At 42.6% G+C, this 285,447-nt stretch overlaps 16 protein-coding genes across 28 annotated transcripts; 6 read left to right on the plus strand and 10 right to left on the minus strand.

The window, feature by feature from the left end:
• Positions 1-2,476: 2,476 nt before the first annotated feature.
• Positions 2,477-8,003, minus strand: krt8 (keratin 8). The gene is made up of 8 exons (XM_076740973.1): positions 7,488-8,003; positions 5,575-5,783; positions 4,796-4,856; positions 4,584-4,679; positions 4,166-4,330; positions 3,882-4,007; positions 3,490-3,754; positions 2,477-3,330 (listed from the first exon to the last, which is right to left on the minus strand). The coding sequence occupies exons 1-8, from the start codon at positions 7,884-7,886 to the stop codon at positions 3,092-3,094; spliced, it is 1,560 nt and encodes a 519-aa protein (XP_076597088.1). The 5' UTR covers positions 7,887-8,003; the 3' UTR covers positions 2,477-3,091.
• Positions 8,004-43,863: 35,860 nt separating this feature from the next.
• krt18a.1 (keratin 18a, tandem duplicate 1) lies at positions 43,864-50,094 on the plus strand. Its single transcript, XM_076740974.1, has 7 exons — positions 43,864-44,400; positions 46,593-46,675; positions 47,127-47,283; positions 48,525-48,689; positions 48,811-48,936; positions 49,160-49,380; positions 49,508-50,094. The coding sequence occupies exons 1-7, from the start codon at positions 43,960-43,962 to the stop codon at positions 49,620-49,622; spliced, it is 1,308 nt and encodes a 435-aa protein (XP_076597089.1). The 5' UTR covers positions 43,864-43,959; the 3' UTR covers positions 49,623-50,094.
• A 1,241-nt stretch (positions 50,095-51,335) lies between these two features.
• On the plus strand, positions 51,336-54,089 carry LOC143326918 (keratin, type I cytoskeletal 18-like). Its single transcript, XM_076740966.1, has 7 exons — positions 51,336-51,728; positions 52,476-52,558; positions 52,641-52,797; positions 52,921-53,085; positions 53,180-53,305; positions 53,456-53,679; positions 53,975-54,089. Exons 1-7 carry the CDS (start codon positions 51,336-51,338, stop codon positions 54,087-54,089), a joined length of 1,263 nt encoding a protein of 420 aa, XP_076597081.1.
• Positions 54,090-56,940: 2,851 nt separating this feature from the next.
• Positions 56,941-59,775, plus strand: LOC143327070 (keratin, type I cytoskeletal 18-like). The gene is made up of 7 exons (XM_076741219.1): positions 56,941-57,343; positions 58,093-58,175; positions 58,258-58,414; positions 58,538-58,702; positions 58,797-58,922; positions 59,055-59,278; positions 59,646-59,775. Exons 1-7 carry the CDS (start codon positions 56,951-56,953, stop codon positions 59,773-59,775), a joined length of 1,278 nt encoding a protein of 425 aa, XP_076597334.1. The 5' UTR covers positions 56,941-56,950.
• Positions 59,776-86,180: 26,405 nt separating this feature from the next.
• tns2a (tensin 2a) lies at positions 86,181-136,424 on the plus strand. Of its 5 annotated transcripts, none has more exons than XM_076740467.1 (28): positions 86,181-86,437; positions 101,792-101,897; positions 102,544-102,581; positions 116,398-116,436; positions 116,892-116,933; positions 118,192-118,241; positions 118,545-118,728; positions 119,016-119,066; positions 119,227-119,349; positions 120,741-120,805; positions 121,274-121,357; positions 122,517-122,629; positions 123,071-123,131; positions 123,485-123,560; positions 123,924-124,053; positions 125,374-125,439; positions 126,047-126,163; positions 127,370-128,938; positions 129,239-129,404; positions 129,971-131,217; positions 131,326-131,457; positions 131,644-131,739; positions 131,890-131,967; positions 132,156-132,233; positions 132,542-132,710; positions 133,047-133,115; positions 133,454-133,483; positions 133,840-136,424. In XM_076740467.1, the coding sequence occupies exons 1-28, from the start codon at positions 86,309-86,311 to the stop codon at positions 133,976-133,978; spliced, it is 5,247 nt and encodes a 1,748-aa protein (XP_076596582.1). In that variant the 5' UTR covers positions 86,181-86,308; the 3' UTR covers positions 133,979-136,424. The 5 variants fall into 5 exon arrangements, with proteins under 5 accessions (XP_076596582.1, XP_076596578.1, XP_076596579.1 ...); XM_076740463.1 differs by having other exon boundaries at positions 86,198-86,437; positions 116,895-116,933; XM_076740466.1 differs by lacking the exon at positions 86,181-86,437 and adding an exon at positions 93,072-93,196.
• Positions 136,425-136,535: 111 nt separating this feature from the next.
• LOC143326460 (transmembrane protein 106C-like) lies at positions 136,536-141,676 on the minus strand. The gene is made up of 8 exons (XM_076740002.1): positions 141,545-141,676; positions 140,994-141,259; positions 140,772-140,835; positions 140,442-140,601; positions 139,901-140,041; positions 139,268-139,317; positions 139,074-139,127; positions 136,536-137,907 (listed from the first exon to the last, which is right to left on the minus strand). The coding sequence occupies exons 2-8, from the start codon at positions 141,205-141,207 to the stop codon at positions 137,739-137,741; spliced, it is 852 nt and encodes a 283-aa protein (XP_076596117.1). The 5' UTR covers positions 141,208-141,259; positions 141,545-141,676; the 3' UTR covers positions 136,536-137,738.
• Positions 141,677-142,687: 1,011 nt separating this feature from the next.
• LOC143326461 (PTB domain-containing engulfment adapter protein 1) lies at positions 142,688-144,237 on the minus strand. Its single transcript, XM_076740003.1, has 6 exons — positions 144,190-144,237; positions 143,815-143,886; positions 143,374-143,472; positions 143,127-143,264; positions 142,854-142,958; positions 142,688-142,750 (listed from the first exon to the last, which is right to left on the minus strand). Exons 1-6 carry the CDS (start codon positions 144,235-144,237, stop codon positions 142,688-142,690), a joined length of 525 nt encoding a protein of 174 aa, XP_076596118.1.
• Positions 144,238-144,666: 429 nt separating this feature from the next.
• Positions 144,667-152,875, minus strand: sars1 (seryl-tRNA synthetase 1). Its single transcript, XM_076741657.1, has 11 exons — positions 152,713-152,875; positions 151,575-151,645; positions 150,365-150,445; positions 150,059-150,217; positions 149,704-149,847; positions 149,339-149,494; positions 147,268-147,489; positions 146,969-147,098; positions 146,146-146,303; positions 145,894-146,023; positions 144,667-145,683 (listed from the first exon to the last, which is right to left on the minus strand). Exons 1-11 carry the CDS (start codon positions 152,846-152,848, stop codon positions 145,520-145,522), a joined length of 1,551 nt encoding a protein of 516 aa, XP_076597772.1. The 5' UTR covers positions 152,849-152,875; the 3' UTR covers positions 144,667-145,519.
• Positions 152,876-153,269: 394 nt separating this feature from the next.
• LOC143327259 (interleukin-17 receptor D) lies at positions 153,270-164,156 on the minus strand. The gene is made up of 12 exons (XM_076741522.1): positions 163,919-164,156; positions 159,936-160,020; positions 159,134-159,292; positions 158,634-158,752; positions 157,357-157,480; positions 157,067-157,105; positions 156,784-156,929; positions 156,585-156,659; positions 155,664-155,730; positions 154,894-155,040; positions 154,577-154,797; positions 153,270-154,467 (listed from the first exon to the last, which is right to left on the minus strand). Exons 1-12 carry the CDS (start codon positions 164,033-164,035, stop codon positions 153,916-153,918), a joined length of 1,851 nt encoding a protein of 616 aa, XP_076597637.1. The 5' UTR covers positions 164,036-164,156; the 3' UTR covers positions 153,270-153,915.
• Positions 164,157-164,477: 321 nt separating this feature from the next.
• fam50a (family with sequence similarity 50 member A) lies at positions 164,478-175,313 on the minus strand. Its single transcript, XM_076742059.1, has 13 exons — positions 175,023-175,313; positions 174,587-174,671; positions 173,024-173,123; positions 170,505-170,629; positions 169,774-169,850; positions 169,197-169,263; positions 168,193-168,254; positions 168,003-168,079; positions 167,528-167,582; positions 167,143-167,191; positions 166,933-167,003; positions 166,418-166,528; positions 164,478-164,729 (listed from the first exon to the last, which is right to left on the minus strand). The coding sequence occupies exons 1-13, from the start codon at positions 175,131-175,133 to the stop codon at positions 164,721-164,723; spliced, it is 999 nt and encodes a 332-aa protein (XP_076598174.1). The 5' UTR covers positions 175,134-175,313; the 3' UTR covers positions 164,478-164,720.
• A 2,633-nt stretch (positions 175,314-177,946) lies between these two features.
• Positions 177,947-179,988, minus strand: cav4b (caveolin 4b). Its single transcript, XM_076740177.1, has 3 exons — positions 179,761-179,988; positions 179,055-179,242; positions 177,947-178,130 (listed from the first exon to the last, which is right to left on the minus strand). Exons 1-3 carry the CDS (start codon positions 179,986-179,988, stop codon positions 177,947-177,949), a joined length of 600 nt encoding a protein of 199 aa, XP_076596292.1.
• A 2,274-nt stretch (positions 179,989-182,262) lies between these two features.
• Positions 182,263-215,639, minus strand: arhgap4b (Rho GTPase activating protein 4b). 3 transcript variants are annotated; one of them, XM_076740347.1, is made up of 24 exons: positions 215,500-215,639; positions 207,912-208,272; positions 206,286-206,457; positions 206,015-206,177; positions 203,662-203,724; positions 203,373-203,546; positions 202,931-203,059; positions 202,283-202,504; positions 201,668-201,769; positions 201,277-201,462; positions 198,113-198,197; positions 197,481-197,508; positions 196,559-196,583; positions 195,819-195,879; positions 195,582-195,659; positions 194,398-194,526; positions 193,581-193,686; positions 193,224-193,451; positions 192,006-192,061; positions 191,590-191,761; positions 190,181-190,267; positions 189,868-189,975; positions 188,752-188,854; positions 182,263-185,976 (listed from the first exon to the last, which is right to left on the minus strand). In XM_076740347.1, the coding sequence occupies exons 2-24, from the start codon at positions 207,979-207,981 to the stop codon at positions 185,767-185,769; spliced, it is 2,757 nt and encodes a 918-aa protein (XP_076596462.1). In that variant the 5' UTR covers positions 207,982-208,272; positions 215,500-215,639; the 3' UTR covers positions 182,263-185,766. The 3 variants fall into 3 exon arrangements, with proteins under 3 accessions (XP_076596462.1, XP_076596461.1, XP_076596460.1); XM_076740346.1 differs by having other exon boundaries at positions 196,559-196,586; XM_076740345.1 differs by lacking the exon at positions 196,559-196,583 and adding an exon at positions 197,102-197,198.
• A 1,766-nt stretch (positions 215,640-217,405) lies between these two features.
• Positions 217,406-221,422, minus strand: LOC143326768 (U8 snoRNA-decapping enzyme). 5 transcript variants are annotated; one of them, XM_076740626.1, is made up of 6 exons: positions 221,275-221,422; positions 220,812-221,023; positions 220,155-220,286; positions 219,824-219,864; positions 218,048-218,285; positions 217,406-217,877 (listed from the first exon to the last, which is right to left on the minus strand). In XM_076740626.1, exons 3-6 carry the CDS (start codon positions 220,284-220,286, stop codon positions 217,632-217,634), a joined length of 657 nt encoding a protein of 218 aa, XP_076596741.1. In that variant the 5' UTR covers positions 220,812-221,023; positions 221,275-221,422; the 3' UTR covers positions 217,406-217,631. The 5 variants fall into 5 exon arrangements, with proteins under 5 accessions (XP_076596741.1, XP_076596744.1, XP_076596743.1 ...); XM_076740629.1 differs by having other exon boundaries at positions 220,971-221,023; positions 221,275-221,387; XM_076740628.1 differs by having other exon boundaries at positions 220,816-221,023; positions 221,275-221,362.
• On the plus strand, positions 221,363-232,367 carry gss (glutathione synthetase). Of its 2 annotated transcripts, none has more exons than XM_076740622.1 (13): positions 221,363-221,802; positions 222,345-222,486; positions 223,511-223,656; positions 223,812-223,887; positions 225,359-225,498; positions 225,874-225,990; positions 226,901-226,981; positions 227,214-227,291; positions 227,444-227,513; positions 228,869-229,063; positions 229,303-229,384; positions 229,512-229,701; positions 232,044-232,367. In XM_076740622.1, the coding sequence occupies exons 2-13, from the start codon at positions 222,355-222,357 to the stop codon at positions 232,165-232,167; spliced, it is 1,431 nt and encodes a 476-aa protein (XP_076596737.1). In that variant the 5' UTR covers positions 221,363-221,802; positions 222,345-222,354; the 3' UTR covers positions 232,168-232,367. The 2 variants fall into 2 exon arrangements, with proteins under 2 accessions (XP_076596737.1, XP_076596738.1); XM_076740623.1 differs by having other exon boundaries at positions 221,363-221,599.
• Positions 232,368-232,376: 9 nt separating this feature from the next.
• LOC143326767 (glutathione synthetase-like) lies at positions 232,377-245,605 on the plus strand. Of its 2 annotated transcripts, XM_076740624.1 has the most exons (12): positions 232,377-234,326; positions 239,404-239,549; positions 239,858-239,933; positions 240,441-240,580; positions 240,815-240,931; positions 241,185-241,265; positions 241,363-241,440; positions 241,652-241,718; positions 242,015-242,209; positions 242,401-242,482; positions 242,625-242,814; positions 242,923-245,605. In XM_076740624.1, the coding sequence occupies exons 1-12, from the start codon at positions 234,210-234,212 to the stop codon at positions 243,044-243,046; spliced, it is 1,413 nt and encodes a 470-aa protein (XP_076596739.1). In that variant the 5' UTR covers positions 232,377-234,209; the 3' UTR covers positions 243,047-245,605. The 2 variants fall into 2 exon arrangements, with proteins under 2 accessions (XP_076596739.1, XP_076596740.1); XM_076740625.1 differs by lacking the exon at positions 240,815-240,931.
• Positions 245,606-264,373: 18,768 nt separating this feature from the next.
• Positions 264,374-268,490, minus strand: LOC143327352 (serine/threonine-protein kinase pim-1-like). Its single transcript, XM_076741645.1, has 6 exons — positions 268,064-268,490; positions 267,725-267,831; positions 267,566-267,616; positions 267,031-267,397; positions 266,259-266,435; positions 264,374-266,149 (listed from the first exon to the last, which is right to left on the minus strand). The coding sequence occupies exons 1-6, from the start codon at positions 268,143-268,145 to the stop codon at positions 265,929-265,931; spliced, it is 1,005 nt and encodes a 334-aa protein (XP_076597760.1). The 5' UTR covers positions 268,146-268,490; the 3' UTR covers positions 264,374-265,928.
• Positions 268,491-285,447: the final 16,957 nt, after the last annotated feature.

Below are 285,447 nucleotides of genomic sequence, written 5' to 3' on the forward strand. Positions count from 1 at the left end.
CAAGGCGACACTGAGAGACAATCCGTCTGCCTGTGTCATGAGCCAGTTTTCCAAGTAAGCAAACACACACTGGCATGCAAATGCACAAACGCTTTGCACTCATAACATCTCACTGTTCTGACATGCATAGCGTCAGATCAACAAGAGGAAAATATCATTTAAGTCTGATGTAATGGCATCAACACATAGTCTCTAAGTCTCACTGCATCCAAGAATCTGTCAGCACTTTCTGCCCTAATGTACAGGTGTGAACTGTTCAATGTTCAACTCCTCTTGGCTGCATGCAAAATAGATGCTAAATACATTCCCATACATTACACAACAGATCCTACTTCCACAATGCTAGAGCTGTTGTTTTTGCTTGTTTGCAGTTTGTTTTGCATGTTTTTACATGCTCCCCAGAATAAAACCCCAATGAGAATGTTACTTGTCAGTCTAGTAAAACAAGCAGACATTGTGTTGTTTTACATTTTATTACAACAGGTCTGTTTTTATTATTCTTGCCCTGTTGAGCACACCAGCAATATGCCCTGTTCCACTCATGCACACACACACATGCAGTGTACAAACAGAGGGTGTGTGTGCCTTGCATTAACCTTCAGTGCTCCTGTAAGAGGGCTCACCCTAGCCTGCAGGGAAGTAAACTCAGGGTGAAATATTGCCTCCTGGTGGTGAACTACTGAAACAAGACATTGTTGCCTGTTTGCACTTTTATTCAAGGAGTGTTTCTTATGCCTGAATGCTAGTTGTACAGATACTTTAGAGCTACCCACCACAGCCATATAGCAGTATCACAATTTAGCAGTTGGAGGATCATTACTTGGCCAATGCTTCTTCCTTTCAAAATGTCATTTTCTGCACATACAAGTAACACATTTCAACAAGAAATAACCCCATTAAAGCAGACTGCACCTTGTTGACAACTTTAGCATTCCAGGAATTGGAATTATGGATGAACATGAATGAAAATATTGAAGGTACAGGGAAATTTAGAGTCATGTTTTCTTTCCAAATTCATGTATAGTGATGTGTTAACACCCCCACCCCCCCACATCCCACCCCTCCTGCCCTTCAGACAGCTCGTCCACCACTGGTTGTAAGTGATAAATAACGTATCACTGTCAGCTCACAATTTGTTTTGGAATAGACAGCTGACAGCTGTTGCTGAGCTTCCCAGAATACCACACAGCATCCTGCCCAAAGTCTTGTTTACCCACCCAGTTTGTTTTGTAACCAGTTTAGTCGGAAATTCCAGCTGCGTATTATTATTTTTTTCTTAACTTAGAATATTCCTTGGATTTATAGTTTAGCAGTTAGTTTAACAGCCAAGTCTGTCCTGTAATAAATCTTTTTCAAGCAGAAAGTTTGACAATGTTGACAATGCCATTGTTACACTGAGACTGCGCCAAACGGCACACGACAAAAACAAAACAAAACAAAACAAAGCAAAAAAAAAAAAAACTACAAAAGCTGCAAGCCAGTGTAGATATTGAGAATTTAGCAGCTAAAGAGACAAATAGTTCTCTCAGGAGTTACAGGAGGACAAAATGGCTGGAGGGAAAGAGGGAATACTGGCGTTAACTTTATGACCAAAGTCTGCTCCATGTCTGCTAACCTAAAGTTTACTTTGGCTAGTATGACAACACATTCCCCTTAAAAAATTGATAAGGTGATAATAGATTAATGCTGTGTTTTACTCTTACTCTGCTGCCCCCACGTGGCCAGAGAAAAAATTCTTAATTAATTAAGTTTCAATGTCACATATCATTCTAACATTATATTGTCTTCAGCTCGAAAAGTAAAATATGCATACGTAACAAAAAAAGGGTAGTGCTGCCAGTTTACTATAAATGTGGAATTGCTAACAATGGCCATGAAATGGCACGGCTAAAAAAAAAAAAAAAATGACATTGTATTGTACTGACTGACTGGCATGGCCTGTGGCACATCCAAATGGGTCAGAGCCGGTGTTGATGTTATCAATTGCACGTGCTTTTCTTGCTCTTACAGGTAAGATGTCAGGTGAAAAATGTCCACAGTCATTGCATTGTTCAGCCTCAGACAGAGTTCAACAACTCTCTCACCTCTTAGCTAGCTTATCAGGCCAATGACCTGTCATTAAAACGTCAGAGGCCATAACGCCAAGGGTATAAAACAGGCCTACAGACTTGTCGTACTTTTAACTCTCTTTTCAGTACTTGCTGATTTAAAAGTCACTGTGACCATAAACTACTCACTCAATACTACATGCACAGCACCGGAGGTGTGCTGTTTGTTCAGAAAGCAATGGATTCTTACCATCAAAGTGTCACCAGTGAAGTGACCAAGTGACCAAGAACTGCCCCCAGTTATAGTCTATTCTACTTAAACACTTAAAATTATTCCAGTCAGAATTAAAAGAATTCAAGTTAATATGCTACTCCTTCATTTCTTTCTTTCCCATTCAGTCATTATGAACAATTCAAACAAACACACCTTTTTTTTTTTTTTTTTCAGTAAACACATTTTTATTTGGTTTGGTAGCAAAAACAGCACCTCAGGACAACAGTATGATGTGGGCAGTCTCCTAAGGGGTCGAACAGTTTCAGTTACAGGACACGCACAGGGAAGACATGCACTACCTACTGTAGCAGGCAATTTTAAGACATTAGCTGACCAACAACGCTGAAGCACTGTTTCAGTACATTCACATTCCTTTGACAACACCACAGTCCATTTGTTGCAACACTGTTTGAAGGAAACAGTCTTTTGTGTGTGGAATAGCTCTAGATTTCAAGGGAGTGTTATTTTGTTTTTTAAAGTTGCAATTTGCCCAGTTTTCATCTCACTTTGTGAGACAAAACTACTCTTTTAGTATAGACAGACAACAGACATACAAAGTAAATTCTTTGGTCCCTTTCAGATCTTTGGTAGTGTTAGGATCATTTCTTGCTTCAGGAAAAACACAATTACGCTCTATTGGAGAGTGGTTGGCAAGATTTTACTTCATACTTGTTTATTAAGATATTTGGGGGGGTGAACTGTGAGCATAAAACTACCAGAGAGGCAGAGGAGATACCAGACAGGTAGCTACACCTCTAAGCTAGACAGCTCAATCCTCAATGACCTCAGAGGACTCAGACACCACTCTGCCGTCCTTGGTCTCAATCATCTTGATAACAACGTTCTTCTTGCTCTGGGTGTTGCTGAAACCGCTGCTGCTGCTGAAGCCACCCCCACTGCTGCCATATCCAGCGCCGCTGCCATATCCGGTGTTGTAACCACTGGAGTAGGTGCTTGAGTAGCTGCCCTTCATGCCCATGCCGTCCATGGGGAAGCCACCATAGCTTGCTGTTGAAAGAAGGGAGGGAGGAGAAAACATTTGAATTTGGAAAAGTGCGGAATCTGTTAAAGCTGAAGAATGTGATGAAATCGGATCACTGAAGACCCTTTGTTATGACTTTGGTCAATACAAAGACGATGAAGGCGAGGTAGGCAAGGATAACTTACTGCTCTGTTGGGAAATGTTAATAGCCTTGATGCCATTTGCCAGCCTGTCCTCCTCTCCCTCCAGCAGTTTCCTGTAGGTGGCGATCTCAATGTCCAGAGCCAGCTTGACGTTCATCAGGTCCTGGTATTCTCTGATCTGGCGGGCCATGTCCTGTTTGGCTCTCTGCAGGGCTTCTTCCAGGTCCCTGATACGGGCCTTGGCGTCCTTGACTGCCAACTCACCACGCTCCTCAGCCTCAGCGATCTGGGCCTCCAGGTTAGCGCGCTGGGAGAAGATTTTTTTCAAAATAAGGCTTTGTCCATTCTCCTGATTATTAGATGGTACTCTAAAACTATATATGGTGATTCAAGATGGCAAAGCATGGTGACAAAAGACTTTTTTTTTTCCATACCTGTCCCTTGACTGCATCAATCTCTGATGTCAGTCTCTGAATCATGCGGTTCAGGTCTGCGATCTCTGTCTTGGTAGCCCTCAGGTCGTCTCCGTATCTGCTGGCGGATGTCTGCATCTCCTCATACTAAACAAACATCACCAAAACAGCATGAGAAACTGGAAACTGTATTGATATTTCTATATCCATTTAAACCATACTCTGACACCATATTTATTAAGAAAATGACGTAAGCATATTAACAAAATGAAAATAAGAAAAATTCAAAATGAGCTCTCCATCACCTTGGTCTTGTACCATGTCTCTGCCTCAGCCCGACTGCGGTTGGCAATGTCCTCATACTGAGCTCTGACTTCAGCCACAATGGCGTCCATGTCCAGATTGCGGCTGTTGTCCATCTCCACAATGACTGATGTGTCCTTGATCTGGCTCTGGAGCTCACGCAGTTCCTAAAGAAGCACAAAAGATAACAAATTAGAGAGAGTCAACCCCAACTCACTGAAGAAACCCATCCAGCCAATGTACTTCCAGGGGGGCTGTACAAGACAAGAAATTTCTTCCACACACATCATAAGCATGATATGACTGGATCAATGACAAATAATTCTGCTGAAGCACCAAGCAGTTTGAAGGTTGGCAGTTTTAAAGCCAGGATGGGAAGTAAGAAACGAAAAATGCCACTGTGCTGATTTTGTGCCGTACCTCCTCATAGATCGACCTCAGGAAGTTGATCTCATCTGTCAGACTCTCCAGCTTGGCCTCCAGCTCAACCTTGTTCATGTAGGCCTCATCGACATCCTGTAACCAATAAAACCACTTGTTATAAAGAGACACCAGAATGAAGTGACATTGTCTTTTGAAATTTTAGACAGGGTATCCAATTTGGAACAAGTTGAACAAATGATGATGCTGACCTTCTTGATGAGGACAAAGTCATTCTCACATTCTGTGCGCTTGTTGATCTCATCTTCATACCTGAGAAGAGAAAAGAAATTTAGTTCACGGTTAGATGTTGAATATTCCTTAAGTATCTCGGCTCAAGCGCCCGTTTAGGTTTGAGAGTTTGTACAAGAATGTAACACTAGGAGGCGCCAGTAGTCCATCTCTAACTCTTTAACTCCTTTGGGACATTTGCCACGCACAGTATCTGTTGACTCAGGTCCAAGCGTGAGAGGTGATACTGATATTTCTCCCTTGGGACTCGGGTCTGATACGCTCCATTTGTCTGTGGACAACTGATAAATATGTGCAGCACTGTCTTACCTGTGTATGTTAGAGACATGTGCATGTCAGCATGTGCGCATCCATGCTTTTGTCCTCTTGTGTAAAGCTATAGGCAGCTTTACTGACTGCCAACTCTCCAGTCATATGTAATGTAATGGGAACATGCTTTCTCAATGTTGTAAATCCCTGGAGTTTGTCTGACGCAAGACAATAGACAGATGTAGGGAGTAGTCCACAAAAAGTTCAACTCAGTGCACTGCTAAGCTATTGAAGCACAAATCCTTAACTGTTGTACAGTGATCAGGGTGTATAAAACATACAGCTGTATTTAATTATGAACAAAGTTTCTATGCATTTTGAAAAACATCCAGTGCATCCAAAATGAAGAAGAAGAATCCTAGACGAATCATATGGCTCTTTATAGGGTAGGACGGGCCTGACCCTGCACGAATGTCCCCACCACACTCACTTGTTCTTGAAATCCTCCACCAGGCCCTGCATGTTGTGCAGGTCTGCTTCCAGCTTCATCTTGTCATTGCCCAGGCTGTCCAGCTGTCTGCGCAGGTTGGCGATGTAGGCCTCAAACATGGCGTCGATGTTAGAGCGGGTCGTGGTCTGTCCTTGCAGCAGGTTCCACTTGGTCTCCAGCATTTTGTTCTGCTGCTCCAGGAAGCGAACCTGATGTGTACAGAAAGACACAGAAAGGTGGGAAAATGAGGGTTATTATTAGGGTTATTAATAAGCAACCAAACAAAAAGCCTTTACTTACATGCTTGTTTACTATGACAAATGTGTGAAGACGTATTCCTTGTCATCAAATCTGAAGTATTATGAAACTCCCTGTGAAAGTATGATGTAACTGTGGTATGGTCTGCCCTGACATTGCCTCTGGGTTAACAACCTAATAATCAATCATGAGGATAATCCTTGCTATGGCTCCTATTCTCCATCTACAGTCTTTGTTGTTCTTATCTATCTTTGGAGCTTTATAAGCTGCAGTTGGCCGTGTTTCCAGGCTGGCTGCACTTTTCCAAAGGAAGGCCTGACGTACGTGCATCCTGACAGGAGGTAGAGTGGAGGGAGAACAAGAAGAGGTTGGAAAAACCCTGCTATGGAAGAATTGAGCTAGTTAACCCTTCTCCTGCATGTTTTCCTGTTTTTGTCCAGCAAGTTATGCAGCCAGAGAAGACAAACACATAAAGAAAAAGGAGTGAAGCAAAGTTGCATCCCCAGGAAGATGTGGAAAGGTAAATATTTAACTGTGTCATGAAGGATGAATAGGTGGGGAGTTTGCATATTTGTGAGCAGTAAAAGCAAGGCAGGGGAAGCAGATATGTGACTCAGTGGACCTTGCTCCCTGACACATTGCACTCTACAGGTGAGATCTGCGAACCTCTTGATGTCTTCATTTGAACTGGAGTGCATACAGATAATAAAGTGCCTCCACAAGATAACAGATACCATGGAAATTTATCTGGTTTGTGTTGATGAATGCAAAGCACACTTTATCTTCCTTTAATTAATCTGCCAGGAGGAGAGTTGACGTGCAGCCAGTCAGCTGGTATTGAGCAGAACATGAAACCAACTGGCCTTTTTAAATATTAACCCACTGCAGAGGCCTCAGAGGACAGATACACCCCTGAGTATTACACAAATGCTGGACTTAAATGCTGATTTGAATGATAAAAAGTCCGTCTATTCATAAGCCCAGTGGACACTCTTTTAAAATGTGTCACTGTGAAAGAAGGTATTGTCATTAAGGTAACAATAGCACTGGGCACTGACTGCGTGTATGTGTGCTGGTGAGGGGTGGGGGCCACCAGGGCAGCAGAAAGAGCCACACCCCAGCTGAGGGAGGGACCATTCCCAAGGTAACTCATATCACAAGCCCTGAGCTCTGCCCTGACACACCCTTTGAGTTCTCTCTCTTTCTCTCTCTTTGTCTTGCTCACTCTCCTTTCTGCAAGTCTGTTTTTCATCACTATAAAAGGGCAGCTTGAGCCAAAAGATAGAGCCTAACCCTATGTTTGAGCACTGACATTATTTTTTTCTTCCCTGACTGCATGTGTGGGAGGTGACGAAAGCGGAGAGGGGAATAAATCAACTTTCTCCTCGCAGCAATAGAGCAGATATCAGCGTTACAGGACATGTGGCAAGCATATGGACCTCTCTGTGAAGTATTACTTAACAATGTCACACACTGCAGAGGAACATTCAGCTTTTGGTCTCCACTGACACTGAGCTTTCCACTCACCAAAAGCAGTCTGAGAAAAATAAAGAGCACAACCTGGGCAGCCTGAACACACACACACACACACACACACACACACACACACACACACACACACACACACGCATCTGCCCTGTATTACAAGCTCTTACCTTGTCAATGAAGGAAGCAAAGCGGTTGTTGAGGGTCTTGATCTGCTCTTTCTCCTGGGTGCGGACCACTTGGATGGTGGGGTCAATCTCGAGGTTCAAGGGGGCCAGCAGGCTCCTGTTCACAGTCACAGCGGTGATAGGAGTCTGGGGAACCACGCCACCACCATAGCCTCCAACCATGCTGATGCCCATGCCTGCACCACCCATGCTTGAGCTCAGGCCAAAGGCATTTGAGCTGCTGATGCCAGCTCCTCCATACCCCCTGCTGCCTCCTGCATAGGAACTCTTGACACTGAAGCTCCTGCGGGTATTGACACCTGGTGCACTATATGAACTGCTACTGAAGCTCCGTGGGCCAGAAGTGCTCTTCACAGCGTAACTGGTCCTATAACTCGTCATTCTGAAATCTGGAGTAGTTTTTTCTTTTGAATGAAATAAGTCTTGGAAGGTCAGACCAACTGGCTCGGTTGGCAAGGCAGGCAGGCAGGCAGGCCAGCAGAGGGGAGAAATCGGAATGGATAGAAACGGGAAGACACAACTGGGGAGTTTTAAAGCCTGTTGCTGTGGGAGGGGACTGTGGTGTGCTGCCATTGGCTGCAGGTCTTGGTGAGACAGGGAGGCAGGGCTGTAACATTACACTTCTATGACACATAGTCCAGTCACTCAAAACCATTACCTACCTGGTCCTTCTACAAGCTTCTCTGTGTTGTTAGAGAAAACCTAGTCTTTAGAGAGGATTGTAGAGTGGTTATGTTTCTTTGCTTTAATCTCATCTGTGTGTGTGTCTCCCCAGGTAGAAGCGTTCAAACACACCACAGCTGATTCAACATGTAAGATCGAGAGTTCTGGTCAAATTTGAATAATAATCATTTAGAGCAGTGTGTGTGTGTGTGTGTGTGTGTGTGTGTGTGTGTGTGTGTGTGTGTTTGAAGGAGGCAGGTTGTTTGGTGGACAGCACTACAGTCTTTCTCAGCTGGTTTTTAGACTGAAATACACTGGAAGTTTCCACAGAGCTCCTAACACAGCATAAAACCAATTTTTATGTGCAAAATTAGTAAAGATAGCTCAATGATCATCATGCATATCTGATGTGTTAATTAGTGAACTTACGTTGTGCTGGTAGGCAGATTTATCTACCTATTTCCAGGCTTTTTTTTTTTTTTTTTTTTGCAAAGTTTAGTTAATCTTCTAATCTAATTCTCAGCAACAAAGCAAGTGTATTTCCCAAAATGTAGGACTATTGCTTTTACCCACATCATCTGAATGCAGTATTCATTCCATAAATACTGCAAGGACAAGCAGCTGTAATTCACCAATAAATACAAGATCAAGAGATGCACCAGTGAATGCATATATTTCAATATTTAAGTATTTTTAAAACAGGGCCCTTGTTACAGGACAATTGCATGTCCTGTCTTATGTTTTAAAGATATTAATGCAGAAGCAATTCCTAAACTGATGGCTGTTTTTCCTATCCTATCTAAGTTAAGTATCTTAACTTAATAAAATCAAAATGGAAGTATGAACTCAATTCTTCTGCATTCCTGTCCTGTCCTGTCATGCCTTTATCTATGTTTAGCATGAGACTGCCTGTATCCTTGATTAGCCATGTATCACTGCTGGCTAGCTTGCTATAATGGCCATTTGATTTCAGTTTGCTTTTTTAGTTTTGCTCTAATTTTAGTTTTGGTTCCTGATGGTTTGCACATTAATGCCACAAAAGCCTTTATGACTGACAATATCTGGTTCTTCAGGTCCATCTGGCTCATCAACAAAAAAAACTCCTCCTTCATTTGACGACCCCCCTCTCCCTGTGGAAACTTATACATTGTGTCACCAGAATACAGAGAGCTTTGCTGTGAGGCTGCATGAGACATAAGACTTTCATGTCATAGACAGATCTACAACCTTAATCTTGAATCACCCTGAGTAAAAAAAAGAAAAAAAAAAGCAAAATGCATTTGTTCCATGTTGTTCATGGTGTTCATGCATCTTCACATGGCCATACAGACCCAACAACAGAGCTGCTCTCTTTCTGGACAGTTACTTTGAACTTAGGACAGGGCCTATGCCATTCTAGCTTATGAGTCCTAATGTTGGAAATTCTTCAGTTAGGACGGTTTCTGTTCCATGATAAGATTTTGGTTTTTAGGTTTTTTTTTCCTAAATGCAGTTAGAACACATGTTTCTGTGACACCAAAAATCCCAAATGTTATCCTAAACTGAGATAAGATAGGAATTCAGACTTTGGTGGTTTCTGTAATGAGCCCCTCGGGTGTAACTGATACCACAGCAGTACTCTACACTGAGACATTTTGGAGGAATGGTAGCAGTTTTGGATGCTTTAGGGCTCAAAATTCCTTTGCTGCTCCAGATCACCTGCATGCAACTCCTAGTCCTGTTCTGAATTTAACACACACCACATGTACTGCTCTGCATGCTTGTATCTGCAAACCAGGTGAACTGCACTAACCAGCTGGCTTTCATTATCGCTGAGCAAGTTACGTTAGGTTGACACCACTGAGCCTGAAGCTTTTTAAAAAAAAAACAATGCAGTGTCAAAGTGTATTTATGCTTATATACAACTGAGTGCTCATGTGTATGCCTGTCTACATGCCGTGAGTTTTGACACCTTTGCACAATTCATAGCTGAGGTTCATCCCAAGAGATCTTGTCATGGTATAAATGGCAAAGGATTCTTAAGTCGCACTGATAACAGAGTCAGTGTCAGTCATTCCTGCCTATGCTTTAACTTAGCTGTTTCTCACCATGCTGTAGGGTGACACTACACATGGCAGCTAACCCTTCATCTGTTCATCCACCAATACCGGCCCTGCATTCCTCTCCTCCCTCATTCATTTCCTCCTTCAGTCCCTCACCACGATGAGTCATGAGCGCTGGCGCTACCGATCCAACCTCTTCCACCATACCCTCTCTCCTCCATCTTCTCTAACCTTCTTCTTTCCCGCCAGTGGCTCTTGGCCTCATTATCATCATGGAAATGTACGGAAACAAAATAGACTCCCATCATCTTTCAGCCAAAATGGAAGCCAGCTCTAGAAGCGGGGCCATGTGCAACTGCAGTGCACAGAGTCGCAAAGCACAGAGGGACTGACTCAATCGTCCTAAAAAAGAACATGTGGCAATATCGATATGATGTCGTGAGTTTGCGCTTTCGCCACACAAGAACGCTCCGTTATAAGCAGTGCCAAAGGGGGATTCCCGCGTGGCTTCGTAAAATTCACGTGACTGCAGTGAAATCTCAGCGATCACGTATTATCAGCAGGTTTTGAATCATGTGGGATGTTGATTCAAAACACACACAAACAAGAACAGACTGTATCTCTGTCAGAGCGCTTGGAAGCTAACTGAACCTCAGTAAATCCACCACGATTATGAAACATGCTTTGGTTGATCGTATGACTCGCATTACTCTGGCTAAATGAATCTTAACAATCTAATAATGTTCTGTCCTTCTTGTAGTATGAAACACTTTCTATCTGGCCCCATATCAAAGCACTAAAAGTAAAAGATTTCAGTCTAGATTCTTCACTTTGTTAATCCAAGCCACAAACTTCTACTGCATCTACTTAAACTGCATTTGATTTAATATCACCAGTTTCATGTTCCCTAGTTACATATTTGCATATCATAAATGTAAACATGCTATTTGATATTAGGGGTTTAAGTCATTTTATAAATGTGTAATTTTTCACTCAGAAAAATTGCTATTTTTTACACCTAAATGTGCTCTTTAGAACATTATTCTTAAAATTCTGAGAAGTTTGTTAAATAAATGATTTAAGCACTGTTCGTAAGTCAAGAAACCATGACATGACACCCCTCAAACAAAGAAATCAGAAGATTATCAAATCTGATTTGCTTTGTTGGCATTGTGTAGTCTTACTGCATGCCTGGGAGATAAATGTGCTGTACACATGGGATCAATCCAGCTACAATAGTTTGGGTCGTATTGAGTCATACCTGTAATTTCTTGCAGGGTTGCGTTCATCCAGCTTCTTGTTACAGTTGTGAAACAGACTTTCAATCACATTTGGACTCTTCACCTGAGTAACACTATAATTACATGCTATAATAACAACTTAGTGTCTTATTTTGAGTTTCAGTAGATTGCGGTGGAGAGGGTGGTATCACAGTATGCCTGCTGTTCATTCCATTCACCTTAGTCAATAGTAATGATGCTTTCATCAGGACCAGTCAAGTGATTGAAGTGATTGCCACCTTCTGTTGTTGCAACATCAGTAGAGAGGTATTTTGATAGTATATCTCCTGGCTAATGACAAGCTAAGCTGGAGGGAGGCTGATATTTCTTGTTTGACTGGGCTGAGTGGCTGGAAGGCAGGATTTTACAGCTGGATGAATGGCAACAACACAGAGAGACCTTTACACTGTGTGTGCTGTAACACTCTACAAACATTTCAGAGGACCTATTACCGTCATCTCTGCAAAGAGCTGTCACAAGGCGTGTCTGAGTGTGTTATAGCTACTGTGGTGTGTGTGTGTGTGTGGGGGGGGGGGGGGGGGGGGGCAGGCACCCAGTTTGTGCACTGATGGGTGGAACATACCTCTGTGCTCCGCTCGACCATAAAAAAGTGGAGAAATGTTTACCATGTTAATCAATTAGTCATCATCTTTAATTGTGATGAAATTCTGACCAAAAGTGATTTCACTGTAGTTTAAGCACACAGTGTCTTTAGTTAACAATAAGTTCAAGCTGTCCCGCAGCCCTTCCTGGCAGGATGCAGTACAATCAACCTACACACTGAACAACCCTTTTTGTTTTACGGCCCCATTGTGTTGCGTTTGAACCGTCTATCATTAAGTGGTGAAAGACGACCCTTCCTCTCACACTGCACAGACCTGTTTTACTTCACTTTGCTTCAGAACAGCAGGTTCTTGGGGACTTTCTCAATACATATTACAGTATGCAAAACAGCCCCTGGGAGTAATGTAAATAGTAAATAATAATAACAATAATTCAAGCCTCATGTTAGCATGAGGCTGGTGAACAGTGTTATGCAATAATAGCACCTTGTTGACTGAGCCATTGCACTGTTGCTTCATGATTTAATCAGGCCTTAAAGGATCAGTGTGTAGGATTTAGTGCCATATAGAGATGAGGTTGCAGGTTGCAACTCAATAAATGCGTCTCGCCTCACTCCTCCCTTTACAAGAACGTAGGTGAATCTACGGTGGCCGTGAAACTTGTGAAAACGCAAAAGACACTCTCTAGAGTCAGTGTTTGGTTTGTTCACTCTGGGCTACTGTAGAAACACTTTGGTGCAACATGCTGGACTCAGTGGATGAGAACCCGCCCCCTCTGGACATACAAAGAGCTCATCCATTACTGATTTAATCATTATCATTGGAATCACTGGAAAAATAATCTGAGCTCAAAAGTGCTTTAAGACTGAAAGAATCATCAGTTGCTTTGAATGTTCCCCTGGTCCAAGCAGTCTTCTATGCTGAATTATTTCCAAATTTTTTGATCTGATAAACTTAGTTCTTAGTTAAATCAATCACAATCCATAACATACATGTTTGGGCTTTGCTTTGAAAAAATGAATAAAACCATTAAAATCTACAGTGGTTTAGTGTTCCCCGAAGACTTTTATGAGCATGAATACATTTAAAAAAAAAAAAATGTTGGCTTAGTACTGTTAGTCTTAGCAAACACATGCTTTCTGAAGTTAACTATGTTATCAATTATATTTGAAATAGTCGTCTGATATTCAAATACTAATTGTGATGATCAATGACTCATCTAAAATAAAGGTGTTGTCACTTATTCGAGCTGATTCGGCCTCTGCACAGGTCGAAGTTGAGTGAAGCTACGATGTGCATGTGTGGCCATCAAACTGCATTCCCCACTACAAGCCATGTGGAATATGATTTTGTCAGTCCTTGTCCTTTACGATGCTCTTTATACAATAGCTAATTTGTTGTTTGCCACACAGATCCGGCTATTCAAGTTGGCATAAGCGGCATGTGTCATTTTGTGTGCAAAGTAGAGATGTGTGGAAACCACGGCAGCACTGCCCAACCTGGCAGCGTGCCAGTCAACTTCTGGACAGCACCCAATATAAATAAAGAGGTAAAAGTTGTCTTGTCTGACTGCGGCCCAGAGAAGAAGCCTAATCAGACACAAGTGAAAACGCCTTTGTAGGTGGACCATAGGTATGTAGGCCTGTGCATAAATCCGGTTTTGAGGCCAGCTCAGTGCTTTGGTCCATGATGATGGAAGGACTCCAGTGTAATGTTAAAATGGTGAGGGAAAAAAAAGAGCTTTCTTGAAAAATACAACAGTTACAAAAAGACACCTGGTAGAAAAAAGTAATAAATAACTTGATAATAAGAGGCAGAGGAGGCTGTTAGTAACATTAGCAGCAAGTTGGTTGTGTCTAAGTACTATAGTGCCCTACATCTGTCCCAGCTAGATATAGAAACATGTCACCTTTAACCTAGACCCTCAGTCCAGGTGCTGGTGCTCTGCTCCCAGCAGTAAATCCTTCTACAAGCCCAGAATGGTCCTCCACATCAGGCTCTGCTCTATTATTTCAGGCATGCTTATCATTCCTGTCCAAGCACTAGATCTGTACACTGTCTTCTGCTTCTAACTTCCATATGATAGCTTTGCTGTGACTTACTCTAACTTTCAGGCAGGTAATCACCAGCAGCTGTGATTAAACTGGATAAGTGGTGTGATGCTCAGTATGCAGAGTTTGCTCTCCAAGGGGTAACCGACTTAACGTACTCTGTTACTGTAATAACCAAGTGTTACTTCCAAGGCCAAGAGTCACATCTTTAACTAACTAAAGGCAATTTATTAGTCGGATTATGGTATGTTAAAAAGACTTTAGAAAAATGTTGCCCTTTATCGCATTTAGCAAAGTTTACACTTCAGCTACCCCAACCAGTGTTAGCCAAGACAGCGTGCCTGATTGGATCTCTTTTTCTATGTATGAAGGCTAAGCAGCCAAGCAGTGTCATGTTAGACCAAAAATACAGAGCGATCTTGGTTGGGACTAACTGCTTCCCATGTCTGCGTGGATCATCAGCTGAAGGGGATGCTCACTTTTTTTTAATTTTTTTTTTTTTTTTAGCTTTAGCATTGGTCTTTTAGCACGATTTCATGTATGTACTCATTACATGCATATTTAAGACCCCTTTTACAGGGTCCTTGTTTGGATATGAATTAGCTGGAAACATTAGAAAGCCAGAGACAGTGTTCTAAAACAACGTATGGAGTTAATAGAAGCTGAACCAGTTTGTTTGCAGCAGCTGACAGTCGTCATTTTGACCAGTAAAATCAGCGGTTGCCAGCGAGAAATGAGAAGCCTGTAATTGTCCACCTCTGTCTGAAATCAAGGACCCACTGTAAATTTTGAGTCATAGGTCTGCCAACTGCTATCGTAAACTACACTGTACACACAGTAAGATTGACAGGTGGAGCAGAAGTAACTAAGCGAGGTGGAGCTTGGCAAATGTTGAATTTTGCATTTTGAAAAAGTCAACACTTGGAAAGAGGAAACTGCTTCCCACATTACATCTTGAAAACCCAACACCTTTGTATGGGCCTTTGACTTTTTGGATTTTTTTGCACTTCAGAATAAGCACAGGCTTATTTGAGAGGTCAGTTTTGCACATCAGTGCGACCGAAAGGACAATCGGACAATCCTTTGTCTAATGTAGTGCCAACTCCCCCTTGATATTTATAACTCTCTCAAAGCAGTTCGAACTACTATAATAAAGCACAAAAGAGGGAAAAGAGGGGGAGAGAAAACGAACATGTTCCATGGAAAAACCTGGTCCTACTCAGCTCAGTGGCCCTGCGCCCAGCTCGCCAGTGCCCACAAAAAGTTGTGTTCCTGATTTGATTTTCTGTCTCCTTCCTCTCTTTTCAAACTGCAGCATTTCCTGATTCATAAAGCAAAGACGCGTGTGGGGGAACATTTTCCCCTTATTTAGATTTTCACGTATGCATTTTCTCCATCGTCTCTGTTTGTATGAACACACACACACATGCACACACACGCACACACCAACCACATGTTCCTCTTATGTTCCTGTGTGTGAGTGTGTATGTGTGTGTGTTTGTGTGTGTCCTTGTGTGATCCTTCTGTAAGTTTTTTTCCTCCGCCCACCGCCCATGTCACTCTACCCCTTGCCACACCCACAGTCGCTATGGCAACGGGGTTTACCACAGAACATTGATGACTTTGCCAGATGCATATGTGACTGCCATGGAAATAGTTTGAGCATGGCTGCCATGGAAACGGCGCTAAATGGAACCATCCAGTGTGTAATTACGCACTGTATGGAGTGTGGTTCTGTGTGGAAACAGTGCGTGCGTGTGTCACTGGAGATTTGAAGCCTCTCTTCCTGGCAAACGAGCAGGAGACTCCTTCACAGACGTAGTCCTCGTGTAAAACTGACTCACATTAATGCACTGAGGCTCGTGCTCCATGCCGGGCTGTTCCCTTGGCGCAATGATTGTCTGATAACCCAAACAGTCCCTCCAGGCTTTGGAACAATGCAAAGACAAATAAACGTTGGCAGAGGCTTTAAACAGAAAAAGGAAGTCCATGAATTTCTGTTTTTTCTTTTGTTTTTTTACCTGAGTGCAAATACAGAGTGTGTGTCTAATCTGTTTCCAATCAAAGTGCAGCTTACAAGTCTCCCTTGTTTCAGCTTGTGTGTGGATTCAATTGCTTAAATGTAATCCACTTATAGGTCATACATAAAGACTGATTGATTTAAAGACAGCATCAGAGACCGATCTGTCTTTTGTTCCACGTCAGACAACAGTCAAAAGTTATTCTGTAGCTTCCCTCGGGCTACAACCACGACAGAATGCGACTGTGTGTATTGTGATCCCCTGCTGGTTGCTGTCTGGGCTTGTGGTTTGTGCATAAGAGGGTTTCTTTTCATGTTTGAGTGAAACCAGAAATGCTTAAAATATACATAGGAAGGGATAGTTGAGTGTTATGCAACTCAGCAAAAAAGGCTGACTAATACTCTGTATAGTATGAACTCATTTTCCACAAGGGCTTATGGTGGAGGCAGTTTTTAGACTTGTGTTTCTCATTTAACTTATCCTCTGAATAACAATCAAGTAGCGTAAATATGTGTTAAGTCATGTCTTAAGCTCCTCAGAATCAGATTTGTATAAATTGTGCATGCTGTGACAGGTAAATAAACGTCACTAGAAGCTATTCTAGTTTTGTTTTCTTACTTTCTTGTTGAACTGACTTCATTTCAATAGAGTTTTATTGCCATGAAGATTTGAAAAAAAAGCATGCTGTCAAATCGTAAACATGGGCTGTGGGCGCAGAAGTAAACAAATCATCATTACTATGGACTACTTTTGCCAATGAATATGTTCAGGACATCCTGTAGAATCTTCTGCAAATTCAGCTGTTTTCTGTCCAGTTTGATGTATTTGTGTACTCTGAGGTTGTACAGAAGGTGGAAACAATTTTCCTTGCAGAAGGACCAATAATTCTAAATCTAATCTAATCTAATCTCATCTACTTTAGTCTTGCTCATTATATCCATACTTCATTATATCATTCAAAGAGTCACCAGTGTGGGTAGGTTCTTTTCCAGTTCCCCTGTACTCTATTCCTTTGATTGTAGCCTACTGGACAGTAACACATCTACTTTAAGTTGGTTCAAGTAAGACCTTGAAAACACAGACTATCACTTTACTCCACTGGCATTTAACACAGTTTGGTTTACGGCGTCTCAGGCACAGACGCCTGGAGGGGAGAACCAGCTGGTTCACTCCACACACACAGCAGCAAAGAGACAAGGGATTGTTCTACTGAAGACTTCAGACCCCACGGGCTTTCATGGAAAATTAGGATAAACCTACTATTACTGTGTACATAGTGTGTGAGTGTGTGTGTTTGGCTTTTGCTTTCTCTTTCTCTTAAGCTTTCTCTTTGCCTATCCCTAACCTTAACCTTCTCCCTCCACCAAGTATTTAACTTATCCCTTGCCCACACCCCACCCCCACCTGTCTTTTTAATTTGAACCACTCCCTTTCCTGTCCCTTATCTTAACCTTCTCACTCCCCATGATATTTATCTTAACTCTCCCACCTCCCTTACCTGCCTTTTCTATGATGCACCTCGTGCTCCCCTGTCTTTTGTCCTGGGTACTTCCTTTAACCCTTCTCAGGGTTCAGGTAGTTCACAAGAGCACCGAACCTACTCCAATCAATGTCCCCAAAGGAAATTATTTGATCTGGTAAAGTATTGTCAATAACTAGGAAATTGGTTAGGTAACACGTATTACTTCTGTTTTGCTACTGCTGGATACCAAAATTCTGTAGGTCCAGGTCATCTGGAGCCATACTTTTTAAAACTTGCAGCTGATTTCATTGCTATACCCTTAACAAGCATCTTTAACCTCACTCTTACTCAAAATATCATCCCAAAAATGTGGAAATCTGACCATGTTCTCCCTCTATTAAAAGTTCCTACATCCCTTAACAACTATAGGCTTATTTCCAACTTAACTGTCTTTGTCAAAGGTCCTTGAAGGATTGGTAAATGATCATCTGAGAGAGTTCCAGAGAAGTCATGATATACATCCTTTGGATACTTCCTTTAACCCTTCTCCACCCTTCCTTATCTGCCTTCTCTAATCTTAACTTCCACCAACAATATTCCATATCTTAACTTTCTCCCTCTGCATGATTCTTACCTCAACCATTTTCCTCCCCTTTACTTTCCTGCCTTTTCTAATCTTGACCTACTCATCTCATTTCCTTTATTTTAACGTTTTAACTTATCTCCTTTGACTCTTACCTTAATTCAAATGTGGGGCTTACACAACAAAAATATATATTTTTAAGATCTCTTGAATTAAGAGGAACAAAACGTGAGCACTTTGCATTTCAAGCTGTGCAGGCTTTTAGTCTTTGCTTAATCTTCCCCCATTCATAATTTTTAACCCTTTTGTTGCCTTCTTCCAACACATCCTTATACCTAAATGATTGAATTACGTCATTGACATTGTAATTGTGACTTGGTTAGATTTAGAAAAAGATCGTGGGTTGAAAGGTTTAGGTTTATTTTACATTTTAGTTTACTTTATTTGATTTAAAATAGGTCTACGTTGACTTTTGGTGTCACGTACAACACAAAAAGCTGTCTGCTACTATGACCACGTAACAATAAATGGAAATAAGGATTGTAATAACCTATTTGCAATATCTAACTATAGGGTCATTTTTCTTGTGAGGATGGGCTCTTTCCTTCACCTAACTGCACCAATGTGGCATTACGAGGTGGTTTGCAATTCTGAAAGCAAATTTTTATTTGAGTAGTTTGCTTAATTTTTCCTATTGATTTCATTCATTGAATATCCCACAGATCATATTTTGTTGTGTTGGTACTTGAGATAAACCAACAAGGGCACAGGCTCTCTCTACTTTGTTAGAAACCCTGTATACAGTATGTCATACTTAAGTAGGCCTAGTAAAAGTACAAGTCTCTTAAGACTCATAAACTGAGATGTGACCACCCCCATGGAGCCCCGGAACAATACCAACAGTGTGCTTCAAATGCCAGGGCTTTACATCCAAAAGGCTCAGTGGTGCTGAGAAAGAGTGTGGAAAAGTAAAGTAACAGGAAAAACACCAGAGTCAAGCCTGGAAAAGAGTGTTTTGGGTTGCAGTGGGAATGCAGAGAGCAGGATTTTAGAACCTGGTAGGGATAAGTGACACTTACCTCAACAAGTGGCTTTCATCAGACTGATAAAACTCCAACTATAGCTCTTCCTCATGTCACAGCTGAATGACAAAAAGTTTTAGAGGTTTGGTGAAACCTATGGATGGAGGACGAGGGCCTGCATACAGGCATATATTAAGTATCTTTATGAGAATAGTTTGTGTACTTGCTTGTCTTTCTCTTTCTCCACAAGGGTGTGTGTGTGTGTGTGTGTGTGTGTGTGTGTGAATAAGTATGTGTTAAACTATCTATAATTACATATATCAGGTTAAATCTGTAAAAGGCACAATCATATCTGCTCGTAAATAGTGCAGCTGTTCACTCTGCATGCTGTATGATTCATACTCCAACAACGCTGTTGACTGATATGTGTACGAGACCCATTCATAAAAACAACCCTTATCTCACCTTTATGGTGCCAATGTCTACCTACATTAACACGATTGTAAATGCAAAAGTGTTGATGCTTTTGTGTGCCTTTTGTGAGTCATAACCTAGCTGGCATTGAGGCTCAGCCAGGAGAGAGATGCAGGGGTGCTCAAATCACATCTAGTAGAGTTTAAACTATTGTTGCTGATGGTTTCAAAACATATGTCTTAGTGGTTGATAAAGGTTTGCCACAAGGATTAGTATTAGGCTCCTTGCTTTTCATACTATACATAAATAATTTTTACCTTCCAACTGAGTACTCTTTGAGGACTTTATGCAGACAACACAATCGTGTGTGCCATCAGCACTGCTGCAAACCAGGCCTTCTTAAGATCTGCTTTTAATGACCTCCAGACATCTGTTATTAACTAAAAGTTTGCTCTTAACTCATAAAAGACTAAATGTAGGCAGTTCACCAGAACACCGAACCTACTCCAATCAATGTCCCCAAAGGAAATTATTTAATCCGGTAAAGTATTGTAAATAACTCGGAAATTGGTTAGATAACACGTAGTACTTCTGTTCTGCTACCGCTGGACACCAAAATTCTGTAGGTCCAGGTCATCTGGAGCCATACTTTTTAAAACTTGCAGCTGATTTCATTGCTATACCCTTAACAAGCATCTTTAACCTCACTCTTACTCAAAATATCATCCCAAAAATGTGAAAATCTGACCATGTTCTCCCTCTATTAAAAGTCCCTACATCCCTTAACAACTATAGGCCTATTTCCAACTTAACTATCTTTGTCAAAGGTCCTTGAAGGATTGGTAAATGATCATCTGAGAGAGTTCCAGAGAAGTCATGATATTCAACTGTATCAGTTTGGCTTCAGGACACAACATGGTACCATCACATCGTCCCTAATGGTTGTGAACCAAATAACCAAGTCAGATAAGAAAAAACTGTGCCACTCTTCTTATTGATCTTGAAACAATGGCTGTTCTGTATTAGGTTTTTTGTTGGAGGTCCTTGAAGGACTGGTAAATGATCAACTGATAGAGTTCCAGAGAACTCAAAATATTCAACTGTAGCAGTTTGGCTTCAGGCCACAACATAGTACCATTACATCATTCCTAATGCTTGTGAACCCAAGTCAGATCATAAAAAAAAAACGTGCCACTCTTTTTATTGATCTCAAAGCAATGCCTGCTCAGTATTGAGTTGTTTGGTGCTGGTTGGTTTGAAAATTACCTCTCTGAAAGGACACAATGAGTCAAATTTAATGGTATTTCCTCGAGTGTACTACATGTTGCTTCAGGGATCCCCCAAGGTTCAGTTTTGGGTCCACTTTTGTTTACTGCCTATATTAACAGCCTGGGTCAAAACGTTCACTGTAATGTTGCTATCTTGAGCCCAGGTTTCTTGAAAAAGAGATTTTGTGATTTTAATAGGACTTACTGGTTAAATGAAGGCTTAATTAAAAAAATAAACTTCAAATCTCACATTGAACACCTTGCTCAAAAAGTGACATGACAAGAGTGTACAGACGTGCTTGTGGCTACGTGACAATGACAATGGTAAAGAATGTTTGTGCAAAATTTGTGGCGAAGCGATCAATCAGATTGCAGCGACATTGCCATCCCTTGAGCCACACTGCTAGTATGGCTAAAAATTCTGACTGGACTCTTGTACCAGAACAGATATTGCTTCTTGTTTTACGCTCTTACAGACAGCAACACATGCTGTGTACACCTGTATTGCCTATATTTCGCTTTGAAATAAGAGTCACAGAGGAAATAGGACACTCTGACTTAGAGATTTGTGTACTGTTCTATTGCTTTTTACTGTATTAATATTATATTATAACGTCATCAGACTGAGTGTATATAATCAGGTCATGTGATCAGTTAGCTCTGCCACCTTTCCTCCTAAGAAATGAAAACATTCCAAAATCTAGGTTTTACAAAAAAAAAAAATTCTACTAAACTAAAGTTCCATTATACATAGAATCTCTAGAAACTATTACATAACGTAGTTACGAATCAAATAAATCTATCCATCTTGTGAACTGGTATTCAAGCTATAGCCTTGTGTTGAGCCTCAGTAATACAATATACCATTCAGCAAGAACAAGTTGGGTGAGACAAGGATATGCCAGGTATTTTTGCATAACATTATATTGCAGACAGCCAGCAGACAGTAGATTAGTACTGTGCATAATAGGGAGGCCTTGTGCAATCTCAGTTCCACAACATGTTTTCACCTAGTTTCTATCACTGTGTCATCTTGGAAGAGTTGGGTGGGTCACAGATGAGCTATTTGAATTGGTGGACTGAAATGTAAATAGGAAAACATGTCAAACCATTTTTCTATAGTGATGCAAAATGTAAGTACACGTCCCAGCATGGGTCTTGCTTGCTCTGGCCTTTGTGCACAGCTGGGTGTGTCTGTGTTCAGACTCACTCAAAAGCATATGATATACAAAGCCTGATTGCAGTGTTTGAGTTGGGCCTACTAATGTTTAACTACTAAGTGAAGCCCTCTTCATCCTAGTGTAACATGGGAAAATTTAGGTTAGAAGACAAAATGTGGGCTGCTTACTGTGGGTGGCATGGACAAGAACAGAATTTCATAACAATTTGAACCATATCTTATCTTTTGTACTTTGTCTTATGCCACTGTGTGTGTATTATGGTAGTGAGTGAGATGATTATGTAATGTTGAAAGTGCAGTAGCCCATCAGTGGATCTGTTTAAATATCCCATTTTTTGATTATGCTGGTTGAAAATAAAGAAAACATATGCATACATGAAGCTTATTTTGAAGCTCTTAAAATGACAGTTAAACATGTTGAGAAATGCACTTATTTGCTGTCTTGCAGTGACTTACAGATGAGAGGGACGATAGCGCTCTCACGTCTGCACATGAAATATGAAGTTAGAACAAGCAGTTGGTAAGCTTAGCTTAGCATAATGACTGGAAGCAGTGGGAATCAGCTGGCTTTGTTCTGTCCAGTTTAAAAAAACCCAGCACCTCTAAAGCTCATGAATGAATGGGTTATATTGGAATTGTTTAACTTGCACAAACCCAAAGTGTAAAAATAAGCTGTGATTTTACGGGAGGTTTACATGCTGGCATTTCTTGGCTGGGTGCAGTGACTTCCTGGAGACTCTGCTGGTTGTGTAGGAATGTCACAATGGTGACAAGACTCCAAACAAGATACAACATGTTAATTAGTGCTGGTATGCAGATTCTTTTTTTCACTTTGAACAGAGCCAGGCTAGCTGGATGTAGCTTCATATTTTGCCTACAGACATGAGAAAAAATTTTTGCTTAAACCACAGTTACCCTCACAGAAGTCTTTTAAGTTTTCTAAGGATTTATGAATATGATCTGACAGGACTGTCCTTCTGTGCAGTCTGTTGAGCCATGAAGTAAAGAGACTACGGAGAAGACAAGCTGGTGAGATGTTTTATTGACAGTATGAAAGTTCTGTGTCACCCCCTGAAACCACAAAGCTTGTGTGTTAGGTTGCATGCTTTCTTACAAATCCTCCTCACTGAGAGAGAGGATAATAACGGAGTTATGAGAAAAATGTCAAAAAGGTCAAGGAAGGCTTCCAGTCTGTTCACCATAAAAGCACAAAGCTTGGAAATGAAGTGAGACGTCATTTTTGCTTGAACGTCAGCAGCTGTATACACCAAATGATTTAAAACCAGGCAGAGCTGTTGCATGACTTTGAGAATGGTTGCGTTCGTTTATTGCAGTGTGAGGAATTTATCACAGTTGAATGGCAAACTAATGGACTATTTATGGTGAAAGTTGGGAAAACTATTTGAACTGAATTCCCTGTGGTTCTCTTTGAAACGGATGATTGAATTTCACTCTGATACATAATATATGCCACCTGGTGTAACAAAGGAGATCAGAGAATTAACATAAACAGAGCAGTACAGGATAATCTGACTGCTATTGTACTCAGGTCAAGGTGTGTCATTCTGGCAGCCGTACGGTAAAATAACCCCGGTAATCTGCACTTTTTGTGGTTGATGGAACTCTAGCTGTATCAACCAGCCAGTATTTGGCCTTTAAGGTGTTCACTGTGAAGTGTTAAATCACTTTTAGCACTTCTGAGTCCTGTTTGGTCCATGGCTTGGCTGTTCAAACATCCCGATTCAGCCTGTATTTGCAAAACATTACCACTTTCCCAAGCATAAAGAACTTGGATGTTGGCACCTCAAATGCTGCATTCATCCTGAAAAACATAACTTGAAATGTGGTTATGCAATTAGGCTTTTAACACCTTCCAAAGTAAGCAAAATTGTACATTGGCATGATGGGAGGAGAACAATAAAAGAGAAACACAATGGGGTAGCCAAACAGCAGGCACTCACGAAAGGGAAATAAAGCTGACATGACTCACTCCCTCATGGCTACTCCTCAGTGAGGAAGAGAAAAAGAAGTGGCACAAAAAAAATCATCAGAACATCTCCAAATCTGAGCCTCAAATCTGGATCTGTGCTTTCCTGTCCTGACCACAGATGAGTCATAAAGGGCAATTTTACATGAAATGGATAGGGGTGTGTGTCTGCTCTCTGCACCAGCATTTGCAGACTTTAGCTTCGGACTCTGATGCTTTAGAAGACCAATGAAAATGAGCCCACAAACTAAACAATGTTGAGCAAGAGAGTATACATGATGGAACAATTCAGCAAGCTCAACATCCTTGAAAAAAATCTGCTAAATGGACAAATAAACCAAGTTTACTGGCAATCCCATCCATTTTTTATGCTCTTTCACTCTGTGCAGTAACTTGGAACAGTAGGCAGTTCAGAGCAACACCAGAAAGTCTTTGTCCAGAAGTCGGTTTACTGCAGAGAGGAAAACTTGTGGACTGCAGGGCCTGTGTGAAAAGCAGGTATGATGGCAGAGGATTGGAATGCGTCAAAATGGGCAAATGGAGCAAAGGAAGACGAGGAATGGGAACAAACGTCATTAGGGATGGAAGGGAGTGACTGTGGGAGGGTTGAGGCGTGCAGATAGGGAGAGAAAAGAGGTTCTGGACGATGGGAGCGAGTGGCATGGCAACGGGACAGGGCTTTGATAGGAGAGCTCTGGGAGGGTTGGGAAAGTGCGATTCAGTTGCGATGCATGTGCATAGATGCACTCCAATAAGTGTTTCTGTGCTTCAGATCTATTACCTTCCTTTCTAAACATGTAGCTATGGTAATTATGTATTGGGCAAAACATGGATGACGTAAACTTGTAATGTAACTTGGGCCTGAACGCATCCTATAGACGTTGCTGGAGGAATGAAGCCACTACTACTGATGTGCTGCTCACGCTGTGTCGTCTTTTGCAGATATGGTGTTAGAAGAGACAATGCACTTGTGTACTGTATCTGTTAAATATGAAGCTGAATCCTGGAAGCAGTTAGCTAGCTTCGCGTAAAGGTTGGAAGCAATTTGACAATAGGTGGTGCTACAGAGCACCACGAGACAGGAGACAGGGAGTCCTCACAACTTCACAAAGTGTCTCGTGCAAACTATGGGGTAGGGAATACAAGCAGGGATTATGGGCTGAGCAGTGGGAGTGGAATGAAGTGAAAGTGCAATAAAAAAAAAGAGAGAGAGAGAGAGTCAGAGCCAAACAAGAGCTTCAGTGTTGAGGGAGAGCCAGATTTATGGGTTTCAGGGAAGAATGTGAGGTGTCCAATTCCTCACTTGTCCTCTATCCACAACCCATAATTCTGTTCTCAGAAGCTGGCTGAAAAGCAGACATTTCAAACTGAGCAGGATTGGTGGCTGCCACATGACCTTTCATCCCCAGGGTCAAAGCTTTGGTGACATTAAGTAAAGAAGAGGAAAAAGTGAACTCTACCAGAAAACTTCCTCTGTGGAGGATGTTGAATTGGATGGAATATAAGTGGATTTGGATGCAAGTGTTTGCTGGTAAAGGTCTGTACTGCTGGGCAGCACTCACATCCATGGTGGCCCAGGATGAAATGTACTGTTGGGTGAATTCATAGTCAAAAAAAGAAGAAAAAAAAAAACCAGTTACAGTAGACAGATTTATAATAAAGATGTGTGAGTCACAGCCACTTTTCTCTCTGTTTCTTTTGTAAAATGAAATCTACTTTGTGCTGGAAAATAATCCTAAATACAGGACCAGTTTATTACCTTCACATTTCTCTTACATTTTACTCTTACTCTTACTTCATTTATATTCTTACCATTTATTACATAACCACTCACTCCCAGTGAACTACCTTACCCAGTTCAACAATTCAGAGACATTTGGGTTGAATTATGAGTGGCCTAACCCACAGGGGGAGGGCTCGTCAGGGAGTGGTCTCTGTGTGTGTCTGTGTGTTTCTGTGTGTGTCTCTGTGTGTGTGTGTGTGTGTAAGAACACATACTGTTGGGGGGGGCATGCAGAGGGGAAACCTGCTGCGCTTGTCTATGGTTACCTAATCTATTTGTTATAACAGGCGAACCGTCTTTGATGTCTGTCCCATTCTTTTAATATTTGTAGCACCCCAAACCACATGTGCATACACATGCAAACGCTCCCTCAAACATGCATGCATGCATATACATGCAGACACAGTCCTACATAACAATAGCATATGGCTAAATTAGTCCAACACTGATAACCGGTTTGACCTTTCAACCCCTCTGCCCTGTGCATGTGTTTCTGTGTGCATGTGTGTGAGTGTGTGTAAGTGTGCATGCATATGCATGTTTGTGTTTGTAAGCTGTGTAACCTGTCACACCTTGTCACACAGGTTAAATTGCCACAAAATCTTTTATCCTGTGGCAATGGATGTGATCAGTGTTACTGGATTTAGGTTTGTCACCGAGCAGGTTAAACTACAAACCTGACTGGATCAACACTATTGATTGTAGAGTGTGTGTTTGCTTGTGTGTGTCTATGTGTGAAAGGTAAGGTAAAAGGTTATTATCCAGGGTGATTTTCCTCTTGAGATTCAGGAAGATGACTAGAAGGCCTGTTGCCACTAAACAGTACTTAAAGAAATTAGATAGAAGACAAAACATAAACACACTTTCTTCCTCCACAGGCTTCAGATTTGTTGACACTGGGTTAATTTGGTCACTGACGTGGTGGAAGAGGACTGGAATTTTGTTTGGGGTTTTTTTAGGGTCGGCATCACCACATGCAGTTTGAGGGGTAACACAAGGCCCAAATGATGAGCGGCTGGATTTCATTGTGTAACAAAATTACGTAACTCCCATAACTTGTCATTCTGCCTTATATCCTGAAATGTTGCTCATCAAGGAAGGGACTTTGCATTCAACCTGCATCAAAAGACTCTCTGTGAACAGATGACTTGCCTTAAGTCCAATTTGCATTAATTTAGTTTCAGATTTTTTACGTAATGAATCATCCCTTCTACAACAATAACAAGGCCTCTGCAGTATTGATTAATGAAATATGAATGGGTGAATAGTATTTGGCCATGTGTTTGGTGTTTAAGTGGCTCTGTGCATGCTTGTGTGCATACATGCTTTTGTGTGAGAGTGTACTTTTTGCGAGGCTCTGCGTAAATTATCACATGGCTGCTGCTGATACTTCAACACCTTTTGTGGTCCCCCTTCTGACAGTGTCAGTTATTGATACGGGTCTCCACCTGGTCGGTGTGTTAACACCCTCACGCCGAGCCATGAACACATAAAAGTGCCTTTCACGGCTTGACTTTCAACCATATCTGTGTTGAGGCAAAGTACGCACCCTGGTTAAAGTGGTGCAAGCAAGGTGTAGCTGCACTATTTTTATCTTAAGCTAAAGTGCGAAGTGGAATTTTCACAGCCCCTTTCGTAGGAATCACTTCCACATCAGATGATTTCGCACCTCACAATTAGCGTCCAGTGCTGTCATTCAGTGGCAATGCAGGAAGTGGTGCTCCCCTTATGTAGCAAAGTGAATAATAAGGGTGTGGAGGCCAGAGTGGTCCATCAGAGTGCTGCCCATCAGGCTGTCACGCAGGAAACACAAGTTTGTGTCTTCTTGCAGACCTGCTATTAATGTTTGTGTTACGTCATGCACAGAAGTTGTAGAAAGTGAGAATTTTACAAAATGTTGGCAGCTTTATCCATAAAAAAAGGTGTGATTAAACATATTCCAGTATTTTGCAGAATCATCCTGTGTTAACGTTCTGGTAAGACGATAGGGTGGATTTGAGTGCTCTAAGCCTTTTGAGGGTCTGTGTACAGACCTCATAATCCCCTTTATAATGTAAAATTGTAGTTGCAATATAAAGTATTGCAACTACAATTTGTAATGTGATAAAGTCAAAGTTTGTAATAGGATACATTATGGGACACCTCACTCAGGACAGGATCTACAACTGTACTGTATGAAGCTGAAAAGTTTTTTCAGTTCCTATAAGGAGACGACAAATGTAGTGTCTCATGGCTTTAATTAAAAAGCAATATGCCATGGACACTATTTTTCGCTCCATTGTAGTAGTTTTTTGGGGGCACCATAGCCAGTAAGAGTATTATATAGTCAAAAGAGCATGATTTCGGACACAGCTGATATTAACTAATGTTAGCACTCGGCTCAAAAAAACTTCATGCTAACTTTGCGTTCGCTGGGTTACGTTCGCAGCAGAGCAGACATAGTTTAGACGGCAGCTACAGTAACTATTCACTGTTATTCACTTATATTGCACAGGGCTTTGGTCCAAGGTTACCGTTCAGGTGGGGATTAACCTGATGTTGATGTTTGCTAAACTGATGCAGGACTGTAGAGTAATTTGTGTGTGTGTGTGTGTGTGTGTGTGTGTGTGTGTGTGTGTGTGTGTGTGTTTTCTTTCTTTATCTTTCAGATACTGGGAGACAGAGATCATGAAGCAAGCCTGAGGATGAAGGAATTCATTTTGCAGGCATTTATGCTTTTTATTTATCTATTTTTAAAAATATTTCAATAATCAATATCTCATATTGTCTGCTTGCGATTCACCTCTCTGTTCATCCAGTTTTCCCTTTGGAGAAGTCGGTCTGCAGTCAGTCCCTTAAACATTCTACTCCTTCAAAGGTGATTAGAAGAGCTGATGTGATTCGCCGATATTAACCCCACCTCCTCCAACTCCACCTACTGATACAGTCTCTAACACTAGTTTTATTGTCTTTTCCTCATTATTCTGTGTAGCCACAGGATTGCGGTTGCATCTCTTGTTGCCAAAGCTGCAAAAATTAGCTGGTCACAGCACAGAGCCGCTTCCCATTCTTGGCATCCAGTGTTCAGAGTTTTATCCCCTGCACATGTTTGGGAGTAAATGTAAACCAGGTAGACAGGTTTAACAAAAGGAGTTGTGGGCTTGTTGTAAATACCTGGAGGTTTGTAGTTTGAGAGTCAAAGAAAGAAGACAGAATTCAAAGTCAAGTCGAAGGGAAAGAGAGTAGGACAAAGAGGCATGAGGGGGTCAACTCAAACATGGCAGAGGGAGGGGAAGCTAGCTGAGGCTGCTCCAGTGGTGCAGGAAGGGGTGCAGTGTGCAGACCTGTTATTTCCTACCCAGTCAGTATGCTATGTTGCGATAACAGCACTTTTTATCAGCATGTGGGAATGCACGGTTTATTTTGTCAGTCAGGCATTGTTTTGGAAACCAGTAACAACACCTTTAATGTTGCTGGCTCCCCTGCTGCTGATAAGAACACTGATTCTGAGAACACACACACATCCACGCCGACCCACGCCCACGCTTTGAATTCCCACAGAGGTACTTTCTGCCCTCCACTGGATGTCTCTCTGTCTCTCCCTCCCTGCCACACAGACTCATAGATTCATCGGCCACAACATAACGCACAGCAGATAAGCCCTCAAAGGCTCTCGCAGGGGAGCCGAAGATTATGCAATGAAGGACAGAAACTGGGAAAGCCTGCGCTAAGGGGAGGAGTGCAAAGGTCTGCAAAGATTAAAGCGGGGCGTGTAATAATGTTCCTCACCTGACACTTGCACTTCCAACCTGCTGCCTCTACCTGTGCAGTAAACACCTGCACTATACTGCCCCCTTCTGCAGCAGCCACAAAATAAGGAGCCACTGAAATGTGGGAAGTTATTTTCATGCATTTTTTTTTTTTAATCAAACCAGCACAGTGGAAATTTGAATAACAATCCAGTTTGGCATGGTTTCAGTCAATGTTGGAAATTCAGGAAAAAAAAATGCCATTCCGCCAACATTTCCTCGTATGGAAATGCCCAGCTGTCTGTTCAGCACAGCGGCAGAAGAAAAAGCAGCCATTGTGTGGCCCGGCTGCATGTGTTTGCATGTAATCCGACACCGTTATGTAATGTCTTACTTTGTGCATCAGAGGGACGAGATCCTGGGGATGTTAAGTCTATCAGAAAGAGAATAGGCTGGATGTTTGCAGCAATGAGCAACATTTCCTATTTTGAAGGGAAGTTGAAGGTTTCCCTAGTTTGGTCAATTACGTCCTGTTTCCATGGAGACTGGTGCGTCCCCACCCGTCATTTCATGGGAGACTGATGAAGGCATCCATGACTAAGTTGTAACGGTACATCCAGCTGCTGCCCACTCTAACTCAAGGTCTGTATTGAGTAAACCGCTGGTCAATGATTGAGCAGTAACGGCTGAGTGTCGTCTCTGCAGAGTGCTGATGAAGCAAACGATCATTTCGGGGAAACCTGCTTTTAGTTTGTACATCATTGTTACAATAATCGTAATAACTTCACACAGTTAGATATAAATAAAGGTCAGTAGCCCAACAGTTGTACATTATCACTGGGTCAACACAACCCAGACAGATACTTTCATTAAGTAATTCCTCTTAAAATAGTAACCACATGATGCTAGTTTTAAGGACCTATGTTTGGGGCCTGCACTCTGAGTGCGTCATTGTCCTAACAATCAGGAATTCCCCCCCTACTGAACTCAAAACTAGAATTTAATGACTAATCTTGTCTTCCTTCCTCCACAGTTCCCCTGATAGTATTATGTTACTGGTCAGAAGGCTGGCCTTGTGCAGACATGTTCTTATCAGGTTTCTTGTTATGTTTATGTACAAACAGCACATTCCTGTGGGGGAGACGGGTGTGCAGAACAGAATCGGAGCAAAGCCGTGCAGCTGGAAGGTCAGGAGGAGATGGGAGGAGGGAGGAGAGAGAAAAAGAAAACACAAAGAGTCAGAAAATGATTAGAGGACACACAATACTCACACAAGGATGGCGTGAAAGGGGAGAAAGAGACATGGTGGTTAAGAGATATGTTGATTGCCATTGGAAGAAAAAGAGAGCAGAGGCAGAATACATCAGGAAATGGTAGCTGTAGGTATAGTTTGATGGAAGAGAGGGAGGAAAACCTTTGTGGATAGGAGATAGCAGGTCAGAAGCAAATCAGACCAAGGACAGATAAGGAACCAGAATTATAACTAGCAGGGCAGGACACAGCTGCAGGAAACAGTGCAGCTATAAAAACACTGTAATCCTTAAGAAAAAGAGAGAGTTTTAAGCATGGAGGAAGTGAGAGCATTTTGGGAGGGAAAGTAAGGAGGGAGGCCTGAGTCTGACAACTTCTGCATTCTTCCATGCAGTCTCTGGCCATCATCTGCCACTCCCAGGTCAGGGGTCAAGAGAGAAGACCACTTGAGATTAAGTTCACACCCAGAAGTTACACACGCAATCAGCAAGGAGACACACAAGCACACACACACACATGGACACACAGTTGGATGTATGCATGCAAAATGAATGCAGGGGGCACACACACATGAACACACACAGGCAAAAAATGGGAGAATTTTGGAAGTGAAATTAAAATTGCTTTTCAATAACAAATCAGGCGTTGTTTTTTTTGTACTTTTGATTTTAGTTTCATTTTAAGTTTTATTTGCTTTTCTCCAGTGATGTGTGACATCGTTGTGTGAGTTTTTACATCTGACTGAGTGTCAGAAATTTTCATTTAATGGATGTGTGTAGGCAGGCATTCGAATAGTTCTTAAAGTCACCTTAACTCCAGTGCCAGCGGTTGAATCCTCCTCGTAGTTATTCTCTATTGTGATTTGAACCAAAGAGTCACATGAGCGCTGAGGTTACGGGCCTCTCTCTTGTTATGAGTTTTGACAGTGTGGTCATTTGACGTCACCATATCAGGACCCACGAGAGAGAGAGACAGCTAACGCTACCCGAACTCCTGATTCTCGACCTCAAAAGTAAGTGGTTACATAACTTGATAGCTCCATAAATCAGCCTCAAAGTTGCCTTTAAACAACTCCAAATCCTTCACACTCGTCATATATTCTGTGTTTAGTACATGTAGAAGCAGAAAATGAGGCACTGTGGTTTAAGCAGCCGCCAGCCCACGTTCAGGAGGCATTCAGTGACCATGAACAACTGGCTGAACGTTAGCAGTGAGCGTATGCAGCACTCCAGAGTCTCCCAGTGAAGCTACGGGGCTCACACACCACACACACCACACACTCCAATTCTGAACAAAACCAGATGATTCCTGAGTGTAGCAATGAAGTGGTTAATCTTAGCAAGCCAGCCACCTTCCACCCCCAACAGTCCAAAATATAAGCTACTAAGCTTCCACTTTCTAACTGTAAACTACTTTCCCAGCTTGCTAGAGTCCACTTTACTAGGGAATGACAAAATTAACAGAACGAGTCTTTCCAAATGTTTCTGCATTGTAGTAACCTTTGTAGGCCACAGGGTTATGACGTTCTCCAGACAGTCCAACGAGGAGATGTCTCCCAGCAGCCAGCTCTTAAATGTCAGTCAGTCACTGCCACGCAAAACTCCCACCCAAATGCTTGAAGCTTGTTTCCACTACGCAAAAAAAAACAGCCTCATCCTCTTTTGAAAAATGAAAAAATGGCTGCTGCTATATTGTGAGGGGACTTCAAATTTCAGTTCAGCCTCAAAGGAAATTATGATGAAAATATTGCTTTTCTGTCTGTCTTTAAATATTCAGTGATGCAGTCACATTTCATGGAGACAAAAAGTTTCCATGGTTCTTGTCTGAGCAGGGAGGGGTGACTCAAAAGGTCAGTCAATGGCCTACTGGCTTCCTGACATGCCAACATATGGTTGCCAGACAAACACATTCCTCTAGAACCAAACATCTGCACTGTCTAAGGGGCTTTGAGGTGGCTGCAGATTGTCATTTAGTATTTTCATACTCATATGTTGCAGCTAGTGAACATATGCCATATTTATCAACTCCTCTCCTTTCTTTCACTCCAGCTTCGTTTCTGTCTGCTGCTCCGTCTTTTCCTCTCACTGTATCTCTATGTGTGTGGTGTGAGTGAGCATGGGAACGCGCACTCCAGTTTGTTTTCCCTGCAGAGCAAATTATAGAAGTAAAAAAAGGCAACAGCATGAGGACTGGTGAAGAGGAAGAGAGCAATACTTTTCCCGCCATTTGGAATGAATTAAAACCATACACGACCACAGTGACGTGGCATGGAAAAAAAGGATGGAAAGAGACAGAAAAGAGTGGAAAGCTGCAGGAAGACAAAAGGGTTTCATATGGTTGTTGTGTGTTTGAGGGTGGAGAGGAAAGGGAGGGGAAGGGGACACAGAGGGTTTCCTTGGTATGGGGATACCCCTCTTTAGAGGGATTTCCCTGAAGTGGCTTCCTTCACTGCACGTTTCATCGACTGTACAATCTAGGAGGCGGCAGCTGGTCAGCCAGGAGGTAATTACACGGGAGGAATGAGTCAGCCAATGTACCTGAAATAGACACAGCTCGCACAAAGCCGTTAACAGATGGGACAGATATAACCACATGCTCTGAGAATCAATAAACAAGGGAAAAATCTCCCTTAATCTTCCCACATTTCTATTTCAAGGTATATAATAGGACGGAGCAGATCTTTTCCACATGAGTGAGCTGTTTTTTACAGAATGGTTTTATTGTTCATAATGTCAGACAGTTGCTGGTATTAACTTTGAGTTGTATTATTTCAATTCATTTCTAGATTTTAATTTCTAGACAAAGAAAGGCTGAATTTTCTTACTTTTTATAACTTTTAAAGAAGATGCGCGTTCCACCTCTGCCAAATGAAAAGATACGTTCAGTTTGACATAATAAAATATGCATTCTTCGTTCAGCGCACTTCTCTGGGTCTGGTGAATGGATTGATATTGCTGTGTAAACTGGTCATTTGGTGGATCTTATGACTCTCCTACTTCAGCCACTGATAAGGTATATTTTGCATTTACTATTATCCCATTATTGCCACCTGTGGTCACCTTGAAAGCTGTCTGTGTAACTTTTGCCACCATGACCACAAGAGCAATAACAAATGGAATGATTACTCTTTTATTTTGGTAGACAAAGTGGGGAATGTAGCGGAAGAGATTGTGGCTCAGGACAGTCTGACTCATAACAAGCCACTGAGGCAACAAGGCAATCAGAAAAGGATGACTATTTTGGTATCTTTGACTGCGTTAAGAGTTTGGAACTCTTTTACCCATTTTACCCATGAAAGAAATCTGAACTGCAAACATCAAGAGCATTGAAGAGCAGGCTGGCCAAGCCCGAAGAGGCCGACCAGCCAGACTGCTACTGTCACCATCATCCTCACATGGGAATGCCACATGATGTGGGTGAGGTAGTCCGGGACAGACTTTAGTCCTGCAGCTACAGGTGGATGCACACAGGTAACATACACAGAACACACTTTTTAGCACGATCTGATTTCCTGTGCTTGACCCAGTCATCCACCATGACCTGCTTCCTGTGTGATATCAGATGTGATGATATCAGACAAACCCACATGTGACACTTCAGGTCTTTGTTTTACCTTTGCATCTACAGCGATTGTGTGTTGGGCTCAGAGCGCTGTCTGAAGCATTGTGACTTACAGTCATAGGTTAGTAGCCTGAACACATCATATGTAAACAGGAGGACTGAAACTGCTGCAGCTGTTAAGCTAACATGCTGCTTTCACCGCCCAGGCTGTGTCAATACTGTAGTGTACTGCCACGTCAGAGGATAACAGTAAATGTTAGAATGTAATGTAACAGTAGCAGAAGTAGAGGGGACTAAAAAAAGTGAGAAAACAGACTCAGTAATGTCAGTTACATAGCAATATCTACTTGCAAATAAGCTATTTGCAAATATTAGCCACCATAAGCTTCTGATCATACCAGACCAAGCAAGGCTGTAGCAGCTAAACCGCTGAGTGGATTGAATTAAGCAAGGGTACATTTTATTTCCTATGAACTTGACTGTTGTTCCTCATTTCAAAAGTTACGTATTCTCTCTTTAAACTATAACTCACATGTGTAGGATGACCCCAAGTTGTCCAGCATGAATAAAACCTTGTACTTGGCTTCACACTAAAAGTTACTGCGCTGTGAACAGGAACACTCGATTCTCACAAACATCTCAATCAATGGCTGATTCTTCTACGAGTCAACCTTGGCCTGTTCTAACATTCTTCGAGGCCAGACAGTGGTCATTCTTTCTCTCCCACTTCTTTTCATTCTTTTTATCCTTGACTGAGACTGAGGCCGCTGAGAACTGAGAACTTTTTTCACACTGTGCCTGTCCACTCGAATGAGCCCATTGTGTCTGAAAACATCCAGCGCAGCAGCTCACACACCGAGGGGAGCGGGGAGCAGCTCTGAAGAATTGGACCCTGGCTACTGCAGTGTGTTCTTGCACACGCTTGTGAAATGTGGTGTGTCAACTCCACCGGGGATTTGCCAAGAAGCGTCTATACAGGCCCATAATGCGCGCGCAGCGGGGTCTGAGCGGAGCAATTTCCCAAATGAGCTCTGCAAATTTGTTTCTCGTCGCCATGGTAACATGGTGAGGGCCCAGTTTGGAACTTTCTTTCCATAGCAGCGCTCTGCGTCAGAGGGAGGGATTCTGGGAGCAATTACTGACCGGGAATTTGGGTTTGCAAAGGGGAAGAGGATGAGACACGGCGGATAAAAATGTCTGAGTGTGTGAAAGAAAGAGACTGAGAGGGAGAAAAAGAAAGTGATTCAGGCGGTGCATGTATTCGATATTGTGTGTGCACGTGAGAAGATCTCATTCTAAATCTTTCTAAATTGTCGGCCTCCTTGAGCCTCCTGACTTTTATTTCAGAAAGTAATTTCCTCTTAAAATGAGGTCCTGCATGTCAGATCCTGGCCTTGCCCTGTTTTGAAACTGCTACTCCCATCCAGAGTTCCCTGAGTACTCATATAATGCTCATCTATACTTAACTAATCTGCACCCTATAGCACTTTCCCAGAAGAGGCACACCCGCCCGAGCCCCTCCTGCTGCTTCCTTACTAATCCTTGTCCCTTGAAATCAGTGATCACGCACACTTCCAAGGAAAACCCTACAGTTACATAAATTAACCTTTCCCCTCTCCACACCTATCCCCTATCCCACACATTAATCTCTGCACAACATCTTCCCAGCACCTCAGCACACTCCCATATGTGACACTTCAATCATTCCACTCCGCCCTTTATCTGCCCTGATCTAATCTAACTCTCAAATACACAATGCAAGCCCCAACTCTCCACCTTGAGTAATGCAGTATAATGTATGTCCACCCTGCGGACTAAAACTTCAAAATATTTCACTCCCTTTTGGAATATTTTATCATGATTACACTGTATTATACTGTACAGTATGGCATTCCCAAGAACCATGAGCTTTAAAGAGGGCTACACACTATGATACTTTCATCATATGATTCTTTCATCTTGGCATGTTACTGCATGTCTGTTGCCAATGAGGTATTTATTCCATGTAAAATCAACATGATGCTTGGAAGAGAATCTATGTTACAACAAGAGCTGGACAAGGTGAGACAGGAAGTGTTTACTCTGTCATATAAAACCAAGCCACGGTGAATCTAAATCCCAGTCACACAGCACGTGAACTCATGTCTGCAGTGGAAGTCATGTGCTTCATGCTTAACATCGAGGTCTACCTCAGCCGTTCCCCTACAAGTTCTGTGTAGTACAAGAACGCAGCACTGAGTTGATCTGGCAAATGTTCTAAAAGATATTTGGCACAAGTTGCTGGTAGTAATTGTTAGGAGACAAACATCTCTACTCCATCCATCACTTGCCAAACCTCTGTGGTTTGACATAGAGTTCACTACAAACATTTTAATGACTGGTGAGAAAGCATGATTGAAAAGCATTAGCACCTAAAAAACTAACCTGACTCAAGTCTGACCAAAGTTCAGCATCAACTGTGACACTGATGTGTGATTGTAAGCTCTCCATATATTACACAGCTCTGGCTTTTGTTTGTCTTCAATCAGTGAAGAGTACATTCTTGAAATGATTTTACTTCCCTCACTTCTTCATGTTAACGAGCACAGCTGAAGTCAGGCCACAGGGTGGTTCTATGACACGGTCTCAATGAAAGGAAACACAGTAAGGTTTGTCTTAGTTTAAGTTCAATGCTTTATTTCCTCTTCAGTTGGTTGAAATTACACAATGGATACATTTTCATAGCACATAGAGTCTAAAGTCTTCATTCAGAGTCTTTGATTCAGTTTCAAATGTTCAACTTTTCAGTCTTCTGATATTAAAGGTTGTAGATCAAATCTAGTTGTTTTTCCTTTAAACTGTATTCAGGCACCTGTCATTTGTTATTTTTTCCAGTGCTCCACCCTGAAGACCACATACCCAATTTCTGACCTCACTCCACCCAGGCCAGTGACCTCTGACCTCATCTTTTATCTGTACATTTGTGCACTCCTCCTGTCCCCTGAACTTAGAGCCTTTCATGGCACTGGCTAGCTCTGAAACCTGACTGGCCACCCCAAGTGCCACCTCATCACTCTACAGCATGATTGCCTATCTGCCAGTGAACTTTGAGCTGACCTCCACTCTAGTGTTGCTGTGCATACAACGCACATTCAAAAATACTTGACCTTTTGAATGTGTTGTATTCTTTTGTATGTAGCCTATGTTTGAAGGTGCAATTTCTTGTTGGGGTGTTTAAGAATAAAATATGGAAGCTTTATATTACACTGGTATGGAGCCACTCTGCTGTGTTGTGATTATTTATCTTTCAAAGAAAAAGTTTTAAACACAAAAATGTGAAAAACAGTTAGATACTGTTAATGTTAGTACATAAAGTAAATATGAGAATTGGTAAATTAATGCTATTCCAATCTGTGTGTGTGTGCATGTGTGTACAGGTTCTTCATGCCACCCCATCATAAATGCATAAGTCAGTGCTCTACCTGGACCACCGCAGTAAAATAAATAAATGAATAAATAAACGGACAAACCAATGCTTTCAATCCCCGGCTTCTCCAGTCTGCTTGACAAGACAAATTGCTACTGATGCTGTGTCATCAATGTGTGTGTGAATGTGGCGTCTTCAAACATACACCCTTGATTAAAACCCTCTTAAAAGTGTTCTTCTGTCTCATCTTGGCCACCTGCCGCCTTATCCGCCCCCTGCAGACCTGAACAATTACATCTCCGGCTTCCTGGAATCGAGCAGCCATTCCTTTAATCATGAGCACGCTCAGTGCACATTGTTTTGCTTTAACGGGTCTGACATTGTGTCTGCTCTTGTCATTTTCACACACACACGGGAACACAAACAGGCAATTCCCGATACCATCCTTTTTCAGATCAGTGATTCAGCAGTGTCTGCAGTGGGCCACTGCACCTGGTAGGAATGTTCCACACACCTGTAAACTGTCTGCACACAAGTGTTTTCCATCTGTGTAGCACCCAGTGAGTCATTCTGAGCTTCTTTATGCTGTTACTATCTCACAATGGCATCGGGAGCTGTCTGACCAGTGATGCTTATTCTCCCATTCAGACAGATGTGTCACATAGATACACTGCTGTCACATGATATCTTTACAGTAGGAGCAAGTGAGGGAGTTTGTGACTGAAAAGCATTTAATGGGAGACCAACTAATCATCTTGTCCTCCCACTGAACGAGGTGTTGAGTGTTGAATAGTCAAAGGCTCGGTCAGTAGCTGACCCGAGGTCAGATACTGGACAATCCCTTGGCCAGATCCACAAATGAGACTTCTCAGTGGTCGTCCTCTGCTTCTGTCTGTGCTTCTGTCAGTGCTGCTGTGATTTAGCACTTTCCGTGGGTGTTCTGACCCCTGAGGTCGGAACAGAACAAGGATGGTCCGCCTGAACAAGAAGTCTACAGTCTCAATGAACAGCTTCAGCCAGCTGTAGTTAAGATTTTACTCCAGTAAAGAAGAGTTTCAACTCACAAATATAATCAGATGATCATGAGTCAAAGTCATGAGTGCAGTAACTCAGCTGTAACAACAAACACTGTCCTTGTAACCAACCAGAGCACCATCCAAACAGAAAAATGAGGTGGTCTCAGGTGGCTTTCACACCGACCGTATAAATACCGTATATACACATACACATTTGACCCCTTTGCCCTGCCACATATCAAGCAACAGTGAGAGTATGGCCTGCAAGACCATTTCTCATACTGCAGGCGTGACTGTCTTGTGACTTCCCAGACGCCATCACAGTCAGTGGCATTATGACAGGAGGTTCATGAGGATTGTGGATTAAAGCAAACAAAGGCTTAGCATTGCCCCTCACATGCCAAGCAGCGCACAGACTGAAGTATATGGAGGTTTTTATCAGTGTTAAAGCAGCACCTTCCCATGGAAAGCCTTGTGTGTACAAAACAAATCAGTGTCATTTAATAATCATTTCAAACATGCAAATGTTTTAAAGGAACGTTTCTCACAGATTTTTATCCCCCCACATACCAGAAAGTTGCAAGCTCTGTTTCTGGCTGTTCATCACCATTTACAGTAAAAGAAGATGAAGACAGCTGAGAACATTTTCACAGTAAACAACAGAGAGGAAGTGAGAGAAAATGAAAATGGTCTGCTGGTTATTCCCCACACTCCCTCAAAGATAAAACATATAGTTAAACTTATGATAAAACTTGTGGTTTTATATAGTCTTTCTCTCTCTGTACACACAATAATAATAACAACTTTATACCACGTTAATTGAAACATCCATTATTTGTTTATATGTATGGGAGAAAACTGAGTTCTCGAAGGAACAGAGATTAGCTTGTAGGTGGGAGGGGAACCATTGGTGGTGGGTGATGACTATCGCAGTAACGACAGACAAACATTCTTGATATCGTGCCAGAAATGTTGAGCTAAGTCCTAGGTGGCGTCGCTGCCTGCCAAAACCTGCGACAAAGGACAGAATCATTTCAGAGGGATGTCCGCAAAAACATTGATCCCTCTCACATTCTAAAATCATTACAGAAATATAGAGTTTAAACTAATAGGAGTCAAGAGTTTTAAAGAAATAAAAAAAATCTGTTAGTTGCTTAGATGATGAGAGTTGCAACCATTCGTATCTAATGGTACCATTTTGTACTGTTGTGCAACAGAAATTGTGTCAAAAGGTTGTGAAACCCATACACGGCTCTTGTTGTAACATAGATGCTTTTCCCAGCATCATGTTGATTTTACGTTGAATAAATGCTTTCTCGGCAGCAGGCATGCAGTGACATGTCAAGATGAAAGATGAAGAAAGAGGAAAAGCATTACTGTATTTCACACACCTTGATGAAAGGTGCTCAGGTTGCTATTTAACTTAGTGAATCAAAGGTCCTTCCATAAATTGTACTTTGGGAAATACTCTTTTTCTCTGTTTTTCCAAGAATGAGATGAGAAAATAAACAGCTAACCTGACTTTTCCCAGAGTTCAGAAATATGCCTATCAATGTGTCTTAAGCCCAGTAATGAACACATCTTGTTTGTTTTGTATTTGGTGAGCACATAGTTTAATAGGACTCTGTACCAGCATGATGACACCACACCTGGTAACCTCTGTTACCAAATGGCTTCACTAAACACGGTTATGCGCTCTGCCCTTGTTCTCCAAGAAATATTTTTCAGCACGAAACCCTGAAACCACAGTCATTTTTGCATTTGTTTTATACATGTCTGCCTGTATAGGGATTAAACAAACAAACATGTGCAAATTAGTGACCTTCAGAGACAATGGTTGCTCTATTTCTTCATATTTGAGGGAGCCAGGCTAACTTTTTCCACCTGTTTCCAATCTTAATGCTAACCTATCGACCATGTCCCAGCCCCAGCTCCCTCATTAACCTAATCTTCTTACCTCACCAAATGTTAAACTTTTCCTACAAAATAATCACTTCCATTAAAGTGTTAGCCTACACAAATGTAGGCTAATGTCTTTATTGTCTCGCGTTGGTTTACTTGGGAAAGCCGAGAGACTGAAGGCTGCAGTAATCTCTATCATTTATCTTCCACATACAGTGAGTTTGAAACTCAGTGCCTTATCTGCTCGACATGGTTATCATCTTTGCACCTCAATCTCTGTTTTCTCTGTCGAGCGTGGCAGCCATCAGGATCAGACAAAACCACTGCCACTGCTAGACGAATGAAAACCCTGAAACTGGCCAACCTTAAAACCCCCCTGAGTGACTGGCTCTGGTTTTGTCTGAAAATGGGATTACTCACTTTTGGAAAAGATTCACATTGTCTGATGTTTAGCTGTTTATCAGAAGGACATATTTTTGATGTTATCTGTCCCTCCACCTTTATTTTTATCTCTGTCTGTGTGTCTCCTCCTTTCTCGGTTGCTTTCTCTTTGTCTAGATAAACAAAGACATAACATAAGAACTTCATAAAAAGCTTATTCTTATGACAAGAATCTACAAATTGGATTGGATGCATTTGGCATTTGCATCATTATCATAATACATGTTTTGAGGCAACCTCCTATGAAGACACTTTATTGCTATGATTAGCTGGAATCCCTTTTGTTTGCCTACTCAGTGACAGTACAAGAGAGGTTTTGATTTCAACAAGAGCTCTTTATACTTTAATATCCTGCTGCTGTTCCTTCCTGAAAAACAAACAAAATCATGGAGCAAGGATGAGACTGAGCATGATGAGAGACCAACAGGGAACTACAAAGCATCTGAGAACAAGTTGATGCTCATACCGAAGACCATATGCGGGAAGGTCAACGGTGATTTCCAAATAAGACTTCATTATTGTTGCCTAATGGTTTGCACCCTGTAAATCAGAATGTTAAGCTTTGATGGCAGACAGACATATCAGATAACACAACCCTCCATGCTTTTTCTTAACTTCAAATGACCGACAAAAGAAAACATGAAACTGCAAAGGCACTCCAAAAGGCAACAGAAAAGGTGGGTTTCCGTCTTTGTTATAAGCCAATAACACGTAGCTTTAGAGGAACCATGTGTGGAATGTACTTAAAAACCTGCAGGGGGGCTTCTGGAGAATGTTTACTGGTTCAGAAACCCTATTGTTCCAACATATCTGCTAAGGAGACTGGAATTGCTCCTTTGTTTGACCATATCCTTTATGGGAGGGGGACGATCAGACACACATCCGGCTATGTAGGATAGATAACATACTGTACTACACATAACATCTGGAGCTACCTAACATCTTAAAACCCTCATTTAACTCTATATCTTTGTTCAAGCTTATTAAACATTGTATTTTAGTTTTATCCCCTTGACCACACATTTTTTACTTCTCATGTTTGCAGATCATTTTTTAATGTATGCTGTGCTATTTTAGATCTTTATATGTATTTTTCCTGCAGTTCCAGGAAGCCATTAGTGGAAACCACTGGATGCCTGGAATGGCATAAATATATCTTTCAATTTAAAACATACTGTGAGGGAAATGGTTAAGTGTGATTTAAAGGACTTGTAGTTACTGGGCTAAAACCCAGCAGAGCCCATTAAAACCATCTGATGTGAGTGCAGATGTTCCTTTTTCACATGATGTGTGTCTGAGGGTTTTGTCCACAATAAACATTACAGATACACATGGAAGTTGAAAATCATATCACAAGACTACCAGACGACAGTGTCCTGCGAATTTGTACTGTTGAATGAGAGGGTTCACCTCTCCAGGTGGAATATGGCATGATCTCACCCACCTATAGTGACTCAAACAATGAGTTGAAAGTGATGAACAGACCCTAAGGCATGTCTCAACTGAACTCCTGGAAGTTGATGATGCCTCGTTGTATGTCACTGTTTTTAGGGCGGGGATTGTGAAGCAAGCGGCAACGTGTTGATGAGTCTAATGTAGGTGACAAAATGCAACTCGTTCTCACTCCCAACTCGTCACATATTGGCGCTTGGTAAGGAGTCCTATGCGTCACTTGTTAAGGCACTGCGTAACCCTTTAGTGTCATTTCAACGTGCAGGGGAGTCCAATAGACTTACAGACAGTTCTCACTGTTTGTGTAGTCTTTTGGCTAAAGAGGGAGAGGTGGGGGGGACAAGCATACGTCTTTCACCCAAAAGATCATTATTACATTAATGTATGTTAACTTAATGTATGTATGCAACTACTCGTCATGCTAAACCATGATCTTTTGCTTTGCATGTTTATTATTGGTCTCAGTGAGCTTTATTTTTAAAGTGTAACTGGGCGATGTTCACCCCATGTTACATATTAATTATTGCTAACTTGACCTGCACGTTGCCACTAAAGGGTTACCCAAAGTGATGACTATGCGTCTATATATGATGAGTTGGGACTGAGAATTTGTTGCAAAGTGAGAAACATTTATTTATGCACCAACATCTTCGTAGACATTATTGAGGCTGTTGGATACCTCGTCCATCTGTAATAAATACCCATACAAATCTACCTTCACAGTATAGATTCTCCTTGTATCGTAACTTCGTACAATCATGGGAGATAATGGCTGAGGTTATTTTCAATTTATTTTATTATAAACAATTCCCCTGACTGACAATGAATTTACAACAATCATAGTCTGATGTCATTTATGCTTCAGTGCCACACAAACTCCACTGTTGTCCAAAAACTACTAAAAACACCTAGGAGAAGAAATGTATTGTTGGTTTTAATATCTTTGGGGGAATTGCTGAAATAAAGGTGAAATGATGTTCTTGGACTTTACTGTTCTATCAGTACAAGCCAAGTGATATTTAGAATTATTCATGTCTAATAAAAAATGTCTAGTTTTTTATTTTTCCAAATTCTGCAAATCTCCAGGTTATTGGATTCCACTGAGTCCTAAGAATTTACCAACTTAGGAAGCTTGTGAAGCACAAAGGCATGGTCTGAGCAAGTCCTGCGGTTTAGGCCTGTGGAAAAGAGGGAGGTGACTCAGGGTGGGGGGGAGTGGCCTGATGGGCGGACCTGAGGGCCCACAAGGTTTATATAGTTTAACAGCTTCCCCTCTCCTCCTGCCTTGTGTCTGTGAGCTCCCATTTCTGCCTGCCCGTCTGTGCCTCTCTCTCTTACTCACAGTCTCTCTCACAGAGTCTCACACTCTACTACAACAATGAAAACCTCCATGCAAACTGCATACTCTGTGCGCACCTCCAGTAGTAGCAGGCCTCCTGCTATGTCATTCACCCGTACCTCTGCTCCTGTCTACAGGGCACCCACTATCCATGGCGGGGCCGGTGGGGGCCGCATCAGTGTCTCCTCCGGCATCCGCAGTGGGTTGGGAACCGGCATGGGAATGGGCTCTGGAGCAGGGGGCTTCTCCAGCAGCGTCCAGGTGAGCACCAGCGGGAAGAGCGGCGACATCATGGGCAATGAGAAGTTCGCCATGCAGAACCTGAATGACCGTCTGGCCAACTACCTGGAGACTGTGAGGAACCTGGAGCAGGCCAACCACAAGCTGGAGATTAAGATCAAGGAGGCCCTGGAGAAGAGTGGACCTGACTTCAGAGACTACAGCAAGTACCAGGCCATCCTGGACGACCTGAGGAAGAAGGTGAGGAGGGGGCTGGTGGGGGAATGAGCATGTGTTGATTTATTAAGTCTTGAGCAAAAGCACATGAGGGGGACTTGGAGGGAAGGAGGGAGGGAGGGAGGAAGGAAATGGTAATGTGAGAAATGAAGGAAGAAACACAGACTGCGTTATGAGATGGCAAATGTTTTGAGAAGATGTGATGTAAGTGCGATTGAACTAGAAATTTGTTAAGTAGACAAAGTCACAATACACCTTGACGCTACTTACACTGCATTCAAAGAAATTTATTCTGTACTCCCTAACCTGAAGATAACCACATCACTACTCAGGATTACTGCTTGACTGTAGGTTCCTAACAAATGGGGGTTGAACGGATTCCTGCTGGTCCTCGGCACTGTGCCCACCTTGACTCCAAGGGCTGGGGGCCGAGGGCTGGACCGGAAACAGTATGGTGGAGGAATGTTGGCGCATCAGGGGTCAGAGAGACAGGAAACAGAGAATAAAACAAAAAAAACAAGAGATTCCAGGGACTTTACAGACTGTAATGGGTCAACGTGCAGGCCCACACATCATGACTTAAACTAAAATTTACTTCTTTGGTAGAATAACATAACCGTGTGGTCTTAGTTGGACAATGGGACTGAACATACAGTACAGTCATTGTTACTGTGTGTACTTAAAATAGAAGCTTAAGTAGGGGCAGACGGAAAATAAGGAGAAACTCAACTCACTTCTGTCTCATCATTCAAGGTGGAGCTACCTTATTTCATTCTATACTGCATTTTTAAGTAATTAATCTTATAACAAAAATCATTTCACTCTTAAATGATACGCCCCATACAAATCAGTCTGGCACAGTTAACTACTGCAAAAAGATTTTAGAACTGAAAGCAAATGAAGGCATTACACAACCAGGAAAATTAGTAAATCATTGATTGTGGGTTTTGCCCCACTGAATGCAAAGAAAGAGAAAAAACACAGTAACATATTGACTAAACGAGAACTGGACTGTGTCCTCTTGCTGTTATTCTTCATTCAAAGCTACTTTTTCCTCTTCAGAAAATGAAGTCAAGTGGATTTTCCAAATGGAAACCAACTGGAGAACACCCAAACACTGTGTGTCTACTTTAGCAGCTCAAGACTGGACACCTGTGTTATTTTTGCATGTTGCCCACAGAGAGCATGCCTTTTTCAAATCTTTTCCTTGTGGGAGCAGCACAGATAGCAGCATCAAGGTCAGCTAACCCTCCTTGAAATTATGACAAATGGGCAAAATGGAAGGCAAAGACAGAAGACTACTCCAGCATCATTCTACAAACATTACATAAAAACTAAAACTCTTTGAAATTAGGTTTTGTTTATTCTACCAACAGCCAAGGGCTTCATTTCATCCAAACAGCCCAATCCAGTACAGCATGCACAGTCAACCACCCATGCAAACACATGTGCACTCACATGACCAAGCACGCACATACACAACCGCCACCACCATCACCACCATCACCACCTTCCTCATGCAAATCATCACCTGCCTCTTTCCTGCTGACAGGATAGATCCTGTTCCTCATCAGCAACAGGCAGTCGCCGCTTGGCAGCTACTGATTGGCTCGTGGACTTTGTCACCTGGATGTCTCCCTTCCCATCCAGTCCAGCCTTTATCTACCGTACTGTGACTGCTAAAGCAAACACTGCAGCCATCTGCCTGCTGCCAGCTGTCACTGAACCTATTACTACTTACTTCACTGGAATTAACACCCATAAAAACAATTAATCATCTACTTCTTCTCCTTCAATAAAAAAACACAAACCTCTAACTATGCAAATGTACGTGATTTCAAAAGTTTAACAACTTCACAAGAGATGTGCTACTTTACTGAAAAGTCCATTCTCAGTGTTTGTGCATGGAAGTTTCAAGTTTCCACACTACATTTATGTGAGTTGAATACTGGATCAGGATTGGCTTCCAAGCTATTTGTGATGTCACAAATCATGCGTGTAGGCTTGCCTCTTTAAAGCTGCATTTTAAATATGCACAGAGAAACTTTCCAATTTTACCATTCAGATGTTTTTTTTTCAAACAAGTATAAACAGTGGCCAATTTGAGTAGAATTTGTTTTATATGTGGAACAGTGTTCTTACAATATTTTAAAAGTTTCCTCCAGTTTTCTTACTTGCAATCTAAATCACCTCTTTCTTTTATAAACCTGTTCCAGGTGTTTGATGCCACCACTGACAATGCCCGCCTGGCTCTCAGCATCGACAACGCTCGCCTGGCAGCCGATGACTTCAGAGTGAAGTAAGTCGTGGCTGCAGCACCACTGAGACTGTAAAACACTCCGCCTGACAGCTGCGGGCACACCCTGCTTAACTGCTGAATGGGTTGAAAGATGAATACACATTGTCATGATCTGAAGAGACAGTTGTTTGTCTTGTAGTCATAAATCATCACCTTTGCATCACAGCTGGTGGAGACGTTTCACTTGTTTCATAAATTAAATGTCACAGCAAACACAGCTGGCAAGTGCCGTGTTGAACATTGTGTGCTGACCAAATAATGGCCATATTTAAACTTAAAGGAAAGATATGTTGGTGATCATTATAGGTCCATTCAGTGACTTAAGTCATTGAGTTATTCATTGAATACCAAGTCTGATAATAGATTAACAAAGTCAGACTAATCTCTGTGAGTCCAAGCAGCTGTGCCAGGCTTTGAAGTTACCCTCACTGCCCTGCCCTGTGCTATTTAGATACGAGTCTGAGATGGCCATCCGCCAGTCTGTGGAGGCCGACATCGTCGGTCTGAGGAAGCTCATCGATGACACCAACATGAGCCGCATGAACCTGGAAAGCGAGATCGAAACCCTGAAGGAGGAGCTCATCCACCTGAAGAAGAACCATGAAAATGTAAGAATGGTGTAGCATGGTAGCTATAGCTATAAACCTGATTCTCATTCTGAAACCTCAACTTTACAGCCCATGAACACTTAGTTTGAAATCTTATACATTTCTCTGTAATATTAAACATTGGTGACTAAATGAGTACGAGGAAAAAAAACATTTTAAGGTATTTATTCAGAGGTTAACATTCAAAAACTTACTGACAGCTTTAGCAAACAACCCAACTCAACTGCCATCACATTTTGTTTCAACTGTTTCTAAACTCTAATTGGTGCTCGGTGAAACTGCATTTTTCCAGCTGAGCCCTGCCCACTTCCAACCAATGAAGAAAGCAAGGACAAAAACAGCAATGTAGAAATGTGAAATAACCAAAACTGTTCTAACATTAGCAGAGAATTCTGTGATGATGCAGGACCTCATCACATCACGGCTGATTTAGAGTACAGCATTTCACCACGGTTTACATAACCTCAGGCTCTGGCTTTGCAGCTTTTGTCTGTTAAAGTCAAAGATTAGTCAGAAGTTGTAGTCAGGCTGCTTCAGCGCGTAATGCTGCTGTCAACAAGTCGGATTAATTATGAACAAAAGTAAATTTCATATATAATATTTGCTTTATAGCTGATCTCAGTAATTCCTTTAAATATCACTACCATGGGCTCTTAAGTTGGATATACTATATATATTACACTGTGCCACGACGGCAGCCCACACATCCTGACATGCTGCAGGGCGTTCTTGAAAACAAGCTTGAGAAAACTTCAGGGGGAAGAGGGAGGTTTGTTAAGAAATCTGAAATATCTGTCAGTGAATTTTGTGGGAAGCCTCATCATAAAAATGCTTCCCATACATATTTGGCAACCGAGAAAACACCAAAGAATTAAAATTACTATAATTTAAGCGCATAAGAAATGCAACCGTTTGTTTACTGAAGGAATTAAGTGTTTCAAGCCCCAGACACAGGTTGAGATGCACCCCCTGTATATTTACCTGACCATAATGTGATTATGGTGGGAAGAGGTTAGGAGTCAGGGCTGGGTCACAGCTCAATAAAAAAAAAGTTTGAAGTGGTAGAATGCAGAAGATCTAAGCAGTACTCTATCCATTTGAAGTGACTGAAAGAATTCACATGGACTTTATTTCATTTGCACCTTTTAAGTGTTACTTTTTGTATTGTTCCCAGTCAGATGACAAGGGTTTGGATTTGTGTTTATGTCCATTAATTCCTCTATTCATTCTCATTTCTATAGGAAGTTATGGAGCTTCGTAACCAGATTGCCCAGTCAGGAGTTCACGTGGATGTCGACGCTCCTAAAGGACAGGACCTGGCTCAGATCATGGCAGAAATAAGGGCCAAGTATGAGAAGATGGCACTGAAGAATCAAGAAGAACTCAAAGCATGGCATGAATCTCAGGTAAATGATTAAGATTCAACTGTCATCTGCAAACAGGGAAGTTCCTCTCAAACAGTCCCTGTTACTTAGTTAGTTAGTAATGATTTTTCATATTTCTTCTTAATTTCAATCCAAATTTCAGATAACAGAAGTGCAGACCCAGGTCACCCACAACACAGAGGCCCTGAAGGGTGCCCAGACAGAGGTGAATGACCTGCGCAGACAGGTGCAAACCCTGGAGATCGAGCTGGAGTCACAGATGAGCCTGGTGAGAAGCACTCAGTCAGCACACACTTCATTTACCTCAACACATGCTTATCTGAACTCCCTACAATGCCCAACTCAGCACTCTCACTTCAAGTCTCTCACATTTACTTTGTTGACACAAGCTTTACACTCTGGTGACCCCTCGCTATGGAGCTGTCATCGGCGAGTTGAGTTCACTGTAAAATTTTAACCCGTTCTTTTCTCTCCCCTTCTCGCGCTCACAGAAAGGCTCTCTGGAGGGCACGCTGAGGGACACAGAGATGCGTTACAACATGGAGATCGAGTCTCTCAATAACATCCTGCTGGGCCTGGAGGGCGAACTCACACAGCTGCGCAACAACATCCAGCTGCAGACGCAGGAGTACGAGGCCCTGCTCAACACAAAGATGAAGCTGGAGGCCGAGATCGCCACATACAGACGGCTGCTGGATGGTGAAGACTTCATGTGAGTATATTAATCATTCTATAATGACAGAATTGTCTGCCCTGGGACCAAACAGCAGATGCAAAGTTCACCATTGAAAACCTGTCCAACTAGCTGGCAATTGATATGCTCTTGATCTGTCATTCAGGCTCCAGGACGCTCTGGAGGACAAGAAAACAGTGAAGACCAAAGTGATGACTGTCACACAGACCCTGGTGGATGGCAAGGTGGTGTCCTCCAGCACAGAAACCAAGAACCTCTGAAAACCAGAAGCAACCACCCGATACTCCCAACAATCACTGTCACTGCATCATAACACTAACATACAACAGGCCAAAAACCACCTTTTCCAATGGGATCTCCTTTCTTCTTAGTCACATGGCATTAACTGACACTGCAATTAGTTTGACTTCCTGGATATACAGCTCACCACAGGTGGATAAATAAACTGGATCAGAGGATAACTAAACCATCTTTTATTTATTTCATCATGATTATTTATGTGTTTGTGTGTTGACCTGCAGATGTTGGCAAAAGTTCAGAATTGCAGAACTGTGAGCTTTTTCAGAGACAAACTCATTGAAGACATTGAAGGTTTCAAAGTAATAAGAGAGTCCAATTAAATGCAAAATATTTTTTATATTTCATCATCTTTGGTTTTCTTTCTGTCCAGTTAAGTCTGCCTGTTGCGCTGTGCTGTTTAGACATTTCAATAAAGTCCATTTGTGAAATTTATCTTGGTGTGAAAATGGTGTTTGTGTGAAACCAGAACCATTTATATCCTTTATCATAACATGACAGAGGAGGAAAAAAATGAATGAATGAATGAATGAATGAATGAAGCAGATAATGGCAGCAGATGGGGCAGAGGAACAATGATTACTTTCACTCCCAAAAGTAATATATGAATTCTTGAGAGGAGTCAATGACACACTGAAATCTTGGCTGAAAACAATATCAATAAAGATAAGTAAATGGGATCACTGATCAGTGGGATCCCTGGAACTAAACTAGGCCTCAGACTATGCATGATGATTATTATATTATTTTTTTAAAACCACTGGTAACTTACGTTCACAGTGAAGGTGCACTGATACCTTTACTCAGGTCCCTCATTAATTTTAATGAGACCACTGCACTGGCCAATGGGTGTGCCAATGTGGGATCACTGTGCAGACCCATCAATACTATCCAAGTGCACATTCCTAGTCTATTATTTTGTAACCTGAACGACTCATTCCACTGCTTACATGGTGATCGTAGTTTGTAAAATGATTGTTGCCCTGTGTTGTAAAATCATTCCTCATACAGAGACCTCTGTGCAGTATTTCTGGGTCTGGTAGGCCTTACTATTAATCCTGCTACTCTTTCTGGATTGTGTTTCATCCACTCATGGATGCCTGAAGCAACATGCCCCATGGTGTATGGATTGACTCAGAAAAGAAAGCCCTAAATGACAAACTGTTTAGTGTAATGACAGAACATGTCACCCAATATAACGGTGTGGCTCACTGTGTTTGTAGACCAAAAGCTCTTTATTACTGAGGCAGGAAGCTTTAGAAACACACACAATGCTTGTTTTGAAGTTTAATCAACAGTTAGTTTTCATGTTTTTATGGAATTTCTTGACTTTACGAAAAATATGGAACATGGCCAGTCTGATCCTTTGTGCTACTGTTTGATATAACTGTTACCATAGCTAGAACTCACTACACACTATCAGTATGGAAATATCAGCACCTAACCTTTTGCCTTTGACAGATTGGTTAGAGTGGGTGTTATGGGGACAAAGTCTATGTAAGAAGGCTAAAGGTAAAATTATAATACAGATAAGAGAGGAGAGGCAGGAAGGAATTTTGCGTCTCAGAGTGATATATAAGACCCGAGAACTCTCCTCTGTCCTCCACTCAGCTGCCAAGCTCCACTTCTCCAGGACGCACCACTTCTTCTGATTGATCACCGCACTTCTTTTAGCGATGGAGCCCATGCTTAAACGACAGCTTTCTTTTGGTATACCTCTCACGGAGAGGAACTATGCCTTCAGCGTCAGTGGAGGAGCAGGCGGCCGTGGGACCAGGATCTCAACCGCCACCTTTGGCACACGGGTTGGCAGCAGCTTCGGGGGTGGGTATGAGTACCAGTCCTCATCCTCTGGGTTAACCTCTGGAAACCTGGCCATCACTAATGAGAAGGTAACCATGCAGCGCCTGAACGACCGCCTGGCTGCCTACCTGGAGACAGTGAGGACTCTGGAGAAGGCCAACAGCAAGCTGGAGATCAAAATCAGAGAGACCATCGAGAAAAGAGGCCCCTTGGAAGGGAGGGACTACAGCAAGTACAACGCCATCATCATGGAGCTGAGGGCCAAGGTGAGTCCATGAATCAGTCGGTCAGTCATTATGATACTTTATGTGTTTTGTTTAGTCTGGTCACTAAATGGAAAATAAAAAAGTGAGAGCAAAAAAAAGTGCATAAAGAAGATCACAGGGTGATGAATTTGGGTCTCCTTCAGCATTTGTCTTTTACAGAGACCACAGTGACGCCAAGTAAAGGAAATGGTCATATAGCATGAACGCCACCAAATGTGTTACAGAGTTTCATGCTGTGTACAGAATATATTTCTAATAAAGCACAGAGTGAGGCAGCTATGCTGTGACAAACCGATCAAAAATACCTGTGAAATTGTGAACAGAACCCTTCACTGACCATGATCTCAATCCTCTGTCCTTTATTCCTCACCATCTTAATGTCACATGTCAAGTGTTGGGGCAAAAGTCATTCCAGGTTTTGTATTATCGTCCCTCCTACACACCCAAATGTTAATGTATCACAATAACAGACTGATTTCACAACATTTATCACCTGCAGACTTTTATCTTTATCTGCATATCGAGCTATGTGAGACACTAGCAAAAAGATAACCGGCTTTGTGTTTTTATGACTTGCAATGTGTTATCAAGGCGGGTCCTGTCACAGCAAAATTTATCAAAGTGAAAATTACGATCTGCAGTCAATCAAAAACGACTGTGGGAGAACAGAAAACAGAAGTGCCACTGAATATATACTGTTTGTATTTTAGACACTGAAAATTACAAAAACTATTTTGTTTCTTCCAGATATTTGACATGATCAAGGGCAATGCACAACTTGCCATCTCTGTTGACAATGCCCGCCTGGCTTCAGACGACTTCAGAATGAAGTGAGTGTTTAGCCTTGCATACAAAATGAAACAGGCTCTCCATCCACTGTGAACATATCTGATATACGATACATTTAATTAGGATGGAGTATGAGCTATCCATGCGTCAGACGGTGGAGGCTGATGTGGCCAGACTGAGGAAGGTTCTGGACGACACCAATGTCATTCGCCTGCACCTGGAGAGTGACATTGAGTCTCTGAAGGAGGAGCTGATCACCCTGAGGAAAAACCATCAGATGGTGAGGGACCTCGGACTGTAGATATGCACCACTATGGCAATCTGTTTGTTCCTCCACATCTTTGCACAGGATAACCCCACTAAACTTCAGGAAATCACTCCCTGACTATTTCCACCTCAACAGGAAGTTGCTGAATTGCGTGCCCAGATCGCGCAGGCTGGTGTCCATGTGGATGTTGATGCTCCTAAAGGACAGGACCTGGCCAAGATCATGGAGGAGATGAGGGCTAGCTATGAGAAGATAGCACTGAAGAATCAGCAGGAGCTCAAAGCATGGCATGAATCGCAGGTAATTTGACAATGCAACGTCATTTTTATTTGGTTGACCAGCTGTGTTTTAAGTACTTTTCCTCTGAACTCGATGTATTTTATCTTGTTTGCAGATCATAGAGGTGCAGGTCCAAGTGACTGAGAGCTCAACAGCTCTGAAGGAAGCCACAAGTCTGGTAACTGAAACAAGGAGGAGGTATCAGTCACTGGACATTGAACTACAGTCTGCACTTAGCCTGGTAACAACATTTGAGCTGGATTGCAAAACTAGTGCATCTTGAACTTTCAATGCATCACCATTGGTTTAAGATTCAAGCCTAAATTATCACTCTTCTTCTCTACTGCATCAACCACCTGCAAAATTAAGCTCTTCCTTCACCTCCTGACAGAAAGCATCACTGGAGGCCACCCTGCGTGACATCGAGGTGCGTTACAACATGGAAGTGGAGAAGTACAATGTGATCATCCTGAGGCTGGAGAATGAGCTCACTCGGATCCGCACCAACATCCAGGAAAAGACACAGGAGTATGAGTTCCTGCTCAACATCAAGGTGAAACTGGAGGGCGAGATCATCGAGTACAGGAGACTGCTGGACGTTGGGGGAGACTTCAAGTGAGTATGAGGGGAGGACACTTGGATGAAACAGTAAAAATGAAGTTGATATCTTCTCAGAAAGTTAACATTCAATGCTCTGTGTCGTGAGGTGACTCATATTAGAGCTTTGTTCATCCCGGGGAAGCCTTCGCAAATTTCAATTCAAATTAGCTTCATGCAAACACGAAGCAACATTGATATGGAAAGTAAGAGTAAATTCATCCCTTACATTTCAACTGCGGAACTGCAGCTTGTTTCACTCATAACAACGAACCACCTTGTATTGATTTTACTCTTTTGTTCACGTTTCCAGACTAGAGGATGCAGTTGATTCGGGGCCGACGGTCCAGACCAAAGTGGTGACTCTCACTCAGACCCTGGTGGATGGCAAACTGGTGTCAGAGAGCAAGGACGTCAAATCCAGTTAAAAGATTGTTTCTTAAAAACTGGGGTGGAAAAGAAAAACTTTGTAACAAAATAAAATGAAGAGAAAGAGTTCCATTGTGCCTATGAGTGTTTTTTAGCTTTGTGTTACAGAGCAAAACAATCATTACATCACATGACATCAGAGTTATCCAGTATGCAGTCATACATCGGCTGATTATCAGACATGGGCTATACAGTATGATTTCATATTCACACATTCAACCTGTTTTTGCTTCATGATTATTGCGTGTTCACTGATGAGAAAATAAGAGTTATACAAGTTATAAGATGATTCGGAAAACGTTCAGTCTGCATTGTAAGGGAATTACAAGAAATAGACGCTCACATAACACTGTGTGACAACACAACAAATTCTTACACTTCAAATTACCTGCTTCCCCTGTGTGAGGATCTGCTGGATTTGTCTGCTCCTAGTGTTCTCTGTTTCCCTTTTCTTTTGCCTCACCTGTGCTTTGTTTGTTCACAGTGCCTGCCAGCCACTTTCAGCCTTTGTCCAGCCTCAGCCTCCCACGTAGGGAATTGTTTGTTCCACTCATTGAGTGCGCCTTTTGTTTCTTCTCCCACTCCTTGAGTGCGCTTTCTGTTATTTGTTACCACTCCTTTTGAGTGCGCTTTTGGTTATTTATTCTACTCCTTATGACTACGTTTTTTGTTGTACATTTGGTTATTAAATTTGTTTTCTTTTTCTACTCTTGTCTCCTGGTCTGTACTTTGAGTCTAGTTGTTTCTAAATTTTGGCCAAGCCTAACACCCTGCCTCGAGTTTTTTATGCTAAGCTACGTTAAACAGCTGCTGGTGGTAGAGTGATATCAATTTCTTTTTGTCCCAGAGTGTTGCAAAATTATTCCCAACATTTTCCGACTATTCCTCTCAGTTCAAGTCAATAGTTTACGTACAGTATCATTATATTGTACAGTATGGCACACCTGTCTGCTGCGGGAAATTCTTTCAGCTTCTGAAACATTAATTAATTGGCAATTGATTTGTTCTTGATCTGTCGTTCAGGCTCCAGGACGCTCTCAAAGACAAGAAAACAGTGAAGACCAAAGTGATGACTGTCGCACAGACCCTGGTGGATGGCAAGGTGGTGTCCTCCAGCACAGAAACCAAGGACCTCTGAAAACCAGAAGCAACCACTCGATACTCCCAACAATCACTGTCACTGCATCATAACACTAACATACAACAGGCCAAAAACCACCTTTTCCAATGGGTTCTCCTTTCTTCTTAGTCACATGGCATTAACTGACGCTGCAATTAGTTTGACTTCCTGGATATACAGCTCACCACAGGTGGATAAATAAACTGGATCAGAGGATAACCAAACCATCTTTTATTTATTTCGTTGTGATTATTTATGTGTTTCATATGATGACTTGCGACTAACAAAAGTTCAGAATTGCAGAACTGTGAGCTTTTTTGGAGACAAACTCATTGAAGACATTGAAGATTTCAAAGTAATGAGAAACCAATTAAATGCAAAATATTTTTTATATTTCATCATCTTTGGTTTTCTTTCTGTCCAGTTAAGTCTGCCTGTTGCGCTGTGCTGTTCAGACATTTCAATAAAGTCCATTTGTGAAATTTATCTTGGTGTGAAAATGGTGTTTGTGTGAAACCAGAACCATTTATATCCTTTATCATAACATGACAGAGGAGGAAAAAAATGAATGAATGAATGAATGAATGAATGAATAAATGAAGCAGATAATGACAGCAGATGGGGCAGAGGAACAATGATTACTTTCACCCCCAAAAGTAATATATGAATTCTTGAGAGGAGTCAATGACACACTGAAATCTTGGCTGATAACAATATCAATAAAGATAAGTAAATGGGATCACTGATCAGTGGGATCCCTGGAACTAAACTAGGCCTCAGACTATGCATGATGATTATTATATATTTTTAAAACCACTGGTAACTTAAGCTTACAGTAAAAGTGCACTGATACCTTTACTTTAAAGAACACAGGTCCCTCATTAATTTTAATGAGACCACTGCACTGGCCAATGGGTGTGCCAATGTGGGATCACTGTGCAGACCCATCAATACTATCCAAGTGCACATTCCTAGTCTATTATTTTGTAACCTGAACGACTCATTCCACTGCTTACATGGTGATCGTAGTTTGTAAAATGATTGTTGCCCTGTGTTGTAAAATCATTCCTCATACAGAGACCTCTGTGCAGTATTTCTGGCATCTGGTAGGCCTTACTATTAATCCTGTTACTCTTTCTGGATTGTGTTTCATCCACTCATGGATGCCTGAAGCAACATGCCCCATGGTGTATGGATTGACTCAGAAAAGAAAGCGCGAAATGACAAACTGTTTAGTGTAATGACAGAACATGTCACCCAATATAACGGTGCGGCTCACTGTGTTTGTAGACCAAAAGCTCTTTATTACTGAGGCAGGAAGCTTTAGAAACACAAACAATGCTTGTTTTGAAGTTTAATCAACAGTTAGTTTTCGTGTTTTTATGGAATTTCTTGACTTTACGAAAAATATGGAACATGGCCAGTCTGATCCTTTGTGCTGCCGTTGATATAATTGATACCATAGCTAGAACTCACTACACACTATCAGTATGGAAATATTAGCATACCCTTTTGACTTTGACAGATTGGTTAGAGTGGGTGTTATGGGGACAAAGCCTGTGTAAGAAGGCTAAAGATAAAATTATAATACAGATAAGAGAGGAGAGGCAGGAAGGAATTTTGCGTTTCAGAGTGATATATAAGACCCGAGAACTCTCCTCTGTCCTCCACTCAGCTGCCAAGCCCCTCTGTACCAGGACGCACTACATCTTCTGATTGATCACCGCACTTCTTTTAGCGATGGAGCCCATGCTTAAACGACAGCTTTCTTTTGGTATACCTCTCACGGAGAGGAACTATCCCTTCAGCGTCAGTGGAGGAGCAGGCGGCCGTGGGACCAGGATCTCAACCGCCACCTTTGGCACACGGGTTGGCAGCAGCTTCGGGGGTGGGTATGAGTACCAGTCCTCATCCTCTGGGTTAACATCTGGAAACCTGGCCATCGCTAATGAGAAGGTAACCATGCAGCACCTGAACGACCGCCTGGCTGCCTACCTGGAGACAGTGAGGACTCTGGAGAAGGCCAACAGCAAGCTGGAGATCAAAATCAGAGAGGCCATCGAGAAAAGAGGCCCCTTGGAAGGGAGGGACTACAGCAAATACAACGCCATCATCATGGAGCTGAGGACCAAGGTGAGTCCATGAATCAGTCGGTCAGTCATTATGGTACTTTATGTGTTTTGTTTAGTCTGGTCACTAAATGGAAAATAAAAAAAGTGAGAGCAAAAAAAAAGTGCATAAAGAAGATCACAGGGTGATGAATTTGGGTCTCCTTCAGCATTTGTCTTTTACAGAGACCACAGTGACGCCAAGTAAAGGAAATGGTCATATAGCATGAACGCCACCAAATATGTTACAGAGTTTCATGCTGTGTACAGAATATATTTCTAATAAAGCACAGAGTGAGGCAGCTATGTTGTGACAAACCGATCAAAAATACCTGTGAAATTGTGAACAGAACCCTTCACTGACCATGATCTCAATCCTCTGTCCTTTATTCCTCACCATTTAAATGTCACATGTCAAGTGTTGGGGCAAAAGTCATTCCAGGTTTTGTATTATCGTCCCTCCTACACACCCAAATGTTAATGTATCAGTATAACAGACTGATTTCACAACATTTATCACTTGCAGACTCCTATCTTTATCTGAATATCGAGCTATGTGAGACACTAGCAAAAAGATAACCGGCTTTGTGTCTTAATGACTTGCAGTGTGTTATCAAGGCGGGTCCTGTCGCAGCAAAATTTATCAAAGTGAAAATTACGATCTGCAGTCAATCAAAAATGACTGTGGGAGAACAGAAAACAGAAGTGCCACTGAGTATATACTGTCTGTATTTTACACACTGAAAATTACAAAAACTATTTTGTTTCTTCCAGATATTTGACATGATCAAGGGCAATGCACATGTTGCCATCGCTCTTGACAATGCACGCCTGGCTTCAGACGACTTTAGAATCAAGTGAGTGTTTAGCCTTGTATGCAAAATGAAACAGGCTCTCCATCCACTGTGAACATATCTGATATACGATACATTTAATTAGGATGGAGTATGAGCTATCCATGCGTCAGGCGGTGGAGGCTGATGTGGCCAGACTGAGGAAGATTCTGGACGACACCAACGTCATTCGCCTGCACCTGGAGACCGACATTGAGTCTCTGAAGGAGGAGCTGATCACCCTGAGGAATAACCATCAGACGGTGAGGGACCTCGGACTGTAGATATGCACCACTATGGCAATCTGTTTGTTCCTCCACATCTTTGCACAGGATAACCCCACTAACCTTCAGGAAATCACTCCCTGACCATTTCCACCTCAACAGGAAGTTGCTGAATTGCGTGCCCAGATCACGCAGGTTGGCATCTATGTGGATGTTGATGCTCCTAAAGGACAGGACCTGGCCAAGATCATGGAGGAGATGAGGGATAGCTATGAGAAGATAGCACTGAAGAACCAGCAGGAGCTCAAAGCATGGCATGAATCACAGGTAATTTGACAATGCAAAGTCATTTTTATTTGGTTGACCAGCTGTGTTTTAAGTACTTTTCCTCTGAACTCTATGTATTTTATCTTGTTTGCAGATCACAGAGGTGCAGGTCCAAGTGACTGAGAGCTCAACAGCTCTGAAGGAAGCCACAAGTCTGGTAACTGAAACAAGGAGGAGTTATCAGTCACTGGACATTGAACTACAGTCTGCACTTAGCCTGGTAATCAAAACTAATGCAATTTGAACTTTCAATGCATCACCAGTGGTTTAAGATTTAAGCCTAAACTATCACTCTTTTTCTCTACTGCATCAACCAACTGCAAAATTAAGCTCTTCCTTCACCTCCTGACAGAAAGCATCACTGGAGGCCACCCTGCGTGACATCGAGGTGCGTTACAACATGGAAGTGGAGAAGTACAATGTGATCATCCTGAGGCTGGAGAATGAGCTTACTCGGATCCGCACCGACATCCAGGAAAAGACACAGGAGTATGAGTTCCTGCTCAACATCAAGGTGAAACTGGAGGGCGAGATCATCGAGTACAGGAGACTGCTGGATGTTGGGGGAGACTTCAAGTGAGTATGAGGGGAGGACACTTGGATGAAACAGTAAAAATGAAGTTGATATCTTCACAGAAAGTTAACATTCAATGCTCTGTGTCGTGAGGTGACTCATATTAGAGCTTTGTTCATCCCAGGGAAGCCTTTGCAAATTTCGATTCACATTAGCTTCATGCAAACACGAAGCAACATTGATATGGAAAGTAAGAGTAAATTCATGCCTTACATTTCAACTGCGGAACTGCAGGTTGTGTATACAGCATAACTTTAATATGAATTATATTTAATGGCAAAACAGTGACGCTAAGAATCTCATTGCAGTGTTTCACTCATAACAACGAACCACCTTGTATTGATTTTACTCTTTTGTTCACTTTTCCAGACTAGAGGATGCAGTTGATTCGGCACAGACGGTCCAGACCAAAGTGGTCACTGTCACTCAGACCCTGGTGGATGGCAGAGTGGTGTCAGCGAGCAAGGACGTCAAATCCAGTGAAATGATTGTTTCTTAAAAACTGGGGTGGAAAAGAAAAACTTAACAAAATAAAATGAAGAGAAAGCGTTCAATTGTGCCTATGAGTGTTTTTTAGCTTTGTGTTACAGAGCAAAACAAACATTACATCACATGACATCAGAGTTATCCAGTATGCAGTCATACATCGGCTGATTATCAGACATGGGCTATACAGTATGATTTCATATTCACACATTCAACCTGTTTTTGCTTTGTTATTGTGTGTAGACTGATGAGAAAATGAGAGATATACAAGTAATAAGATGACTCAGAAAATGTTCAGTCTGCATTATAAGAGAATTACATGAAATAGCCACTCACATAACACTGTGTGACAACACAACAATTCTTACACTTCAGTCAAATTACCTGCTTCCCCTGCCTCGAGTTTTTACGCTAAGCTACATTGACCAACTGCTGGTGGTAGAATGATATCAATTTGTTTTCCCAGTGTTGCAAAATTATTCCCAACATTTTCCCGTCAGTTCAAGTCAATAGTTTATGTACAGTATCATTATATTGTACAGTATGGCTGTCTGGCCTCCACCATCATCCTCCCACACACCCGTCTGCTGCGGGAAATTCTTTCAGCTTCTGAAAAATTCACATTGTGACCTGCAGGTCTTGCGCCTTGTCCCATTATAGGCAGAACGCCCCCATTCCCATGCCTTGTCCAAGCAGGCCTGTGTCTCTGCTTTCTGTTTATTTACATTCCCATTAGTCAGTCTAATTCCTGTGTGCTCTTTGATACAAACTGACCTCTTTTGGTCTCAGTTGAATCACTGCATAACTTTATGTTAATAGGCCCTTCACATGTGGTGAATCGAGATGTGAGGAGCAACAGATTCTGATAATTGGCTGGTACATTTTTGGACATTTGGAGATCATCAGGCGTGAACTTAACCTTTCCAAATCAATCCGGTATTCATCGTCAACAATGTCACATTTTTTTTTGGAAATACTCAATTGGAACATTCCACAGACTGCAAGACTGGTTGCCCAACTACATTTGACAGCAATTGCCATTTTCCAATACAATGTTTTATGCCCTTAGGCTGATATTGTGTAAAGTGTGTGTGTCGTGGGAGTGGCTCCTCGTGCCAGTCTCTGTTGTTTCGGGTGAAGTCGTAAAGCTGTCTTCCCTGACACTCTGGGCCTTTGTTGTAGCCAGACGCTTCGTATTCAGGCCTCACTGACAGACGCTGGAGAGACAGAGACAGGGAATTCCAGAGAAAAAGTAGAAAGGGAGGCATGGAGGGACGGACAAGCATAGGAGAGAGATGGAGGGATAGATTGGGGGAAAGAAGGACACAAGTGCATGTCTCTCCTGCATGCTTGTAATTCCTCAGGCCCCTCGGCGAGCTGCTGAACAATACTTTCCCTCTGCATGGTGAGAGGAGGCCCTCTGAGGATTCACTATGATTAGTCATGAAAAATTCTAGAGCTAAGAAGATGAAAATCTTTTAAAGCCGTTGCTAGAGCTATTTTAGCTTTCCTCATTTTTGCAAGTACAGCGACATTGGCTCTATAGGTGTGATCACAGAGAGTGGACCCTACTCACAGAGCCAGTTGGTAAACTGCTGTAACTGGTGACCTCACTGCTAACAAGTTACCTAGCTGGAAACACACAAGTCAGTCTCTTCAGCTCTGAACAATAGTTTTAGATTGTTGAAAACCTGCTCAAAAATCCTCACAATTCTGTTTGTATTACGTTCATCACCTGTTTTTTTCTTTTCTTTTCTTTTTTTTTTTTACTGGGAAAATCTGTTATAGTCTGACATATTTAAATCTCTCCAGTCATAGTGCAGCCTGAGTTAGATATTAAAATATTCTTGCTATCTAATATTGGACAACAATTTAATATCTGGGACCAACGGTCAATGTTTCAGGGCGTGCGGTGTAGCCAGCAGATATCCAGATAATAGATTTTTAATGGTCATTGTTTACAGTCCAATTAGCAAGTTGACTTTAAAACTTGGCAACAACTTGACCTTTTGATAGATCTCTGTAAAGGATATCAGCATATGAATGTAAATAACGTAAAACAAAATTCATTTGAGACTGAAATTCGGCCAATTCATTCCACCTCTTTTTCTCTCCACTTGGACATCTTACCTGCACGCAACCAAGCTCACTGAAATGTGATTGGTCGATACTACAAGGAGTCCACACCAGAATTCTTCCAATACCAAACTCTTGTCTCTTGCCTAGATTCTGCATTCAAATGCAGATATGTGTTCACAGAAATTACTGAACATGTAACTAGTGACAGACATTAATATTAAAATGCTTCAACAAAAGACATTAAAAAAAAATGCATCAAGCTGATCCCAGTTCTCCAAAAGGACTGTAATCCTATAATCTGTGAGGGCGATGACATGTGACTCTTAATGTGCCACTCCTGTTTGTCCCTGAGAGTCACCAGCCAAGTCTCAGATAAATGTTGCAATCCCCCCAAAATCTGAATACATGTTAAAGATGAACTCAACATACCAAGTGTTGCAAGCACATTGCATCACCCGGAGTGTAGAAATTCACAAACTGCCTCCTTTTTCATTTGACAGGAACAGTGTTATTTCTGCAGCTATCGTGAGATAAGATTAACAGCTTTAGCTGGAGCGTAGGAGTTCATTCAGAACTCTCTGCTGGCATGTGTTAGTCATGACAGGTCACACTGTTTCATCTCTTTCTCCTTTTTCCCGAGTAAAAACAGTTAACAGGCTCAACATAGATAAACCATGAATCATCTCTCACTCTCTCTGTCCCATACACACACACAGATAAACACAGATTCTGGATGTTCCCTCTACCCCACACATCTGTTGGGTGTGTCGGGCGTGACTCAGTCAGTCATCCAGTGCTCCCAAGCCACTGGACCTCCTCCCAGAGGGAGCCAAAGAGGGGGAGAAGTGAGGGACCGGTGGCGGAGGGGGAAGGGTGTGGTGTGTGTGCCTGTGTGTGTTTGTGAGACATGAGGGACAAATAAAGTAATGGGAAAGTAAGGAGAAAGCAACCGAGAGAAAGGAAATACATTGGTGGAAAAACAATCAAATAACCGATTAAGGCTGCAGTCGATCCACTCTGAGTAGAGTAAATGCTCTATGTCAGATGTATGTATACGTAACAGACCAACAGGAAGCGTTCATAATCAAATCCAAACAGTGGTGAGTAAATGCTCTACTTAGTTTCACCAGAATGAGATCTGTGGCCTCTAAATACCTCTAAAAACACGTGACAGACTGGTAAACATACTAGTTTCAACTAAAATTAGTGCTTCTGGGAACGGGAAAATCAATGTTTTTAACAGTTACTGTAAGTCCCGTTACTGCTTCGAGCTGCCAGCGTGCTTAGAGTTGTGGAGGTCGAGGGCAGTGTAGAGGTGGCAGAAAAGAGGTGCAAAGGAGGGTGGGAAAAAAGTAAATGTGAGGGAGAAAGGAAGGGAGGAAAAGCCAGGAGTGTGGGAGAGCAGAGACGTGGAGGAGGCAAAGAAGGAGGAGGTGCAGAGGGCAGATTGAGTAAGAACAGAACTGGGCTCTGTGCCAGCATCCAGCCACCGTTTTCTCCCCATTTTCATTTTCCAGTCCTGTAGCGTGGAGAGAGAGAGAGAGAGCTGGAAATCTGAGGCTCGCCCCCCCGAACTGAAGAGCTGAATTGGCCGAACTTGTTGAGTGACTCATTCGTCTGGTTTCCGTGGAAACTAACCAAAAGAACTTGGTGACCAGAAAGTCGCAAGCCGTACACCCAAAGGAGTAAGATGATTACCGCCTGTGCTCTGCTAAAAATACAGCGCTGCAGCTCTCTGGTGTGGATGAATCCAGACTGAAACGGCTCTTTCAGAGAGATGTCCTGAAGCCGACTTCAACAAGTTAAAAGCACTCCGCTTTGCTCACCAGCGAGCTCCTTTGTTTCACATTCAGTGCACTTCAGCCACGTTATCTGAAGAGGTTTCATTACCTTGGCATTTGTTTTTTTTAATGAGTAACTCACATTCCAGTGCAAAGGGTAACTGATTAAACTGCAAATAGAGCTGCGCTGCTCTGTTCTGAGGTAAATGGGAGGATGGTTAGAAGATCTACTATAACAAAAGCTTTCTTCTCACCTGTCATGCAACCAGGGCACAGCTCATTTGGGCTCACACCACCAGTGTATTCAGAAGCCCATGAGGGTACACAATGTAAGAAAAGACAAAAGGACTTTACTGTGTATGATATGTTCTTAAAATAAAAAGTTTCCAAACTATTTCACTTTCAACAAACTGAAGAATCAGCAAACAAACTGGAGTATTGCAAGTGAAAGGTGCAAATTCAGCCGCAAGGAGTTTTTAGCGACTTTCAGTGGCAAGTAGGAACTATAAGCGTTTCTCCTCAAAGGCCACAGACCGAGCTCCACCCTATCTTTTCTCTCCAACCTCCCTCACACACCCTCCCGTCCACAAGATCCAGGGTGGCCCGTGGCTCAGTGGAGTGTGAGTGACAGAACGTGCCATCCTGCATCTGCACACATTCCAAACTGTTATTAACATCATATTATAGTCTGCTGCAAGCTTAAAATATGGAATCAAAGCGGGCAAAGTTTAGCTGTCAAGCTAAGTTTGTCAAGCTGCCATCACCCCCTGACTTTACCAGTAATAATACCTTAGCTGCTTACTGGCTACATGTTGTTTGCAAGCACACTAAACATAATCCTAGCATTATGAAAGGGTGGTAGTCCGATACAGTGACTGACTTTATACCTAGTTAAGCTCATTATGTCATGGTGCAGAATGTGAACGCTACACTTTTACTTCACAGCCCAAAATATCTCTGTATCATGGAAGATGCTGACCACCAAAGATGTAACAAATTGATTCGTCATGAACGCAAAATGTATTCAATTACAGCAAAATGTACATTGTGTATATGTTACTGCATTACTGCCAAGTATTCACATTTCCAGTGACTGCTGTGATTTGCAGCCAAGATGGAATGTTCAGTTTACCCTGAAGTGCACACGCAATGAACGTCTTTGACTTCATGACTGGTTTTACAGACATGATTTTTTTTTTTTTTTTTTTTTCTTTTAAGAGACACTCCAGCAATTTAGCACTGAATTCCATCAAGAGACTCCAAAAAGCTATATTAAAAACAAAATGGCCAGACTAAAAGCAGCGGAGCCCAAGATATCCTGACTTCATCCTCAGTACAGAGAGCCAAGTTAAAACTGTTCAAACTTGGAACTTTCAAGCTCTGTTCCACAAGAAGGAAATTAAAAGATGCTGAAAAACTGATTCATGCCTTTATTTCGAGCCAACTCGATTACTGTAACGCATTATTTACTGGCCTGTCTAAAAAAATAAAAACGCTGAGAGACTTCATTCAAAACTCTGCAGTTCAGCTTATTAACCAGAACCAAGAGGAGAGAGCACATCAGTCCAGTTTCAGCTGCTCTGCACCACCTTCCTGTAACATTCAGGATTGATTTCAAGGTCCTCCACCTCGTATACAAAGTCCTTAATGGACGAGGACAAAGCTACATCGCTAACTCCCTTGCTCACTATTTGCCTTCAGGAACACTCCGATCATCTGCTGCTGGTCTACTGGAGGCTTCCAGCAGTCTTTGTCCATTTTGCCCCAAACTGACTACCTACAGATATCAGTGTAGCCAGCTTGTTGAATATTTTCAGTGGAAAGCTAAAACTTCTCTTTTCACTTTAGCCTTTAACTAGCTATGACGTCCTGACACAGGCCTGAAACGTTTGGGCTTTGCCTTGGACTTATGCACAGTGACACTTCTTTTAAATTGTTGCATTTTACCTGATTTTATGCATTCTGTTTAATCTATTTTGAACTTTATCTTATTACTACTGTTCAGTTTTCACTTTGTGATTTCTTTGTTGTAAAGCACTTTGAGCTGTAATTCTTGTATGAAAGACACTGTACATAAAGTATTATTATGTCATGTCTTCTGTTGCCTTTAATTAACACAATTTCCCACAAGCCTTAGACCATCAAAGGTCTGGCTTGACAAAAGAGTCAAGTCTATGAGCGTGTTGAGGGGTCGCAGCAAGCTCAGACATAAAAAAAAAAAACAAACAGAAACAAAAACAAAAAAACAGGCAAATCATGGAGATTAAACTTGTAATTTATATTAAATGTATATTAGAATGTGGACAGCAAACCCCAGGAACATTTTTTTTTAGACAGATAGATAAAAGAAAGAAATCAGGGCAGCCAACTCGGATTCATGCAATGACACTCGTGCCATTGACACAGATCTCATACCATCAAGCCACACAGGCCTTTTTTCACACTAACTTTGCGTCTTTGTGTCTTTAAATGTTGGGTTGTGTTTTTTCTAGGCAGACTGAGGCCCAGAGCATTACAAGGTCTTTCATCTGTTTGACCCAAGGTCATGCCCGTTGAGCATCAGTGGAGCAAGACTGGTGTTAGCATTGTTCACGCCGTGCGGTTCACCATGTCTGTGCTGCAGTTACACTAACGTCAGTCAGGGATGGATCTGTGAGTAAGCGCCTTCATCACTGAACAACCTGTTATCTTTACGAGGAGAGAAATGCCACGCAAATGTAACAGTATGCTTTCACATATTGCCTTCTTTCATGTGTGGACTCATAGTTCACTCAGATTTAAGTCACGATAACATGACAGTAATGTCAGCTTTGTCTAGATTTATGAATTTGTCAGGTGTTGTTCGTGGCAGAAAAATGTAGTATGTTCGTTCTGTGATTAATTTAACTTCATTTTATGTGTCTGTTTATTTTGGCTGTTGGCTTTATGTTGGAGGATGAGAGTTTATGGAGTGTGCCAACATTTGGCTCGGGCACAAAATATATAACAGTGACTCTGACACAGTGTGTCACACTGTGACTCTCATAAAAATAAAAATGATTTAAAAAATAAAATCAATTTTAATGTGATAGGAATTCCTACTGTGGTTTTTGAATGATTCTAAGTTGCTCGCAATGCCAAGTTTGGACAATAGAAAAGCTTTGGATGAAGAAATGAAATGAACTGAAACCACCATCAGCTTTTGATGAGTTTTTCATGACAGCAATGACGCTCTGTACAGAGACCTCTTTGTTTCCTTATTAATTCTCTTTATCAAACCCCGTATAATCCACTTACTGCAGGATGCTGGTGGAAAGGCAGCTGTAATTATAGAGATTGTTTGGAAGAATTTTTTTGACGGGAGGAATTCCATCACGGGAAGGGAGAGGCCGTATTTAAATAGCCATAATGGTTGGAATGACCCTCTGTCATAACAGCATGCCCAGGAAGGGACACATGAACGCAAATACGCTCACACATACACAGAGTTCAAAGACACACGCACACCTGCATACCTCATTTTCCTGCACTGTTCTTGCATACAAAGGGCCCATGTAACATAATCTTGACAAAGCTTTGTCTTGTTTCCCTGTGTGAAATCTAAATCTGAGCAAACGAGGCAGAGTGAGAAAAAGGAACGTGGGGTGTGACTGTGGGAACTAAACTACTGAGGCTTCTGTCTAATGGTTAGTAGTAAAACCAGGGGGATTCAGGAGGGGCATGAGGTTTCCAAAAACGCCAGTACTGGTGGAGTCCCAGAATGAATCATCAGTTAATACTGAGTGGTTTCCCACATAATAATGCCAAGTACAATTGTTTTTGTGTATTTATTACATCCCCCAATAGGCTGGGTGGGAATATGTTTGTGTATATGGACGCATTCTGTCTATATGCAAGATGTGTAACATATCCATATCTAACATATCCACAGTGACAGTGCTACCACGCTTACATTGATAAATGTTACCCATCTTAGTTTAGCCTGTTAACATGCTAACATTTGCTGATTAGGTCAGTCCAGAGCTCCATCATGATCTATCCTATACTTAGATATTTCACCCACACCCACATATGTGAACTTCAAAATGGTGCTTCAGGATAGGTCAGGGGGCAAAGTCAGTAGGAATCATCCTGTGGGAAGCATGAATGTTTGCACAAATCTCATGGTAATCCATTCAATAGTTGTTGAGATATGTCAGTGTGGACTGACGTGGTGGACCGACAGACCCACTGACCGTCCAATAGACCTACTTTGCTATCTCTAGAGTCACACCATTAGCATGGGAAAAGCTCAAGAAATATAGCAAACTGAACTGAATGATAAGATACCAATTATACATATACAGGTATAAAAAGTGCAGGAAACGCTGGACAACAAACATACAATGTTACTGCGTGGTAAGGTTGTGGTCTCGCTCTTTGTTGAGCTTTAACTGTCACATGAAGCTGTTGTCCTGCACCTTAACACAGATAGGATGTGCACACTGCTACCAAACAGAAAAATAAGTCAGTTCCCATGTCAGCATGACAGAGCACACAGTAGGCCTGAGCTGCTTTATGAGGCTTTGCTGTTGGTGGTGGTCAAGACAGATTCCTGTGAAGGTTTGGCCTCTTACCACCAACATTTGAACACAGAGCAGTTCATTGTTTGTTGTTCTTTGTCAAAGTACCTGCTCTTAAAAAAGCCCTTCAGCATTCCTCTCATGAGGAAGTATTACCTTTCAAACCTTTTACTTGCTTATATATTCTCAGAAAAGAAAAGAAAAGAAAAGGCCCTCGTATGCTAACCTGACATCATTGTTTACCCAGGATGTTTTGGGGGCTTTGAGTGTTTTAGCAAGCTAAAAGAGACAGAGAGGAAATGAGCAGCTGGCTAATTAATCTCACTGGCTGGTGCTTGTACAGTTGGGGGTCGAAGGTTAGGTTCATTCAGGGATCCTGTTGCAATGTGTTTGGGCGGTTGCCATGGAAACACACTAAAAACAAAAGTGATAAACTGTATGCTTAAGACTTCAGCAAACAGTGACTTTTGGGGTTTGTTTACTCTTTATAGAGAGAAGAAGCATATGCCTAACAGCTGGGCAGCATGTGGAGAGGTGAATAGTGGAGAATGATGGCGTTAGAGTTATGCAGCATGTACCTGAATCGACTCAAGTGCATGTGTCTGTCCTGTCTTGATTTTTGCGACAGCGTTTGCATCCAATTGTGCATGACGGTCCCTCTGCAGTGTTAAAAAGGCCAGCCAGTGTCACACCAACACATCCTCATAACCTCACAAAGTGCAGGGGTGGGACAAAGCCGTCACAGTTCTCTGCAGACCAGTCATGCAGGAGAATGTCTTAACCCTTGAATTACACACACACACACACACACACACACACACACACACACACACCAAAGGACTTGTGTCTTTTAACTCCTGTTGGTAGGTGTCAGTTTCACCAGCATTCTAGGACAAAGCTCGATGTAGCTTTGTGTTTGAGTTTTAAGTGATTTGTGTGGGTCTGCCTCAATTGCGTCAAATTAACATGCACCAACATCATGTGGTAAACATCCACCCTTTCCTCCATTCTTTAACACATCCTCTCCAGTGGAAGTGTTGTCCCTATGGGAGCCACTTTTAGCAATGACTAACAGACAGGAAGTGCCACAGTCTGTTCCTTTCTTCTGTGAGTGCTGTACAGGATGTGCTGCTGGATTTCAACAAGTGCTCCAGGGGCAGCACCCTCCTCTCTGACATGACTTTGATTCCTGGGGCAGATGATGGACAGTTAATGCAGTATGTGAATCATATGACTCTGAAGTCAAAAGCCAGTTTACACGGTTATTATGAAATATTAGCGCTTCGCTCCCCCTTGTGTCTGCGTAGTTCCAGAGAGAGCCACAAATGTCTGCTCATATCTGTTTCACAGTATTTGCCAAAGATATTACACAAGACAGAAGAAAGCAAATAAAATTCTTCAGATGTCATGCCCTGCGGGGGGGCGGGGAATACACTGTTTTCTAAATCCCAATTTAATCATCAGGATCTAAACTATTTCCTTGATCTAAATCTCCAAAACAGCTCCTCTGCGATAGCCAGTGCATGCCAATGAATTTTGCAAGTGGTAGGTCAAGCAGCAATAATGCAGCTCAGTGCTAAGTCTACAGAGCTCTTCCCAGCAGCTGGCTTATTTGGCCTCCGATTACTGTGATATGACCAAAAAAGGCCTTGCACTGTTCCCTGCTACTGGGAATCCGGCCTTTATCTCTCACCAGCATGGAGCTGGACTGTAGCAAACTGCTGCTGAAGGTCAACACAGGAGTTTTGGAAAGCGTGACAGGTACGATGAGACCTTTTTAACACTGTGTCAGGTGATCATTAACAAATCCACCTGACACAGTGCAGGTACGTGGGAACAGAAAACACTGTGAAATTTTGAGTCATTTTACAGCCCTGGAGATTATCTTAACATGACGGCTATGGCAGATAGAGTAGTAACACATAAAGAGTTATGGGTTTGGCTGAAGTAACATCAAAACCAGACGCCGATCCGTTCCTCTGGTGCGTGCCGTCTCTAATCACACTGCGCAAACAACTTCAAAAGAGTGTGAGAGAGTGAAACAGAGTGAGAGGACATGATTTCAAATTACAATAGACTGCCCGATCAGAGCCTCTTAAAGAGCTTCAAACTTTCAGTCTTGGCCCAAATGCCGTGTTTGTAAGTACGCAGGCTAAAGAGCACCCTGTTCTTCCTGTGGTCTTCAAGGCCAACTTCCTGCTTCTGGACATAGAAATGACTGAGGCCAAGTAAGGGAGACTCCTGCAGTGATCTCATTTTAACGGCATCTGTTTCTTTCTCTCTCCCTCTCTCTCTCTCTCTTATTTTTCATGCGACCTCACTATTAATGTTTTGTCCTGACTTCACCTAATCTGGTGCATCTCTGGGGAGTTGGCTCATCTCTGCATACCCACAGATCATCACATCCTCCACCGTGTTCAATTTAGGATGCCTAAGTCATCAACAAGGCTTCCTTATAAGAGCAGAGAAGAGAGTCCAGCCCGTGCTGCTTCCCTGTCGTGGATTGTGAAGGAAATAACCTCATATTTAGCCACATCTGACACAAAATGTGCCTCCCAACTGTGAAGCAGATGTGACAGCATTGACTTTTCAGCTTTCTTGTTCTGTGCCCAGCAGCAGGTGATATGATCCATTTCAAGCCACCAAAACAAACAATGATAAGAAGAGAAAAACACTTGTCCACATATCATGCTGCCTTTGTATTAGCCAGTCTGTTGATGATCCACCGCTGTGATGCAGACTGAAATAACTCCATTTAACTATTAGCTGGATTGACGTGAAATTTGAGGATATTCATGGTGTTCAGAGCATGAATCCTGATTTCTTTGTTGATCCACTGACTTTTCATCTAGTACCACCATGGAGTTGACATGTTTAGCCTTAAAATACATTCTCTCTCTCAGCAGCAACAACATTAATTGTGTTGCAGTGGAGATCAGAAAATGTTAGCCCTAAAGCAAGTTACCTTGTTAGGTTAGATTGGATTGTTTAAAGTGGGGTTGGATGATCCATTGTCACTGTATTACCCACAGCAGAGGGGGTCAGCATGCCCTCAGTTTGGAGAAGCAGACAGGAGTGCTGGCACAGAAGCTAAGCAGTGTACTGCTGTGGACAAGGGCAGTAGCAAAACATATTTCAGCAACCTAAGCAAAGGCCCTGTAAACAAAATCTATGTAAGTGTACGCTATATTTAGAATGTTTTCGCTGCTTTACGTTGCCATTAGACAGCCCTTTCTGAGAGGGAACTGAAGCCATTATATTGCAGTATTCAGAGCCACAAGACTCCTTTGAAAAAAACCTTAATTTTACCTTCTTGAACATGGGAGTTGCTGGTCTACTACTCCTTCCATCAACTAAACAAACTAAACAGTATAACACAAACAAACTGATAAATGCAGTAGACCAGCAACACCCGTGTTAACAGAGATAAAATTTCTTTTTCTTTTTCTTCTCGTCAAAAGAGTCTGGTGGCTTTGAAGCACCGATGGATAGTTTCCCATCAGAAAGAGGGGTGTGACAGCTAGATAAAGCAGTGAAAGCATTCTACTGTAAGTACAGCATATACTTAAAGACTGATGCTGAATATTTTTAGGTGGGCCTTTTAAGGTGAGTAAAATAGTTTTTGCGCAGCCCTCGCCCATAGTAGTACACTGCTTAGCTTCCATGCCAGTGCTTCTATATGCTTCTCCAAACTGCCCACTGCCATCTACTATTCCTTTAACATCAGCATCTTTACACTGTCATTTTGAGTACATATCCAGCAGACACATGGCAGCATAATCATTCAGTGTTTGTGTCCACCTGGTGAATGTAAGTCCTCCTTTTAGCACTGTTTTGCACTTCAACTCCTGACAGAAATGCCCAACTCTTAAACTGCTACGTGCTCCACTATGATCACCAGCTAGTCATTGATAAAGGTTTAAATTCTGAATCACTTTGCTGATTAAAATCATTTTGTTCAGCTGAGCTGGATGATTCATAGTCCTTTTTTTCTAATCTTTGAGCAACACCCTCCACATGACATGAAGTCATTTGATCCTCAAAAATATTGTTTTGAGCAGCTTTTAGTATGGCCTCACTCACAATGAGCCACTACATCATCTTTTTCTCTGTTTTTCGCCTGAACAACAGTGTCAGGGTGAGGCTGCTTGCCTCAGTATGTTGTGTCTTGTTAATTATGTTATAGGTATTACCACGTCTAGATTTTTCTCATTCATCTTCATTACTGGACAGAATTATCCTCAAAACATTTCCTTCAAACCAGCCACTCTGACATGGAAACCCTTTAAATCCCAAAATTGGCACTCACAGCTTCCCTTATCCAGTAAACTGTGGAGACAAAAGGACATTTGTCTAAGACACATGCCCAGATAATGCCAGCCCCTGCCTTATGCTGAGATCACTGTCTTCTGCCTCCAGACTCAACAGTCCTGACCAAGGCCTGGGCATGTCAGACAACAGCGAAGCGACATATCAGATAAATGAAGGATATTAAAGCAGTCCAATCAGCTGGATCATACCACTATCTCTCATGGCAACAACTTAACGATTTAGATGCAAAACTCCCTGTATTATCCCCTGAAATTCCTGATTTGTTTGATTATCTGTACACACAGTTAATAAATTTGGATTGCACAGACAGGTCTATGTTAACACTGAGTGTCGGATTGTTACTTAATGAAATGATAACAAGAATGTTTGGGAAATCTTTCCAAAATGATGATGTCAGTTTGTGTAACCCAGCACCCTCCTCCCAATGACATCACTGCATGATCCTATAATCCCACAGGCTTTTCTTTACCTGAGGGGTTCACATGGTGCGTGTATGTCCACAAGTGATGTAATCTGTAAACATGGTCTCATCAGCTGCAAAAACACAGTGTTTAAATGTGCCACTTTTAACTTGAACCCGCTGGGGATGATACAATGTTTTCTCTGGGGCAGGAATTTAGGATTTGTTATGACGAGGGTTTTTTTTTTTAGGTAGTCTGAAAAGGTTGGTATTAGACTTAAATCAGGAATAAACAAATGTGAGGCTATAAATGGGACACCTAATTCCTCCTTTCTCTGATTCATATCTTTCCTCACTTCGAGCAGAATATGAACCAAGCTGACGTTTCCGTGAGCCGGACCTCTGGAAAACCTCATGGGACCTGTTTGCTTGCCAAGATTATGTAAAACGAAAGAAAGAAAAAAAAAAAAAGGGAGAAAGGGTTAGGAGTAGAAGGCAGCAATGTGAGAGGCGAGGAGGGAAAAGAGTCTGAGAAAGTGTTGAGATAGGGGAAGATATAATTAAGATCGCTGTTAATTAAAATGACTGGGTGCCAACGTAAGCCTTTCACTTGAACCACTTCAGATGACGCGTGAGGAAAAGGCAAACAGGCTGTAACTCTGCAGGGAATCACCCTGCTAATCAGCAATATGGCAATGTCGCCAGAGCATGTGAAGATCACACACTTCTATTTCAACATCCAGATGTGTAGATTTTAAGAGGAACAGTCAACATTTTGGGAAATACTTTTACTTGTAATCCCTGTTATTATTAGTTATTCTTTAAAAAAAAAAACTTTTTCTATGAGTTTCGGCCTTCTGTCCACACACAAACTGTCACTGAAATTGATCTTTCTGGAACGCTCCTTTAAAAGTGAAGATTTTTACAATGTTGACATGTAGACAGGTGAAACAGCTTATGACGACAGGGTGTGCACCGTTATCTCCTTTGTTTAATGTCAGAGTGTGGGCTGTTATCTCTTCTGTTTATGTGAGCCGATTTTGTGCAATGGCAGATGTGGCCAAAACAGTGCTGCTGCTAACTCTGCTTATGGAATTTTACATGTGTCCTCATAAATATACAGTGGGAGCTGTGGAGTGAGCCAGGCTCTCAAGCAAACAAAGTATAACACGTTTATTAGGTTCCAGCCTTCATGCTAAGCCGGAATTGGTATCAAAGAGAGGTATCAATATTCTCCTCAAGAGGAAGCAAAAGCACATTTTCCCACACCTTTAACCGTTCCTTTAACAAGAAATGAGCACAAGAACGTTATGTCAAGCAGCTGTCCTTGGCATCCTTATTTCACTCAGTGCTAGCGTATGTGTTACGGGTCAAATATGAGATCATCTGCTGGTGCTGTGCAGCAGCCGAGTCATTACCTTAATCATTTTGTTTGTGATCCTGTCAGTGCTCGCAGTAACTCAGATTCTTGCATTCGGAGGCTCACTGTTTACGATTGCAAAACTAATGAGTGCTTCTTTTTGTCATTTTTATGTGGCGATAAATCAGCTGCGTTTGTTTGCTCGTTCTGCACGAGAGGACAAATCTTCTCTTGAACATTCCTCATGGCTGCGCGCCTTATGTAATGCTGACAGGGGTGCCTTCTGGGGGGTTTTCACAGGATGATGCTGCAGCAAATAAGCCCATCTGAATGAATGTACAACACCTTAATGTCTTAATGTATACATCACACACACATGAATTCTCCCATCACACAGGAAGTTGTCTCAGCAGGTTACAAGCATGGCATTAAGAGCCTTCTGGGAGCAAAATTAATAGCTTTTGTTGAAGGTTGACTCCATAAATCAAACAATACAAAGATCATACTGTAGTCCTCCAACCAAACTTTAATGCCAAGATATTCAATAAAACCTGGAGAACAATTCAGCCGATTCATTTGTTCCAATATGCTGTGACAGGATGCAGACAATATGGTTCTTTCACTGCTTGGCCACAGCACAGCCTGGCTTGCCTAACGGGGGTAATGTGGTTGGGTCAATCTGAATTTCTGAAAGCCCTTCAGTTCAAGTTCAGCAAGGAGTCTTTCTGAGGGTCTCCACGCTGAGGAATCTATGAGATGATTCTGCCAGGAACCACACAGCGATCTTACTCAAAGCCATGTTTCACCCCAGAGGGATAATCACTCTGGCATCGGCAGTCAGTACTGGAAGAAATGGCTTGTTGAGCGCTCAGTGCGCTGCATTTATTTGGCCTCTGATGCAGAAAAAACATAATTAAGAGAAAAATTGTATAGTAATCATATGGGGAAATGAACAATGCCTTAAAGTATTGATTGATCAATATTTTTTTTGCCACATGGGGAAAGCAGAACAATGGTGGATGTGACAGCAAATAATTGCTCTACACTGCAAGCATGGAGTGACATTCACATTAATGTGGAGCCGTGTATTTGTAGGAGTATGATTCTGCACCTCACAGTCTATTGCTTTCTGTGCCAGTGCAGGCAGCACAGTGTCCTTTATGCAGGATACTGGAGTTCCTGTCCTCTCACAGAGCAACATTTACTTTTTCACTCTTTACCCTTAATCATTTACTAGATGCCATGTGCAGCTACAGATACTGACATGTTTTTAGGGTCAGTTTCTGGTCACCCACTCAATGTAAAGTCCAGTGTTCATTCATTCATTCATTCATCTTCTTTACCCGCGCATCCCATTTCGGGGTTGCGGGGGGCTGGAGCCTATCCCAGCTAGCAATGGGCGAGAGGCGGGGTACACCCTGAACCGGTCGCCAGCCGATTGCAGGGCAACATACACAGCCACACAGACAGACAACTCACACACTCACACTCACACCTACGGACAATTTAAAGACCAATTAACCTAATGAGCATGTTTTTGGTCTGTGGGAGGAAGCCAGAGTGCCCGGAGAGAACCCACGCATGCACGGGAAGAACATGCAAACTTCACACAGAAAGGCCCTGCCTGACCCCGGGTTCGAACCAGCAACCTTCTTGCTGTGAGGCACGCGCACTACCTGCTGCGCCACCGTGCCGCCCAGTCCAGTGTTCACTCTTCTTTAATTTGGTCTTCCCCAACTCCTAAATGCTCCACTATGTTCAACAACTAATAGCGAGCTTTGCCCTTTGGTGCTAGTTAGGCAGCACAAAGCGGCTTTATCAGAAAACAGCTGCCTGCTGCATCTGGAACTGATGACAGTGAAATAAAGCTGTGGGCCGTATTGCCAAAACCATGAACTGAAAGGCACTTAAACACTAAAAAGGGGGACTACTGAGTCAGGGGAAATTTACCTGTGGGTTTATTACCAGGAGCAAACCCTCTCAAATTACTGCTGCTACCTCTCAGGTGAAAAAATGTTACACTTAAATTATACTTTTTGAAGAATGTACTAAATATACTTTGTGCTCAAGTATACTTAAGTGTACTCAAGTAGTCCTTGAGTATCACTTGCAAGTGCAGTGAAGTCCACCAGTAAAAATCAGGATTCATGAGCATTCAAAACCAAACTGCAGTACAATTGTATTATATCACCATACTTAAATATACTTAAAATGAAGTACAAGTACAACAAGTACAATTTATAATACACTCACAATAAAGTACACTTTTCATAAGTACTTTGAAATACTATTGTAAGTACAGCAGAATTAGTTTATTCATTTTTAATACATTTAAGTAGAAGTTAATGACATCTTTTTAGAAGAACACTTTTTAAAAGTATCAAACATACTTTTGATTAAGCACAAAAAGTAAAAGTGTATTTGCAGTGACTTTTCTATACTTAAATTATATTTCTAATACCCTGACGTACACTGCACTTTGACCTCACCAGGTCTCTCTCGTAAAAGGGATCAAAAGTAAAAGGTACTATTGTTAGTATTAAGTGTTTATAGTGTTTAACAAGAGTACTCAGACCACAGCTGACATTGTAGGAGGTCCCTTCTGTAATCATGCATTGACATAAGCGCTGACACACCTTATTCCCATCATAATTACTCCAGGTGTTAATGCACCGTCACTTACTGCGGAGCTCCTATGTGAGGGTCTAACTGGACGAGCTGATGATGATGTAAACTTAACAGATTTGATGGGAGTCTAATTATAAGCTGTCGTTGACAGTGTGAGACTAGTATTCAATTAAGCGGTGATGACTGAAGCTTTGTTGGCAACAAACCATGGCTGCACTGTTAAACGACTGTTGCTCCCTAAAAGAAGCCTTTAGCATTCAGTTTAGTCTGCGTTCATCTAAGCAAGGTTTGTGGATGTGTGCTACGACATGACAGGCGCCTGCTGAAGTTCAATTTTGGAAAAGAGCAGAGGGGGAAAAAATGACAGAGGCAAAACCACTCTGGGAAATGTTCCACAAAAAAGTAGACAGATCGCCTCCACACACACACGCACGCGCACACACACACACACACACACACACACACAGTCTAGTCGTTTACTGTATGTCTGCCCACCCCCTATGTGTTTTTTGGTTTGACTGCTTACTGGCAGATGGGAGCTAAAGACACAAAGCGGATCATCGTTGCGAACTCAGGACTATATATGGTACAACACAACGTCACTTTCACAGTCAGTACAGGAAACAGCACAGTGTACAGAGATTTCAAATGCCTTTGTTTCTCTGTCTGTTGGTATAAACATTCACTTATTAGACACAGTGATCCAGAAGTAGATCACAGAAACTGGACCAAAGTGCAATGTTTAAAGGGCAATTGGGCTTGACAAAGTGGCCTTCAGTGCAGTGTAAATCACAGCACTGTCAAGCTAATTAATGGGTTTATCGTGATCTATTACAACACACTTTCATCTGTTAGTGTCAAATCTCTCTCTCTCTCTCTCTCTCTCTGTATGTCTCATTCACACAAATGTCAAAAAGAAGGAAAAGAAAAAGAATAAAGAGCTCATTTCCTGTCTGGCACTGACGAATAACTCTGACTTGTGCATGCAGGCGTTGTCATGGCGATGAAAAATGAATGGGAAGTACTGTACATGTGACTGTCCTGACTACAGTTGCAAAAACATATCAGTTAACTGGGTGAATAATGGATTTCTTTCTCAGTACAGAAGAAATCTCTGTCCCTGCTCAGTTCACTTCCCCTTTTTATCTCTTCTCTGGCTGCTGGTGACATGCCCAGTGTATGATTAGCCAGGCAGAAACTGTTAAGTCCAGGAGTGCGGCCTAAAGAAAGAAAAAAAAAACTTTCCTGGGTGGTAAAGTAATAAAAAAAACATATCACGCAGACAAGTCTACAGTAGTTCAGGTCCAGCAGCTACTGATGGAATGTGTGGGGGTGTCACTGTTGCCAAAACAATGATTCAACTGTTTGGGAGTTACTAAGTCTTTTTGATGACCAGCAGGAAAAATGTGTGAGGAGAAAGCAAACCGTCCACGGCTTTTCTGCTCCGTCGTGGGCGTCATCTTTCAAGTTTACCCTCGTGTATTTTGTAGACTTCCCTTCAGACAGACAAGCATCATTTGCATGAGCACAAACACACACCTTGCCTTTCAGGAGCTGTTGGGGAAGCTGGTGAGATAATGGTTTGGTTTGGGGCAAAACAGGACAGTCGTAGAACCAGTTGGATGTGGTAGTGGATGTGTGACGGCGGCACATGAAACAGTGGTGTGATGGGTCTATTTATATGTCAGCACATGCACTCATATGCTGACATAACATAACCATCATGTGCAAGTTAATGAAATGAATCTGACAATCTTGTGATACGTTGACTCAGCAGCAGGCTTCAGCCCAGTATTATGTCAGTAACAGGGCACATTAAAGACAAAATTTCAAGATTCATGTATATAATAATAAAAATAATGAATTATATAACATACACAAATAAGATGACTTGTACAATAAAGGTTGAGTGCATGCGTGGTGATTGGTAGTGGTTGGGAGGATAAACACTCATATGGTTGAAAAGCACAAAGTCTACAGAGTAAATTGGGTTGTGCAGATACAAGTATTTCCTTGGACAATAATAATCATCAAGGTATAATGAATTCACGGTGACTCCTTTGAGAGCAGAAATTCAGAGAAGCACGAGGAGAGATTCCTTTGCCTGCACTGCTCCCTAGTGATGTTGGAGTGAAAATGTTTGACATTGGTGTGGACAGTATCATCACCACAGGATGCCGCTGTGACACACTCCCATGTGTGGTGTCAGCAAACACTGCATATCCAAATGTCCCAACCTGTTGCTCGTACATGCCAGTTAAAATCAGATCTGACGGACTAAAATTCATTCTCAACCCTGATAACAGTCCTGTCACAAGGTCCATTTACTCTGTTTTGGAGCTTCAGATTGCACCACACTGTCATCCTCAGCAGCTGGAGTTTGCCCAGTTGTCATGAAATTTAGTGCTGCAACAAGCACTTCATGTCATTATTTATTCATCTGCTGATCTTTTCTGTGTTCATTGTTTAGTTCATTAACTACCAGAAAACAGTGAAAATGTCACATCAGAACATGGTGATGTCATCAAACATATTTGGTCCAAAATACTTTACAATTGCAGTATAAAAGAGAGCAAAGCAGCAAAGCTCCCATTTGAGAAGGTGGAGCCAAAGAACATCTGGAGCTTTTGCTTTAAATATGTACTTTAATGATTAATGGGTTTTCCAAATAGCAGCCAATTCATTTTCTGTCTGTAAACTGATTAATAAAGTGACAAAATGTAGCAGGTTGAGTAGAATTATAGATGGAAATGGACTTTGTGGTGAGACTGATTTGTCAACTCCACTTTTAAGTAAGAAAGGACAAGAAAAAAGTGGAAAATCTGAACATCTACATTCCTCGGTAACTGGGAAAAGTCCAGCTGCTGAGAATGATCATGTGATATTGTTGAAAGCTGCGGAACAGCTGCTAAATGGACTTTGTGCTGAGGTACTCAAGAGCTAAGATCAAATCTAAGCATAGTCTGAAGGAAGAGACTAAAGAAGAGAGAAGAGCCTCAAACTGATGAGACTTTCACAGTTTCTTCTTCTCTTAGATAAAACTTTATTGTGTTGTCAATGCATGAGATTTAAAATATATTACTAAATGTGATTCATCTCAATACAAAGGCATATGAGTGTGCTGCCTGTCCACGCACACTGAAATCAACTGAAAAGCTACAGATCAGCCATGGAGAAATTAAGTGCAATTTGTGCAGTGGACACTTTTAGTTTAGCAAGTAACAGATTTCTCATGACATCTGGTCATATTATCTTTGTATTAATCTATATTAAAGATTTTTTTATTTAAAGTAGGAGTGGTGTGAAATAGATACAAAACTAAGGAATCATCTGGAGAAAGAAAAACAAACAAACATTGGGATTAAATAGTCACCATGACCACTGTGTGACTCTAAAAATCAAGATTTATCCCACAGAACAAGTTGGGCTTTTTATCAGTACTTTACACAAACTACTGTTTTTTCATCTGTTATGAAACCAATGTGTTGGTGCAGAGAAGAGAGAGAGAGTATTTTTCACACATCACAGTTGTCCGTCAAAGCTTAATAAGGTAAGATGAGTTATTCTGAACATTCAGTCCTGAAACTAAACTCTGCCGTAAGACCTGCTCTGTCAGGAACCCGACAGCATTGCTGCTGTGTAAAAAACTACATGTAATACCATGATTTGACCACGCAGTGGTGCTCTTTCCACAGAGAATAGTTGAGCAGCAACGAATATATATGGAATAAAGAGTTTTATGCATTAACTTTTTTTTCAAATTTGTCTTAATACACTGCTTAAATGTCCACATGTATAGTATACTGAAACAGTTTCCTCCTGTTCATACCGACCATGAAGCGATCCCTTCCTATCGTGCTTCAAGTGTTCTGTGACGAAAAATATCTGTCTGCAACTAATATGATGTTTTGCTATTCAGAATTACAAAAACAGGATCTTCCAAGGTTAGTCTTCTCAGTACAGCCATGTGTTTCCTTGCTGAGCTGCAGACAGTAACACAAAGAGGAGATGTTGAACTAAATAGATTTTAACTTAAGAAGAAAAACATGTTTCACTTCACCTGACTATTGTTTTAAGACTGACTTGAAAAAATTGTGAACTTATCCTTTAATCTAAGTGAATCAAGTAAGACAAGCACACCACCTGAGCTGATTAACACCTCATTTAAACAGCAGTCATGAGTCTATTTAAGTCATGACTTCCTCATTCATGGAGCGTCTATTTTAAACAGGTCTTGTTCGGCATCTCCTTCGCCTCACTGTGGCTCATTACTCCTCCCTGAGGCCGCAGGGTGGAAAACACCCACTGGTACTGCCATGGAACTGCACTCGAAAGCCAACTTTGACAGGCGACACAGGGTGTGATTTATGCGTTGCCTTTGTTTTCAAGCAATGCTTTACTAGAGGAAATAGTCCTAGGATGAGGATGAACTGGTTGGTATGACAAATGGCCGTCTGGTTAACCGCCCCACCTCCACACAGTGCTCAGCCTCCTTCCTGAGCAGAAACTTTGGCTGAAGAGCCTGTAGATGATCATTTTACCCAACAATATGTGGCCTAGCTTTCCCTAATTGTTCATAATGCTCATGAGAATGAGTTTCTCGTACCACCAGCGAGCCATAGGAATTTAAGAATTCTTCTTAATCAACTCATGATGCTGTTTTACAGTTTAACCAGGTTCACCAAAATGGATCCCCTGGAGGAAAAGTTTCAACCGCATTTCTGTCATCGCGTGCTAGCCCAGTGAATGCTAGCCTTCAAAATCCATAAAACCACATTAGATTGTGTAGTATGGTGGTCTTTTTAGTTCATACAGGCATGTGGTTCCATCCCCATAGCACCAAGACTTTCAGTGCTTGAATTTGTCTCGCTGCAGTCAAGGCAGTGTGACAGTGGAGTGTGAAATCCTGGCCAAATCATCTGACACCATTTCCCTTTTTATTATTTGGTTTGAGTGATTGAAAGCAGGATTTGTGAAAGCTCTTGCTCTTTCACTGAACAACTGCCTCCACTTAGATCCACTGTAAGCACATGCCATAGACATTTTCCCAGCCTCTCCTCTCTGGTTCCCATGTTGTGGCCAATCCCCGGAGACTCAGCTTCAGCAGGTTCTCGTCTACATCTCTGAGGAATGGGGAATTTTTAAGGAGCCCAATTTATTCCACAGAACCCTCTTGAAAGAAACTGGTTGGTTTCTTTTTCTTTAAGTTAACGTTTGGTGTTTTGCTGACAACCAATCTGTCCTGTTAAACCATACCAGCAGTTCTGTGTTTTATTTCATTAACTACAGATGATATAAGCTTCGTAGCAGCCAGTATATGAGAATGCTGCTAAAACAGACAATGGCTGCCACGTTTTCTCTGTGAAAATCAAGTTACAGAGACCTGCTTCGTACATCACAATGAACGCAGGGTCTGCTGTTATTGTTCAACCTGAATGTCGTTTGTTTCTCTCTGGGTAACCAGTTTTCATGAGCGACTGATGACAGCAGTGTTTGCTCAAATTGACAATGAGTTTCAGAGATTGGGGCATTTTAAAAAGATCTCGGCTGAGCTGAGTCCTACAGAAGTTTTTAACCTCCTGACAGGTACAGGACTTTGGCGTCATGATGCAGAGAACTACCACAGTACTGTAACCTGCTGTAGAGTTATGGTGTATTTCTTGAACTGTTACTGGAAGCCATGTTTTACTTGGCTTCCTATAATCTCTGAGCCAGGTGATTTATGCAGCAGAGACAAGAGAATGCAGTGCTGGCCACCATTTTCGAGCTGCAGGATTATCCCCATGGTTTGACACACTTGTAGCCGATCTTAACTTTTTATTTCAGTTTCCTCACATATTTTCCATGATGACTAAGCTAGAAGCCTTTCAGAGCGAGACACTCTGTTTCCGGCTTTTGTATTCACTTTGTGCTCTCCGTCAAATCTGACGTCAATCTGAAAGATGAAGATAAATAGTCCTGCCCTTTGCTACAAATGAACAGAAAGTTTGCTGTTCTAATAGATGGAATTAAATGTTTTTGGCCTCTGTTTAACAGCAGTGATTTTTACTCCCAGTGTTTGCCTTTTGTAGCATTTTATTTCACAGCTGGTACGGTTTAGTTTTTCCTTCAAGTATTATGGAGCCTGTTTTTGTTCTTTCCTGTTCGTGAGTCTGTGTTGCCATCTAGGCACTGTGCCACAGAGGGCAACACGAGGTGTGACATTTCTATGCTGTCTCACTTCATTCCTGTCTACCTTTTCATTGTTTCCAGTCATGTCCTGTGCTGAGTCTTTTACTTTTAGTCCCGAAACCATTTAAATCTGATGTCGATCTGATTAATTAGGATTTAGCTTCCACCCAAACAGCTTGGTGTGGATTGAATATGAGTCAAAGGATAATGCCGGCAGTATTTTATAGTTTATTGTCAACAAATCCCATGAAAAGACAAAACCAACAATGGAATAGTCTATACTTTGTGACTTCATCCTGTCTGTGGCACTCAGCCCAAAGCCCACAGGTTCCTTCTGAGAAGGCTCCAAAATATTTGATTTGTTTTCGAAATCGGCTCAGTGATTTCCTAAAACAGCTGGGCAAATAGTGCTTTTGCTTGGGACAGTTTTCAACTGTGGATTAATACGCATTTGTTGCATTAGTTAGCATTTCCAGCAGCAGGACAGAGTATGTGTGATTGACTCAAAATAAACTACAGTGCCAATATTCATCATAATGAAGGAACAGTGTGGCTCACTGTGTGCTCAATATTTATTTATATATGTATTTCTTAACAACAGCGGAGCTGTATGGCACAGAGGAGTAAGATATATCAGGCTTGGGATACACAGACAATACTTGTTAATAAAGTCAGTTAATTGCTGATTTTGGTCTCTTTGTGGGATTTCGTGACAGTATGAAAAAGGACAAATAGCACCTGCCTCTTATTTTCAATGTTAAGTCTTCTTAAAGGTTATTTTTGGCCACTTGGGCACAAACAAACAAACCCAGAAAAACAAAAATCTCATGTGTTACTAGTATATCAAGTGTTTGTATGTGACCTTCCTTTCAATCATGTGGGTGTCATGTCATGCTGGATGAGATGTGAGCCTGACCAGCACACACACCCTTGGCATGGATGTCCTCAGTCTGTGGCCTAACAGCTATGTTATTGTTATGCACATTTAAGACAGAAATTGAACTCATGGCGTAGTTCAAGACTGACCCACAAAAACAGATGGTTGGACACAGCGAAGGGGCCAAAGAGAGGGTGAGAAAGAGTTGTTAAGCAATTTTACCGCACATGCTGGAAGTCAAAAACTTGAGATGTGAAAAGGGATGTTTGGTAAAAAGACTGTTGTGGAAGAAGGCTTGGGTAGCATCATCCCTGACATCATCACCACTGTGTCTATTTCTGTGCTCCTTTGTTTCTTCAACATGTGTATCTTCAGATTACAATCGCTTCTCTTTCCCTCCTTTTCTCCATATTTGGACTTGGTTTATCTTGTCTTTCTCAACTCTTCTCTAAGATGTTATCCTTTCTCTCCCTCCTTTCCTTCCCATCGAAAACTCCATCTACCAGAAATCGTCCATTAATCTTCACTGATCCAGACTGAAACTGATTTATGCCAAGACTCCTAGCAAGTGCCAAGTATTCTGCTGCGGAAGGTAGCCACATCTTTGCCAAAAAAAGACTGCTTTCAGTTCCTTTCAGTACCATATTTTCTAATCGGATTAAACGAGGATCTTTCTCTTGGCTTTGAAATTAGGAGCAGATCATGGCTCAGTCTGCAAATCACCTTCCATCTTTGTCCATATTTTGCATGCAAAAGCAGGATTGAGTTGATTAGAAGGAGTTCATTTCATGGCATGTAAAACCAGGAGGGGGGCTTGTTGTAAACGCTGTCTGCAGCCTGAGCTCATGTCTGAGACATACACAGAGGGGAGGGATTGAAGCAAAGGAGGGGTTGGGGTCAAATGGAAGGGGACCTAAGAGAAACAAGAGTGGAGGAGGGAGGGATGGATGTAGGGTATAGGAAGGGTGGAAAGGAAGGACACCTGGAAGGCCTGTCTGGGGCAAAATGCCTACAACAACAAGTCTGCCTCACCACTAGTTTCTGTCTGAGAAGAGGAAAGAAAGACGAGGGAGAAAGAAAGAAAGAAAGAAAACAAATGAGAAGAAAGGGGGAATGTAGAGAGTAAACACAAAGGGGGGGGGGGGGGGGCTTTTGGAGGCGCATCAAGAATTTGCCTTTTAAGGGGTACAGTCTCACTCTTCCAAGCCTTGTGAGCTCTTGCATAGCAGCCAAAACACTCTGGGGAGAAGAAATAAACAACAGCAAAGAGACCGTGAGGAAAAGAAACATGAGCAATGCTAATATTTTTCGCACTTTAGCAATATTAAAAATGCACAGGGACTCTTTGTGCTTGAATTTTCCTTCACTATCTCAGCAGAACTCATCAAAACAGTAACAGGAATGCATGGGACATTTCTTCATACAGCTTCTCACATCCTTTGTCGTTAGGTATGGATTCTGTGGTGAAAGAGACCTTGTTTCTCAATCACAACAAACAGGCTATTGCACTGAAAACAAGAGAAGGCTCAGTCCAGTCTGAATCACTGGTTTGCCCAGCATCCCAACAGCTGCCGTCACTGTTTGGTTTTCTTGGTTGTTTTCTAGACAATACCAACCATGTGTTGGCCGAGCTAAGGAGAGACTGCCTGTATCTGGGAGCAGGAAACTGCAGAGGAGAACAGATGGGTGGGGGTGAGAACAGAGAGGTAATTGTATATGTAAGAGTGAGGCAACCCTAGTCGAGGGGTAGAAGCAGGAGGAAAGGGAGAAAGAAGAAGGAGGAGAGAGAGTGTTGTTGGGATGGTAGGACTGGGTGGGAAAAAGAAAAGCAACAAAAGGAGAGAAAGTGCTGAAGAACAGAAAGAAGAAATGAAGGAGAGCTTCAGAGGATGGGAAGATGAATCCTTGAGCGATGACATTCGAGTGAAGGGTCACATGTGTGAGTCCTGTGCAGTGTGATCGACTGACGCGAAGAAAAACAAAGTGAAGCAGGGAACCTAAGTTTGGGTGTTTGTTACTGTGTGTGTGAAACAAAGACGAGCAGTGAGGGGGGGTGGAGGCAGAAAAATGGGGTGTCCACATGTGACTACGGCTGAGCTGGAGAGAGAGGTGTTTTTAAAGTGTGTCTAGAAAGAAGGGGGGGCGGTGAGAGCATGCAGAGTGTATCCTTCCCTCTGTCCCCGTAGCAGGGCTGAACAAGAGCCAGGAAAAGGGGAAGGGCCTCCCTCTCCTCTTCTCCAGCTGACAAAAACAGCTGCCCAGGAGCCCGGGCTGGAGCCTGTTTAGAGGACAGCGAGGGAGAGAGGAGGAGGGAGGACAGAAGGAGAGAAGAGAGAGGAGGAGGAACAAGTCCCCGAGTCCAGGACCATCCACCTATATGGGTTGCGTCCTGAGTTCGGACTGGTGTGGGGAGGAAGAGGTCCAACCTGTGCCGGTGGTCAGAAACTCGTCTCTGAAGAGAAGGAGCCTGGAGAGGAGTGAGAGTGGCAGGATGAGGCTGACAAAGGTCAGTGTGCATGCAGTGTTCACATGAGTGTGTGAGGAAATTATAGAGAGACATGTTCACTGTTACTGGGTATTCAAATGTTGATATGCACGCCCATGGCCGTCCAGGAGGGGCGCCAGTGTTTGTTGTCAGGGTATTGTTTCATATCTGTCACAGCTGAGTGAGTTATCCACAACAATGCACAATGAAGATGATGTCAGATCATTAGAAGATCTTTTATGTTATAGGCATGATTTATTCTTTTACACATCAGAGTCTGTTTACAGGTCTTGGGGAAGATATATTGCTAATGTGAAAAGGTGTAAAAAGCCTTTTGTGGCTGTAGAGGGAGCTGTGTGGAGGCTCATAAATTGCCTCACATGATGTCACTTGAGTCAGCATCGGTTAGGGCTGAAGACTGGTCATGCGGCTCAAGGCTACATTAGCCGCTACTAGCATAACAGACCCAAATCTCCAACTGAGCTGATGGTGGTTGAGTTGCATTGTGGGTAATGTAGGTGCCAGGCTTTGACAAGGAGGAAAGTTCTGATGCATCAGTTTTGGACTTTCCATCATGATATTCTAAGAGTGCAATGCTGAATTATTGGAGCATTTTTTTAATCCAATTTCACAAGTTCGGGCATTGGAGTCAATCCAACAGTGTACAACAATCATTTTTGTTACCATGCATTTTGAAAGAACAGCAGGTTTCATTTTAACTTGCTAGTTTATGATCTCCAAGAATACATGTTTGGCCTTTTAGTGGTGCATATATTTTGACTTTCCCAGCCATGCATCTTTAATTTTGTTCTGTTCCCACAAAAGGTGTACTAATGATGCTTCAGTAGCACCTCATTTTGGACAAACACTGTAATCACACATCCCCATTTTAAACAGATGAGTAGGGATATAATATGGCTGAGTACTTGTAATTGTAAGTGTATTGTATTGTATTCATAATATGAGGACACCTTGCATTCTCATGAGACCAACATTAAATAGGAGTCAGTGATGACTTCAGTGGTCACTGGTCTCACAAAAATTTTAATGCTTGAGGGAAATTTTCTTCCCTGCAGCCCTGTTCTAGGGTGAGGTCAAAGGTCAGTATCGGCTAAAGAGCAATAGATCGATATTAGAACCACGTGTGAAAGAAAAGTGCCAACAAATAACAACACCTCCCAGTCTTCTTTAAGGTGACAGTTTGTTTGCCGGTCTGACAGACACGTGCAGGAGATGTTTGAAGAAGAGATCTTTTATATTGGATTTTTACAAGGAGTGTGTGTTGGTGTGTGTGTGGGTGTGTGTTTTGTTTGGCCTTGATTTAAAAGATGATGTGGATGACGATGGCATCTCCAAGCTGAGGTCACATCTGGGCAGATACAATGGCTCTGTTGTGATGGCCTCAGCACTGCTGGGGATTTATCATAGTGTGACAATGTAACAGAGGCAGGCTGGGTGGCTGAAGAGATCTTTAAGTGCTGCAGCCATCAAGAGAACATTGAGAACCTTGACCTCTGCCCAAGAGTTTACATCACATACAGACTTGAGTATTTATGGCATTTTTTATCCAGATGTCTGATTTATCCGTTTTTCTAAATGTGTGCACATGGCGACTCCCATCTGCGCTTGTTTTTGGTTTCCGTGTGTGTGTGTGTGTGTGTGTGTGTGTGTGTGTGTGTGTGTGTGTGTGTGTGTGTGTGTGTGTGTGCATGCTTGGTTGCACCACAGTCCCAGTGGCTCCATATCACATGCTGAGCAGCGTGGGAATGTGGAGCCCTCTGGACGACGTCATCCTGCAGTGACCGACCCCACTACAGGGGTGTGGGAACCAATTCAATCCCACTTATTAGCCTGGAGGAGGAGATGTTATTGCATGTGCTTATTTTTTTTTTCTGTTTTTTTTTTTTTTTTTTTTTTTCATTTTCACAAATCAAATTATTCTTACATAATCGTGGTTGTTTTCCATGGACCTGCACACAGTCATAGGTGTGAGGGGAGGGAACTATTAGTGAGGTCCTGACCACAGTGTGACTTGGCTTTAATTTCTTTATATCCTGTCAAACATTCCTAGTCAGACTTACGCCAAGTACATAATGGGTTCTGGGTGGGGCTGAAACACGTCTTTCAGAAAGTTCCAAATTCTGTTGTGCTTTTGTGTTAAAAAAAAAAAAAAAAAAAAAAGCATGGTTTTTGTGAGTATTAGTGTTATTTTACAAATCTGTAATTTTTCCTTACTCAGTTGTTGGTAGGTATTAGATTATCCAAAGCCTTTCATATTCTCACTCATCATATTTTATCCAAATGTACCTGCTCAAAATGCACCTTACTGCCTCATGGTCCAATGGTTCTTGGATTGCTGCTGATGGAAAGTAGCTGAGCATCAACAAACAACCTTCTAAAAATGGATGCTTAAAACAAACAGTTTCTGATGGAGAAAGACAATAAATTATACGGTTCTCTTTAAAAGATATATAGAGAAAATGGGAATGATGCAGAATTCACATGGGACAAATCAATGTAGGCGAGCCTCGGACAAAAGTAATGGAACTGCCACCTCGAGGTTATATCCTTGTCATAAAATTATTTTTCTGATCCGTTCTATTGTGTGTTATGATCACAAACAGACCACATTGGCACTGGAAGTTAAATGTCTTAAAATTTTGGCAGGCATCATAATAAACATGTATTTAATTACGTGCACAGCCAAGGGTCAAGTCTGAGAGTCATTAATGGAATCACTTGGCAGTTGGATTTTAATATGAAACTCATTCTCTCACAGCCTCTGTTGCCGTGGAATGGCAGGATCTTGTCAGCCATGCCAGCGTGGCTCTAGAGATAATGTCTTTCAGTCTGTCCACTTCTTTAGTCCAGACTCAAATATCGACTATTGGATAGATTTCCATGAAATTCAGGACTGATATCCATGGTGTCCAGAGAATGAATACTATTGGCTTTGGTGATCCTCTGACTTTTCCCCTCGTGCAACCATGAGGTTAATATTTTTGTTTTTTTGGCCCTTCGGGGTGAATTGCAATAACACTGGTGATCTTCTTACGTTAATCAAGCTCCATCATCAAGTCAAAAGTTTCATTTGTCCAGTACTTTGGTTTATGACCAAATACCTACAAAACGAATGTTATTCCCATGGCCTCAGCTGAGCTTTGTGTTTTGTGCTAACTAGCAAATGTCACCTTGCTAAATGGGAGCACGTTAGCATGGTGACATTAGCATTTTGCTCACAGCACTGCTGTGTCTCAGCACAGCCTCACAGAGCTGCTAGCCTTTTTAGTCTTTAAGCTCATACGTTGATCTTTTCTGTAGTACAGCTCTTGTTATGTCTTCTAAGATTGCAAGCTTGCTGGTAGTTGCTTATAATGCCAGTGACCTAGAAATTCAAGTAAGTTCTACTTTCTCATTCTGCTGTTTGGATAAAAAGTTAAATTTGTAATCACACTAGTTCTGATCTTTTGTGTGTGTGTGTGTGTGTGTGTGTGTGTGTGTGTGTGTGTGTGTGTGTTTTGACTCTAGAAATACACAGAGACCTGGCATTGTGACAGTGGTTTTATATGTATTTGTCAAGCGTCCCTGTAATTTCTCATGAGCAACAAAGTTTAGATTGGCCATGACAAATACTGAGGCCTTGAGCCGCAGACATTCACTACAAACACACGCCCAACATAGGAAGGAACACTGACCAGTTAGGGTTAAATATAGCCCCCCCTCCGAATATCCAGATTAGAATAGAATAGAATAGAATAGAATAGAATAGTCAGACAAGTAATTCTCACACTCCTCGACTGGATTCCTGTGGTTTGATGTGCCCCAAACTCTGATTTGAGGAATGCCTGTTGTTGCGTGTAATGGGCACTCAGATGAAAGCTGATCGAGGGGAAAGGGAAAGACATAAACCACTTCCTCCCTCAGAAATCGCCCCTACCAACAAATCCCAGCACCACCCTTAAAAGAAACACCTCACAGCAAAATATGCTCAAAATATGTTCTTTTCTTACACTCAAAAATGTCAAGCTTGACGTTTTTCCAAGTTTTGGAAATATGTCTCGGGGACTGAGCAACATTGGCTGACAGAAAGGATTTTATTGAACTCATCGGCACAATAAATGTGAGCATGTGCTCGTTTGTGTCATCAGCATCACTACGTCTCACACACTCTTCCCTCTGCTTTCTCACTCTTTTTTGCTCCTGCAACAGCTGCACCTTATCAGTCTCTGGCGTAGAGCTGTCTTATACAATCCTTCGTCAAGATATACAGCCCCCTTTTCTAGCCTCCCATTCCTCCTCCTCCTCCTCCCCTCATTTCCTCTTGGCCCGGGGTCCCACTATGTCCACCCCTCTCTCATTTACCTCCAAGTGTGATCCAAGTCCATCCACTTCTTAAAGACTCTAAATCCTCCGTTGTAGACAGACTGGACAAACACACATCCTTGCAAGATTTCAAGCACTTTGCATGATGGTCCCCAACATGCTCACTCAGTATTGGCCGCAGTGCAGAAAAAGCTTGATTCAGGATGAAGGAGTCTGCAAAAGCATCATTTCCTTAAATAAACACCTAAAATCATTCCTCTCTCTTTCTATCAACAACAACTTCACGCCCCTCTTTCCTCATCTCCATCTTTTTTCTAACGTGACCCTCCCCCACTTTACTCACCGACTCAACCCCTCATTCCAATCCCAAGCACCAGCTTCCTGTCTCTCATGGTACTTTGTTAGTCTTGCATATGGCCTCCCTAACCCCTCCTATTACCTTTTTCACCTTACTATTTTGTTCTCTGTCTCTTAATCCATCTCTCCACCTCGACAACACCTTTCTTATTCCCCCATCACCCTTCCATGATCCAAAACAAGAGAGCTGAAAATTCCATAAACAATTAAACTACCCATGAAACCCCCCCAAGTCTATCAGGCCTCCTTTTTTTCTATCATGAGCCGGAAATTCTTGGGTCATGAGCAAAACGAATGGACTGCATTACTGCACATGCTGTTTTTGGTGGGGATCACTGCATTGTCATGACTCACAGTCACGTTCTTCACTGATTGGTTGGGATATGCTGTACGGTCTTCATACCTGCACATCAACACATATGGAAGTGACTAAAAGATTGAGGCAGCAGACAGAAGAAATGCTCTGTGCCTCTGGAGTCTGGGGCTGGGGAATACTATGCGCTAACGATTTAAGACAAGCAATCAAACGGAGTGAACCTAAACCCATTCATGGGTACATACTGAGTATATCCACGACTATAAGCATGTACAGATAGTTTGGCATGGAATGAAATATTTGTATCACCATGTTTGACAGAACAAATGTTTTGCTGTTCAATTATAATGAATCAGTTCTGGTTGCTGTCTGGTTAGTCTTTAAAAATAAAAGAAATGCAACAATGCTCTTCGCATGTTTTCAGTCTAATTTCAAAACGCTAGCTAGAACGGCTGCAGGTGAGAAGTGAGACTCATCAGCTGCATTTCCCTTATTTCACCACCAGGTGTTGCTACTAACACACACAGTCACAGTGGGCTGTTAATGAAGACACATGTCTGTGTGTTGGGCGTGTATTGTGAGAATAGGGGTACTGACCACACAGAGGCCAAGATGAGGTTGAGTTTAAAGAGTGATTCCCAGCCAAGGTCCTTTTACCCCAGGGGCTACTTCTGCACAGGCTGGGAGGAAAGATTGTGTAGTAGGTCAGTTCATGTTTATTTGAAGAGTAGACAATATCTTGTTATGAAAAATATACACACATATTTGTGTTAAGTGGTAAATTAAGTATGAATTCAAATTGGTGACATGCTAATATTAACTATATTGTCACAACTACCAGAAAAAAAGAGACAAAGCCTTCAAAAAATCAGAACAATATCCACTTTTATATGTACTTAATCTATTATATAAGACCAGTTTCAATTCAGTTCAAACGAACACATTTAGAACACGATAGGTGGTGGTGATGAAGAGGTTCTACTGAGAGCACGTCAGACAGACAAAGATGAGAACTACTGATCTAGACTGAAACACGTTGCATCCAGTCTACATCAAATTTGTCCCCATGTATGTGTTATATTGACATAAACACGTCTCTTACACATGTAATGATGGTGGAGTATGGGAGGTAGAGAGGGAGAGGCCCAGAGCCACCTCGCGCACATGGGGCCCATAATTAAAATGCCTCAATATGTGTGAGAGCTGCATAGCTGCATGTTTGTTTACATGTTCAGATTGCAAATGACACACTAAATTCTTCTCTAATGACCACATCTTTTTCACACCCAGTTCCAGCTGCCACACCATATTTTTTGATCTTGTTATGAGAAATGTAGCTACTTCTGTAGTTATTTAATTTGATATTTACATTTTTATTTTAACCTACTTAAGTGACTAAAATAATAAATAGCACTGACACATCATTAATCCATTTAGGAATACTGTAAAGTTGTCATATGTGATCAAATAAATACTAGGAATTCATCACCTCAGTCACACCAGATTTCACTGGAAATATTATAGTGTTTCATTCAGCCAATCCAGATCGAGAATCCTTACGCTCCCCTCCGGAAATCGACCAATCAGGGGGTGAAATTCCAGTAATAGTACTCCACACATGCTTTGAGCTGCGTGTAGCTCCACCCAGCAGCCCCTGCACGGAGGGTGGACCGGAGTAAAGAAAACAAGTTATCTCAGTTGCAGGCCATGTTATTGATGGCCTTCTTGAGAATGAGGGGCAGCTCTTGAACCAGGGGATCATGATTAGCGGGAAAATGAACAAGGTAAGAACACAAAGTCTGTTAGCGGAGTAAGAAAGTTCGGGTCTGGCTGTGCTGGTCTAAGATTACTTAATAGTTACTATTTGCAGTCTGTGTGAGGGATTTGAGGTTTTGGATGGAACTATGATGCTGTTTTCATGCGCGTGTGTTGCTGTGAATTTGGCCGTCTTATGTTAAGACGCCATAACTTCAAAAGTATTTGAAGTTATGTTTTTTTTTGTTTTTTTTTTTTTAGGCTTTTTTTAGGCTTTTTTTTTCTGGAGGTGGCTCCCCTAAGAGAAAAACAATGTGTTCGTCGTTCAGAGGGAGATCTAATATGAACTGAACGTACATGTTCAGCCACATTATGTGATACCAAACACTGTGTGTAAAGGCCGACCACACTGACGCACCTAATAATGTTTTAGCTGGTTTTGTCACTGTGGCAGTGATGAGAAACATGGAGACTTACAGGGACTCGTTCTCTGAGAAGTTGCTCGATGCGTCGCACTTCATTAAACTGACATGAAATGTTCTGAATGGGGTCATATGATGCATTAAGCAGCCCCCCACCATCCGCACTGTTACTGCGTCACCGCCACTCAGTTATTGCTAATGGCGCAATTGTTAAAGAAGCGTTTTTCACGAGCGCTTGTGCGCGTGCAAGGTGTTGACGTTAGATCAGGTGACAGTGGTTTTTTTTTTTTTTTTTTTTTTTTTTTTAAATCAAATGCAATCGTGGGTAGAAAACTTATGTACAAGTTGAAGGTGTTTTAAGAATTTTATTTAATTTTATTTACTTCATGTTTTTACTTTTGTATGAATCAGTAAAATGTGCAGATGTGTTGGGGATGGTGTTTCTTCCTGTGTGTCTCAGTGTTATTCTCAGCCATAAATCTAAACAGGCCAAAGGCAAGGTCAAGAGCCAGAGAGGCGATTTGGATCAGTTGCCACTGACTTTTCTTTATTTTCTTTCTCTTACTCATCAGTCATAAATTAACCATTTTGGAGTGTGATGCACACCTAAAGTTCGTGTTTACTATCTGATGCAATATGAAATGTGCACTTTGGTCAAAAACCAGTGCCTCTTTAAGAAAAGTAGCCTTAAATTACACGAGAGTGATTGCAATTTGTTGCTTCCAGCCTTGTCAGAGTTGTGATGGCAAGTATTGGTTGAGTATATATATGTGTGTGTGTGTGTGTGTGTGTGTGTGTGTGTGTGTGTAATGTGCAGTTTTCCCAAGGACACATCAAGATTACAAGTTGACTAATAGGATGGTGTGAACAAAAATCTGTCATGTGTGACTGATCACACACGTGTTGGTGTAGTTGTCCACACATTATATTGTACGTGTGTCTATGTTTGCATGCCAACATTGATTGATGACTGGGTAACACACGGGCCAATTAGTGTTGTCAGAGTTCCTGTCCTGCTTTACAACATGAGGAAAACTGCTACGGATTAACAACAAGATAACATTATCCGGCGTCTCCAAACTTTCCTCAGCTGATAACAGGGTGGTCATTCGAGGTTTTTCTCCTATGTGAAACACATGTAATGTGGATAAGTGATGGCCAGTCTGCACTTTGATCAGATTGGAAAGGGGGCTTGTAATTAAAACTTGACTTTCTGGGAAAACCTGGGCAGGAAATCTAGATAAGTAATGCTCCTCCTCTTCCTCCCCCAACAACAAACACTGGTGCTTTTGAGCAAGGCACTAAAATCTTTAGGCGCCCCACTGGAGATGGTCAGTAACCAACAGAACAATACTGTTATTTTACTCACTATACAGTAGGTATCCTATATTTGTAATTATTGGGTGTAACTGAGAATTTTCATGGTCCAGAAATGGTCCATGATGGCTGTGTTTACTTGGGACACCCTGCGTTCACTACCATGCCAGGAGGCTGAAACAGAGGCTCGTTCACATTCCCTTGTGCCAGATGCAGTTACACTGACTTCAGATCTACAGTAGCAGCTATTCACTCTCACCTGGAAAATCCTGCCACATTAAAACAGAATGGATGCAAGTGGTTCGCATCTACTCCAGCAGAAGCAGCAACAGGTTTACTTGAAACTGAACTTCTGCCAGTCAGAGGCTGCAGTCGGATCCGATCTGGTTCTAACTAAGGTCCTTAATCATCACACTTTGATGATGTCATCCTCATACTGAGGCCACCGCACAGTACATGGTTACCATTTTGAGGCAAAACAGATGGTGCGTTCTGCCAGTTAAGTATCAACAACTGCAGTAGAGGGTGTTGATGGTGCTGCTGGGGCAGTAAGACCATTCTGTGTGCATGTGTGTGTGTGTATGTTAGCAGCAGGAGTCCTACTGAACGGAAGTGTATCATGTCGGCATGCTGACCTCACCTCGGGAACAAGCAGTCTCTGTTCCCTCCACTGCCTGTCCCGCCCTTTGGACACAAGCGTGCACACTCACATACAAATGAATTGGCACACATTTTATTAACACACATGCTGGCCTTGATCGCCAACAAACGGTTCAGGAACTCAGGCACCGGCCCATGTGAGATACTCTCAATGGAGGGTGGGATGTAATTACACAGGAAGTCACAAACACTCTATTGAATGACTGTGTGTGCTGTATAAAACACAGTGTGATAAGCAGCTGTTACAAAATGAACAGTTTTCACTTGTTGTCCATTTCTGATTAAGCTTTGCTGTGTAGGGCTGAGTAAACAGCACAGTCGAGTGAAAATGGAAGGAAAGGTTTTGTGACTCGTTGGTGCTAGCTTGTTCCTGGCTGGCTAGCATCAGAGTCCTGCATGGGTCGAGTTTTGCAAACCTGCCCACACACACAGAGGTCAGTACTGGAACTGATCCATTGCATGAAATTATGTCCAAATGAGATCTGTTAATGTTAATTCAAGTCCCATGATTGAACACACAAGCTTCACAGTCACTCACTTTAAAGTGCTTTATTTGGGGCATTGGACAAAGGTAGCTTCCACATTTCTCCTTGAGTTCTTGAAAATAGTAAAACCAAAACACAGGATCAGTGCTGTCATAAGAGGAAGGGAGAATCAGAGCTAACCAGCATTAGGTCATAGTTTGAAAGCACAAACACATTTAGTATACTGCAGAAAAAATAGCTTAATTTCATACAGTTATGCCCATGTATGACTTTTGCATAAGCAATTTTGCCTTCATGTGGCTTATAAAGGAGGTCAAGGCTGAGATGTGATTGCTGGAATTACTCGATGGCTCTTCAATAATTTGCAAGATATTCTTGCAGGCATAAAGTCCCATCTTTAACAAGATGTCGTTCTCCGCTGTGGATGCTCATCACATCACCCTGGTCTGCAAGCACCTTCAGGCTTTTCACTTTAGGATGCAACAACATTGTGAGCTTATGCAGCGGATTCTATTCGAATTTGTCCGAATTTTGAGATATTTTTCCCTCTGTGACGACAGTGTCAAACTGTGAGCGGGTGAGGACAACATCTGAGATACACCAACCACACAAAGATCAGATGATTGGTCTGGGTTTTGGATGCCCTCAAGGCCTTTCTACTGTGAATTACTGTACAGTCAAGTATCGATTTTGATGTTTTGTTGTTTTTTTTTTAAACAAATTCATCATGAGTCCAACAGTGTAAGCGGTGCTAAATCAGTGGACTCTTTTAATCGGTTAATTGAGAATTGAATGATCAGAGCAACTGATAAAGAAAACAAATACTAGTTGCAGTCCATGTCTGTGCCAATGATGAAATAAGAAAAGAAGTGAAAATGTTTGCTGTCATGCACTTTGGCTTGGTGGTTATGATGCCAGAGGCAATCAAATTCAAATATTATGAAATTCAATAAGTACAAAGTAGATCAGCGTGATCAAATGATCAGACTGTCCAGAACTGACAGAAAGATTGGCCTGAAAATAATGATTTAAAGATTCAAAGACAGAGTTGCATTGTGACTGACAATCACAGAGTTCTTCTAATGATAAAATCACCATGAAGAGTTTCCCCTGAGGGTGCTTTCCATGTGTGCCCTCACTGACCATCTGCAGCTGAAGCTGAGGTCACAGTGTCCAGTGCTGTAGTCAGTAATGTACCACTCCCACACAATGCCCATCATTGTCTAAATATCAAGACTATTTTTAGAAAGAATCAAGAGGAAAGAAGCAAGAAAGTTTCCAAGGATCTGTGTGTGTGTGTGCACGAATGGCTCTCTGTTTCTGTGTATTTGTTTTTACGTTTGTATGCATACATCTCTGCCTGTGTGTGCATCTCTTGTATATGTGTCCAACCCCTCCCTTGTTCAATCCAGCTACTGTTCTGTGACGGCTGGCAGACGTGCAGCGAGGAAGGGGAGGGTGTTCTGGTTAGAAAGAATCTCTTTGACTCCAGAAACCTCTGCTTCCCTTTTCTGCCAGAAAGCTAAAAATATTAGAAAAAGGACTTTCTTGTACGTAGCAGATGTTGTAGGGGAGGTGGGCTCTGCCCTGACACACGGGGGGACATGGGGACTGGAAGAGGAAAGGGGAACGCTGTCTGTTTCCACTGACTGTCTGCAGGGATACGAGTCTGCTCGTGAGTGAGTGTTTGTGTGTGGAGTTTTTCTTCCTGAGGTCCCAGGTAGCTTTTTATAACTTGTGGGACTTCTGTGAAAAGGCAGGTCGCAGCTGGTGGAGGCTTCGTAGCTCCAGTGGTCACATGTGCTGTATGCGTGTGAAGTTTGTTTTGTCCATCAGTTTGTCAGTGATGACAGGTGCGTCCACTTTGGTTAACCTGTGTAGAAATGTGCATCTATGCTATGACTGAAGACATTTTTTCTTACTTTTAAGAGCTCTTTCTCTTCTGTTTTTCAGCTCTCTCCTCTCATCTAACCAGCACCAGTTTCTTTATTAGCTCAGCGCACTGAATACCGACTAACACATGTTTTACCGGAGGAAGATGTTTTTTATCCATTGCCGCGGTGACAGTAATTACTATCCTGGGGACCGGGCTCAGCATCACAGGTTGTTTTTAGTGCTTATGCACTCAGACTCCACCAGTTGTTTTCTCCTTCCTCTGTCGTAATCCTCCTCGAAGTTGTAAACCTCCTTCACTGTGGTTTCCTTTGCTGGACTCCCAAGTAGAGCAGAGTGTTTCGATAGATTTTGTAGTTTGCAGAGTTTGTTTTTCTTAAAGCTGATTATACATTAGTTTCCTCATGATACAGGTCCAGTGCATTGGACCCTCTGGGCTGCTGAGCACAGAATTGTTCCTTAGGGGACTTTCTGTTTTGTTTTGTTACCATAATAGCATCTATTAATGTTAATTAACTCTGTTTTAACTCATTTGAATGTTAAAATGTCACTAAGGGTTCCAAAACCCTTTTTTCCATCTGGCTAAGCAGAAGTTCACATGTTTCCATATGTTAGGCCTGTTGCTCTTTACAACAGCACAGGCTAGTTGAAATGATGTTGAAATGATTGAAAAGAACATCAAACTTAATGCATGTGCTCTCATGTCATTGGGTGAACAATTGCTAGACATGACTTTCACACAATATGTAACATAGTTGGCTGAGAAAAGGCTTTTGTATTGTGATTTTGTGTAACGTCAAAGTGGCTAGCTGAGCTGGCCTTCTTTTGTTTTTATGACCGTGCCAACACTTCGAGCTGATATTCACCGTGTGTCATTGTCTGTGTCCTAAAAACAGGTAATCACCGCTTACTGTTTGTTGTAGGTGTCACTGCTTGAAACTACAAACATGGCTCAAAAATGGTGTCAGCTCTGGTTTCAATAAAATATTGTGAGTTGAGCAATAATAGCAAACCTGCCAGTCTAATCAACACTCAACAAATACAGATTAAGTAATTACAGTTGACTCTCATTCCGAGTCCAGTTGGCAACTGTTCTGGAGATGTTGACTCTATCACATGATCAGCAGGTGGAGTTTGTCCAGCTGTCAGGGAATTTTGTTCCATTCTGAGCACTTCACATTTTGACTCAGAAGTTTGTTCAACAAAAGTGAGATTTCGTACAATGCTGTCTCCAAGGTAAAGCAGATAGATCATGAGATGCAGGTACTGTACTGTACTGTGATGCAGATAGCTGTATTTGTTTATACAGCATACCTTCTTGGTTCACGGTAGATGAGCTCAAACCTGCAACTTGGAAAAATCAGTCATCACTTTAATGGCTTGGTGAACGTAACACGATGCATTTGACACAGAAAAGCAATTGTTCATACAATACAATTTTATGATGTTATGTCTTTATTGGATAGCCAAGAAGAGAAGTGAGAGGAAGTGAGGGGAGAAAGAAATACAGGGATGTCATGCAACAGAAGTTGCATGACAGCTTGATGCAAACCTTTGCGGTTTATGGTCAACGCCAGAGCTCTGCAGCAGTTGCTAGCAGTTGCGTGAAATATAAAATGGTTTCATCTACATCACCGAAGGCTTAACTGCGCCATCCAATCCCTTCACATGAGAATATCATGTTATATTCATGTCAGCCCATATGAGACCTCATACAGCACTCAGAAGCAGCCATGTTTCCTTCTCTGACCACCATTGTCTGTGGTTGGACTATATAGTGGTCTCGATTGTGTCTGAAACAGGAGGAATGCTGCCAACCTCTCCTCCATGTGTTTATCTCTCTGCCCACAGCACCACTGAGGTTTAGCTGACAGTCACTGGTTGCTTTTTTAAACTCACCCAGGGCACTGTGTGTATACTCTTGTGCTTATACACACACGCATACTTCACAAGGTTATTACGCAAGTGAGAAGACTGTAGACTGAATGCACAAATCCAGTTACGTACGCAAGAAGTCGTTTATAAGACTAAGTTTGGTGTTACTTTGTGACTGTGTGTATCAAAGTCTATATCTAACATGCTTGGTCAGTTGGATTAATGTCAAGGCGGAGCTAATGAGCAATGAATACACGAGGTAGTGAAATTGGTCATGAGGCAAAGGAGCATTTGTTATGTTTAGGCTTCAGGAAAGGGTGGACTTGAAGTAAAGAACTGGAGCCAAATCAGGGATTCATGAAAACAGAATCAAGACAAATGAAGTCTGTGTGGATTTTGGTTTGTTACTGTCAGAAAAGTTTCAACAAGAATGGGCCAAATCATACTGAGTCAAGAAGATGTGAATGAACATCACAGCATAAGGAATATACGGTTTCCAAAAGTAATGACTGCACAGTTTTAGAGAGAGAGAGAGTCAATCCCCCCACCACACCATATTACATAAGAGATATCAGCCCACCACCAGCCTCTGAGCCACCCACCCAGCCCACCTCCACCATCCATGGTGCTGTGGTCAGAGTACACTTGTACTGGAGCAGGCCAGCAGCCGCTGAACACTGCTGGCAGAGGGTGATGCCAGGCAGGCAGCTGTCCAAACACTGTCCAGTTGCTAGAACAGAGTCAGAGCAGCAGTATAATGGAAAAAGTGTGCAAACAGCCCCATTTCTTTGTTACCAAGGAGGAAAGCACACAGAGGAAACAAAAAACCCTTTATGTGTATGTATCAGTTTAATTATCCAAAGCTATGGAAACGTGGACACTGAGCAGCCTAAGCTGCATCATTTCTTACATACAGTAAAGCTGTTTTCTCATGGTGATGACGCAGATAATGTTTGTGTGTGTGTGTGTGTGTGTGTGTGTGTGTGTGTGTTTGCTGAACAGAGAAACACTTTCTACCCCAAATGCTTTTGACCATACCTGCCAGTTTACCGAGTGTGTGCTGCCTCTTAGCATGACATTGCACAAACCGTTTGTTCACATAAACCCCCCCCCAACTCCCCACCCCCCCATTTCCTCCCCCCATCTCGTATCCATGCATGAAAACATGCTTAGCAATCCTCATACTTAGCCCGCGGTTGTTAGTGTTCTCATGTTCAAAGCCTCCACACAGAGTCACATCAGGCCCAGTCATCTGCAGATCTGATCCCATGTTGGGAAACAAAGACGCACTGAGCAGGGATGACTGCCACACACACACACACACACGCACACACACACACACAGAGATACAAACGCATAGATGTACATGCACCAACACACATGCAAACATACATTTGCTTTTCCCTTCCCTCACTCTCTCTTTAAGAATTAGACCAACACGTTTCCTCTTTTTTCTCTTTCCAAAACTGTCACACACATACACACACACACACACGCACACACTTAGGATTATAGTGGTGTTTGGGCAGGAACCGCAATGATTATTACTGGAAGACAGTTACACAACCAGAACAGAATTTCATGCGGTAGAGGGAGTAGAGAATGGATGTAAACATACATTCACACCCTCACCCACTCTCTGGTCTGTCAAACACACAGGTTAAGTTAAAGCTGACAGTTCTGAGCCTTCTTTGTTACAGACCACTAACTCACAAGCCATTACTTTGTTTTCTTCTTTCTTTTTGTGAAAAGAGTTGGGAAAGTCCGGGTTCTTGCTTATTTTCATCCTGTCAGATGGAAGTGTGTTGGGAACAACAGACAACATTTAATATCTGCCAAATCAAACTCTTGGATGAAGGTCAAACAAGGATTCTTGCATTGTCTCTGAGACTAGGCAGCTCCACAGATCTGTATCGGGTTTCTGACTGAGCGTCAATCTCGTTTTCCCTTGTGTGTGTCTGTGTGTGTGCAGGGGGGGAAGGGAGAGCCCCACGTCTTCAAGGAAAAGACCTTCAAGAAGAAGCGGCAGTGCAGCGTTTGTCGTCAGAATGTTGACAACGTAGGCTCCTTCTGCAGAGGTAAATGTTGCAAGCCCGATCATGCGTTGTCACCGGTGTTACAGTTTGATCACTCACGACTAAGTGGATCTGAAGGACCAAGCCGGATGTGAAAAGCAACGTCATGACAGGCTAGAATGGCAGCAGGATGTAGGACGTGTCACATATGAATGAATCAAGGGCAGCACACACCATTCCTGTCACGTAGGGTAGCGTCATTTGACCCCTGTGGAACACACTGGATGTGCCATTCTGACAAAAGAAGGTACACAAGCTAAATCTGATGAACAAATGTGACAATAGCTGCTTTTGCATCGATGCAAATAGGACAGTTGCATATCCTGATGCGTTGTCACCATAAGCTTGCATCATTGACACTATCATTATCTCAGTGTTTGTTTCTATTTACAGTGAAAGCCATAGATTCATTCTATAGTAAAACAGCAGGATGATGTCAAGACTTATGTGTAATAAAATCCAATGGAGATTACAGTTGCACAGACAAAGAGAAAGCACATGGATCACATTCCTTCATATGTAGACTAAACTACTAATTTTGGAGTGTTAATATAAATAACTCAACAGTGCAGAAGTGACATTACTCATTTTGTCTCCCTGTTTTCTTTCCTTCCTCCTTCCTTGCTCCCATTCTTCTTCTTCTTCTCAGTATGCAAGACAGCTACCCACAGGAAGTGCGAGGCTAAGGTAAGAATAAATATATTATGATGTACATGAAGCATTTAACTCATTCATCACTGAAGTTGGAGCCATGAAGAGACTTAAATGTTCCTCAAATTGATACATGAAACAAAGTCCATATTTCCATCATGTTTTCTACATGGTTCTCCATCTTTTCAGGTGTCACTCTTATAATTATGCCATCTCTTTTCACCCTTTCCTTCTGCAGTGATTTAATGGCACTAAACTGGAGATTTTTCACCGCCAACTCTTCATTTCGTTGTGCTCAACTCCTAATTTTGCATAAAAAATAGAGGATAAAATTCACATTAATTTGCATTTTCATTGTTATGTTCGGAAGAACTGGATACATATGAGAAAAATAAAACAGCAGTGAATACTCAATCTTCTTGTTCGAAGAAAAAGTATAATCTATAAATATAGATTATATAAATAAGCATAGTTATGGACATAGCTGTCATGGAAACATTATCTGTGGTCATAGACTGTATAAAGTATACATGTCATGTAATTAATACAACTTAATTTTAAGTAAATCAATCGGTATTGATCACTGTGTTAACATAAACTGTTTGTTGCCGACAGTGTGAACATAACCTGATCTGCAGCAGTTAACTCGTTCAAGGTTAAGCCCAGATTCTGACCCACTGATCTTGCTTCATGGGACTGTCCCCTGGGAGTTAGCCATCCTCCTTCATAAATGTTGATGTGACTGCAGTGGACTTGCATGTCTGAGTCAGTTAGCAGATTATTACGCCAGTGAGGTGCGAAAAGACACATGACAGTGGCTCTATGAGGACAGAAGTCGGCAGATCTCTGCTAATATGAAGGCAGCCCAGTTGCATTCCTCAGAAAGAACTGCAAGCCTTGCTCAAACCCCACTCTGCTGCCTCTGTGAAAGGCTCATTGATGGAGGGATGGTATGATGAATAGACAGAGGGATGCAGAGGGGGAGAATGCCAGCCATGGCCAGAGTGATGAAGAGGGGGTCGAGGCTGAGGCAGGGAGCCTTGGCAGGCAGCAAGAGCGAAAGAGCAAAAGCCAAGGGCAAAAGCATGTGGCAAAGACAAGCCTCATTCCTCAAGCATGGCTCCATCTCCTTGTCTTTTATCTGAGGAGAGGAGAGCCCTGAGGATGAGTTCAGACATGAAAGGATGGCTTTGAAACAACACACGCAATAAAACGTAAAATCAGGACAACTTGTGATATGGGATGTCTATTTTGTTGCTGTGCCTCTGGCCATGTTATTAAGCATGTAAACATTACAGTGTTTTTCATATAAAGGAAGAGAGATATTCTAGTTTTTTGTAACCTTTAACTTTCAATCTACTGTCGTCTGTATGTTTTTTTATGATAGAGTAACATGTTGGAGAATATGCTCGTTCACGTTCTTGCAAAAAGTTGCACAAGAGGATCCATACAACTCTCATGTCTGTAGGCTAAATATGAAGCTACAGCCAGTTAATGTAGCTCAGCATTAAGACTGGAAGCGGGAGATAACAGCTACATTAGCCTGGCTCTGTTTTTATGCTTAAGTTTGTAAAGCAGTTAAATAAAGACAGTATAACTTAGTATGCTTGTTACCTTTTGACAGGGCCAGGCTAGACAAGCTGCTGTAAGCTAACCGGCTGCTGGGTGAGACATGAGAATAGTGTCAGTCTTCTCTTCTAACTCTTGGCAAAAAAACATATTCTCCAAAAAGTGAAACTATTTGTTTAAGATACAAAAGGGGCTGAAGACAAAATGTAGATACTAACTAGTTTGGATACTTGCATTCCCTAATTCGCAGTAGATATTTTAAATTGCACCAGTAATATTGAAGTGCTGGACAAACTTGGTTCACTGTTCAGATTGATTACAGAAAGAAGCAGGATGTTGTCTGATAGCCTTACTGTAGCTGTCTAATGTGTGCTAATGTGTTGACTAGTTGTTAGACAGAGATATCCATCGCTGCTTTCCCAGGAAGGGAGAGGTCAGATAAGGCAGGGCATGGGGGTCTGGCTGCTGTGTCCATCTCAGCTGTTATCTAAGCTTGTATGCAGAGGGAAATCTGAGGCAGGATGAAGCCGGGATAGCATCCATCTGTAATACAGTGAATTCTAAAGCACGTACTTGTTTTGTAAGGATAGAGACACAGCCCCCTTACAGATCTAAATAACAGATCCTGGCTCTCTGCCTGCCGAGCTGATTGGCTTTAGCCTTCCTTCTGTCGAGAGGGGCCTGGTTTGTGCTAAACAGCTGTCCTTACCTGTGCTCATGGTGTTTCCTCACTCGCACTTCATCCACATTTGGCAGTTATTGCCTATAAACATGTGTATAAATCAACTACCTCTGCCCTCCTCCATGAGCAGATTTAGTGTATTTGTGTGTATTTACGTGCACTCACACATCTGGAGGTCTGTTAGTCATCTGTAAACCATCCCGTTCTCACCAGGCTTCTATTTACATCTCCACCCGGCTGGTGTTGCCGTAAAAGCTCGGTGACAAATCATCTCACTACTGCGTAGGCCAGTATCCTATCAGTGTGTCAGCCCCAGTTCTCTGGAAAAACCCTCATATAATTCTTACTGACTGGTACTTATAGGTAGTCCATGTAGAGTTCATGTTTTTTTCTTTTGGTTGTCTCTGTTCCCTACTCTTTGCCCACAAGGTCAATAGCCTCTGGCTGACCCATCTATTGAAAACACACACAGACTGTAACACACACACACACACACACACACACACACAGAAGGCCATAAGCAGCTTTATTTCAGCATGTTCTTCTCTCAGAGAACAGTTCCTACTTATCTTTGATCCCAAGTGGAACATTTAGTCCACAGGGAATTGGGGAACGAGAGAATGACTCTGGCTGTGGGGCAAAGAGATGGAGGGAAGCTTGGGGAAATACACAGGCATAGGGGGGTTGTAGAGGAACAGTTGGAGGAGGAAGGATTAAAATTAGTGAAATGCAGCCCGTGACAAGTTGACTGGCCTGTCTGTCTAATTAAGCAAGAGGAGGCATTTCCGCTGGCCGGGGAAAAAAAACTCCAAGACTGTTTGACTGACTGCTCAGCTCACAGAGTGACACAGCCCCAACTAATCTGAAATCACACAGGCTGCTTCGCTGAATGACTGATGTACTGTACAGAGAAACAAGGCTGATAAGAAACACTTGGACTCTTACTGGCTGTCGGAAATGTTAGCTGTCTGAAATTAACGTCACCTAGATCAGGGTTTCTTTAAGTTTGGAGCTCCGTCTGCACCACGACCCGGCCCACAACTCAGCGATCATTAACTGAGAGCTGCAGGCCACACAACCATCCTGGATAGATTAATGAATTCAGAAAATTCAATCCTGACAATGAAACCGCTTTTGCAAACCCCTGGCAACATCTGTAATTCATAGTTCACAGCGCACTGGCCGGACTACACAAAGTAACTCCAGAGTTGTCAAAGTGTCACAAAGCTTGTCTGTTAGACACAAGAGGCATCACTCACACCAGTGATTTATTTTCATTGGCCAACTGTTGCATTGAATCTCAAGCTGGCTACTTTTGTTTGCTTCCTGGGATCCTGAAGAGTTTTTGTGTTGGGATAAGGACTCACTCTCATTGGTAGTTGAACTGTGGGTTTTGTGTTGAGCACTGACTGCCTCCTTGGTGCAGGTCTGAGAGCATTTTCTAGTTCAGTATCTAGTTATCATTTTGGATTTTCCAGTATTCTTAGGAGTCTGTTTACACTAATATAGACTCATAAAAATAACATTCATTTTGTGAGACATTGAAAGTACTGATGATCGTGGTTGTAATGTAGCTTCTTTCCCTATCGTTGGCATTGTTGTAAGCCAGAGAATTTGCTATTAGCTCCTGAATCGCAGATACAAAATGTGTCTCCTTTTCTCTAATACCCAATAACTAGAGTAAATATGGTTGTAAGAAAATGTGTGAGTCAGAAACAAATATGGACTGTCTGAGCCTTGTATTCCTCGGTGATGTGGCTTTATTCATTGATTCAATATTATTTTTGTTATCACTGATCCTGGACCTCTGACCTTGAATAAAAAATCAGGTGCAGACCTTTCAGTGAAAAGTCTTTAATGACCTGGAAATTTAAAAAACTGAAAACTGATTTCACCAGACTATTAGTGAGACTCTTCACTTTAGTGAGTGACCGATGTGTAGACTAACAAACTTTAATATTGTCCTCTTCATAGGGCTGACTGGTAAGCCATCCTACAGATGGTGTATGTTGGCAGTGCACAGCTGTGTATCACAGTGATTACAATCCCTGCTTCCCCTCTGTAAATCAGGATTCATCCTTGTCTCGTGTCCTTATCCACTGAACACTAACCTGTGAACTGTGTGCACTGCCTGCTCCTCTTCACAAAAAGAGGATGTCAGTACAGATAGACAGAGCGGAAGTGTGGGAGGATGCAGGGATGAGAGGAAGAGCAACATAACCCTCCTGATGTTTCTCCAACATCAAAGCCTTTCATCAGGACAGTTGTGCTTAGAGTCCTGCTCCCCAGCCCTCTCTATTTTTATAGAAAAAGCATTCACAGCAGAGGAAACAGTCTGTAGACTATTATCTCTTTCTGTGATGCTGCTTGAACCATGTTCTTTCGTTCCTGGAGCCATTTTCCTAAAGGCTACCATACTTGGATTTTTTATTCTGGCTAACAGAAACACAACAGAGGAAGCGATGAGGAGATGGAACGATGGAGTAATGGCTGAAAAAGTGCACCATATTCCATGTTTTCCCAACATGCAGCTCAACATCACAGCTGACCCAACATCCCCCTCACCCTGCAGACTTCCCGTCACTTCCTGTAGGAATATGTCACTCATTGCTGTGAAAACATGTCAGACACAGCTTAGTTTTTAAGTGTTCTGCAGTGCCGAAGCTTTAAGCCTGAAAACATGGCAAAAAGTTTAGGTATCACAGTATTAATTCAGTTTGCTGTGAGCAACCTGCTGAATGATAACAGAAGGTGGTAGAAACCATCAAAGAAGTGTAGTTTGGGGGGGATTGGATTGACATCAATAGTGAGTAATCTCTGGTTAGAGTTTTATGGCCTTGATCCCAGGCCTATGGTTTTCCCTCCTGCAGGCCTGCACTTCACCAAATACTCCTGTATTCAGTGTGAGTCATTCAGGATAACATGATCCGAATGTATCGTTTCAACATTACAGGGACTATGGCTGTCTCTACCGACTACAGGAGTCGCCACTTTATCACAGACAGCTCTGGTAATTGCCGAGATAGGCTGGCATGTTTTGCGTTCAAGCTGTGTGTGTGTGGGGGGGTGTGTGTGTGTGCGGTGAGCATGGTCTGAGCAAGGGAATGAATAAGTGAGTGAGCGATGTTGATGAGAGTTAAAACCATAAGCATGACAGCTAAGTTAGCCAAGTTGGGACTTCGCCAGTCCTCTACAGCATGTGTGTGTGCGCCAGCAGGGGGATAAGCCTCGCTAATTGGCCGTGGGTTTGACCTATCTTGAATCTAACAGGAAGAGACCATTTGGATATCTGTGTTAGCTGGGATCTTAAATATTGATACTCATACTGGTGCAGTACATGATTCACAGATTTTTAGTGATACCACTGTTATAGTGTTGTATTTGCTTTTAGTAGTTTGTTAACTTTTTAGCTAAAAGTCTGTTGATGTAAATCTGGAGTTGGAAGAAATGGGTCAAAATCCTGGAAGGAAAAAACACTGATATCACGAAGTCTGTGTCCACAGATCTGCACATTAGTTCCCAATCTACTGATATTACTCAGTGTAACAAAAACTTTCCTGTAGGGGTCCACCAGATGTGTGCCTGTTACCAATGGGGTATTCCTGTCTTTGTGTCTTCTTGTCTTGTGTCCCATCTGTCTAAATTCCTCTCCTCAGGCCTCAATGAGATGATAAACAGAAGAAAAAAATTACAGGAAGACAAAACCGTCTTTCACCACAGAGTCATCTTGTTTATGTGCTGTGGTTTACTGCAAAGGGTGATGGCCCCTAAAGCAACTGTTGACAATGCACATTGTCTGTGAATGCGTTTCTGAGCATATGGTAAATGCCGTTTAGGATGAAGGGCACTGCAAATATAGAAAGAGGAGAGGACGTTGTGCTTAGGGGAATTGTAGCTGAGTCTGCCTCAACAGGATGTATGACAGAGGCAGTTGAGGGAAGATCAACCGCAGAGGGCAGACAGGGAGGGAAGGACTGAAGATCTGTAATAATGCCCCGTGTTGGTTGGTTCTCAGGAGATTTTTCCATTGTTGATCTCTCCCAATCTCATCCCAACCCATGTCTTCCTGCTTTGTTTATTTACCCACGTTTATTTTTGTCTGGCTTCGAGCCTTCAGCTGTTTGGCTTGGGAGGAGGGTGAAGATGGGTGCATGAGAACACCGCTGTGGTAAGTTGTGTGTATTTGCTTCTACGTGTATCTAGAAACCCTGTATACAAGCAACATGCAGGCATTCTTGTTTGTGCCCTCCATCTGCATGACTTCATGAGTATATCTGTGCATGAGTGCGTAGTTAGTGTAGTCAAAACTGTTGACCTCCAGCTCCATAACAGGGAATTGCATCCCACTCGGTCATTAAAGCTCCACCGCAGGGACCCATGTGACCTGTGATATCTTCGGCCTCCCTCTCAGCTGCTTGGAACGAAAATGAAACAGCTAGAGACAGAGACCCCTTTATTTCCTTTTGGGGTCAAAAGAAAGTGTGGGAACAAGAGACAAATAGTGAGAGAAGGGAAACGTGCTGAACAGTGAGAAAAATAAAAAGAAAGATGAAACAAAGATAGACGCTTTGTTTAGCTGGTGTCACATAAAGGAAAGCACTAAAAGTGTGATATGGGACTCCTGTGTCCAGAGGATACAAGCGCTTTCACCCATAGGTGTTGTTTTTGCTTAGCCGTGGCCTTGAAGTCCCCTCGTGTTAGGCTGGGTGCTTTCTGGTTTTCTTCTGAAGTCCACGTTGTCATGATTAAGAGGCATTTGACATGTGGGATGCATTTAAAGTAGAGCTATAAAGCTAAGCCAGGTAACTCTCAAAACTGCCATTAAATCGATCTTGCAGGATTGAGCAAAAGACAGACCATCTGCATTTTTGACCGCCAGACATCCATAAAAAAGTTTAAGTTCGTCTTAACGTTATGTTTCTGTCAAAGTTCTCCTGTTTCCATGCGAGCATGGAGCCAACAGAAGATGACATATTTGTTGTAACTTTAGTTACTGTGCTAGAGCTCTGAAGCTGTAGGACCTGTGAGTTACTTAATGGCAAGAGCATGATAAACTGAACAGTGGTAACTATTACAGAAATCCTCAGAAAGCCTGCGTATAACCCACATGACAAACAACTTTCCAAACCATTTGACATTCCAGCACAACTGCAGCCAGCAAGCATGCAAGTAAGAGGGATTCTATCATCCTGAGAACACCAAGTGTTCCCCTTCCAGCTTTGAAACAGAGAACGTTACACAGACAGAGTGGGTAAGAGCAAAGGTAGTATTTTCCACCCACGTTAACCATAAAGGCTTAAGTCAACAGGTGGATACATGTGCAATGTCCAGAAATAGAGCATGCGATTGCCAACCCTCCGCCCTAACACACTTGAAATTGAAATTATGGTAAAAAGAAAGTTCTTTGACTTCTTTTCCTCCTTTTTAGAATGATTTTAATTGACTGAGACTTTTAACATACAGCGCATTCCTTTTACCATTCATCTATTTGGAACTTGAACTATGACAGAGAACAGGTGTAAGACATAAAGATACTTTATACCATACGGCTCAAACTCTCTAAGCAGCAGTTAGCCACAATGCGTGCTTGAGCGGAGTGGAAGCAACTATCGTTATTTGTGTCTTACTGGTCAAATTAGCATGGCAGTAGTTGGTGATCTTGTTTTGTCCCTTTATGCAGTCTTTTTGTGTCTGTACTGTTTTGATGAATCAGTTTTCTGTAGGTGCTTCATTGATGCTGACATACCTGCATCACCATCAGTCTCTCAAAACAAGAGAAGAAATGTACCTTCTGGGGTCCTATTTTTCTCAGAATCACCACACTCTGTTCTGTTCTAGGCTTGCTGTATTCTTCTATAGCTTGCTCGCCACTGATGGTGATGATGAAGCACACAAGGTCATAGCCAGCATTGGTTTTCACTGCTGATTCGTCGCAGCTTTCATCAGTGCTCTCTGATTGGCTCTCCCTTGGGTACTTAAGGAATGGGAAGACTGTTAAGCCTAAGGCTAACCATCAAAGGAAATGCTGCATGAGTGCTGTGTTCATCTGTAACCAAGGAGCAGGATGTTTGGATCAGGATCTCACAGATGTAGTGACCATCACGCCTCAGTACCTGCTCTCAGTGAACTTCGAATCCTTGCTGCAGGACTTTAATTGTGCTGCAGTTGATGGTGTTTTTGTCCATCTCACTTATTGCATGTTACCAAAGTGACCCAAGTTAAGTCACATGGCAAAAGGGCATGCAGTGGGTTGCCCCATTGGTGACATCAGCACTCTCTAGTTACACCGTGATTTGTTCATGTAGCGTTGCCTACACAAACCTTAGGGAAAAATTGTTTGCCATGGCAAAAGCAACATTTAAATCCAACATTTCCACAGACTGTGTGGCCACTGCCACAGCCAATGTCAACGTACGTCCCAGTGAGGACTAAGAAGAGCAGACTGGAGCGGCACAGTCTGTGTAAATGTTGGATTGAAACATTGGTTTCACGATGGTCAAACATTTTATAATTCTGAAAGAAAGAAAGGAGACATCTTTGCAATCCCAAAAGTGCCTTTAAAGATGCAAATCTCTGCTGTATAGCAAGAAACATTTACATTTCTTCTTCAGGGTTTTCAGATTGAACGCTGTGTAACTGAATCACAGAGTAGCATATGTAGTGCAGAAGGTGGGGCAAGCAATGGGTCATATGGACAGTATATTTTAGGTATTTATATACCATGAACAGCATATTTTATTTTCATACACTGTATCCACACACATAGACAGAATCACTCTCAAACACAGTCACAAACGCTCACAAACATTGACCTCACACACCCATCTCTCACACTAATAACATGCCAAGGCTGCTACCTCACCCCCTAGTTATGCTTCCTAGAGCCCACAGCTCTTAAGCCATGCGTTGAGAGGAGAGAGCTGTGCATTATCCATTAGCTATGCTTCTTCTGGCTTTGATGGATCAAAGAGCATGTAAAGAGCTGGAGGAGCCAGGGCCACTGCAGCAAAACAAAGCGGACTGAGAGGAAGAGGACAGAGGGCTGGCAGATGGAGGCAAGAGGGCAGGGAAAGGAAAGGAGGAGGGGTGAGGTGGAGACGTGGAGGACAGGGTTATGGGGGTCAAGGCTCTCTGAACCTTGCCAGCTGGACCCACCTGAGAGGAGGCCACGGAGGGCAGCGTTTTAGGAGGAGCTGGGGGACAAGTGTATGAAATAAGATGTACAAAGAAAAAGAATAAAACAGAGTGTTTCCTTATATGAAGAAACTTTTACACATGTAAGCAGCACGTGAATCCGGAGCAAGTTAGAACAAGCTCGTCATGAGTGTTTGGTGACTGATGGTCACAGCGGATCAAACGTGACCTTCCAGCTCTGAGACACTCCCAAGTGCTGGGATCACGAAGACGTAAGAGCAGTGGAGTTTCAAAAGGAAGGTGCAGTGGATGAAAAGATTTCAAGAAAGCTAGGTCTGAAGTTGGAAAGGCGAGAGGAAGACAAACAGGAAGGCGGTTGTTAGAAAGACAAGTAAGAGAAGAAAGAGGAAGGAAGCATTGAGATCGAGAGAAGCAGAGGGGGAGAGGATAAACAATGCAAGAGAGAGGGTGAGAAATTGGACTGAGAGACTAGAGCAAGAACAAGAAGAGGGAGAGGTAAATAAAAGGAACAGCACCAAAAGTGAGGAAGTAGAAAGGACAAGATGTGGAAGACAGATGGAAGACATAACTAAGAGGAAGGTTGCAGGAACACAAAACAGACAGCAGCAGAAAAGCAAAAGCGCACGTAAAGAGGCAAGTGGACAGGGATGAATAATGGAGGGAGCAAGTCGAGAAAGAGGGGGAGAGAGAAGGGAGAAATGAACCTCCAGATATAGTGGTAGACAGGATGACAGGCAAAGGAGGCAAGAGGGAAAAGAGAAGGAGAGCGATGGGTGGAGGTCTATTAGCAGGAAGTTTGTGCGTAAGTGTTGGCCTGGGGAGATGGAATCTGGTGTGGTGTGTTTGTTCTGGCCTAACAGCCACCCTCAGCAGGCCCCTTCACTGGGCACTGGAAGAGAGGGATGTAGAGGAGTAAATGGAAGAGATTAGAGATGAAGAAAGAATGGGTCAATGGGCAGCTTCAGCCCAGGTAATGCCTGATTGATGCTGCATTCAGAAATGAAAGCAGGAAAGGTTACACAGTCAAAATTGGGTAACTGTAGTCATAACAACTGAGGTTTGAAACAATGTGGGCTGTATGGACCACTTCCAGCAGTGAGGAGAAACTGGAACCAGTGGATGATCCCAGAAGGTTTTGATTTCTCTTGTTAGAAGCAATTTGAATTGCTGCATTTTCCAACAATACCACCAGATTTCATTAGAAGCTTTGTGGCATAGCTTCTATTGAACGTTGTGCACGTCCAGCCCCACGAAGCAAGAATGAGTCGTTTGCTCAACCGGTGACATACAGCACTTGCCAAACTTCCCAGTTTTCCCAGGACTTTCCCAGTTTAAATTGTTCCCTCTTGGTATGCTCATGGGACGGCAGCTTCACTCAAAAATATATTTCTCCATCACTGTAACCCCTAACCGCCATCATTGCTTTAGAAGGTTCTGACGTACAGATGCAGTTTCACCAGTTCTGATCGATACAGTGGGAAAGCAGAGACAAAGATGCAGTAATTCTCAGCACTGGATGGACGGAAAGTAAGAGACTGAAGATAGTGAGATAAATGGACAGAAAGAGAGAGAACGAGGTCAAATCACAGAGAAGAGATGGAGAATATGGATCGCTCCTTTAGCACAACACAGCAGATGAGAAGTAGCCGCAGGTGTCAGAATAAAGGTTGGAAAATGAGTGGAGGAATATGATCAATGCAGATGCTTCCAACAGATGTTCAACATCATACACTTCACTAATTAAACATCTATCATGCTCTGTGTCATGAGCAAATGCTGAGCAGGCCCAGTTGACCTTGATTATGATTAAGTTTCGCAGTCTCAGGCCTTTTTATCCTGAGAAATACCAAGTCTCAGTGGTCTTCAACCCTACTCCCAGTGATAGATGTGAAACATATGTAGTCTTTGTCCTTCACCAAGACACTTAACACCAATCTGCTCATTATTGCAGGCTGCTCTGCCCAAAAGTTTGAGCTAAATAAATGTAAAATGAAAACAGAAAGTTTGAAAGACTGGCAGTTATGCAGGCTGTTCCTAGAAGAAGAAAGAAGACTGTAGGAGAGAAAAAAATAGTCACAAAGTAAAGACAGGGATAGATGAATTTGACCGGGACAGGAAGGAGGTAATTGCTTGCTTACCATGCGGGTTTGAAATGTAGAGTTGTTGAACAGAATGACAGAAGAAGGGTACAGCATGCGAAGGGTCCCAAAATCAGGCCCAGCCCTGTAGTATTTAAAGAGCATGGACATGATTGAAAGGCACATTTTTATCATGGTAGATGAGTTTCATATGTCGCTGGATGTCACTTTAAGCAGGGACATTTAGACGTGCTGTCTAAACCCAATGCATTGTTCTGCATGTTCTGATTTAACAAAAAACAAAAGTGAAACGGACCAGCTTTATTCTGAGACAACTAAGCGAAATTAGAGCCTGACCCCAGCCGAAACCTATCGAGGCAGTTATTGGGTTCAGACTCGGGATAAAAAAGAACCACAACACAGGATAAGATTTGAGATTCATTTCCCTACGGAGGTGGAAAAAACATTAATTCTCCCGTTGAGTCAGACAGGAACGTCATCCCGTTACTCATTTGATAGCTGATGAACCTGTTTCCTGTGACTTCTGTCAAACACCACAAGTCTCATTTTAGCTCATTATCTGTTCCTCTGCCTTCCTGTTGATGTCTGTTGTTACGCACAAACCCCAGCAGAAGACTGAGCCTGATGCTAAAGAAAGAGGGGAAGAAAGAAAGATTAACACGAACTGTACAACACACACACACACACACACACACTGTGGTGACACACCCCCAGGTTCAGGGCCTGTGTAACTTCCCTTCTGTGCACAATGAGATATACACAAGCCCTTGCCCTTTTCCTGTGTCCAAATAAACAGTCCAAAAAGGGCTATGTAGCGGGAACACTGCTTTATGTGTGTGTGTGTGTGTGCGGGCACGTGTGTGTGTCCATGTGTTGCGTGCGTTACGTAAGCATGACTGTGGCCCTCGGCCCCCTTCATTAGGGCTGCTGTCCAGCTCCGGCTTCCTTTGGTCACAGTTCATTGACCTGTGGGCCCATAACAGACATGGGAATTAGATGTGTCACTCAGTATGTGTGTGTGTGTGTGTGTGTGTGTGTGTGTGTGTGTGTGTGTGTGTGTGTCTGTCCCACTGCTCCTTCAGCTGTGTAGCTGTGTATTTGGCTTCACGTATGCACATACTTGCCTGTTGTAAACATGCTCTCCAACATCAGTTGTACGTCTGTTTCCTTGGCACTTAAGAACATCTAAGTGGTTTTACAGACAGTGTTTGTGCTCGATTCATCATCATGTGGCTCTGTGTGTTCCTCCCCCACTCTGGCTTTAAGCTACACTGCTGAGCTGTCTGATAGTGCTGAAGTACTATCTTAATCTTAAATGGGAAGCATTCCCGGCAGTAGTTGACAAACTGACATACAAGGTTAAAGTGTCGTGATTTTTTTCTCAATCGCACATTCCAGAGGCAGTTAACTTATTGTTGAGTGATGCCCCCACATTCCTTCTGAAAAAACTTGGACATTATTCTTTCTTTTTGCACAAAGCTTTAGTCCCCCGCATTGTTTGAGGCACAAAAATGAATGCCTACAGTACTTTACTAGGCTGAATATTTTAGTTTTTATGTAATATCATATGAACATAATAATATTAGCATGACATTTATGTAATTGTGAAATGAGAGGATTGATATCACTCTCATATCTGCCAGTAAATATGGAGCCAGAAGACAGTTAGCTTATCTTAATTTAAAGACCGGAGGCAGGGTTAGGGTTAGATGTCTCTGACTAAAGGTAAAGCATGCACCTACCAGCAGCTCTGAAGCTCACTAATTAACACCTCTTTTGTTTTGCTCTGACCAAAACCAAACTGTAAAAACAGCAAGCTGTGGTTTCTCATCGAGTGAGGTGCTGGAACTTTTCCTTGTCACTGTAGTGGCAAGCTGAGGTCAACAAACAACATTCTTCACAAGGCAATATTTTTTTTAGACTTGTGTATATCATGTACGTAGCCTCTGTAGTTGATTTTATTTTGTATGTTTTTTTTTATTGTCTGTTTGTTCTTTTTATACCACTGCTTTTTATTCTTGCTGCTGTAACTGTGTTGTGACTTTCCTCAGGGTGGGATTAGTAAAGTTTTATCTTATCAATCTTCTCATCTAATTCAAAGTAAAGAAGCTGATCACCTATAGTCTTAAACTGCTCCTTTAAGACGGACTTCAGGTCCAGTAATAAGTCAGACTATGGTTCAGTTTATTGTGGATTTTTCCATCTTCATCTTTTGGTCTGAGGATCATTTGTTCTTAATCATCTCACAAATCTTGACTCCTTCTGTCCAGATTTTGTGTGTATGTGTGTGTGTGTGTGTGTGTGATCCAGTCGTCTCTTCACATTTGGCCATCTTTGTGTGTTGCAGGTGACCTCTGCATGCATCCCAGCTCCCTCCAATGATCTGGTAAGTCTCTTTCACGCACCCGTTTCTTTTCCTTAAGAGCGTCCTGTGTACAAGACTAGGTTTCCCTCTTTGTCTAGCCTCAGTTACAAGGCATGGCTTCCCAAAACCACCGTATGGTTTCCTCCTGCTGAATTCCTTTTGGGAAGCTGAGCCCTCGACCCAGTTTGAGCTGGGTTCATTCCTCGAGCACTGCAGGATTCCAGTGCAGGAGAAAAAAAAAAAAAAGCTGATGTTGCTACAGGAAGTAGTAATGTTTATCCATTAGAGAGTCTGTTTGTTTAATTAACTCTCCTTCCTCTGTATCCCCTCTTCTCTCCCCCTTCCCTCCTTTCTTTCCTCCTTCTTCCTCTCTCTTACCTCCTCCCTTTGCCCTTTGTCCTCCCACCATCCTTCCCTTCACACCCTTCTCTCCTCTCTTCTCCTTTATCCTGTCACCGCTCCCTCCTTGCATCCAGCAGCGTAGAGGGACCGCTCCTTCTCGACACACCCAGCACCTGGTGAGCACACTTTGACCTCCCGTCCTCTATCCTTGCCCTCCACACTCGCATACTGTTTTTTCTGCATCTTCCCTTGTCCCCACCCCCCATATCCCTAGTGTCAAGCTATACATCTTGGAAATTTCCAAGCCTGTCAGGGATAAACCGTCTGTGGCTACATTAAATTTGATTTAGCACATACTAAACAAACCAAAGTGAGAGCAGAGCAATGCCAGATACATTATGAGCCTCTGCGAAAATAAGAAACAACCATAAAGCTTTTCACTCCTAAAGGCTGCGATGCTTAATAACATAACACGCCATAACAGGAAGGCGTTCGGCTCTTGGGAACTGAATGTGTTCAGTAAATCAGATTTTATATTTTTTGGGTCAAAGCTGGAGATCTGGCCTAATGGTGGCGCAAGAGGGAAGGTTTCTTCTGCTTCTGAAGGGGGGATTTGGGAGCCCCTGGTGGTGCCACAGGATAGGTCAGGTGTGCACTGTGCTGGACAGATAGATTGGGTCTTTCCCAATACCCACACTTTGCATGGCAGCCTGCAGTACGCATAACCCACGCGCTCTGTTATTGATAATATCCGAACACTGCACTCTTATGGCAGAATCTTCAAAGATGGTTATCACTTAATATAGAAAATCAATTCTTCCTTGTGTGTGAGTAAGAGTGTGATAAGACTAGAACCACAAACTGTATCTGACATTGCAAAAAAAAAAAAAAAAAAAAAAGCTATTAAATATCATATTCCTTGATCAATAATTTAGAGTATCCTTTTCCTTCCCTAAAAATTGTGTCAGGCAGAAACTCTGAAAATGACATTATGTCCCTGTTATGTGCAGTGGACCTTTAGTGGAACTAAATGGAATCACATGATCAGTTGTACTGCTTCTCTCCACTTGTTTTTCATCATGCAAATACTGTATGGTGAATCTTACTTAGTGGTTCATTATGTGGGGATTCAATTGAGCAATAAAGCATCTGAGCTTGACTGAACCATGTATTTGTGTCATGGGGTGGCCTCCTTGACTCACAGTGTCCCACTGAATTAAGCTCTGATAAATCTTCATACGCTTACAGTCTGAATTGCCGCTTGGGTGCTGTTGGCAGTTACAGGAAATATAAAAAACTTAAGTGTATTGCAGCTGACGGATATCGCTACCTCTATGCCAAAGCGCTAATGGGCCGAAATGAGTAATCATTGAAATGATCATTAACTATGTATAAGCTCTGAGTTTTAAATGTGTCTTTCTTTATTTCCCTCAGGGGTCCACCAAGTCTCTGACCTATACTAAACAGAGAAACACCCTGCCAAGGTAAAGGTCATCTCACTCATTTTTGATCCTACATGTTATTGAAGTGCCTGTTGCTCTGTTCCAAAGAGGCAAATGCAAATAAGGTCTACATATCAACGCTATAGACCACACTCTGCACTAATCAGTGTGCTCCTCGTCTCCTTCATTCTCTCCAGAAGTGTAAGGCATCAGTGTGATGGAGCACGTTTCAATCTTTTCTGTTCCTCCTCTATTTTCTCTTCTCTCCATCCATGTGTGAAGGAGCACATTCATGATGTGCTGCCACATACAACCCGCAGTGACGCTCACATTTTCTCCTCCCAGGAGCTTCAGTGTGGACCGCGTGATGGAGAGAGTGATGGAGCGCCACTACGACTTCGATCTGACCTACATCACCGAGAGGATCATCTCTGTCTTCTTCCCCCCGAAGCTGGAGGAGCAGAGATACCGTCTCAACCTGAAGGAAGTGGCTGCCATGCTGAAGTCCAAACACCAGGACAAGTTTCTGGTGAGGGAACAGAGATGCAGCTCACCCTGCCTCTGCCTGTGGTTTGTCTGTGGTATTTGCCACAGCGGTAATTTGACTTCTGTCCTTTGAGTATTCCGTTTCATTCAGCTGAACATGCTTGTAGCACAATAGACAACAGAGACAATATGTTTGACATATAGCCACAGGAAGCCACAAAATACACATAGCAACCCACAAATTAGCAGTCTGTTTGTTTTTCTGTCACACCCATGATAAAATAACTGAAACCATAACCTGCTGCACTGACAAACATCTCTTTTTTTCAGCTCCTGAACCTTTCGGAGAGGCGCCATGACATCTCCCGACTAAATCCAAAGGTAGGATTTGTCCTCTTGTGCTCCTCATAGCTCTCTGTTTCAGTTAAGTCAAGTCATTTCAATAGAAAACAAACAAGTGATATGGAAAACACATACAAAAATCCAGTAAGTTAATTATTTAGTCAAATCTCCTGATCCTTCTCTCCATCTTGACCACCAGGTTCATGACTTTGGCTGGCCGGACCTCCACGCCCCACCTCTGGATAAGATCTGTGCCATATGTAAGGCCATGGAGATGTGGCTGACCTCTGACCCTCACCATGTGGTGGTCCTACACTGCAAGGTCAGAGTTCAAGGGGCTGCCGGGGGTTTCTGGACAGACATCCCACTGTTTCCCAGGCTATGAAACATGATGTATGATGATGATGATGTATCACAATGAGTTTTGTTGTTTAGCAAGTGGGCAACATGTATTGAATTGACCTTGATGCTAATTCGCAAGTTTTACTGACCATGATGTTACATTCATAATGTTAACAATGTAAGTACTTATAGGAAAGGTTACGTAACTAAATACATGATGTAACTGAAGAGCTGGCTGATGAATGTAGTGGAGTAGAAAGAACAAGACTCCTGTCTGAAGTGTAGAAGTGTGAAGTAGCATAAAGTGGAAACGCTCAATAAAAATACATGAGAGTACGCTAAATGTACTTTCACCACTGACTGACAGCTGGGAAAGCTCATAACATAATATAAATAGAAATACACTCCTAACTATCTGCATGCTCATTTGGCTTCATGTTACATGTGATTACTGCTTTCGCGGACACATCTGAAGATGAGAGTCACTTACAATTTCCTTCACTTGCTTGTACAAGTTTAATCTCTCCGTTCACCATTTCTGATGTAAAACACAATAAATTAAGTTACATATTGCACTTAAAACATAACTTGAATAAAACCAAAATTTCAGAGTGCACCATGTAATTCAAAAAGCTGTTTCCACCCTTGCCCGAGAATTAACCATACAACCGAGATCAGACTTTATCGTCCACATCGTTCCACATCATTGAGTGTTTCGTTAAGTCGTCCTGTCAGGAAATTTGTGGCAATATGAGCTTTTTCACCAAACGGTGACCAGCTAACTCTGAGGGTGACCGAGCTCCCACTGCTTGTCTGGGTGTTTTTATTTTTTTTTTTTATTGCTTTCGGTCAGGAGAAATTAAATACTAAACCAGACTACTTCTGTGGTCTGCTGGCTCTCCAGAACATTCCAGCTACAGGCAATTCTTTCCCAGCTGCAGATCACGCCAGGGATGGGAACAAACAAGTTTTTGTCAATGAAGAATCCTCCACTGAGGGACACGCTGAGCCAAACAAGCTTTAATTTGTGCTCAGTGTGGAGGTGCAGCCTTCTTACTGGTATCTTGAGGGGCCACATTAGGAATTTGAGGCTGGAATGTCTTTGGAATGTGTCAGGAAGTTCGGAGCACCCGGTGTGAAAAAACCACCACAGGGAGCTTTTTAATTTGACTTCAAACTGCTTGTCCACGTCTTTTTGTGTCCCTGCCTTCTCTCCGTCTAACCCTGTCTCAATCAAAAATCAGCCCTGCAGTCAAAACTCTGGGGTTTTACAAGCTGTGAAATTCAGCTGTCTTAGTGCAAACCTCAGTGCCGGGGGATGAGATCAGCACATCATGACTTCGCTAATGTTGTTCCCTTTCCCATCTGCAGGGCAACAAAGGTAAAACAGGCGTGATCATTGCAGCCTACATGCACTACAGCAAGATCTCTGCAGGGTGAGTGTGTGTGTGTGTGTGTGCGCGCTGGAGACATCCAAAGCCACAATTTGACATTTTCTTGTTCACGCAGCATATCCTCACATGGAACACATTAAAGATTATTCAGCAGATGTGCAAAAACATATTGGATTTGAAAGCAGCTATTTAAACACTCGTGCCAGATACCTTTAGAAACTTACTGCAGTCCAGTGGCCGATGTGTCGTAGTTTAAGCATATGCAGCATAATGATTTCCATTCAGACGTTGTTGATAAGTTTTTTGATAAATTAAGCCCAGTGGATTCTGCACAGGAACGGTGGAAACTAGTTTATCCTGTGACCAGTGCCAGCTGTATCCTCTCCATGTACTTTCTGGCATCTAGAGAGTCTGGTGCAAGTCCCATGATGGAAATTTTTGGCTCAAAGCTTTTGTGTGTGTGTGTGTGTGTGTGTGTGTGTGTGTGTGTTTGCATGCATTAATGTGCAGGGCGGACCAGGCTCTCAGTACTCTGGCCATGAGGAAGTTCTGTGAAGATAAGGTGTCCTCTTCCCTCCAGCCGTCCCAAAACAGGTAGAGGCCACAGGATGAAATGAGGGGAAATGGGGAGGGGGAGAAGGGCGGGGGTGGTGGTTGAGGGTATCCCACATCACAACTGAGGTTAATGAATGCACTCCCCAAGAAAGAGAAAGCAGCTTTTTGCTTCCAGCTCTTCATACATCCAACTACTGGATTTGATTTATCCTTAATCTCAGGTTTAGGCCTTTTTCACAGCATAAATAATCAAATTAATAATGGCTGAATTCCATTTAGCTGCTTCAGTCTCAGGGATCTGGTATTGTGCATGGTGCCTTGCTGGATAGCTGGAATAGAAGCCACTGATGAATGTTATTAGTAACTTCTGTGCTTTTATTATGACAAGTCAAAGTGTTTGCTCTGACAAAGGCTTATAAAACCGTCAAAGTAAAGCTAACAAAGCTATGTGATGGTCCTTAAGTGTAAAAAAGTAATGTTAAAATAATAAAATGAAATGAAGTAATTTTTCCATTGACGTAGACTAAGAGGGAATGTTACACAACAATACATTCGCAGTCTCAATCATAATAGTGAAGGGCATAGTTTAACATTCTGGGGAATATGCTTTTTCAGCATCTTGTTCCAGTACAGACATGAGAGTGCTATCGATCTTCTCATCTATCATCAGAGTGATGGGAAACTGTCCAAAGGTCAAAATACAACTTATTTGTGAACAAATGAGCTGTAACATGTTAGTAAGATTTCGAGATGCTGCTTGATGGATTTTGCTGCTGTGGCTTCATGAGTGTTCATGCTGTTCTCATTTCTTGTCAGCTGCTGTAGTGTGTAAGTGTTACAGGTCTTACCTCATGTGTCTTGGCAAGAGAATTATTTTTTTTCCCAAAATTTAGAACTATTCCTTTGATAGCTCTTTCTTACATAAAAATGTGCTTATGGAATCTCACACTGAATGTTCAGCTGTGACAGACACAAGAGATATTTCCTTTCTTTTCACCTGCCTGCCTCATTTTCTCCTTTGAAGAAACCGATGCTGCTGGCTATCTGACAGCAGCATCGTCTGCTCCGGGGCCCTTTGCATTTTTCTGCTCTCTTTTAAAGATATTTGCTCATGATCTCCATCTGTTATTCTTATACCCCGTTTTTATCTCACTTGCTTTATATCATAAGGATCTCTCATTCCCTCTCTCTCTTTCAGGTATATCTATTACTTTGGGGGCCTTCTGTCCGGGGCGATCAAGATGAACAGCAGCCCTCTCTTCCTCCACCAAGTTCTCATTCCGTCTCTCCCCAACTTCCAGGGCGAAGGAGGTGTGAATGTTTAGTCTTATTACTCAAATCACCAAAGCACGACACATATATCTACCTGTTCCCATGTGTTGTTGTGGGTACATTGGGTTATGGGTACATGTGCTGTAATTTGATGTGACTTATACTTAATAATAAATATATATAATTATTTCATTACATATTTATTGTAATACTTATAGAATTTCTATGTATTATAATGATGATAAATATAGAATTCTCACTTTATGTAAAACACTATGTAAAGCATTTCCTCCTGAATCACAGCAACACTGCTGACTGGATGTGTCATAGACGTCTCATTCACCCTCCTCCCACACAAACTAGTCTGTTTATCTTTAATCTGATGATCAAGTCCAAAAGGCGTGGGTGGCAGTCAGCACATTCCTCTGTCTTCATGCCGATAATGCTGGCTATGTCTGAACTTCTCTCTCCTCCTCCTAGGTTACTACCCCTTCTTGAAGATCTACCAGTCCATGCAGTTGGTCTACACTTCAGGCATATAGTGAGTCTGTCTCACTGTCATATGGCCAACTGATAGCACAGATAAGATGGAGTGTTTTTGTTGGCTCTGCTGTGACATCTTTCATGATCATTAAAGATGTAAAGGAAAAAATCATAGAAAGAGATTAATCAGAGCTTTACTTTTACTGTTTACCTCAAGGCCTCTCCAAGTTAATGCACGTGAATAAAGGCACAGTCAGCTGAAAATATGATCAAGCTTGTGCTAAAATCAATCATTTATCACTTACAAACACATTGTTACAAGTTGTATTTGTATCATCATAGCAGTCTGGGTGTCAGTGTGCCCATGTTTGGTCATATACTGGATCTGCTTGTCCACTGTTTTGTCTGCAGTGACCTTCAAGGCACTGGAGGCCGGCGTCTGTGTGTGACCATCGAACCGGCGCTGCTGCTGAAGGGTGACATCATGGTGAGTTCACATGGGAAGGAAATGCGAAACAGAGGACTCCTGATATGGGTGGGGCTGTAATCATGACTTCATAACTTTTTGTCTTCAGCAGACATCAAAAACAGAAGAAATACTTTACAAATGAAAAGTACATATACTAAAAAACTTTGGAAAAGTTGCCATGTGTCATCCCAGAAATATCCGTTTTGGTCTGGGAACAGGTTTTGTCACTTAGTTAACAAGGTATCATAATTTGTAAGTCATTTGGAAAGTGTAGGTGTCAATCATTTTGGCACATGAAGCCTTAAATTTACTGCTGTGACCTCTTATTATCCCACATGCATTGAGATAGGTCTCTCATCTTCTCTCTGCTGCCCTCTGCAGGTCAAGTGCTACCACAGGAGAGCCCAGAGTGCAGACAGAGACACTGTGTTCAGGCTGCAGTTCCACACCTGCACCATCCATGGATCCCAGCTCTGGTTTGGCAAAGGGGAGTTGGATGAAGCTTGTACAGGTATGTTTATAAAATGCATGACAGCAAGCTCTACCTATTCCACATTAGTTCTACAGTATTTGATGAACATTTCCTCATAAAGGAAGACCAGTTCAGCAGGTATCCTGTGTAATATGGGACATATTATGTCAACAACTGTATCTGCATCCCTTTAAAGTGACTATAATCAATCACCCAACAAGCTGCCTTTAACTCTGCTGAACTTCATAGTGTCTTTCAGCTCATTGTTTTGGTTTTCCAGCCCACTGTCGTAAAATCCTGTTGTACACTACAACGACAGTTAAAGGCTGGGTGGTGAGCATAGCATTCAGCTGCTAAAGGAGTGAACATTGGACTGAGTTGGACGCAGGCAAGACAATGAATACTAATGTTGCTCCATGCTGGATGTGTAAATAGGCAGCTGTTCGCCAACATGTTAGCCATGTTTAGCTGCAAAACCGCCAAGTGTATTGCAGTGAGCAGATGCTTTTTATTGCTTCTGAGCTCAATTTTAAATTTCTAAAGGTAAGATATATGATTTCTTCTTTCAAAGGTTACATCTGTAGTCCCACTTTAAATGTACAAGAACATGTGATATTCCTTGCTAAAGGCCAGTGTGGTTTTATCCAGATTTTCCTTCCTCCCTTAAATTATCATTCAGGCACAATTTGTTAGTTGTTGTAGGATGGTCACCACATACAGCTATTTGACTTAATAGCAGCTCTTTGTTCACAGTGGTTTGCTATGTAGATTTGCCTCATATTACTGTGGCTGAATAAATCCCTCAGTAGTAGCTTAATCCCCATCGTGGACATATTAACAGCTTTCTGGAGGTGAATATAGCCAGAATGACTGTCTCCCTCAGAGAGAGTAAAGGAGGCCTAGTGAGCTCTGGTCTGTTGCTTAAGTCTGTAATGAATATGCTCATTACCTCATTTCCTTCTTGGTTTCGCTTTCTCTGAAATGGCAGAATACGTGGAGCTGAGAATGTGGTTGTCAATCCATTACACTAAATGAAGCATTACATGTGTACATGAACACATAGTGGGTTCATGCAACTCAGGACACATCTGTGGAAGGTATTAGTATGTCTGATATATTGGAGCAGAACGCTGATTTCTTCTTGAGGTTCCCCACATCACTGAAGCACTCCTTTGCTTTCAGAAACCTGTCTCTCGTGAGATTACATTTACATTTGAAGACTGTTGTGTGAGCAGAATTTAAAACTTCCATGAGCACATTTTTGTGTTAGAAAGAGAGCTGTTAACCATGGTATTTGAGATTTGAACATGTTATGCCCCTTATGTTTTGGTGAGCATTTTTTCCTCTTCTTGTACCCAGATGAGCGTTTTCCTTCTGATGCGACAGTTGAGTTTGTCTTCTCCTCTGGCCCTGAGAAAATCAAAGGTTGGTTCACTCTACGTCAAATTCTTCTTAAAGCAATAATCTCTTAGATTCTCATTTAAACAAATGTCTGTGAAGTCATGATCTATTGCCGAATGAGGTAACACAATGGTGATGGAGCCAGTGGCCCACTGATGAAAGCCTTTGCAGTTGCAGTATTACAAAGTAAGTGTCTATGGTGACATTCCCAGGAAAAAATCTCAATTGGTGCACAGCAAGTGATGTGTTTTCCATCATCCACCAGTGGTTGAGACAGGGCAAGGGGGGTACTCTTTTGTCTGATCTCTGCTGGTGTTGTGAGCATACAGCTCAGAAGACATCATTCCCTTTTCACTTTCATGTTGACTCATGTCCTGGACTTGTTACAGAAGTGTGGCTCAGGAACCAACTGCCAACTGACTGGCTGTCATGCAGATGACACTGTTTGGAAAGTGAAGTCCAAAAACACCTGCAGTTACCACTTATCATCATAGGTGCCACCACCAAGAAGGAAACGGAGATCTTTGAGATTGTTACTTTAATATCTGTTCTGCTGCAAAAGTTTAGTTCATACTTGACAAAAAGGTAAGGAAGGAAATGCTAATGAATGTAAACGTGCTTCTTTCTTCAGGCCGTGAGTACCACAAAAATGACCCGGCTGTCACTGTCGACTACAACACTGCTGACCCAGTGGTTCGCTGGGATTCCTATGAGAACTTTAACCAGCGATACCAGGACAGCCTGGAGGGTAACACACTCACTGTTCTCTTCCTATCCCATGAAGTAATTACTAATGGGGGATAATTACAAGATGTTGGCACTTTTTGCATAAACTTCAAGCTCTATTAAGCCCTAAACCAGGGGTGGGGGATGTTTTTTTTTGTTTATTGTTCATGTCCTGAAACCTCTCACCAAACGCCTGAAGGAGTTTTCACTCTCACCAGCATGTTCAGATGTCACAGCAGCTTTTTGTTCTTGCAGAGTAGAAACATGCAGTGCTTCCTCTTTCCAGCTGCACTTTCACTTCAAGCAATTTCTTGTTTCAAAGCAGAGAGCTGAGAAGCTGCTGGAGCTTGAGGTTCAGCTGTTAGGGCTTCTTGGTGATGTCCACCATGAAGGCCAAATCACACACTTGCTATCACTGAGTTTCCACTTCAGGTTTTCCTTCATCTGCATGGATTCTTTTAGACAAACACTTTGGAACAGTTTTACTCTATCTGGTTCTAGCAGCTTCACAGCAGCAACAATTCTCCTCCTGAATGAGGTTTCGGCTTCTTAGCTATTAGCTCGCTTACCACAAAACATGCCTGCATAACGTTGTCTTTGTTAGAATGTGGTCTGGAAGCTGCTTAGTGGGCACCCAAACTCCACCAAAGAGCCTCATTTGTCCATGCAGCTCACCCAGTTTAGCATGTTTTAGACCTGTAATGACTTTTGAGATTAGCCTTTTTCATCACTGTGCATGCATCTCCACAAACTAACTTAGACACACTGGTCTTTTACTTGAACAAAAAAATGTGAAGTGCAACATTCAAAATCTACTTTTCTTAACATTTGCCAAGATGCTTTGATATGACATAAATGTAACCATGCGTGTTGCATTCAGGGACCACACAGATGATCGTGTTAGTCTACTGTTTTATCTTATTTTGTTTTACCACGTTGAAAAGTAGTTGCGGTCTCGAAAATTTTATTATATTTCTGAGTTGCTTTTTTTAAATTTATGAATTGCCCCGCAGGCCTGATCAAACGGGCTTGTGGTCTGCATACGGCCCAGAGGTCCAACATTCCCCACCTAACATAAATTCTAGTCAGTCCTTGCTATGTCCAAAACGGACAGTCAAGACTTCATGGAGAAATGAAAGGAGAACCAAAACACAACAGCTGTTTTTGTTCATAGCTAATGAGTGCTGGCAGTTTGAGAGCTGATCTTAATTCTGTGTTTTTGTCTTAGATATTGCCCACACCAGAGGTCCCCTAGATGGCAGTCTCTACGCTCAGATAAAGAAACGCAGAGGTCCCAGCTCTGGTTCTCTCACCTCGACCAATGGCAGCAGCCCAGCAGCAGGCCTCATAGAAGATAGGCCAGATCATCTCATCACTCACGGCTCTGACTCTGCCCTCTCTGCCCATTCTATCCATTTAAACCAATCATCTGTTCACCCTGACCGCCAGGAGGAACCCATTCGCCTGCCACCCCCAACTAGACAAGAGAGAGAGGAGCTTGAACGTCTTCTTGGAGGCATAGAGGGAAACCGAGATGGAGAGCGAGAAACTGCTATCTTGGATGATGGCGATTCCCTGCCCTCTGGGACGCTGAGGCTCAATCGTTCCTGTTCCTGCCGTGATGGTTACCGGTCCCAGCGCTGTGCCGAGCCTGGCTGTGACCGCACACTCCTCATGCCTAATGGTTACTGCCTCGATAGGGCTCCTGGCACCAACGGGCACCACGGGGCAACCCCTTCTGCCAGCCCCAGCCCAGCTGCTCCTCCATCACACATGGATCTGTGTCAGCACTACAGCCCCCACCCTCACCAGTCCCTTCCACCTCCAGACCTGGTGTGGGACCGCCAGAGTGGCCCACCGCACTACCTACGCCGCTCCTGCTCGGAGGCTCCCTCATCTCGACATATCTGTCCATACCCATCACCAGACCTTACCCCTCACTCTCACAACCACCCGCATCACCACCCTCTGTCTGCTCCGGGTCGCCTCTACTGTCGAGAAGATGACTACGGTCCCTACCACCACCCTCCTCCACCTCACAGCCACCACCATCCCCACTCACACCACCCCAAACCCTCCACCAGCCCTACTTACCATGATATAATGCTAATGGATGGTCTGCCAGCTCCTGGTTGCCCTTGCAGAGACTGCAGCATCAGGAGAGAAGACTCTGCAGCTTATCACAGCCTGAGGCTGGACCGAAATGACAGCTTTCACTGGGACAGAGAGACGGAGCTTCAGCAGAGGGAAATGGGGCTTAGGAGAGCCAGGGAGGCAGAGTTACCCAGAGGGTCAGAGCTCCACTGGGAAAGAGATCCTGGCCTGAGACGAGGCAGAGAGTTGTCTCTCCACTGGGAGAGAGACAGGGAGGCTGAGCTGCAGTGGGAGAGGGACAGAGAGGCTGAATATTGGCACAGGAGGGCCACTGTAGCCTCCTATGGCCCACAGAGTCATGATCTTCCAGCCTTCACATTTGACCCCTTGCCATCAGGTCACCCTGCTTACCCGGAGGCATCGAGGTCCCACGCTCATTCCCACCTGGACCTGAAGTACAGCAGCAGCAGCAGCGGTTACCAAACGCCCCGCCAAGTGTGCCCCTGCTCACCTTACCAGCCCTCACCATCTGAAAGCAGGGGCTATGCCTCAGGCTACCAGTCCGAGTCCACGTCACCACTGCCTCCAGCTTCCTCCATGACTGGACCCTGTAACCATAGCAACGGCCCAGCAGAGCATAACCATAACCACCACCATCCCCATCCAGACTCACAGCAGTCATACAGCTCTGACTCACACACTGGTGAGTCACGTTAAAACAGAGACACTCAGAAATGTGTTTTGCTTGAACAACGGGAATTCGGGGTGTATCAATTATCCATAATCAACAACAGCAAGCACTGAATAATTTGTGCTTAACTAGACACATGCCTTACACATTACTCACAATCTCACCAACTTTTTATGATTTCCACACCAGTTAACACTCAAAAACCAAGCACTGAATTTTAAACATTGGCAGGAAATACTGTGACCCCAGCTGATAAAGTCTCAGTTGAGCTTACTTTTTGTTGAGATATACCTTTGTTCCCTTTCTGTCCAGATGGCCTACGGAGCTCTGGTGAAAGTGTGGGCTGGAGGGATCACATTGCCCATGGTTCCTTCAAGAGGGTCCACAGAGATGGCCACGCTGCATGCTCCACACCGTCTGACATGTCTGGACCACCCACTCCTGTCCACACTAGCAGCCCTCTACGTACGCAGGAAAGGTACTATATTTACTCTTCTACTAATTGGGAGAGTAGTGCTGATTGGAGTGCTCCTCACTGCCAGGGTTGGCTATTGTATGCTAGCAGCATCTGACCTGGGGGAAATACTAGTAACTAGGCCTATGTGGTGACTTGTATGTGGCCCCATTTAGACCAGGTACCATGTGATCTGTATCTGGATACATGATCTGGACAATGCCATCTGATCTATTGGCATTTATATCTTGTCATGATTGGTACACTTGTGGGGGACTTGCCAACAAACACAGTGCTTCCCAGGTCAAGGGAAACAGTGCCATGGATGGATGCCATTAATGCTCTGTTAGGAAACACTTGGCGGGTTTTTTCTTAAGAGTGGCTGGCTTATCTGATCACATTTCGATCACATTGCTTTCTGCGTACATTTACACTTTGCATCAGCAGGTGTTTTTCCTCATCGAGATATCCAGGTACAGATCACATGTTACAGCAAGGGGAAGAATGGATGATGACAACATAAATGCAGGAAGTAGGAGTAGAAAGCAGGTCTGTGACAGTAGTACTCATACTGTATCTGTCCATTTAAGCCCCAGTCCAGGAGGGAGAGAGTATGAGATCCGGACCACAGACATCATCAGCAGTGACTACGAGGCCCCCCAGCCCCAGGGAGGACACTGTCGTGCTGATATGATCATCCAGGAATCCCCGGAAAACCAAAGAAGCAGCACAGAGCCATCATCCCTGCCACAGGCTGTCAAAGACACACAGTCACACACAACTGCACCTATACAAAGAGAACCCCACAACCACTGCACTGCACCAACAGACCCACCCCCCACCACTCCCCAACAGCAGCACTGTAGCCCAGACACACCACCAGCCTCGACAACGCAGAACACCTCATCTTTTGACTCTGCAACACCAACCACATCAAACCAGGCACTCTGCCAGGCCCCTTCATCCCCTATTCATGCTTCACCTGCACCAGATATACACTCCCACCCTGGCCCCCTCTCTCTCCAGAGCCCCCATCCTTCAGAGGCTGCTGCTCTGCCTTCCACTGTGGTTCAGGCAGCATCCCAGCCTCAGAGCCAGACTCACACCCAAGGCTCTGGATTGACAAGACCGACCCCAGCACAGGTCATCACATCTTCTCCAACCAGGGAATCTCACCCAGAAACCCCAAAGCCTGTCACCCCTACCCTGAACGCTACGTCTCCCCCTGCATCTCCAACCCCAGCTTCGCCATCGTCCCCTCAGCACATCTCCAGTAGTATGGAGGGTTCCCCAGTCTCAGATGCCCCAGTTCCTGGCTTTGCCACTTTGGGTAGGAGGTTGATGTTGAGTGGGTCTGACCCCCACCATCCGAACCACATCCAGCAACATGGACCCCAACACAACCACCCAGGCATGGAGCACAGTGCTGCTGGACACAATCCTGCTCTGGACACTAACAAGAGGCCCTGCTACTCTGCTCACACTCCTCAGCTCCACCCATCCTCCTACTCCAACTATTCCACCATCTCCATCCCCCTTCCTCACCCCCAGCCGCCTCTGCCAGAGAAGCGCCACCCACCCACCCAGTCATGTTCACCCAGTGATGGGATGGGAGCTCTGAGGCCAGCGATGGGCCAAGTTCCTCCCTCCACCACCAGTGCCAGCCAGCATCAGCACCATGTCACGTTCTCTCCCACTGTGGGGGAAATTGCACCCCCTGCAGGCCAAAATGATGTAGAGTCGTCTGTTGAGGCTGAGAATGCGAATAGGGTCAGTGTTAAGTTTGTTCAGGACAGCTCAAGGTTCTGGTACAAGCCTGGCATCTCCAGAGAGCAAGGTAGGTTTGATGTCTCTATCCTGACTTTAAAGAAAAATGATAGAACACATTGTTTTTTGAGAATTAGAGCACATTACATCCCAACATTTTGGTTGTGTTTGGTTGTAGCAATCGCAGCTCTGAAGGAGAGAGAGCCAGGAACCTTCCTGATTAGGGACAGTAACTCTTTCCAGGGGGCCTATGGCCTGGCCCTGAAGGTGGCTACACCTCCTCCCAATGTCAACAACCACAACAGCAAGGGTGAAAATGACTGTTTATGTCATTTAAATATCTGATTTTCATATTTTTGTTCCTTCTGTCCAGCAACAGAAGAACAATCTAGCCATTCAGGCTATTTGTGTGATATTTCTTATATTCAACAGTTGTTTTGTCCTGGGTAGACGGTGACATTTGAAACTCATTCACTGTTACTCTTTGCCGTTACAGTGAGTGACCCTCTGGAACAGCTGGTCAGACACTTCCTGATAGAAACAGGCCCTCGAGGAGTCAAGATTAAAGGATGTCAGAATGAGCCCTACTTTGGTAAGTTTTCCTTCTCCAGCCTTAGGATGCTCTTATGTCTGTCTTTAGTACTACAAATGAGGCACCAGAAGGAAAGATAATTGATTGTTATATGCAACTTGTTACCTTGAGGGAATGTAAGGGATTTTTACTCTTGTCTGTTATCCACAGGGAGTCTCTCTGCATTAGTCTACCAACACTCTATCACACCCATCTCTTTGCCCTGCGCTCTGAAGATCCCAGAAAAAGGTTGGTGCAGGATTTTAAACGAGGGTTTAACACACATGTTAAATGAAGGTTTTACATCCTCATAGTTTTTTTCAATTAATCATTTCATCTGTGAAATGTAATAACCTCTGTGTTAGAAGGCTGGCTGTTTTACAGGAAATGCCCTTTTTTCTGATGTAACTGCTTGTTATTGATCCTCATGTTGTCAGATCTGATTGGGGAGATGCCAGAGGCTCAACCAGTGAGTAACATCAGCACCGCTGCTGACCTGCTGAAACAAGGAGCAGGTCTGTTCCCATCCTGCCTTCTCTTCCAAAACACACTGTTGTATTGCAGATTCCACCTGAGTCACATTATGAATGTATTAAAATTAAGATTAATTTGCAGTATCAATTGAAGGGTATCCAACAACCAGATAGAAAGCAGATCAGTTAATACTCTGCATACACTGTAACATACAACAATTAATGCATCTACCAATATTACTAGAAGATAGATGTACAGTGCAGCAGCAGGGCAGCTCAGAGAGCAGGCTGTGTCCTTCACCTCACTGGTCATTATGCTCACCTCTCCCCGTCTGTCTCTCTCCCCTCAGCCTGTAACGTCCTCTACCTGAACTCTGTGGAAACAGAGTCTCTGACCGGCCCCCAGGCCATTGCCAAGGCAACAGATGCTTCCCTGGGTCGCAACCCGCGTCCCACTGCTACTGTAGTCCAGTTCAAGGTGACATCGCAGGGCATCACACTGACCGACAGCCAGCGCAGGTAAGAGATTGGTACTGAAAATAAAGGTGGCATAATTACACCAATCTTCAGCAATCACAATTTGTTCTTACTATGACCTTATTCTTACCTTGTTCTGTAGTTTAATGGCACAGTATGCCTGTAGGGATCACAGTAATTTAATCTAATATAAAGTGTCCACTTAGAAATATGATGACCATAAACACCCTCGAGACATTATTACTTAATAGACAATGATGGTGGACAACAGTGTAGCTGCAAGTAAAGGGCTAATGTGTTACATTTTACTGATGACTGATTGGGAACTTCAAAGCTCTCCTGTCCTGTCTTGCTCTATCTGCATCTTTCTTCTTCTAGGGTTTTCTTTAGGAGACATTACCCGGTGAACAGCGTAACTTTCAGCAGCATCGACCCAAAGGACAGGAGGTAGGCCGCTCAGAAACATCGAGGATCTTGACTGATTCTTGTAGCTGTAGTTTGAACCAGAAATCACAGACATGTCACCACCGTCATTCACTGCACCCATGATCCTTCACTGCACTTGTAGCCGTGAGCCGTCGCATGGATCTGTATGTCAGTTTTGTGAGCGCACGAGTCCGTGCGCCTGAATGAGACGAGTCATTGTGTTTGCGAGCATGCCGGCTGTGGCTGAGGCGCAGCTGCATCAGCTTGTTTGGCAGTTCTGCCTGTGTGTGTATGTCTGAGTCTAGTTTCTCTCTCTCTCTCTCTCTCTCTCTCTCTCTCTCTCTCTCTCCTTGCTTTAGGTGGACTAACTCAGACAACACCACTGTTAAGTAAGTGCTGTGTTTGCCTTTGAAAGGAAGAGTGTGTGCATGTGTGTTCTTTTCAAAAGGGTGTGTCTGAGAAGTCAGTGACATGAGAGCCTCTGCATGGCATCAGATTGCGTGAGAGCCTCGGCAGAATCATTCCAGCAAACATGTTTTAACAATGAAAATCAAGTCCCACGTGAGCCCATATTACATAATACTAATTATTCCATTGTAGTTAACCCTGTAGGCTGTTACAAACACACAGTATTGCCTTACTTACATGACAAAGCTAAATATTCTCTGCCTCTCTTGCTCAGTACCTTATCGTCTCATCCTTTTCCTCACATCCTCTTTCTCTTTCTCGACCCTTCGCCTCTCAGGGTGTTTGGTTTCGTAGCCAAGAAGCCGGGCAGCTTGGCGGAGAACGTTTGCCACCTGTTTGCCGAGCTGGACCCCGAACAACCTGCCTCTGCCATCGTCAACTTTATCAACAAGGTCATGTTGTCGCCGCGCCGATAGAGGGAGTCAAGGACAGGAAACCAAGCTTGGAGCAGACAAGCAGCGCCGTGCAGCGTGTAGTAGTGACGAGGCGTTTGGTGTACAGTAATGGCCGAGTGCCACATCAGTTGATGTGACAAAGAGTTTTCTTTATGAAGGCGTTTTAAAGGCAGTTTAAAATCTTAGTCCATGATCCCTACTGGTGGTTTTTATTTGTTCTGTTTCCACCGTTGGACAGCACCCCTTTTCCTAAAGGGCTGGGTGGCAATATAACACTACATTTCAATTCTCTAACACAGTAATGTGTTGTTTGATGGAAAAACAAAACACAAAACAAAGCCATGATGTATAGTGTTACAACTCCTCAGAGGACAGGGAGGCTTCAGAGGACACATCCCATAATCCACAGTGGCCTTCCAAGACAGCAGATTATTCTCCATCTACCACGGGCCTGTATCATGACGGAGGGTCAGCGGGTCATTCAGCTCTCTCTGGGCAAAACTCAGGTTTTCTGGTATCATGAAGCTGGCTCATGTTTTAACCAGGGTAGCAGAGATCACCATGGTAACCTGCTGCAGCACAGGATCCATTCAGAGGATCACATCAAAACCTGTCCAGCATGAAGCTGAGTTTCCAGTAGACTTATTGTTACAGATCAGTCCAGTCACTAATTATGTCAGAGGTAGAGGAAAGATTTTTGTGTCCTCTCAGGAGCCAACAGAGACGGTAACAGACCAACAGATGACAAAGATCTGTGTTAACTGTGCACACGATGAGCACACAGATAAGCTCAGTGAGAACAAATGCAACATTTAGGTCAGATCGATCTAATCAAGGATTCGCTTCTCTATGTGAGGCTTTTTTAAAACTTGATGTGTACACTTCACAATTTTTAAGTGTTACTTGTTGAGAATACTTAACTCATCATGAGACAAAAACACACCAAAATGTGACTATGGAAGATTTTCTGGATTAGTTATTGTGTATCGTTAACATGTTGAAAATATGACCGTATTAAAAATGTGTGTTTAGCAGTTGCCACGCTCATCATAGCACATAAAGTTTGGGGGGATTTCACACTTTTAGTATTCCTGTTTTTCTCCCTGATTCAAAATGTGCGAGGCTCACATGGAAAACAGGCGATGTCAGGTAGTGCCGTGCACCAATCAGGACTGAGCAACATTTGAATGAATCTGGTGACTGTTGGTGGTTTATTTGTGACTCAATTCTGACCAAAGCAAACACACACAGCTAGACCAGATGAGTCAGTTACTAACCAGCTTCATGATACTGATGGTCCAGGATCACAGCTGTCAGGCTCAGTGAAGCTCAAAGAGTGGCAGACCTTGTTGGACTGGTTTCATGATACAGGCTCTTGGTTCAATGATAAGCTTTTCTCACCTTGGTCAGACTGCTGTTCAGTGTCACGAAGATAGAGGAGCTGAAAGCAGGTTTAAGGACACACACACACACGGTGTGGTTACAAAGAGGATCTTTCCTTGCACTGTTTAGGGCCAACAAAGCCCAAATAATGTTCAGCCTTTAAACATAACCGCCTTTACAAACTGCAGGTGTTTATATTTTGCATTACGACAAAGTCCCTCATTGTTCTGTGTAGAAAGAAGTGACCAAAGGCCTGATGATGTAATTCAGTTTCTATATGGACAGGAGTTCAGGTGTTCAGATGTATGTGCAGCATATTTACAGCCACAACAGCACTTTTAGAAGTGTAACACATTTAATCATAATCGACAATCAAGTTTTTTTTTCCACTCACATACACTCAATAATCGGAGAGAGAGAGACATAACCGATGAAAGTAAACATGAATGTGAGGTTTTTAACTTTTGCTAAGTGTGTGTGCGAGGGGGTGGCGTGCGTGCGTGTGTGTGTGGAGGGTTGTTGTGTGTGGAGGGTATTTTGGTAAATATGTTGGGTATTGTTACGTCCACTTTAAAAGAAACGTATGTGAAACGGGGAAAAAGCTCGCTGGAGAAGGACGTACAGAGTGAAGTCGCACCATTGCCGTGAAATGTGTGGTGTTCGTTCACTGCTTCACATCTCGTGACCAGAATTCATTCTGAAAGCACACAGGTTAACACACACAAGCAAGGCAGCGGCCTACAGACAGACGTACTTAACCAAAGACGAAGCACTCTTGTATTAATAAGCTTTTTATCCAGCTATATTTTTGTACTTATTGCTTCTCGTATTTTTACTATGCGTTTATTTAGTGTGTTGCCTTGTTTGGTAAAAACCAAGAAAAACACGACTTGTATTGCAGCGATAATATATTGTGGTCTGTTTTCTTGTTGATCTCTATATTATGTAGTAATATATTTTCACATGCAGCTATAGGACAGCGTATGAGACATAAAAAGGAAACATTGTTTGAAAAGGAAATGATGCTATTTTGTATGCAAAAAAATGAAGAATAGAATTAAACTGAAATGATGTGGTACCTGAAGTGCTTCTGGGTCGGTGGTCATTTTCTCTCCACGACATTCAGGTAACTGTGAAATAATCACAGTCAAGAAGCAAATCCTCGTGTTTTAGAAAAGATTCAGAAACCCGCATTGTTTGTCATTCATTTTATTTATTCACAACTCCCTTTAATATCTCGTTAGAACCAAGCACGACAGTATATCCTGTATTTAAAAAAAAAAAAACCCTTGGTAAAATCTTTCATTCAGAAATGTACAAAATTGTCCCTTTAAAAAAAGAGAAAAAAAGTCTAATCACTTTTGCTCTCTGTCACTTTGTCTCCGTCTCACTCCGTGATAATAATACTGCACTGATCTGAGACGTCTGAAGGTTGATAAGGGATGATTAAGAACCAGGATACCACAGACCGGGTTCCTGGATCACTGATTAGGTCACACTGACACATCAGCTGATACCTTGAGGAAAGTCTGAGAACCGTACTCCTCTCAGTCACTATGGACCATGGCCCCTATTCCAAAAGCAGCGCTTAGACTTGCTGTGATTAGAGGCACCAAGAAATAACTTAGCAATTCATTTAAAAACATCCTTGATATGTTAACTGTGTAAATGACCATTTTGATTTCAGAAACAGTTAAATAACCCAGTAGAGGCAAAACGTTTAACAATATTTTCCACTTTCAAGGTGCAAAAACAGTCACTCAATGATCCCTCCTACGGTCGCAGTCCAGCTCCTTCTCTTCTTCTACAGTGTTAAATACCAAAAATCATTCAAGCTATGCTAACAGCAGCAGCAGCAGCAGCAGACAGAACTCTGCAGCATTACTTAAAGCTATGGCCATCAGCGGCACTCTGTCAGCTGGGAATGTCGGCCGATTAAGAAAAGAGCTTCTTCTGACATTTCACCTGCTTCCAGCACAGCGACAGCCACACAGCGCCGGCTGCCAGTGACTCATTCAACGCGTCACTCCTCACCAAGAGGACACGTGACTCGTTCTGTCCGACATAACAAGACTGCCTAGTTAAGTTCAGGCAATCAGTCCCTACTGATGCAAGTAAAAAAAAAAATAAAGTGGCCGCTGTGATCATCTATAACAACAAAAACACTTCATCTGTTGCCAAAAGCCAGCGTGCAGTTAAAAAACGGCCTTTTTCAACAGCCACACGTCTAAAACGACTACTTATTGCTACCTACTCTGTGTGAGCTGAAAAGAAAACGCCTTTTGGTATTTTGCTGCTGGTGGTTTTGTCTGCAAGGGAGAGCAAAATCCATCCTGGAGTGTGCGCCCACATCTCCCACCTCCAGACACGCGATCCATCTCTTTCCAAGCTGCCGCGCTCACAGCAGAGGGACGCCGAGGGATGTGGCTGGAGAGTGGGTGGAGGAGCGGTGTCTGTGCTGCTTGGCCGTCTGGTGGTATGTGCTGTTGGAGCCACAGTCGATGTAGCGATAGGCCTCGAGGCTGTTCTGGGATGTCCGCACCATGTAGGAGGTTTTCACTGAGGTTCTGAGGATGACAGTGAACGCATGACGTGAACGCAGAGATCGTGTGTCTGCTTTAGTATTTAATAGCAGCCAGCAGCGACAACTACACCTGCAGACAGAATCCAGTCACTTATTTTGTCTGAACTACAAAGCGTGTTAAAAAAAGCAAGTAATAGTGCACAAGTTCACACAAGCAACCACCCTGAGGAAGTGGTTCATGTGGTACCACTGTCTCTCAGTGTTACCCAACAGCACACGCAACTACATTACACAGCTGCCTCGAGAGCAGGCTAAAGGTTATGATGATGCCGCGGCAAAAAGGAACTAAGTATTTCAATACAGTTTTGAAGTACTTGAGTGTTTCCAGTGTGTGCTGCTTTCTAGTTCTTCTCCGGACCAGACTTTTTTCTCTTTACAGATTCTGCACACGAAACACTTTCAGCTTCTAAAAATGATGAAGCATTTATTAAATATGCTGAGGAGCTGATTTAAAAAAAGTTAAAAAGTTTTATGGACAAAAATGTTGTTTTTTGAAGACTGAACTGTCCAAAACTTGATACTTTAAGTATACAGTGTTTAGCCATAAATACTGTACTTTTCATCGAGCCCTAGCCTCTGAGGACTGAACAGAAAAAAATGTGCTGCTATGTTTTAGTGACTCTCACACACACACAAATCAAAGATGGCCTCTGAGAGAGCGGCAGTGCGCTAACAAGAGCTCATCGCTTCAACGAACTCTCAAACACATTGGCAGATACAAGATACGAGCAAGACTTCACGGTTGCGTGCAGTCAGATATTCTGTTGGAAAAAATGAAAAAGCTACATCAGCTTCCTGTCAGGCATTTTAAAGAAGGAGGAGAAGATGAGAGTGGCCTCCATCAGAGCCACTGTGTTCAAGCTGCATGGATGACCCATTTCATAACAATGGTGCCATGAAAAGTTGTTCATCCTCCACCTGATTATGTGCCTGAATTCAGAAAAACTGAAATGGAAAACACAGAATTTGGGAAAAATGAAAACAAAATTTCACAGGGTCCTACTCTGACTCTATTAAGACTCTGATTTCTACTTATAATGGCGTCTTTTTACACTGCTGTATCAGTACTTTCATTGAAATAAAGGCCCTGAATACTTCTTCCACCCCTGTGATGATGAAAGCATTTTGTCGAGGTCCAGAGATACTTACTGCATATACACGACAATGTTGTGGACCTTGATGCTGGGCATGGTGCAGAAGGCACTGAAAGACAGAAGAGGTTCAGTCTGCTGAAGTAACTCTTCAGCACATGAACACCAAACAACATCCATTCTCATCATTCTTTTATTAATCTGTCTCTCTTCAGCCTCATGAGAGTAGACTCTGTGGACACAGACACTTACTAGACATAAGGCGCGCTGCTTCCAATCTCCACACTGACAGTGTAGTTGACCTGCAGAAGATTGACTCGTTATACAACAACAACAACAACAACAACAACAGCTCATCATGTTGTTAGCTGCACCTGATGAGTAAGAGACTTAATGGCAAATGCACACATATTCTATCAGAAGTGAGACAGTCTCTTGAGGCGATGTATACAAAGGTTTGTCTGAGATGCTAACTCATTTGATCAGCCTCAAGTCCTTCCATTGAGCTTGCATAGCATTATTAACAGGATTAATTAGTGTTTTTGATCTTTTCATTGGATTTGCTGACAGTAACAGTAAGGTTTTTTCTTTGAGTTTCCAGTTTAAAGTCAGCCACTGAGTTGTTCTCATACTAAAGCGTTTAACCTTTCATCCCGGACAGCTTGTGCAGTAGAGCTCGAATTCAAAACAGTCTATCAAACAGAAACCACATCCTGTAGCAGGCACACCTGCAGCTCTACAGTGATGACATGTTTGTTTGCATGCTGAACTTTGCACCAGGCGGCGTTACAGTGCCTGCATCGGCCGGTGATGATGTTCATTATGTACACAAAGGAAATAACGCACACATCTCCTCTTAAAATATATGAAAGCCTCCTCTCTGACCTGACTCTCACTGAGCGGCAGAATGGTGGTGACATTGTCCAGCTGCTGAGTGCCGATCACCGTCTTCATGTAGAGGACCTGGCAGTTCACGCTCTGCACCAGCACCGAGAAGAAGTTGGGGTTTGTGAGGTTCAGCGTGCTCTGACCAAAAGAAAGAAAGTTAGTAAGAAAGGTGCACAGTGAAACACACACACGATAACTGTTAGGCAGCATGCACTGAAATAAAACTCTGCCGTTGGGTGTGGTGACCGAACGCATTTCTCCACATACAGGAAGTGACCAAAAAACATGCAATTGCACAAACTGGTGCCTGAACTCCTCTGACACATTAGATGCCCATTAATTTTCTGCCAATCAATGTTGTAAAGAAGTGTTGATTCAACTGTAGGATCATTTTGTGCTGCTGCTGACCTGAACTAGCCTACCCGTTTATATCAATGAGGATGAGTTTAATAACAGAAAGCAAAGTTTTAACGCCTTCGTGCATCTCTGTGTATCTGTGTAGAAGTATGGTGAGGAGAAATCGTGAGAGAAAACCTACCGTCATGTTCATTAGGACCTTCGTGTTGGAGTGGTCGAAGCGCACAGTCACTGAGTGTATCCCATCATCCACCACAATCACGGAGCGAGGGAAGAGGAAGAAGGCCACGAGCGAAGACGCCAGGAGGCACAACACGACTGACAGGACCACATACAGCTTCCTACAACACAGAAGTATGTTTCTCCTCTCTCCAGCTCCAGCAAACAGAGACAAAGGCCTGAATGGCAACCATGTCAGTAGGTGTGTAAGGCAGGATCACGTGTACAGTGGGCACAGAAACACAGTCTGTTCAGCACCAAGGGCACGTGAGAGGATGCTGTGGTTACTTACGTTCTCTGGGGCTGCAGCCTTTGGTCACTGTATGGGATCAATGCAACCAGTTCATTCACTTGATCTGCCAGGAAGGAGAGAACAGGTCACGTGACAGACTGATTGATTGATAGTTGATTGACTTTGGACACATGGCAAAGCCTCTAAAATGGCATGATGAAATTAAAATACAACACAGTCGAGGCTATGCTATTGGAAAGGTTTTCAGCTGTTCGTACTCACCCGAGGGTATCCGTCCGGTGCCTTGGCACGTCGGACACGTTATGCTGTCCCTGCCGGTGAACTCCACGTATGGGAACTGGGCTATGTCCTCCCGTCTGCCGAGCCCATCCAAAGACTCGTTATCGGAGTCTCTGTCCTCTGCCTGCCGCTCAGAGCGCTGCCTCTCCGGGAGGAGTGACAGGCTGCTGCCGCTGCGAGACCACCGCGTCCCCATGGCGGCTCAACTCGCCTGAGGATGGTGAAGCCACCGACTGGTTACTGTCCGTCTGCATGTGGACGAGAAGGAGGCATTTGGCCGAAAATGTGTGAGCAAATTGACTCAGAGGCGACAGGTCAGCTGAGTTTTAGAGAGACAACTGTGGCCATCTCTATTCAATCAGCTAGCGGAGTCAAAACGTAGCTGACAGTTACAGAGAGGAATGTGAACTATGTTCAGATAGCATCCCTGAGCTAACAAAGTTTGTTTGCTAACAGAGGTGTTGAATAGGTTAGCTGTTAGCTACCAGTGACCGTAACCGTCTGTAACGTTAGTTAACTCATACTTAACTTACCTTTACAACAAACAAGTCAACGCCGCCATCCCAAAGTCGTATTTACACCAGCTCACACTCTTCCTTCCGTCACTCCAAAGTTTACCTCCATGTTGTGTTGCCTTCAGGTATCTTCGACTATCCATAACCAATAATTCAATCGTTGATGCATTCAAGTGGATTATGTAGCTTCGAGATTCTTATAACATCATTTAGAAACCAAGCAACAAAACACAGTACGTCAGGCATGCAATGTCTATTTATTATTATTATCATTATTTTTTTCCAGTTGTTGCACAGTTGAAAAAAACATTCTGCCATTAGTCGCTGACATCAAAAACATTCCCTGTTCAACACGTCAGTTCGTAAAAGTTACACAGCTCACACAGCGTTTTGCCCGCCATATCACATTTGGTCTTTCTCTTTGTCTGTTATAGCTAAGACTTTCTTTGATTCTTCGTGTAATCTCATGTTTACAAAAAAAAAAATCCGACACTGTAATGCAGCAATTGAACGCACCGGTCTAGTCCTGGGTGAAGAGTTGTGGGGTTTACTGCTGCCCTCTAGTGGACACGAGGAGATTCTACATCATACTTCAGAAAAGCAGAAACGTGGTAACAACCTCTGGAAGATGATTATTATTATTAGTTTGACGTGGAAACACAAAACTTGCAGTGGAAACGGTAGAGATATGTGACTATACATGACAACATCAACATTTTTGATTTCACATATTTTTTTATCACATCTGAATTCATAGACAAAGTTGATTTTCTGTTAAAAGCTACCTGGCATTATGAGCTCCACCACTGCCAGCTGCAACATTAAGGTGATGCACATTAAGGCATCACTAATTATAATCCAGCAATATAATATATATGATGCTGAAATGGTCCATTCTGCATGATGAGTACTTTTGGCACTTAAGTGTTTGAACGCACCAGTGTAGTATTTGGTGAACAGCAGGATGACAGTTGTGAAGTTTACTGCTCAGTTTACTAATGAGTTTTAAGTATATTTTCATAGTTTTGCTCAAGATTTTGAATGCGTAAAACGGCAATGCTTCGTATCAAACGACTAAAAATGGATGTTAACAAAAACTTGAAATAGTTTCCCAAGTGTTGTCGTGTGTATGTGTCCACAAGTGCATCAGCGCATGTTAAGTCAGTCAATCTGTCCTGCAAGCCTCCTCTTCAGCTCATCATTCTCTCTCTGCAGCATTTTATTCTGACAAAGAGAAGGATGAGAAAGACAAGGTAGGAGCTGGTATCAACATCAATTCAGCCATGAAGGTAATTCTGACACCAAACAAGCTGATCCCAGGCCTAACCTTGTGTCTGAGAGCCTCCACTGTCAGGTCTCGTCCTACTTTGACAGGATCCGCGTGTTTTGAAGCTCTGAAGGTATCCCCGATAACTGAGACCAGCACGTGAGACTGAGAAGTGTGAAGAAAATTCATGCCTTTACGCTTTGAAGGCCTGAATATCTCATTTGGCTAGCGTACAATATTCCTCTATGGTTTTCCAATATTGATATCATTGATATCAATATAGTACATGGTTCCTTTACAGGTTTGCATTGCTGTTATTGTGGGAATACTCACAAACTTCTTGCTCTGGAAGAGATAACAGTGGTTCATGTCTGCTGCAGGGTGTTTCACCACAAAGCCAAAGACTTTGGGTGCAGATGGCAGGACGGCACAGAAGGAGATGGTGGACAGAGGGCACGTGTACAACAAAAACTGAGGGGAGGAAAGACGATGAAAGTGAGAAGTCAAAGAGAGCGAGGTGTGGAATCATTAAATTCCGTTCTTGGAGTGGGAGGATAACTGGTACACTTTTGTCACACACCTTGGTTTTTTTTTCCAGAATGTCTACCCCACTCAGTGACAGGAAGAGGTGGACCTTGCTCTTCTTCCCTGCCTTTTCTGAGGAGTATTCATCCAGTGTCTACAGATGAGAGGGGATTGATGGCATGTCATGTTTGTGGCTGCACCCTTAAAGCCGACATGTGGATTTAATACACTCACACAGAGCCCCTGCAGCGCACGCAAACAACTGGGTTTCCCACTAGAATACAAAACTTCCAGATGTGCAGAAGAATCCAAGTCAACCATTTTTGGACATCGTCTTCCCACGTTCATTCAGGAAAAGCTTTTCCCAAACACAATGAGAAAACTACACAGTAATGTCTTGCAGAAGAGTTGCTTGAACACCAGACACACAGCATTAAAACAGGCAAAGACTGCTTCACTGAAAGGGTGAAACAGGATACGAGTTGTGAATACAGACCTTTAGACTCTCAAATGCTTCACTCAGGATGTGTACTCCATCAGGGCGGACCACCTCAACTCGCCCAAGAAACTACAGGTTAGAGAAAGACATGCACATGAAGCACAGTGGTGTTTTAAACAAGGCTGAATATTAAGGCTAAAGGCTTGTGGCTCGTAGCACAGACAGCACAGATATGACAGATCCATGTCACATTACTCCCACGATACATGCTGTACATGCAGAAATGTACGTACATACAAGTCATGGCATGACAGAACTGAGCCTGAGCTCACTCTGTTGTTCTGCTGCCATTATTAACCCCGAGCATCTCTTCTTCTTCTTGATTTTCCACATTCAGAAGGAGACATTCAACTGCTGGAAATCAGGATTTACCTTTACGAGAAAGGAGATCTCATTATCCTCTTCTGGAATGCCGTCCATTTGAAGACACCTGGTACCAGACTGAACCCTGCAGGGTGATGTAAGGATGAGTTCTACACATGAATGTCTGAATCACTCAGTAAAGAAACACTAAATTCAGCTTACCTTTTTGTAGGTATTCTTTCACCAGCGTCAACGGCTTCTTATTGTATTACAGACAGACAGGTGTAAAGTCTATAGGAGTTAATGAGTGACAGTTGTGCCTTCCTTATTGCCCTTTATCAGATATGCAGGGTGCTTGGAAACACGTCTGATGATCCATCAAAAGCACTTTCAGCACAATTTCATTTAAAAGGTTGCATGGTTTCTGGGGAGTTTCCTCTCATACTGTGACTGTAGACAGTGTTATACAGTGTGTGTGAATGTGTGTTCACACACACAGCACAGTTTAAAGACACAGAAAAAACCAAACACACACACAAAAAGATCTTCCATATCAACTGTATTTAATATGAGTTTACAGTGAGTGCCACTTCAGCAATGCTTAATCATATATGCACCGTTATATTAGCAAGCGTACACGGACAAGGTCAATGTCTCAGTCATAAGATCGTGAACAGCATTATGGCCAATATGACTGGAAGATGATGATGATGATGATGACATGAAGAGAAGCCTAAAACAGACAGATACCTGATCGATTTCACAAGATCCTGAATTACAGTAGTTAGATCAACTTTAAAGCGTTTCAGACACGAAGGAATCAACCACATTTTAGAAGAGAGATGCAGCTTTTGGTCTCAAAAAAGAGCCCGTGAATGAATATTTTGGACAGTTACTGATCAGTTATACAGAATAATTACAGGTCCCAAACAGCTGAAAACAAACCTGTTTATAAGCAGTCACCAGACACGGAGCTGCTGATTCAGCATGTGAGGCTTATGTGTTTGTTTTAGGCTCAGTGGTGCTGCAGACGTGAGAAACGGACAGACAGGCAGACAGGTGGTCAGTGGACTCTGAAGTGGACTGTAGACAGGTGAGAGCACAGAGAGATCCCTTTGTCAGTGCGCTTCAGGTGGACGAGGGGAGGAACAGCCCAGATGAACAGCACCATCCATCCATCCATCCAGACAGACAGACACAGGTGGGACAGAGCCAGCCTTCACGATCAGGTAAGAGCAGCTTTAAGTGCCAACCTTGAGAGATTTGTTTCCCCATTTTCTAACTGTTTCAGTTCAGGAGAAACAGCCAACCTGAGCCCTGATCCTTATACACGGGGCTCTATTCCATCTGTGTCTATCTGCGTGGATGGTGGAGCGACACTGTCGTCTTGAACTGGAGTCTATGAGTCGTTGACGGACATGCTCTCCATGACGTTGGGCAGGTTCTGGTCTCCTCCTTCCTGCTGCTTCTTCTTCTTCCCTCCATCCTGCTGTTTCTTTGTTTTCTTTGACATCTCCTGATCAATGGGAGCAGGCTTGACAAACTTAATGATCTCTGTCCATCCTGGAGGAGAGACGGGTTGGACGGAAATGTTAGAAATAACATTTCAGGAAACAGACGTGTTTGCTTTGTTGCTGAGAGTTTGAAGATCAATAGCACCCCACACATGTCTGTGCAATGAGTATGAAGCTACAGGCAACAGCCTGTAAACAGGGGGAGACAGGGGGAGACACACAGCACACACCAGATGTGAACGCATTCAGCACAGCTTACCAGGAGGCATGAACTCCCTGAGCTTCTCTGGAACAACGATGCCTTCTTCGGTTTGATAGTTCTCCAGGATGGCACACATCACGCGCGTGGTGGCGCACATGGTCGCGTTCAACATGTGCACGAACTCTGCCTACGTCGCACACCGAGAGAGGAAGTGTATCAAGAGTACGCAGCCACAGAAGGGACAGAACATGCACCGAGGCTCATCATCATCATCATCATCATCATCATCATCAGACAGACAGCACTCACCTTGTCCATCATCTTTTTGGTCTGTCCGTAGCGGATGCGGAGGCGTCTGGCCTGGTAGTCCGTGCAGTTTGAGCAGGAGACCAGCTCTCTGAAAGCACCAGAGCCAGGAAACCAGGCCTCCAGATCCAGCTTCTTACTGGCTGCATGATTAAGGGCACCTACGATGACACAGTGGTAAGAAGTTAGCCGATATCATGGCAGCTAAACTCTCTGTAAATAACCGCCTGGACAGAAAATGATCTCTGTAATCACAAGGTTATTATAATAACAAAAACCTGGAGAAAGTACTTCTTTTTAAGAGTATAGGGCTGCAGAAAACAACTGTTTTCATTACAGATTGAACCGCAGTTTATTTCTTCATATCATGCTTTCCTAAAGCCCGAGGGGACGTCTTCTCCTTCGCTTCAACCAGCTGTCCACAACCAAAACAATTCTGTTTACTGTGACATGAAGGAAAGCAGAAATTCCTCACATTGGACAAGATGGAACTGGGGACGTTTTGGCAATTTTGACGGAAAAAGGACTTGATTTTTTAATATATTACAAAAACATCAGCTTTTCTTGCCAAAGTTGTTTAGTCCCTTAACCGCAAGAAAATGAACTGCAGGAATGTCTCCTGGAAGCACATCTAACCACACAGTTGTTACTCACAAACAAAAGCAACAAAAACCTTTATTTCTCGAGAGTTCCCTGGTCTGAGAGCGCGTGGAACTATTTGACTGGAAATAATTAAAAGCTTTCTGTTTATCCGATGCTTTCCAGCAGCTTCAGAAGTGAAGCGGCGACATTTGCATAATGTGGTGGAAGTGCGTGCTGGACCTACCAGAGACGATGTTGACGATGCGGTAAGGAATTCCCAGTGACTTGTAGAACTCCTCCGCTGTTCCGATCATCTCATCGAACATCTCCCACGATTTGCCGTCATGTGGTGAGGCATAGACGAACTGCTCGATCTGCGAGGGGAAAACAAAAAGGGGAAGTCGAGCTACTTTAGTGCGTGCATGGCAGCACGATGATTCGATAAGTGATACCAGAAAGTGGCCATTTATTTGTTTATTTAAATGATCAATCCCAGTGAAAATGAAAAATTACATAAAGCAGGACTTTTGTCCCTCAGCTGACCTTCTCAAACTGGTGCACCCTGAAGATGCCGCGGGTGTCTCGGCCGTGGGAGCCCACTTCCTGTCTGAAGCAGGTGGAGAAGCCGGCGTAGCGGATGGGCAGGTCCTCGGGTTTGAGCCACTCCTCCCTCAGGAAGGCTGCGATGGGCTGCTCGGAGGTGGCGATGAGGTACTTCTCATCGATGGAGCTGTCGTCGGACTTCTCGCTGCTCTTACCGATGACCTGACGTAAACGCACACGAGAGAGATGAGATAATTAGCACATTAAGTATGAGTCACTGTTGTTACATTCAGTGGAACCTGGTCCAGTTCAGTGGAGCCACACGGGCTGCGGATGAGACGCTCCGTCCTCACGTCCAGCACACTGATCATGATGCAGACATGTTGGGTGGAGCGGGCTCCTGCTGCTCTGCTCAAAACCACTTCCAGCCCTCACTCACCATGGCAGGCAGAACTGCTGATGGTGTGCATCTCCTCTCATGCCAAACAAAACATATTTCTGATCCTGTACCCAAAAATGATGCATCAACAGCTACGGATGTGTCATGCTATGACTGTTGTGGTCAGACTCATCACATTATTATGACAATATTGAACAAACTCTGCTGGAGTACCACCATAAAAGCTGGAACACAGCGAAATGACCTCACACCACATATGTCTTGGATTTTATCAAAGCTAACAAACAACTGTACACTACAACTTAGTTGAACTCTGCGAAAAACTTCAAAACACTTTCAACACCACAAACGAGAGCAGGCTGCGTGTGGTTGAGGACCGTTTGCTGGGAATGACTTCGGACGCAGCATATTGTCTGTGTTAATGGTTAAATCACACTGCATGGAACCTAACAGTGATGGACCATGGCAGAGCGATACTGGGCCGCCGAGTTAAAGCTGTTGAAGCGTGTTATCATGACGCATCAGTCAGCTAAAACGCATGCCATCTTTCTAACTCGGTTAACACTAAGACACCTACAAACAAGGCGTGCTTCAGTAGGTCCACGAGTTAGTGTTAGCACAGCCAGTCATGGCCACAGTAGCCTGAACTAGACAAACCAGGAGCCTGGTTCTTTGGTTCTGCTGCAGCTGCTCTGCAGCTGTTGACCAGTGGAAAGGCACTCTGTTGTGGTTAAATAAAACAAAACTGATATTGAAGGCAGGAGTGCTGCGCTGTGTTCACGGCACACTGGGAGGAAAAAAAACTGCCATATTAATGATGGTAATAAAATTGTTGTCTACACGCATGCTACGTAATGCTGTTTCATCACGGTGTATAGTAAATTCAGCACATGTCCACCAACTGCAGATGTAGCCACTGTTTCACAATGGTTAGATCGCAGCCTGTTCTTTTAAAATCAAGCTCCGTTTCCTGTCACCAATTTGTGTTAAACAAGGTATGCTGTGTGTTAGGGCTGGGTGATAAGGTTTCCACTAAATATCATAATATTAATAAGAATATTTCCTATATGCAGTACACACATTCGAGCATTTGGAGGTACAGCATCGTCTACAGTGGCTGAGAGTGCAGCAGCATCAATGACAGCGAGCGCACCACTGCTGATACTACCTACAATGTGTAGCTCATCGTTTGGGCCTCAAGGTGGCCCTACTGGGCCAAAAATATGAGAACACCTGAAATCTTATAACACAATGATTTTAATATGGTTGTTTGATTTTTCAGATTTCAGAAAATCATTTCATCTTCTTTTTTTCTACCGCCACATGGTGTTCTGATCTTAGCAAGATCTTTTAGCAAGTTTAGGAAGTCTTTTGTTCCTTCAGAGGCCGCCTAATACCTGTATGGTGCAATGTATTGATTAGTTGATTATAATGTTGAGGTACAGTTTGTTCATGCAGTCCACTGTGTACTGAGCTATTCATTTGTCTCCATATTAGTGCGTGTGTCAGCGTATGCTTGAGCAAGGGTGCTTGGGAGTCCCCTCCCCTGTGTTTGTATGCTCGTCCCCTTCACCACTGAGGTTTAGCTCCAGTCAGATTCGTGACGGCTCCTTAGAAAGTTAAACACAAGTTGACAGAAAAAGCGGAGGAATCCAGTAAAAGCTACCACACCTTGTAAAGCTCTTCGTCAAACTGGCTGAGCTGGGCGACTTCCTGCATGACCTCTTTCCTCATGAAGAAGGGCGTGTACAGCATGGTGTAGTTCTTGCTGTGGAGGATCCTTAAGGCATAACTGATCAGAGCCTGCTCCAGGAACACCAGCGGCCCCTGTACATAATGGAGGAGAGGAAAACAACTAAACAGCTGGTTTCTTGATTGGCAGGTACGGAGGCAAAAGGGCGGTCACAGTCTTTCTTTGGAAAGAGAAAAAAAAAGCTTAGAAAGGAGAAAGAATGTTGGTCTGTTTGTGCTTGTCAGATGATGAGTGATTGACTGGTTTAGTTCCTGCATATGTTGCACATTATATTTGAACTCACCTTCAGAAAGTAACCTCTGCTCCCAGCCACAACAGCCCCCCTCTCTCCATCAAAGCCATCGATCATGACCACCAGGTCCACATGGGAATACTTCTTCTGGGCGGTGCAGTCGCCCCAGGTGCGCTCCACCTTGTTGTCTGCATCCTTTTGGGAGGAGGCAGGCGACATGCCAGATGAGGCTCATGAGTCAACAGTTCAATTCAAGCTCCTAAAATGTGAGGATCTGCTACTTTTGTCAGGTTTATATCACAACCCCAAAACAGTGCTCCCTGTAAGTGGACGTTTTTGTTTCTTGTACCAACTACTCAAAATCAGCTCTGACTTTAACCACATCTGCCTGCACCACACCACCCACCTCATCATTGCTGACGGGTACAGATGGGTGCAGAAGGTTGCCGATCTCTCTCAGGTACTCGAAGCGCTCTGCCTCCAGCTTCATCCTCTCACTGTCAGTTTTCTCCACCGCCTCGTCCACCATTAACCGCACCTTCTTGATCTGGGTAACTGTCAGGGCCTGACACAAAAACATGCAGACAAGAACAGAAAATCAAAGAAAGAAAACAGCAACTTGTAGGTTTTAGATTTGATCTGTCTTATCAGAGATTCATTTAACAAAATGCATGCATGTGGTTGTAAGTGCTTTGAGTACAGGCGGTCATACCGATAGTGTATCAGCTGTTAGGGACTCCAGGTTCTGTGCTTCCTCAGGTAAAGAATCGTCTTCCCCAACAGGCTCCTTTCTCTGCATTTACAACATAGACAGATGTTAAGAAAGGCAAAAATTCAGTTCTAAAAGTGTGACCTCCCTCTCAGGGCTGGTTATTTCTCCTGTCACACTGCGTTACATTTAGGGATGGGCACCGAATTTCGGTACTTTTTGGGTACCGACCGAATTCCCGCTGAAGTACCGAGTATCGATTCACGGGAAGTCCGTCGGTACCACATTTCGGTACCTGAACGCACCTTTTTTTTTTTTTACCCTGTACGCACCTTGACGTTATGCGTCGGCGAGAGCGGAGGACTCGGTGACGCGGTTACGTCAGTGGACCGCAAGCGCTCCGAAGTCTGGCTTCATTTTACCAAGCTGGATGCCGACAACGCGCGGTGCAACATTTGTGATGCAAAGTGCAAAGCCAGCAAGGGAAACACGGCCAACTTGAGGAAGCACTTGGTTAAACACCAAATATTCCTCAAGGCGGAGGAGTGCACGATTTTTGACAGTTTAAAAACACAGGCTAACGTTACCACAGCTACTCGCCCGGCGCCAGCATTAAATGTTACCGCCAGCAAGCCTGCTGCAGCCAGCGGCTCGACACTTGCAGCCAGCTTCGAGGAAGGAGAACAACCGCCCCTTTTAAAAAGGTAGACGACGACGACGACGACGCAGCTTCAATTAGCTCAGCAGCATCATTATTTTGAAAGAAACCCGCCGAGTACAGGCTGCAAATGTTAAACATTTCATACAGTTATTTATTTTGAAAGTTGTTTGTTACTGTACAGGCAGCAGGTGCAAATGTGAAACATTTTATACAGTTATTTATTTTGAATCTATTTATTTTTAAGTTATTTACTTTATCCCCACACACATTTTTCTCAAGTTCTATGTTGGAGTTATTTCACTTGATGTTATTGAAGAATAAATGTTATAAATTCCGAAGTTTTGACTATTTTTTAAATATACAAAATAACTTTAATTATCAAACACATATCCCCCCCAAAAAAAGTATCGAAAACAGGTACCGAAAAATACCGGTATCGATTCACAGGTACCGAGTATCGGTATCGTATCGATTCAGATGTGAAAGGTACCCATCCCTAGTTACATTAGACCAAGACCTGTTCAGTCATTTAGTGTCCTGATGCTTCAGTACCTTCATTTTCTCCCCGATGCTCTTGCTGCAAAGGTTCTTTGCTTTGTTGAGGTTGTCTGCAGTGAAGCGGCCTGTCAGGGGGTACATCAATGTCAGTTAGTGCATGAGACTGGGTGTGTGTGTGCGTGAGCTGCAGTAGCTGGTGACCTGGTGACAGGTGTTGCCGTCAGTAGCAACTGACCCTCAAAGACTATGATAAAAATATAAACAAACTGCTTTCGATCTTAAATAGTGGCAACTATATACTGGTAAAATCACTGACGTTATCAAGCTGGGTCACACTCGCACTGTCTGCGAGTACACTGCAGGGCGAGGTGGACTTGTCATGTTGCTTGCTGGGATTGCATCAGATTGCACGTTATTACCCGGCATCGCTAAGCTAACTTCACCCTGCGTTAGCCAGCATTTTGTATGAACGTTGTATCTGTTGATAATGTTGCGGGAACTTGTGGTTACCTAGTGCTTGGTATCTATCGATTAGAAACCTCATTTTAAGTAACTACCGTCACCTACGTGGTGGATAAACATGTGGCTCATTTGGATCCGCTGAGCGGCGTTAGCTGCGCTAACATTAGCACCATTGCATGCTAGTCGCTTCCTCTGTGAGAGCATCATACCAAACTCAATTCAAAACTGACTAGAAATTGTTGGCTAGCTTACTGACACACATTCACCTTCTCTACAATTAGTTTTTTTTAACACGCTGTTAAAGTAATGTCCACTGATAAATACGGTACGAATATAATGCTATATAAGCAAGGGAACTATTCCAATCGTTCACTTTCTGAAATAATTCGCAGTCCACTGCAGTGTAGCGAAGGTTCTCCTTACTGCGGCAGCAGAGCATGGAGATACCAAGCGAAACCATTAAGAAAGTATTTTCTTGAAAACTATTTTAGCATTCAATGTACCGAATAGAAGACTATGTCTAAGTCTACGACTAAGTCTATTAAAGTCCCGAATGGGATGTGACAGTTGGCTGTATTCGCACATCAAGAATGCAACAGCAGATTTTTTTAATGGAGTTGGGCGTGAGCACCTCTCCAATACACTGACGCTACGCTAACATTAGCAGTATTAGCCACCGCGCTAACGTTAGCTACTATGACTGAAACAACAGAAACAAAAAGGCGCTTACATTTTCTCCACTCTGTGTCTGCGGCGACCAGTTTATCTACGAGTGTTACATCTTTAAACCTCTTCCTTTGAGTCTCACGGACGATTTCTGGATCGCCGCCTTTGTCGGTCCGAAACAGGTCCAAATCGAGCACCATCTTTCCACGCTGGCTGTCAGAGAGAGCTTGAATGAGCTCACAGCGTCGACTCGTCCAACCGGGTTGCCAAATCTTGTTAGTCGAGTCGCTAAACCGTAATCACAGTTTGAATAATTATTCATGTATATATAAAACGTCCCTTTTTAACAAACCAGTCTCTTTCTCAAATATAATTTCAAAAAAGCGATTATACTCGGATGAAGTTGAGGATTAAACAACTTTCGATACATCCAAATCGGAGGTTTTCCTCCAGCCTGGCAACATTCAGCACCGGCTATACGTCAAGAGAGCCACGCAAAAATGTCATGATGAAAGCATCGTACGTGATATATTTGAGGAGCCGAAGGAAAGTTTTCTCAATATTATTTTATTAGATGATTAAATGCACAAAAAAATGTTGTTTCACAATACAAATGGCAAGATAGGTGGTTGTACATACATGTAACCTCACATCAGTATAAAAGTAAAAATGGTCGGACCAATGAATCCATTCTTATTTGAGTATAATATGAGATATGCACGTGTATAAATAAACTACAAGCATGGCACTAAAATGGCACGTATACAATGTTCAACGTGTACTTCATAATAACTTCAATAACTCAAGTAGCTATGAGATTCATTTGAGTTTGTTTCTGCACAATGCTGATATCATTTCATAACAGCTTTTAAATGAGACTGCATGAAAACAAACAGAAAACGGCTCCCAAATACATTTGTAAGACTAAGATAGCTTTATTGACTATTACACATATTACTTTTTACAGATCCTTCCCGTACACATACATGTAGCATGTTAACACGTTGCATTACTCAAAGTGCGCAGTTGCTGCCACAGCAGCTCAGCTGAGGCAGAGGTGGTGACTTGGCAGATTGCTTAAGGGCACATCAGCATGGATTGTACATGTGTTGATCACCTTCCAGCTGTGAGCTCATGGCATCTCACCAAATATTGAACCATCAGGTTTGTGACCATTATGGCCATCTCTCTTCAGGTCAACCTTTCTCTTCCACTGAGCTGAGGACCATCATTCAGTCAGGGTGTATGGATTTCTTTTTTTGTGTGTTTAGTCCCCTCCTTCCACAGAGCAATGGCTTTTTGCCCTCATTTCCATCCTGGCCTCATAGATAGCCCACTGCAGAGCTGCTCCGGCGGGTAACTTAGTAAAGCCTTCCTCTGAGATGTGATGTATCTTCAGGTAACTCCCTGGCCTATGCAGAGCCACTCCATGGAGGTGGGAGAAAAGCAGCGCCAAGTCACTTGTCAGCCTGTAGTGAGACACCAGCCTCAGCTCAACTGGGATATCCGCTTCCTCGGAGTACTCAAAAATGGCCGCCATGTATTTGGACAGGTCCTGGCCCCTGGCTTTGGCACGGCCCACCTCTTCTCCAATAAGTTTGATGGCTGCATCAGAGCTGAAGGCGTTGGGGTCGAAGTCCAGCTCTCCGTCTGCCTCCTCGTCTTCATCGTCACCCTCTGGCTCCGGAGGCTCAGGTTTGTGACTGAGGCCCCGAGAACAGATCACCAAGATGAAGTCGCACTCCTGGATCTGCCGGTAGTGCCAGGCCATGCTTCCCTCCCCAGCCACACTCAGAGAGTCCCACAGGTCCAGGCACACCTGAGAAGAAAATGGACAATATAATTAATAGCTTTGAAAGAGTTTGTTCCACTAAAACAGAACATCTGTAGCAAACTGCATTAGAGCCATGAAATGTCCCATCCACTACCTGAGTGGCCATGTGCTGTTGTATAAAAGCCCCTAACTGCATGACGGCTTTGACATGAGCGGGGCCATCATAGCTGCTGTAGCAAATCAGGAGACGAGGAGGGGTCAGTCTGTTTCTCTGCAAAGTCACCACTTCCTCCTGAGTCCCACTCTCCTGATGATGTTGTACTTCACACAATGGCGGTAATGGCAAAGACAGGTCAGAGGTACAAGAAATGTTCCCTGTAAAATGAACAGTTTGCATGATTTTCAAATTAGCCTTCATGGAAGGCAAACAGTGATTTTTTTTCCCATGAGATATGTGGCTTGTCTTTGCACCTGTATTCATGAAAAGTTTCTTCATCAGCAGGTGGGGCTTTCTTTTGGTGAGAGCAGCCAGTGAGACTGCAATAAAGACTAGCACAGCCAGGCACAGTGGAAGCATCAGAGCCAAGGAGGGAGTGACAGAGACCGGCGGGGCACTTTCTGAGGATGAGGATGTATGATCACATGACAACTCAATGACAGACATGGAAGAATAACTGCACATGGTTTGACAGTGTGGGAAATAGGTTTATTTGCTTTACTGCCAAGATGAGATGATTGATGCTAATTACGGAGCTAGAGCTGGAAGTAGAGTAGCATAGCTTAGCATAAAAACTGGCTCTCTCTGAAATTCCACAATATGCCTGCAAGCACCTTTAAGACAAGGAAACCAGCAGAGAATCCAGAAATAACTGATTCAGGCCAACAAATAGACACAGCACATAGCTTCCTGTGAAACCCTAAAGTTTCAGACAGCTTTATTATACATAATTTGGGGAGAGACAGGCTGGCTGTTTCCCCCAGTCTTTATGCTTTATGCTTAAGTTGATCGCCTCCTGGCTATAGCTCTATAATTAGCATAGAAGCATCACAGACGTATTACTTGAAAGGATGAAAGGCTGATGGGACTGTCGAATTAAATACTGTGTCTGTGTCCATAGACTGTATATGGTCCAACACACGCTTTATATCTCCACAACAAAAAATTAAGACAGGGTCTGCACAGCACCTGCTATGATACACTGTGACTGTGTGCATCAGCAGCAACTAAACATTCTCCCTACCTTTATGAATACGCACGACCTGAACATTGAACGTTTTCCTCACTGCATCCACTTCGTCAGCTGCAATCTGTGACACAAGAAAGCGTGAAAGTTCATTCTTGGTGTTGGAAAATGTAGTTTGACAAAATAGTCTTAAACCTGTATTCACTGATTTTTCTTTTTGGTCTCTTGGGGGTCGTGCAACAAGCTCTGAATGCAACACTGACATATTATCGCCTTAAAAAAATTTATATCGCAAACATGATAGCAAACAGTTGCCTATTTATCAACCGGACAAAGCTACATTAGCATTTATTGAAGCTGTGTTCCTGGCCCGATACTCTGTCTCCTTTTAGCTCTGTTTTGTTCTCCACCAGCTCTTAGACGAGCATGTCTGACTCGTTGGCTGCCACATGCTCTGCTATGTTCACCAAACAGCCTGTAACTTTGATTGTGTGCTGTACAAAGTGTTGTGTGTATTGTACACTGGCTCTGAGCTTTTTGCAGGATTTAGCTGTCTGCTGCTGGAAACAAAGCTGATGACAGCAGCGAGAGTGAGCCAATGCAGTAAAACTGTCAGCTGTATAACCAAAAACATTAAGTTCTACAGAGCTGAGGGGAACCACAGTGTTGAGTGATGATTCTCTATGAGCGTCCTCTTCTATGTTATGCTTGATACATTGTTAATAAGACTGACAACTTAACCATCTCCACAACAACTCTGACCTCCATGAGAGGTCCATGAGACGTGGTGGAAAGGTCCAGAATCAAACCAGAGGCGGACCTTAAATTATGATTATTCTGTCAAAGTAGTGTTTCAAGACAAAGAATAAAAAAAACTTTTACTTGCAAAACAACATCTTTTAGTTAAAACAGTGCTAGTTTTATATATGATGAAATCAATGTGAAGTAGAGATTAGCTATTATCCACATTTATTTTACCTCACAGGTGTAATTGGTGCCTTCTTGAAGATCATTCAGCTGGTAGCTGTAGTGAGTTTGGTTTGTGGAGGAATTCTAAAGAAATTAATGGATAATATAATTAATAATTAAATTCACTTAACCAATAAATACGTCCATGAATGCTCTGCCTGAAAACAAAACAGGAAAATCTAAAGCTGCTGAAGCTGAAACCACTCACAGGTATTATGTCTGTGTATTTCTTCATGCCGTTTGCGTAGCACAGTGAGAAGTAGCTCCTGATGCCCAGGTTTGGAGGAGCCAGGTTAAAGGTCACAGTGACAGCAGTCCCTTCCTGCTGGACCTCAATATGTGTGGGGTGCCAGTCTACAACCATGAAATATTGAAAGATACCGTAAAGCTGATCATAAGAAGAAACCTTTTATTAAAAGATGGCATTGTAGTACCAGACTGGAGTTTATCTGGGAACTGTGAGAAATTCAGAGTCAAATATTTTCTCTCACCTTTTTTGCACTGCTCAAGACCGTTCTTCTCTGCACATGCTGCAAAACCACAATGTGCGTATTAGTATAAATTCACTATTAATCAGAGGAAAGTCTCACTGAAAGGCTCACAAAGACAAATGCCATTTTTAGAGACCGCAAAAGCCTCCTTATGGCAATGCATAATATGTAATTAGAACTACACGCACTGTAAAAGTGCCAACAGATGGAATTTAGATGTTAAAGGCTTCCCGGAAGCAACCACAAACTCTGTAAACTCTCAACATATCCAGAGCTGAAAGGGGCCTCACAGCGTGTAGAGAAGATCTTGCTGTGGTAGAACCTCTCCCACTCCTCAGGCACTGGCAGGGCCATGACTGTAACTGCATACTGGGACCCAAGGGAGAGGCTGGGGAAAGGGTCTGACTTGTACACCTGCAGAATACAGTGGCAGTTACGACCTTGGTTTTCTTTGAACACACAACATGTTTTTATCTGATAAGGCGAGATAAAAGTTTTTGACAGGCTTTACTCAGGGTTCAGGAGAACAGTTTCCTCATACAAAATCTCATACAGATTGTTGTTGTATATTAGAGACATACTGTATAATAACAACATATCTTAAAAAAAGATGAGATGGGCCATGCAGAATAAGTAATTTTCAAAGTCTTTTGTTGTTTTATTGTTTCATTCACTTTACTTATTCCTTAAAAACTAAAACTAAAACACCTCGGAGAGCAGCTTTCAGTTTGCAATTTGGATACGAGACTTGGACTTGGTTATGTACCAGAGTACTAACATAGAGTGGCTGTTGCAGGCTGTGGCTCTAGTATCAACATAAACATGTTCACCCACAAAATCAAGGTCGCCAAACACTGTATATCTATATATTGTATCTATATATAAACACCATAACCAGTACCGCGATGCTCTTTTCACTGGATTTCCCGTTAGTGTGCGGTGCTCTTTTCACCACCCTCACTAAGCACCAGTTAGTATGGCCAACAGTTGTGAGTGTATGCAGCAGTGTATGATTTCATGCATGTAGGAAAAGCACTTCAGGACATTCCTGTAACATAAGACCACATAAATAACAGGCTTCCCATAATGTATAGCTTCTCTCATGACATTCACAGCTTTCAGATCTTCGGCTTAAAATGTACAGCTGTTTCCACTATATGTCACTGTGATCTCACCTAAAACATGTGGTTGTAGCAATCACCAGATCATCATTTGTGAGTACACTCAGAAATCCATTATCCATTACATCCGTGCAACTGTCATGTGCAATATTGCATATGTTTTACTGTGCTTATGTATTTTTTACTGTTTGAACATTTTCTATGGTACAATAGTCTAAAAACACTGAATTTTATTATCCATATCTTATTCAAGCAATTCAAAATCTGTCATCATGAAAATGAGGCATCCTTCTCAAAGCAACATTATTATTACATTCAGTACAAAGGGGGAATGTCTTTGGTCAAACGGAATGGAAAAGATTGTCATTCCACACACTGATAAAAGCATATCAGCATCTGAGACAGGAAAACAGGCACAGACCCAAAGCAAGTGGTGCCCTTCTTACCCTTTGAGCATGTGACGGCGAGAGGGAGAGGTTACGGTGGAAGAGGAAGAGCTGACAGGCAACGCTAGACCCTCCCAAAGCCTGGAGGGACACCTGAAAGCCTCGCAGGAAGGCAATCCCTGCAACAAACACAAAGGGGCAGAGTGACAGCTGAGTCACAGACTCTGTGGCTACAGCAGATCGATGCATGGTCTGTAAACGTTTAACGAGTCATCTGTCAGAGCCACACACAGCATCTCTCTCATAATTTGAAGTGTTGTGATAATGCATACCTTTCAGTAATGATTCACATTATGTCATTGAAATCAATCAAATCCTGACATGAGAAATTACTCTGGGGGAGGTAACTCGCGTCTGTATTAAAAACCACTCAAACCACTGTATGACTTCCATCCAACTTAAAGAACACTATGCGTCCTGACAAGAACTGTGTGCCGAAATTGGCATAAAAAGTAAGTAGAGAGATGTGTGTTTCTGTCTGTAAAGCCACATGAGCATACCATAGTGACTGGGCTTCCAGGAGACAACGATGGTGTCAGATTTAGGGTTCAGCTCATGGACAAACTCAACCTTCACATCATTTGGTGCTTGGACGTAGTGCTGACAGATTTCAGGGTCGTCTTCTCCTAGCAACTCAAAACATGGCCATGGAACACAGCCTGAGGAGAAATAACAATGGATAGATAGAATCTCAAGTGTTTCAGACAATGTCAGTACAATTTCTAGACATTTATTCCAATACATTTCTGGATATGTAATGTGAAAGGAATCTGGGCAGCCTATTGGAGCAGCACAAGTCTGCAGCCATGCTAACAGCTCTGTGACGCTGTACTCACAAACAATCACAATGCTGATATTCATTCGCTGAGGTAACTGATTTACTGGTGTCTTGGCATGTTAACGTTTGCTTATTTGGATCATCATTGGTGTTGCAGCTATTTGGACAACTAAAGATTCATCCTTTGGAACATGAATGTCTGAACCAAATTTCTCAACAGTTTTTGCTATTTGTTTTTTATAACCTCGGTTATGACAGCTGGTAGTAGCCTATTTGCTCTTTAGGCTTGCCTGTTTAAATCCTAATATAAAGTGCAAACAGTATGGCGTCTGCTCATCCCAGGGCTAATGCTGTGAACTGTCACTTCAAGTTTGGGACGTGCGGGGCGGAGACAAGAGGAACAACATCTCACAGCAGCCAAAACCTGTTTGAGCAATTAGATTAACAATGCAGTCTGGGCTTCCATGCACTTTCTTAGAGTAATTAGTTCACAGTCCAGTGCACCCTGTCTGAATCACACTTACTTCCAAAAGCTTGAATGGAGTTAAAACCTAAAGCCCTCTTGACATCAGCTCGGGTTATTCTGCAGTAATCACATCCAGGTCCTCCCTGCAGAGGACGGAGAAATAATGATGATTAATTGATGATGAATGATTGATGAAAGATTTCAGACTTTGCACTTTCAACAGCATTTTTGCCTCCACATATTCAATGTTGCTTCACATAAGGTGAACAACTTGGATAAACAGGTCACTTAATTGTGAGTGCATTCAACTGGAATGCAGCAAGGACAATTTAAAAAACACCATAAGAGAGACAGCACACAGCACACAGTCCTACACTCAAATAAAAACAGATTCAAATGTTTTTAACCAAAATTTGATTTATGGTCAGATTAGCTCCACTGTACTGAAAGCTGATGCGGATTGGGTCAGAGGCAAGAATGTGAAAGAACTCGGAATAAATAGCAGCAACAAAGAAATGAACAAAACCAAATGCAATATAAAAAAAAACTGGAAATGAGCCGATCATAAAAGAAATAAATCAGTGTTTTACAGAGGAGCTGATTCAACTTCAGGCTGTAGTGCTGTTGAATTGTGTTGCCTTCCTGCACTGACTCCCTGCCTGACATCACCTGCCAAAGGGCTGCTGTCTGTCTCCAGGACCAAGTGCTCATGGCTGTCTAAACAGCTGCCTCAAAACTGGCATTCCCTCCATCCAGCAGAACATTTTCTCATTTCTGGGAACTTAAACGCTCTCTTACTCTTTGGCCGTGCCTCTTCAGCTGAAGAGCTTATCAGATGGTCAGAGAGCGTCTCAAACCTCCTCCCTCTACGATGCCTCACAGTGGGCTGCGTTTTTCTGTAGCTTTATGAAACCAACAACCTGACAATCATCTTTTTATTCCCTGCACAACTATTTCTGTTGCTTTTTTTGTGTAGAACTCCAGTGCAGCACTGTGAACGCCTGTGAGGAGTGACTGAAAATCTGCGCCTTTATCCCCATATACATGTATTTATTTTTTTACTTGCATGATTTAATTACACCTCATCCCTTTTTCTTATCCTTTTTTCAGGGGGAGGTAAAGACAAAAAATAGATGGAGGGAAAGGTTTACAAGCAACGTTTACCAGTATGTACACTCAATCAGAGGAAACATGAGAAAACGAACAAAACCTCAAGAAAAAGGAAGAAGAAAACATCTATGCAAGCCAGTTATTATGTATGAGAGTGCATATTAATTCACAACTGACAGAGAAAGAACAGAAAGGGAAGACGGAGCAGCCACCTGGGCACCATCCATGGCACCCCGTGGTTAGGTGGGCTATCGGGTTCAGGGTTGGACCTACTGGTCATTCATTTTTGTCATATATATTTCCGTGTAATAATTTATTATCTGATTTATATTTTGGATTGATAATCTAGATCTGCATGGTAACTAGAAACTAAAGCTATCAAATAAATGCAGTGGAGTAAAAAGTGCAATACTTACCTCTAATGTAGGGGAGTGGAAGAATAAAGTAACTTCTAAGTCTACTAAGTGCAGTACTTGAGTGAATGTATTTCGTTTGTTCCATGACTGCTGCCTCCATCTGTTGTCGTTACACACCGATGACCACACTGCAGTCTTTGTGAAATTCAATCCACCATCAGAAACGTATGCTTTTTTTTTTTTAAATGTCCTTTCAAATACAAGATGTAATCAGTAACAGCTGTGCTTACATCCTCGCTACCACATGCTGCCAACAGAGAAAACGTGCATATCTCAAGTATTAATAATAATAATAAAAAAAACTTGAAACTTGAAGTCCAGAGGAATGCTCAAGTTTCAGCCAAAAAAATGTCTTTCATTTCCAAACATCTGCACGTACTTTGCATCAATGGCTCAAACACTACATCAGCACTGACAGCGCCGTCAGAGGGAGTTTATACTGAATTTAAAAAAACCGCAGTAATGATGAAACAATACGGGTCTATTTCTGAATATCCCTCGTACTAAAATGTCAAATGTGCTTCCAGGTCACAGTATCAGCTGCTGCTGGTTTCTGTGTTGCAACGACTGCCACACTAAATAACAAAAGCATATTGAAAGGTGCTCGTCATCTGTGAGTAATATCACAATGTGTGCGTCAAGCTGCCTCACACACTCAGACAGCAGTGCTGACTTGCCCTGCAGGTTTAGAGACCTTACCTAGACTATCAAGTGGAGAAAACGAGAGAACAAGAAATACTGCGCTTGCCTGAGGCACGGGAGAGAGGGAGCGTTGTGATGTGTATGGTGGTTACCACAATGGCAGTTTAAACTGTCAGGTAATGGCCTTCAGAAAGAATTTGTGGCCTAAATAGTTACTTGCACGCAAGCTCGTGGGGGAACATAATCGACGCGTTTGGCATGCGCAGCACAACAGAAATCCTCCCCTGACATGCTCTCGATATGGGTGGCTTTTCGATACACACTGGGATAAATGAGGGCGAGAGGAGAGGAACACTGATTTGGCCTCGGCCGAAGTGAACGGAGTGTTCACTGCGATCCTCCTGCGCCAATCAGACCTCCCAATACAGAAAGGAGATCAGAGGAGTCGGCACCTGCAAAGACTCTTTAAATGAAGATTCTGTGGTTAGAGAAACCTGTTTCAGAAGGAGACAAGTTGCTACATCAAATTGACGGCGTGCGTCAGTCAAATGGATCGCTTGGCTTCCTCCCTTTTGCTCTTTACTGCTTCTGAATGTAAACGTGTCCCCGACAGAGAGCGCTGAGGCTCAAAGCTGTCTCAAAACATCATCCTGTTGCCTGGAGCTACCCACCTGAGTCCACGCGTGCAATATTTCTGACCTTTCACACAGAGGAGGAGCTGAGAGAAGCTTTCCTCAGTGAAAAAGACATAAATTTCATCTTTAGACGTTCAGGAATTTTCTGAAAAGAAGGACAGTATGTGTGCAAGAAATAAATAACCTCAGTCCCAGACGTCTTTGGCTTCCTGCTCTCAGTGTTCTCAGCTCTCAGCTATATGAAGCTTCCTTTTACAAACAGCTATACGAGCTCTGCTCTAACTTACTCTTGCTGACATATCTGCTTTCCAGCAGTTTCGAACCCTTTTGGCTTGTGACCACTCAAAATAATCATTGTGTTGCTTGGTGTGGTCTGTTTAATTGGAAAAAGATTTTTCCTTGCCAGATCATTAAACCTCTGAAATTTGGGGGCCTTTCAGACATTCCAGAAAAAGCTTAATTGCTGATTAGGAAAAAAAAAGAAAGTGCAGATTTTTTTTTCCTGCTTTCACATTTTTTTTTTCACTCCTGACCTTTGACATTGACCTTGACCCGTGGGGGGTCCTGACCACTGGGAACCACTGCTGTACGCTCAGTCAACCAGAGGCTTATTTCTTTTCTTCCTGTTTTATATGAATACATCATAACCATTTTTCTAGTGATTCACATAAAAAAAGCAAAGATTTTTGAGAACATCTGAAAAATGAGCGTGCTGTCAGATAAATCTAAAGACAGACTTAATATATCTGATGACAGACTGTACATTTCACATGGAAAAACTGCTATTTTTCAGGTTTTTGGACACACTCAGAAAGAGGAAACAGTCAGAGCGTGGCGTTCTTGATGAAAATAAAGCATGTCTGTGCAGTGAACAGACCCAAGCCAGGGAGACCATAAATGAATCTAATGGCTCTACACCTTCATTAATGTCTACCCCATCAAGTTAACAATGTTTTCTATTTAACACTAAACCACAGTCATTAAGTGCAGGTTTGTTGGCTGTGCAGAGGTGATTGCCAGCTCCCAACAGCCAAAAGACACAATGTCAACAGATGCAGATGCAGGAGAAGCAGCCTGTTTACTGAGCAGACCTCACAGCAGTATATACAGGCCAGCTGGAGAACCTTGGGTCTGAATGTAGACGCGGTGTAGCTACAGATGAACCAGCATATATGTCAGCGGATCGGCACAAGACGTACACACGTGTAAACGTACGAAAGGTTGGAAGCTCGGCTTACCTGTCGAATACAGTCCAGACTGCAGTCCTGAGGACTGATGGCCGCGACATCATCCTGAGCCCAGAGCCGCTGACCAAGTACCAAAAGATGGTACACAACAAAAGCTGCCTTCCACATGCTGCTACAGCCGGCATGACATTGTCCAGCGGTGAGCACCAGACCTCTAACTCACACACGAACACGGTGGACTGAACGGCTGCGAGACGCCGCCACTCAGCGCAAAAGTGAAATGTGACATCAAAGCCTCCTCAATGTTGCGTGAGAGTGAATGACAGGAGCCCTGGGAGGAGGGAGAGAGTCGATGAGGGGAGTGGTGTCTCTAGGTTATGGGTGGAGGCTTACCGGACATGTTTTAACAGTTCCGCTGCCAGAACAGTTCATTTTGTGCAGTAGGAGCAGGAGGCACAAGGCAGGTTTGACTTAAATTTACACTTTGTATTTACAGTTTGGGCCAAGAAAAACCCTGATCACACTCGACATGAACACACACACAGATGACGAATATCTTTTCACTGAGCATCCAAGTGTAGGTGCCAAAATAATTAAGTTTTGTCTTCAGTCCAGTGAGTCATAACCAGGTTCATTTTATTAAGCACAGATGCTACTACATGTTCATGAGCTATGTACAAATGAATGTGGGGTTGTTTTTTACAGGAAACAGTGAATTGGCAATTCAAATACATTTGGGAAAACTAGTAATCAATCAGTCGATAAAGCACTGATGAAATATGTTACAATAAAATGAAATAACATTGAAATTAACAGCAAAAAGTTTGCATTCCAGAGGGTGGAGACAGCTGTTTCACCGGATCTGAAAAACAAACGCAAATATGACGTTAGTCCACGAGGATGAAACACAGCACGTCCACTCATTAACTTGAATAACTTAGACGACATCTCAACCCTGTTCTGGGAACGATCTGATCTAATCCGCTGCACAACACTAAATGATTGCAGCTCTTTTGTTATTATTTAGCTGGAGACAACAGTTTCAATTAGCTTGTATCTGGACCTGTGGTATGCTTTAGCGTGCCTATGCAGGCAGAGGTTGGCACTGCCAGCACTCATACAGGCAAGAGTGGCAATATGCTGCACAGACACACACACACACACACACACACACACACACACACACACACACACACACACCACAACTGTTTATCCAGCTTCTCCAAGGGGATCATTAAAGATCATACTTTCAAGATATATTTGTTTGGAACATGAACACAGGTTATGAGTGTAGATTTATTTCCGTGAAACACATGTAAAAGCCACATGCTAGATGAAAATATGTTCTCATGCGTCAACATAACAAAGCTTTTCAATTCTTTCCAATATCACCCCTTAAACAATACACAGCCCTTTTAACTGGGGCATCATGCAGGGACCGCTCGCACGCACTGATTTGTGTCTATGTGCCGTGTGCAACCACGAGTCCAAGGAAGTTAAAGCACTGTGGGGAAACATTCAGACAAACAGGATGCAATCATTTCTAAATGAGCTGTGTTCATCTACGACAGTTTTACGAAGTGTTTCTGAGCCCATGGAGCAATCTCCTTTATACAGTCATGTGTTCACAAAGTGATGAACCTCTCTCCACCCTCGCTTGTGAACGACTGAGTCTTTCCAGGATGCCCCTTTCATACCCAGTCATGATACTATCACCTGTTACCAATCAACCTGTTTACCTGTGGAATGTTCCAAACAGGTGCTTTTGGAGCATTCCAGATCTTTCCCAGTCTTTAGTTGCTACTGTCCCAACTTGTTTATTTACAAAAATCAATTAAGCTGATGAGGTCAAACATGAAGTGTATTGTCTTTGTACTGGTTTCAGTTTTAAACAGCGTCTGAACTTTGGACTCCTGCTTAGAACAAAATCAACCAGTGGTCCCTCCACAGGGCAAAACACTCATCTGTCCTGAAGTCACAATGCATTAATCTGACTGGCATTTAAATATGATACAAAAATCAGCTCATATAAAATAAATGTACATCTAGACAAACTTAATAATGAATAAAATTCATATTCTGCAACCCGGATCACCATGGATTTCACCTGTCTGACATCATCCTCTGTTGCAGCCGTCAGTGTAACATCACTTTGTCGACTGTAAGATTACGCCATCTCAAAACTCTGTGAGCGTCACATGACTGTTTCTCATATTTCTCATGGATCGCTTTGAAAGATGTTACTAAGCATCTAACCTCATGTTTAGTCCTTCCCTCATCACTCCGGTCACAGCGCAGCTCTGCTCTGATGACACATTATCAGCTGCACCGTCTACCTTAGTTCTCATTGTTTTGGGTCCTGTAACACCGCTGTGCTGATTATACTGACACTATTAAATCTGTCTGCTGAAGCCTGTCAGATGAGCAGCTACATATTACACAGCAGGTCCCCTGCATTTGACTTGCTATGAAATATGCACATATGCACGTCAGGTGTTTTACTAAGCTCAGATGTAAGATGAGATGAGACGTGAATGATCTGACTCTCACCGTATATTTGTCCCATTTCTTCTCAGGATCGTACGGCTCCCAGCGGCTAGCGGGGAAGATGTGCTTGTTCTTCTCGTACCAGCTCCTCAGCACCACTTTACCTGCATGAGACTTCAGGCACAAGAGAACATCTGGCTTAGCTTTGACACGGCTTTGAAATGCAGGCGCAAGCCATGTCAGGCTCTCTGTTACGGGTGTTATGGGCCTAGAGAATAATTGTGTGCAGGTGCAGTGTTCTTGACCGAGCGAGCTTCATCATCAAGACAGTGTTTTATGACTCTGGACAGCTTAGCAAGAAAATTACAAAGAAAACAATCCATGTAGAAATCTTGGATTTTGAATAAACAGGTGCAGCAGCAGTGATGAAATTTGAAAGAACTAAGCTGAATTCTGTCCAGCGTCATTAAAATAAAACAGAAATATTGTTTAAGCATAAAAAAAAACCAAAACATCCTTCTTCTAATGATAACAGAAACACTGCACTGACTGCTCTGTAACCAGAACGAACGAATCACCTCATCTTTCTCCACAGTGGCGTCGTTCACCAGTCGAATATCATCATGGACGTCAAAGCTGAAAAGAGGCCCTGAAGAAAACAGATCAAGTGAGTGAAAGGGCAGGAGACACAGCTTCATATTGTTCCATGCGGATTTATGAATGTGGTACGGAAAAACAAATCCAGCTATTGTCCATCGACGGGCTGAGAGCTATTGATGTTCACTCACCAGATTTGCCTCTGGCTTTAGTCACGATGAAGTCGTAAAAACTGTGGTGCTGAAGGAGACAAACAGACACAGCGCTGAATGCGTTTTGACATCTCTACACTCCCTCGTATATTTGGAATAATTAACAATGATGCCCACGCAGGACTTTCTGTGAAGGTATGCCACTCCCTAATTTAAGGTTTAACATTATGCAACAATGGAAAAAGTCAACTGCTGCAACCAGACTGTGAAAATACTTGTGTGTGATTCTTGGACGCACATCAGAGGTGATGACTGTGCTGTGACACTTCAACTCTTGAAGTGAAAGAACCCAAATCAAAACAAAGCGCAGCAGCAGCAGCAGTGGAGCTGTGGGTGTGTTCGTCACACACAGGCAGACACTTACATGTGGGATGATTAGATCCTCCTTGATGTACATCAACTGCTCGACTCCGGCAGACCTGTACAGAGAAGACACTCCCGGGATTAAAACTGGAGGGGTGGAGACCGACGTGAGTGTGTCTGTCTATTGTTGTTGTGTTTTTTTTTTTTTTTAATTTAAAATTTAAATTTAAAAAAATCAGAGATTCTGAGCTTTCTGCTGCATCTCAGGGTCCAAAGAAAAGACTATGAGATGCAACTGAAGATGTAGAAAAGGCTGATATGTGCATATTTTAGGTGAGATGACTCACTGTTCCCAAGGTCGACAACAATCTTCAATCCTTAATATAAATTTCAAATTTGTCTCGTGTAAATAGCAAGGACAGCAGGACGTTCCCTCTCCTGCAACGACTCACTGTCTGTATTCAAACTTTGTCTCTGCATGAAGACATGTAGGCCTTCTTTCAGCAACGATCGTATGTGTTTGGTTGAAGTCTCACCTGAGCTCACTGAAGTCCTTCCTGAGGACCTCCAGAGCCCTCTGCAGAAAGTTCTGGATGGTGTTGCCCTTCTTCATCTGCACACAAAGACATAGTGACAACATGAAGACGGTAACCTCTATGCTGAATACACTGTTTGACGGAGGGATCGTGGGATGGGAACGTGTTATCAGCACTCATCACGCTTTACCTTGACGGTCTTACGGTGTCCAGAGCCGTCCCAGTAGCTGAATGTAATCTCAATCTCCTCACCTGAGGACAATACAAAAAGAGAATTCTCTAAAGCTGAAACATCAGTCAAAAATGGGACATTAAGGACAGAAAGTTTGCTTGTGATCAGGCTACATGAATTTAGCCAGATTCTGAAACAATTTTGTCGTGGCCAACCGATGACCAGCGTCACGGTCGATCGTGAACGACGATCGGGCGTCTGTACTCGTGTAGTGTGACGTGCCAAACGATCTGTTGTGCTGCATCTGGGACGTCCCGCAACACCTCGATGAAAAGTGTAGCATATCTGAATTTTTTGTCAAGTGTGACGTCTCCCACGACATGTTCCTGAGCGTTTACAACACAGCGAAAGAGAGGAAAAGTTCACTGAGCTGTGGTAACAGCACCCCTGCCCATTTGACGTTTCCTTGGAGAGGAGGACCAAGTCAAAAAAGGCAAATGTTGGTGAGACATAGTGGAAGCCCTTCATCAGCCCGGCGAGTTGCTGGCTGTGCTGTCGTAACATTACCCCCCTCCTAACTGTGGGAATGTGTTTATCATTACAGACTCCAGATCGAATGATAAAGTAACCTGTTTGATGCCTCCAACACAACCAAGCCTGCTCCTTGTACAAGAAATAACTATGGAAATAAAATCAGTGCAGTGAAACTCGTTGTACCTGTCCCAATTGTTATGTGGATGCTACCCAGTAGATGTATAAATAATGACTGCATGGGCTGAAGTTTACACAGCCTCCTAAATCTGTTTTTAATGTTATAGCGCTTCAGCCAATTTTTCTTTCTATTGTTTGTTTTCGGCACACAAGACCACCAGCACCACACACAACGCTTCCACCAATTTGACTGATAGCTGCTTCACCCGCCTCCTTGATGACGTCTGAACTCATGCGCGATGGTGATATAAGATGTGCTGTGATTGGTCAGGGTCATACGTGTAGACGGCTGGAGTTTCTGTGACACTCACTCTTAATCTTCTCCTGTTTGAGCTCCCACTCCTGCCGTAATTCCTCCCTGAGACGATTCTCCTCCTCCTGAACACACGAAGCAGAACCAGCATAGAGAAAACGTGAAGCAGCAGAGGGCCACGTTGCATTTAAGAATCATTAGAGACTGGAATCATAACAAAGGAGCATGCCGTGGTATAAAAATGCTAACTTTACCACTGCAATAACCGTTTTAACTGCCATATTAAGCAATGTGTGAAAATGCCTGCAGCTACAGGAGTTACATGGATAAGGCTTCATAAATCTGATGCCCGCGTTATGTGAGCTACAATCATTCTTTAGCTCACAGGGGCAATTGTGAGAGTATATCAGATGAGTGTGGCATTTACTACTTTCCCTAATCATTGCTCGGTTTATGCGTTTGCCTGCAGCTTGCCAGGTACAACACAGCCATAAATCCTTGGAGTCTTTACAGTTGGATTACAATGTGATGACACACAGACAGGCATGTCTATGGAGCTACCTGTGCAGATTGAAATATTCCCAGAATCACAATCAATCTTATGTCATCCTACAGTAAGGACGCGAGAGCCTCACCTCTCTGTCTCGATCGGGGAGGAAACTTGTGTCTACGTCTGGATTTTTCCCCAGTTTCTTCTTCTTAACTGGAGCGTCTATATGTGGCAAAGTCAAACATCTGTTAGACAAACGTACTAATCAACATGTTATATCTTGTTTGTTTACAAAAACCAGAGTGTAAACATGCTGTTTTGCTGGGGGCTATGTGTGGGATTATTCCATTTCCCGGAGCAGTGACTGAGCAGCGTGGTAGCACTGATGACAAGACTGGCTGATTCTCTTTGTTCACACTCTTGACGCTAAGATAAGTATCTCCTGGCTGTAATCTGGTTTGGCGCACAGACATGAGGGCGGAATCTTTTCATCAAACTCACAAGAAAGCAAATAAGTGTATTACCCAAAAATGTTAAACTATTCCTTTGAGATCTAAGTCATGCCTTAAAATGCTGACACAGAGCCGTACGCATCATCAAACTTGACCTTAAATTCACACAGTAAGAGCATTTGAGGTGACTTTGACTGTAACATGAACCGTGTGCGTTGTCTCACGGGGTCCATGGTGTTTTCCTCTGGTGAAGCTGTGCGGCCTGGACCAAATCAAATCCAGGAGAGAATTATCTTGTTAAACCACACAAAACACAAAGCAAATGAAAAACGATGGAAGACGTACAGCAAACAGCTGCAACACATTTCCAGCACAGTGTCTCCTGTTTGGTTTGGGCTTTTACATTCTTAACATCAGTACTCACAATCCTGCTCCTCTTCTTCATTTTCCTCCTCCTCCTCTTCTTCGTCTTCAGGGTTAAACGATAAACTGGCTATTTTCCTCTTCTGTTCCTCCTTCCTCTTCTTCTCTTTCTGCTTCTCCAGCTTCCTGCAAACAGAAAAACATAAAGAATGAACAAATAAAACCAAAAGACAGAAGAAGTGACACATACCACCCTGAAAACAAACTGCAGTTTCACCCTATTTAAATGTGTTTTTTATTTTACTTTTAGCATTTATTAGCAGCCAAATTGAACAAGTGACCAGAAAAATGAGCTTCATATTTCCTGCTGGTGATAAGGGGCTTCTGTTATGTTTGGTATGACACGCCGAGCTGGCACCACCCAGAGCTTTGATTCATATTCAGTTGTGTGTTTGAGCAGGCAGCAGTTCATTTGGTGTGCAAGCCTTTACGATAAACCTTTAAACTCAGATACGCTTGTTTTCACTGGCATCACGACACTAACCAATGCTGTTCCAGCTACAGGGAATTACTAGAACAGCGAGGGAGAGTCATCCAGCTGTCACTCTGTCTTTGATCTGATGTATAGACAAAACAGGAGAACGGGGAGATCTGTCAGCAACACAGCTTCTTGCACGGGTCCGTCCGCATTCTGTGTTTTTTCATGTCGCTGCAAGACAACTGACTTAAAAGACCTCAAGTGCAGCTCAGGACAGCTTTGGAATTTGAGAACCACCTATTACAAATCATGAACTGATCAAACCGTGACGGTACAATTAAAAAGTCTCAGGCAACTTGGAAACAGTTAAAGGAAGATGGAAAGAAAATCCTTGGAACACATTCAACTTCCTCCACAGTCACATGATGGGCTGTTTACATGAGAAACAGAACCATTTGTACAAATAACATGAAACAAGCTACTCCAGTTTCACACTGTCAGAACGGCAACAAGAAACAGTCCCTCTGATTGTATATATGTCACTCCTTGTAAGAAATAAATATGAAATTGGACATTTTTGAAGACCACAGTGCACAGTACTGTACAGGCTCTATGATTTAACCATATTCCATGTGGCACAAAAGGCCCTGCAACGTGACACCTACATGTGGTTGCTGAACCACTTGCTTGTTGGCACCTTTCTGGTATCAGATTAAGGGCTGTTCTGTCCAGCCCTTTCTGCAGCTTTCCAAAACCAATGATCCAACATTCCCACCCACTTCACACACTGATTCGCCAGCTTAGAGGAGGTTCTCTCGCTCTAGATCTTTTATTCATTAGCACCACTGTTTTTGTTGCCATGTCTCCACCAGGTTTTAGAACCTGGATGCAGGGAAAATTATTTCTTTGGTTGGCTTTATGCCATGTCATATTGAAACAGGAAGGGGTCAAAGACAAACTGCTGGAAACACATCTAAAACAATGGCTCGCGAGCGTTTTGGCTTGTCAGGCCTTAAAATGAATTCTTGTGGCCATTCATCACAGATTATGGTCTTGGTTAGGATTTGATTTAGAGCTGCCACAAAGTGATCTTTCTTCCTTGGAATGTTTCATTTGAATGATTTTTTTGTTTTAGGCCTGGAGGTGGTATTTCACAAAAATAACATTTTTCCCCTGAATGATCTGGTTATCCCTCAGATATTTCTTGGGACCCCTTGGAGAGGGGGAGGTGCCAACACAAAAGGAAGATGGTCCGATTCACTCAAACGGCGCCCACTGAGAAAAGCAGAAAACGAAGAAGAGGCACAAGAACAAGACGTGTGAACGGGAGAGGGATGGATTAGCTGCCGAAAGGCTAAAAGTTTGTGCCCGTATCTCGGCAAATGGGAGGAGGCTTACCTGTGCTGAATGAAGAGCGACATCATTCAAAGTCATGCTTCTTGAAAATGTGTCACATGGATTTTTAGTGGGAAAAGCAACAGGTCTACTGAGCAGAAGCGCCAAAGAGGTACAGAAATATGCTCCACCAGTGACTGCCTCTCAAAATCACAACTGAAGATTAATGTGTACGTGATGTGTACGTATCCTTCAAGTAAAACATAAATAAACTAAGCTCTCAATTCATATCCTCTTCTGTGTCTTCATTGATATTATACAGGGATGTTCAAAGCATTTCACGTCCATCTTGTCTGATTCTCACCACCTCAGTGTACTCACTTCATGTAGGAACCGTTTCACTAAATCTTTGCTGCTCTGATATTTTAAAGCAAACGGTTGTCTCGTAGCAAGGTCTGGATTCACTGTGTGTATCCTAAATGTAAGGGGTCTGTGGACAGGGGTAAGGGTTAGGTATGCTGACAGGTATGTTATAGTGCACTGTTTTTTGTTTTGGTGCCATCATTTTATCAGATGTATTGATGATGAATTACTGGGAGCAACAATCAATAGTTTATCTCTGCTCCCAGATGATGGAACGATCATCATCGATCATTCCTGTGCACCAGAGGAGCTTAAACCAAACCGCTGACCAGCGCAGAGCCACGTGCTGTAAAACAACCAAGGCTCCTGAGTGAGAGTGAGTCAGAGGAGCAGTAATGACTCACAGCTGGAGCTCTTTGGACTGTTCCTTCTTGGCCAGCTGTTTCTCTCTCTCCTTCACCAGGGCCTCCTGCTTGGCCTTCATATCATTGAGTGTCACCAGACCTGGTCAAGACATAACAAGAAACACGCCAAACCAGAGTCATGGACACATTTTCTCGTAACAATGTCAAATTCACAATTCACCACACACTGATGCAAAATAGTTGAGTTTTTATACACTGCTCAAAAAAATGAAGGGAACACTTCATCATCACAGTATAACAACAAGTCAGTTAAACTTCAGGGATATCAATCTGCCCATTTAGGAAGAGTCTCAAGAACATGGAGGAGAAGCCAGGAGACCGGCCATTAGACAAGGAGAGCTGTCCAGGGCCGGAGAAGGGCATCAACCCAGCAGCAGGACCGGTATCAGCTCCTCTGTGTGAGGAGGAACAGGAGGAGCACTGCAGGAGACCTCCAGCAGGCTACTGGTGTGCATGTTTCAGACCAAAATGTCAGAAACAGACTCCAGGAGGGTGGCATGAGGGCCAAACGTCCTCCAGTGGGACCTGTGCTCACAGTCCAGCGCTGTGCAGCTTGACTGGCATTCACCAGAGAACGCCAGAATCGGCAGGGCGGCCACTGGAGCCCGTTCTCTTCACAGATGAGAGCAGGTTCACACTGAGCACATGTGACTGGCGTCAAAGAGTCTGGAGACGCTGTGGTGAATGTTATGCTGCCTGTAACATTGTCCAGCAAGACCGGATTGGCGGTGGGTCAGTGACGGTCTGGGGAGGCCTGAGGCATATCCTTGGGGGGGTCACACAGACATCCATGTCATAGCCGATGGTACCCTGACTGCTGTTAGGTACCGGGATGAAATCCTCAGAGGGACTGTCAGACCTTATGCTGGTGCAGTGGGCCCTGGGTTCCTCCTGGTGCCCGGCCTCATGTGGCCAGAGTGTGTAGGCAGTTCCTGGATGACGAAGGCACTGATGGCATTGACAGGCCCTCACGTTCCCCTGACCTAAATCCAATTGAGCACCTGTGGGATGTTATGTATCGGTGCATCCGGCGTCACCAAGTACCGCCACAGACTGCCCAGGAGCTCACTGATGCTCTGACCCAGGTCTGGGAGGAGATTCCCCAGGACACCATCCGTCCACTCATCAGGAGCATGCCCAGATGTCGTCGGGAGAGCATACAGGCACACAGGGGCCACACACACTACTGAGTCACATTATGAGTTGCTGTGATGAAAGTTGGATCAGCCTTGATTTCATTTTTTTACTTTGATTTTCGGTCTGATTTTGAATCCTGCCCTCAGTGGGTTGATGATTTTGGTTTCCACTGACTGCTGTTACATCACTTTGTTCTCAACAAATTTTACGATGTACATCAGTAAACATTTTCAACTTGAATCATCTGTTCATCATGATCTGATGTGACATTTAAGTGTTTCCTTCATTTTTTTGAGCCGTGTATATATGTCTATGAGAAGACTGCTCAGCTGTAACTGTTTCCTCCAGACATTCAGTAACCATGGCTATTACTCAAACATTTGGAGCAAGAACTAAGATACTTACCAACTGTGCTGGACTTCAGCTCTGCCTCTACAGCATCATAGTGAGCTGAGAACTTCTTATCGATGTTGGACTTGACCATGTTGTCCTGCGGGAGGACAGAGACACAACAGGGACCAGACATACCGGCGACTTAGGTTTGGTTTGCAATTTCTTTCAAGCACATTGAATGACAGAGTGCTCATAGGAGACTGTACTGTAAAGTGGGTGTTATAGGCTTCATTTCACCAACAAAGATCGCATTCTGTAATTCTCTTTAACTTGGCTAAAATGCTGTTTAGGGTTTTTAAAGCGGCGACCCCTTCACCGACCCTGCAGGTCGCTGTCCCTCACATAATATAACGGATGATTATTTTGACAATAGACATGAAGCCAAACTAGCTTGCAATAACATCGCGTGACTGATAACCGTTATAACTCAGGGAAAAACGTTACAAACCTCTGCAATCTTCTGCTTGAGTTGTTCAAGATGTTCTCTTTCTTTTTCTCGTTTTTTCATCAGCTGCATGGCTCTCCCAGCCTCACTAGCAGCTCCTTTGTACTGCGCCATGTTGCTTTCTTTGTTGCCGACGCTTGCTTGTAAGAAGTTTAATACACAAAAAATAGAAATAAAAGTTAAATTGTAAAGTAAAACACAGATTTTCCCTGAACTGTGGAGGCAGACCTCTCCGTCTTCCTGCGAACCACAACAAGAAAAATGGTGGCGCCGAAGTGCATGCTGGGAGCAAGCTGATGCGTATGATGCCTTCACGTACCCCAGGAAACCTGCCCACGCACAAATGCTGACAAAAAATACAGTGTATTGATGTAAAATTGAGAAAACAGAAAATTAGTATATTTTCTTTGCTTAAATCATCAATACAAAATACAATGGAAAGAACACCACAGGATTTATTAGGGTTACAGCTAATTATTACTTCCCTCAAAGAATTTTTGTATTTTTATTTTATTTTTTATTTTTTTTACAATTCATTGACTCACATTTTTCTTCAAAATGTTCAAAGAAAAGCAAAAAAAATCTTCATAAATGAAAACCTGGAATCAGAAAGTGCATGCACTTTTACTTGATAACTGGTCCGGTTGAACCGGAATGGCAAGTTCTATGGCAAGTAACTAAGAATTTCAGTCCTGGCATGTATTGATCGATTGATTCACCTTTATTCTAGACTCAGCTGCGAATTTCTGTAAAAGCCACTCATGTAGTCTATTTGGTGAAACAAAATAAAAATGCTCAAGTAACTTATTGAATTAGATTTCGACACCTGTTACGCTTGATTAGATGTGTCCTGGCACAAAAGCGTTGTCTTGTTTTGACAGACCTTTGTTTTTTTTTGGGTTTTTTTTTTTACAGTAAAGCTGGACTCTGAAGAGCTTCTTCTCTTGCAGAAAGTTGAGAGCTCAAGGTGCTTCGGTGCTTCGGTGCTTCAGTTTGTTCAGTGGACACCATGGTGCTGGAGTTTCCTCACATTAAATTGGTTCACGTGATGCTTTGTGTGCTTTGGTTGACATCCACTCTCAGAGGCTCCAGGAGTACCAAAGACCCAGCAAGAGGCCTGCCCTGTGATCAAAAACAAGTCATGAATATGGATCCAGGTCTGCTGTCAGTGTCAGCGTCTCCCAAACGTCCCTTGTAGTAATGGACTATGAAGTGTTGGCCTGCAGGCTAATTCATGTCAGAATAAATCTACATGAATCAGTGGTGTCACGGTTTATTTGCATCTAGAAAACATTTTCAGGTTTCCTCTTTAGCACTACTGAAGCAATGGAATATCATTAAAGAAAGTAGCTGTAAGAAATAGTGTTAACATGTTGACTTTTGCTTTTCATCTATTTATGTCACTACTGCCACTTTTGTAGTTTTCCACAAAATGAAATGATGCCACTCTCATGTCTGTACTGTAGAATATGAGATACAATGTGTTAATTAGTGAATACCAGAGATGCTGGATGTTGTTTCCTTCCTTTGACGGAGCTCATCTAGTTGCTTCTCAGTTCCTAATCTTCAAACTAAAGGTAACTGCTGCTGGCTGTATATTTAGTGTACATGCATGATATTTCTCTTTTATTCTGATGATGTATCTTGAAGCAAAAAGGTACAAAAGAAGCCACTTGAGGGGGAACAAGGCATAAAAAAGTCCCAGTCTGCACTTGTTAGGCAGAAATTAGGGTTAAAGGGTGAATCACAAGCACCTTGTATAAGTCACCAACACACAAGGAGCCACAATACTGCTTTACATCTCATCAGCCTTGTGTTGTTGTGTGTTTGTAAGAAGTTGTCACCATCTCCAACACCCCCTGGTTTACATAAACTGTGTAAAGTACTGAGATATTAGACCAATAACCAGACTTAACTGCAGCAGAGGCAGAATTATTCAGATCTGTTACTTCACGCTTCGCTCTCTGCTGCCTTGTGTCACTTCATTAAGACCCTCAAACCCACAAGGTGCAATGGCAGCAGAAGGAGGTGGTTGTCCTGTGAAACTTCAAGAGGAGGTGCAGAAGTCTAGTTTTCTCTAAGACCACTTGAATTACAATAAGCTGAAATCTTATAGTGGGATACTGTTCAATGATGCCAAAAATAATACTGCCCCTGGTTTGGGTAAATGTAGCAATACCACAATTTAAAAAGACTCTATCACTTACTGAACTTTCTGCATTCAGAATCTCATAAAGCAACATTCAGCTTGAAGTCACCTGTTATTTTGGTGTTTTTTTTTTTCTGTCCCTCAGTAATTTTGACATAGATTAAAACAGAAACCAAATGTGCTCTTTTCATTTGTAACATTTTGGGATCCAAAAGCAGAATGATTAAATGATTAAAACTTAATCATTAGTTGATGTTCCCACAGTGTTGCATGACAGGGGAGAACAATTCATGAGGCCACATTTTGGCAAATGCAACATCCAAATCACAGGAGGTGAAATGTTTTGATAGAGGTGGAATGTGTCACAGCCTGCCATTATAAATGAAGCATTGTGGAGCTGCAGAAAGTTCAGTATGACAAATTGTTCAGGTAATCTTATATATTGATTTACTAATGTTTGAGGTGAGCTACTGTGAGAGAGCCAGCTTGAACTCTTCCGTCAGACTCTTTAAACTGTTCAGGACATTTCTTTTATTGATAGCTTGATACAATTTTGTCAGAAATACATCTAAAGTCAGTGTAAAACAAACTGCAATAATAATAATAACAATAATAACAATTTGTATGAATTGGCCTTACATGTGGAAAACATATCAAACAGCATTAACATTACCAGGCTGCAGACTAAAAAAACAAAACATGACACATGCAACTTTAAACAGACACTCTCACTCCCACTCATTCAGTCAGTCATTCGATGTCACTCATCATGTCACGTTCATACGGCCTCTTTGTCTCTCAGTGGATGCCAGTCCTTGTTCGACAGTGAAATGGCGATTTGACTGCAGCAGAGAGCGAGAGACGTGCAGAAGGGAGCGATGAAAACATTCACAGCACACATGCATAAAGATCGCAGGCATGGGAGGAAGGTGTTGCTCAGCTGTATGCAAGGCACCACAAACCTAGAGGGAGAGAGGGAGACAGAGTTATTGAATGACACAGCAGAGAAGATGGACAGATCCATTAGATGAGAAAAAAAGATGTCCCTTTGTAAACATTTAGGAGGGGGAATCAAAGTGAAGCCCTTGCTACCTATGGTCAGCTAAGGATAAGGAACTTGTGTGATATGCTGCATCTGAAGTTTGAGTTGAGTATGTGTGCATGTTAGGACTTATATAACAGCTTTCTTTGTGGTTTAAGTGACAAAACCCTGAGCACAATATTGCCTCTTTGCAATACAGGCAGCATGCAGATTTGTAAACCAAAGAGCTAATCTTAAAAAAACAAAACAAAACTGATTTTTATCATTGAAAGGAGCCTTGAGCTATTTCACCTCTCCTGTGTGACTTAGCTTAGCTTAGCAGAGTGACTTGAAACATGGGAAAAGCAGGTGGCCTCACCCTATCCAACAATAACAAAATAAGACTGCTGGCACCTCTAAAGCTCACCAATTAACACATCAGGTCTTCGTTCAGCGGCTCGTTCATGCTGTATAAAAACCAAAGTGTTAAAACAACACGGTGTGGTTTGGGTGTTACTCCTGCTTGACTGCGTTCAGTGAATTTCTGGAAATCTTATTTTGGGTCATTGCAAGTATGATGATTATATTAAAGTGCATCATGTTTTAAACCCCCTGTTATCGCCTGTGGAGTCCTGAACCAAAGGGTCAAGCAACGGCTCCAAACCCTCAAGAGATCACAATGTTTCCCCAGATTTTGCTTTTATTCTCATGGTTTATAGTTTTACCTTTTCAGACCTAGAACTGAAACAATTATTTAATGAATCAACTAGTCAGCTGACAGAAAATTATTTGGCAACAACTTAAAGGGATCATCTCAGACACATGTGTATGCCTATGTGGGTATATTTTAATTGCACCAGCATACCAGACATGTAGACAGGCGAGAACGGCCAAGAAAATACCACAAAGGAAAGCGAAGGGCACGGCAAACAGCAAGGAGAGGCAGCGGTACGTCCAAATACGAGTCTCCTCGAAGCCGACAACACTGTAAAGCCACACTTGGTCTATGCTACGAGGTGTGGCAGGCTCCGCCAGCACGTCACTAACCTCCACCTACAGAGAAGGAACAAGGGAGTGGGTGGCACATGCCAAGTCAAGTCAGTTCATTTTGAGAGCAGATTAAATAAACAAGCGTTGACTGATGTGCTTTGTAGCTTCAGGTGAGACAGGGATTTCCAACTGACAGAAGCAAAAATTACACCCAGATTTCTGGCATGTGTGCAGACATTTGAAGAAAGAGGTCCAAGTTGGAGAAAAAAATTTGGCTATTCAGCGTTTGACATCTCTGAGACAACTTAGAGGTGACTGATGATCTTGCGCTTGGCTTGGTTAAAATATGCCTGAAGCAGAAGATTTGTTATTTTTTCTAAAAACATGTGTGTGTGTGTGTGTGTGTGTGTGTGTGTGTATGTATATATATATTAAATACAAAACAAGGGACAGAATGAAGGAATTTTTGAGAAGAACACTGTTAGAGCTGAAGAATGTAATTCAGACGCTATGTTACAGACGCCCAGTAAACCAATGCCAGGTGATGTAGATTCATAGAGAGAGGAAAAGGGAAAGAAAACCTTGAGGTGCTGGTTGATACCATAAGGGTCTCTGTTGACAGGACAGGTGGCTGTGGGCGTAGCAGGGGCTGTGGGAGGGGTCGGAGGCTTGGGCGCTGGCGTCGGGGCTTTGGATGCAAACTCTGGAGGAGGAGGAGGAGTGTTTATTTGTTCTTCTCCTCCATTGTCCTCATCACTGTCATCATCGATCTTACACTCCACCAGACAGTCGTCGCTCACCATCATCATCCTCACTGAGGGAAGAGGAGCATGCTTGTTTTCACGTGGATGAAGACAGATGAACACACAGACAAACAAAAATGTGGGGATACCTGCAGTCGTCCTCTTCTGATCTTGTATTATATTAACAAGCACACATTTATGCTGTAAACCAATGCACACACACACTCACACACATGCACAGAAATACACTCCTGCAGCAGATTGCAGGCATGTAGAGTGTAACAGCGAGCTGAGCACTGGCACTACCACCTGTTCTTTAGCCCCCAAAAAGGAAGCCATACCAAAATCTGTAAATAGCAGTGGGTAATAATAAAGTGATGTTTTTCAAATGAAGATAATCATTCTGCATCGGCCATCTTAGCAGGATCGCTTTAAGATTAAGCAAGATTAAGCTTTTGATTAAAGACTTTTAATCACCTTGCATGTATCGGATATGATCCAGTTTGAAACAGGTGCTGCGAGGTGTCAAACTGCAGTAACTCATATTCTCGTTGATGAATCATCGTGGCAGATCCACGACAGGGACAGCAGCAGCAGAAATGATGAATCAGGTCTGACTTACCTTACTTAAAGTGCTGTCTTAATCCTGTGTCAGTGACCCCTTGCGGAGAGACGGGCCAGGGGAGCCCTGAAGAGAGTGCTAATCTCAAATGTCAATGAGATCAGGTCAGCTTTGTAATCACAATGTCCCTCAGAGCCGATCTGGCATGGGAACTCAGAGAGACACATACAGTGTTTGACACCGACTTAGAGCAGCAGAAGTGCTAATGTGGTACAGTGCCGCTACTCCTTGTTTGCGTGTGTGTGTTGGGTGGCTGTGGTAAGGAGTTATTTTAGGAGAAGTGGATGGGTCTAAAAGATCATGTTGCAGCACTTGGGTGTCGTCGTAACACAGAAACTGAAACAATGAGACACACAAACATACACACAGATAATGCAACAAACATCTAAATTCATTCCATGAGTGAATTCTTGCATTGCGCACAGTGATAAGTCACAGTACAGCAGTGGTGGATTTAAGCACTTTTATATGTGATTCCAGGAGGTTTTGGCAGTGTGGCATAGGAGCACTGTGGGTGGGAGCAGAAATAACCAATAATTTAAAACATATTATTTTAGTGAGAGACTTAGGTTTAGATTTATTTGTCCTTCTGTAAGGAAAATTGTTTCCACCTTCTGTACAACCTCAGAGTACACACATCACACCAGACAGAATACATCAAATTTGACAAGATGTGGCATGTTTTTATACTGGACTAGAAAGCAAACATACCACGAGGTCCTGCTTGGTTTGTAGCAGGCTTTGGGTCGTCTGTCCCTCAGTCTTCATCTGTCTGTCCAGGTTCTGTCTCTTCTGTCTCACCCAGCTCTTCAACCCTCACATATAGTGTTTCTCCATCTTCCTTTTCTTTGTCTCTCATGTCCTCATTTCCTGTCTCTGTCCATTTGTTTCACGTTTCTCCTTCCAGTCTCACCTGCCTCTCACTCTGCTCTCTCCTGTTTCACTCTTGTTGTAAAGCTATAGTCCCCACAAGATACCAAAACTACGTCTATTTGTGACTGCTTGGCCTTGCCACAGCAATGTCCGTGAGCTGGAAACAGTTCAACCAAAGAGCTTGTAAAAGCATAAAATGGGAAAATGTTCCAGTACTTTGTAATAAAACAAAGATTAGATAAAGATCAGGCAAAATGTCTCAATCTTGTCAATGATATTTGGTCCCCTGAGATTTTCCAAGGGTCCCGGCACCCAGGTTGGGAATCACTACCTAAACATTATCAGCTCAAACATGACAAAGCAACAACTTTGGTCTAACACTGCAGCTGCAGCTCATTGATATTAATGAAGCTCAGGATGCAGTAAACAGCACTGTGTTCCAATCCACTAGTGTTGAACTGAAGATTTGCAAAACAAGTTACAGGAAAGAGTCCACCAGCTGTATTGTAGCAGGCAACTGAACTTGGAAATGATTATGGACATGCACAGGCTCTAATTATTGAATCCAGTTGCATATTACATCCATTACTGATGTGGGTTTGGTTTGAAGCTCCAACTTGACCTCTGCAGCAGCACTTTGGGCTGACTCGCTGAGTGAATTTGACTGTGTAAGTTAGGCACAGTGCTGTGTAACTTTTTATTACCTGCAGTATTTCACTGCTCTGGACAGCTTGGGGACACAGTGATGACTGAATACTGCATTATTTTACCATTCCAGTTTTAGGAGCTGGTAAGCTTTGGGGGCATGCCTCATAGCAGATGCAGCTGAATACACCGACAACCCCTTAATCATTCATCACTTTATCATCTTTATTGTATTCATATCTTTTTAACCACATATACAGTTGGACACAGTAAATTTAGTGACATCATCAAACAGTGATCCAGAATAACAGGGTGTTTTAATCATAGAAGCAGAATCAATGAAAAAAAGGAATCTACTTCTATTTTTTCCAATACTGAAACACAACAGAGTGGAGATGCCATATGTAAAAACATTTCAAATGCTTTTGGAGTCAAAGTAATTGTACACTGCACTGCAAAAATCCCGAAACACACCTTTGAGCTGTGGATGGTGCTAGTTATAGTCAGGAGGGGGGGCCAAAATGTGTGGATGAATGAGACAAGAATATCGACCGCGGCTCCAAAATGTCGCAGTTGCATTCACAGTTGAAGTCAGAGGAAGTCACTGAATCCTCTATGGGGGGTCATTTTGGCTCTTGAGGCTAGGGCACAGTTTCCAGTTGAAGAGAAAGTCAACCAAAGCCCTGAGTGAGAAACCTTTACTTATTCCTTCGAAGCCAAACCTGAGTTAGCCCGTCTCTAACTCTGCAAAAGCCCTGAGTTGTGGCCTGTGTATCAGGCCATGTATCACATATGAAGGGGAATGTGTTTTCTATCTCTGTTGCCCGTGTGTGTGTGTATGTGTGTGTCTCTGCTGATGCTGCATGCTGATAAAAAGTACTCACTGTTTACAGTTTTCCCAACTAACATCTGTGGAGCCCCAAAATGTTGTACATTAAATAAATAAAAATAAATATTCATAAGAATAAATTTTGTAAATAAAACAATTATTTGAGAAATTATTTAAGAAATTATTAAAACTAAATGCAATATGAAATGTTTTCATCACTTTTAGGGACAGGACTTTTATTTTAGAATTCTACTTTTCATGACAGTGGTGTTGTCACTGCCCTCTCACCTTTCACATACATACTAAGCTGCATGGAATTTTTCACTGCAATACCACGAGTGGCCCCTGGGAAAAACTGGAAGCAAGACTGAGTGGCAGCGCCGTATCCAGCTCTTATAAACATCCATAATTCCCTGACACCCAAGCTAGCAAACTCAACAGCTGCTACCACATTTAGCCAATTAGCTACTGCTAGCTAGAGCAACCACAATGTCAAAGTAATTTTGATTCAACTGTCGAGCTGCTACTGTAAATAAACAGACACAGACACTAACGTCTCCTGTTGTTTACTTGAGCTTGGCTAATAACTCAGTGTCAAAATGAAGAGACAATGTTAACAGCAGAAACTAGGCTAACTTTGGCTAACGTAAGCCAATCAATTCAGAATTACTTCTGCCACATTTTGATTCTAAAGAGGAAAGACCCACAACTCTGTGAAGAACAAAAAGACAGACAGACTTTCTCTGCTGTCACCCGAGCCAACCGGAGCTTGCTAACGCTGCTAATGCAGGCTCTTCATTTTGATGCTGAGTAATAACTGAAGCTCACAAGCCAAAGCAAATCCAAACCCTGGTTCCAACAAAGTTGGGACGCTGTTTAAAACACAAATGAAGCAGAATGCCATACTTTGCTAATCCTTTTTGACATATACTCAATTGAAAACAGCGCAAAGACAATATATTTAATGTTTGACCTCATCGGCTTCATTGATTTTTTGTAAAAATCTGCTTATTCTGAATTTGATGCAGCAACACGTTTCAAACAAGTTGGGACAGGAGTAACTAAATACTGGGAAACATGTGGAATGCTCCAAAAACACCTGTTTGGAACATCCACAGGTAAACAGGCTGATTGGTAACAGGTGATAGTATCATGATTGGGTATGAAAGGGGCATCCTGGAAAGACTCAGTATTCACAAGCAATGATCGACAGAGGTTCACCACTTTGTGAAAAAACACATGGGCAAATAGTCCAGCAGTTTAAGAACATTTCTCAATGTGCAGTTGCAAGGAATTTAGAGGATTCACCATCAACAATCCATAATGTCATCAAAAAATAAAAGACTCTCTGGCTGAAAACCAACACTGAAAGCCTGTGACCTTCCATCTCATTAAAAACCAACATGACTGTGTAAAGGACATTACTACGTGGGCTCAGGAACACTTTACTGATCTGAGATGGACTGACACAAAGTGGAAAAGTGTTCTGTTATCTGATGAGTCCATTTTTCAAGTTATTTTTGGAAATCATAGATGTCCAGTCCAAAGAGGAAAAGGACCATCCAGATTATTAACAGTGCAAAGTTCAAAAGCCAGCATCTGTGATAGTATGGGGTTTGTGTTCGTGCCCATGGCGTGGGTAACGTGCACTTCTGTAAAGGCACTGTTAATGCTTTGGAGCAACATGTGCTGCAAGCTAGACATCTTTCCCAGGGATGTTCCTGTTTATTTCAGCATGACAATACAAAGCCGCATTCTGCATGTGTTACAACAGCATGGCTTCACAGTAAAAAAGTTCAGGTATTGGACTGACCCGCCTCAAATTCAGAATGTGTGTATGTTTACAAAAAACAATAAAGTTCATCAGTTTGAACATTAAATATCTTGTCTTTTGTACTGTATTCAATTCAACATAGGTCAAAAAGGATTTGCTAATCAGTAAATTCAGCTTTTTTTTCACATTTTACATAGGCTTAAGATCCAGAAATTCACTTTCTGTGTCCACGTACTGTGTTTATTGGCAGCAGCAGCATAGTTTGTAGAGCCAGAATAACTTCAACATTGTTGTTGCTCTAGCTAACAGGAGCTAACTGGCTAATCTTATAGCAGTTAATGAGTTTGTTAGAATGGCATATGATTGGCTGAAAGGTGAGGGGCGTTGACTTCACCACTGTCATGAAGTGACATCATGAAATAAAACTGGTCATGAAATAAAAGTGTCATCGGGAAAAACGTCTTTATCAAACAAAGTCTTTGAAAAAAGGGAAAAAAAAAATATGCTGTCATGAAAACGAATGATCAAATAACATTTCAAAATAATGATCTGAGTTTTAACAGTTTCTTCAATTATTTCATAAAATGCTCCAACCTTCCCAGATCACATTATGTTTTTAAACATAACATGCACAGTTCAAACCTATCAGGTCGATTTCAAGTGAAATAAATGAGAAGAGTAAAAGATGTGAAGGCACTCAGGCCCCAGATCAGTTTTGTTTTTTTAAAAGAAAGCAAACATTAGCAGGGCAAGCCACTAGGGGGCAGCTTAAGTCTTTTGTTGTTGTATCATGGCAACCACTTTAAAAAGTCTGGTGATATCACTGGCGATGTCACATCCCTGATTCTCCAAAAATTGAAAATGCCTGGAGAACAAAAACAGACCGAAACATAAAAAGACCAAAAACAGCTGGAAAACAGACGCACTGGACGTACAGTAACACGGCACAGAGACTAGTGGCACTATGAGATGGCAGAGATGCAAATATTATACACGTGTCAAAAAAATAAATCAAGATCTTCACCAAATATCGTCGGCATCAGCATAATCATCATTGTCAGATAACGAATCAATAATTCCAGTCATCCTCTCCTCATCCTCTTAGTCCACCGGTCTGAAAAGGGCCCGTCCTCTGAGGCCGAATCCTACTTTTTTGGCAGCGGGGGCAGCTTGAGGAAGAGCGGAAGAGGAGGAGGAGGAGGAGGAAGAGGGAACAGGAGCAGCAGGGGTGGCGAGGGTGGACTGCTGCACGGGAGGCTGGCGAGACAGGAGCTCCTTGAACACCGAGTTCATCTGACGGCTGATCATCTCCTGAGAGGGAGAGAGGAGACGCAACACAGCAGGGGGGAGAGAGAGAGAGACGTGGAAGGTCATGAAAATGTGACCTCAGGGAGCCTCGTTCAGTAGAGTCTGACCCTGACGACACCTCCCACCGAACAAAAGACGCCGCCCCACTTCTCAACTGCACAAGATGCTGCATTGATTTTGCAGTTGGGTTCACCCAGAAGGTGATTGGTTAGACTGATATCAGGTGAGTGTGGCCAGATTAATGAGGTCATTCCTTGTGAAGGTTCCTGGATGATTGTTGCATTTTTGACAGGCAATATCACATGAAAAGTGGTCCTTCATCGCTGGGGGACATGATGGCTATGGCTAATCCTGGCCTGATGTCAAGGTATGCTGTTGCAACCCATTTACTAAGATTCTGCAGGTCAGTTTCATTTAATGAGGCTGAAGGTGACATGCTAAGCTCTTATCTTTAAACATCAAAAATCATGTGATGTGTTAATCACATGACACCAGTTCTGAGTACACAGACCTCATATTAGCATGTGGCAGTGCTTCTTACTCTGCGTGCACATCACTGATTTAATGCTACTTTAACAGCATTACCCTGCCCAACAGCACTGCAACATACTTCATCACAACTGTTATACAATTCAAATGTAAGGAAGTGGAAGAAGAGAACAATGTAATTTCTTTGAAGATGTCACAATCCAGCAGATGGCAGTGATGCAACACTTATGGATTCTGACCACTACTAATCTCAGAGAGGAAGAGGAAGACTGCAGTCTACGCATCTCATGTCAACCTACTGTTAGACATGTCCAGAAACAGAAGACGCAGCGAAGCAGTGAAGCAGCTTCTTTGGCGCTCTGCCACTGACAGACACATCAAACCAAGCCCAGAAGAAAAGACTTCTCTCTCAAAAGTGGCTCCATGATTTCCTGTGGCTGAACACTAACAATGAGCACACTGAAATGTGGTGCCAGATATGTCGTTCACATCCACATCCATCAGACAAAACTGGTTTCTTTTAGACAGGCTCAAAGACTTTCCATCATCCATCACTTGAGAAATATGAAAAGAGAAAAGAGCACATGAATGTGGCACAAGCTATTGCAAACAAATGGGCCTGTCAAGCTGAAAAGTCCAGTTGACAACTTGCTAATGGCGAAACAAGCTGAATGAAGATCATAGATGTCCTCTCTGAGTGTATCATAAGGCTAAACATGCCCTCCTGTGCTGAGGAATTTGTTTTATTGAAGCTAGGTGTGAATGTTGGAAGTGCGTATTGATGTAAGGGGGCGATACGCACAATGCAGAGCACTGCACAAACTATCAGAGGGGGGTTAAGAGCAAAGTTGCAGTCCGTACACCATCTTCTGTGATTACTACAGCTTACTCTGTTTTGACCGATGAAACCAAAATAAAAATATCTGAGTGTGATGGTCATCATTTTGCCTGTAATGATTTACTCGAGTGTAAAGACTTCATCATCTGTATTTACACTAATACAGCAGAAATAAATAAAATGAAAGTTTGGAAAAGTCATTCTTACTCTTTATCATTTCAGATACTGACTTCCACTTATGTGGCACACTTTTTCTTCATTACTATTTATTGAATCTTAAGGAAATGAGGCCTTGAGGCCATTGCATGCTGTTTTGATCAGAGCTAGTTAACAGTTTGATAGCATTATTGAATAATGTTCATTTCTCTTTTAAAGGCAGCAGCAGCCTTTGGGTCCGAGCCCAGCCCAAAGGCCCTCAGGGGTTTACCATGAACAGGAGAGTGTGAAGAATTGTGTATTCTGACATGGATCACCGCGTCCCTCTGTTACAATGCCTCATTGACAACATCGTTTTATGTAATGTTGGACTTGTTAACGTTTTCCTGAGATGTCTTATGTCCTTGTTCTTCTATTGTGAATGTTAAACATTTCTGCAGCCCAGCAACTCTCCAGTCTTGGCAATGCTCAAGCAGCCCTCCTGGCAGCACCATGCCTTTACCAAAGTCTGTTAGATCACATTTTAAACCCAATCTTATATAAGTACACAAATGCAAATGAATATCTTTTGCATTTGTCTGTTTATTCACTAACCCAAATACAAATAGGACAGATGGGAGATATCTGCAGAGGCAAGGCCTATTTTTGTGTTGCAAAGTTAGCTAAGCTGCCGTCGGTGGAAACTGACAGTATGCACAAACCGTTGCTAGAAGAGAATAAGCAACTCAATAGAAGAAGCCCGATTAGATCCATTCCCTTCCAAACTGAGGTTATTGTATCAGAGGCGTATCTGTAGCCCTTGACACCAAACACAGCAGGATGCAGATTCAGCAGCATCAGCACATTCAACCAGAGCAACCGTAGCTAGCTTTTTAGCAAGCAGGCCATTTGAGCAAGGCAGGTTGAAATGAGCTGCTGGTTGTGTGCAAACGAGGTTTGCTACAACAGGACTTCAGTGTCAGCCAATCAGACACTAGTGTTAGTTTACAAGCTGATTATGTAAACGTCACATCTGAAGTCCGTTCCAAGAAGCAGGTAGTAGTTTTTGCATGAATCCACATTCTGGGTTATATTCAGCAGAGTTGTGTAGAAAATGGATTAAATGTGCCGTTTGGAATAGAGCCTGAATGTGTTACTAGCATCCTTGGGCGTAAAAAAAACATTACAGAATTTGATTGAGTCAACTGAATTCTAAGTAGGTCGACAGAATTAACAGTCTGACTGCCTCACAGGTGTGATATGTCAGCCGGAGCCCTCTGTCCTTTTTGTTTGTGACAGCAGGATGAATGACTAACCTTGTCCACTGTTGTTCTTTCTGCCTGGCCAAATGGAGGTCTGTCTGTGGGTCTGAAGCCGCCCTGCCTCACAGTGTCCAGAGTGTGTCTTCGCTCCTGAGACCTAATAGGCAAAAGGTAACAGAGGTAAGACAAAATGTAACTGCAATAGAGATGACTGAAAGATGCTGATTTTCTCTCCATCGTCTCACCCTATAAAGACTTCTTGACAATAGCTGTCATATCAGAACATGCTAACTGTCCAAATTTAAGTCAGAAATGAAATGCAGGCTAGTTTCTCTTCACTGTAATTGTTCCTCTTCCATAGCTATATCAGCACATGCAAAGATCAGCACTACCATCCTCTCAGTGCTTCACTATGCAGATGCTGTGTACAGGACGGTTTGTAAGGGTATTTTTCATTAGCTCATATGTATGCTATGCAATTCCCATTAACACGCTGTCATTCAAACCTGCAATAACTGATTTTTTGATCACTGGGGCCTGCAGAAACAAGCCGAGAATACAACACTGACATATTAACAACTTAGAGCTGATTCAGTTGATATGGTGAACATCCAACAGACAGAGCAACATAAACATTCATCTGGAGTTGAGCTCCTGTCCATCCCATGAATGCAAGTCCAATATGCACTCTCCTTTTAACTCATTTGGTCTCTACCAGCTCCTGAGGGAAATATCTGGCTATTTATTAACTAAATGTTTGACTGTGTTCACCAGCTGGTTGCTAGCTTTGTCTGCTGTTTGGTGCTGGACATGTAGTGCAAAGCAACACTGATTAGAGCGACAAGAGTGAACCAAAACAGTGAACTGAAAGACATTAAACAGCTACAGACAGCTGAGCAGACTTCAGGTGGTAGGTGTCAGGTGATAATTATCCGTGGGTTTGTCATGTGACTCCTTTCACATCCACATAGTCATATGACCCACCCATATCCACTGTTAATATAAAGGAAATGATTGGAGCAGCTTTAAAGTGGGTTGATGTAATGACAGTTGCTCCCTTGTTAGTGTTTCTACATGATAAGATTTATCATTTATACCTGAAGAGGCTGCTTTTTCATATGTTATACAGCACATGCATGCAGTATGCATTGTGTCTGAGCAGTGTCTTACACTGGCAGGTGTCGTGTGGCAGGGGAGGTTGGCGGCTTTCGATTGGGGCTCCCCTCACTTCCTCTCTGTCTCCCAGGCAACGAAGCACTGTCGCTGTTCACCCGCATCCTGTCAAGACGTGCACAGAAACTTTGTAACTCTGCTTTGGGTGCATTCATGTGCAATAATGTGGAAATGAGTATTTCTGTCTGTCTGTGTGTGTGTGTTGGTTTTGCTGTCTACATCATGTGTTTGTTGGTGCGGATGCACTCATACACTGCAGTGTGTGTTCAAATATGTGAGTATGTGAGTGCGTGCGTGTGTGCGTGCGTACCGGGTTGTGTTCTCCGTCTGTGGATCTTCTGCTGTCAGGTTTCCAGTGCTGCCTCCTCCTCCTTCCTCTCTTTTCCCTCGCTCTGACCTGAGGGAGGAGAGGAGGAGAGAGATATATAAAGCTTATCTTTCACTTTGAAAAGTACAACCAGTACAAGTTTAAATATGAAATGAAGTTTGAGTTGCAAAATAATTGTGGGAGGCAGCAGAAGCGGGAGTAAAATTAAGTGTGGCCAGATTTTATTTTTTTTTTTTTACATGAAATCTTTTCTAAAAAATAAGAAATGTATGGTGGGTGGACAAAATAAAGCAAACTCCTTAAAATACAACACAATGCGACAGCTCTACAGAAACACTACCTTTGTAATGTAAATTTCTTTATTCAGTCTGCGTTCATTTAAACTTCGGGAAATGTTTGAGGGTATGGCTTGTGGTTACATTGTAAGATATTTCTGTTAACACATGCGTTTTGTACCACCTGTACTGTATCTGTACAGCTACTGTAATTACTATGCATGAGATAACTGTGGAATGGTATAAGGCAATATGAATTAGACATGCAGTTTAAACACCCACACACACAAGTACAGAATGTAAAATTGATGTTCAAATACTTTTCAGGGAGTGTTCAAGCCAGTGCTTCCAAAACATTTTAAAACTATAACACCTGTTTAAAGGGATTCTTCTTTTTCATGACACACAACCACCACATGGGTCTGAGTGTGCTGAGGGCCGAGATGCAGGAACTCTTTTAAAATTATTGTTCATTACGAGCTTAGCTTAGCATGAAGACTGGAGACGGGGGGGGAGGGGGCAGCTGGCCTGGCTCTCTCCAAAGATGACAAAATCCACCTACAAACACACTCTCACTAATTAACATCTTTTATCTTGTTTGTTTAATCCATGCAAAGAATGAAGCGTTGTGTTTCTATGGGAGGTTAAGTCTTGTCGTCACCGTGAGGACGTCCCTGCTCCTCGCCAAGAAAACCACATTTACGCTTCAGTTTTACCTTTGTGCCGAGGCAGGCCAGCTCTTTTGCAGGTGTTAGTCTAAGCTAAGATAACCTCATCATGTCTTGGCTCTAGCTTCATATTTAACAGGTAGATGTGAGAATGATAACTGCAAGTAAGAAAATGAGTAAAACATTATTAAATTGACGTATCAAAAATGGAAATGAGTCATTTTTGCTGTCCTTGGTTACTGCAAACAAATTTGACTCATTTGGAAGGCAAATTCAGCAAATTATAGGAGGCAAGACTCAAATGAAATCTGCTGTCTCAACCGGGATAGAGACTTCCGAGATCCATTTCAAGACCCACTTCTGTCATCGAGGAAGATCATCTTGGTAATGGCTGTGAATACGGTGGCAATGGTTGCCTGCGTGGTTCGGAAGTAGAAACGTCACTCACCCATCCAGCACGCTGATGTACTTGTGGGGGATGAGACCCTTAACACCTCCCACTTCACCTCTCCACCAATCACAGGAGGCCTTGCTGTGAAGGATGAGAAGCTCTCCTAGCTTGAAGGACAGCTCTGCTGGAGATCTCGCCACGTAGTCAAACATAGCCACTGCCTCCCACTCTGTACACAAATGCAAACACGCAGCACGGTTACAATCAGCTCAGGCGCTTTTCCTCATTAATCTTATCCCAAATCCGTATGATTCATGCATGCTGATGAATCCTAATTTGAAATGGTTATTCAAAATGTAAATGTGGCTTGGTTTGTGGTACATTCATGTGAAGAATAGTAAGTGATGCATAGCCTATGTCTAATGGAAACTCTGCCACGTGTGTGTGTGTGTTTCTGTACTGCATGAACTCACCGTCCTCGCTCGGCAGATGCTCAGTTTCCCCGTCTCCCTCCTCTGTGATTGGCTCACTGCAGACGAGCGGAAAAAGAGAAGTCTGTGGTCATTCCCAGTTCCTCTTCTGTGCGACACACAGTTCGGCTGTAACAGCACCAGCTTTCTTTGTGCAATTCCTCACTTTGCTTTTGCAATTTCACATAAGACTTCATACTGCTGTGACATTTCTCACATGACCCTAAAACCTTTGTGTCCTACAGAAAACAAGGGACCAAGTCACTGATAATGCTCTGTCAAATGTCAAAAATTATATTATATAAATGCTCACGGAGTTTTATTGAATTCCCCAAGAGCGGGTATTAGAGGTCTCCATGGACACTGTCGATAGGCTGGAGGCTTGTGTTCAATTTTAGTGAGCAATCAGCTTAATAGTATTAAGCAGTTTTTACACAAAGCATTGCAAGCTGCACAGAAATGCCTTTGGCATGGCATGAAATTCTGCTTCAAAAGGATGAGCCATGAAAAAGGAGCAAAGGGGGAAGCTGTTCTACATACTTGGAACCATCAGAGTCTTAAACTCTAACATGGCCAACACATCTCTGGAGCGATGTGAGGCTGCTGCCCGCTCGTTCATTTACTACAAGTCATCCAAGGACAGAAATAAGTGGAGATGAATTTTCAAAGCAAAGATGACATCATTTTCAAACATAGATAATGGAAGCCAGTTGGATCACATGTTCAGGTCACAGCAGATGAATTCAACCTTTCAACCAGCTCTAGCGAGCCCAACAAAATACATCAATACATAATAAAGAGCTTAATCGTTACAGTCTGTATAACAGAGTGTGTGAACAAACAAAAAGTTTTATGCTTTTCCTTGAACGTCCGATTAGTGAGTATTGGCTGATGAAATAAATGCAAGAATTAAAAACAGCTAGCTAACATTGTGAGCGATAGCTTGTGAGCTAAAATGCTCCATAGCTAACAGTGTATTTAATTTTACTGAACTGATTCACAGTAAGGAAAAATAAAGCATTTTAATTAATTATTTAACAATAAATATGAATCACTGATGGATTCAGTTATATTTTTTTATTTTTTGCCAAATAATCTTACGACATTTCATCAATTCTGGAGGTACATTTTACTCAAACTTGCATTTTCAACAATCATATGTTGATGCCGCATTTCATCACAGCTAATAGCGCATTTATATCAATGACAGCCATCCCTCACCAGTACTCTTGCTCCAGAGTCATGTGCTTCTCATAAACCGGGCCCGGCAGTTCTGATAGGCCGGGGAAGATGATGTCATGTTGCAGGATCATGGTTTTGACAAGATCATTGACCTGTGGCTGCCTAGCAACAGCGTCATCAGAATCCAACCCCCTAAGCAGGCTCGGACCGAAGCACACGGCCAAGTTGTAGGGCTGCATCATGTTCTCGTCACTGTACTGAGACACACTGAAAACACACACACACACACACACGCAGGCAATGAATTGTTATTTTGGGCATGGGCGTTGAGTTGTATGAACATAGTAAATATTACAAGTCATAGCATATCCCACACTGGGTGACGCTGTAGCTTACTGATTGAGGAAAGCGAAAAGGTAACGCAGCACGATGAGGAGCGGCCGTGGGAAGGTGGAGACAATTGCTTTAATCTGGGCAGCTTTCTCCGTCACCCCCTCAATCTCTGATCATGACAAAGAGAGGAAGCGAGATGAGCTAAAGCAAAGATTTAATGATTATAAGAAGTTTGATTTGATGAAGCTCCAGCTCCTCCATGCTGCCAGCAGAAACTGTCAGATGCACAGATCACCTGCATTTCTGACCTCAAGAAACGTTGTGACAAGTACTTAAAGTACTGAGGGGAGCTAGCTGAGTAGATTTATTAGGCCACTGACAGGAAATCTAAGTATTTATGGTGTGTAAACAACCTGCAGGCAGGTTCACAACCTGGATTAGCTGTGCAAATTATGACTCAGAGTCTGTGTTTTGGAAAACAGAATATGCCTAAAGAAATAACAAGGAGACAGTGAGAGAGATAACAACAGAGAACACACCAGAGATGAGACGTGCCAGTAGAGAGAGAAATTGCACCACCTTGCATCAACACTATGTGTATATTTTACAAGTTACTTTATGTATGGAGCATCAGTAAAGTGGCAACTGCTGTGTAAGGTTACTAATAAAGCTGCAAAAAGATAATCAAAATTAGCAGCTTTATTCAGATGCAAAAATGTTTACCCAGATTCTGCTGTACGCGAGGATGTGAGTCCGCTGAACTGGAGCAGAATAAACCGTGTGATACAATAAATAACTGAAAGCAGTTGTGAAAGCGTGATCTGAAAGCAGACCCACACACAGATATAGAGCTGTATAATATAATATAAAGGGGTCTTACGGACACAGTCCAGGAGCTGAGAGTAGCTGTCATAAGGGAACAGAGGAGGCTCAAGGCCCCTGAAGTACAGCTTCAACACACCAGCCACAGAATCCAGGTCACACTCACTGTCTGACAGAGGATCGTCTCCTGCAGGGAGGACAACAGACGTGAGATGAATGTGTCCATGTAGCAACGCAGGCCGGTGTACACTTTCTCATGGAGAAACAAAACATATAGTTACACAGAGTGGGGTCAGGGGAAAAAGGGCAGGACAAAAAAAAAAAAAAATGTGTTCCTCAGAATGTCTAATTATTGTAAGAGATATATTAATAAGGAATTAGATCATTGTGATTAGCATTTTAGCCTCAGGCATCATAGCCATAATCATCATTAAGAAGAGGTAAAAATCTACAAATGGCAACTATTATTCTTTTGAGAAGAGAATACTATCAGTGTGTTAATATGAACACTTTATTATCTTAATGTTAGAATTGAATCTATTAACTATAGGTTAACTGACTGAGGTGTCTCATACTGATGAACCTATCACCAACTCAGCTCCACAGAGCTTTTTAGCATCTTTCAGCTCATTGTTTTGGCACACTCTCATCTCTTTCACAGCATTGTTTTTAGCCGCAGCATGCAGCCATTTTCAATTGAAAAGTTAAAAAAAAAAAAAAAAAGGCTACTTGTCCAGCACCAAACGGGAGGCAAGATAGCAGCTAGTTGGTGAACATGGTGGAGCGTTTAGCAGCTCAAATGCTGTATTTGTCACACGACTTTTGTTATGTAACTTTAAATTTGCTTATAATAAAGTCTTCATCACTGCTAGGTGTAACACACTCTAAAGTTTACCCCTCAACCATTGAAGCAGAAGTCAGAAGTGTAGGACGTGATCCCTCACTGGCCTCTCTGATTATGTTCACTGGCACCTTCGACTGAGCTAATGGCGCTCCTGCTACAAGAGCGGGCCAGAGGTTTGCACATTCACCACCTGTGTGCGGAGCTTCGCTAGGTTGTTCAGCTGAGCTTTCGCTTATATTTCTAAAATTTGCAAAGTAATCACTCGATTCACATTCATTCCGTGAAGAGTTTTAGAGAGGCTAAAAAATATGAAGTGTGAAACATGGCTATTAGAATAATAATGGTTGTACTTTTCTCCACTGGAGGAACATTTCTTGCAACACCAGAAGCTCATTTACCTCTCTCAAATGCATCTCTGATGAGGTTAACCTCCCTTTGAGATCCTGGAACTCTGAATATCCCCTCATGGTGGAGGCCTGACACACACACACACACACACACACACACTGGCATTATATTGCATGTTCATAGATGGCTGATATTCCATACACAGGATAGCACACACATATACAAACAAATACTTCCACCTACTCATTCTCACTGCCCAGAGCTCTCTCATCATAAAACTGACTCACCGTGAAGGTTTATGAAACGGATGCAGCTCTCAACCACCACAGGAATCTGCTGCCCAGAGCTCTAGATAAGACCGATGAGTAGCGATGGAGAGATGAGAGGAGAGTGTTAGAGTCAGGAGGAGAGAGCAGATGCAAAGATAAAGGTCGACATGGAAAATAACAGAGGAAAAGAGTGATTAAACAGAGGAGAAGGGCTACAAGAGCAAAGGAGTAACGTTGAGTGAGTATTAAACTGACCAAATGCTTTTTTGTGTGTTTTGATTGATGCAGGTAAAATGCATGAAATCACTGCCAGGGCTGCAACCGGAGTTTTTGAAACACTGAGGTCATGAGTCAAAATCTTCTGAGACCACAAGATGAGTTTCTAAAATACTTAAATCATTTGGGTTTTTCACTTTTTTTTAAAAAAATATGTGCTCATTTTCTCTTTACCTTCTTCCATTATTTATGCTAAGCTCAGATAATTGGCTGCTTTTTATTTATTGTACAGGCATGAGAGTGGCATCCATCTTCTCATTCAACTCTCGGCAAGAAAGCCAAGAAGCGTATTTCCCAGAATGAATAATTATTCCTTGAGGTTTTTTTTCCTTCAGAATGCAAAGGTTGCTAAAACCAAAATTCACACACAAAAACCCACATACATGACCCTCAGGCTCCTCAATGGTAGCTACAGCCCTGGTCACTGCGGGAAAACACCGCATGCATGCAGTACAGACGCAGTTACGGATGGGGTTCGGTACCTGTGTCCGAGACATTCTCCTTCTTCTTCTGCACCAAGCCAAGCACGGCAGAGAAGAGACAGAGAAAAAGCACAGATTACAAAAGAAGGCAGAGCAAGAAATAAAGGGAATAAAGATTTAGAGGCAGTGGGAAGAGGCGCACATAAGCACAAATACACTCAATAGAGGAGTCGAGAGAGGAGGCAGCAAAGAGGCCAGTGCATTTTAATCCTTTTCACAAGAGAGGAAGAGATAAAAGGGGGGAATGGATTGAAAGGAGAGAAAGCCAGCAATAAGCTATAAGCATGACCATACACATGAATGCAGCAGTAAGTACACTGGGGGGGATGGACTGTCAGTGTGTGCACGTGCTGCAAGAATCCCCCACCAATTCTTCTGCAACAGTGTGACAGGCTTTTCGAAGTAATTTCCTTTGGAGGGTTGAACAGCACTGCAGCAAGCAAATAAAAACGAGACAAAAAATTGTGTGTGTGTGTGTGTGTGTGTGTGTGTGTGTGTGTGTGTGTGTGTATGTGTGTGTATGAGAAAGAGAGTGAGTGTTACCTGTATATAGGAGATTATGTCTGTGGTGAAGAGTGTGTGGCAGAATTGGGAAACAGGTCTGGACTTCCGAACACGCACTGAGCGAGCACATTGCATTCTGGGAAATATAATAAATAAAATGCTTAATGCCATTTTACCTGTGGGTATTCATACTCAAGATCTAATGACGTTTGTTATTTGCTATTATCAGTTGTTTTTTTTTTGGATTTCCCCTCTCAAAAATCAGTAGGAATAGTAGAAAATGGTCAAAAATTGGATTTTGGTTCAAATGGAGTTAATCTCTTTCCTCTCCTCCACATCCTCTCTGCTCTCTCCGTGTCTCTATGCCTCTCTCAGTCAAAATCTCTTTATTCTTTGGCTGTGTAAATGCACTGTTTACCTGGAAGGGTCACTGTCAACAGCCTCAGCTGGAAGAAAGAGACAGAAAACAAATGAAAGAGGAAGGTTTGGTTTATGGCTGTGGTGCAAACAATGTGCAGCATTATTAAAGGCTGATTTTACAAGTCTGTTTACAGCTCTGTGGGAGTGCTCTTTCAGAGTGCCACTGCATAAGTTGTGTAAAGCCTTTTGTGGCTCCAGAGGGAGCTGTGTGAAGCCTGATAAAAATCCTCAAATGATGTCACTTGAGGCAGCGTTGGTTGGGGCTCAAGATTACAAATTTGAAAATGTCAAATATGTGTGTGTGGAGGTGTGGAATTAGAGAGAAGTGAGCTAACCAGACCTCTGTAGCCAGCTCCTCATCTCTGCTTGAGACTCCAGGCTACATTAGCTGCTACTATCATAACACAGCTGGATGTCAGACTATCATTAGATGATATCTCTGGTTGTGCTGCATCGATTCTGATAGATTTTTAAAAAAAATGTCCATTTTGTGTCTGACGATGTTAAAGCAGTGCAATACTGAATCAGAGGAGCACACTTTTAAAATTTTAAAAGTCTGACATGAAATTTCACAGCAGTCAAAGTTGCACTTTGCGCTTCCTTTCACCAAACACTGTAGTTTAAGAGTACCTTTCTGTATGGCATCTTGTAGAAGGTCATGTTTGGCTTGAAGTTTGGAGGTCAGAGAGCTGCTGGTGAGGAACTCCTTCACTTTCTGAGACAAAAAATGAAACAAAATGATTAAGTATTACAGTATTTTCCTCAGCTATTCTCAAAAAATGCAATCATCACACCAGTTTATACAGCACTGCACAGCATTTCATTTGCTCTCCAAAAGGCCATTACTCACTCCAACATTTAACTTGTGTCAAGAGTGAATAATTAATCAATGAGTGTATCATTGGCAACAAAATGACATTCCCTGCTATCACTGCCTCAGCTAAGACAGTCTGTTGGTGGTGTGCCGGAATGACACAAGACACTGAAACTGGGTTTCTGTGTTTCGGTTTGAGACACAGATAAAATCATTTAATAGTAAAGTCAAATATCCTGTATGGCCAACTGAAAAGTATCTATTAAAACCGAACAGTGTAACAAATGTTATACTGCACGAACACCAGCTTCAGAGTACATTTAATGTTTCTCATGGTCAGGGTTCACCTTTTTGGTATGTCCTGTATTCACAGTAAGCTTTCACAGTTAACTTGCAGTAGCAGTAAAGTGAAATGCTAACACAAAAACATTTAAGCTCTTAAGGAATAGAAAAGCAGTGAAAAACACACTTTAGATTCAGTTCACAGCAAGGTCAGCGGAAAATACAATTGTGCAAATACATTTGAGAATAACAAGGAACGTAAGCAAGCATTATAATAAAATTTACTATGGATTTGAGTTCATACTATGTGCCAAGGCAAGTGAGAAACCACAAGAAAATAACTTTTGTCAGGGTGAAAATGTTTATTTACACTGTCAATGGACATTAGAATTATCTCCAAGAAACTGAGTGATCAGTCATCATTAATCATATCTCATCTTATCTTATATCATAATATATAAAGACTGCTATAAAGAATAAATCATGTCAGCAGCCACAGTGATTGGTCAGCACCAGCTTTTGATGAAAGAACATTAACAGTATGATGAAATATGCCCAGCAGTCATTAGTACTTTCACTTTTGGTAAATTTTGATGCTAATACATTTGTACTTTTTTGCCGAGCACTGCACCAGGGGGAATACTCATGCTGTTCACAGAGACATGGCTAACTGCCCTAAAACCAGACTCCACTAAAAGGAAGGGAGGAGGGCTGGCAGTATTGTGCACCTCCCACCTGAGTACAAACCAATCAAACAACGGCAACCAGCTGTCACTTGTGCAGTGAAAAGATGGTCCAGTGAGGCCAATCAGGCTCCGAAGGACCATTTTGACACAATTGTGTGGGAAGCACTTTGTGATGCTCATGGGGAGGATACTGGCAGTCTCACACACTGTATAGTGGACTGTATCAAGTTCTGTGCGAAGAATTCTGTGCCCACCAGGAGTGTAGGGGTGTTTTCAAACAACAAACCCTGAAGTGCTCCTGATATAAAAGCTCTCTCTTCAAGAAAAAAAGAGTGTCTTTTGGTCAGGAAATCTGAATGAGGTGAAGAATGTGCAGAGGGAGCTGAGCTGAGGAGGATCAGGGAGGGAAGAACAGGAGGAAGATGGAGGATCAGTTGGAGCAGAAGAACATCAGTGGAGTCTGGAGGAGCCTTAAAACTATCTCTGGGTAAAAGGAACCCATCTCTCAGCCTGTGGGGGACCAAATGCGGGGTGAATGATCAGTCATTTGCCGCTCTCCCTGTCCAGTCCTTATTGCTGCAACCCTCATCATCTGCACCTTCTGTGTACTGCCTCACCCCTTCTACTGCCCCTTCCCACAACATTCAGCTCACAGCCAAGATCTACATCCACTACATTTCCTCCAGCACACAGCCCCTCTGCTCCAATCTGTCCCTCACAACACACCAGGTGAAGAGAGAACTCAGGAGGATCAAAGTGAGATAGGCTGCAGGTCCAGATGGCATCCGGTCAAGGCTTCTCAAGCCTTGTGCAGGCTGATTGTGTGAGATAGTTGAGCACATTTTCAACATGAGTCTGAAACTGGGGAGAGCGCCAAAGCTGTGGGAAAAATCCTGCACGGTTACAGAGCCAAACACTCTGCACCCCAAGGACCTCAACAGCTACAGGCCATCAGTACTGACGTCATACCTGATGAAGACCTGCAGAGGCTGGTGCTTGTCCATCTCAGCCTCCTGGTGAGCCCATCAATGGACTGGGCCACCATCTCACAGCATGGATCATGGACTACTACACCAATCTACCACAGAATCTGAGAATACAGGACCGTGAGCCCACATGGTTGTCTACACCATGGGGGTCCTGACTCACTACACTGCAGACCTCACACACAAATCAGCTAACTGCCACTTGCAAAAAATCTTTGATGACTCTTTTGATGACTCTGACTTGATGACTACAATTGTTGGCCTCATCACAGATGTTTAGGAGACTCAGAGGGTCTTGCAGGTTTTTTTTTTTTTTTTTAATGTTGTGGTGGCATCAGCCATCTTCTATTGAGCAGCATCTTGACTACTGACAGGAAGAGACGTAATAGACTGGTTAAGAGGGCCAGCTCTGTCCTGAGATGACACCTCAACCCACTGGAGGTGGTAAGAGAAAGGAGAACGATGACTAAGCTATTGTCTCTGATGGAGAACATGTCCCACCCCGTACAGGACACACTGACAGTACTGAGCAGCTCCTTTAGTGACAGGCTGCTTCACCCGCGATGTGTGACTGAGTGATTCCTTCCTGCTGCTGTCAGACTTTAGACACTCAACACTGCTTCCAGTAGACCGCACACACACCCAAACCGATAAATTGACTCATGTGCAATATCATGTATACAAAACGTGGCAACATCAATATTTCCTATGCGCAATAATGTGGATTCATCCATTGTCTGTTTTACTTATTATATTGTTTAATTATTTATCATATCTTGCTTTTTTACGCTGCTTCTTACTGTTGCACCATCCCCTTTGCTGTTGTAACACTGCAGGATTCCCTGCTGTGGGTTTAATAAAAGATTACCTTATCTTTTACGGAAAATTTTGAATACATGACTGGATTATTTATACCCTGTGGTACTGCTGCTTTCTTATAAGTACAAGATCTGAGCACTTCTTCCACCACCACTGAAGATACTGTAACAACAACATATCCACCTCCAGACAAGTGCAATAACTCACTGTGAAATAGTAGGTCTCTGTCTCCTGCTGATTGGCTCGACGCTTGGCAAGGGTAAGTTTTGGTGCTGTGTTTCCCCCAGGGGGCTCGTGTGATAGGCTGCTGGGCACGTCGGGAGAGGGGTTACAGTCGCTTTCACACATGCTGTCCAGCAGGGCTGTGAGCGTGGCTTTCAGCGTTTTACTGACCTGAGAAAGGGAAATAGATGCTTATTTGTTAATTCAGTCAATTGAGCTCTTATTTTGTCAAAGTGATTTTAATACAAAGTTCATACTGTAAAGTGTAAAGCACGTCGTAGCTTACTCATCCAATGATTGTGAGACTGATGGACGAGCAGGGACAGACAGACAAACAGATCATTATGGAAACAGGCAATGAGAATAATAATCTGACCTCCTCTGTTTCTAAGGTAACGGCAGCGAGTCGAGACTGAAGCTGCTGGAACCTGGTCTCCAGCTCGTACCTCACCTGGCTCTCCGCACTCACCTCACACACCTAAAACACAAGAACAAAATATAACAATACAAGGGTACATCAAGTCCAATCCAGCGGGATGTTGTTTGGAGAGAGAAATCAAAGGTTTTATTTGATGGGGGAGGGTGGTACCAGTTTCAGATTTACCACTTAAAATTAGTAGTTATTTTTGAGTCATTTGTTAGACTGAGTCTTTGATTTTAAGCAAATGTTGCGAACGACTGTGGACTTTGTTGGCTGAAATGACAACAGTCACTAGCAGATTTTACCAGCTGGAGCTGTGCGCTAGTTAAAAACTCTCCAGCTGATTCATAGCAGTAAAATGGGTCTTTATTAGAATCAGGTATCCATTTGAGTATTATTCACTGATGACTGCACAACATTCATCAATCAAATCAAATATAGAAATAAGAAAAATATAAAAAGAATATGCCAGACAAAAGGCAAGATAGCATGGGCTCCAGCCACGCCATAAGTACACGATCAGCCAAAATGACTTTTATGTTGCATGGGCTTCATCTACAGTGACGTCACCTGGTCTCCTTCGTGTGGATGGTAGTTGAATCTGAATGGAAGGCAGAAGGCGGCATCATGTTGCTGTAGCAACGCATCTCTGTCTCCACCTTGGTCCAGGGAGGTCACGGCAGCCTCCAGCTGCTTGAGCCCCGTCTCTTCTGTCTTTTGGATGCGCCACCTACTGGTCAGGAAGCACCTCATCACCCTCTCCACAGACAGATGGAAACCCAGGTCACAGCACTGTGAGGAGGAAGGGAAGGGAAAAGATGGATGGAAGGAGGAGGTGAGTGAGGGAGGAAGGAAGGAAAAAAGGAGGAAGTAATGGGGATGGAAGGGAGGACAGACAGAAAGACAGGAAATGATGAGGTGGGGAGGCAGTGATGGAGCGGGAGAGGAAAGCAGGTGAAGACAAAGTAGAAAGAATAAAACATTATGTGGTGATTGTGGTGTGGGAGACGGAAAGTGAAAGAAAGGAGGCTTTTTACTTTTTGACAGACAGTTCTTCAGAAATCCAAACTATTCTATTCTTTCTCCCCATTATATCTCAGCATTACATACTATTTTCTCTGAAAATAACAGGAAATAGTGGCACAAAAGGGTAACCCAAAACCACTGAATGTCTCATAAACATACACAGTTACACAAAACAAAATGTGTGTTTCATACGTCGATGAGGGTGCTGACATCCTGCAGGTAGTACTTGTTCATGGCTGCATTGGCTGCTGCTAGGTTCAGTAGGTAATCATTACGAGCCTTGGTACACTTCAGCTGCGTCTCCTGCACTCTGCCATGTCTCTGTGCATGCACGCACGCACACACACACACACACACACACACACGCACACACACACACACACACACACACAAGTATGAGAAGATATCATACGTACATAGGAACACAAAGTCCCATGTGTTGATAAAAAGACAATACATTCTAATAGCATGTGCCCATGCCTATGAACAAGGCATACAGGACGTACACATTTACAGAACTGTCAAGCTTATACACCTGAACACACTTAGACAAACAACAGGAAACCACTTCAGGGCTTCCTGTTCTCTCTTTCTCTCTCTCTCACACATATACACACCTCTGACACACACTCACTTTCTCCATTAATCGCTCCATCTTCTTGACGGAACTCCGCCTCTGTCCTCCTGATTGGCCGAGGCCGAGCTCAGCTGACTTGCCGGTGTGCCTCTCCTCCAACCGCTCGGCTTCCTTCAGTTTCCCCTCGGCTATCAGGCAGTCTGTGTGGTACTGGTTATATGTCTTCAGAGCCTTCATTTGCACACGTGTCACATAACGGATACTCCACATCAGCATTCTCAGTGTCAGTGAATTAGTACACTATTTTGCATTAGTACATGTAAGGACAACAATATAAAATGCTCACCGTCTGCAGCTCAGTGGTGACCTTTAGCAACTCGTCCTGCATCTGGATGCCAACTTCTTTGCTCTGAAATGTACACAAGAGTAGAAACATTTGACACTTTTGACTGTATAAGAATTGTCAGATGTCAGATGAGTTACTGTAGATGAGGAGACTGATATTACTTGTAGGCTACATTTGAAGCTAGAGCCACCAGGCGGTTAGCTTAGCTTTGCAAAAATACTAGAAACGGGCAGAAACAGCTAGCCTAGTTCTGCCCAAAGTTCATAAATATACCTCAAGCACTTCTTAAGTCCACTAATTGGCTTTCTTATATCTCACTTAATTAGTTGAAATACCCAAATGTAAAAACGAAAAGTTGTTCCTTGTTGGACTTTTGTATTAAATGCCTGACAGCCTCAGGGAGACAAGACTCCAGGGTGTCCCTGGGTCTTCCTGTCACATCAGAATCAATGCAGTTGAATTTTTTTGCAGATTAAAAAAGCAAGATAAAACATGCTAATTAGTTAGCTTTAGAGGTGCTGGTAGGTGGATTTTTACACCTTTGGACAGAGTCAGGCTGCTGGTTGATCCTGCTTGCAGTCTTCAGGCAACGCTATGCTGGCTAAGTGCCTGCTGGCTATACCTTTATGTTTAGCATACAACAATGACAGTGGTATCAATTATTGTATTGTTTACCTCTAGGCAAGAAAGCAAATAGTCCAAGAAGGTCAAGCTATTGCTCAAAAATGGACTTTCTGAATATTAAAGTAAGTAAATAATAAATGAGTCTGAAACTGAAACTAATAAAAGGCCACTTTGAAATTGCATTGTTAAGCTACTTTTTAATACTCCATCTCTTAAGAAACACAATACTTCATGTTTATTCTAATTCAGCCGTTATCAATTTTATTCTTATTTTGTACATCTGCATAGAATTACTTTGACGGTAGCAAGCTCATAGGTTCTTGGTCTGCTTGGCGTGAGGCCTAACAACACCTCTTAGCTGCTCTGAAATGACTGTAGGGGCATAATTAGAATTCTGCTCACTTTAAAACTTGGAGAAGGTACAGAGTGTGTCTGACAAGCAGTAATTTGAGCAAGATGAGTCTGTGTACTTTAGAAAATGAATGAGACTGCAAATGTGACTGCGGTACCAAGATAACAGGACAAACAGGCCAACATGATGGGGCATTTCTAAGACTTCCATTGTGTTCCGTATGTGACAACTTAAATAGCTTATTTGGTGAGTCTGTTCACTTTTCAAGGCGGCAAATAACAACTGGACTCGTTTGAGTGTTGTGTTGTATTACAAAATTAATCTGGTAGCATTGAAAAAAGTCTGGAGCTTATTGCTCTTCCAGAAGATATAGCTGACAGAGTGGAGTGACATCACTTGTGTATTAGTGAAACTTGATATTTGTGTGGTGATGAGCTTGTTCTGCTTCATTGCTGCAGATATTGACAGTCTGTAGAAAACTGCTGAAATGAATACGCAATTTAAAAGAAGAGGGACTTAAGTATGACATTTAAGAAAGTTACAACCTTATTTTAATGGTTTTGTTTCTGTTGGTAATGATCATTTTTTACTCTGATACAGTATCTTGAGCACAAAAACTCTGTCAGATACAACTGTACAGCTACACATAGGTATAAATAGGTACCTACATTGAGGGTAAGGGCTAGGCTGCAAAATGTCCTTGTCATTTAAGACAATGGACAGCTTTTCAACTACACCCAGGTCAAAAAGTAATATACTTTAGTATCTTAGAGTATAGAAAAGTCATTAAAAGTGCACTTTTACTTTCACTTAATTGTAAGTATATTTAAGAATATTTCCAACACATTGGTGATATGATACAATTGTAGGTGCATTGCTCATGAATCATGATTGTCACTGGTGTACTTCATTACACTTAAAGTTGTGCCAATTTAGCATTTACACCTCAAGTATATTCAAGTATTACTCAAGCAGTACTCAAAGACTACTTGAGTACACTTAAGTATACGTGAAGGCAACAAAAATAGTGCCGTGTACGTACCACGTTCTTCCAAAAGTAGAATTTGAGATTAATATTTTTTCACCTGGGCATTCACCTTTGTTTGTTCATTCTCAGTTTCAGATGATTTGCTGTTTAAACTGCATCTAGCAGCACATCTCTATATCTCAGCGCTGAATATGATCAGTCATCTGGACCATTTGCTCAGAGGAATGATGACCTTCAAAATAAGACTCAGCATGTATAAACAAGAATTTGGATTTGAATGGGTTATTTGCATACTGGGCCAGGAGGACTTGGCACTGTACTTCACTGTAAGTCTCGGATGCCTCCAGTATTTCTGCATGCATTTGACCTAACACCAAACATTCACTCACCCGTTTGTGCAGACGGTGTGTATCCTCCGTGCTGTGTGTCAACCGCTGTGTGAGCGTGTTGCAGCAGGTGTCACCCAGTGCTGCATGTTCCCGGCTCTCCAGACGAGTCTGAGTCAGCAAAACAGACCAGACCTGACACACAGACTGACCCCACTGCTCCTTCCTGGAGAAAACAGACAAGCTTACTGAGATGTGGCCTAACGAAACACCCTGGAATCACCCGAGAATTAGAAAAGGCACATGTGCACTCCCACGCTGTATTCACACTTACTTCTTAGTCTTGTGAGTGAATCTCTCGGTGAGTTTGTCCAGGGCTCGCGCATATTCTGCCTCGATGTCTCCTCTGCGCCGGAGAAACTCTGAGAGGTCTGAGAGCTGCTGCTGTTTCACCTCCACCTGAGAGTCTAAAATCTTGATCTGGTCTGTCAGTTGGGCCCGCAGGTCTGACACACACACAGATAGACAGACAGACAGACAGACAGACAGACAGACAGACAGAGATGGACAGTGAGAGACAGAGATGGAGAGAGAGAGAGAGAGAGAGAGAGAGAGAGAGAGAGAGACAGATAGAAGACAGTAATTTAAGTCAATAGATGCTTGTAACCCTAGACACATACTGACATATGCAAACTCAGTGAGACCACATACACATACATACATGGATGAGCAGTGATGAGACTTTTTTTTTTTTGCAAGAGGTTTCCAAGATTCCATTTCAAGATTACTGAGGTTTTCTTTACTGTATGTGTATTTCATGTCTTTATGCCTCATATTAATAAATTATCAAAAAAAATAAAAAATAAGATCCATGCTGCTGCTCGCGAATGCATGTATGCACAGGCATACAACGTACAGTATGGAAGCATATAGCATGTGAATAAGGCATACACGTGAAGCTAATCACGAATCACACAACAACTGAGTTAATAAGAAATGAATCCAATTAGAGCACATGATCACACAGTTCACCCGAACGACATCCCTCTGCACAGTTCTTCCATGAAACAAGAATTCAGAAAATGCTGTCTATTTGGAGGTGTGATTAACACTGTATTAATTCGACTGCAACAAATAGATTAGAACACACAGCTCACTTCTAATAACCCAACATAACCTTGTATTATGCACACAAGCTTGTATGCAAACACAGCTAAGCAGAAGCGACATGGCCTGGCGCTGCACTTTGGTTTGAAAAGGCTAATACAAACATCATTCCCTCAAATAACACCGCCTTCACATTGCCCTCTCCTCTCTCTCCCTCTCTTCTGTTTTTTTTACCTGCTCTTGGCTCACTCTTCCTTTTCTTCCTCCCCCCCTCCTCACCTCCCACCCCAGTCCGCCCTCTCCCTCTTCCCCTCTTTACTCTTTTTCTCTGTCTCTGTGTGAGTACACAGCCTGGGGCTGACTGGATGTGAGGAGACAGCATCACTAATACTGGCTATAAATACATCCTTGTAGTACAGTACAGAGAGCCACCCAACCACGGCCTGCACCCTCAAAAACACAGTATGTAACACACACACACACACACACACACATTTTATAACACCAATATCAGTTGTGTTCATGTTTTTACTTTGATTAAAAGCATGCTGTGTTCCTATGGACCATAAGAAACTCTGTATGGATGGTCATCAGGCTCCAAAGAAGGGTGATTTCATCAGTTTGTGACAATGCACAATATATGCACAGATGCATTCAGTGAGAGTCCATGGCTAGATGACTGTGTGACTGAGCAACAACTGCATACATTCATACATGAATGCACATGTGCTGTTTTATATGCATTCATGCATGCAGGTAAGTGCACATGCACAAACAGAAGTGCAATAAAAGGCTCAGACACACACAGAGACGAGCACATGCTACGTACACACGCACATCTGGAGTGACTTACCTTTCATCTGCGATTCGTACTCGGCCAGACTCCCCTTCTCCCTCCTCAGTTTTCCATGTGAGGTCATCATCTTTGACTCCTTGACTCTGGTCTGCCTCTGAGACCCTCCTTCCTGAACCTTGATTGTTCTCGTAGCCTCACAGTCTCCCCTCACAAAACCTTTCAGCCTCGGCACCTGCTCCGGCTCTGCAGTCCGTGACCTTTCACCCTGACCCCTTTGGCCTCTGCTGTTCTACAGCTGTGTGCAGCACATCAGCATCAGTGTCGATGGGCTGGGCTTGACAGGGATGTGAGTCGTGTCGATAGGTCCGTGGATTCCCCTGGGTTTCTGATATGAATACTGATCCATAGGTGGACTGGCCTGAGCAGCAGACAGAGGGAGACATAAAGAGAAGAGAAGAAGTAGATATGAATGAGAACAAAGGGAGATTTATTGAGACCAGAATGAAAAAATGAGAGAGGCAGACGAAGAGGACAAATGAGGCCAGGACGACAAGACGGAGAGGGACAGTGACACCAGAGAAGGGAGATTTAATAGGAGGGACAGTGGGGATGGGGGGCAGAGCCCAGAATGGACAGTAAGAGGGCAGAGTGATGGGATGTGAGGGAGGAAGGATGAAGGATGGGGGATGGGAAGATGAGAGGTGATGAGTAACAGCAGTAATGAAGGACATTCAGCAGCCTGAGGTCAGGGGTTGGGGGTGTCCATAAAGGTAATGGTAACATAAACAAGCAAATGCCTCCAATTATTCTTTTACACACACTGTCTAAGCTTCACCAGATTCCACAAAGAAAAAGGTCAAAGATGAGAAATCTAGAGCCACAGGAGGAAGCTGTGAACACTCTTTGGAGACCCACCCGAAACTGGCCTGTGATCATTGAGTTTAAACTCGCAATTTATTAATATATTAACGATTTCTCGCAGTTGCTTTGTGTGTTATCACTGTTGTTAAGATGTGCTAAAGGGAAACTCCACCGATCTCACACATCACAGTCAGTTTCCTCATCATGAGAAGTGCTGCTCAGCTCAGAGATTTACGGCTGTAAAGTGTCCTGATGTCAACAGGGTTAGAAACTAGAAAGTTCCCGATTCCTCTTTCATAATGTTATTCTAATGATTTCCTACATTTGAATCTATTATTTCGACTTTGTTTGCTAGGGGATGGGTTGAAATACTACAATACCCATGAGCCTCACCCACTGTTGCTGTGGAGAATTAGCCAGTAAATGTCGTAAATCAGAGCTGTTGCGGATTCAAAACACTTTGTTGCCGCATTTTGTGAACAAAACACATCGGCTTTGGCCAAATTCATCCAAAGCTGACCCAGAATCCAAATTTAATTCATTTAAGCTGCAGATTGTATTTCACTTTTCTGAGGTTGTAATCTTTATCTTTCAGCAGCCATTAGTGGAACCATGTTACAGAATATCAAGCTCTGTGATGTTGGGATGTTTCTGACTGAAATCACCCTGGGAGTTGTAGTTTTTATGTACACTTGTTTGTACTGTCAACCTTTCATCAAAGAACCAGATATTTTGTGACACATTTGTTAATCTTTTGTACTGACTGTATTCAGACAACGCATGGCGAACTCTGAGGCAGCACAACTGCATATAAAATAAATGGAGACAGCCAATTAGACAAAAATTCACCAGGGATGACATGAATGTCAACGATGTGAAGGCTCATACATGCGAATTAAAAATGTTTCAAGTTCAGCACAAACACGCCTTTACATATAAACATACAGATGCAGAGGGAACAGGAGAGAGTTCAGTGGGGAAAATCACAGAAAGATCCAGAGTTTCTGGCGAGTCCTGGGCTCAGTCTGAGGCTGAGCTGAACACAAACACACAAGAAGGCCCACTCCTACACACAGCCGGCTGTTGCTAGCCGTCTTACAGCTACCGTCTGAAGAGTTGGTACATTGGATGTTTGGGTGAATCAAATCGGTTTGCACAAACGGCCCAGTGGTCAAATTCAGGCGAGAGTTTCACTTCACTCCAAGCTATGGAAGGGCTCCAACTGTGATTATGTAACATTGTCTAGGGAGAAAGTGAACAGGACTTTTACTTCCAGAACCAAAAAAGCAGAAAGCATGTGTGACAAACTGGGGGAATTCATTTAAAAGACACGGCTGTTCATCAGGCAGAGAGGGCGAAATTAGAGGATGCATTGAGATGCATTATGGGAAGTGTAGGATCCAGTCATCTGGGACAAAACTAGGGACTAACACTCATCTCAGCCTCTGCTGCGTTGACTCTTTTTTTCAAAACCTGTCTCTTGCAAGTTTTCCAGCTTTATAGAAGTCCAACACTAAATCAGTGGAGGACGCCTTTAAGGGGAGATTACACCTCATTTTAAATGACTAGGACTGCTGGAAGCTGTCGAATAAGAGGGCTAACTGGGCCCTGCTACATTTTAAAGGTTTAAAGGCTTACATTGCATTACACCCAGACATTTGCATGGATGTTCATTCGTCAGCGTAAACCGTACTCAGATGATAAGATCACACACACACACACACACTTCACTTGCCACATCCTGTGTCAGTTTCTCAATTCTTGCAGTGGAGTGGCAACATGTGCCCTTTCCACCGGAAACATTGTTCCTCAATCAGCCTCAAAAAATATTACTAAACTTTATATATATATTACTATATTTTTAGTTTGGTTCAAACCCTGAACAGTAACTGAAACAAAACCTGACCCGAAAGTTACACTTGCTCCAACGGCTGATATAATGTGGCCTAACGCTAACCTGATTTCATGTGGTCTCCATTAAACCACAGAAAACTATTGTTGATGCAGGTTTCAAAGTATGACTGTAACTGTAACTAAAGCCTGTCACTCAGGACTTGAGAAGTGCTGTTAGATCTCTACTCTCATATCCTCTCCCCAAACTGTGCGGTGGGTGTGATCCAGACACAATTCAGTGGATGCTTCAGACAGAACTAGAGAGTAAATGTAGAAGTGAAGCGAACAAATGCAAAGAGATTTCTGCAAATGAGACTGCGAGGGCCTCGAGACCTTGGAGGCTCCAGAGGCCTTCACCAGCGTGCGACCTTAATCTGCACAGAACAAAGCGAATGTAAATGATCTGAGAAAGAGGGGGGGTTGAGAGAGATTCAGCAAAAGACAGGGGGAAAAAGAGAGAACACAATTTACGGCCGGGGGTGGGGGGCGGGGGCAAAAGGGGCAAGGAGATGGAGGTTATCTGGGAACAGTGTTTCATACTTAAAGTCAAGGTCACTGAAAGAAGGAGGTCATGTGGTTCACGTGGTGAATATAAAGCAGACTGAGGACCGGAGAGGATACATGTGGTGCAGCGTGATAGATCCTTATTACTTCTAAGGGGATTTTCAGTTAATTTCCTCTGAAGAAAAAACTGAAGTGCTGAACTGTTATACAAGTGGTGTACTGGGTTATGGCCAATACTGTGTGGGGATTTCCTGACATCGCCGAGAGAACCAACCACACTGTGCTACGTTGACCCTGTTACTGTACACAACATCATCTTGTGACATGCTTCTTGCAGAAATCTATCCCCATTTTTCAAATCCTTACAGCTGCATTGTTTCTTTACAGCTGAGTGGAAAATCACCCCTGATCCCCGCGAACCTGGGACAAAGCCCAACCATTGCTAATGCAGCGAAAAATGTCAAAAAGATAACACACGGGTGTCAATGGCACCCTCTGATAGATGATCTCACTTCCTGAAAAGATGACTTTTGGGAAATACGAGGTTTCAGCTGAACTGCAGCAGCAGGCACAGGCGCTGAAGTGTCGTCTTTATCAGCGCAGCGCGATCGCAGATAAGCACTGAAATGTTAAAAGGCCGTGTGTCGAACATGATCTTTTGCTGTCAGACGTGCCACAGCTATACATCCGCTGCTCTTAACGAGTCAGGAAGAGTCAGGTGTGACTCTCATCTGTGTGACAGACTGATTGGAGAGGCTCTTATAGACACAAACATGATTGGGAGAAGATCCATGTTACAAATTATACTGCTGGAGGAAGCGGGGAGATAAACAGTTGGAAGAATATCATAGAGTAAAATAGATCTCACTGGAAAACTCTGAACAAAAAATGGTTTTAAACATTAAAGTGCACAACAAAATGCAAGCACTGACAAGTGATTAATGCCGTGTGTGCACCGTGTTACCTTGCTGACATGAAGGCATTAGATGAAGTTATCAACGACAGACAGAGCCCGTGCTGTCAAAGCTATACAGCTTACAGCAGCTTCTGTCCGACAGACCCCTTCATGACCTGAAGTTGTTTCAGCAGGAGATTAAAATGTGTTTCAGTTTACGGAAGAGCAACAGCTGCTGGGCTCTGTCATGTATTATCTTTTCTTAAATGATGTTATTTGGATGGACATACAGTGTCTGGGAATGACGGTACAGGTCCCTCCAGTGAAAGATGGCTTAATTAAAGGGGCACTGCACCTCTTTTACACATCAAAGTCAGCTTACTCGTCTTCAGAAGTACGACTCAGACTGTGGAAACAGTTGTATAACATCGTCTTTGGCTTGGAGGCAACAAATTTGAAAGAGAAAGCCTGCGTTGCCAACTGGGGTGTGGAGTTTGGAACTCGTGGGTGTTTAGCAGGCAGAAAGATACTGATGAAGAATTCTATCAAGCTGCATTGTGGGAACTGTAGGATCCAGAGTTCTTGGCGCTTGACCCATACTACACTAAAAGTTGGGGTATCGTGGCCTCTGCTGCATGGACTTTGACCATTTTTTTTAAAAACTCTGTCTCTTCGTACCCCGGCTCTGTGACAGAGCATTCAAACGGCAGCAGCAGCTCTTTAAAATGAGCCAATGTAACTTTTGCTGAACAGCAGCCACTGTGGCCATGAATAACAATCACAGGATAATGCTAGATGCTAGAACAGTAGAACAAGAATAGAATAGTTATATAGTCAGTGACCTGACTCTGCAATCTCAGTTTGACAGCAATATCTACCCTATGTTGTGTTTGCTATTATTAGCCACATTAAGATACTGTTGTATTCAAGGCTGTAGCAACAAAACCCCTGATTGTGTTGAACTGAGTGCTGACGAATTTAAGTTTCCATTCATAAGAGGAAGACAAGTGTTATTTCTTCTTTCAAAAGTTCCACAGTCTCACTTTCAGATGAAATATACATGAGCAATCAGGTGCTAAGCCTTTTCTTTCTCGCAGGCACGCTTCTGCAAAACACTGAAGTTGATCTACTTTGAACCCCCGGAGGCTAAGTGACATGTCCGCTCATTCATAGGCTGCTGGATTTCAGAGCAGATCTGAAGGCAGCTCATACATCCCAGCCTGAATGCACTTCAACAGGTAGAGTGGCCTCATACTGGCTGTGGCCCCAGGTTTCATTTAGAATGTGTCATGAGATTTAGGGCGATGCAAGATTAGCTATGCAAAGTCGCAAAATCCAAATTCATCACTGACAAAGTTTGCTTCTTGCTGGAGTCTCTTTACGCTCTTTCTCAATTGCTACTTGTGCATTGCAAACAGGAAACCATATCATAAAACGCCACCACAGGTTTTTACTCTCGTGCCGTCTGTGGAGAATTACTCTGTACCTGCAAATCTCACACAAAGTTTTCAGCAGCAGCTTAATCCTGCTTGTGATCAGTGCCAAAACACACATCACAGGGACACAGTTTCAAGGTGGCAGTGGAGAACTGTACATTATGCATCACTGTAGTAAAAAGTTGTATATAAGGTGGACAGTTATAATAAAGTGGTGGAAATTAATAGGCTTGGCAATGTAGATTGGTAAGTATATTTTCCACACAGTATAAGGTGCCCTTCAGATTCTGGCATGGCACCTAATTGCACTAACATCAAGGATAACTTGTCATGAGTCGGGGCTACAAAATTAAAGTCAAGGGGCACAGAAAAATTTCCACTACAGGCTACATTTCTCAGGTCCTGCCAAGGTGGAGTGTTATGTAGAGGATCATTTATAGGTAATGTTTGTGGAATGCATACCTGTACGTCCTGGCAGAGGGTAAACATTAAAAAAAAAATGAATAAAGAAGTGAAACGAAAACAGTTCAGGACAGTCAGGCACTCTGAGCCTGAGAAACTGTCAGGTTGGCCACATCCGCTGCTCAGGCCCCGCTGAAACCTCCACTTCTCCTCCAGCATGCTTTCTATGGCTGAGCTCAGTTGGGGGTCAATTCAGATTTTGGTTCTGTTGTTAATTTTGATCCAAGGTTCTATTGAGATACTTGTCCTAAAGTAATTCCTTTTTTTTTTTTTTGCTTGCTTACTTTAAAGTTCTATTTTTGGAGACAAATATTGCACTTTTTACTTTAACTGCATTACATTAAAGTGATGTGTCCACATAAATGCATCAATAATTACAGTGCAATAATATATTATTCTGAAATGGGGCATTCTGCATAATTAAAGCATATTCTGAATACTGAAGAATGAAGTAGTATTCATAGGCATGTACTTTAACTGAAGGTAAATGTATAAGTTTGAATGCATGACGTTTACACAACGTGTAACAGAGTATTTTGACACTGTGGTATTTCTGCTTTTACTAAAATAGCCTGAACGCTTTTTCCAACACTGTAACATGCACATGAAAAACACCATTTGTTAAACGTTCCTCACCGGTATGAGGCATATCCTGCATGTTTGTCTGCGCAAAACAACTGCTTTCTTAGCTGTTCTGATGCAGCAAAAGCGAGAGGGTCAAGCATCATTTTAGAGCCGGCTGGACTTGCTTTCTGAGGGCAATTTTGAAAAGTACAGTATTTCACCCTCAAAGCTGCATTGCTATGATTAAAATCAACGTGGACACTCAACAGACAGCCATAATCTGAGCACAAGCATACTGTATGTTTAAGAAACCGCACCTGATGCTGAAACTGGACCTCCCCCTAGGATTAGGAAAACTTCAACTCACCAAATTAAAAAAAAAAAAGACCTACAAGAGCTTTAAACATCATAATTTCTTTGGCAAGGCTGGTCTGAACAGTACCATCACAGTCTTTGTTGCTGCACTGTAAACCAGCAGCACAAAGGAAATGCTACTTTGCAGATGCCTCTGAGAAGGATGTTTGAGCCATTTGCTTATCTTCATTATATAATAACAGAATGTACATTAGCTGTCAATACAGTTTAGTTTATGGGGTGAGGAGGGGGGGATTCTACAGCTTTAACAGCGCAGGGCTCAGGAGTGTTGAGTTATATTTACAATGACCGTAAATCACCCCATATGGTCAAGGCTCCACACAATGGCCACATAAACACCTCAGCATAATTACACAAGCATGTAAACACACAGAGACACACACACGCGCACACACAGAGCAGTGAAAATGGTGCACACATATTACATAATTGATACCCCTGACAGAAGCCTACATCCATTTGTCCACTTAGAAAAGCCCAAGTGAATACAGCGTCCCTTTAAAACACTAAACTGTACAGAAATACAAATTCACTTGAGACACACAAGTACACCAGCATGCATTCACTTTTACACACACGCACACACACACAGATATAGACATGTAAACACACAGGTTGTTCCTGGATTCACGAGCGGCATGACAGCCGTACGTACCTCACTTTGTGCTCTTCTTCTGTCTCTATCTGTTCCTCAGCTCTCCTCCTCTCTTCTCATCCCTCGCTCTTGCTCTCTATCTCACACTCACTCACACACACATACACACACACACAGAGAGCAGTGTGTTTGAATCTGACAGATTTCTCTCAGCTCAGTACCCTCCTCCCTCCCTCCCTCCTCCCTCTCCCTCTAATTTCTCAGGCGCACACACACACATACACAAACACTCAAAAACAGCCCTCCCTCCCTCCTTTCTTTCTTCCCTCTCCTGCCAAATATGCCAAATAGCCTCCCCTCTCTCACTCGCGCCAGAGCTGCCTCTCTCCTCCCATTCCCTCCCTCTCTCCTTCTCTGCCTTGTGAAGCAGTGTGAAAGCCACAACCCAAGCCACGCCTCCCGCTCTCTCCTCTCCTCTGGGCGGCTATAAATACCGCTGCTGCTATGAATATACCGTCTTCCTCCCTCAGCATCCCTCTCTCCTGCTCTCTGCCTCCCTCCCTCCCTCCCTCCATCCATCCATCCCTCGCCTGCACTGCCCTCCCTCGCTCCATCCCTTTCTATCTCGAAACGTTTTTCTGATGACCTTGTATTATTCGCCCTTACAGCACCGTCACATGACAGCATCCTTTCTCTTTGCACACTCTCGTGCAGGATGCAGCCGTTTCCACGCATGCAGACAGACACACACGCGTGCTTCAAGAAGGAATGTCCTCAAGCAGCTGCATGTACGCACACACACAGAAAAAGCCACAGACTTGCATACACACATCCACAGACAAGTGTGTTTTATGCAAACCGTCTCCTTTGCTTCCTGTCTGTTGTGCCGGATGTGGTGCGTTTTTCCTCTTGACAGCTGAGAAAAACGCTCTGATTGAGACACATATCGACAGCAGATCACACTGTGCTTCACAAATGAAATGACCTGCATCAGTAATTCTGCGAACACCTGCCTGATCCTGTATGCAGTTATGATTAATGAATGTGACAGTCCCTTTAAAATGCAGTGACTCCACAACAAATCTATTGTTTTTATATATGACGAGTGGGTTTCTCTCAGCATCTTTCATCCCTTAACTCCATCTTTGAAGCACACTCTGTATCCACTATCAAACACTGAAGCTGATTGATCACACTGATCGCAGGTTAGTAAACCTGCTGCATGATTAATCAATCAAAAATAAACTCCGTCTTTTGTTGCATTCGCTCTGTATTTCGGCACCGTACACATATCCATAGTACTATATCTAACATGTCAGGGTAGGTTCACATTGTACACTTACAGTAGGTATCAACATTAGGCAGCATCATGTCTCTGCTCCTGCTCCCTGCCAGCAATATTGTCTGGGAATGAGGTTACCAACATCTGGTGCAGGCGCGTTATGCGCACCGAGGGTACACTTAAACAGAATCAAATCTTCGCCTGTAGGCTTTATAGTATGTCACGGACGTAATTAATCCTTGGATTGCACCAGCAGCGCCGCGCAATAACTTCCTAAATGAAACCACTAAAAATGTGAGCAGCACAGAGACAGACAAAGAATTCCACCTCATTGAAAGGAGGCATTTTTCTGCCCCTTTGATTGTGGCAGTTGTAGAATACAAGATGCCAATGCATTACCATGTAAGGTAGCACAGCCCTGTGCTTTTCCTGCTCACTTTTTATGAACAGTCTACATCTTTTTGTCTGTTGTTTTAGAGGCACTCTCACTAGCTTGCGAAATACTCAGATGTGCCAAAATTCCTGATGGAATCATTAAAATGCCATCTTCACAACATTAAGATACAAAAAGCTTTAAAGAGGGAGTGTTAATTAATGTAATAATTGCTTTCACACATCATATAATTAGTTTTCCATTTTTTCTCTTTGAAATCAACATCAGGAGGAGAAAAAGTTGGACTATGATGACAGTGTAAATGACTTTATTTCCATTAATGGTAAAGCAGTTGATAGTGTCTTCCCCAAACTGTTTGATGCACAGCAGTCAATTATGAGTCAGCGGCTCAGAATCTGAATGTGATGTGTTTATGATTAAGTGTGTCAGTGAAGGACTGTGTTGAACATTGCTCTTGGCCAAACTGCATCTGTGTGCCTGCTTGAGAGCATGTGCTGATGATGGTGCAGGTGTGTTTCAAAACCGTTTCCTCCTCGCCTCTGTCAGCGAAAGGGCCGCTTTCAGGTCCACTGCGGTGTGTGTGTGTATCTCCAGAGACTGTGTGAGGGCTTTGTGCAACTCCTCAAGGGTGATCAGGTTGAAGCGCAGCAGCGAGTCGACCAGCTGGGAGCGAGCGTTGCCGATGAAAGAGTGCGACAGGAAGGATGCAAGGCCCCCCCCTCCTTTCATGGTGTAGAGTGGGATTCTGACCATTCCCAGAACCTGAAGAGAGAGAGAGCGAACGAGAGGGAGAGAGAGAGAGAGAGAGAGAGAGAGAGAGAGAGAGAGAGAGAGAGAGAGAACAGGTGATGAGGAACAGAGCATGAGATCAGGTAAGTGGCTGCAATCAGTCACTCTAGATGGAATAGGACAAGCACACACACAGACGTTACCTCCTGTCCATGATCGGTTGCAGTGGATGCAGCTGCTTTCTCCACCTCCCTAATCTGCTCCTCCTCCATCTTCTTCACGTAGAAGTGAGTGATAAGATGGGAAGAGGAGGGGGAGGAAGCAGGGGCACGGCAGGAGTCCACATGATCGTCTACCGATATCGGAAGAGCCACCCCCAGCTCCTCCGACAATTCCCTGCTCAGCCCCGCCTCCAGGGTCTCCTCAGATGGGTTAACAAGACTGAAGTGTGAGAGGTGGGGTCAAAGGTCAGGGTTGGATATTAAAGCAGATAAACAGTGCCAACCACATCGCTCTCACGAGACTCCTGAGTGCAGAATAAATCAAGCCGATTGAAAAGCTCATTGGATTTTAAAGCCCAAAACTAGTTAGCACCGAGCTGCTCCTGTCCCAGGTCACAAGAGTGTCACAAGTCTTCTTGACAGCCGTGTCAACTTAAAGACAGCAACTCAGAAAACACAAAAACTATCTGATGAAGTCATATTAGAAATGATGCATGCACTGAAAATATACTACTATAAGCACAATGATGCTTTGAGCTAAATGCTTACATCAGTGCTAACATGCTGATGTTTAACAGGTATAATGTTTACCATGTTCCCCATCTTAATTCAGACTGTGTACATGCTAACATTTGCCCTGATTAGCACTGAACACAAAATACGACTGAGGCTGTTGAGCTCATTAATCTATCATGTATTAAGTCATAAACCAAAGACTGGACATAATCAAATTTTGACTTGATGATGGCGTTAGATGAGAGACAAAGAAACATTGTCTGAATCAAATTTCCTCATAATCCATCAAATAGTTGTTTGGGATATTTAACTTAATATGGCAAACTTTTGTGGCCATCCATCTGGTAGATGGGAGATGTTCCACTTCCAGGTACTTTGACGTGCTGGTGGCACTAGATGAAAAGTCAAAGGATCACCAGAGTGATTAGGATTCACGCTCTGGGCACCATAGAGAGAGCCAATGCTGCAAGCATGGCTGAAAAGTCAGTCTGTAGTACACAATAAAAAATTCTGGACTTTTCAGTATGTTGATAATACTTTACTATGATGCATTGCACAAAGTAGATGTGAGAGCTGATCGCAGCAGGTGAAATGGTGGTAAAACAGTTTTGCAAATACCCCAGAAAACAAGAAATAACTATGAAATCTTACACACCATGCTGAAAGTGACATCGCAATGTTGCAGTTGCTGATATTTTGTATACTTAGTGCAAACACAGTATACTAACACCCTATGGAATATACTGTATACATTTAGTATGTAGTACTGAATTGGGACACTGCTGCTTTTGACGATTGTTCCCGTTTGCTAATGCAATTTTTCTTCCTTTTGCATATGTCATCATGATTTTTCAGACTTTTCTTCTTGTTACATAATTTCACTGTGTTGGCGAATGATGCAGCAGAAATTCTGGCAGTGACTACTGTAAGTCACAGACACAAAGGCACAAGTGATTCATATTAAGTTGAATACTAACCAAGCAGTATGTGTCTGGTCATTTGAAATAGTTGTTTTACAGCAAGATAAAGTGCTTTACAAAAGAACCTGTCGTGCATATTTCCGCATGTCTCACTGTTCGTCAGCATCCCAGTGAAAATGTGTGGATAATTGTTCGGTGTCATAAAGGATTACATTGTTTGACAGGGCGGATCCATGAAGAAAAACAGAGACTTACAAAACTAAGCTAAACGTACCTGTGCATAAAAGAGGATAACACAAAAGCAGCACCAGGAAAGACTCACCCGCCAGGGAAACCCAGCAGACCGTCAAAGCGCATCTGCATCTGTGGGAAGTGACAGAGGCTGTTATGCACTCACACACTGATGCATCCACACAGACAGACAGACAGACAGACAGAGGTAGAGGTCCATAGACACAAACAGGACTGTGGTTTTATGCAAACAGGCAGAAACACTGAAAGCAAAGGTCTACATCACTTCTGCATGCAAGGACTCAATCATTTCCATTCATGACCCACTCCTACCACACACACACACACACACACACACACACACACACACACACACACACACACACACACACACGTGCACACACTCAAACACTAACACTCACCAGTATGATGTGTCTGATGGGAATTCTTCCGAACAGCTGAGTTTTTGTGTCAGAGTAGAGCATCACATGACATGCATGCCTGCAGCCTGAGCACGCCAAGGCCTCCGCCCTCGACAGCTGTCCACTCGCCATCTACAAATATACACACAAACACAGAGCAAAATCACACATTGGCAGTTCAGAGCTTAATGATCACCCTGCATGGCTTCCACCTTGTCATGAGCTGCCAGTGTGATCATCACCCACCTACACTTGCTCTTTTTGCTAATTTCTCTCCCTCCCTCTTATATTTGAGTTAGCAGACTTGACTGAAACCTTTTGGTTAGCTTAAAGGCCTGTGGGTTTGAATGCAGAATAGCTTATGGAAGGCTATTCAGAACCAGGAAACTGAAAGGAAGCCCTTTGAGACTTGTATCTGAAACGTTTTAGCTCCATCTGCTGGTGTGGAGGCTGACAACAGGAGCCAGCCCTGCCCTGCACTGATCTTTTCATGAGGATTTATGAAGCCTATTGCACATATCTTTTACAATAATTCACAAATTTCATGCTGCATACTATTTGTTTTAATTCTTATGTGGTTGGTATATTTTTCTTTCTTATTCTAATGTTGACTCTATTATAACTCTACACTACCAGTATTATAATTAGTGTAATTACCCACAGTTGTGGAGTGTGTCAGTGGTGGACAGCAGCCTGAGTACAGGGAACAGGTGGACTGCTTTGTGGCATGGTACCACCTTCTCCTAAATGTGACCAAGACAAAGGTGAGGGTCGTGGACTTCAGGAGGACCAGGGGTCCTGGCAGTGGAGAGCTACCTGGGAGTTCACCGTGACAACAGACCGGACTGGAGGTGTAACACTGAGGCTGTCTACAGGAAGAGACAGAGTACATTACATCTTACATACCCTAGGATAGCTTAGTGTAAATTATGCGTGTTATCTATCTACTGATCTATTTTTATCTGTCTATCTATTTCTCAATCTAAACCTCTATCTCTATCTATCCATACAACAGTACCATACGATACGATACGACCTTTCAAATATGACCCACACACATCATCCGCCATAAAACTGCTGCATCATCCTTCAGTCAGCATTTTTGAGTCCAACAACTCACTCGGCGCTTGTTCAGAGTGCGGAGCCGTACAGCAGGTCAGGACCCGGCTCCACCGCTGTAACCTGCTGGATAACAGGTGAAACAAACTCCTGAAACTACCACGAGCTCGGTAAACGAGGACACCACGGAGTTTAAGGTTTGATTACGTAGTGAGCACTGATTGGCTGAACAAAGCAAGTGGCTCTGTGTCTAGCCAATAGCATCTCTCGACCTGTGCCTGGGGTACGTAGAGTCTGAACAGATCCGGCTTTCATTCACGGCGGCTGACTGATTTTCACAACATCTTTTGTCTCGCGTTACAAAGGACAGAAGAACGCTTCAAAAGGTAATATTATCCGGTTAATGTCGGCGTTCTCATTGTGCTCGTGAAACCGTTCGAGGAGGACGCCAAACACTGAGGAAACGTGCTAGCCTGGAGGTGGATAGCTATCGCCCCTGTGAACGTTAACTAGCCACGACCACCAGCCGCTGGCTGCTCGCCAGCTGCTCGCCGGCACCTTCACAGCCAGTCAGCGTCAGGAAAACCAAGTGAGAAGTGCTGCTTTCATAATATATTCGCAGGAGTTACACCAGGGGCAGCCTTTTAATGTGATTTTGTTCACTTACTGACGTCCTCTTCCCTGTAACGTTAGTTCTGTCCAGCCTGTTATATATACATTTTTCATGTATGCATGTTTTTATGGCTTTTTCGGTCTTTGTGTGAAGCATTTTGGTAAACTCCAGCGCTGAATGAGTGCAACCTGGTGTTAACAACAGCAATAGTAAGCGTTACGATGATGATGATCATTATCATTTTTCCTTTCTTACTAGTGTTTTAGTAATAGTAGTAGCCCCTTTGTTTTGTGCAGTATGCGGGTTAACGTACTGACTGATTCTGTAATCAAATACAAAAAGTGTATTAAAAAAAATGTCGATGTCTCCAGTGTTTCAAATATGGATTAATTGCAACAGTAATGGAAATACGTGACTTTTCCTTTTTCCATTATGGGACTTGATGTCAAGGTGTGTCCCCCTCCCCAGTGCTCTTGCACTGTTTGACTTGCAGCTTTTGACTGCTCTTCATGTCTCAGGTGAATCAGGATGGCCCAGGGCGTCCCAGACGAGGTGATGATGAATACTGCACTGATCAAAGAATTGGCAGACGTGGCAAAAGATGCAGCGCTTCTTCAGGGCGTCTTAATGAGGATCCAAGAGACTCCCAACTCATCGGAGGTGAGAAGTGAAAACAGGCATTAAGTTAGACTGTGGTAGGATTATACAGAACATGATTTGACAGCAGCATGAGTGATTCATCATCCAAAAATCAAAGATTAAAGGAACAAGAGCAGGAACCACAAAATGAGAATTTTACAGATGCAGTGGGTACGCAGATGAGTGACAGATGTAGACTGATGACCACAAGTGAATATAATGTTCTAAATCAACCTTTAAAGTCGTATATATTCAGTCATAATCCAAACGTGTGTGTTACAGTACGAGTAAATACAAGTACCTGGAAGTCAAGAAAGCTCTAAAAGGTACTTAACTGCCGCAGACAGAGAAACATTGGTTAGCTTTGGACTTGATGGCCTTGCCAACCCATTGGCTGAGTCACTGTTATGTAACAGTCACAATGCCACAATCTTAATTGTTTGGACCTTGTGACATTGCCGTAGCACTTCTGTTTCACTCGTAGCTACACAGTACAAGTGTGAGTTGAATGCTGTCAGATTAACATAAAGGCTGCCGGATTAGAAAGTTCAGAACAGAGAGAGATTAAAAATATGCATCTGGCTGTACCTTGAGAGCACTGTAATGGAGCAGCAACTCGAGCAGCGTGTCTTACTGTGTGCACAAAGAGATTAAAAACTGTTTAACAAACCAGCAGACACAGTGAATGTGCCGCTCTGAAGATGCTGCAGCGACTCTTCTGGTATCAGATCAGTCATTAAAAACATTTGCTCCCTTATGGTGTGGGAGAAAAAGAAACGCCTCAGTGATTATCAGACCTCTTTATTCGTTCAATTGAATCAATATCCAGTAAAACGCTTCACAGAAAGAGTGTGAGCAAATAGTAATGAAAGAAGTCTCAACTTAACATCTTCTTATTCAGTTTTAATGCAAATGATTATGAGCATGCATGTGTGCTTTGACAAATTGAGCCACACCCTGTAAGAAAACACACTTTCATGCTTTTGGAGGCTTTTGACTCCTCACATTCCACGTCTCATGCTTGTGTTCACTGATTTCTTTTCAGGTGGTGACCTACGCTCCATTCACACTCTTTCCCACACCTGTGCCTAAGGCTGTGTTCCTCCAAGCTCTGGCCGTGCAAACGCATTACAACACACTTGTGGACATGATCAGTCAGGACCCGGACTTCCTGCAAGAGGCTCTAGCTAGGTAGCATGAGAGCCTCCAATAATTCTGACCGTTTCTGTAGCAGCACATCAGATCTGGATCAAACTTCTCCTAAAGATCACTTCATAGTTAGATTCTCTGAGTGAATCTTTGGCAACTGATGTACTATTTTAATGGAGTCACTTCTTTGATTATAGCACCATTGCTGTGGATGATTTCACTGCAAGGTTGTTCAGGATCCACCAACAAATCCTCAAAGAAGGAAGGTCTCAGGTATGTGACTTTGGGATTGTGCAAACTGGCTGCTGTTAGTCTGTTAAATTATTGACCCTTGTTCATACTGTGGTGTTTTTTTTTGTTTTTTTTTTCGGTGATGGTATTATGTCACAGTATCACAGAATTGAAAGAGATCTTCCACCTCCTTTTTTTTTTGCAATCTGCATGTGTTGATTGGCTCCAAATAGGAATGAAGAAGAGGTACAGGCCTACATGTGCTTTGGAAGGAGCAGCCGGCCTCATAATGTCGGCTAATTAGTAAATGAAATGTGATTCTTGTCAGAGTTTAGGCATCTTAACAGCATTTGTTTGGCAGAAAACCCAAAGTATATGATATAAGTACAACAGTCAGCGTACCACGGGGCATGTCTGTCAAGTACATTTACATACAGCAGCAACAGCCACACATGCTGACACAGCACGCAGCAGAGGAGCTTTCCTGTACCCACAAAATGAGCTGTGCTTGTGTTGCAATATGAAGTGTGGAGTTTATACTAGCTCTGGCAATGTGAAACTACACAAAAAGCAATGTGGGAAAACCAGTTTCCTACATCCAACATACTAGTCTGGTTAAGTAATTGGCTTCAAATGAAGCTTAACATTCACACTGTACTAAATATGTCCACATTGCTCCAGCATGTGGGTCTGCAATAGAAGCTACTCGCGATGTTAGCTGCAGAATGTGCTAAAGCCAAATTCAACAGGCTAACCAGCAAAATAACATAGCAACATAAAAATGGCAAAACTTACAGGTTCGAAGTTTGAAATCTGTATTGATCTGTTCTTGAGCTTCAGTTTTGAAGTGAGTCCTGCTTTGTATTGGCCCTCAAAGCAGTCTGAAGTAGAATGATCCGTGTGTGAGGGAGTGGATGAAAACTTTTGTGTTGGCTCTTGCAGCAACAACAGAGAAATTGGTGTGCATTGCTGTTGTAGCAAGGACAATAGTAGTTAGTGGATGTAATCAATTAATCTGCACATTATTTTTAGATTAATTGACTTGAGTGTTTGGTCTATAAAATGTCAGAAAATTATAAAGAAAATGTCATTTACAATTTCCTAAAGCTGAAAGCGGTACCTTCCTATACCTTGTAATGATAATAATAATGATAATAATAATTAATAGCTTGCTTTGTTTAACAAACAGTCCAAAACCCCCAAATTTTACTGTGAATCGCATAAGACAAAGAGAACCAGCACATCCTTATACATGAAGAGCTTGAACGAGGGAAAGTTTTGTATTTATGCTTTAATGTTAATGTAAATGATTAATGGACTGTGAAAGTTGCTCCCAGTTCATCTGTCCAATGACTGGTCCATCAATTGGTGAATTATTTCAGCTCGACACAACATCATGGACCAAAGGGCTGGAGTTTGGGGCCTGCACAGAGCAGTCTGTGCTGAATGTTCAGCCACATGCCTTCATCATTACCTTTTAGAATAAGTGGTCTTATTCTTTCCCTCTTTCCAGTCTATTGTGTTGGGTCTCAATCGGTCCGACTACATGCTGGACCAGAGAGATGATCGATCATCGTCTCTGAAGCAGATAGAAATCAACACCTTTGCTGCCAGTTTTGGAGGTCTCTCCTCACGTACGCCAGACGTACACCGGTAAGTCAGTCCTTAACATATCACCCATAGACTGTGGCTGGTAAGGTTGGTGGTGAAACTAAAATTAATTATAGCAATTTTATAGCAGGTGATGAAAAAAATCTGTCACTTTTTGGTGATCAGCATTTTTCACGCTAAATGGGTCATCTAAGTCAGTAAGGTTTGGTCCACTGTCAGTCATTCCATACACTCTGATTGGTCCTTTAGGCGGCTACAGCTCCTGTATTAAAAACCATCCCTCTTGCCAATGGTGTGTTGTTGCCTGAAGCAAGATGAAAGAATAACTGATGGTGAAATAAAGTGCATCCAGAAAGTAATAATATATCATTCGCTGTGATTAATTCTGCCATAAGTATTCTTCATCTTACCCGACAGACACATCCTGAAGGTGGCTGGCAGTCTGGAGGAGAGCCAGCGCATCCTAGACAACAACCCTGCAGCTGGTCTGGCCAGGGCCGTTGCCAAAGCCTGGGAGCTCTATGGATCAGAGAAGTAGGAATGAAATGCATCCACTGAATTCAGCCTTATTAAACTACATGTCATTGCCCAGATGTCTTTATTTACTCACTTTTCCATCTACTTTCATAAAATCAAGTGCTAGATACACTTTCTATGAAGACCACATAGTGTGTTATGAAGTCATTCTTAGTGAATTATAATGCATTCGTAAGGATTTCTGATGCACTATGTCAGCTGTCATGAATCATTATAGACTTTACTGAGAATGAATTGTAACTCCAAGTGTCTTACAGATGCTGACATTTCCAACACATCAGTTTCAAACTATTTATTTAGTGAGTATTACCTGTAAAGTTGCTTTGGTTTTATACCCGTTTAAAAAAAGCTTCATTGTTGGTGGTCAGTAAAGTGTGATGCACTTTCATGCATTTAAAGAAATCTGTGCTGCATAAGTGACTAATACGTAAGATGCAGAAATGCAGAGAATTACCAGTAAAACACATGCAAATGCAAGGAAAATCAGTAAACATTTGTCTGCTTTTGGAATTGAACCTTCAGGTATGAAACCAGTATGATATATTCAAAGTAGATGGACCAATGTGTACTTTCCTTTACTCGACACACACACTGATAACTTATGATACTGCATGGACTACTGTGGTATTATAGCATACTATAATACGGATTTCTGACGTGTGCATTGGTGTGTATCATTAATCATAATGTATTATAAGCCCCATCAGTCAACCTCCAGTTCATATCTATTCAAGAGCATCCTTAAAACACTTGAAGTTATAATTCATCATAAGTCACATCTATGATGTTGCGTAACTGTTGTGAGTGTAGTCATGAAGCATTACGAATGTATTATTATTATTATTGCAAATGAATGTTTAAAGGTGGCAGTGAGAGTGTTTTACAGCAGCAATCTTTGTCATTTCAGAGCAATCGTCATGTTCTTGGTGGAAGAGAGCCAAAGGAACATCTTTGATCAGCGATACATTGAGAGCGAATTGTGGAAGAGGTATGTGTGAGCACCAAGGAGCTGTTAACAAGGAAACAAGCCACTCCCCAATAGCTTTATCCAGCATTATATTTGTTAGGAACATAGTGCCTAATTTTAATGGAAAACATATCCAAATGTGTAACTTTGACTCTGTGCTGCTGTCTCTCATGGACACTCTGGTAGTTTGTGTTACAAGTGGTGTGACAGTGCAGCTTTTTGTAACCAGCACACTGTTGTCGATGTGTTTCAGAAACATTCCCACCAAAAGAAAGCGCTTTGACGATGTTAGTAAGACAGGATACCTCGATCAGGACAAGCGGCTGTTTGTGTAAGTCTGTGTCTGTCAGTTAAATCTGAATGAATGAACTGTATAAAGGTGATTATCCGAACATTAAAATGATGTGTATACAGTACATAGGTCTAAATATGATTATTGACTAATTATGTATTTACTCTCCATATATGTTACTCTCGTTTCAGTGATGCCCAAGAGGTTGCAGTGGTGTACTTCAGGAATGGCTACATGCCCCAGAACTACACTTCTGAGCAGGTCTTCACTTAAATCTTTTTTCCAAGTTGTAGTCGTTTCAGTTACTGGCTGTGTGAAGAGCAGTCAAGATGGAAAATGATGTTTTGTGAGGACACCACCACCTGGAATGGCCATCTACACATCTCACATACTGTGAGACACTGAGAATAACAATCTGAGCCTGTCGGTGGCAAAAACAAACACGTTTAGTGGATGTCCATTGATGGTGCACAAACTGCCAATAGGCTTGCATTACAGCCTGTTTCATGGCTGTTGGCTGCAGCGCTCTCGTTCAATACAGAAAAAAAATCCAAAAAGTTTGTCTTTATTAGTCACTTGGACACAAAAAACATGGGAAAATAGACCCCATCATCAGCTAATATGTGACCAGACTTCCTCCCATTTGTCCGGGACATTGAAGTCTTCCAGGACACGTGGACCGACACCAGCTGGCAACTCTACGCACTACTTCACTTTGATTGATTGAAAATGAAATGTAGGTCAAGCTGAAAAAGAGCGTATTCAACAACATAATACAAGACACATATATGTAGTATTTATTACATTTCTTCTTTATTTTGTAATGTGTAGGTAGGCAGATCTTTTAAAAGACTTGTTTATGTTGAAATAATATACAAGCAGTATGTCTCTCATATTCTCATATTGGTTTTCCCTTTTATGCACAAATGCTCAAAAACAGATATTTGAATGGTTCAAACCTATATGTTTTTTTTTTAGAAAACATATAGGTGTTAGCCGGTTAGCTACTGCGTGTTGAACAGACCTTAAAAGCGTGTTTTTAGCAGCTTTCCAAATCATTGGTGTGAACGCTCCCTGACAGTGTGAGTGCGGTCGGTGCTCTAGTTCAGTCTTCTGTCACTGTTGCCAGCTCCGGGCAGCGTGTTCCCTGCCCCCTGTCATAGAAAAACAGACTTCTTTCTGCTTGGCCATCCATTGTGCTCTCTGTTATGTCAGGAATGTTGACCAAGAGAGAGCTGCCATCAAATACACCGAATGGGCATTCAGTCAGAAAACAGCCCTGCGCTGAAACAGAGGTGGTTACAGTCATGTAGTTTTGGGGACAGGTGAGACAAAATATGATCCAGGAAGTCCAGTTTGAGAATCCTATCAGACGCCGAAACACTGGACGGCACTTTATGATATTACAATGAAGGATTTTACTTGACGTGTGTGATAATATGGAATACTTGTGGCAGTGACTGATCTGTTAACCAGTAAGAATGGACTCAAAGATTTGATTCCAAAAGGGATCAGATGGCATTTTAATGTTGTAATGTGATGATGGTCAGTGTACTAAATGTGTCAGCGTTCTTGCAAGAAGAAGAGAAACACATTTGAGTTTTTTTGAATTGCAGACTTGGGATGCTCGTCTTCTGATGGAGCGCTCACTGGCTGTGAAATGTCCAGATATCAGCACTCACCTTGCTGGAACCAAGAAGGTCCAGCAGGTACTCGCCAGACCTGGAGTCCTGGAGAAGTTCTTTCCCGACCAGCCCCAAGTAGTGGAGCAGATCAGAGCAACGTTCGCTGGCCTCTACACCCTAGACATGGTGAGAAAGTAACACATGCCTGAGGTTACTGTGAAAGTTACTGTTAAAAGTGGTCGTACAACTCGAAAGTATTTGCTGCTGGTGCTTCAGTTCACTCATGTTCAGGGATCAGGCTCTATGAAGTGTATGGGTTTGCACTGATAATGTATCCAGAAAATGTACAAATGGTTGCAATCTAATGATCTAATGGCAGGTTTTCTTTCCCTGTTTTGTTTTTGTGTTGTTGTTGTTGTCTTAAGGGACCAGAGGGTGACAAAACAGTAGCAATGGCTTTGGCAGCACCAGAGGGGTTTGTCCTGAAGCCTCAGCGAGAGGGAGGAGGTATGATGAGAGAAACATCTGCCGCATGGTCAGCGTTTCTTAAACGCAAGAGAGTTTAAAATGCCAGTGGCTCCATGGTCATGTACTCCAAGTACTGCGAACAGCATTGAAAGTTTTGTTTTTCTAGGTAACAACATATATGGATCGGAGATCTGCCAGGTCCTGCAGGAAGTGAAGGGGAGTGCAGAGAGGATGGCTTATATTCTCATGGATAAAATCCGACCCGTCCCCGTACAGAACTACCTGCTGAGACGAGATGCTCCCCTCCAAATCAGCAACTGTCTCAGTGAACTGGGAGTGTTTGGAGTGTATGTCAGGTATGTAATCGCTACCACGTTTTCAGTATTTCATTTACATTGTGTTGTGGCAAGATGGCGTCTTACCGTTTTATGTACTTTAAGGGCTGGTTCATTCATTTGAGCTTTAACTGCTTCTGCATATCTCAGAACTGCCCTCGAGCAGATAGAGCCGTATAATTCAAAGTTTATTAAAGGATACGAGTAGAACTATGAAGTTTATCTTGGCTTTACATATATTCACTGCCAGTAAGTCCAGAGAGGGTTCATGGTCTTGGTAATCCTTCATCCTCTCCCTCTCTACAGCATTAACTTCTCAGCTCAGTGTAAGAAATAAGAGACAAAACCCTGCACAGAGGCACATCCCAAAGTTCAGCCGAGTCTAATGTAATGCTCCAGTTATCTGGTCATTTAACTCAAGATGGTGCTTCACAAAGGAAACAGTCTTTTTGGTGAAAAATGTCCTCTTTGTGGGGCTGCTGTAGACTGTGTTCCCAGAGCCAGCACACTAGGAAGGCAGTCTCTATGCTTCAAAAACAAACACATATTAGCTATCAAGACATTTCATCTTTAAAGCTGCACTAATCTATGTTTTTTTGATCAATGGATCAAATTAGCATTTCTGACATGAGACAGGGCGCTTAATAGTGACGAACCCTCATTGTTTAGCAGTCCGCTCTGCGACACTCGTCACAGTGTTCTCAGCTGCACCATGCAGCTGTTTTCAGTGAAAAAGCTCTGAAAACCAACTGTACACTCACTGCTGAGCGTCAAACAGCAGACAAACGCAGCGACTAGCCGGTGAACAAAGGAGGTTTAGCAATTAGCAGCTAAAAAGCCAGATATTTCCTTCAACAGCTGGTCCAGAGACCAAAAGTGTTTTCATGCAGTGCTTAGAGAAGCAGCTTAGAGACCTGACCTAAAGAGAGTGAACATGGAACTTACATTCGTCAGGTTGGCTGAAACAACTCCAAATGAACGATAACGTTGGGTCTAGCTCGGGTCAGGACACAAGTCAGAGGGAATGTCATCCTAAGTTAAAGGGACAGTTCACCTCAAAGTCAGACATTATTACCTGTGGTGTTATTTATCCTTGCATATCCTTATCATTGCATGTATCTGCCAAGGTTTCATAAAATCAACACACAGCAACAAAAAACGGCAATAATTTGATAACAAATAATCTCTCTTCTGCGGAGAAAGGCAGTTCTTCAGTGACATTTAGCAGAATGCTGACAGATTGGGGAGGTTATTGACACTCATCTGGACATTGCCATTAAATGCAATGCAATTGTTGAAGTAGTACTCCACGATGTTAGCAGCCCTGAGATGTGCTTGTGCCAGATATTGATACCTTTTCAGTTTAAGGTTTGGTAGCTCTGCAAATGTAAGTCAAACCCAGTAACTGCACACTGTGCTGCTGCATCGGCCTTTCACAAGCCAGCAGGAATACTTTCACTTTCCATTAATGACCTATTAAAAGCTTATTTAGTCAATGCAGAACAAATGTAGGCTGCACACTGTATAAACACCTCAGTCAGATGATGACTGGATTGATTGTGATATCGCAGAATCCTCTCGTCGCACAGAGCACGGCTCTCTTCTGATGGAGATAAGTGATAAACCAGAGAATTGAGGAGTTTAGAAAGTTTCTGCATCACATCTGCACTTCTGTCCTTACTCACCAGCTCTCTCTCTCTCCCCAAAAGCATTATTCAAGTAATATTGTGCCAAACCTCTGTAGTTTAGAGCAAACTCTAGCTGCCAGATCCATTTTATAATCAAGAGCTATAACCAAATCACATCCTGCTTCACAAATTGCCCTCAGGTGTCAGTGCACAGCGATTGTCTGTGTCCCAGTAAGGAAGAAAAACAGTTTTATCTGTAAGGTTAAACTTCTTTATCAGTTGATGGTTTTCATAATATCTGGTTTTAGGAGAAGCAGTAATTGTGGGTTTAAGTGGTACTCTAAGTTTTGTGCTGGTGCACGTGACTTCCAGTAGGGAGCAGCAGTGCTGCTCGTGGAAAGTGTTAGTACAGCATCCTGTGCGTTCATAGACTCTAATGAAGTGACTGGTGAAGATCTCTGGCCCACACATAATCAGCACTATAAACACATCAAGTAACTTGCATGTTGAGCACTTTATTGCTCAAGCAGTAATTTTATACTTTGACTTGAGGAAGCTTTTATGGCCCTAATTGTACTTTTACTTGAGTAAAGTTTGTCAGTACTCCAGCCAACAATGCACCATGCAACTTTGAGTTACAAGTCTACACTCTCCTGATTGATGTCACATTATCTTAATTAAAGTATTTCAACATTTACTGCTCTTATCTGCCATTTTGTCTTCGTTTCCTTACAGGCAAGGTAAAGACATGGTGATGAACGACTGTGTGGGTCATCTGCTGAGGACCAAGAGCTCGGAACACTCAGACGGAGGCGTGGCGGCAGGAGTGGCTGTGCTGGATAATCCTCTGCTCGTCTGACAATTTCTACTCCTACCTGCTGGGCTTTCAACAAAGCAGGTTGCAAATGGACAACAGTGGAATCAAGGTTGCACTTTTCAATCACGCTGTCACTGTTTGCTCGGCATGGCGATGATGCTGAACGTGCGTGTGTCCCACGTGTAGCCGAGTCCAGACGATGACAGAAACAGTAGCAGTTCAGGATTCCTCCTGCTTTTAGAGGTGATGCAGTAGACAAATGTCTTTGTGTTATTTCTGCTAGTAGTGTTGCTGTTTGTCATTTATCCATAGTATTATTATTATTATTATTATTATTATTATTATTATTATTATTATTATTATTATTATTATTATTATTATCATCACTAACATTGGAAACATGGTGGTGGAGCTGAAGTGCCATCTTGTGGCCGGCTTGTGTTACTACAACATGTTAGGATCAGTGAGGGCGCTCTGAGCTCATGTTTCACATGTGAGAGTATTAAAAACATCTTACAACATCTCAGTGCAATTGAACGGCACTGCAGCATTCAAACAGTCCTCACACAGTGTGCTGAGGTTTTTTGTCTATGTGAAACTGGAAAACTGGATGTTATCAGGCTTTGTGAAAGTGGTTTTGAAATACATAGTTTGTTTGAAGAACTTTTGCAGAACAGGCCACCCTGCCTTTATTAAGCATGTACGACTCTTTAAAAAAGCTCAGGTTGAACAGGAGGAACAGGTGCTTGAAGCTTCGAGGAGAAACAAATCAAGTGTCCTTTGACGGCTGTTTTCTGCTGTTCACCACCTTTGATTTGATATTTATCCCTTTAACTATGAGTGCAGTTTTTCTTTATGATTGATTGTTAGACAAGCAACTAACAAGCTGTTTATTTTCTACGTACAGATACTACGACGTGATGCTGTGGTGTCGTAAATGTGGAACGCTTTAACAAAAGCAGTGGCTAAAATGACCCCAGTCATTTTCAGCAGCTTTATAAGAAATCTATATAACACATAAGTAATTCTATAAAAATGATAATGATAAGAAAAATCTATTAATTATTTATTTTTATAGCAGCTTTCAAGGAATACAGCTCAAAGTGCTTTAATCTAAGGGAAAACAATTCAACGTTATATCGACACTTTATTGCTGTGCTCTCATGTGATGAACATGTTAAGGTTTTCTTCTTAAATGTTGTCCGTGAGGGTTACACTGAAGAAGAAAAGCGGTTTTATATAAAGGGAGAACAAAGTAAGAGCAAAACAGAAGCACTGTAAATGAAAATGAAAGAAAAGAGAAGCCCTTGCAGGACGTCACCTGCAGGATGAACTGTGGATCATTTTCCTCTCCCAGGAGCCATTCCAGGCTTGATGTTATGATTGTGTTATAGAGCAGCGTACTAATTAAAATTCTTCAGATTTGATGAAGGAGAATTAAGAACCAAATGTGACTCTTTGGACCAAAAAAAAAACAAAAAACAGCTCAACATGTTAAATCAAAAATCTGTGTGTATATCTGTTTTCTTTATCTCTGCTTGTTTCATTGCCTGACTGCAAACAAGTCAAGCGTGCCTGTGGATAGACCTCAACAGAGCAGCAGCGCATGCAAGACCAAGAATCTCACAGAGCTTTTGTGACCTCGCAGGAGAGACCCTTCTCCTCTTTTTGCCATCCTCTGTATCAGCAGTGTCAGTGTTAGTTGTAGTGGGGGTAGACGATGTGTCAGGGCTCCGGGGGGTGAGCGGGATGGGGTCTGCCAGGTGTTTGGGGTTGAGGTTGCCTGGACTGACTCCATATATTTTACCCCCTGTGGAGCACAGTCTCGCACTTTAGGTTTAGCACCCAGCAGGTACAGATCCAAATCCCACAAGTCACTCTGTCTGTGTAGGTGAGTCTGCGGAAATTTGTGGTTTCTGTTCCTGTTTCTTCTTATCAGTTCTTGTGTACCGTCTCTGGCATTCTGAGGTCTGTTATCGCTAAATGTTGCCAATGGAAGGAGATTGCAATTAAAGAGAGCTTGATATTTTGTTCTGCTTGCTTGACGCTTGCAGGGTGGGGCTTATTTGGGCTGAGAGGGCTGCATGCACATGGGAGTGACTAAGAGCTATTTAAGTGAGAACAGACATTACAGATTATTTACGTGTCATAGTGCTGAGCTTGTGCTGCAACATTTACTCAGGCATTCGTGGCTTCATAGGGTAAGTATATGTGTTACTGCCATGTAATGTATGCTGATTTAAAACCAAACAAACCAAAATGACCAACAGAATGGGATGAACTAACAGTTATGACATTATGTCAAAGACGTGTGTGTTGTGTTGCAGAGATATAGGCTGAAGGTAGCATGCTAACCAGCTTGCTGCTGCCCTCCTGCTCATAATACCACTTTGTACCAGAAGAGGTGAGGTCTGATAGTATAGCCTACGTAGTTTCAGGAGATGGGATTCAGGAGATGTATGTTGGTTTGCTACGTTTCACAAGCTTTTTTTTTTTTTTTTTTGTCAAATCAGCAAAATAAACTCACAAAATGTCAAGGTAAAATTCTTACACCTATTTTTCTCAGTAACAGAAAAATCAAACGGTACATCTTTTGAGTTCAGGTTTCTCTCTTTCACTGAGCTGAGATGAGCTTAATTACCTTGTTAATATTTATTTGTTCAAAACAAACTCTTCATCTTCTCTGAAAGTATTCCAGCTGTGGATGCTGCCTCTCCTGTCCCAGCCTACCATGCTTTTGTTGTCTTCATAGTTAGTCGTGGTCGGAGCTGCTGTAAATCTCCTCAGCACTGTTTTCTGGTGGTTTGGCTCTAGTCCCGCCATGCACACTGGAAAGCTGCTGAGCCAGGTTCCATTGCTCGGGATGTAATCACCAGCACTCCACTGGTGCTCAGAGCTCCTGGGGAGAGTTGGCTGAGTTTTGGTGACTTTAATCTGTGCTTAGAGTCAGTTTGATGCGGGTTTCTTCAAGTTTCTTCATGTCTGGATTTTATTTATGGAAGTGATTGTAAATTTTTTACTTCTTTTAGCTTGGAAGCCAACCCTAGATTTACTTCCAACTTAGGAATTTGGACTGAGATTCAGGTTAATGTGTTATGTAACAGAAAGTGTCAAAATCATCTGCAGCTTCTGTCAGTGATTGGATGCCACCATGATGAATCCCTTCTCCCTCTGTAGAATCTCACAATGCTCAGTGTGCTACCACATCTCCCTCTGGCCAATTCAGTCTTTATTTAGACCAGATGTTAGTTGCATGTCCAAAATGCCGACAACAGAGATGGAGAGTACAAAGTTAGAATAAGAAAAACATTGGAAATGCTGGAATGTACCTTTAATGACAGCTACGAGTTACGTACACGGCTGATGGGGGTGACGGGTCAACAGCTGTTCCGCTAATTTCTTCTGTGAAACATGCTTTGATTTTCTTCCACTTGTTTCCTGAAGGGTTGCTGTGTTTTACCCCTCAGGCTCATCCTGATGGCTACAAAAGCAGTTCTCCAACAGCTGATCACAAATCCCGACAGACTAAGCACTTTAGCGGATGAGGCGAAAGAGTTGGCTTTTCAAGTTGGGGTTCATATGCACACATGTGAGAGCGCCAGAGGTAGGGGCAACAACTATAACTTTGACATTTAAAAGACGGGTTTCTGTTGGATGAAGTTCATCCATCATGTGTCCTATTAATTCATGCTGAGTGAGGTTTTTTTTTTTTTCAAGCATTTAGAGAATTTGTGGTTAGATTACTCCAACAAAACATCAAAGACCCATTGACTGACACAGGGACTGTCCAGCTCCCATTTGAAAGCGTTTATCATGCAGCCTGGACGGTAGAACAGTATTAGAAACTGAACTGTAACAAACAAACCTGAAGCCTCGCACAGGTGTCAGGGGACTCTAGATGCTGAAAAATGGAATGCAGCTGACATTAAAATTGGATCATCAACAGACCTGATTGCTCTGTATGTGTGCTCATTCCACCAAGCTTGGGTTGTGCACTTCAAACATGGTGGGACCCAGCATTTTGTAAGTGTATGGGCAAGTTCATATGCACAACATTTCGGGCTAGCAGATGAAGTAAATACTTTTTTTTTTCACCTCCACAGTATTTTAATATAACTACTTTTTTAAAAATTTACAATTTTCCATCACTTTTGCACAGACAAGCAAAGAGGCTGTCATCAGTATTTTGACTTTATTAACAATGGATTTCATGACTGTAGGACATGCAAAAGGGTTCACATTCGCACTTTTGCTTTGAGTTTCAGTCTGTGTTGGTTCAGCCTCTCTGCTCTCACCAGTCATTTTTAGCCAACCCAGTGAATGCTAATGTTGCTTCATATCCACTGAATGTGTAAATAAGCAGCTGTCAGTGTTAGTTTATTGTTCATCATTCATGTCTACACGTTGTGGGAGGTGGACTGCTGCCTTAAAAACATTTAATGATGGGGTGTTGTGGGATTTTAAGGTTTTAAGTTAACGGGCTTAAAGTTAAAGGCAACTACACTGGAAGTATACTGAAAAACACTCTAAAACATATGCAAGATGTTTAAATTAGATTCATGTATGAGTTGAGTGTGCCTGAGTGATCACAGCACATACGTTTGTAAAAGTAGTAGAGTAGAGAATAAGGCAAAGTGACCAAAGCTCAGGATAAATCCACGCCTGATGAGGCACGCCTCGAAAATGTTGCCTGTAGTTTTTCAAAAAGCTAGGTAGTCGCTGCTAAGATTAGACCAGAAAGATCGCTTATCCATCCTCCATAGTTTACCACGTGTAGTGTGGAAACCACCAATGTTCATTTTTTAAAAATGACAGGTCGAAACTATCTGCCACTAGTAGATTAGGAAGGCATGTCTGGCTGCAGTTGTCACCTGCTAGATAAGAAATGGCTACCTTCACACGCAAGGTGGTTGGCACTCTGCCACGGTTTTGTCAGAATGACTCATGACAATTCTAATGGTGGCACAGCTGGTTCAGACTGGATTTTAAAAGAATGTGTTGTGGTCTCTCTTTAGAGAGTTTTAGGGGTTTATGACAGTTTTTGTTAGCTTTTTGTGCAGGACCCCGGGGTCCACTCCACTGTTTGTTCAGGCTGTTTTTGCTTTGAATAAACAACCTCACATCAGACTTTGAAAACCTTGTGCAGCATATTTCTTGAAACCTTCAATCACCAATAATCGATCCAGATGTATTTTTGAACTACACGTTGGACACTGCTGTCTGACCATTTCTGGCCCAAAGGCAGGCAGTTTTTGACCCAACAGTGTCCTGGTTTAAAAACAACTGGAAACCAAACACACCACAGACTATTGGCTTGCATTGTATTTCAGCACTCTTCATAGGTGAAGACAAAATGTATTATTACCTCTGCAGAGGAGCTTATGTTTTCAGTTGGGATTCTTTGTTTGTCAGCAGGATTATCGAAAAGCGACTGACCCAATTTTCATGAAAGCAGATCTGAATCTTGGGACAGATACACAAATAATTTTTCACTTTAATTAACACTGTGAGATCAGATATTTGGCCTTGACGAAAATAAATGGCATACAACTTTAAATCCAGCAGAAGGTAGCAAAGTTCAACAGTGATAGAACACAGCCACTTGTGTTATAGATACAGTCAAGCCCAAAATTATTCATACCACTGGCAAATTTTGATTAAAAATTACTTTTAGTCAACCAGCAAGTTTTTTCTTGATTGGAAATGACACAGGCGTCTCCCAGAAGATAATAAGACGATGAGGCATCATTGAGGAAATCAATATTTCTCAGCTTTTATTTACATTTGAATAAAAAGTGGCATGTCCAAAATGATTCATACCCTTTGCAACCTTGGTCATGGTTAAGACAAAGGAGCTGACTGAGGACCTGCAGCTGCGCATTGTGGCTGCTCACAAATATTGAAAGGGCTATAAGGCTATATCTAAATGTTTTCAGGTTCCAGTGGCTACAGTGCAAAGTATTATTAAAAAAATACAAGACGTTCCGCACTGTGGAAAATCTCAGAGGATGTGGTTGGAATCCAAAAGTGGCACCTGTGCTGGCCGGGAGGACAGTGAGAGAGGTGAAAAAGAATTCAAGGATCACCACCAAGGCCATCCTAGTGAATCTGGGCTCTGCTGGTGGCCACGTCTCAAGGCGGACAGTCCAAAGGACACTGCACACTGCTGGGTTCCATGGATGCAGACCAAGGAGGACGCCGCTTTTCCAGATAAAGCACACAAAAGCCTGCTTGGCCTTTGCAAAGGAGAAGCCTTCAACCCAAAGAACACCATCCCCACTGTCAAACATGGTGGTGCGAACCTAATGCTTTTGGGGTGTTTTTCAGCCAATGGACCAGGGAACCTAATCACAGTAAACAGCACCATGAAAAAAGAGCAATACATCAAGATTCTCAACAACAACATCAGGCAGTCTGCAGAGAAACTTGGCCTCGGGCACCAGTGGACATTTCAGCACGACAACGACCCAAAACACACAGCAAAAGTGGTGAAGAAATGGTTAGCGGACAAAAACATAAATGTTTTCCAGTGGTCCAGCCTGACTTGAATCCAATTGAGAATCTATGGAGGGAGCTAAAGATCAGGGTGATGGCAAGGAGACCCTCCAACCTGAAAGAGTTGGAGCTCATAAAGATGAATGGGCAAAAATACCAGTGGAGACATGCAAAAAGCTGGTCAGCAATTATAGGAAGTGTTTGTTTGCTGTAATAGCAATAATTTTGGACATGCCACTTTTTATTCAAATGTAAATAAAAGCTGAGAAATATTTATTTCCACAATGATGCCTCTTGTACATTGTCTTATTATCTTCTGGGAGATGCCTGTGTCATTTCCAATCAAGAAAAACTTGCTGATTGAATAAAAGTAACTTTTAGTCAAAATTTGCCAGTGGTATGAATAATTTGGGGCTTGACTGTATATGACAACTCCATATCCCAGTCCACATTCACTGGAACCAGTGATCCTCTGCACATGTAGCTGCTCAAACTTCATACAGAAAGCATTGGTTGCAGAGTGCTGGAGGACAGTGGTTTTCATGGGAACACTTGCATCTCAAATTAAGATGGGGCTATGAAAACCTAAATACACATATATCATGCAACTAATGATACTTTTAGTTTTGGAAATATATCCAGACACATAGTGGTTGCACTTGCAGATTTGCATAGCATAGGAGAGTGGACTATTGGTATTCGACTTGAAAGGGGAGCTGACACACAAAAAATGTCCCACTGTGTACAGTTTGTGTACTAATGCTGTTTCTGTTGTGTTTTCAGGTCGTGACCCATGCCCCGTTCACACTCTTCCCCTCCTCTGTGCCCAAAGCTGCCCTCCTCCAGGCTCTGGCATTGCAAACTCACTTCAACACACTAGTGGACAAGATTAGCCAGGACGCAGAGTTTCTGGAAGAGGCACTTGCAGGGTACAAGGGCAATGTTGGGAGCATGTTGGTGATTTGAAAATGTAGTTGCTGGTTGAGGTATTTTCTATAAAAGCATGCGCAGATTCTGGCCTTTGAATCCCACAGCAAAGCAAATATAAACCCAAATAAAATGACTGTTTCTGGATGATGCAGAACAAAATTTCATATACGTCTCTAACCCAGTCATAATTGGCAATAAATACTTTCAAGTTAAAAGTTAAAGAATAACCCTTTACTGACTACAGTACAGTACAGAGATTCATCACTGATGTGTAACGCTTGATGATTTGTCTCCCTCCACATCACAGTACCATCCAGGCTGATGATTTTACAGCTAAATTGTTTGGCATATACAAACAAGTGCAGCGGGAAGGTCAGAGGCAGGTAAGAATCTTCATTTACGATGTCAACAAAGTAGGTATCCTGCTTCGATACCTAACCTCCCCATAGTTCCTAGCGAGTAAACGTATTTCCCGGTGTGTCCTGGCACTGTTGAAGTGAAAGAAGCCAGAGATGCAGAAGAGCAGATGAACTCTCAGGTGAAACTGGCAAACTGGCTCAATTAAGAACTGTGCCACATCACCACAAATTGTGGGGGATTTGTAGAAAACCAATATATGTGATATTTGAATTACACACTCTCTTCATTGATATTTAGTAATGAACTATAATACATGAAACGTAGTATAAGTACTGTATTAATTAGATATCTATATAAGTTTTCAGGTTAGCCTAGTTATTCATATTAATTATATCACTGCAAGACTGTCAGACTAATTCAAACCAAACCAAACTAAAGTCAAACACTCCCCGCAGTGATCAGGATGAGATGGTAGAGGTCTGCAGTGGCTGATGTTCTGAGTGAAGTTGGTTGGTGCATCTTCTTTCCAGTCCATTGTGGTGGGTTTGAGCCGGGCGGACTACATGCTGGACCAAAGTGAGGATGGGACGTCTTCCCTGAAGCAAATAGAGATCAACACTTTTGCTGTTGCTGGTTTCTGTGTGTCTGACTGTCTTCCTGTGGTGCACAGGTATCTGAGAACACACACACACACACACACACACACACACACACACACACACACACACACACACACATGTTTTCATTCATCAGCAGCTCGGTTGGGGGGAATGGAACAGTATGTTGATCAGGTTAAGTGCATGTTTGCTGTTGAGATGGCTTTAAATTCCCATCGCGCTCATGCCTCGCTTTCCTCTCTGTGATTTCCACTTGTACAAAAACATGGTTCTCCCTGATTTGTCAGGCACGTGCTGAAGTCAGTTGGTCTTTTGGAGGAGAGCAAGCGTCTCCACAACACCAACAGCACTCCTCAAATGAGCGCCGCTCTTGCCAAAGCCTGGGAGCTCTACGGCCAGCGGATGTGAGTGTAGTGCTGGTGGAGGTCAACAACTGCACATGATGGCAGTGTATCAACAACATGTGTAGAAGGAAAGAGGAACTCATATGGAAAGTTTAATAAAGTACAATCAGGATTTTTAAAATTATTTATATCTTGTTTTTTTTCTTTCTTTCTTTCTTTTCCCCAATATTGCTTTGTTTTGATGCAGTAAAATAATCTTTATGACTGACTGAATTATAGCACATCAGTAATGACCTTCATTCTCCTTCTGAAGGGCAGTGATCATGTTTGTGGTTGAAGATCTTCAGATTAGCAAACTGGGTCGTCGTCAGTTGGAGAAAGAGCTGTGGAACAGGTAAATGTTTAGCAGATGTATGCTGACATGATGAAAACACAGAACAGGACTTTCCCCATTTGTTAAGCACAAACAACCTTTTCTCTTTTCCATGCAGGAATATTCCTTTCATCTGCAGAAGGTTTGAGGAGGTGTCCAGAGGAGCATCTCTAGATGGTGACAAAAAACTGTTTATGTGAGTGTGCATTTCTTTTTTTCTCACCATAAAGCATGTGTAGTTGCGTTGTGAATAGTAGAGAGTGACCTATTCTTTAAGTTGTGACTTATCATGAACAATTTTACTGTGTCGACGCTCACAGCAGTTATCTTGTTTTCCTGTTAGTCTGACCGCACCATAACATGTCAGTTCTGGCCTGTCTTAAAGCATGTTAACTGTCACTCTGCAGAGATGGGCTGGAGGTCGCTGTAGTGTACTACCGCTATGGCTACATGCCAGAGCACTATACAGAACAGGTAAGACGTCAATATTCCTAACATTTGTGTTACTTAATGCTGCATTAACTTATTTTTTCTGGCAACGAGGGGGCAGTTGCAATTGGCTTTTCAGCAGCTAAATACTCCACTGCGTTCACCAGCTGGACACTGACTTTCTGTTTGGCACTGGCTGGGTAGTGTTCAGTGGGTTTTATCAGAGCTTTTTTCTCTGAAAACAACCCTGATGAGGGTGGCCGAGTGAACTGAAGCAGTAAGAAGTGAGGAATGTCTCCAGTTGTAAATAATTTCTAACACAGTGTTCATGAATGGTGCAGACTTGGGATGCTCGTCTTCTGATGGAGCGCTCACTGGCTGTGAAATGTCCAGATATTGGTACTCAGCTTGCTGGAACCAAGAAGGTCCAGCAGGTACTCGCCAGACCTGGAGTCCTGGAGAAGTTCTTCCCCGACCAGCCCCAAGTAGTGGAGCAGATCAGAGCAACGTTCGCTGGCCTCTACACCTTAGACATGGTGAGAAAGTAACACATTACACAGCTGTTTCATGGGATGTGACGTTATATTAAAGGTGCCATGTGGAAGGTTCTTTTGTGTTTCTCACCAAAACACAGAGAAACGCTGATGTTGGTCCACCCTCTGCATGTACTGAAAGTCACTAGCCACTGTATTTTTTCAGTGAAAGGTATCATTGGTTTATTTTTCAGGGTCAGGAAGGCGACCAAGCAGTGGCCATGGCTTTGGCCAACCCGGACAAGTTTGTCTTGAAGCCTCAGAGAGAAGGAGGAGGTAAGAGGACATCAGCATGCCCTCTGCAAAGGGTAGCATACAACATGTATGGATATTTCTTCACAAGTCACTGAGCGTAACATTGTGTCAGTTGTCATTGCCAAAATTAACACTACATATGATTTCATGTGTGTCACCTCAGGAAACAATTATTTTGGACAGGACATTGTCCGAGTACTACAGGAGGTTCAAAGTGATAAAAGGAGAGCTGCTTATATTCTGATGGACAGGATCAGACCTAGAACAGAACAGAACATCCAGCTGAGGAAAGGACTTCCACTGAACCTCACCTCTGTCTGTTATGAAATAGGAGCCTATGGAGCCTATGTGAGGTAAGTATATACAGAGGTGTAGAGTATGCATGTGTGGCATAGATGAAAAGATGAATCATACAGACGTAGACATATTGACAATCAAGATGCACCTGTTTCTCCATACAGGCATGGACGACACATGATCATCAATGAGGTTGCTGGTAACCTTTTGAAGACAAAGAGCATCGAACACAATGATGCTGGGATAGTTAGCGGAGTTTCTGCATTTGACTCTCCTCTCTTTATCTGAACGTTCCTGCCCTGACAGTTTAAGGGACTGTGGCTTCAGAAAACGCATGTAACTAGACAAAACACAAGATCATGAAAAAAATGTCTTCACCTATTTGACAACATGTGCACAGCGTTTAGTAAAAAAACCCTGCAAACTGAGGAAACTTCACTGATTACACATTTTATGTGTTTTGTGTTTCTGTATTTGGTTGTGTTGTTTGTGTTTGGTTGAGTTTTGTGTGAAGGAAAATGAGTGTTATCAGTTTTACAGCATGAAGAGAGAGATAGTGGTGGGACAAAGGTAACATGCTGATTTTCTGGATCTATCTTCAGTTCTTCTGTAGTTTCACAATTTTTTTTTTAACTGCAGCAGCCTGCAGTTTCACAGACTCAACACGAGGTAGCAGTCAAACCAAAGGCATTGTCCACATAAGGTAAACAGACAGGAAGGTTTGTGGAGTTCATACATGACAAGCACAGCAACAGGGTTCATGTGGGCCTTGTGCATCCTGTTTTACTGCATGTTGGCAGTATGTGCACATGTCATGTGATTTAATGGTACAAGAAGGAGGCATAAAGCCATATTTCCCCATAATGTCACCCATATTTTCAACCTGCTTTGAGATTTTTTTTTTTTTTTGCGTCAATTGTTCTGAAGACTTTGCACATATGAGGTAAAAGTTTGACTTAAAGAGGGCGGTGTCTGTGTCGGTGTGAGAAGCATAAATAATACCAGTGCAGCTGTGCAACAATGCTTTTCAGCAGTCTTTTCAGCAAAATGTACTGAGAGTATCAAAAGTACTCGTTCTGCAGTAAAAGAAGATATATTGTTATATATGACATTAATACATTTTTGGGAGTGAAGCAATAGGGTGTATGAAGTATTTTACCATTGTAGCATTAAACTGCTTTATATACAGTTAGGTTGTTTATTCCAGTGGTGTAGGGGCCAGGCCCCTCCAAAGGGTCACAACATGAATCTTTCAAGCTGTGAAGTGCTTGGTGGTGAAAAAAGCAATGTCCTGCAACATAAATGTATTTTTCTGACCTTCTGATATTAGCTCATTTGATCTCTTTGGATCCCAAATGGTTATTTGAATAAAAGGAGATCACACTTTATATGAACTGCTAACAACTCACAGACATCTGAAATGTGATAAGAAGCCCCAAGTAAACACAAGGCCAAAAAGGTTGGGGGCACTGGTATGATCTAACCAATGTGTTAACTTTATTGTGTTGGTTAATATAAAAACTTGATCTGAAAGCTAACTAGCTTTCAGATAAATTTAGTGTGGTAAAAGGTGCAATATTTCCAGCTGAAATGAAGTGGAATTGAAGTATAAAGTAAACGAAAAAGGAAACACACAAGTAATTACATGTATTTGTACTTATGAGTATAGTACATGAGTGAATGTACTTGGTTACCTTCCATCACTGGCTGTCTGGACTGTGAAAATGTCTAAACCTTGTAATAATATTCATTATTTATCCAACAACAACAACCGAACCTGAAGTCGAGGACTATGATTTGCTGTCTTTCTACCACGAACAAGATGAAGATGCATCTTCTGGGGTATGATGAAGATGTGAAATGTGTTTTTGCCTTTTTGTCAGTGATCCTGGTATTAAGATGCACATGCACTTGCATTATACCATGGCCTCTGACCATTCTAGATTCTGATTGGCTGTCAGGTGTGAATTAACTGTTAGTATCTAGACAGATAAATCTGAGGTCTGTGTTTCGTCTCCTGTTTCTCCTTGAATTTGATGTTCTTCATTCGGTGCTCATGAACAGCATTCCATTCTGTACAAGCTTCATGTTCACCGTAGGTTAAATGAAATGTTGAATTCCTCTGTTCTGATATTTGTTTCTTTACTAAAAAGTTGTTTTGTGCTAAATAGACAATACAATAAAACCTTTTTCCTTCACTTCTGCTGAAGCTGCAGGACGTTTGCCATGGTTACCTTCAGTCTAATATGAGCATATTCATTTAGAATGGCAAGCAAACTTACTTTGAGTCAGCTGGTTCATCCATTGCAATGATGGAGCTTACACCTTGTCAGGTATTATCCATAGACTGTATAAAACATGGACATGTGAAGCTCAGTGACAGTGATTCTGGCCATCACTGTCTTGGCAGTACCTCACTCCACCAACCACCTGGCTAATCCAAATTTGGGCAAAGACATGGAGCATGGGTGGAGCTGAGGCGGGAGCCTGGTTGTTGAAACCTTGCGGTTAGCTGTCACTCAAAGTGTCCACGCCCAAAATAATGCGTAAGAAATGATTAAGACTTAATTATTGTGAGAGTGAGTTCACCCCTGTATAGCTGCTATGAATGCGGAAATTTGCTATAGAGCCCAAAACTGGGCTTTGTACCAGGCTGTAAACATGTTTACTTCTGCGGTAAAGTTGAGCATTCTGATATGGGGATTGGCTCACCTTTGGAGCCAGCCTCAAATGGCCATTTGAGGAACTGCAGTCGTTGGCATATGCAGTTTTTGGCTTCATTTTTCAGCTCTAGAGGTTGCCACTTGGTTTTTATCCCTTACGTAACAGCCAACACAGTACAATCAGCCTCAGGCATTATCACTGACTTCAAATAAAGTATAGCTGTTATTTTGTCCATTTCCTGTTTTTGTTTCCTCGTCATGATTATAAATCTTTGGTGCTGACTTGCAAGTGCGACACATTCCAGTAAGTGGCCCAGGTCATGAAACAAAGAAGAAGGTCATTGTCAGTGAGGGCTGTCAGCACCAGAGAATCTCCCACAGGAAACACTCCAGCATTCACTGTTTTACTGCCAGAGCAGTTAAAGAAAAATACCTCTGTGTTTGGCTCCCTGAAGCTGTTGTCCCATGGAGAAGGGTGAATGCAAGGTTACGGATATGAATTTTGGCCATTTGCCTAGTTTAGATTTGTCAAATTTGGACTGCCTCAGTCCCTTTTCCAAGTGCCGTGTTGCATGATTATTATGGGAAGTTTAACCGTCATCATGTTTTACTTTCAACCAATGTGCCTCTTCCCTGTTATTGTTTACAATATAATTGCACAGATAAATCATCAGTCAGTCTGCTGATTTAATGAACTGCACTCCTCCTGATTTACATTTTATTAGACTTGTATGGTCAGGTTAGGGTGACAGTTCAGCAGAAATTCTGTGAACCCAGCAAATCCCTGTTATATCTTCACTAGAAATCCCAATACACAGCTCTAACTGCTCACAATCCAGCTCCAGACCAAACATTGTAAGTGCAGTGTAATAAGCCAGTTACACAAGCCTTGGCCCACTTAGGCGGCGACCTCTCTCTCTCTCTTAAGTGTGAGTAGAGTGTGTGGATTAGAGTGTGTGTTGCACATGCAGAGGACAGGGGAAGAGAGTCACGATCCAGGTCATCGCAGGATGGAAGTGGGTCAGAATGCTCCGGGTCAGCAGAGAGGAAAGTTAGAGTGCAACAATGTCAGCAAGATTAAGATATTTGTGTGTGTGAGAGAAAATGTAGTTATTCAAAAACAGCTCCTTGTAAAATGCATTACTGTGGCTTTTCTTCACCTCACAGCACTTACTGCTTCGTTCCTGCCACTAAACTACAACCCTGATCCCAAAAATAAGCTGGGACACTGTCTAAAATGTAAATAAGAACAAAATGCAATCATTGGCAAATGGCAATGCTTCTCCAAAGTGTTCCTGAGCTCATGTAGTAACATCCTTTCTACAATCATGTGTTCACAAAGTGGTGACCCTCTCTCCATCCTTGCTTGTGAATGACTGAGTCTTTCCAGGATGCCCCTTTCATACCCAGTCATGATACTATCACCTGTTACCAATCAGCCTGTTTACCTGTGGAATGTTCTAAACAGGTGTTTTTGGAGCATTCCACATCTTTCCCAGTCTTTAGCTGCTCCTGTCCCAACTTGTTTGAAACGTGTTGCTGCATCAGTGAAGCTGATGATGTCAAACATTAAATACATTGTCTTTGTACTGTTTTCAATTGAGTATGTGTGAAAAGGGATTAGCAAATTAACACATTCTATGTTATTTAAGACTCATGCAGTGTCCCACTTTCTTTCTTTCTTTTTTTTTTTTTTGTTTTTTTGTTTTTTTGGAATGGAGTTGTACATCCTTTTAACAAGAATAGCTGGAAGTAAAAGCACTGCTGTCACTGGCTGGAACATATGCCCCCTGGCTCTCATTGTACCTTTGCTTTGTACATCCTCTACTAAGACAACAACTCCAAATTTCCTGCTGTGGTATCAGTGTTGGTTCTCCTCTCTGAACGGTAAAAACATCAATGAAATAGGCCAACAGCTGACGTCAGTTTACCCTCTGTCCAGGAACACGCACAATTACTGGCATCACACTCAGAACTGTGCTAAAATAAGCTCCCTTGAGTCACTCATTGAAGTGATTGTATGCTAAATTTGCATCAAGGAAATCCCGTACTTGTGGTGTATCAGTCAGTTGATTGGTCAGACCACTTAAGTCCAGACAGGAATATCTCAGCACCTACTAGATTACTTGTCATTACCTTTTGTATATTCATGGTGCCCAGAGGATCAATCCTACCTACCTTTGTGATTCCCTGGTGTTTCCTCAAGCACCACCATGATGCTGATATTTGTGTTTTTAAGTAGTGAAGTAGTAGTAGTGTGTTTAAATGTGCACTAGTGTCCTGGTCTTGACAGGTTGAGGGAGTATCCCTATGTGTTGCTTCTATATCCTAATTTCAGAAACCTGAATTAGCCCCTATACTGGTTTTGAGAAACCTGGATGTGCTACCTGGAGTACTCCAACTCAAACCAGGATACTGTGGCATATAAACATCTCTGTTTCGTCTCCTCTCTGACTGAGGTGGTGAGAAATCAAGACATGACTGCACACAGATGATCAGAAACCTATAGACTGTTAGAATCATGTTTACAGGGCTATGAATAAACAGGTTTCTCATGTTCAGTGTAAACATTGTATACTGACTCAAAACCAGGGTACTAATACCCTCCTAATCCAAATTTTAAAACCAGTTGAAAAATTGCAAGAATTTACATTTTGCACCGCTGGATCTTAAGAAAGTTCTAAGTAGAGCTTCAAAATACAAAAAGAAGAAATGGGTGAGCAATTTATTGCAAACAAGTATTAAACTGAAATAGGCTGTTCATCAGCTGATCAAAAGTTTAAGACCACAGCATTTCATTCATTCATTCATCTTCTTTACCCGCACATCCCATTTCGGGGTTGCGGGGGGCTGGAGCCTATCCCAGCTAGCAATGGGCGAGAGGCGGGGTACACCCTGAACCGGTCGCCAGGGCTACATACACACACACACAGACAGACAGACAACTCACACACTCACACCTACGGACAATTTAGAGACCAATTAACCTAACGAGCATGTTTTTGGTCTGTGGGAGGAAGCCGGAGTGCCCGGAGAGAACCCACGCATGCACGGGAAGAACATGCAAACTTCACACAGAAAGGCCCTGCCCGACCCAGGGTTCGAACCACCTTCTTGCTGTGAGGCACGCGCACTACCTGCTGCGCCACCGTGCCGCCCCACCACAGCATTTAAAAGCCCAAATCTTCTCAAAAATGTGGATTCAGTGTCATTTTCTGTCAGGTATCCACACTGTCATGACCTCCTGATGGCAAAGGCAAAAAAACTTTCTCTCTTTGAACGCGGTCTGATTGTTGAGCTGCATAAGCAAGGCCTCTCGCAGTGTGCCATTGCTGCTGGTCTTAAAGTTTTGATCAGGAGTGTATACACAGAAACACACTCATTGAAATATCTCAACATCTATTGCATGGATGGATTGGTGGATGAATTTTGTACTGACATTCATGGTTCCCAGAGGATGAATCCTTCTGACTTTTGATCATCCTTCTGATGATCTCCTGACTGACTCTTCTTGCGCCGCTCTTGAGGTTGACATTTATTTTTAGTGAAATATATTAACAGATATTGAATGGATTGCCATGAAATTTGGTAGATGTTCATGCCTCCTCAGGATGGATTTTGGTGATCCTCTGACGTTTAATTCAACGCCTTCGTCAGATCAAAATGCTCATTTGTTCAATACATTAATGTATGACCAAATATATTCACAACTTTAAGAACCTAAAGCAGGTCCAGGTGCTCTTGGTCCAGGTCCAATTGCTCCAATTACTACAGCCTCAGCTGTACCTTGTGTTTAATGCTATATATCAAATATTAACATGCCAACATGCTAAACTGAGATGGTGAACATTGCTCCCAATAAGGACTGCTAAAGATTAGCATATTAGCATTGCTACTGTGAACATGTTAGCCTGCTGACGTTGGCACCACTGCGGCTTTAAACTCTTAGTCTCGTTAAAATGGAACTGAATCTTTAGAATCATCATTTACTGCAGAATCACAAACGTGTCCGTATAACATTCAGCACTGAACTTTGACCTCCCACACCCAAGGGCAGATCTGCAGTGGCAGGATAGAAAAAAATTACTCCATCATGTGTCTTGAGTGAGAAATACTCAGATAAAACAACCAAAATATCAAGCAGCATATTACAAACTGCTAGATATTGACTCACTTTTTGTTTCAAATTCAACCCTGATGTGTGACCCCAATGTTTTACGAGTATTTACATATGATTGTAAGTGAGTGTATATGTGTTTGTTTCCCTAAAAACAAGTGGTTGAATTCCTGTGTAATCTGCATTTGTGCTCTGCTTGTGCCCTGACAGATTAGACTGTTGTGTTCATGTGCTAAGTGATTTGACAGCAGACACTGCTGAGTGCTGATAGTACTGTTCAGCTCAGCCTGCTATCAGGAGAAAGGTCTGAGTATTTGATATGTGTCTCATTATCACTTTCTGCATGTACTGTTACTGGTGTCTGACATGAATATATTCATATTTGTAGTGTTGCTCTCATCATGAGGCCTATTTGCATAGTTTGCAGTTAATTATCACCCTCTGCTCTGTCACCACTGTGTGATGATAATATCCTGTCTACTGTTGTGAATGGAGCCAGTAACAGTCAAGACAGTGACAGACAATTTCAACACATAGGAACTCCCGTCTCATGGACGTACATTCCAGCAACAACACACACACAAAGCTTTGTCCACCTGAGTTGGCTCAGAGGAAGCAGAATCGTACAGCCTCACACACACAAACAGCCAGCAGGAAGAGTCAAGGTCAGTTCCTGTTTTTGTACCTTTTCGAGTTCTTCATTACTATAAACTGCAGACCACATAATCCCCAGTTTCCTCTGCTATTAATGACTGATTAACAAAGAGCCCAATGGAAAGTTCAGGGAGTACAGTCAGGGGAGCTTTATATAATTGATGCTCAGCAGCTACTGACAAGCTCTCCATACTCAGCAGTTACTATCAGGCTGGCTGGAGCTGGAAAGCCTGCACTCACCAGCAGTGCGAGAGCGGGAAATTCATTACTTTATGTCACTCACTGCTGGAAAATGAGCCATTTACAGAATGAAAGAAAAGGTGTTTCAAATGTGCTTGCTCATACAGCTCAATCGGGGGGAGTGCGTACAATCCGCACATGTACCTGTGAATAAAATATGAAGCAGGGAAAACCACAGCATATTGTTTTTTTCAGATTTCAGAGATTTGATGTATTTTTGAGTTGAGACAATATGCAAAGGGAAACAACACTGGCCACAAGAACTAGTTACTACACTTCTAGTTAATTAATTTATTTTTTTAAATTGATGTGACACATTAGAGTTGTAGTCTAATTGTGTCATTTTAATTTCATCAATAAAATATCTTTTTTATGAATCGTTTCTGAGGTAGAAGTAACACTTAATAATGATTTTGATTTCAGATGGTATCGACCGGCCCTTTACACAGCCAACAGTGTCACCTGTTAATCCATCCTAAAGTGTTTATACCAAGTATTTGGCCTTGTGCTAATTAGTGTGGTGTGTTTTCCAGGTGGCAGTCAGAGTTCTGGAGACCGGATCATTTGACCTACTGACTTGCAGGATCAGCTGCAGTGCTTGCAACACAAAACGCACACACAACGCACACACACACATACAGTATATATATATCTCTCTCTATATACACAGTATACAGTATATTTACATACATATGTGTATATATGTATATATAAGCATCATGGCTTACCTTCCACCATCTTGACTGCAACCAGGTTCTCTTGAGTGGAACAGTAGCTGGCCCGGATGTGACGTCAGGTCTCTCTGTAAAGCATGTGGGGTTTAGCATGCTAACTAGCTAACAACAAAACAACTTTTACTACTTTCAGTATTCATACTGACATCATTTATATCTACTACTGAAATAACCACTCACATGTTTGTCACAAGGTCAAATTAATTGTATACATTCAAATTAATTCATTCATTAGGTTACCAAATGTTTGTTAGCATATCTAAACAGGAAGTGGGAGATTCAAACTGGATTTTGAGCTAATTTTGGTTTGTCTCATAGAGTTCTCTGGTAAAAGTGTCTCAGCAGTTCATTGAGCTCAGTGAGTTTAGCTGCCATCTTGCCAGAGGCAGCATCAGCTGACACTCATAGCCAGTGGTCTTGCCAAGGTCTTTTTCTTTTGTGGGTTATGAATTTCCTTAAGTTCTTTTGAAAGATTTCAGGGGATTCATATTTTCTATTTTTTTGTAGAGTCTCACACCCCCACCAAACCTGCTAGACCTGTATTGTTTCAGTGAAATACCAAACCATGAAGAAGCGAAGATTATGTTCACGCCTCTTTCTAAACATAACGACTCGCTCCACCACTTGGCCATTCCTCACTATGAATCACTCAAGTCTACTTGTCACGTGTAATCAGTGGTGGAAGAAGTACTCAGGTCTTACTGAAGTAAAAGTTACAATACCACAATGTGAAAATACTCCGTTACAAGTAAAAGTCCTGCATTCAAATCTTACTTCAGTTAGTGCAAAAGTACCAAAACTAAAAGGACAGAATGGCCCATTTCAGAATAATATATATCACTGGATTATAATAATGAATGCATTAGTGTGTTCATTAATGTTGTAGCTGGTTGGAGCTCATTTTAATTACTTTACATACAGCTGGTGAGCTTAATCTATAATACTACATTCATGTATTAGTTGATTTTTATTTTATATTCAGAGTCTGAATATGTAGTGTTACTAGTAACTTAAGTTATCAACTAATGTAGGGGAGTAAAAAGTACAGTATTTGTCTCCAAAATTTAGTGCAGTAGAAGTATAGAGTAGCAGAAAAAGGAAACACCAGTACAAGTACCTTAAAATTGTACTTAAGTACAGTGCCTGAGTAAATGTACTTAGTTGCATTCCATCACTGCATGTAATCATTTCGGGAGCAATGACAATGAAATGTACCCTGCCAGTTTCTTCAATGTGTGCTTTGGAAAGAGTTTAAATAGAGCAGGAATAGTAATAAATATATGTATGATTTTTTTTTTTTTTTTTTTTTTTTTTTTTTGGGGGGGGGGGGGGGGGGGACTTCATTTATCCTGTGTATCCAGTACACATTGGATTGTATCTCAATAAAACCTGTTTACTATGGATCACTTTCACACAGCATAGTTAGTCATTAATCACGACAGAATTAGTCACCTCTAAGTGACAATCCACACCAACACGGTTAAGAAATGCAGGTTATTAAACATCCCTTCCAAGAGTCTCATTTCAGTCACTGAGGATCAAAGCCCTTAAAGCCAGTACAAGCAAGCAGAAGCTTGAGCGTTGCCACATCAGTGTTCTTTATTGGTTTTTCAGGAATGAGGAAGTGTGTGAGGCAGCATCTTTACGGGAAGGCAGTGAGTGTGAGAGGGAGGGGCTAATGGGAATGCATGTGGGTGGGGAGGTTATGACAAATATTTGTTAAGACAGACAGGAAGACGGGGACAAGGAGAAAGACAAAGTGCAAAGGTGGAAAACTTTAATTACATTTGAGGCTGAGTAATCACATTTCTCATTTTGCTCACACTGTGGTCGGCCTCTGTGCACACACCCAGCCTTTGGATTATCATTGTTACTGTGTTACTGCTTGCAACCTCTTGGCAAACCTGATGGTTATTGTGAAAGGAAATTTCATACCAGAGTCTTGTTTGGCAAAGGGGTTTTTCAAAAAAGGGAATAAGCCTGGGGCAACGATACACTGTGTTCTCTTTCACCATGTCATAAAAAATTGGTAAAATATGTTCCAGTTTAAGGAAAGTGTGAGGAGACAGACACAGCACACACAGCACACACACACACACACACACAGACACAACACACAACATGCCAGCAGAAACCAGCATGACTCAAAGGCCAGCAACATGCAGATGTTTACTCCACCTTATTGATCTGTGTGTCAAGGCTGTGTGTGTGTGTGTGTCTGTCTGTTTTCCTGTAACTGCATGGAAAGAATCAAGTCTCCTCAGCATTCTCCCTGCATTGCATTACAGTGTCTGTGACTGTATTTTTAGGTCCATGTCTTGTGTTGCTGCATTTTCTCACCCGCTGACAGAAAGGGAGAGCAGGCTGACCTTTTCCCTTAAAGGACGTGGCAGCAGTCGGCACAATGTGTAAGCCCGTGAGTCAGCCAATAGGAATGTGGCACTCCTCTGGCATCTCCTGGAAAACTTACTCAGGTTCTCACAGAGATGGAGAGTTTAGAGGGGGAGTTCTGGTACTATTACTGCTATTTCTCTTCTTAGGCCCAACTGGTACAAATCGCCAAAAAAAAAAAAGTTTCTGTTCTTGTGAAAACTCCTCTTTTTAGCAATCAACGCAAACCAAGAGGCACCTTCAGCAAACACACTTTGTGTACTCTCCTATTTCAACTAACACAGTCTATTTCCTGTATGTTCATGAGGCTCTTCAATGACCCCTAACATAATTACTGTTTCAGGTGAAACTCAGTCCTTTGCCCTGCCAAGATTCTCTCTCAGCTGAATGAGACAGGTCAACCTGGTTGACCTGGTAGCAAGCCTGCTCGTTTAGCCCTCTGGCTATTGCCACTCCCTTAACCTCAGGTCCAACCTCTTTGTGCATGTCAAGAACCAGATACCAGCAGCAGCTTTTGCTTCTGTTGACGCAAATAACTCTGATGCTGTTCAGGCTTCAAGCTTCTGTGACACACACTTTCACCTTCAGTTTCAAGCTCTTAGGCTGCCCAAACAATTCTCATAATAAAACACTGCGACAGAGATGAACAGGCGAACATATTATAGTGAAAGTCTTTCCAGTATAATAATGGTTAAACTAAGTGAATGTTAGTTATTTACTGTAACTCTAGACTCAATGAGTCTAGGCTCTCAAATTACTCTCTGATTGGTGTGGAATGCTTATCGTCTTTTTTCGTGTGTGGGTGGTGGGGGTGGCTCATGGATTTCAATCACGGATGTCAGTTATTTTAATTTGACAGGTATGCAAAGTAACATGTCAGTTGTCTAATTTTATGAACTTGTCGGGTGTTACTCAGGGTTTAAGTTTTGTCAACATAACTCTCACTACAAGCTCAAATCAACTCTGCAGTGCTGCTGCCACTCAATGGCGCTCAAAGGAGGAGTGTCTGTATTGATTATTTAAGCGTCAATGTAGCCAATGTGCAAGTGATACTATATATGCTGCTAATATGTTCTGCTTTAAGCTTAATTGCTTTTAAGAATAGTTCATCATTGTGGGAAAAACACTTCATGTGCCCTCTTGCTAGATTGATGCCATCCTCGTGTCTCTAGGCCTACACTGAAAATGAAGCTACAGTCTGGAAGTGATGATCTTGGTTTAGCACAAAGACTGGAGGAAGCTAGCCTGAGTCACTCCTGAGATTAAAATCTGCAAAGCGTCATCTCTAAAGCTAAACAATACCTTATATTTTCTTTGTTTAAAACTTAAGGACAGGATGTTGTTTTAGAGGAAAATACATGCTACTATTTCATGGTAAGCTAGCAGCCGTTTGTGTACGAATGAAATAAATGAGATATAACCTGTGGATTAGTAAAAGTAGGGGCGCTGGCAGGTGGCAGTGTTTGGACAGGGCCAGGCTAGCTGTTTCCCTTGCTTCCAGTCTTTATGCTAAGATAAGCTAATTCCTTCCAGTTTCATATTTAAGACACGATCTCTCTCTATATCCTTTGACCCGAGGGTGTTGTATGCTCTACAAAAGGTAAAGCCTTTGAGGCAAATTTGTGAATTGTGATTTTGGAATATCTAAATTAAATAGACTTGATTTGGTAAGCATATTTCCCAAAATATGAAACAGTTTCTTCAGGATGACATGGCACAGGTCATGACAAAATCTCAAACACACACCATCCTGAATGCAGAGCTGAACTCTTTCTTGGTGATTTTGACCAAATCCATTCTTCGAGCTTCCACGATCTCCCCTTCCCATAACCTTTCAGATTCAAGGATGTGCTGCCTCCCCCTCCCACAGCCTATCAGCTGCTCAGGGAATTAGCCAAAGAGAAAGTCAGGGTCACCCCTGGCTCAGACAACTTACTCCCACTACCCTGGAAACCCAACAGGCATCCGCAGATGGATGGAGACAAACACAGGGCTGCTGAGCTACCACAGTGAGTTCCTGGACTCCCACACTTCTCAGCCAGGCCTGGGAAAAACGCTTACTGAAAATGTTTTAACAAAGGCAAATAAAAGCGAAGAGGCTGTTCGAATGTGTTTGGTGAGAAGCTTCAACAGGCCTCTGTCAGCTCCGAGCTCCTAATTTCTTCCTTAGCTTGAATGTCCTCTCTGTTGTTTTCCTCTGGTGGATAGAGAAGGAAGGTTTAGCTCATTTCTTGCTGCTTGAATACTTAAGTCCCTCTGGTCTTGATCCAAATGAATTTCCTCCCAGTCCAATGTTAAACTCCCTAAAGTTGCTATAATCAATATTTTTATTTAGCAATGGGTTGGATGACTACGTTTGACGTGAAAGGTGTTGGTGGTAGTGAAGAACTGACAGAGAAATCTCAGCTCTGTAAAGCTTCTCAAAATGAGTCAGATGGGATGAGAGATGGTATCAGACCATCAGACAAGTTATTGGCCCAACTCCCTTGGAAAAGAAAACAAAGGTTAGCGGCAAATCTATTAGCCAAACTATTTTATTGACTTTGTGGTTCTTTCCACGTGTGTCATAGCTGTGTGTGTATGCAGTTTTGCTGTGCATCAACGGATTAAAACTGGCACTTCAGGTGCATTCATTTTCAGTCTATCTCCAAATAAAGTGGTTTGGATAATCTGACTAAACTATTAGCTTGTTGGCAACTTGTCTGATCTTCTGACTGCTCGTGTCTATTTACCCCCTCAGGTTTTGCTGCAGCGATGTCATTGTGTTCCCAGATCCAAGCAATTACAGTAGATGGTGATGTTATCATAACCAACAGAGATGATGACCATGAAACTACAAAAGTAAGACCCAACTTGAAACCAACTGGGAGCGTCCTTTAAGTCGAAACTGGCCGTTTTGTCTGATCTGGAGCATGAATAATGAATAACGTGTGCTCTCTGGTTCCCATAATCTTTTAGCAATTCTGGTATTTTTCAAGGGAACTTCAACGGACAATCTGGGTGGGAAAAAAGGTTGCAACAGGAGCACTTGCACAATATGGCGCCGCCTGTGTGTTTATACCTCCTCGCTTCCTCCATGTCCAGGCTTGTTTGTCATGGAGGTGTAGCGTGGCCAGGGATGGCCACTACCCGTGGGATCCAGTGTAGCTGTTGAGAGAATTTTCAGGTGGGGCGGGGAGCCGTCCGCCCTGTCTTTCCCTCGCTCTCTCATTATGATGTGTGAGTCATTCATAAAAATGTGAAAACAAAGTCAACAGCGTAACGGCCTTCATGTGACTACAAGTTGAGAACGAGGATGACTGCCAGCTGTCTTGTCATGCAGATTAAACTGAAGTGGAGGAGTTTGCGAAGACAGAAGAGAACATTCTTACTTAATGAGGCAATAAATAACGACACCATTGCGTGATGAACAAATTCTTTGCTGTTGTGTTTGCCTTCATTAATTTCACACTCTGCTGTTTTCTATTTGCAATGAATCCACAGATGTAATTCTCACAGAAAACACAATCATCATCGTTGGTGCTCTGAGAATACTTTATTACTCTGTGCTGAAGCTATACTACTCAGGATAGATAGTTAAGATGACTTTTACAATAGCTCACATTGTAAATGAAGACCTTAGGGATAATGAATGCAATATCAATAATAAAATAATAAAATAATAATAATAATGAGGTATGACAGGGTAGACATGCCCGTCTGTGCCCTTTGTAAATCACATGGTCAACAGCTGTTTCGTCTCTTAGTTTTTGATTACATTCTTAGGAAGGATCAGATTAGTGGGGCTAACTGACACTGAATTGTATTACAGTATTAATACAGTATTAATGTGGCGTTGTCTTTGTATGGTGATCTACTGTAAAACGATGAGCTTGTTTGGCCAGTAAAGAGATATGAGGGTGCATATCTACAAAGTTATCTTCAAGGTTGAAAGAAAAAAGTAACTGCAGCTGTATATGACATCATTAAACAACAGTCTGTAGGTAGCCGCTCTCACTTTCACAATATTCCTGCAGATGTAGACGCCGGATTCACACAGCAATACAACATGACCATTTATTCCATTGACAGCATGCTAACATTTTTTTTATTTATCCGCAATTTCTGCATCTGGGGTGAATTCCATGTTATATGTCTGAGTGGCTGTGGAAGGAGATGGATATATGGATATTAGTATATACAGTAAATCAACTATAGTATATATCCCTTGTCTCCTCCTTAATAACATTAGGCTGCATACATGATACCAAAGAAAGGAGAAAGGGATGAATTGGGGTTTTGGTGGCTGTTTCATTGTGGTGATCAGCAGCTGGTGGCCATCATTTTACCCACCTTTACCACTACATCACTGTGTGACTCATTCCACTGTGAAGAGATGGAAACTGTGAGCTCCTAATCTATGGAAAGACATTTTTTCAGTGTGGTCACAGACAAATACTCCTTAGAGGCTAAATTTGACTGAGCATAGCAGACAGACCACCCTAACAGTCTGGTGCCCAAAATCCCCCTCACCTCCACTCCCAACCACACACACACACACACACACACACACACACACACACACACACACACACACACACACAGACAGTGTGGATTAACTGTTAGACGAGCAGTGAAGAAGAGCAGGGTTGGAGCCAAGCGTTGACATCTGGAACACTGTGTTACTCCATGAGGAGGCAGTTCATCTCGACCGTTCCTGGAGCATCGCACCCTCAGTCCTGCTGGAAGAAGTGACATCGACACTGGCTGCTCACCATCCATTACTCACCTAATGTCTATGGGTGAGTCTGTGTGTATTCCTGTACTTCTGCCTTTATGAGGTTTAAGTGACCTCATCCAGACAGAAAGATGAAATCTGAAATTAATTCTCCAAGATTGGGACACGTTGCTGCCCATCTCCTTACTGAGGGTTAGTTCAGGATTAATGTTTGTGTGTGATATTAAAGGGATAGTCCACCAATTTTTCTACACGAGAAGATCAGAGCACTATAATGTTGTCGAGGTTTAATTACAAACCACGAAGTTTGAAAGATGTGGGTATTTAGCAGCCAAAGCAGATCTAGTGACAGACCTTATTGAGTTAGATCATGAGACATGTAGGATCTGGGGTTTTTTGGAGTTCAACTCATATTAGCAACTAAAAGTCAGAATGTCCTTGTGGCTTCAGTTCCAATCCCTTTTCTTTCTAAAGTCCCCCAACTTTATGGAAGAGCAGTAGTAAAATGCTGGAATACCCCTTTAAAAATGAAACAAGGATCAAGTGGTGGAAGTAGTATTTAGATTCTTCAGAGGAAGGTAAAAATACATGATTACAAGCAAAGGTCCAGCCTCTAACTTTTACTTTATAAAAAAATATACTGAAAGTGTCAAAAGGGAGAGTGCTCTTCATGAAAAATGTTAAATGATTCATTTGTTAATGGATGAGCAGCTGCTTCTGGACCACTACATAAAGTAATGTGGTGTTGGGTCATTTAATCACCAGAATCATCAGAAACAGAGTGTTAGTTTCAGGCCTTTCAAAACAAGAAAGCTCTGAAAGTAAAACATGTCTGCATATCTAAAAACAAGATATGAATTCGATGGAAAACATCTCATGCTTACATTCAAATTAGACAATGAAAAAAACAGAATGCAGCATTTTGACCTTTAACGAGAAATAAATCAAAAATGACTAAATAAACAAACGGGTGTCTCAGAATCACTGGAGTATTAACAGGAAACAATCAACAAGAGGTTTGGGCATTCATCCTAACACCATCATCAGCTGTCAAAAGTGACAGGAAGTTCCTCTGGCAAGAAGCACACACAAAGACGTCAGATGATCAGCACATGACCTGAGATGTAAAAGTCACATGACTACTGAACTGTCAGTGTGCTTTTCAGAGGAGATGTATTCCCAGCTGCTTCTGTAGTGCCCTTCCTCCCTCTTGTGAGGTGGAGCAAACTGGTTTGTCCATAAAGTGCTATGGTGTAGTTTTTAACACAGCACTGTAAGCTGGGGACAGGTGGTGTCTCAACCCCCTCCTCTATCTAGTAAGGGCTGCTCCACTTTGACGGAAATGGCCTCCCTGACTTGATGTTTTTAACCATCGAGTTAATGTGATCCACAGAAGAGCCTATTTCCTGGTTCTTGTGCTAGATCACTGGACACTTAAAAAGCACCTGGGTGCTTTTTAAGTGTCCAGTGATCTAGCACAGCTATAATTCTGCAGAGTACATTGTTGTACTTAAAATATGTGGCATTCAGACACTGTTCTGCCAACAAGCACATGTGAGTTGTGTTCTGTCACTCAGTGTCTGGTCAAGTCTTACAAAGGGGATATTTGAAAAATTGCGCATGTGCTATTGCAGTGAGTGCATATATTACATGTGTAATGGCATGCACAGACTCAATCTGAGGAACAAAGGTAAATATCATATTGTATGGCTATATCATATGTTTTGAGTGTATTTTATATCTATGTAGTGTTTCACCTTTCAGGTGCAACAGAAAAGAAGCACAAAGTTGCACAAAAGAAAATACCCAAGTAAAGTACCTCAGAAGTGCACTTGGGTACAGTGCTTGAGTAAATGTACTTTATTATTTTTTACCTCAGGGATTTGGTTTAGCTTAGAGTTGCAGGTTGGACTTGAATGAATGGTCCTTAAAAGTATAATAAAATAAAAGTTTGTGTGATTGACAGCTATTAGAAAACAATCCTGTTTTCCTGTGAATGAGGGCTGAAGGAAATTCCTGACAACGTCACCCAACAGCTCCAGCTCTGCCTAAGAACTGGAACAGACAGGAAGGTCATAATGCAACAGCTGGACTTTTTCTGTGTCTTTCTCATAAGAAGAAGGTGCTGTACATAGGGAACAAGACAAAGATGAGCCAGTCACTTCTTACTGGTGAGGTGTTATGAAGTCTCAGGTCAATAACGCCTGCTGAGGGTGAGTAACACAGATGAGAATAACATATTGCCTCCGCAATGTGATCACAACAATTGACACACCCACTGACTCATTAACACACACCGGGTCTCTTCAAGGAGACACAAATGAGTTAACAATGTGTCTTCTCTTCTGAAAGCTGAGCACAGACTGTTTTTCTAAAATGTCTCTGGTTGCTGTTTCACTGTGTCCTATTTTTGTGATGACTCAGTGTTGATGAAGTCTGGGGGGGAGAGTGACTCACCAACAGTCCATGCAAATACCCAGCTCTGTATTTGACTCTAAAGACTTTGCATAATGGAATGTGCAGGGGAAAGTGTGGTCAACAAACAATGGTAGTATGAACAATAAGGTAAAAGAGATCATTGTTGTGTCGTCATTGAACTGCCCCAAATATAGTTTTATGTCAAGATTTAAAAGAATGCTTTGACACTTCTTGAAATGGGCTCATTCTCTTTTTTACTGAAGGATAGATGTCATACCACTCTCATGTCCAGAAAGTACATCCGTAGCATAAAGAGTAGAAACAGAGGTAAACAAAAAGCTGGCCAGGCTAGACCAGACTTCCTGAAATTTTCATCACCATTGGGATGACAGCCAACCAGCAGAGACTCCACTGCGTCCTGCCAGGAAACAGTGCAGCACATTGCCTTCATACAGAGCTATGCTAGCTGTTTCCCTCTGTTTCCAGTGTTTATGCTAAGCTAACTGGCTGCTGACTGTAGCCTTATTTTCATCATACATAAATGAGAGTGGTATCAACCTTCCCGTCTAATTCTTGACAAGAAAGTAAAGAAGTGTATTTCCCAAAAACAGGGTTTTTATAGCGTTGTTGCTGAAAACAGCTGCCTGCTACAGCCAAAAATGACACTATGCGAGCAGTGAAAGTGAACCAAAACGGCAAAGCTGCAGCTGAAATGCAAAACAAAGCTGAGGGGAGCTGCAGATTTAGGTGATAATTCTCTGTAGGTTCATCACCACAAGCAACCACTTTCACATTGTCACATTGTTGATGTTAGAATATAGATTATAACCTCTGTAGTATCTCAGAAGCGACAACCATCATTGCAGGCCAAACAAAAATAGATTCTATCTTTAGTAATTTTTTAGTGGTGATCTGTCACACAAGCTGCCTTTTCTTAAGAAGTAGGCTATAGGTGATCTTTAGAGGAAGTCCTGCTTCCCAGATTAAACACTTGAACCTGTAGAACAGCAGACATTCTTGGCTGCATTTCAGGACGTTCACACCAACGCAAGCTGACATGCAGAGTTTGATGTGGCATGTGGTTCTCAGAATGACAGGGGAAATAATGGCAGCGTCATTCGTGGAAACTACCTGTGGTCTCCGATACACTGTAATCTCCTCAGGGCAATTGTATGTTGTCTGAGCACCTGCAGAAGAAAGCCAGCGTTAGATCAAAAGGAATACTAAAGATTGACACTCCAGCTTGAATTCATGTTGGGGAAAATGTTTTATTTTTAGTGCTGGTTTCCTTTGATGACCTCTATCTATTATCACACGGTGCAAAAGTGCATTCAGTGAGTGGCATGGAGCAGCTGCAGGACATTGATTTAGTATATTTGTGACTGGAAACACGGATGTCTTAGAATCTTTGAAAGGGAAAGCTTTATGTTAAATAAACATGCTGAAGGCTCAGGGAACAGATATCAAGGATAGAATGAGGATTAAATTGTGCTGAAAGAGTGTTACCCCCCCCGAGGTGGACTCTGTGAGTGTGTGTGCACCAGTGGAGAGGCATTAGTAAAACCCTCGGGATGATCTTGACTTAATCCTTTATCACAAATGAGTGATGTGTGTAAGCATTAATTACCTATGTGTTACTCACGCAGCTCCCCCTAAACTGAGATATTACTGCAACATAATAAGACAGAGAAGGTATTAAAAGCATTTGCTCTTTATGAAACAAGTGCACAGAAAAGAAAGATCATTTGATATATTAGTGTAGATAGAGAAACCATTCATTTCTGGCCACTAGTGTTCTGAGAAGACAGAGACTCTACAACCACACTAGCCAATCTCTGAAGCCATATTTAGGTGCGGCCGTGCTTTGAGGTAAACGCTCACATCGACATGTTTGAAATGGAAATGCTAAAATGCTGATGTTTAGCGGGACATGATTACCATGATGACCTTACAATTTGTCATAGCTAAACCATGTCACTCAAAACCACAAATGGCAACCTCATGGTGGCGCTAGTGGAAAAGTCGGGGGAATCACAAGTTGATATGATTCATCCTCTGGGGACCATGAATGCCTACAAATAATTTCACAGCGATTCATCAAACAGTTGAGATATTTCAGTTTGGGCCAAAGTGGTGACACACTTCAGGCAGACACTGAGCAGCATTCGCTCTTCGTTTGGTTCTGTTTTGGTCTCAACCAAGTCTTGGTGAATTTATGTGGCTCTGATATCCTCTGAAATGTTCCACTATGTTCACCAGCCCGAGCACTAACTGGGGCTGATTGGAGTGGCAGCATTTCCAACCTTTATGTAATTTGCTGTTGTGCAAATCTTGGTTTTGCTGTAGGTGGGGTCCCAGCAGCCCTGTCAGGAGGAAGATTAGCAGCGAGGCCAGGAGTCTCATGGGAGCATTACAACCGATTAAACCTACAACTCTTATCTGGCCAAGAGAGCAGATCCATGATAGGCTGCTGTCTGCTGGTCACTATCAATAGATTAACCCATGAGAGCATGTTTGTTAGGTGGATAAAACCCATGAAGACAGGCTGCGGCCTGAATTCCAGCTGTAAACTGGCTCAGGGTGATTACTGTATAGCTTATGACATTATGAGGAGCAGGGGTGGAACAAATACCTATATCCTTTACTTAAGTAAAAGTAATACTATTAACAGTGTAACACCAGTAAAGTTCTTAATTTAATCATTTCACTTCAGCAATATTATATGAGTATTATGAGCAAATGTTTTAATGCTCTACTTGGATATGATAGAGCTTTTTAACTACATTACGCTTATGTAGGTCTCTGGTCTTGGGTATGCAATGAAGGAGGGAGCCCAAAAACAAATTGTTGTAAAAGCACCCTCACAAGTGAATCCAGCCACACTACTGGTTTATTTTAACCCATAGGAATTTTTATATATTTTAGATGTTTTTAATGTATAATCATGATTTCACAGAAATATGTCAGATATTGTCAGAAGTAGAAAGTGGCATCAAATGCAAGTCCCTTCAGTAAAGTACCTCAAAACTGTACTGAAGTACAGAACTTGAGCAATGTGTTACTGCTGAATGTCAACCGCTGCTTAGTAAACAATATTACAACATGCAGAACATCCAGTTTATGGCTACTGCCCACTGTATTTTCAAATAAATGCATTTAGTAAATGAGTTTTATTCACCTCTAAATGAGGAACTTCATTGAAAGAGTCCATGTTCTGCATGAATGACCTATTTTCTATCAATAATGATATTGGTTGTTTACCATTCTTCAGCATCTGAGCGTGTAGTAGAAAGTCACCTCAGCGTTTTGAGCTTGTTTTCTCATCTATGTGTCATCACCCTCCGGATACAGAGAATAGATGAGGAGATAAGAGAAGATGCCAGCCTGTCTTCTTTATCTCTTCATCTATTCTTGCCTTACGCGCTGCTTTTCTACAGCGGCATCAAACAGGAAACCTGCTCCTTCTGACCTAGTAAATCTATTTATGTTTTAAAATTCTGTGTTACTGCTTATTTAAACTGTTCTCGCAAAGTTTATCCTACACGCATTTTATCCGAGCATCCTGTTTTTACTGATATGAGTAAGACACTTGGTTTCATCTTGATCTGAAGTGCGCTGCAGCTCCAACAGTACATTTAGAGCTACGACCCGGTGCTTGAAGCAATACAAAGAAGTCAGTGATCATAGTTAAAAAAATATTTATTGAAATTGTATAAAAATAGTTTCTAACATAATTTACAATTCTAATTTGAATGGATGAAAAACAACAATCCAAGCTGCAATCATGAAACTCATCCCGTCTCTCTCTCACACACAAATACATTCACACACACACTCACACACACACATTCAACATTCGGAATTCACACAGCAGACGACAGCGTAACAAAACCAGTTACCATCAGTAGACGTTCAATGTTTAGATACATTAAGATGGAAGTGCTTTTGGGACTACTTACAACATTATATACATTACATACACAAACATACACACACACATCTGCTCTTTTCAAATTTTAAGCCATAAATATGGTCAAAAAAAAAAAAATCATCTCGCCTTTGTTTGCCTTTAAATAATCTGTGGGCCCTTCACTGACTGTGGAATGAAGCACATACAGCCGAAATTCTCATAAATAAATAAATAAATTCTGCGCTCATTGAGTGTGAGAAAGAAGTCACAGCAATAATAAATATCATTATTATTTACAATTCTTGTCTCTGCCGAATTTTAAGACCTGTGTGAGGCACTGTTTAAACATTAAAAAAAACAAAAAAAAACAAAGCGAAGAGCAGAGGATGCTGTATTTCGGTATGGTTCCGTTTGCATTGTGGTGTGCATTCAGGTGGGTGTGAGCGAGCGGTCGCCTAAGCCTTGTGTTTGTATACAGTACAACACGAGAAGAGGAGGAAGCGGAGGTTGTAGAGTAGAGGTGGATGCTGTAGTAAAGAGAGTGAGGTAAGTCCAGTGTTTCTTTTATGATTTGTTTGCACGGGTTGCTGCCGGAGCTATGAGGTTGTCTGGTTGCTAATGACATTGGAGTAGTAGTGATAGTAGTGGTTGTAAATGGCACGGGCTTTACTGATCTAGGCCCATGAGAGGAGAAGAAGAACAGCGATAAACAATATAAAGCCTTGTACAGAGTAAGGAGCAAAAAGGCTGAGAAGAAGAAGAAGAAGAAGAAGAGCCTTTCTGCTATCACAAATTCAAGTATTTTCAGGGTCCCCCAACAATCTCACAGAAGGCACTTTTTGAAAATCATTCCCCTCTCCGCCCACGCCTCTGCTCGTCCCTCTCTTCTGTGACAGGGAGAATCGAGGGAGAGCAGAGTACAGTGAGAGGTTACATAACTCTGTTATGTGCTGTCCGCTCGCCATTCAGCAGAACAGCCAGCGCATGGGCTGTGTTTGCTCGACGCAGATACGGAGCACGCCCTCCTACAGACTGACAAACACCCGCTGCCTAGATCAGAGTCCAGAGAAGATGATGCTCTGACACTGACGAGGGCCAAGAGCTGGGAAAATCAAGTAGTCGGGGTGGAGGGGGTGGAGAGGTTCTGTCGTGACGCCGGCCTCCCCTTTGTGTAGTCCTTTACACCTTACTGCTGCCTGTGTGTGCACCTGGTGCGCAGCCCAGCCCCCCCTCCTCTCTGCTTCAAGTCTGTTACATAAGTCCTCTGTAATAGTCTTTTGTCAGTGCAGTCCAGTTCGGACCAGAATGGCCCGGAGCGATCCTCCATCACCGAGCCACAGCCACCGCCACAGGGGTGGGCATGAAGGCTGTGGGCTCGTGGCTGATGCTGTGCAGCCTGATCTCTGTGCTCGTCTTCTCTGTCTGCACTGTGGATGGGACCACAGAGGAGGATGTGCTCTGCATCCACGAGTGGTTGATTATGTCTTCGAAGGATGGACGGTCAGCTGGCCGCAGTGACAGACACCACTTGATCAGCTGCTGGCATTCTGGAGGAGCAGGAGGAGGACAATAAGTAAGTCTGAAGCACTAAACCAAGTATGGTAATATGACACATGTGAGCGAAACAATAAAAGAGGTTTTGCAGTGTGAATTTACCTGTGGAGATTCTCCTCCGGAAAAGGACCTGCCCTCTTGTGATCTCCTCATCGTGCTCAAATGGGATGTCCCCACACACCATGTCATACAGCAAGACACCCAGGGACCAAACTGTGGCAGAGCGTCCATTATAGCGATGATATTTGATCCACTCTGGTGGGCTGTACACCCTAGTGCCTGTCAGGTGGAAGGAAATAAAAAGAGAAACACGGTCAAGAACCGAAACCTCGTTAAGAAAGAGCACTTGAACACAACTGCCAAAATATCTCAGCACTGACGCAACTGTCTAATTATATTTGTATTGTCCTGCCCATAGAAAATAAAAGCACTGTGGGTGACGTTAAATGATTAACAGGGAGTGCAGGTTTATCAGCTGAGCCTGTCTCTGGAGGTATTATCTGAGCTCAGGTGCCAGGGAGCGTGAGAGGCTGTGTGTGTGTGTGTGTGTGTGAGAGAGAGGAGTGTGTGTGGGAGGGGGAGCAGACATGTGACTTTGTTTACAAACTTTGAGTTGTAAAAATACCACTTCCTCCCGATGGGGGGCGCCAAAGCAACGGCGATGTTACTGGGCCGGTACTAACAGGCTGCTATGGGGGATGTCACAATGACACAACCTCGGAATTCCTGCTGGGGTCGGCGGGCACAAATCATGAGACTAAAGATGTGCCGCTCAAGTGACCGTGACGTTTAAAAAAAACCTGACACCCTATTGCATATTATAAAATCAAAGATCAATAAACCGATTTTCAAATCCATCACATTGATGACTCACCATCAAAGTCTGTGTATATGGTGTCTTTCAGCAGGGCGCCGGATCCGAAGTCGATGAGCTTCATCTCTCCGGTGCGGAGGTCGATGAGGATGTTCTCGTCCTTGATGTCCCGGTGCACCACGCCGCAGTTATGGCAGTGCCGCACGGCCTCCAGCACCTGACGGAAGAAGCTCCGCGCCAGCTCCTCCGGTAAGGCACCTCTCTCCGTGATGAAGTCAAACAGGTCCTTGACGTTTTCGGGCCTCTCCATCACGATGATGAAGCTGTCCGGTCGCTCGAACCAGTCCAGCATTTTGATAACGCCGCGGAAGCCCGTCCCGACTTTCTTCAACAGCACAATCTCCATCGGGACCCGGGAGCCATTAGGCTGCGCAGACAGTGACAAACACTGAGTTTAGTCCATGTATACATGCTAACGTTCAAATCAAAAACTGCCAATATTTCGTTATAAAAGTAATAAAGGTTGTCTAGTATATAATAACATGTTAGTCAGGTCCATATTAGCACTGAAACATTTGTAGAAATCGGTTCTTACCAGCTCTCCCCACTCGGAGACTCTGTCCTTGGCCACATGCTTGACAGCAACCTAGCAAAGAAGAGACCGCGTTAAGGACCTGCGACTTACAACAGCACTACAATAATAGTAATGATAATAACAATAATAATAATGATAACAATAATAATGCGTACTAACCGGAGCTCCGTCGGCTACCCTCGTACCGGAGTAGACGGTACCGAAGCCGCCGCTGCCCAGCACGGCGCCGACCTGGTAGAGCTTCTCGAAAGGCTCCCTCTCCTTCACTGCAACAAACATAAACACAGCCGGTGAACACCAGGACCAGCCTCCGCCGGCCCGACCACCACACCGCCACCCACAGCACAGATACCGCTACATAACACTACGGTGTAAACACACTCAGTCGTGGTTTAAAATGAACCGCCGTCCTTGAAAATGAGCCTCGGAGCCGGAGCTGCCAGCCATTGCTGCAGCTCCGTCCTCCATTGACGACACAGTGGAAAAAGGGCGTCTAACCTTGATGAACTTGGAGCTGGATTTTCGCCGGCATGTCTACGGTGGAGATGTGGGCCAGAGAATTGAGCTTGGACAGCAGCATTCCTTTGAAGATATCCACCACGGGTCGACCACGTACTTCTTCGTTTTTGTTTTGGTTTAGTAGAGTTATTTTATTCCGATAGAGCGACTCTCCCGTCTCCCGCGGATCATTAGAGGTTTAAGTCCACGTTGCAGCAACAGAAATGCGGCAGGAATCCTCTCATCCGGATAGAAGAAAACCGGCTTGCGATCCAGGGAAATGTCGCCACAAGCTTCGTCCCGGAGTACGGACGTATGAACTGCTGATCCCCGCAGTGTTTTGTAAACAGCTGAGTGAAATTCACGATAGAAACTGATGAGACGGTGCAGCGACCAATGCCTCCGTCAGACACCGGCTCTAGGAAACAACGAGCCGTGGGGGAGGACGGTTATAAGGCGGTAGTAACAGGGCGTCGCAATATGCTACGACGTCTCACATGTCGCCGCCCTTTTCCGCCCTCTGCACCAATAGGACTCCAGATCCCGTTCCAAACACACGTCAATCACCAAATGAAAATAAAGCCAACCACATAACCGGCTGGGCCAGACACAGACGTGGCGGGAATAAAAACGCGCTAAAAAGGGGGGAGGCTGAAGTAATAATTATGAATTCAAGTTCGGGGGAAATGCCTCCACCCCCCCCACCCCTGTCTCCACCTTTCGCGGGAAACAGACTTAGCCACTCAAATATGAGACATCAACAGATTATTATTATTGATAGCTTTAAAAAAAAAAAACGAGGGATGCATGAAGTCAATGCATCTGGGCGTATACTCTATTCCATTTGAAAAGATGCAGTTTCGCCATATTTGATTGCAAAGTGTTTTACTTTGTTTTTTTGATCTTACCCTCTTGTCTTCTCCACTTGTGTCAGCATTTGAAAGCAGAAACAGACTGTTGCTGTTGGCTGCCCTAAAGCATCCACATGGCTTAATGAAGACTTTTTTTTTTTTGGACGAAGGGATGCGCAACCTATTCAACCTGAGAGCAGTTCATCAATTGCATTCCAGCCATTCTAACCCCTGTCATTTACCTGATTATTTTCACATTTAACACATAGGTTTATTGGCTGAAGTGAAGTCCAGGACTATGGTCTTTATTTGAGTTGCCTGACAATGCCTCTCCACTGGCTGCGCATCAAAGCGCGCCGGGGAGAATAGGCGCATTCCACTCATTCTTTCAAATTGGGTGGCCGCGTTTGCAGCCGTTCACAGGATGTGGGAAACTAGAGATAAAAAGACTTCCATTTACTCCCCCCCTCCCCCGGCCTCCTCTCTCTGCTCCTCCTCTCTCCGCCCTCCTCCTTCCCGCGCATGCATTTGTGTGAACAGCATGCTCTCTCCCTCCCTCGCCCTTCCCTGCCAAAGTTCTGTTTGGTTTTCTTTTGAAACGTCATGCTAAGTTGTAAAAAAAACTCTTATACCGCTGATGGATTGTAAACCATAAATATGTAATGGGACGATCTCTACCAAACTGGAGGAAAAGGAATGAATAAGGAAGAAATGTGTATTTAGTTATTATTCATTTATTCTAATAGACTTTTGGCAGCTGCTCCATAGTAAAAGTTGTCCAACCTTTTGCATGCTTGTATGTGCAGTCACTTATTGGACTGTGTTAACTGTGTTGCATGAGCAACCATGTGGAAATGTGCACACAGAAACATAAATGTAATATTAAACAACACCATTTTGCTCATGAAGTACCATATAGTGTTTGACAGTCAGTCTGACTGACTGAAATGAAAATGAGTGAACGGGAGTGTCCATACTTGCTGTTGGGATGCCCAGGGCAAATTCCTTTAATACCTCTGACATGTTTGAAAACAATATGCAAACCAGGTGCTGAACTACATAACTCCTGAGTGCCAACAATCAATGATTACACCTGAAAGTGTGAATAATGCATGGATTAGTGCAGTGTAAGCAAACCACACCCTCTTTTTCTAGTTTCATAATTTAGGGCTCTTTTATTGCTCTTCAAATAATTTAATTCACAGCTGAATCTGAACCTGAAGATCTATGATCTCGTTAAGCTACAGTAGTAACACTATACAGTAGTAATAGTAGTTTAAGCATCAAGGATTTTATAGTGTCCTGAAAGGTGCGTGAGGTGAAAGCAGGAGCATGTGAGTTCATGCTCAGTCAGGGGCATTGGAGAGGTGTGTGAAAGTGAGGAGGTCCAAAGCAGTGAGTGCGACAGTGAGTGCAGGCCTATGAAATGCCATCAGTGAGCGCATCTCTGTGGTGCTGCAGATATCCCTGCCTGCATGATCAGCAGGGCTCAGATGACAGCCATCTAACCTCATCTGTCAGAAGGATAGATTATTAGTTGCACTGCTCACTTTGAGGCCAGCTGCTCAGTCCAATCTCTGGAAGTCTCGGTGTCCCCTGAGGAGGGGGAAACAGGTTCTTACTGTAAAGCAGGATGCCCCAGTTTTTACGTCAGCGGGCACCAAATAAATTCACAGTCACTCACGTTGCCCCATATATGAAGAGCTTTTGTGACTGTCACTCAAGTGTTTGCCACCTTTTCTTTCACATATCGGTCCCGCAGTGCACACTGACGCTCTACAGGCCACAAGGGAAAATAGCACTATGGCAAAAGACTTGCTTTACGTAATATTTCTATGAACTACTTCCTCTTTCTAGATAAATAGAAACCCTGCCCACAGGGAGCTTTCACAACACCAAATTTAATTTCCCACGTAGAATATTCAGCTGTGATCATGTGTGCACAAGTCACTGTATTATGACAAGTTTCTGAATTTAGCATTTTTCATTTGGAAATTTTTGACATTATGAGGCCACTAAATGTTTCTTTTTCTCTGTGTTTGGAGCAATAAAAGGTGTGCGTTCTTTGTAATGTTTATTAATGCTCTGCTGAATGAACAGCTGTTTAGTTGTGATGCAGTTTTGAAATTTTAGAACACACTGTGCCTTGAACACACATTGTCCACTATGAGCAGCTCATGCTCCACTTGATCTCAGCACTGTGTTAGTTTCCTTTTTGTGCAACGTTGTGTCCTAATTGATGTTGCAGAGTGAAGCTTCCCATAAACTCTGTCATCTACCTGACCCTTGTGTACACATTTGACCTACTCCGCCTCCACCCTTCATCACAAAGTTATGACACTTCCATATTAACCACGAAGGGAGATGATTCACTTTCCCTTGCGTGACCTCATTGATTCTGCTTAAGAGGTCTACTGTCTTTTTGTTTCTCCGCCACTCTCCTTCACTCTTATCTGTCTTCCTGGATGTTGTAAAAGGTTTAGCCACTTGTCTGCACTTAAAACACTTGTTCGTTCATCAATCATGATGGCCAGCCAATCATGTCTGCAGCTGTCCTCAGAGCCCACCTGCTGCCACTCTGTAAGTGGCAGGAAAAATAATTATGGTGGTGGACAAGACAAGTGTGGACTTGCAGCAGGGTGCTTTATGGCTCTTGATGCCCCAGATGGATTGAACAATAGATAGTGGATAGACATAGCATTGTTTTTAACATGGCCTCCGTGGTCACTCACATGGAAACGTGCATGTTGTATACAAACAGAGATATTCACATAGCATCCTGGTGTGGAAGGGTATATAATTATGAGATATGTTGATTTATTTGTATTTTATGCTCAAACTATCTGTATGGAAATGAGGCTTGTAATTATTATCAATAACTGCTCAGCAAGTTTAAATGAATGCACGCAGGCCTTTCTTTAAAGATGCATGTACTGATGATTGGGTTCATGCACTTTCTCTGTAATTTTCCCGAGTCGTGGTTATGATACTTCACAAACAGCCTTGTCATTCATGATGGAAACTTTAAAGCATACAATACAAATCAGTGCTGCAGATGTGCAAATATTCCCAACTGAAGGATAATTGCTGTTTTTACATTATAATTGTTTGAGGCTGTGGATTGGAATAACCTTTCAACTGTAACAACGGTAATGCAGATAAATGACATTCTCTGAATAGATAGGCTTGTATGACACATAAACACATTTGGACCATTTCATAACAGTAATTAGACTTCATACGTGCATTAGGATCACTGTGCATGTGTAACATCATATGCACGGATTTTAATAGAAATATGATGTAGAAAATAGGCTACATTCTTCATAATGAAGCTTTTATGTCTAAAGGCTATTTCACACAGGCATAACAAATGAGACCATTAAGCCATCATCTTCTGAAGCGCTAATGTTAAATCACTCAAAGCACCCAAAAGTCATTTGTGCACTCTTCACTGACAGCCCGTCATCCTTGATATGTGATGGGCAGTGCAGTCTGCAGAAATGGAATGAAGCCAGGTGTCTCATGGTGTTGCAGGAGCTTTGACAGTGATTGACAAAGATAACCCCATAATTAGAGGAAGGTTGTAATACTGCCCTGCAGCTCAGCAGGAGGAGCAGCCTCGCTCCTCTCAGACAAACAAAGCCTGCCCATGTCAATTATGTTGATTGGGTTGCCAGACAATGAGGCTTTCAGGGTTATCATTTCTTATTACTTAAGAAGTGATGGTCAGGAATTCATGAATGCACACTTTTAAACACGAAGAGGTATCAACCAAGCAGTGCAACCTGTTCTGGTCCAGAGTTCCCTTGGTTTTGCATTCAAGCTGTCAATGATTGTTACCCTGTCGACCGTCTCAACACTGATCTCACTGCATAAACATGTCTGAGGAGAAAGTTATGGTTGGCAGCTGTCCACTCTGAGAACACGGGCCCTGGAAGTCACTAACCCGACCACCACACTGATACACACTTAAACACACACATACACAAATAAACACAAATGCTGAAACATTATCTGTCATGCTTCCAAATTAGGCGCAAAGGCTTTTTAACTCTCCCCAAATAAGGAAAACATGAGCATGTGTGAAAGTTTGGGGGGTGGATTTGGGAGGGGAATTATTTTTAGAGGTATCTTAAAGGAGGAAGGAATAGCTGTGTGGTAAACTCCGGTGTGGCCTGACCTCTCCTCAGGTAGCCTCTTAAACCCTCCTCTCCTCTGGTCCTGAGAGGTCTTGACTAGCGGGGCCATGGGAAAAGGCTCCAATGGACATCAAAGACGGGCCTATGTGGGAAAGCACCACAGAGGGCCTGTAGAGAACCCTAAAGGTCACCACGGGTCAACTTTCATGTCAGCACAGGCCTGATTTGGGGTCAGAGGTTATGGGCATACCTGTCCAGCGCCAATCAGACTCTTCTTCCAGGAAATTATCCTCACTTGTCTCAATTAGGGGTTTGGCTACTGAAGGACCCATATAAGGTTTGTTTAAGGTCATTGTTGCAGTTGTTGGGGAGGAGGATATACTCTGTGTGTAAAAAGGGGAGGATGCTTTTAAGGTTGCTAGCAGATACAATAATAGTAGTCTGTTGTCGGCTTCTGTCCTATCCATATGGGGGATCACAGGGTTCATGTGGTGCACAGGAAATAACACTTCCTAGTTTATCCCTCTGATTCCTGTTGATAATGAGATGCCGTTTCCACAACTTATTAGTCTACCTACATTAAAAAAAAATCATCTAGATCTAGAATTAGCTAAGCCTGTGATATTATAAATAAAAATAATTGTCATTATTATTGACTCAGTTGACTGCTCACTAAACCCATCTGCCAAACAGCGACTGTTCAGTCTTAACTTAGAAAACAGGAAGACAGGCCTGTGAAGCTTTGAAGCATCGGAGCAGAAGTGCGGGGAATGGACTGAACAGTGTGTTTGTTGGCACTAATGTAGGCTGCAAGCTAGCATTCCTGGCCAACTAGTTTATGATCTACATGAAGCATCACTTCATTAGCTTACTACATTATTTTGTGGGGTCATAGATGCAACTTTATCATAGTTTAAGGCTAACATTAGTGCCTGTGCCCTGCCCTGTATTAGTCCATTCCATCAACCAATGAATTGCCTGGGACATGCAGCTTTAGTCTCAGTCTTTTAGCATAATACCATGTATGCCATCATTTGACCATTTTATAAGCTTCAACGTGTCAGTTAGAAACATTGAAAAATCAGCCAGAAACACTGCTTTCAGTGGAGCTGACATTTATTGGCTAACTAGAGCTAATAAAATCTGCATTTGACAGTTGTTGGCTAGGGAAGCCCTTTCGTAGCACCGCCTTGATTTTGCACCAAAACATCACCTTCAGCTCTGCCCTTCCAATGGTGTTGTAATGGAGTTAAGGGTCACAGAGAGAAGTGGGTGGGTTAGGGGCAGCGGGAAGCCCTGTGCCTTTGGAACGTGAATTAGAGATAGAGAGGAATGTGCTGAACCAGGAAGAAGGCTTCTGGTGTCACCTTCCCACGGAGGTTAAGAGGAGACCGCGGTAGGGGGTGGGGTTGTTGTTTAGTGGGGGCTCTACACATTTATCCACGTGGGAAACAGACAGTAGTGACATATTAAACTGCCGTCACACAAACAGCCCAGTGACACTGTTGCCAGTCACTGTTGAAGAATGTTCTCGGTGGGATTATTTCAAACTTCCCACAGGGATAGAATAGGGGTTTTTGCCTTTGCCCTTTCTTTGCGTTTGGCAATCAGCTGGTCTGTTTTTGTTTTGAGCAGGATGGGGGTCACTTATTCACATGAGAAGCAACATTAGAGACAGGTTACAGTCATAGCTATATATAGCCCTGTCCCAAATGAATAAGACACCTCGGTTCAGTTGCGGAACATCTCAAAAATCCCCACAACCGTAAAAAAGTTACAGCTAATTTTGCCTTTTCTTTCCATTTAAAGTTTTTCAGCTGCTCTATTTTGTTTCTGTCTCTCGGTTCAGCCCCCACCCGCCTCTCTGCCTCCCTTTCTCACTCTCCCCACCCCCTCGACACTGTTTACAGTTGATTTGCATTGTGGCCCAGAGAGTGAGGCAGGCAGTTATTGTTGTTGCCGTGATGGCAGAGGGGTTTTCCCACCAGCTTCTCCTTCTCCTCCGGCAGAATCAAAACACCTCTGTGTTGCTGCCGCTGATGTCATGGCCCAGAAACTACTCAAAGCTGCTTTCCTGGGAAACCCCATATCAGGAAGTCCAGACATATTTTTCCCCTCCTTGATTGTTATAGCAGAGCAGCTTGGAAGAGACTGAGAGGTTTGTGATTAGGTTCCCATACACTGCCGGTTGAGATGGCCAATGCGAACCCACTGAACTCAATGGGGTTCAGCTCGCTCAACTGTCCTGCTTTTTTCATTGCTTTGTTTTAGAATATGCAGATGATTTTCACTGAACAAACACTTAAAAAATACTACAGTGTGTACAGAACCAGGGGCTGTGTACACACTGTAGTATTTTTTTTTACTGAACAGGGCTGTACTCTTGTCAATATTTGTGATTCATTGTTTGTTTTGATGTGTTCTGCATGTAGCCATCGGCAACAAACAGTGTTGAAACAGATCTGTGATGTGTCATATTCAGTCATCATATCATTTAAAATATCCTGCAGCTTAAATGTTCTACAAGCCTCATGTTACATCTCCGGCAGGAAAACAATGACAAAGGTGCATTAATAGAGCGAAACCAGCACTTTGTTAGCTTGTTTTAATTTTTTTGAAATTAGTTTTTCAGTCTACCAGAATTCCTGTTTAGGATGGTTTTCCCATGGTGATGTTGTTTGTTTGTTGTCTGTTTGGACATATTTGTGGAACCACCTTTGAGTGTGCATTTCCCATGACAGCAGATGACTGTGAGCTGCCGTGATGAGCAGCTGACACACGCATGTCACAACCCTGTATCACCTGTGAACTTTAATACTTACATAGTTTTTCCCCCAACTTTTGCAACAAGTCCACATAGTGTTGGTTATCAACAGTGAGTAATTTAGTTTGTAGTTGTAGTTTCCCACTAGATGTTACTTTTCGGTATTTTCTTCACGACTTATCAGCCTCTCTCACATAGTCAGTGCTGGGTATCGCCCTGCATTATACAAAGAAAGGGCTCTGGTTAGCGAGCTGTCTCTCTTTCACTGATCCAGATGTGGTGATTGCAGATGGCCAGACTGTGAGAACTGAACTCAACTCTCCGTATGTCATCTGAGGACTCAAACCGTGAAACTCAGTCACTGAGCAATGTACAGAGCGCTGACATCACAGGTGGGAGTGCTGTCGGAAACAGCGAACAATGTTTCAATTGAGGCAATGCTACAAAATACTTACAGAGCCCGCCCACACAGATATTGTGCCAATCAAATAACGAGGATAAAGATTGTTAGTGCCAAAAATGAATGTCCTTGGAGCATTTTTCAACTAGAAAATTATAGAAAACTTTGTTTTAACAAATTTGTTCCCTCTGGTAATTACAAATTTGACCACAGGTAAAAAAAAAAAAGCAGGTATTATACACAATTTTTTTTTCTTAAAATTGGTATTAATTCTCCCCTGGTGTGAGGCCAGGGGTGATGTTAGACAGGTCCTGCCATGTGAATGAAATCATAAGCTACTGAGCTCACATTTCAACAGATATATTGACAACAGAGCACAATTCACCTGCTGATAAAGACCCTGGATGTGTTCAGAATCACTCCCTCATTCACTCCTCCCTATGTGACTCAATAGTTTACTCAATAGTTAGCAGCAAATTTCAGATTTTGGACCCTTACTAATCATCATCATTTTGTGTCATCACTGACAGCTGCAGAGTCTCACAATGGTCGTTTTCAAAGCCACAAAACACACTGCATTGTGGGATTGTTTGTAGAAAATAGTGTGCATGCCATGGACACTGGAATTTTTGAATGGAATATAGTGGTTAAATTTCTCTCTGAGAATTCAGACGCTCCAATTAAATGGCAGACAGTAAATACAGTGCATGTAGTAAATAGGGAGTGATTTTGGCACAGCCAGATAGAAGTTCCAGAAAAGTGTAAGTGGATCTTCAGTTAGAATTACTGGGTAAACAAAGATTTTTTTTTTTTTAAATGATTAGCACTTTACAGGACTGTGTTTGTCCTTGTGGCTGCACAGTAAAGGGCGTCCATAAGTGAAACCTCCCTGATGCTCAACACTCTGTCTAACCTCAAAGATTTCCAACCTTATCAGTGACACTCATCATTATTCATGCTGACAGTGCTGAATATTCAGAGTCCCTCTTCACTTCGCCACAACAGTGCCATTCACACTGCGGGGGTTAAGTTTGTGTACCCAGAGTTTCCTTTTCTGATGCCTGATGAGTAGATTAACCTTTGAATGGCCGGAACACAAAACATCATTCTGCTGGCCTCACCCACAGCGGCCCCGGCCTCCTTTCTCTGTTGGCCCTCTACACGTGCAGACAGCACATGCTGCTGAGGGGCCTCTTAGCATGTGTGTGTGTGTGTGTGCGCGTGTGTGTGTCTAGTAGCCTTGCAGGAGGAAGTATGAGGAGTCGTCTGGCCATGCTGTCCTTGGAGGGAAAGGCGGGAATGCAGAGCAAAAATTCCTTTGCTCCTCACCTCTTCAATCCCATTCCTTCAAACTCTTAACCCTTTCTTCTCTTCTCTTCTCTTCTCTTCTCTCTATCTGTCTACCAATTACATCTTGTCTTCATTCCATCACAGGATGACACATGCCCTCTATTATTCACATCCGGTGGTTTTTTCTGTGATAAAAATGAATGAAAACACCACCCACTTCATGGACATCTTGTGAATAAACATCTACCTAATTAGTCCCGGGCTCAAAGGACATGATGTCCTGTCTTTTCGGCACCAAATGTTGGAAAATGGAAACATCCGGTATTCAGTGTACAAACTGTTGAGGAAATGAAGATTTTGCTCCTCATGTCCTCAAAATAATGCTTTTGTCTTTTCCTCAGATGCACTCTGCATTATGAGCTTGTGTGCACAAATGAAACAATTTTACTTCTGTGCACTGGTGTTTTTTTTGTTTGTTTTTTTTTGTTTGTGTCTTTCTCATTTGTGGTGCGTGGCCTTCACTCTCAACTCTCAGCCTCTGACCAACCTCTTTATGGCTCTGGAGACCTTGAGGGTCACTGTGGAAGTTAATGACAGAGGAAGCACAGGGTGAAGCACAAACTGCAGCTGGTTGGTTGGATGAATGATGGTAGCGGCAGTCACTTAAAATGTTTATTTTGTTTAGACTTGCATGGAATGGAGGATATGCCAACATTGTGTCTTTAATCATAATCTGAGTAATTTCACAGCTGATATACGTGTCAACCCATCAAGTGGGTTTTATTCTCTTATCTTATTTTACTTACATTTCTACATTTAATTATTTATTCCCTGTTTTCATGTCTATTATTATTATTATCCTTATGATAAGAAATGTATCCTACAAGAGCACTTTGCCTCTGTCAACTATCGTACTAAAGGAAAAGTACACAAGCATTGTCAGTAAAAGTATGTTATGCAGACAGACGACCCCTGTGATTGTTATATTGTTCTATAACTATACAATGTGTAACAATGTCATATTATATGTCATATTTTATTAGTTGATCATATGTTTTGTATGTAAGATGATATAGCAAAATACTAAGTAACTATCGTGATCACATAGGTGTAGTAGAAGTACCTTAAAACTGTGCTAAAGCAGAGTACTTTACTACCACTGATTGATTATATGGAAAATCAAGTTTTTTTTTTTAACTTTGTGCTATTGTCTAAATGACCCATCGTTATGTAAACTATTCTTTATTTTATGAGGAAGTCCTTTGTTTCACGTCAAAGCAGCTGTTGACTCTGCTCCTCACCCACAGATGACCGCCGGCTAAACTCACAGTGCTTCAAAAAACGAACGGGCCAAATAAAAGCGATGCAAAACCGCAGAGTCTTCTACAGCCGGAGTCTGGGCAGCACACACGGATGTGGAACTTTCCTTTCATCCTCCTCACACACCATTGAGGCCACTTGCGCAGCACGGAAGCCTACTGTAAACACTGGCCGTTACTGTGAGGGGAACGTGAGAGAGGCACGGCCTGGAGTCCCAGCCTTTGTTTACATTCTGTGGCCCTGACGTCAGAGCAGAGCGGAGGGCTTGCTGGATCAACAGTGCCCATACGGGAGAGTCCTGTTTACTTACCTGGGAGAATTACTGTATGACTCTACTACATCTTGAGCAAACAGAGGACAGGGAGGGAGAGAGATGGGGAGAATACATTGATATGAAAACCATTATGTGGATGCAGACCGAAAGAGAGGAGTTTGGAAAAGGAAATGAAAGGAAAGGCAGAGCAGCTGAGCAGCACGCAGGGTTAAATCATACAGTATGGGCATGCTAAACAAATATAGGCCATCAAGTCCTGTTAGTCCAAGTACAGCTTGTAACTTGAGATACTGACAGACGTCAACCGCTGACTCAAGAGGTTTCCCTTTTGAAACTCCAGGCTTGACCAATCACTCTACACTCCCTTTGGTTCTCACTTCTCGACGTTGTGCTCTAGGCTACATCTCAGTGTCATTTTATGCCCTTTTATTCATGCACACATATTGATATTTTGCCCCCTCAATCATCCCATTCTCTGTCATCTCTCTTAGATCATTCATTCTCAGTTGGGCACTGGAGCAGCGACAGTCTTGCCACATTTCCACTTTGGCCCTGTCTATGCTTCAGCCCTGGAGCACCTCCATCAGTATTCATGGCAAATGCGACATTTATCATTTGGCTGGGAGGTACTGTGCTCACGGAGCGCATGTGGAAACACAGCACTGCTCTCTGTTCTCGTGACAGAGGCCTCATCTTATGCAATATATGCTGACTGCTGCAGGCATGCATCCAACGAGAGCCTGGTTTACCTTTAACTTTTACTGCAGGTAAGCTGTGAAGAAGGAATGAAAAGACTTCAGTCAGCAGCCACGCCCAAACCCCCACAGCTATAATTCAGTCAGATTCCTGACATTTCACTCTTTGCTTATTTTTCGCCATCAGTCATGCATTGTCATGTCATGGTTTAAAAAGGAGTCCCATGTAGGCAGGTGGAGACAGTTGTATTGGAGTGAACTGTAGTAACACTCTGCCAGTGCTAGACTCCTCCTAGTTCAACCTGCTTTTACAACTTCTGGCCCGAGAGCTGATCATCTGTCAGCTTATGTAACTTCAGTCAAATGAAAGACAAGATTTGTGTGTGACAGCTTCGGCACTGGCAATCTGCAGATCTCAGAAAGAATTTCAGCCTCAAATGGGGCAATAAATACATAAAACAAAGTTACATCATGTGGCTGTAGTGTATTCTGACAGCAGTTTTTGTGCATGCACTGCTCAATAAAGAAATAGATAAGATATTAAATGCATATTACAGCAACATTTGGATTGTTTTGCCATTGAAATCCTCTTATGTAACATTTTCTACAATCAAGTTATATAGATAGATGATACACACTGCTAGATGAATTCCGCTATTGTCCCTGATTATTTTTCTTTGTGATATATGATATGGGAGTGTAACACCAGTTGTTCTTCATAACAGTGAAAAACCTCTCACACAGCTTACAGTGTGTCAGTTTCCCTCTGGAGTGCTGAACTAGAGACAAATACTTGGATAATATGGGCAGGAGGACAGAAGAACATGATCCCTGTTAGTGGACAAAGTGTTCTGGGCAGACATTCAGGAGTATTACATTTAATGGATAAGATGACTTGCAATATTAGTGAGCCAAAATGAGCTAAACTGAAATATGCTGGCCTAGTTAACATTTAGCTTTCTGGGTCTGTGCCACAAGCAGGAGTGAAAGGAGAAGTCAAATAGTTTACTTATGTCAGACTGCTTTTGTTCAGTTTTGTCTTAGTTGAAGTACAAATACTGGTGTAAAAGTCTAGTATGTGACATGATCCTCATATTCTGTGCGTTCTCGGCTACACACATCAGCAGTGAACAAATAAACACATTCATTAATGAAAGCTAAAATATTCCTGTGTAAAAGCAGCACTTCTGATTTGATGTAATCCCCACAAAAGTACACAAAATGTGTTTTATTCTGCTCTTGGTGACCAGGCCATAATGTTTGGCTGCAGGTGAGCCTCACAACCCCCTGCTGTCTGTCTCACTCCTCTGTCGCAAAGTGGTGCAAAAGTGATGTCGTCAAAAAAAAAAAAAAAAAAGTTTAAAAAGCCATCCAAAGAGAGAATGAACGTGGTTAACTGTGGGACTTGGCCAGTCAAAATGTGTATGTCTAAAGCAAACACTTCATGACAGATTAGTCACTGAGTACATTCCATGTATGCTGATTGTACCTGTAGTTTGAAAGGAAAATTAAATATTTTTTTAATACAAAGACAAAGCTGGGAGTGTTGCAGCCCTGTGCACTGTCTGCAGGTCTTCGCCAACAGCCATTATCAGTGAGGTAAGACAGCCTGGATGTAGCGTGAGCGGCAAAACCCAGAAAGGAAATCGACCTGAAACAATGACAGTGAAGGAGACAAAAATAGGATTTCAAAATGAAACAAATGAAATGAAAACGTCACGTGAAAATCCAAAGGTGTCTGCACTTCAAAAACGGAATTAGAAATTGAAATCAGTTTTGCCATTCGAGTGGTCCTCAAGGACCTGTAACAGTACTTTAAATGTGATTTCTGTCAAAGAGGAGCTGTTTTTTCTATAGTTAATCAGTAGCTCAGTCAGCCTGTAGAGGACTGTTGCATGGTTTATTGAAAGACATCATGTCTTCGACCTCCTTCACACCATGTTTCACTGCAGAATTGTGTTTAAATGTCTCTTTAGTGACTCTGGGTGTGAAACTCATCCAGTTTCAGAAACGGAATTCTTTTCTCGTCCCAGAGAAGTACAAGAACTACAGTCAGCCTCTCATAGCTACAGACTTAGACCTACAGACATTGGAAATTCTGCTGTGTTGAAATGCTGATTTTCACGTGTGCAGGATTGAGGGGGAACTGCAGCTAACTGCGGACACATTAGCATGTCAACTGTGCGGTTACAGTAAATGTTAGGCTCTCAGTTTTTCCAAAATAGTGACACATGCCCTGACAGACACGATCAAGTGCCCTGTAGCATTAAAATTAAACAGAAGGGGAAAAAAATCGACTAATGAGAACACTTAGCCATTTGTTTTATCTGCCTCAGAGTGGGCATGCAGGAGTACAGCAGTGTCATTGAGAGTAGGGAGCCTGCAGCAGTCAGTCTTGTTTCAAGGCCTCCGGGGCAGCCAGCACCTGACAAAGTGCCCTTCACTAGATACTGTATCCCTTCTATCTTCGGTGCTGCTTTGCTGCCGACCCTGACCGCTGACCTCACTGTGAAGAAAAAAAAAACGCAAAAAGAACATCACTCCTTCGGGGATCAATAGAATATCATCAGATGTAAATGAGATTGTGGTGTTTCTTCATGAAAATGAAGCATTTCTCTGGGGAAATTCCTTTTGGATTGCCTCCTGTGGGTCAGGACTCTAAATAGGTTGTGGGCCTATTACTGATGGATCCCCCTCATGGTAATATGTTTTAATGAGCATGGTTCCCAGGGCAAGAGACTAAATTTTAGATTTAGGATGAGAGAGCTTAACGGAGCATTAGGAAATCTATGACATTTATCGACTACTGTCTGTTGCAGTTTGCAGTTGGTTCTTGATACAGGAATTTTATAGCACTCTCAGTATGTTATATCTTTTGTTTCTTTATGACAGTAAAAACTTGACTCACTGCAACTTTATGAATCTTTTATATTATGATAATAAAAAGCATCTTGGCATTGAGCATTTTTGTAAATTGCTGTCTTCTTGTTCCTGGCACCACTCGGCTGTTTTTCTTGTAATTTGTCTTTTCCCTCATCTAATCTCTATGTGGGCGGTCGACAGAGACCAACTATGGTAGCAGATGAAGGGGCTGCCCAGCATGGAGCCATAACAGTGTCATCAAGGGTGAGTTCACCCACGTGAAGCCTAGCTCTGACAAGTTCCTCTGGTGACAGAGAGGGCATAGTGCGCAGCCGGGCCACACACAGGCAAACATGCACACTGCAGGCAGATGCAGAAGACCCAAAGCATTTGCACAAACTCACGAACTTGACATGCACACAGAAGCACGCAGGCACACCTCTCATCTGCCCGCACAGATACGGTAGCTGGGTTGTGGCTGCACAGCCAAGCAGGATTGGAATGTGACCTATTGTTACAGCAGCCATTTAGCAACAATAGAGCATCACAGACAGTTAGCACCACAATGCCTCCATGCTGATCTATGCAGAAGCCTCAGTGCTACTGGCTGCTGCAGCGCCCTGCTGAGCTCATTTAACTACTTGGGAATCAGGTCGCTTGTGCAATTCATCAATTAATGATGCTTTTCCAACAATTACTTTAATGGAAATCATGTACTGACAGCACATCTGAAACACCAGGGGAGTTACATATTTCGATATGTGACAGGAGCTTTGTAACCCAAACTGAATACAGAATACGAAACAGAGCTGAGTTGAATAAATATTAAGTAATGTTTGTCACTTATGAGAGAATTAATGGATTCTGAGAGGGCAAGAAATGAAAGCACACAAATTCCTGCAAATAATATGCATGTTTATAACACACACACAGACATTCCTGTGGCTTTATACCAATTTAACCATTGGATTAAAGTGGAAAGAATTGAGTGACAGAGCAGTTTTACTTCTCAATGAAAATTACATTTATGCTTTGTTTGTCATTGTCAGCACCACAATGACATTAGTAGGATAGCATTGTAGTGATGGGCAGTAACAGATTACTTAGTAATGAACAATCCAATAGAAAACAAATGGAATGGCCAAAGTTGTCATCTTGCCATTTAAGGTGTGTTGATTGATGTATAACATCAAATCATGCATTGAGTAACATGCAAGAAACCATTCAAATTCCAAAGTTGAATTCAAGCCAATTCAATTATTTTTTCTCCAGTCTACAGCTAGCTAACATTAACTAGTGAGGATGAAAGGGCAGCAAAACATCCTTTCATTCATCATTCACTCCTACAATGGTTTCCTCATTTGCGACACATAATCCACACATTATAAAGCTAGCCTGTTGACCTTGGCCACCTCGTGCTGCATCCACAATGCCTGCAGGAAATGAAAGTTCGCTTAGCTACTGTAAGTTTTCATGGCCTATTAGATAAGCTTGACCTCAGCCTTCACTGCAGCCTTGATCCAGAACGGATGTTTCAAATGTGGCTTTGTTTGCTCGGTACAAGTAAGTAAATTCATTCATTCAAAACACAAACTACCAGTGCTCATTCGCCTGTTATAATTACATCCATAGTATTGCCTAAAACTACTTAGCTAGATGTTTGGGTGACTGCTGCATAATATTCTCGGTAGCTGACTAACTTATGGGAACTTGCTGCCATAGAACAGTGGTTACATAACCTCCAAACGAGCTGCAACTTAACTGTGCGCATGTGTGTACGGTTAAACTCCAGCCATAGGTGCAAATAGCACTACATGTCTGGCGACACTGCACGACAGCAATCTAATGAGTAATGTAACTCATTACATTTGATGTTGAAGAAGTAGTACAGTAGCTTAATGTAACAACTTTTTCAATGAGTAATGAGTAATATGTAATAAAAAATGGAAGTAAGTGCATTAAACCTGCAAGAACACATTTTTTTGGCCACTTGGGAACAACAGAAACAAGCTGGAAACACAACACTGATGGGTGTCATGGCTATCATGACCTTTTAAGTCATCTTTGAACATATGAACTTGTTGGCTAGCACTTGCTTATTTACAAACCCAACAGCTGCAGAGCAACATTAGCCTTTATCTGGAGTGGTGTTTCTGGACACCTGGCAGATGTATGTCCAAAATTCACCCCTTTTAGCTTGTTTTTTTTGGCAGCTCTTTAGCTGCTAAATGCTCCACTATGCTGACCAGCTAGTTGCTAACTGTGTCTGTATTATGATCCTGCAGACTGGTCTGTTCCTTGTGTTTCCTCTTTCCCTTTCCCAGTGTAGGTTTTGTCTGTCTGCCTAGCTGGGTGTGTCTCTACACCTGGTCAGCTCCGCCCTCTCAGGAGCGCACCTAATGTGCATGACGCCAAATTAGGCACAGGTTAAAAAGGGAGAGCTCTCTCCTACCTGTTGCCGGATTGTTCCTGACTCCTTTCTCCTGAGTCCTGATTCCTGACTCCTGGCGTGATCGTGTGTTCCTTTATTGTGTGTAACAAACTCCCTGTCTCCTCTGCTCGTGAGTGTGCTAATGTTCCTCTCATGAACTACCACTCTGTGGTCAGTTTTTCTGTTTCAGTTGCCTGCCTGTCGTGTCAGCGTGTGCCTTGCCTCAGACCTGTTGCAACGGAGCTCCCTTAGTTTTTTCTCCACTCCTTTTAAGTGCACCTTTCGTTCCACATAATTTATTGTAAATAAATTGTGTTCTTTTTCTGACCACCTCTCTGGTCTGCATCTTTGGATC

Source organism: Chaetodon auriga, chromosome 10, assembly GCF_051107435.1.
Source record: "Chaetodon auriga isolate fChaAug3 chromosome 10, fChaAug3.hap1, whole genome shotgun sequence".
In the NCBI taxonomy this organism is placed as follows: domain Eukaryota; kingdom Metazoa; phylum Chordata; class Actinopteri; order Chaetodontiformes; family Chaetodontidae; genus Chaetodon; species Chaetodon auriga.

What these genes read in the sequence shown, in the direction of transcription:
- krt18a.1 (XM_076740974.1), top strand. Translation starts at nt 43,960, where the DNA reads ATGAAAACCTCCATGCAAACTGCATACTCTGTGCGCACCTCCAGTAGT. An exon ending in AAGCATGGCATGAATCTCAG is followed by an intron (nt 48,690 to 48,810) that starts GTAAATGATTAA and finishes TCCAAATTTCAG; the next exon opens with ATAACAGAAGTGCAGACCCA. An exon ending in CTGGATGGTGAAGACTTCAT is followed by an intron (nt 49,381 to 49,507) that starts GTGAGTATATTA and finishes TCTGTCATTCAG; the next exon opens with GCTCCAGGACGCTCTGGAGG.
- cav4b (XM_076740177.1), bottom strand. Translation starts at nt 179,988, where the DNA reads ATGATGATGGTGAGCGACGACTGTCTGGTGGAGTGTAAGATCGATGAT. An exon ending in GTATCAACCAGCACCTCAAG is followed by an intron (nt 179,243 to 179,760) that starts GTTTTCTTTCCC and finishes CCTTCTCTGTAG; the next exon opens with GTGGAGGTTAGTGACGTGCT. An exon ending in CTCGCCTGTCTACATGTCTG is followed by an intron (nt 178,131 to 179,054) that starts GTATGCTGGTGC and finishes CTCTCCCTCTAG; the next exon opens with GTTTGTGGTGCCTTGCATAC.
- arhgap4b (XM_076740345.1), bottom strand. Translation starts at nt 207,981, where the DNA reads ATGATGACCTCACATGGAAAACTGAGGAGGGAGAAGGGGAGTCTGGCC. An exon ending in CAGAGATGCATTTGAGAGAG is followed by an intron (nt 194,527 to 195,581) that starts GTAAATGAGCTT and finishes TCCTCCCTGCAG; the next exon opens with GAGACGATCCTCTGTCAGAC. An exon ending in CTTTTCGCTTTCCTCAATCA is followed by an intron (nt 193,452 to 193,580) that starts GTAAGCTACAGC and finishes GTGTGTTTTCAG; the next exon opens with TGTGTCTCAGTACAGTGACG.
- LOC143326767 (XM_076740624.1), top strand. Translation starts at nt 234,210, where the DNA reads ATGCACATGGGAGTGACTAAGAGCTATTTAAGTGAGAACAGACATTAC. An exon ending in TGTCTTCCTGTGGTGCACAG is followed by an intron (nt 240,581 to 240,814) that starts GTATCTGAGAAC and finishes CTGATTTGTCAG; the next exon opens with GCACGTGCTGAAGTCAGTTG. An exon ending in GAGAAAGAGCTGTGGAACAG is followed by an intron (nt 241,266 to 241,362) that starts GTAAATGTTTAG and finishes TTTTCCATGCAG; the next exon opens with GAATATTCCTTTCATCTGCA.
- LOC143326460 (XM_076740002.1), bottom strand. Translation starts at nt 141,207, where the DNA reads ATGGGGACGCGGTGGTCTCGCAGCGGCAGCAGCCTGTCACTCCTCCCG. An exon ending in CACCGGACGGATACCCTCGG is followed by an intron (nt 140,836 to 140,993) that starts GTGAGTACGAAC and finishes CCTTCCTGGCAG; the next exon opens with ATCAAGTGAATGAACTGGTT. An exon ending in TGCCGCTCAGTGAGAGTCAG is followed by an intron (nt 139,318 to 139,900) that starts GTCAGAGAGGAG and finishes AATCTTCTGCAG; the next exon opens with GTCAACTACACTGTCAGTGT.
- LOC143327352 (XM_076741645.1), bottom strand. Translation starts at nt 268,145, where the DNA reads ATGCTGCTGTCCAAGCTCAATTCTCTGGCCCACATCTCCACCGTAGAC. An exon ending in GGGTAGCCGACGGAGCTCCG is followed by an intron (nt 267,617 to 267,724) that starts GTTAGTACGCAT and finishes CTTCTTTGCTAG; the next exon opens with GTTGCTGTCAAGCATGTGGC. An exon ending in CCGGAGGAGAATCTCCACAG is followed by an intron (nt 266,150 to 266,258) that starts GTAAATTCACAC and finishes CTGCTCCTCCAG; the next exon opens with AATGCCAGCAGCTGATCAAG.
- sars1 (XM_076741657.1), bottom strand. Translation starts at nt 152,848, where the DNA reads ATGGTGCTCGATTTGGACCTGTTTCGGACCGACAAAGGCGGCGATCCA. An exon ending in GGGTGCACCAGTTTGAGAAG is followed by an intron (nt 147,099 to 147,267) that starts GTCAGCTGAGGG and finishes TTCCCCTCGCAG; the next exon opens with ATCGAGCAGTTCGTCTATGC. An exon ending in CCAAAAAGATGATGGACAAG is followed by an intron (nt 146,024 to 146,145) that starts GTGAGTGCTGTC and finishes TGTGCGACGTAG; the next exon opens with GCAGAGTTCGTGCACATGTT.
- LOC143327259 (XM_076741522.1), bottom strand. Translation starts at nt 164,035, where the DNA reads ATGTGGAAGGCAGCTTTTGTTGTGTACCATCTTTTGGTACTTGGTCAG. An exon ending in CTCCATTCAAGCTTTTGGAA is followed by an intron (nt 159,293 to 159,935) that starts GTAAGTGTGATT and finishes ATTTCTCCTCAG; the next exon opens with GCTGTGTTCCATGGCCATGT. An exon ending in GGTCGTGCGTATTCATAAAG is followed by an intron (nt 155,041 to 155,663) that starts GTAGGGAGAATG and finishes CCTCATCCTCAG; the next exon opens with AAAGTGCCCCGCCGGTCTCT.
- fam50a (XM_076742059.1), bottom strand. Translation starts at nt 175,133, where the DNA reads ATGGCGCAGTACAAAGGAGCTGCTAGTGAGGCTGGGAGAGCCATGCAG. An exon ending in TCAAGCAGAAGATTGCAGAG is followed by an intron (nt 174,672 to 175,022) that starts GTTTGTAACGTT and finishes GTCCTCCCGCAG; the next exon opens with GACAACATGGTCAAGTCCAA. An exon ending in GCTGAAGTCCAGCACAGTTG is followed by an intron (nt 173,124 to 174,586) that starts GTAAGTATCTTA and finishes TGTCTTGACCAG; the next exon opens with GTCTGGTGACACTCAATGAT.
- gss (XM_076740622.1), top strand. Translation starts at nt 222,355, where the DNA reads ATGGCCCAGGGCGTCCCAGACGAGGTGATGATGAATACTGCACTGATC. An exon ending in AGACTCCCAACTCATCGGAG is followed by an intron (nt 222,487 to 223,510) that starts GTGAGAAGTGAA and finishes ATTTCTTTTCAG; the next exon opens with GTGGTGACCTACGCTCCATT. An exon ending in GCCTCAGCGAGAGGGAGGAG is followed by an intron (nt 229,385 to 229,511) that starts GTATGATGAGAG and finishes TTGTTTTTCTAG; the next exon opens with GTAACAACATATATGGATCG.
- LOC143326768 (XM_076740626.1), bottom strand. Translation starts at nt 220,286, where the DNA reads ATGGCGAGTGGACAGCTGTCGAGGGCGGAGGCCTTGGCGTGCTCAGGC. An exon ending in CTGCTGGGTTTCCCTGGCGG is followed by an intron (nt 218,286 to 219,823) that starts GTGAGTCTTTCC and finishes CTCACACTTCAG; the next exon opens with TCTTGTTAACCCATCTGAGG. An exon ending in CAACCGATCATGGACAGGAG is followed by an intron (nt 217,878 to 218,047) that starts GTAACGTCTGTG and finishes CTCTCTCTTCAG; the next exon opens with GTTCTGGGAATGGTCAGAAT.
- LOC143326461 (XM_076740003.1), bottom strand. Translation starts at nt 144,237, where the DNA reads ATGGACGGCATTCCAGAAGAGGATAATGAGATCTCCTTTCTCGTAAAG. An exon ending in AGATCTCCTTTCTCGTAAAG is followed by an intron (nt 143,887 to 144,189) that starts GTAAATCCTGAT and finishes TCTAACCTGTAG; the next exon opens with TTTCTTGGGCGAGTTGAGGT. An exon ending in TGGAGGCTCTCAGACACAAG is followed by an intron (nt 142,751 to 142,853) that starts GTTAGGCCTGGG and finishes TCTCTTTGTCAG; the next exon opens with AATAAAATGCTGCAGAGAGA.
- krt8 (XM_076740973.1), bottom strand. Translation starts at nt 7,886, where the DNA reads ATGACGAGTTATAGGACCAGTTACGCTGTGAAGAGCACTTCTGGCCCA. An exon ending in ACTTTGTCCTCATCAAGAAG is followed by an intron (nt 4,680 to 4,795) that starts GTCAGCATCATC and finishes TATTGGTTACAG; the next exon opens with GATGTCGATGAGGCCTACAT. An exon ending in AGACATGGTACAAGACCAAG is followed by an intron (nt 4,008 to 4,165) that starts GTGATGGAGAGC and finishes ATGTTTGTTTAG; the next exon opens with TATGAGGAGATGCAGACATC.
- LOC143327070 (XM_076741219.1), top strand. Translation starts at nt 56,951, where the DNA reads ATGGAGCCCATGCTTAAACGACAGCTTTCTTTTGGTATACCTCTCACG. An exon ending in TCAGACGACTTTAGAATCAA is followed by an intron (nt 58,176 to 58,257) that starts GTGAGTGTTTAG and finishes ACATTTAATTAG; the next exon opens with GATGGAGTATGAGCTATCCA. An exon ending in AAGCATGGCATGAATCACAG is followed by an intron (nt 58,703 to 58,796) that starts GTAATTTGACAA and finishes TCTTGTTTGCAG; the next exon opens with ATCACAGAGGTGCAGGTCCA.
- LOC143326918 (XM_076740966.1), top strand. Translation starts at nt 51,336, where the DNA reads ATGGAGCCCATGCTTAAACGACAGCTTTCTTTTGGTATACCTCTCACG. An exon ending in TCATGGAGCTGAGGGCCAAG is followed by an intron (nt 51,729 to 52,475) that starts GTGAGTCCATGA and finishes TGTTTCTTCCAG; the next exon opens with ATATTTGACATGATCAAGGG. An exon ending in TCAGACGACTTCAGAATGAA is followed by an intron (nt 52,559 to 52,640) that starts GTGAGTGTTTAG and finishes ACATTTAATTAG; the next exon opens with GATGGAGTATGAGCTATCCA.
- tns2a (XM_076740467.1), top strand. Translation starts at nt 86,309, where the DNA reads ATGGGTTGCGTCCTGAGTTCGGACTGGTGTGGGGAGGAAGAGGTCCAA. An exon ending in AACACCAGGACAAGTTTCTG is followed by an intron (nt 118,729 to 119,015) that starts GTGAGGGAACAG and finishes TCTTTTTTTCAG; the next exon opens with CTCCTGAACCTTTCGGAGAG. An exon ending in TACAGCAAGATCTCTGCAGG is followed by an intron (nt 120,806 to 121,273) that starts GTGAGTGTGTGT and finishes ATTAATGTGCAG; the next exon opens with GGCGGACCAGGCTCTCAGTA.